Source organism: Vidua chalybeata, chromosome 13 (assembly GCF_026979565.1).
Source record: "Vidua chalybeata isolate OUT-0048 chromosome 13, bVidCha1 merged haplotype, whole genome shotgun sequence".
NCBI classification, from domain to species: Eukaryota; Metazoa; Chordata; class Aves; order Passeriformes; family Viduidae; genus Vidua; species Vidua chalybeata.
Genome location: NC_071542.1, coordinates 826,324 through 1,090,975, shown reverse-complemented (window position 1 = coordinate 1,090,975; position 264,652 = coordinate 826,324). Strand labels below are relative to the sequence as shown.

General features: G+C 42.6%; 5 protein-coding genes across 15 annotated transcripts; 2 read left to right on the top strand and 3 right to left on the bottom strand.

The window, feature by feature from the left end:
• The first annotated feature begins 10,778 nt into the window (after positions 1-10,778).
• Positions 10,779-32,570, top strand: TSPAN3 (tetraspanin 3). Its single transcript, XM_053954701.1, has 7 exons — positions 10,779-10,927; positions 21,560-21,751; positions 22,782-22,856; positions 26,431-26,532; positions 26,855-27,007; positions 27,265-27,348; positions 31,619-32,570. The coding sequence occupies exons 1-7, from the start codon at positions 10,865-10,867 to the stop codon at positions 31,709-31,711; spliced, it is 762 nt and encodes a 253-aa protein (XP_053810676.1). The 5' UTR covers positions 10,779-10,864; the 3' UTR covers positions 31,712-32,570.
• An 8,342-nt stretch (positions 32,571-40,912) lies between these two features.
• On the bottom strand, positions 40,913-96,705 carry PSTPIP1 (proline-serine-threonine phosphatase interacting protein 1). 2 transcript variants are annotated; one of them, XM_053954695.1, is made up of 16 exons: positions 96,569-96,705; positions 91,163-91,395; positions 74,729-74,829; positions 70,980-71,054; positions 59,809-59,843; positions 58,886-58,992; positions 56,855-56,917; positions 55,778-55,876; positions 54,066-54,111; positions 53,181-53,260; positions 50,812-50,910; positions 50,183-50,279; positions 47,385-47,469; positions 45,799-45,869; positions 44,487-44,584; positions 40,913-42,929 (listed from the first exon to the last, which is right to left on the bottom strand). In XM_053954695.1, exons 2-16 carry the CDS (start codon positions 91,193-91,195, stop codon positions 42,798-42,800), a joined length of 1,221 nt encoding a protein of 406 aa, XP_053810670.1. In that variant the 5' UTR covers positions 91,196-91,395; positions 96,569-96,705; the 3' UTR covers positions 40,913-42,797. The 2 variants fall into 2 exon arrangements, with proteins under 2 accessions (XP_053810670.1, XP_053810671.1); XM_053954696.1 differs by lacking the exon at positions 96,569-96,705 and having other exon boundaries at positions 91,163-91,475.
• A 26-nt stretch (positions 96,706-96,731) lies between these two features.
• RCN2 (reticulocalbin 2) lies at positions 96,732-107,860 on the bottom strand. Of its 2 annotated transcripts, none has more exons than XM_053954697.1 (7): positions 107,728-107,860; positions 107,510-107,615; positions 104,556-104,752; positions 101,966-102,079; positions 101,146-101,242; positions 99,306-99,448; positions 96,732-97,531 (listed from the first exon to the last, which is right to left on the bottom strand). In XM_053954697.1, the coding sequence occupies exons 1-7, from the start codon at positions 107,827-107,829 to the stop codon at positions 97,379-97,381; spliced, it is 912 nt and encodes a 303-aa protein (XP_053810672.1). In that variant the 5' UTR covers positions 107,830-107,860; the 3' UTR covers positions 96,732-97,378. The 2 variants fall into 2 exon arrangements, with proteins under 2 accessions (XP_053810672.1, XP_053810673.1); XM_053954698.1 differs by having other exon boundaries at positions 101,966-102,067.
• Positions 107,861-113,077: 5,217 nt separating this feature from the next.
• Positions 113,078-251,093, top strand: SCAPER (S-phase cyclin A associated protein in the ER). 9 transcript variants are annotated; one of them, XM_053954905.1, is made up of 32 exons: positions 113,078-113,133; positions 114,951-115,026; positions 117,464-117,581; positions 123,618-123,688; positions 127,337-127,531; positions 135,240-135,340; positions 135,789-135,905; positions 137,804-137,964; positions 143,981-144,243; positions 144,662-144,880; positions 146,485-146,655; positions 147,123-147,198; positions 147,638-147,755; positions 148,063-148,174; positions 148,635-148,775; positions 150,723-150,878; positions 151,024-151,166; positions 154,645-154,726; positions 154,840-154,992; positions 156,150-156,257; positions 169,773-169,909; positions 173,042-173,107; positions 183,313-183,439; positions 199,932-200,047; positions 207,063-207,186; positions 213,437-213,666; positions 217,262-217,417; positions 226,531-226,768; positions 229,758-229,907; positions 246,357-246,548; positions 249,019-249,070; positions 250,658-251,093. In XM_053954905.1, exons 1-32 carry the CDS (start codon positions 113,078-113,080, stop codon positions 250,750-250,752), a joined length of 4,320 nt encoding a protein of 1,439 aa, XP_053810880.1. In that variant the 3' UTR covers positions 250,753-251,093. The 9 variants fall into 9 exon arrangements, with proteins under 9 accessions (XP_053810880.1, XP_053810886.1, XP_053810888.1 ...); XM_053954906.1 differs by lacking the exon at positions 113,078-113,133 and adding an exon at positions 113,241-113,332; XM_053954908.1 differs by lacking the exon at positions 113,078-113,133 and adding an exon at positions 113,339-113,574.
• Positions 251,094-253,095: 2,002 nt separating this feature from the next.
• ISL2 (ISL LIM homeobox 2) lies at positions 253,096-255,874 on the bottom strand. Its single transcript, XM_053954235.1, has 6 exons — positions 255,817-255,874; positions 254,645-254,834; positions 254,192-254,451; positions 253,798-254,081; positions 253,528-253,698; positions 253,096-253,409 (listed from the first exon to the last, which is right to left on the bottom strand). The coding sequence occupies exons 1-6, from the start codon at positions 255,872-255,874 to the stop codon at positions 253,293-253,295; spliced, it is 1,080 nt and encodes a 359-aa protein (XP_053810210.1). The 3' UTR covers positions 253,096-253,292.
• Positions 255,875-264,652: the final 8,778 nt, after the last annotated feature.

Sequence of the window (264,652 nt, the reverse complement as noted above, 5' to 3'; positions counted from 1 at the left end):
CTGACTTCATCACAGCAGTACTTGTGTTGCCCTGCATTTCAGTCACTTTAGTGAGACTCTAAACTGCTTGTGAGAAATGCTTTAAGTGACTTGATTGATTGTTTATCTCCCGAGCATAAATGCTAATTACAGAGCTGAGAAGGTTGCTTTGTCTTTACTGCCATACTTCCACATAGAAATATAGAAAATTAAATTTTTTATGACTTCACTGAGTTCCCTTTATACTTTGATCCAGTGAGTGCAGAGGACAGATTATTCCTTCCATTGTGAGAGACTGCTTTACAGAAGCAGTAAGCCAATCAAGAGAAAAATCTTGGCAGATTTTGGAAGTTGTGACCTAATTCTATCCTTCACTGCATTTCCTTCTCTCTCCAAAACATCCAAAGTTCAAAACAGCTGCCCTTATACAGAACAGTTCTTCTCTCTACTGAAGTAGGTCACTTACAGAATAAAGGCCATAACTGCACATAACCCTCTCAAACACAATCCAGAGTGCTTCCCTAAGCCATGCATGGCTGGGCTCTGGGATGCTTCACATCTCTGGAAAAGGCCTTCCTTGTGGGAAATGCAGCTGTGTTTTACATCCCAGACAGAATGACTTTTCCCTGCTGATTTTAAAAATCAATTGCCATTACGGTCAGAACAAATGCCCGTGTTCAGCGTGCAGATCCCCGATTCCGGAGTCAGAAAATGCCCCTGCCTATGGCAGATCCCTGCAAAAGGAGGCTCCATTTGGGATGGAGATGTGCATTTTGCAGAGGTGCATCTTTCAGTCTGTGGAGGTCTGAGCGTAAATTAAGAAAGCTCCACTGCAGGCCACAGAGCTATGCTGGCTTAGGACAGCCGAGCCCTGCTTGTGGCATGCAAAGGAAAGATAGGAAAGGAGCAGCTGTAACATGTTCTTCCGTGGCTGCTGTTTATCACATGGTGAAACAGCATGACCATGAGCCTCAGAACATCTAAACTGTTTGGTGACAACTATAAAAATTCAGAAGTTAGAAGCTCCTCATAAAAAGGCAGCAGATCCCTGGCAAAGCTCCCATGTGGCGGGACCCACAGTTGGAGGTACTCAGGTTCAGTGTCTGGACACCCTGCAGCCATTTGCCTCATAAATCCACACAAATCCAGCATGGCCAGGACTGGCCTTATTAGTGTGCTTCAGAGGGACTGTTATTACAGTTGGAAATTTCCAAATCCAATCTTTTGCTTCTCTTTTTTTGTTATATTGTTATATATCTGTCATATTGTTGGGGTTTTTTTTAACCTAACTGAATCAATAACAGTAGTGTAGCGTGTTCATCCTATTGCTTATATATAAATATAATTTAAAGGCCTAAACTAATGTATGTCATGTCTTTCATTACACAGAAGTTCCCAAGGGATTAAACCAACAAAAAATTAAAACATGAGCTTTCAAATGATGAAATATGTATATCTTCAGTGGTTTACAGAGCTACTGGCTTCTGTATGTACAAGAGGGTTCACCCTTATCATTAAATCTCAGTATAAAGCTATATTTTAACATTCAGCAAGTCCTGTACCCTTCCAAAATATCCTCACAGCCTCCTTGCAGGCTTCACAGTCATGCAAGTTCATCAGAAAGCGAAGGTGTTTGGACGTTGTGGGAAGGAGATTTGAAGCTATGCAGTATCACTGTCAAATGTGTGATCTCTGACCCTCAACCTTCCCTTCCTGCTCAATCACAGACACTTGTCTGCTCCAGCAGAACAGGGCATCAGCTAAACTGCTGGCACTTCTCTCTTCCTCACATACAACACTGACTGATTTTGTAACCAGTCCACTGTGCTAAATTATAAGAAACTGCTCTCTAAGGAACTAAGAAAGTTGCCACATGAAAAAAAAAAGAGCTTTAGTAGCGCATTTCCTTCCTGAAGTATTTGTATAATTACTGCTGGAGGAAACCCTTCATATGCTGTATCCAGACTGATCTTTTTGCTGAGTCCATGGGCTGAAAAAAGAAGATATATTTTTTCAGTGGTAAGGTGATTCAGAAATCCACAGGTGCTGAGGTGATTGCCAGAGATATGTGGGATATAGAGGATTATGGGTTGCAACATGACATTCAAGACAATTACCTCGAGTTTAAGATTAAATAGAACTGTACTGAAACCTATAGTACTATGGTATAATGCAGTGGAGAATTAAGCTTCAAATCTTTTTACTTACTCTATGCTCTATGCTTACAGGAAAACTAAAACCTCTTGAAGTCCAACCGTTTCTCTAACAAGACTGCTCAAAATCCACGTATCCACAAATAGTTAATGCACCCAAGAATGATGCTTACAACTGGATCATCCAGTTCATTGGTTTTGTGGAAATAAACAGCAACAATCACCACCCTCCACCACTCAGCCCACAGCCAAATGGCCAGGCAGACACGTTTCTCCTGGGTTTGTCCTGTCGCAGTGACTGTGGCATTCCCAGGACTGCTGTGACAGAGAGGACAGACTGGAACAGTGGCAGCAGCAGTGGGAGGCACAGACTGAGTGGATGTCTCAGGCAGGCAGGAAGAGGGGCAGCCAAGAGAGGCTGGCTGCCAGGCAGACATCTCTGTGCTTGCTGCCTGCTCCCGAGCCTGGGACTGGAACAGTGAGCCCTGTCCCCTGAGCCCTGCTGGGCAGAAGGAAAGCCTGCCTCTGGAAAGGCGTGAGCACCAGCACACAAACCCTCCTGCTCCTCTGCACAAACAACGGGGACAGCAGCCAAAGCCTGGGCACGGGGATGAAAGCACATTTGTGAGGAAGTTGTATCTGGCAGGGAGGACATAAGGAGCAGCTCTGCTCCTGGGGGATATCGACTGCCCCACTGTCTGCATGTGGCAAGGTATGTAAATCCCTGCCTTGGGATCCTGCTGTGCACAAGTCACCAGATGGTGCTCTACATACAGACTTGAAAGTTCTTTATCTTAATGTGGGAACTTCTATGGCCTTTGAGGAAATAACGATGTTATTTTTGTGAAGCCTTTCCTTTAAAGTTTAATTTGCATCTTAGTCTTTTCATCTCAAATAGTTCTTTTGTTAAGCTGTTTATTCAGAACAGCTTTGGTGCTGGGATTTTTGAGACAGAATTTACAGGCATGAGATTTCCATCGAGGTATGCTGAAAATATGGGAGTAAAATATAAGCTGCAATAAGAAAATATTTTGTCATATAATTTTTACATCACTTATTTTGCCTGCAATAGGAAATAAATATACAGAATCTTCTGCATCACAGTGGATATGACATCACAGAAGTAGTACCATGTAAGAAAAGAAATCTGAGGATGTGGTGAGGATTAAATAGTAGGTAGAAGGCTTTCCAGATTAAGATAGCTACAGCATAGTAGAACATTCTCATCTTCTAGAAATATAATGCTAAGTGTATCCAAACCCTACTCATCTTCCCTCTGAAATCCTATACCCATCCTGCTTCACCTAATAGTTTTAAGACAATTAACGGAAATACTGAGAATATGGATGCCTCTTTTTCTTTTTCATCACCTCTTAAAAGAGGATTCATCTCATTAAAGTATCTATTAGAAGTCACGTGCACTACGACTCTGAAAATCAGGACAACATCCATTTATTAGAGCACGCACTTGATTTTCTCCTTGAAGCGTTGGGAACCGCCCAGGAGATGGCAGCAAATGGCACTCCGGGGGTAGGAGCCTCCGGGTGAGCCTGCGAGAGGCTTAAACCAGCGCCCGATTCCCAATTACACGGGGTTTATCTTCTACCCAGCACGAACTCAACTCATTAATTTTGTTCTTTGCCGAGCGGCAGAGAGAACAAAGCCACATGAGACTTTCCCAATGTTGCACTCAATCGGTGTGTAACGCTGTAAAAATATAGTAGCACTTTAAAGTAACTTGTCATTTTCATAAAATTTATAATTACTCGAATCATTTATTTCCCTACATGAATGCTATTAAAAATAGTTTCACGGGGAGTACAATTTGTTATGAAATGAAGGTCAATCTCATTAGATCACTGTAGCAGGGATCCTAATAACATCCTGGCAGAAACAAGGTATCTCATTACAGAAACTGTATTTTGTTTGAAATATTAGGTCGTCATTAACTGAGCACTAAAATGCACATAATATTGGATGACATAAATTATTCCCCTGAAAAACTGCCACACACAGAGGTGGTAAAACAACGACGAGGGTACAACACAAAGCTTAATATTTTCTATCTTTTCTAGCTGAATTCACCTACTTAATATCAGTTTGGTTTGCTGCTGCTTCTGGGTACTGAGCCACAGTTGGGTTGCTGGAATTATACAGAGAGCTGGTTTCAGACTGTGACACTGCAAACTACAACCAGCAAGAAGGATGTTTAATTTTCCTTGTAACAGCTGAGTAAGTTGCCATCCAGGAAATACCAAAATTTAAAAGGAAAAAAATTAAAAACAGAGAGAGTCCAGAAGTAAACATTGCTTTTAGAAATACAAGAGAAAGGAGTTACTTTCCCTATAATTATCTTTACCCATTTGGAAAGTACCAATTGGTTTTTCTAGGCCTTTCGTTCTACTGGAATCACAGCTGAAGGTGTGGATGTGTTTGAATGCTTCTCTGGAGCTGTATCAGAGCACTTAACACCTGGCAGGATCGTGCTGAGCATCTGCTCCATGCCAGTCAACAGCACCCAGAAAGGTATCCCAGATTATCCATGGAAGGGAGCTCAACAGTTGCAGGAGCCCTGCTTTCCTGAGACTTCAGACCTCCATGGGATCAACTACAGACTCGTAACACACCCGTGAGGCACAGCAGCAGCCTCAGGAAACTGCGAGGAAAGCAGAAAAAAAGGTTGTGCTGATTTTCCTAGCACCATGAAGTGCATCCAGGAAAGGGTCTCCATCCATGGACTGCGTGCTGTAACAGCAACACCCCCTTTCCTTTCAGCAGAACAGGTTTAACCACGGGCACTCTGCAGAGATTGTGGTTAGAAGGTGTGTACAAACACACACACTCAACCTGGAGCAGCTCACAGCAGCTACAGATGGCACTGAGACAACGCTTTGGTAGTGCTGTTTTTCAGAAGCAAAGGCAGCCCTGCTGGTTTGTGACTATAGCTTGGGTTTTTTAAAAATTCCCAACTGGAAGCTGGGATTTTTTTAAAAAATATTGATCAAATTTCCAGATAGAAAAATGCTAGTTACAAGAATGAAATATTTTAGTTATATTTTCAGCTGCAGATATGTAATGAACTCAGAGAATAGTGCTTAGAATCTGAGGCAGGGAGGCCCCACAACACCTTACAGAGACACCCCCCGTCCCTGTGCCCCCCAAGCCATGTCCCCAGGGTGTGCCACCACATCACCAAAATGAAGTCCTACCCATCAAGTAGCAGGGACACAAGGACAGGCATGTTGGATGACAAGCCCATCATGCAGTGCTTTCACAGGAAGTCTATTTTTTTTTAATTTATTTTCTGCCTGTCACTGACTTATTATATTTACATCAGCTTTAAAATTTTCTTTTTCATCTTTTCTTTAAAGTTTTCTTTGTGAAACGCTTTCTTAGTAGGTAAAACACAAACATAAATAGCTACAGTGAGAGAATTGTGAATTGGCTTGAAGAGAGTGCTGCAGAAGGGAAAGGCAATACAGGAATACAGAGCATGTGCAAGAACAGGCAGGCACTGTCCAGAGAGCACAAAAGCTTATAGAAAATGACCTTAACCGCTGAATTTTGAACAAAAAACCAGCAAACAAACAGCAAATGGTGATCAGGTAAGGTGAAACACTTTAAGGTTCTTGGAGGGTGAAGTCTCAAGAGCATTTCTGCTGAAAGCAAATCAAAGTCCACACCTGCCCACTGCCCACTGTGCATTTCTGCCTAGGCATGGCCCTGAGAGGTAGACTGGTGCACTTTCTCCTGAGGACCATCCGGTGCACAGGTTGGATAAAAATTCAGGTTAAAAATACAACCTTCTTTTGCCCGGGTTATTTTTTTCCCCTAATCTGCTGCCTCCACTTGGTCTCCATGGTTACACGAATACTTCTAGTGGTACCTTCGCTACTGTCATTCAAAGAAGGGTTAGGGAGACTGGAGAAGCCAGCAGAGGGCTGCTGAAGCCGACACTGCTGCAGGAAGGGAAATCTCACCACAGGCTGCTCTGAGATTTCACAAGCCCTTCATTCCCAGCAGGTCTGATTAACGAAGTCCCCACCCCAGTGCTCTCTTCAGCAGTGGCCAGCTGTTTGTGAATAAAACGGTGTCACCCTCTCCTCCAACAGCGCCTGGGTGCAGTGGAGAGGATGTAGGGCAGTGCAGACAGGAGGGATTTGGCTCTGCTGCCATGGGAAAAGCCATGGAGCACAGAGGCCGTTTTCCAGGATACAGATGCTGAAAACTGAGCTGACTGGAGCTGGCAGAGAACTCATGCAGAAAATGTAACGATGGGGGAGCAAAGAGGGAGAAGGTGCTATTTGAAGCTTGGTGTAAAAGACTCCAAACAACAGAATGGACAGTGCCATGATTTCTCACATTTTCTTACAGCATAAAATGGATCAACTGCATGGATTCAGCTCCTCTCCAGCATGAGAGCGAACTTGGAGGCCAATCTACACCTATTTCTTAATAAAAACAATGCTGACGTACCTCCGGGAAAACTGCCAATGTCAGTGACATGTTTCTAAACAGAACTTCTCATCTTTTGTTTTTTGAACTATTAAATGTCCTTTGGATCTATATGCAGAATTGTTTCACAGTTTGTCTAACATCAGACTTTTAGCTCCAAATTGTTTTTCAGTGATGCTTCTCCAGTCTGAAAGGTCTCCCTCCAGTGTGCCAACCCTTAGCACGACACAATGACTGCTATCAAATATAAATACAGAAATATATATAGAATAGATTAGAGCACACAAACATCCTTTATGTATTTGAACAAGGATACATTATTATATCAGTTCATTAAAATTGTATTTAAATGCAGTGTATATAGGTCTTTATTACTAAAACTTCTATTTCATGTAGGTTAAGTCAGATGCAAAAGATATAAAGAAAAGATAATGAACTAATCTCAACCTACTTTTTCCCCTTCCTCAGTCATGAAGAGTGCTCCTCATTTCTTTTGCATCCCTCCAGTGACAATAAAATAGACCTTGCTTCCAACATTTGATCAGTACCAAGAAGTCCCCAGTGCTCAAGCCCATCAAAAAGTGAAGAAATGCTCAGAGTGACTCCTATGAGATCATTTACTCCCAGTGAAGAACAATTAATGGATTGCAAGTCATGACTGGCATTCCTGGGACCACGAAAACAGATGGGTGGGATCAAAGTGGTAAGAGATCTCTTCTGCTCCAGAGCAAATGACAGACTGGATTTCACCACTGCTGCCCTCCCAACTTTACACTGACAGTCCCACTTCCCCCCCTCTATTCACTGGTTTACAATACTGTGATATGGGTGCTCTCATTTTCTAACTGTACTTCGAAATACTGAAAAGATTGACTGGGAAAATATTTGTCAGGTAATCAGTCATTTTTACTATGCATCCTTCAGTGTTCATGGACCTTTCCAGGCTATTACACACTTCAAAGAAGCTTATGATTACCTCCTCAGGAGCTGGAGAAAAAGCATGAGATTATTCTCTACTACCTAATTCATTCAAACGGAGATAACTCATTTTTATAACATTTGCTAAATTGTTTGTCCCAAAAGCAAGAATACACTTTTACTTTTGTAATGCATGCCTGCAAATGAAAATTACTGCTGCTGTGGAGTTTTCTACAGGCCTTGCTAGATGAGTGATTTATGACAGTCCAGACTCAACTGCACCAAAGCAAAGTGCACCATGTCCACAGAATTTAGCTCCTGGTGTTTAAAACTTCTGAGAGTTGAATCGGGCATAATTAAACTGGAGGTCAAATGACATCGTTACTGTATTTTCTTGCACATTTGTCTCTGCTTTTCTGAGTCTGCAAAACAGCTTCTGCAGCCTCTTACCTTAACCAGGCACCCAGCCAACCTGCACAGTGTGTGCCACTGAGAGCCAGAGAGTGAGCCTTGGCGAGGTCACACACGAGCATCTTGCTAGCACCCATTCTGCACTTGAGACCTTTGGGCCACTCTTGCCCTGCACCCTTCCCAGCCTTTGATCCTCTTCCTCTCTCAGAGGCTGGGGAAGTGCAGGATGTCCTTGTACTCATTTCTGGTACACGTTTCTGAAAACACTGCTATGATGACAGTCACAAGCGGTGAAACGCTGAATAACCATTCTCTGAGGAATTTTAAAGAGGTTTAAACTGTATTAAAAACAAAAGCTTATTTTGGCAGTCAAGCTACCTGTCCACATCAAGAAAGGTGGAGATCTAAGCAACAAAGCTGTGCTAGAGACAGTTTGATCCAACTCATTTAAGCCAGATACTGAAACTGCAGCCAGTGTTCACAGTGCTTGTTACAACCTGCTTTCCTGCAAGCGTTGCTGTCTGCTCTGCTCTCCTGGAAATTGTCTTGCCCCACCTCACTTCAGCAAGGCATCCACCCGTCCTCCTCTCTGCAGAGAGCTAGAATTCCCTGCCTGCATTCCCATGTAAGGGGGAGGGGCAATTTCTGATGGTGTCTTACTATTCATCCCATTTTCCCCCAAATGTCACTTGGCTGGTGCGCCACGCTTGGCATGAGATGCCAGCACAGGCCCACACCTTATCCCAGACAGAGTCTGTGGATCTGAAATCACAGACTGATGATACCCAAAAGTTTTGCATGTGTTCTCCAAAGAACCAAGAGTATTTTCCCCGCACAGGAGCCTGCAAAGAAGCCACCCTGGCACTCACCAGCAGCCAGCACTCTGTGCATGAGAGCAGAGAGGCAGCACTGCAAAGAAGAATGCCAGGCACTGTTGTATTCATGTGTTTTTCAGGAGCCATGCTTAGAGGAACACTTGGCATTTATCTTTCAGGCAGTGTGAGTCCAGCCCACACAAACCCTGTGCCAACTCAAGGCACTGCAGTCTCCCCCCTCCTCCTCCTCTCCCCACCAGTCCCTGGTGTTCCCTGAGTGCAGAAACCTGGAACCCCACCACAGCCCCTTGGCTCCCCTCCAAGCACAAAGTCCTGGCCCTTCCTTGCCAGCTCTCACTGTCAAATGCAAAAAACGAACGTCAGTGGTCTCTATTGAACACCAGTTCCTACGAATCAATAAAAATTTCTGTGAGATATATCTATCTGATCTTTCTCTACCTGTGAAGGCAGAGGGAATTAACACAGAAAATCAGATAAGACTGTTAATTTCAACGTTGAAATTGTACAGCAGCATTGTACTACAATCTTTCCATGAGTTTTTAAACACCATTGATCCTTTCCCTATCAAATTTCTCTTTAAAAGGCTTTCTTTCTATCAACTTTTAATGGCTTTTTTGATAGTATCATCTATATAGGCTTTTAAAAATACCATATGTCACAGGATTGTAATATAAAGCACATATAAACAGCACATAAAAAGCAGAAATTACAAGACCATCACACCCTACAAGCCATAAATTCAGTGCAAAACCTCATTAATTGTGCAACCAACCTTAAGCATATCTTCTGGGTACATAAATTAACTTTTAGTGTCAGAAAATGGTCTGATAACACTTGCAAGATTGAGAAGTTTCATCCATGAACATATAAGGACTTGAAATGAAAGCTGAAAAAAGACTTAGTATCTCCATGGTATTCAGAACTGGGTCTGGATATAACTTCCTAAACTGTAGGAGGAAAAAGAACTAACTTTGCTACCATGGAAACAGAATAGTGCAATATAACTGATTGGTACTTGTCTGCCTTTACAAGACCAATTGCTAGAACGTTAAGGCCTTCAATAACATGGGTAGCTTTGTTTCCACCTGAGAAGTAAATCTTCGGGAAAGGACCAAGAACAAGCTCACCAAACAAGAGGGAGCAGCCCAGGAATGACAGGCATTTCTAGGAAAAGCAGGGGATTAGAAAGAGAGGAAGATGGACAAGGAATATATCTGGGTGCATGAAGGAAGAGGGGAGGGTTTGGTTCCATTAGTGAGACAGAAAAAAAAAAAAAAGCCCTTAAAATGAAGGGCTGGATCCTGACCGTGCTAAAATAAACTTTATGTATAAATTGGGCAGCAAATCCTGGGTTGGTGTTACCGCTTCTAGGAACCGTAATTCCTTATCTTACTTTTCCTTTGCTCTTCGTTGGAAAATGCCGCCCTCTTTGGATGCGTCCAAAACACCCAAGAATTAGCACCGCCTGCATTCTCCTGACAGTTTGTGAGGAACAGTCTTTTACTTTAGCCAGCCTTTTACTTTACTGGGAGCGTTCCCTCTCCACACCAGACAAACGTCCAGGTTGTAAAAGGCTGGGTGTGTTCTCCTCAGGAGCACCTGCTCTTCCCACCTGCCGCTGCCCTCACGGCCCCTGAGGGCACAGGCCCGCCATCAAACCTCCCCTCAGGAGGCAATCGGGCGCCTTATTTCCCTCAGGAGCCGAAGGTCTCCAGAGGATGTCACCAGCTTTACGGTGCAGCTTTTTGAAGGAGGGTGTGAATGGTCAGAGCTCGTTGGCACCTGTTTTAGGATTGTGAGGTAGTCGGAAAATTATCGCTTCGGGTGCCGAACGAGAAGCAGAAGCTGTGTTTGTCATACTCTGCGGCCTGGGTTCCGAGGCTGGAGGGCAGCGCTGACCACCCCCTCACACTGAGGCGCCACCGGCACTGCCCAGGCGCGGCGCCTCCTGAGGGCGGGACCGCTTGAAGGGGGAGCGGTTCGCCATCTTAGGTGCCTCCGCCCCCTCGCGCCACGTGACGCGCGCGGCCGCCATCTTAGGCTGCCCGCGCGGCCCGGCGGTCACGTGCGGCGGCGCTGAGGGGACGCGCCGGGCCGGGGCTCTGCGGCGCCATGGGGCAGTGCGGCATCACCTCCTCCAAGACCGTCCTCGTCTTCCTCAACCTTATCTTCTGGGTGAGTCCGGCCGCGCCTCGCGAGGGGCGGCGGCTCCGGGGTTCCAGGTCGGAGCCTGGCCCCGAGAGCGCTGCGGGCCTCGCTCAGGAGCCGGGAGCCCCCCCCTCCCCACTGCCCCGCACGGGTTCAGTTCGTATTTACACTCTCTCTGTTTAACGGGCCTTCTGAGCGCCTTCGCGGGATGTGGGGGTCCAGAGCTGGGCGCAGTCCCTTCCCTCTCCGTCCTCCTGCCAAGTTCCAGGGTGGGGGAGCTGGACCTGGCATTGAATTTTTTACGAGCATTAGGAATCTTGGGGTAGAGGCTGTTGTGTAAGCGCATACAGCTTTTCTTTCTTGCATTATTGAGCTTCTCAGCTCTCTGGCGGTTTAATTTCTGTAGGCAGTTGGATTTTTGTAGCGCTCTTGTGGCCACCAGGGCTTTGGCTGTCCGCGGCGGGACATCCCAGGCGCTCGGCGGTGCGTGTGGGGCGCCGCTCTCTTCCTGCGCTGCTGACACAAAATCAGGACGTGCGTCTTTAGGTATCTGTGCTTCGTGTATCGCTGAAACTTCCCACGGCTGCAGTGGCAGTAAGACAAAAGCTTGCAAAAGAGAGATGGTAGGTTGCTGTAAATGACCTTTTTCAGGATGGACGTACAGGCTCTAGCTTGGCTTTGTATTCACTGTCATAACTGGCTTGTCAGAACAGCGTAACTCTCAAATCATATTAAAGATAGGCTTGTAGATTTTTAAGAATTCCCTTTGTGCATTTAGGTACTGCATTTTTTCCTGCTCTAATCCCAGCTCCAGGAACAGAATACCTGTTGTCCCAGCTGTTCAGAGATTGCATCTTTGAAAACGTAATAGTGGCTAACAAGCTGTTGGAACATAAAAGTGCAGCTATATATAGCTGCTTCATTTACTATTGAAAGTCATGTGAAATCTTACTGGCGTTACAGGATGACTGTTCTTGACTGAATTTTTACAAAGGAATGCTCTTTAAGGGTGCCTGGAAATGAATCATGCTCAAGGAAAACGCATATCTGTGCATTCTTACCAGCATTTGCCTATACGTTCTGGGAGAATGCATAGGCAAATGCGTGTGCCTATCCGTTCTGGGAGAGGAGCAGCGAAGGTGAGGTATGTTTGGCCTTAAGTGGTGCAGATTAGAAGTTTGTAATTCTGGCTGAGGTGCATAGGCTCCGTTCTTTATCTTTAAAGCAAAAAGTAGTGACATCAATCTCTTAGTGCAGCCGGAAGGTTGGAATCTGCTTTGTTGGGTGTGGCTTTTTGTTACATGCATAGTTGCAAGTGACGTTTTAAAAGCTCTTTAACGATTCCTACATCATTCTTTAAAAAGTTCTTGACTGGACACAGTTTTTGTGGGTTGCCTTCTTGATGGCACCTTGAAGTAAATTTTTCTGTAGTTGCTGATAAACGAGGCTCTGTTTGGAGTAAATGAACACAAGTTTTGTGTGTAGTTTCTCCCCTGCTCCAAAAGCTTAGGGATAGGTATTGTTTGTTGTCTCCTGCATTTAGTAATTTAGCTGCATGTTGGAGTTTGCCATTATTAAACTCATACAGTGGTGGGGTCAAAGTTATTTTCTGTAATGCTGAACTTCGTGCTTTACAATTTTTTGATCACTTCTGAGACAAACTTGACTTAATTTAAAATGGACAGACTGTATTTAGATAAGATGTACTTCATGTCAAATTTAAATGTCATCAATCTTGTATTCTGTAAACCACCTCCGGCCTAAGAAGTCAGCATGTGCTGATAGCTTTTTGGCAGATAGGTGATTGGGCTGCTTGTGTTGGAACAACCTTGCAGCTCATCAGCTGCATGTAGAATGAGGCAGGCTTTCTGAAAGTGAGTTACAGAAATCAGTGGTGTGCCTTTCTTTCACAAGCTAGAGTCAATAGCTCGTTTGTTGACTGAGCTGTGTATGTTAACATTTGGTGCTCTTTCTAGTTGGCAATGTAAGTGCTTCTGTGCTGTTACAGAATTCTGCTTGTCGTGCTGTAGTTCCAATATTGATCATTAGATCATTGGGATTTCCCAAGACTTGACAGTAGACAAATGCCTAGAATTGGTCAAGTAACTATGAAATCTCCTTTAATTGCTTTTGTAAATTTGCTCTCTCTCTTTAAGGTTTCATATACCAGTCTCGTGTGTTATCACTATCTTCATGGTCACCTGTAGGAGTAGCAAGTGGTGACTACACAGTGGGTTGTAAGTTCTGCCCTCACCCCTTGGGTCTCTTACTTGTGGGAGGATGTGAATGTTCAGAGAGATTTTATATCTGTCCTATGACTGAGATGTTCAGAAAGTTATCAGTGCTATGAAGAAATAGCAGAGATATATGCTTGTTACGCTTTGAAGTCTTGGTTCTAACTTTTACAAATTTCTTTCAACTCTGAAAGTGGCAGATCAGACCTTGCTGACAGGTGACAACCACTTACCATCTACAGCTACTGATTTCAATTCTACAAGCTCATCTCACTTTGAAGAGTGTTATGCTACTTGTTAAATTTTCATTGACACTATAAAAAGTCATTTACTGTCTTGGGAAAGCATCTTTCTACTGTGTAAAATTCTTACATTAACTATGCTTTCCTACATGTTGGTAGGACTGCAACAGCAGTGGAAGCTGTCTAAAAGCAGTACTAGTTTATCATGTAGAAAGCTGAATGGCCTTTACTCACCTCTCCACATTTTTGGTGTGGTAGTTTGACAGTTCAACTGAGTTGTATTTGCAGGGGTGTTGAGCATTGAGTGCATCTTCTGTAGGTGCCCATATTGCCTTTAAAATAGAGTTCTGTAAGAAAACAGTATCATGACTGGTAGTCATAAAGAGTAGCTGAGTATAAATTTTCTGTTGAACACGTGCTTGAATTTTGGATGATTGTCAAAGAGTGAAGGTCAAAAATACTTTACCAAGAAATGCATTGATGTGAAGTATCAGTTAAAACTTGCCCTCCTTAGACCAGGGAATACTGATCTGATTAATAGTTTCTTAGTGTCTCGTTGCTATGAGTTAATTTTTGGGTAGATATGATAGATGGCAAAGGAAAGCCAATCCTTCAGTTGACCTTCACCATAAGTTTGCCCAAGATTTATTTCTTCAGCTGGTGACTTCATTTAGGGGATGCTGAGTCCTTTAAGGAAGGGTATTGCATAGGAAGTAATTGTGATGTGAAAGACAATACAGCTTAGAAATAAAGTCATGTAACTTTTAGTACATACATCTTCATAATCAGCAAGATTTTTTGTTACCTTGGTGAAGTGTTGATAATGACTAATTGTAAAAAAAAAAAAAAAAGTTATCATAAAGTATTTGAGAGTAGCATGTTCTTCAGGAAAGCTCCTAAATTTAAAGTCTGCATAATTTTGAAAGAGTAAGAAATATATTTACCTGGAACAAATACCTAAAGACTGCTGTCACATATGTTTATTTTTGTGCCCTTAATTTAAGGCTTCATGGTGTGACTTGCATAATTCAGTTGAAACCAGTTTGAAGATGAGATGAAGACAAAAATACTAAGGAAATGTTTTCAGTCTTAGTTTAATTCATTGGAGAGAATGATAAAATATTCAGAGTTCTATGTGGTCTTGCTTCAGAAAAGGGAATCTATTTTATATTCCCAAAGAATCTGTGTGCTTTGACAGCCTGCTCTGCTAAAATAGTGCCAGATATGCTGTGCTTGCTGAGGTTTTTATCTTTCACCTCTGTGTCCTTCTCCTTCAGGAAAGGAATGAACTGTGTTCCTACAATACTTCCAACTCAGTAGTTGCAAACAGTTTAAGTTATTCTTGTATTATTTAGCTGGCTTGAAATCATTACTTTGACAGTTCATTTGACTAAGCTGTTCTAAAACATTCTTGGTATGATTGTTCAGAGAAATTGTAGAGCACAAATACTTTCTACAGATCTGTGCTCCCTGCACAGCTTGGGCATACTCACGACAGTGCAGTGGCCAGAGTCTGGGGAAATGGAGGATTTTCTTAGAGGAGCTGCAGCAGTCAATGTGTATGTAATAGGTTTAGGGGTTTCTGGTAGAGACAAACAAAGAAAATGAAGCAATGGGAAAATTCATTCAAATTTAGTAGTAGAAAGGAAGATTAGAGTTCACTTTCTCTTACACATAGCAACAAGCTCAGTAATTTCTCCAGTTTATTGTGAGCTTGAAAATAGTTACTGTTCTGGACTTTAAAGCAAATTTCTTGTGAGTTCTTTGGTGATCAAAGACTCTAATCGATGGATAATCCCAAAGGTGACTTTGCAGGGATTACTTGTCCAAAGCCATTTTGGCTTGAAAGACAGTTGCTTCTGGGTGTAAAATTGTAATGTTTTCTGTTTCTGCCACTGTGGTAGTGCGAAGAGAGTGCATCCTTCAGGATTATATAATGGTTTGGAATCCTGTGCATTAAAAAAAAATCAGTTCTTTTAATTAAAAATTTAAGGTTTAAAACTCAAGTGTTGTGCCCTCTGAGTGATTTTACTTACAGTATTTGAATATGAATTTTCAGATAGCAAATGTGGGCCAGGTCCTGAATTTTAGTAATAGAGACCTTGATTTGCTTTTAAGCAATACGGTAGTGTCATTCATGTTTCTTTACAGGATGAGTTTCAGGTCTTTGCCTGGGATTTTTAAGGCATAAGGACTTGAGCTTGAAAGGTCTAATACCTAACAAAACCAAGTTGCAAATCTAAATGTGATACCTTTGAATAGCACAAGGAAATATCGCTTTACCTGATGAACTTTGAAGCACAGAGTCATCATCATTGTTCTCCTGCAGAGCAAGGAGTCTGGGAATAGTAGAGCACCAGCTCAAGTTACAGCCCTGGTGATTAAAAAGATGTCAAAGAATGACTGTATTGTTAACTTGGCTTCTAAAGAGGTAGAAGACTGCAGATGCGCTATGTCTTGCAATTAGTGGCACTTCAAATATGTAATGCTGAACGCAAAAGCAGCCTAGCTCAGCCTTTGCTGTAGCCTGAAAAGCCTTTGAAAGTGAAGTGTTCGGGCACGGTGCTGCAGACCTGAATGTGGCTAGTACAGACAGAGCAGTCTGGCTTGCTTGAATTTTACAGGGCTTTCTTGTTTTATAAGCCTTTAAGATAGCTTTAACTGTGTTACAGAGCTGAATGGAATTCCTGTCTTTCTTCTCCCAAAAGATTTTGTAAGACAGTTATAGCTCAGCGTTCAAGTTAATTTATTTCTGTTGAGAACAGAGTGTCAGGAAACCATTGGGTTCTAAGCTGGTTATGCATCAATTTCAGGAACCAGAGAAAATATCAAGTATGGGTGTGGGTTTGTTTGGGAGGGGAGTGGAGAGAGATACACAGCAGTGAAGTGCTGAAAAGACTGTAAGAGAAATAAACCTCAGAGATCCAGTTGGGCCTTTGAGGTTAAGGAAATAAATTTTGAAGAACAGAAAGCTAAAAGGAAGACTTAAAAATTTTGTCATCCCCTTCTTTTTATGACAGTAATCAGGCTATGAGTACTCTAGTGTTGGAAAGAACCAGAAATGTCAGAAATACCCTAGAAGTCAAATAATGGAGAAATGTGGAAAACCCCCACTTGTTTAGGTACTGTTCTAAGCCCAAAATTCTGGAGGCTGACCACAATACCAGTGTTCCTGCTTGTGTGTAGGAAATGTTCAGGAGTTGGTGTGCATAGACAAAAACAGCCATTAGAAAGGATGAAACTGATATAACTGTAGACTTTCAAAAAGAGTAGAGATGTGTTTTGTTTTTTAAAAAACGTGATACGAAGGTAACGGACATGTTGGGAGAATTGTCCTAGGACAGGATCCAGGCAGAAATGCTGAGGGTCTGTTAGTGTAGGCAGCTTTTTTCTTACTTTATCCTTAGGTTCTTTTTATCAAAGATGATGTAGATGGTCTGTCAGAATATATCAATGGGTACAGTTAACAATCCCATGCTTGAGAGACATTTCCATAGTGAAATGAGTAATTGGTTTACAGTGGTATCTGCGTTGCTATCAACGTTTACCAATCAGCAGTGGCAAAGTTGGCAGCAGTAGGAATTTTTAAGTAGGTGTTCTTACCAAAAATGTGAAGTACTCTCTTGCCTAATTGAATATCAGGTGTGTTTTCTCCTAAGATACAGTACTTTGCTGCTCCCTTCATTTTCTTGTTCAGAGGGCATATGTTTTTCTTAAAACAGTGAATAAAACATCAATTCTAAAGGGACAAATGCTATTCTTTGGCCAAGTTAATTGAAACAGTACCACAAAAGAAATTCAGAACTTCTGCTATGTGTTCTGTTAGGGTCCCAAAGTGAAGAAAATTCCATAGCAAGGTGAAGAGAAAAGTATGAGCATGTAAGTGTTGATCTGATCTTTGGCAGTAACATCATTAGGGTAGTGTAAGGAAGAATTTGCTTGTAAATGGAGCTGCAGTGTCCATGGCTGATAAATAAATGATCAGTGGAACAAGTTTAAGTATCTTACACTCATCATCTTAGGTAGCCACAATTTTGGCTTTCAAACTGCTGCAGTGTGTGAGCATTACTGAAAACATGAAAACAGTTCTTGGTGTGTGTTTGCAGCCTACTTAGAAAACAAACAAGCAAACTAAACCCCTGAAAGTGTCTCAAGGTGCAGCTGGACAGTGTACAGCCTTGTACACCTCGGGGCCTGTGGGAGGTGAAAGCTGACTTTGTGAAACAGCCATGAGCTTAAGAGGTTGTGTCACAGCAGCCCAAAGGCTACTCAAAGAACCTCGATTTCTAACGGAGCTTTCCCAGAATGGGTTGAATGATGCTAATCATTGTGTCATTGGATCTTCCAGTTTACCCTCTAGTTCTTTGCATAATTGTTGAGCTTTTAATAACTCCAGAGAGGTTCCAGCTAAAGCGGTAAAATCAATCCTTTTCTGAACTGTGAGAGGTCTGTGTGCCTGAGAAACTTGCTTCTGATGAAAAGTATGTTGAATTGCTCAAGTGTTTTGCAATGAGCTGTGTTCATTGACTGTACTTTTATATCAATGTTTTTGAAGGTTAATTTGTCCTAAAATAAGAGTGTGCTGCTTTAGGCTCAGAACTATGAGTTAGATACAGACAACTGTAAAAGCATGTGTGAATGCTGAATAACCAGTCATGTCCCTAGAGCATGCATGTTACCTGGCACAGATTCAGGAAATGTTGCCATCTCTATTCAGAGCATTGAGCAGATTAAGTTGGAGAAGTCTTCCTTCAAGCCCTGTTTATCAAAGACTTGTTTGAACTGTGTGCAGTTCATATATTTGGTTTCCAGTTAATGATAGGAAATACACGATTGTAAACACAGTAGCTTTATATAAATTTGTCTTTGACTTGAGCAAAGTCAGACTTTGAAGCTTTTCTATTTACTCTGCAGGATGGTAAACATTGAGATCTAGATTATTTGATGATTTTTTTTTTTTAAGTTACCCGTGTGTCTATACAGACTTTGGGTTCCTTAGATGATTCCTATTTTGAGATAGATGGTTTAAGCACATGGTACTGTTTTGGGTGTTTTGGGGTGGGTTGTTTGGTTTTAGCTGGGGGAGAGTCAGTTGGTTTGGGGTTGGTTTTTTTTTTTCTTTAAAAAACATATGTTCAACTTTGTACTTGGCTTGCAACAAGTAATAAATGTGCATTTAACTGGTGCAGCTCTGGTCAACATAAACTGCACTCTGTGTGGTTACAAGTGTCTTGTCTGTCATAGTGTTTATATGTTGTTTATATCAGTGGATGACACTGTACTGTGTGCTGAGACCTCATGTTGGGACTGCTGAGCTCTGAAGAGGGAGGGACCTCGGGCTCGTGCAGTCCCATTGACTGAACACCTCTGAGCAGTCAGCACGGGAACTGTACCTGTCTTTCACCCAAAGTGACTCCTCTTACACACTCCTAAGACTGTTCAGTGGTGCAAGCCTTAAGGTAGTAAGAGAAAATCATCAAAAGGTGAGCAAAAAGGATTGCTTCAAAAGCACTTTTCTCACCCCAGCTAAAACACTTCAGAGACCTCCCCCTTCCTGGTTTAGAGCAGGCTGACATAAGCAGTCCTGTGGATGTGATGTGAAAGAGAAGGGAGGTCATCTCAGACTTGTTTACATGTAAACTAACGGGGTAGTGCTGCTGTTTTCATTGTTCTGTGATAGCCTAGGTCCTGCACCTGTTCAAAAACAGTGTTCAGCTGTGATACACGGGGAAGGAGTTCTAATCTTCATGGCTTTTAAACCTTGTGCAAGCTCCAGCAGGTACCTCTGCTCTCAGGACCTTCCCCCCTGCAGATTATTTGTTGAAGAGGTAGCAGCAGTAATTCTGAAGAGTGTGGTCACTTCATCACAGAGGCAGTGTCTGTTTCAGAAACACCAGTTCCTCAACTGTTGAGAAGCAAAATGTAAGACCCAGTGCTGTCATGGATGATTAGTCATTCTTGTACCATATGTGGAAGGGATTTAATGAAGTCTTCAAACCAGGCAGCTTTTAATCTGTTTAAAGGCTGCAAAAGCAATGTTTCTTAAAACGCATGTGCTTCTTGAAGTAGGGAAGGAAATAAAACACCTGTAGACAGATTTAAATTTTTTGTAAGGCTAAACTCCATTTACTTCAAATACATTCTTCAAATGTATGTCCTTATGCAGGTTATGATCCAGATTTTTCTTAAACAAAGAGGAAGCCAATTAAATTACAACAAAAGAAGGACCAAGGAGTTCACAAATGGTTCTGATTTCAGCTTTGTGGTATATATTCTTTGCCTCATGCCAACCACAGCTGTGTTTTTTCATCTGCCACCTCGTAACATGCCATATTTCTAACAAGCATTTTAGTTCTTAGAAATAGGAGATTACATCACTGGCCTGCCATTCACACACTTCATTGCTAGGCAACAGTTAATGTAATTCCATTGTTCAGTGACACTACTTTGAATCTTTGCTTTGTGTACAGAAAGTGTGTGTCTGCATTTTGCCATGTTGTACCTAATATGGCAGGATTTGTACAGCTGGATTAGCATTTCAACATCTTCTGTGCAAGGGGGTGATTTTGCAATAGCTTGTTCACTCTTGTCTGGAAAAGATGTCTTGCTCTTGGTCTTTGTTACTGAATTTTCAGTTTTTCCTCTCCTTATATGTACATAGCACCTTTTATTGGATGAATGTGAGCCTCCAGATGCCTTTAAGATTCCTGCAGAGTACACAATTACCTTTGCTGCAGAAAGAGAGGTGGAGAGGTCAAATGTATTGCTCAAATCCATGCAGATGATGATTCTTTTGAGCTGGCTCTTAGTATCTTTTTCTTTGACATAGTGTTTCTGTAGCAAAGTGCTGCAGGGAATATTCCATACATAAAGTAACGTTCTGGTAGTGGTTGTGTGCTATTGTTTTATAGAAGGGAGTTGCAGTAATGGTGCAATACATCTAGTATGTAGTAGCAAACAGGGCTGAAATCCTGGGTGCCTTTCGTCTTGTTCTGTGCCACACTGAACAGGCTTTCCAAGGAGCACTTCCAAGACTTGAGACAAAGCCTTGAGCAACCTGGTCTGAATTCATTGTTGAGCCTGCTTTGTGCTGGCAACTGGGCTAATCCTCCTCAACTGAATTATGGAGGGAACATCTGGTTGTACGCTGGCACAATCCAGCATTGCAGTATTACAGCTACTGGAAGCTGCTGCTGCTTGTGTGTCTGCCCTAAGTTCTAAGGCCAGTAAGTGGGGGCATTGGCTGGAGGCAGCCTGCAGTGTTCTCCCTCAGACTGGAGCTGCAGTGTGTCACCTTCCAGTTGAGAGAGCTCTTGTGTCCAAGGTATGGATTGGTTTGTAATAGGGACACTGCCCTTCACAGCCAAATGAAATTCCCCAGGTCATAGCCTAGCCCTTGCATCTTCTGAGTGCATTGTTTTAGCTCGGCCTTGTATTGGGACATTGGAAATGCCTGTCATGAAACATTCAGATTATATTGTCCATCACTGCAAATTGATATTTCGATCTGCAGCAAGTGTGAGGACAGTTAGGAAAGGCATCTGTAAAGCACAAACTGATAAGGCCCCCTTGTATTTAAAAATAAATGTGTGTTAGTTGGCTCCTTAAGAAACAGTTGTCTCTCTTTTACTAGCTCTGCTCAGCTTAAAGATATTGAAAGTGTTGATGTGTTGGGATCATTGTAACTGTAAGGGAGGCAAGGTCCTGGCAGATTGATGTGAGAGCTGTGTCTTACTGCTTAAGTCTGTTGCAGATTCATCCTATAGGGCTTATTTTGCAGTAACTTTAAGCTGACTTTTTGTTTGTTTACAGAGGACCATTTTGTACAACGCTCCTTCTGAGAGCATAAATTTTGCAAGTTTATGGTACATTTCCGTAGGTATTTGCTTCTGCTTTTTAGTAGTTGGTGGTTTGTGTTTGTTTCTGCCTGCTTTCTGGTTGGAATCAGATTCTTCCAGTGCTGTGAACCCTTCAGAAATGCTCTTGTTTCTAGCAGGTCATCTTTCCCTAGCAGAGGTTGAAGTTCACAATGTGTACATCTATTTTATTCTAACAGTAGGTCATAGATAGTAACTGGCAACATTTCTGAGGAACACTGTGGTGCTTGTTAAAATAATTGTTACCTTGCTGAAGGAAGGGCTTGGTGTTCTAAGGAACGTAAAATGTTTTTGTGCCTGTTGTAGGCAGCAGCAGGCATCCTGTGCTACGTGGGAGCCTATGTGTTCATCACATATGATGACTACGATCACTTCTTTGAAGATGTCTATACGCTAATTCCAGCTGTTATCATCATAGCTGTGGGAACGCTGCTTTTCATTATTGGACTGATTGGGTGCTGCGCTACCATTCGAGAGAGTCGCTGTGGGCTGGCTACGGTGAGTGCAGAGCTCCTACAGAGTCTTGGCCTGGTGTATATTCAGCTGCCTTCTCTCTTCATAAACTCCTAAAATATTACTTTGAAGTTTTTTCTTTATGGCCTTAAAAGTTATCTGCTTTTTTTTTTTAAGGAACATCTTATTTCAATTTTATGCTGTGAATAAAGGTGTTAAATTAAACAGTTGTAGCAGCAGAAGGCCTCTCAGTTTTACCTTTTTTAGAACTGTGGTAATCTCATTAAAAAGTGTAAAACCATATGATTAAGTCATAACAGTTTTTAAATCTCACTTTTGTCTGTTGTGGTTGAAAAGCTGAAGTGGAAGGAGAGAAAAGTGATTCAGGAGCCTTCTTGCTTTAAGTGTCTTGCGTCAGGGTTAACTAAGGGTCGTCATAAGGCCTGATTATTGTCTTCATGGCTTGCTTGGGACACTTGGTTTGCAGTATTTTATGCCCTGTGTTTCCAAGTATTTGTAACTTTGGCTTGAAAACTGGGGAAGAGGAGAGGCTGGTATTTGAATTGTTCCCACAAGGGGGTTTGGGGCTTGTTTGGGGCTTCTTTTATTGAGTGCTTTGTAGACTTCTTTAAAAGTGCTCTTAAATATAGAACGATAAATGCATAGCTTGCTGTCTTTTCCAGTTGTTACAGAGCTTAATCTGAAGAAACATTCCCTTAGTCCATCTACCACTCTAAGTGACTCCTTGGGTAGCCTCTTTGATGATACATTTCTATTTATCTAACAAAGAAGAAAGAAACACTTGATTAAAGACCGGCAGTATGGTATTTTCAGTACTAATGACAGCTGGACTTGCCTGACTGGACAACTTCTTATTACTTGGTGAAGCTGTGAACACTAAAGTTTCTTGAATGAATTCTGGGCTCGTTTGGTCAATTTAAGTGCCTGCATTAAATTATCTGTTAAATCAAAGCCTTGCGGCAAAAATAACTTTAAATAGAAAAATTGCATGGAGTCTTTCATTAGGCAAATGAATGAAACTATTTGCACAAACACTTTTGATTGTATTTTGCAGTTTGTGATCATCTTGCTCTTGGTTTTTATCACCGAAGTTGTGGTTGTGGTTCTTGGATACATTTACAGAGCAAAGGTAAGAACTTCTCAGTTTCAGTTATGTTTTGTTCTGTGACTTCTGACCATAAAACAGAGGTGTAATCTTCACCATGTTTGATTCTGTAGAACTGTTAATGGGTGTTTGTTAAGGGATTAAAATCAGACATCTGAGTGGATTAATTTGTGATACCACTACCTTAAAATTTAGAACATGAATGCAGAGAGCTATCTTGTAGGCAAAAAAATACCTGGAACACATCATTAGCAGTTAAACGGGAGAAGAAAGTCACAGTAATTGGTACCTTTACATTTTCCAGATGTCTTCTAATTTGTTTATGCTTTGACTTTGTGAATGATTGAGGCTACACAGTGTTTGAACATAGGGCATATTTTTTTGATATGCAATAACTTCAATGTTGTCATGTGTTTTGGTGTGCAAACTAACACTGCATAATAATAAAATGAAATAGATTGAATGTGTTCATGTATACTTTCTAGCATTACTCAGGTTGTTGGCAGGGATTATAGCTAAACAAATTACAACTTCTCCTACTGTTTGTTTAAAGGAATTAAGAAACAGGACCAGAAAAAATGAAATTAGATGTGTTTCTTCCAACATAATATATGATAGAAATATATTACATGGTATTAGAGGTGCCACAGTGTACCTTGAAGAAAATTCCAACTAGCACAGTTTACAGTTTAGTTTTTGATGTGTCTCAATCTAAATTCTGGGGAAAAAAAACCCCAAAAGCCTGAGAAGGCATTTTAGCTGTGACATGGAGCATGTTTGCAGTGTAGGACACTCAGGGATATCTTACCAGCAAGCTGAACTACAGTACCATTTACTTTGGCCTTGTTTGAACAACACAGGTCTCACAGGTTCAGCATTCTCTCCTGCTCTCCTGGAACAAATGGGGAGACAGCTTGGAAGTAAAAGTGGTGGTTTTGTTTGGGTCCCAGGGAAGGCTGCTTTGAGTAAGCAGCTGACCACACGACCTTGAAGTGTTTGTGTTACAGACCTGATGCATGACACTTAGAATAGGCTGCTTCAACAGAAGTGCTCTGCTGGCCATGCTTGAGCTCAAAATTTGTTTTTCTCATGCTTTGCATTTGATTTCTGGTATCTTGGCAGTGAACTGAGATGATCCTTGGGGATTCTAAGGTTTTTAGTGGAAGTAGACCTTAAGATGCCACTGAGGAAAGCACTACAATTCCAGGGCAGAGTAGGAAGTGGATTCTTTTATGTTGATCTCAGTGGTTTCCTTCTGTTTCAGTACTTGCAGAGGAATATTTTAATATGTGCAGGAATTACCATGGATCTGATCTGGACTAAGCAATAGTCATGTTACTGTCTTCCATGTTCCCATCTTGAAGGGACTTGCTCTTTTTCAGTGAGCAGTATTCACAGCAGATACAAGCAGATGCATGGATCTTCCTTGCCCAGCTGCGTGGAAGTTCCTGTTGCTTCTCTTTTTTTTGGTTTGCTCTCATGCAGTTTTCACTGCAGTAGGAAATGCAGGGCCAGAGCTTGGAAGAAGAGGAAAGCTTGTCTGGTTTTGGTGGCAGCTTAATCTTATGTTAAGCTGTTTGTGAAAGTCAGTATTTGAAAACTGAGCCGTAAATCTTTGTAAAGGACAGACAGGTCCTGTTTTGTTAGTAAAGATGGCAATTTTCTAATACCCTGCTGTATCTAGCATCTTAAACTTAAATCCATTTCAAGTGCAACAGAAATAAATTTATTACCAGTGAGCTGGGAGGGGAAGTTTGCTTAGCCTTCTGATTATTTTTGCCAGGATAAAAAAGTCAGCTTTGTTAATTTCGGTCTGTTTTTTTTTGACACGGTGTGTATACATCTCTGGGAGCCTTGTTTTTCTAAAGGCACATGAACCATGTTAGAAGTACTTTGTGTTCACCCTGCAAACATGAAAACAAAAGAAAAGATTAAAGTCATAGCAGTTGTTGGTACCAAGTAACCTTGAGCATAATGCCTCAAGGAAGTGGCACTGTGCTCTCTTAAGATACCATTATTGATCTTAAAATTGCTTAATTTTCCAGCATGCCTCTGTAAACCTGTGTTGGTCCTGTTCAGACTCTTTCAGAACCATGTGAAACGTGCCCAGGCCCTGCTGAGATGGGCTGAGCTGCTGCAGAGCCTTCCAGCATTGGTCCTTAGCTGTAAAAGTCAGACTTTTTGGAAGTGCCAGCAGGAATTAAACGGGCTTGGTTGTTTGAGGACCTGCAAGCCTTTTTCCTCTGGGTGGAGGGGTTCACTCTCTTCATTTTTCATTAAACCTGCCAGTTAACTAGAGCTAGTGATTTCTCTTTGGATCTTATGGAATTTGCATAGTTTTCAGGCATAATGTTGCCCTGATTGAACTGCAAGCCAAATGATGCACGAACAAGCACTGAAATGAATTATTTTAAAATGTATGTGACAGATTGAACAGCTGTTTTGTTATGAGTTGGAGATGTAAATCAAGTTAGTTAAATCATCAAACAATTGATTTTAAACTGGTCTGAAACAAGTTGCCTGTGCAGGCTAAATTGACTTTTATGCATACCTGTCTTGAAATAGGCAGCATTCTTGAGGAGGGGGTGGTGGTGGAATTCAGCTTGTGCTATTGCTGCAGAAAAATCTTCCATTAAAGTATTTTAAGGAATGATGTGTTGACAAGACCTTCCTGCTGTAGCTTGCAAATGTGAAAAATATGCATGCTTAGTGCTCAGTCCTAAAATTGCATTCCTTGCACATAATTCCTGTGATAGAAAAAATCAAACCAGCGCTAATCTTAAAATTGCACAAATGTTTATCTACACTAAACTGTGTATTATTTAAGTAATAGTTTACAGTAAAATATAGTACTTAAAAGGTTCTAGTAAGATTTCCTCCAAAGCAGGCATCATAGAATGCCTTTTGAGGCAACAAGTGATGGTTCTTGAGTGGCATCCATTTCAACACATGCACTTGACAGCATCTTGACTCAGTCACAGTAGTTCTAAGACCTGTTGCAGTAAATGGTGCTATACACAATGTACTGCCCTCGGGGTTCCTTGGGAAGCCCTGGGAGACTGTGGCTGGACAGGGCCTGGTCACTGTAGGGTCAGTCAGAAGGCATCTTTGAGAATTTATTTACCTGTGCTTCAACCAGAGGAATAGGTGGTATGACTTAGTACCTTTTGATCCCAATATTCTCGCAGTCCCAAGGGGAATGAGTTAGCCCAGATGGTTATAGTGGTTTTGGTTTGGAACCTTGAAGTAGAGAGGTGAGTGCTTGTTCTTATGGAGAGCCCTTAACTTCATGAAATGTCTGCCACCGTGTCACAGGAAAAGCATGTTCCTTTTCTGAGAGACAGTGCAAAGCTTCTTTGCCTAAGATCTGGACAGTAGCTGCCTGGATTTTCCTTCTCCTGTAGCTGCAAGCTGGCAACATCTTCGCAAAAGTCAGGGTTGAACTTTAGGAATCTGTACCACTGGATTATGCTGATTTCAGATGATGGGGAGTTACCTTGGTTTCCTGAAATGCTGTAGCTGGAAGCAAAATAATGTTACCTAACCTGTGCTACTTCTGCTGGTGAGCTAATGCAGCTGCTTTCCTACCCCCTCCTAGGTGGAGGATGAAGTGGATCACAGCATTCGGAAAGTGTACAATCGATACAACGGGACCAATCCCGATGCAGCCAGTCGTGCTATTGACTATGTACAGAGGCAGGTGAGACAGCGAGACACGTGCCAGTTTTCCACTCCTTTCTGTCCTTAAAACACACATGCTGTTGTTCTGCTGCTTCTGTAGTTGTCCTTCCTCCACTCTGACAAATCTAGGAAATGGCTGAATGGACAACAAATAGCTTAACTTGGTTAAAATTAGTATTATTGCTGACGGGGAGATAAATTTTTATATAATTAGCTATCTCTCAATCTGTGCTTGTATTCAAATATGTAGTACTTAAGCATTTTTCTGCATTGGAACATAATATACTTGTCCTCTTGGTATTGCAGTTAGAATTTAATTCTTTACCTGTCTGATTTTCCAGCTGCGCTGCTGTGGGATCCATAACTATTCAGACTGGGAGAATACTGTCTGGTTCAAACAAACTAAAAACAACAGTGTGCCCCTCAGCTGTTGCAAAGCAGCCCTCAGCAATTGCACTGGCAGTTTGACCCGCCCCATGGACCTTTATTCGGAGGTAAGGCAGCCACAACATGAACTCACACAGCCACAATTCACTTTCTTTGGGGGAAATCAAATCTTGGCTGTATTTGCTTTAACAGAAAGTAGATGTGGTTAATCATCTCTCTCCTCTTTTCATCTGTGAGTAATTTTCATCTAATTACTTTTTTTAGTATTAGCATTATCTTTCTGCCCTGTGTAATGCTTTTGGGGCTTTTTGGTGTGTCTAAATATGGTTGCCAGATTGATACATAAGAAGCCTACTTGTTTCAGGGGTGTGAGGCTCTGGTTGTAAAGAAGCTTCAGGAGATCATGATGTATGTCATCTGGGCAGCACTAGCATTCGCTGCTATTCAGGTAAGAGAATGTTCTTTATTTGTTAGCTTCTTTCAAATTAGATCTAAACTGCAGTACACATAATTACAGGTATGCACATACAGATATTACCCTTTAACACAGAACTTCCCACTGCTATGTGGCTGTATATTCTGTTAGACCTGAACAGTCAGTGTTATATGCAGTAATCCACTCTGATGTAAATGGTAAATGATTTTGTGAAAACTTAATTATCTAGGTAGTAAGTATCATAAATGTCCTCTGATGGCATTTAACTCTTGAAGATTTTGCATAGTGTTTAATTTCCAACTTCTAAACAGCTCATTTTTCATCCTGTTTTAAGAGGTACATAATCTTAACTATGCTCCATGGTGTACAAATAATGTCAGGACCACCCAGGAGATACACCTAGGTTTTTGATAGTGTGCTTTGCTCATGGGCAACTGAGCTTTGCTGTGTCTTGAAGATTTCTTGGGTTTTGGACTTAAATAAAGAGGCTCTAAACTGGAGACCCTTCCATGACCTTTGTTACAGTTACCCTGATCATAAAAAGATAACTGAGGAAATAAATTAATGTGTATATTAGTATTTATTAAATTTTAAGGAAGAAAAAAAATAATACTAGAACTGTCTCCCACACATATTTGTGAAATTGAAATTTGGAATGCTCATCAGCTGGCAGACTTAGTACATAAACGACATTATTTTCAGACTATGCCTATGTTATGGTCTCTGAGCAATGTAGTACCTATGCTGAATCCCAGGAGACTTAAAAACTAATTTCAAAGTTACTTTAGTGCTCTTAATGGTATTTGAATTCAGAAAACATACTTGTCAAGTCCGACAGTTCAAGCACTTTTGTTTTGAAAAGCAGCTTTTGAGCTGGATTGTATGTTTGAAGGTAAATAATCTTTTGCAAACAGTCTTGTGAAAAGAGGGTTGTTCCCTTTGTGTTTCAGTGTTACAAGGATGTACTCATAGTAGTGTATACAGTACTATGAGGACATCCTTGTAACATTTGAACTGTTCAGTCCCAGATTGCTTCAACTGTGGAACTTCAGATTTGGTGAGATCTGTGCTCAGTCTCCTGAGTGGAAGGTATAGTTTTAATTGTCTTCCTTAAAACTTCAGTTGTTAAGGCAATACTTGATCTGCTTGAACAATTAAATGTATTTGTGTACTGAAAATTAATGTGTTACCACAACCATAGTTACTGTGACAGAATTTTTTTATGTCAGGAAAAAGGTGTGGAAAATCTTACGAAACTGGCCGGGGTGAATCCATCCCAAGAGGAGGCATTATTCTTAGTTTTGGAGTTTGCAGGTTGATGAACAGGTCTGCCCCAAAATGCAGCACAGTTATAATCCTTTCTGGCCCTGGCCCAGAGTTTGACACATGCTTGCAATGGCAGTGTGGCTGCTTGCACCCTTCTGTTCAAACTGTTCTATTATTTATCTCCTGAAATTCGAGACAAAAGTTCTGACATCTTTGTCTTTGCCATACAGAATTCAAGTCTGTACTTGGCCCAATTGTGAGCAAAATGGTCTGTGGGCTAACTGAAGGGGAGCTGGAATGTAAATTTCAGCACATAGCTGTAACTTGGAGCTGTAAATTTAGAGGAATGATTATGTTTTTCTTACCATTTGTGAATTTTGCTACCTTCCCTATGCTGGCTGCACAGTCCCCTCTGAACAGATTATTTTGTTATGCAATGAAGCTGTTCAAAGTTCATTACCTCTGATAGCCTATAGTTAACAAATTTAACCTTCAGTAATTGCTTTAAAATTAAGACTGAGAAGAGTATTTTTGCAAGGCTTGAAATGTATTAACAACTTCGTTTCTTCTGCATAGAAGTAATTTTTGGTATGTTCATGTTTCAGTTACCATGGGGATTTTCCCAATGTGCAATAATTCCCTGGTCCCAGCACAGAACTATTAATAGATAGGAGGCAAACTGAAGGCAGCAAAGACACAGCTTTTGTGGCTGATGATCATTTACATGTATATACAGCCAGTGAATTTTTGTACAAAATTGGTTTGGGGAAAGATTGAATGTAATTATTGCTAGCAGGCAAATAAAAAACTAAAATTAATAAACTAAACAAACCTCCTGAATGCAGGAGGTGTCTAAACTTCCCTGAATGCTGTTGAAGAGGAGGATGCATGGATCCTTCCTCAACATAGATGTCTAAAATAGCTGTTGACAATATTAAACAGCAACCAAAGAGAAACAGACTCAAATGCCTTGAAATGTTTAGAGGTCCTAGCATTTTTCTAATGACATAATAAATAATGTCTGTAGAGAACATTGAGGTATGAGTTGCTTTTTTGTGAATATAATTGAATTCTAGGAATATGCTCAGAGACTTCCTTAAGGATAGAAATGGTTTAAATAGTAACTCAGAAGTTAATTGCATGAGATTTTACTGTAGTACCTGAATGTTTGAGATTTGACACAACTGTATAAATTAAATATCTCGAGGGAGTCGTTGAGCAGGGTTGTCTTTGTGCAAATAGCTGTAAATGTGCTGGATCTACTTTTATCCATTTGATGTACATGGGTAGAATGAATTCTAGCAAAAGACTAAAGGAGGTGTTGCTCTGCATCACACTTCTCATTTTATCCTGGCTTTGAACAGCAGAGAAGTTTTTGTACGTGCAGGCTGTGAGCCTTCTTGAGTTCTGTAGCCACTGGCCACTACCCTAAGCTCTCCATTTTACAAGTCTAACTGCAGTGGGTTTAATTGTAGATATTCCCTCCTCACTTGGAAGGGCTGTGTCCATGACGAGTCATTCTCCCATGTGACTTTTTCCTCTTGCTCTGACACGAATTTATGAACCTAAGCACCCTGATGTAGTTGATGTCCCTGCTTGTTGCAGGAGGGCTTGACTGGATGGCCTTTAAAGGTCTGTCCAACCCAAACCATCTCATGATTCTATGATAATATATTTAGGAGTCAGTCTGTGAGCTGGAACCACCTAAGTGAAGAAAGGTACTGTTCTTAACAACAGCTGAAGTACCATGCTGTGTTTCTCCATCCATATGCTTTTTTTAACCTGAGCTGGTTTCTGCTGTACGTCCAAAGCACTGCAGACAAAGAAGAGTATTGATCTTTACAGCTTGTTCCTTTCCAGGAGGCTAAAAGCTCATAATAGAATTTCGTCATGCCTCTTCCTAACCACTGCATATTTAGATTTGGGATTTTTAAACATTCTGTTTTCAGTCTTTCAGCAGACTGGAGTACGATATTGTGTGTACATTTAGTTTTAAAGCTTGTTACACATCTGATGTTTGCATTGGCCTGTATTTTTAAAGTCAGTAATTCTCCTTTTGTCCCAGTACTACCTTCACTGGGCTTTTGCTGTATCAGAGAGGAAGATCTGCACTTGTCTGCTCACCCATTTCATTCTAGCTTGCTTTCTGTCCGAGGGGTTTTTTTGCGGTGTATTTTTGGACTGGGTTCTTTTTTAAGCAATCACGTTGTGTTCAGAGTGGTGCTTTATAATCCAGAGATAGGACAGGAGCCTCCTGAAGTATTTGCATCTGTGAATAAACTTCCATGCATACAACCAAATCAATACAATCCCATACTTTACTAGAAGCTATTGCCAGTTATTGTAAACCACAGAACACAACACTATACCTGCTGTTTTTCAGTTGGTACAGTCTTATTCAATAAACATGTAACTTCTTTAAAATACCATGTCCTGTATCCCTGATTATTCACATGGTTTAAGTCTTGTAAGTGGGCACAGGGTGATCATACCCTAAATCCTGGTAAGCGTGCCAGCACAGTTGTGGTACTGTGAATTTTATCATGTCTAAAAGTGAATTATTTGCCTTAGATTTAAGCTTTCTAATATGACATGTTCACAGAGAGAGTTTTATGAAGTCTCTTTCAAAAGCCCATTCTCATCATAGCTGTTAAGCTGATGCATTTGAATTGCACTTGAATTTACCATACCAGATATGGTATCTAAAAATCTGTATCTTTCATTAAAAAACATTAGGAGTTTCTTCCATCTGAATCTGAATTACTAAGGCAGAATACAAGTGGCTGACCAAAAAAAAAGGTCTTGTTTTAGATGTCCGGGATAACGTCATAAGAAAATGAGGCTGGAGTTTGTGGCCCTGGGAGTTTGCAGCAGGAGCCAAGGCTCTTTCAGGAACGGTCGTTTGCTGCCATTTATGTTGGTTACAGTCTCGAAGCGTGCTGGCAGCCTGTGCTGAGGTTGAGTCTCTTGAAGCATCTCCCTTGTACTCAAGCTTGTTCTCTGTTTTTTCTCCCAGCTTCTGGGCATGTTGTGTGCCTGTATAGTTCTATGTAGGAGGAGTCGGGATCCTGCCTACGAGCTGCTCATTGCTGGTGGAACCTATGCCTAGAAGAGAATTCCAACATGCAGTTCAATCTTCCCCACTTCCTGGAAGGTGAATGGGCCAGCTTTACTTCCATAGCTTTCTTGCCCCAAGCTTAGTCCAAGCACACCTTTCAGACATGAGGGCAGCCGCACTGTGCACTGGTGAAGGGCAAAACAACAGCTTTACAAAACCCATAGAATTACCTGTGACTTTCACTGTTTTAGCCAGCTATTCATGTATCTAAATGTTTTAGTATGCTAGTAAACTTTCTAATTTCAGGAACCATTTGCAAGTTAAGTGTAATTTGGTTGATATGAAAGTCAAAGGATGTGTGCCTACTTTGGTAGATTACCTCTAAGCATTAACTGGCTGATTCTTGCATATACAGAGAGGAAGTCTTAAACCTTCATTACATGGAACTTTTCTGGCCAAAGTTGTACAAAGGAAGCCAGCTGTATTTAATTTGAGAAGAAAAAATGTTTTAATCTTGCCCCTCACCAGTGTCACTTTTTAAAAAAAGAAAAAAACACTTAAGTCCAGTACACTTTATATATAAAGAAATTGTAGGGGAAAAAAAAACTAACCAATTTTAGGATTATGTGACTGCAATTTTGACATTCAGAGATCCAGTCTTTCAAACATTAGTGGTTTAAAATACAAGCTGGCTTTTCAGGAGTATAATGTATGCACTACTGTTCTATAATGAAATATTTCATTTTTCTATGAAGAGCGTTTTATGTGTTGAGTGAACTGTTAGACTGTAGACCTTCAGTTGGTTTGGAAACAATGTAGCCATGTAGAGTAGCAAAGTAGTATGTGAAAGTGATCTCAACTGTAAATAATAAACCTGATTAAATAAATCTCTGTTTATCCTCCCTATAAACATGTCTTGTTTTTTGTTTAAGATTCCAGTGTATTTGGTGCAATGGAGTCTGGGTGTGCTGGTTACACAAACTGAGTGAAAGCAACAGTTTTGGGTGGCCTCACTTCAGTAGATCTGTATTTATGGTTTGCTGGAAACCTGATTGTATTGTATTTGTTCTTTTTATTTGAAACAATAGTAGCAAAACACAGAACAACAAACTTGGCTGAACTTGATAGAAAGTTAACATCTTGTGCATACAATTAAGAAAGAATCTGTTGCCTCTAAACAGTGGGTAATGAATAGCTTTACTGTAACTGCTGTATGTTAATTAGGTTTTAATGTTTTATGCATTATTCAGATACTTAGTCACTGCCCTACTTTCAGTGTCTTCAGGTTCTTCCTCCTTTGCAGAGCCAGGAGTGCTCAGAATTTTTACCAGTCGCTTATGTACAAAGCAGACGTGCTCAGCTAAACTGCCATCAAGATAATCTCTGCCTAAAGAAACATCACTCAGAAAAAGAAAATTCTAATGCATGCATACTGTTGAGGTCAGTGTAGCTTATTGGGGGATTTTTCTCAGTGCTGTTACACTGCTGTAGACATGTACCTTTGGAACTCTCTTAACTTCTAAAGGTGGGTTTCAAATGATACTCCCTTGGTACTTAGATTTTCATTCTTAGTACAGCGTGTGGCTCAACCCAGAGACCTCCTGCCTGTGGCATCAGATTTCCCAGATGTGGCAGCAAGCCTGCTCACTGAATTTGATTATCTTCATATTGTATTGCTTATTGTAAATATGGAACTACTAAAAAGCTTGAGATCACCCTGGCTTGTAAAAATCAGTGTGGAGAGGTTGTGTGACAGACCTGTGTTGCACAAAATAAGGCTGAAGTTGCTTAAAAAGGAGGCCAGCTCTTATGCCCCTTTGAAGTGAGGATAGCCCGGGAGAGATAAGAGTGCTCCTTAATCTTGCTGGAAGATGTGGATTTGAAGTACAAATGACTTGACAGTACTTGCATGTAAATGAAGGAAGTCTGTTTCCTCTTTAAAAAGCAGAATATTTGTGTTGGAATGTGGAAACTACTCAGTATTTTACAATTTTTTTTATAGTCTAAACAAAGCCCAACTGAACTTTTAACTGCTGTGAATTAATTTTTCTAGGAACCTTCAAGTGACCTTCTTGAATTGCACAGTTTGTAGTAGGTCTTGGATGTGTGAATGAAGTTTCGGAGGTGTTTGGGTTTTCTAAAATACAAAATCAAACTTCACACACCCCCATACTCCCCCCCAAAAAGCCAACCAAACACAGACTTGCACGGGTCTAATACACCACGTTTTGTGTGATTCAGTGAAGCTGGGAACAAGTGTAGATCTGTGGCTTCTCTTACTGATAAAAATGAATAAACATTGGCTTTCATTAGGCAGGAGTGTTGGTGTGGCTTTAGTTTGGCCTTCCTAGTTAAAACATTCATATCTGGCAGTGCATTTTAGGGGACAAGGGCTGATTTAATTTCATTATAGCTCTTTTTTCCCTTGACTCCTGTGTCTGGTCTTTTAAGTTCCTGTATTCATTTCTTCTTGGCTGTCTTGTAGCTGAGGAGTCTGAGAGGGCTCAGTGCAGACTGCACAGGAAGTTATTCAGACTGAGTGAATCTGTGTGTGCTGCATGGAGCTCTCCTGCAGCACTAAACCTTACCTGATCCAGCAGGGTTTAACACAAGAAATTAGAATTGCCTTCAGGGTTTTTTTAACTGGGTTTTGTTGTTCTCACTGCTATTGAGGTGACTTAAGTACATTGCAGTGCAAGTCCTGTGCTTTACTGCCTTTCAGCACCCGATGGGATGCTCATGAGAATTGGAGGGTTTCATTCAAATTGTCATCTGGTAAGGCATGATCATCTTTATTTGCCTTATTAAAGAGAGGAGAAGTGGCCTAACAAGCTCAATTTAACAAAGTTAGTGAAAAAAGGAATTTCTGCCTTGATAGCCAGAAGAGGACAGCTCATGAGATTCTTCAGTACTTGCAGTTTCAGGTGAGATTTGAGGTAAGTACTTGTGATAATAATATCAGTGATAGCCTTTGGAGTACAGTTAGTGGCTCTTGTAAATGACTTAATCTTGGGCCTGAGACAGATCCCTCTGGAATGCATGACAAGTCTGCAAGTGCAGTGGATCTTTGGTGTTCTGTGTGCTGTGTCCTGCAGCAGCAGCACGCTCTGGGGTCACTGCAGTGCTTGGAGAATGCCACCTGAGCCTCTACCCTGCCTCTTGCAGTCTTTGCTCTTGGGTGCCACCCCTACTGACTGGGGCAGCTGTCCTTGCTACACATAATAAGCTTAGTTTTACTTCTTTGGGCCTCTCATAGCTGATCTGTTTCCCCTGGAGCTGCATTGAGCAGTTGGAAAGCTCTCCTCGGGGCAGCCTCTTTTAAACCATGATGTAAGCTTGGGCTGTTGCTAAAAGGCACAGAGCAGACTTCCATGTGTGCCACATCTGAACTGAAGTGAGCACAAAGCTTCCTCTGCCACGCTATTGATGTGATGCAGTGCCCTACAAAGTGGCAACAGAACTGGTTGCTGTAAACCATGCCTGGCTATGGGAGGGTAAGGTGCTGGCAGTCTTAGCCTGTTTTTCCCACTGTTCTGCAGATCAATCTCCTATTCCTGGACTGCTTCAGCACTGATCTCATGCCTGTTGTGATAACTGGGTTTGCTATTTGTCCATCTCAGTTTTGGGACTGAGATTAGGAGAGAGTAAACTCATTGGCAGATAGCAGAATTATGTTACTGCTGATCTGTTGAAAGTCTGGGTATGATCTGATTTTGATGGGGCACTCATAGTTTGCTTGTGCCCTACACAGCAGTAGGTGTAAACCTTGCCCTTCTGCCGCCCCATGAAAGGATTATCTGCAAAAGACCTACAAGATAGTCCTGAGGTAGTCCTGTAGCAAGCCGTGTTTCCTTCAGTATACCTTAACACGAGGTTTGGTGTTTAAAATAATGCTGAATTGCAGGAAACTTGTTCCTAGGTGGAGGAGGAGGTGCTGGGGAAGCACAGCTGCTCCATGGCCATGTGCTGCACCCTGGACATGTTTAATGTTCTGGCAGCTGCCTGAGGTGGCAGAGGTAAATATTAGATTTGTCGACCCACTCCTTTATTTCTTCAGTCTGGCAATTGCCCTCACAATACAGGTTTTGTGCTCACAATGCATATTTAGTCCAGGCATATGCCTTTGATTTAGTCCTTGCTGTGACTGCAGTAATCCCTGCTGGATCTGTGCCTGGCAACAGATGTTGCTTCCTTCAGTGTCTGGACTCCAGGACAGGAGTTCAGTTGTTCTGTGTGGCATATTTACACTGTAGATGAACGCGAAGTTTATTCAACATTTAAAAGCAGGGCCAAATTGATAGATTGAAGTGTGGACGTGAACTTAAACCTGCACAAGTGAGAGACTACCAGAGTTCCTGTCTGGGGACCTGAGACTTGGTGATCCTTCTGGAGCAAGCAAAGAAGCACTTCTTTCTAGTGGTATGCCCTGAACCACATATTTTCTCTCCCCTGCTTCTCTTGACCCTGAATACTAAAGATATGTCAGAGATTTTGAATTGAAACTTTTCTTTGCCAGAGGGAAGCCTGCAAAGTGGGTTGCAAACTGGTTGTCTGGGGTAACATGAGCCACAGCAGTGTGGGACCATGGAGTTGTTCCTGTTGGCACTCCAGAAAATAAACAGCTTTGCCTTCATTTGGATATGTGGTGCTTCAGCTACCAGCTGTTTTCACCAAATGAGCTCCTGCCCCATTTCAGAGAATAATTTAGGCATTTTCCAGGATAGCTGTCCTGTCAGACCTTTGCTAGGTCAGGCTGTGAATGAAGAACTGGAATGCACTTCCCTCATGCAAATAAAACACTTAAGCAAATCACTGGCAGTTGTGGGGTTTGACAGTAGCTAGGATGCCTTGCATGCACAAGCAGTCTGCTCTAGAAAACTACTTGTGGAGTTCTGAAGTTTTTCTCCCAGCTGGACAAGGGAAAACGGCAAGATCTGCTCTTGCCTGAGTGAGTCTGCCATTGAATTGCATTGAACAAGTCTGCCAGCACATGAGGTGTGTGCAGGGGTAGTGTTCATGCATTCTCAGCTGAGAGTAGGAGAGGGATAAATCACCGGTGGCAAAGGTGGCATTGAGTCCTGTGCCAGCCTTTACCAAACGCATCACAGGCAACAGGCAGGACTGAATTCCCAGTGCATGCTGTAGAACTAAGCACTTCTTGTACTTCCAGGACTCGGAGAATGCCCCATCCTTGGTGCTAGTAGCCTTACACTCTGTAAAGTGTTTTTGCCCTTTGAGTGCAATGTCAATTTTGAAAGCTTAAATCCAGTATTTATCCTGATAGCTTTGTTTCCCCCTGTACAGCAACACCTTCAGCATTGAAAAGTGGTGTACTGAGGATACGTTACAGACACTGAGGAAATAGAAGTTAAATTTAGAACTTGTGCTGGTAACTGCTCTGGTTATAAAAGCTACCACAGGACCCTGCAGAGCAAGGGGGATGCATTTCTCCAGATGCCTTCTCTCCCTCTTTGGTTTTGCATCCTCCCGTGGCTGCTGAATTGAGCAGTGACCTAGTAAAACCTTCAGCTGCCACTTACCGGAACAAAGTCACTGTCGCTTAAGTCTCCCTTCCTCAGCCAGGGCTCAGACACAAGAAGGCTGTGCAGCCTTTCTCTAAAGACAAAGCACTTCTCACGTCTATCAGTGCATTGAAAGCTTTCCCATTCACACTTACGTTAGCATTCTTATCCTGGCAAGGTTAAAGTTCACCACTTTCCCAAGAAGTTCCTCCATGGACTGTTTTCGGCTTAAAAATTCAGAACAATCCTTCTTTAGATGCAGCTGTTGAGCGTTTGTGTCCTTGCGGAGTGGAAGGGAATGCACTGAACTCCCCCACGCGCTCCCTGCCTTGAGTGTGAGTGTTATTTGATATCTGCACTCCCTTCCTCAGAGCCAGCCAGTCCTATTACAAAACGAGCACTGTGTACACAATGTAATTTGTCCTTTTGTACGAGATTTTCCATTGCAAATATTGATCAGACCACCACCCAAAGCTCGCTTGTTTAGGCTGGGTCTGGGATTGAACAATCACCAAAATGCTGCGTGTGCCAGGAGGATTTTCAGCTCGGTGTCAGAGCGGATTACAAGCTCCCCATGATGAAAGGGGAGATTGAGGGGTGAGGTGCGACTTCTCCAGAGTCACCTTGGCTTCACGAAGCCATTGATTTATTCAAGAGTTTAGCCTGGGCTGCTTGAACAATCCGACACGCAGGAAATTTCATTCGAGTTTAGGCTGGAATGTCTTGGGCTGTACTGTGTGTCCACTTACCCTGAGGCAGAGGCTGAGGCAAATGCCTGCATTTCAGTGAAAGAGAATTTCAGTCAAAGCACCACTTTTGCAGCTGTAGCTCATTCAGCATTGCACCTATTAACACACTTGTTACTTCTCCTTATGTCTGCATTGATTTGGTGTTCGGTTGAATTCTGGTAAGGGCAGCAAAGCTGGGATACCTGTTGCTGGTTTAAGCTTCCAAATCTGGTTAACAATGGCTCTTTTAGATCTGGTAAGTAAAATTCCTCCTGCTTCAAGCATCCTCTTAGGGTATTTAACCCTCTGCCCCCCAGCTGTTTTTGTACCCTCAGTCCTCAGGATATGTGGAATCCCTGGTTATAAACTCGAAGCTGTGCTCCCAGTTGGGTTTTGTTTGCCTGGTGGTTTTGGATGATAGTGTCTTTCTCCTTAGAAATTTCAGGGATGTCAGTTCTGATTTCTGCCGATTTTGCTGGGAGGTCACGGTGATTTCTGTTAAGAGTTTTCTATCTAAAAGCGAGATTTAGTCTGTACTTTCAGTCAGAATAGAACACCACAGTAAATTTGCCTTTTGGACCAGTGTGTGGGACAGAATGGCTGCAGCCACATGTCACCCAGCAGTGATAGGCTGCAAATGTGCTCTTAATGGTGCTCCAGCAGCTTTATCCCAGATCAGGTGTCAGCCGTCCTTTAGCAGCTGGTAGAAGGACAAGTTGAGCACTGTACCACATGGAACTGGCTAATTTGATGGAAATATGATTATCCAGCTATTCTAGAAACAGATCAGATTTGCACTGTGCGGGATCCAGGAGTACACAAACCTGGAGATAACTGTGGCTCTGAGCAAAATGTAAGCTGGCTGCTGAATTTATGTAATTGCTCAGAATAGATGATGGCTCACAGTTTGAGTAGTTCTTTGCCCTCTCGAGTGAATGCAGCCTTAGCATTTTGTTAATATCGTAATCACAGGCAGGACACTAATTCCTCTTCCAGAATCTAATCCTCCACAGAAGTATTCTTCCCCTACAAAACCCAGCCCATCAGCCCTTGTAGCCCCTTAGCAGCCATTTGTTTTCCAGAAGGCAGATAAGACTCAGCATCACAACTTTGTTTCCTTTCTTGCTCACTAGCTCTGAGTGTAGTTCCTGTGTAAGGACACGGGAAGTACTGGTATTTGTGTGGCTGGTGACTGCTCTTGTGTCCAATGCCCCAGGCCTGCAAGCTGGAGAACAAGAAAGCCAGGGGAAAGAGATGGTGTTGAGCAGTCTAGGCTGCTGCTCAGGCCTCTACAGTTTGCCCTGTCCCATGCAGAGCTGTTGCCACTCCACACTGAAGGTTAGCAGTGACTTTCCATAGTGTGTTTGGATAGCAGTGATGTAGAGTGCCCCATGCTCTCCAAGCCTGCACAGTTAAGCCACGGCACAGTGATAGTGCCAGGAGGTTCTGTGGCACCACAGAGTGTGAGTTACCCACCAGTGCTGAGTTGGGTGTTCCTCAATGCCCACCCAGGCTCCTGTCAGACACCCACCACATGGTGCTTGGCTAAAATGCATCTCCTCGTGGCATCCATGTGCTTCCACTTCAACTGCACTCAGTAATCAGTGAGGTATGAGCAGCAACTGGGAGACAATTACCTCTGGAGAGGAGACTCAGACCACGAGTTCAGCTCTTGAGACAGGAAGGAAGCCAAGGTAAGAGTTTCTACTGTTTATGCCCATGATCTGTTACCACTTTGGCTGATGTGTGCTGGGGTTGTTCATACTACAGAGCTCAAGCCTGGGATCCTTGGGGAGGTGGCAAACACTTCAAACCTTGATCAGTCACTGTGCTCCTGCTGTTGCTACCTGCTCAGCTGGGAAGAGGTTGAGTCCTTCCTTTTAGCTGCCTGGTTGCTGGAAATGCTGGGAGCTGGTTGGCTTTACGGATCACTGAGCTTGGCAGCAGGCCTGGCTCTGTTGGCTGTCCAAGAGCTGGGTCTGGATCTCTGTTTTTAGTCTCATCCTACTTTGTTGTTACTACTGGCTTCTGGGCTCTTAATATGCAGAAATCTGTTCTGTGCAGAGATGGACCTCGCCCTACACTTGCAGACATTTCCTAATTACGTGTGGTTGTCATTGGTTAAATGTTATTTCATACAGGTTTTCCTGTTCTTCTCCTTAATTGGTAGTAAATGGTAAAGCAATATGCATGTTTTGATTTTAGTCTAAGAATGCCACTGGAAAGGGCCCATTTCAGCTTCCCACCTTAGCTGAAAATTGAATGATAACTCGATTGTGTCAGTTTTATTGCCCAAATGGAGAGGAAATGTTAATAAGGGCAATGTTATTAAAGCAGTAACCTACAACTGACCTTCCTGCTTTTCCTACCGATGGGGGTGGGTAGATGGATGACACCTGAAATGTGGGTGTTCTCAAAGGGTGTGGGTATTTCTTGATATCTCTGTTCTATTTGTGACAAGTGCTGCCACGCAGACAGGGCAAACTGAGGAATTTGGCTGATAAGTAGTTCCAAGCCATATCTAGACAACGTGAAGTAGAGGGTTCATGAGAAAACATTGCTGCTGCTTTTTCATTTCCTGAACAGTCTGGAGTTAGCATGTGGGACCCAAATGCTGTGACCCTGGGGAGATTTTGAAATACCTATAGCCTCTTGCCATTCAACAGTGTTTACTTGAAGAAGATATTGCTAGAAAGGAAATTGGTTTCCTGACTTTAACAGCAAAAATATGGAATGATTTGATGGGAGAGAAACAGCAGTTACCATTCCACCAGCTGTCTGTTGGTGATGTTAGTGGTCCATGGAAGCAAAGATGATCTGCAATTGGGTTTCAGGGCCATCAAGACTAGGTCCTGCAGTGCCTTGTGTGAAGTTGGGCCCCCAGAGAAGAGAGGAGTCCTGCAAAATCTGTGTGTCCCACATCAGTAGAGAAGGTGCATCTCAGTAGTTTTAGGTTTTTTTTTTTTCTGTTTAATTAAGATAATCTGCAAAATATCCATCTAAATTTATTTATTGGTTCATTACAGTCTTCTTTGTGGAAGATTGAGTGTTGAAGACGTGAATACATTAAATCTCTTGTGCTTTTGGTTCCCTCTCCTGCTGTAGCTAACAAGGGAGGATGTGTGGTTGTTGGGCAGCCTCCACTCGTACTGTCCTGGTCAAGCTGGAGCCATTGTGCACCTTTGTGTCACTTGAGGTGTGTCACAGGAACCTCTCCTTCCCTTTCCAGCCTGGGCAGCGCTGCTGTTCTCGCGCTGCTGCCTTCAGTGCCATCCCAGCCCCCGAGCCTGTGCTGATGCCAGCGGCTCGGAGCCCTCCAGCCCTGGTGTGGATGTGCTGGGGGGAACTGGGGAGCCTGGGAAGGACAAGGGCCTGTGCAAAGGACTGCAGGCAGCCAAAGGAAAAGGGCCTGTGGCAACTTCTGTTCCACTCTTGAAGGAAGAATTCTAATAAGATACTGCAAGTGCCTCTGACCTTCACTGTATTTCATTTAAGAAAAGATTACCTTGACCATTACACCTTTTTATTTTGTCCTAATTTCTCTTGTCTTTGTTTTGTGTGTCTGAGCTAACAGTTCCTCCCTCCTCCATGCCTTTCGGGTAGCAATGAGATTAATTGTCAGAGTCTTGATTCAGTTTGAAGACCTGAAACCTTGGTAAACAGTCATTCTGCCCCCAGAAATAGTTTGCTCTGATTCAAATTAAATTACCAGGTTTTAAAATTTTTTAACTATCTTGAAATAATGAAAAGGGAAGAATGGCAGAAACTATCCACCAATCCCTTGTACAGTACAGTAAGAGTTGGAAACATTCTTAAATATTAAACTAGAAAGACTGACAGAGCTGAAATCTGTGAAATACAGTGAACCTGCACAGTGCAACCTCTCTGAAGAGGTTTTGTTGAAGAATGAGCACATTAGAGGTGGCTGGAAAGAGCCCGGGATGTCCCTGTGGCAGCAATGGCAGAAGCGCAGAGGCTGCAGGCAGCAGATGGAGCCAGAGCAGCCCGCGGGCAGGAGGAGAGGCTCAGTGGAAGGGAGCCTGCCCTGCCGGCATTGCAGGGGGAGGTAACTGGCAATCCTCTGGGGCTCAGAGGAGAGGAATCAGGGCAGTGCTGCACTGCTGGGGGCTTGGCTTAGCTGCTATTTGTGTTGTTGGATTTTTAAACTTCATAATCCCAGAGAGGCCTTAGGGAAACCTTCCAACCAAGGCAAAAGCGAGCCGTGAGCCCATCATCTGTCCCAGAATCCAGTGCAAAGCAGAGCCCATGGCTAGCGTGGATTTCACTGTCTTAGGAGATGGTTGTGAAGGGGGGTGCCTCAAGTTTTCCTACCTGGTCCTTCAGGTGCTCCTCTCTGGGTGCATTCACTGGTTCATCCATGACTGAGAAATCATCCTCTGTCAAAAATGCCAGCATGGCCTGTGCATGGGGAGAGAGGGATCTGTGGCACAGAACGTGGCTGTCATGACTGTAAGGGTGGTTCCCAGGCTGGCTGGGGACAGTCCTCCATCCTGCAGAAGCTGCACTTGCTTCTGTGATCTTTTCCCTTTGCACAGTTGAGATCTGGGTGGGATTTTCCTCCCAGAATCGCCAGGCTTTGAAACACTGCTGGCAGCACAATGTGCTGAGGGTAGGGCTGTGCCAACACATGCAAGCCCTAATCTCTTAGGAGTAAAGATGTTTCTTGCAGATAGTGTAGGCCAGGAGAATAATGGGATGAGGCAGGAGCAAGGGAGAGAAAAGCATGGTCAGTTTGTTATTTCCTGACTGGTAATTGTAGAAAACATTATTATTGGGATGCTCTTGGTCAGCTGAAGCAGACCTTGTGTGCTGATTGTTTTCAGAAATAGGATATTTGTAAAGTCTGAGGACTGGGGCTTCTCTTCATCAAAGCTTTTCAAGGTAAGAGCCTGGCACGAAGCCTCGCTGCCCGTTCCTTTCTGCTGTCCACCAGCCGTCCTCGTTTTCTGCGATGACAACCACAGTGTCTCCTTCACTGATGTCCAGTTCATCCACGTTCTGAAAGGAGACAGGGAAAGAAATGTGGATAGCCTGAGAGCACAGGAGGGCCCAAGAAGTATCTGGTGGGTTTTTTTTAATCCTGCTCTTCATCAGCAGTCTGCCAGTGTCCTTCTGGTTCTGAAATACCAGACAGTGAGGGATTAAGCATTTTGGCTATTTCTTTAAGATGCTGATTTCCCCGGCCTCTGTGGTGTCTCCTCCTGCACAACCTGATGGTTTTATCGCTGGGGAAGTGCAGAAAGGGTTAAACACCACTCTCCTAAAGCAGCTCACCATGACCTGCATAGTCTGCAGGTGTTGCTAAATAAAACAGAGCACAGCTTAATTCCTAAGGGGGATAAGAGTGCCTCTGCTAATCCATGCCTGAAATAGGTCTCTCAGTTCTTTTAGCAGGGGACAGCAGTGACCAGTGGGGGACAGTGACTCTTGGACAGCAGTGACTTTCATCCCCAGACAAATGCAGGAGTTGCAAATAAGCTCTCCCTGAGCTCCCAGGCAGCCAACAGTGTTCAGTGGTGCTGTTCTATTTTCCATAGGAAACCACTTCGCAGCCCACAGTATAGTAAATAGAAAGCAGCATAAGGGAGGCTTCCAGAGATGTTTGAGGTGTCAGCTAAAAGTGAATTTAATGCACCTGAGTAGGTAAGAAGAGACTCAGAAAATGAGAGGCCTCAATGTACAATATACTAAAGGTAGTAACAGGCTCTTTTCTCAGCAGGGAATATCCCTGTGTGGCACAGTTTTAAGAGACTCCTGGAGGAATGAGGTGATCCAGTGGCCTCCTTAGGGGAACTGCCATTAACAGTGAGGTGCTTTCAACTGTGCTTGCATGAAATTTCATGTAAATAATAAAAGAAAGTTTAAAATGAAGTAAAAATAAACCCCAACATCAAATAAAAGGTGTTGGAATACTGCTGTACCTAAGGGGAAGTGCTCCTTTTGAGCTTTTCCTCTGTTTTCACAATTTATCTGGCATTTATCTATTTTGTCACTCTCACATTTCTTCAATGTTGGCTGTTGGTGGCAGGTGCCTTGGTGTGAGGCTCTCTCTGCACTGATGTAAGACCTCCTGGATGCTGTTTTTTCTGCTGATCTAAAGGTAATAAAAGGAACCTTTAAACTGACATGTAAAACAAGTGGGGTTGGAGTCCAGGTTCTGGAGTCCATCTGAATTAGCAAATATTTATAACCAGTCCATTTGCAACCCATTACTAATGGTATTCTGCCTAGTTAGGACTGGAGCTAGGGAGAGCTCCATGTGCCAGTTAAGGATGTAGGTTGTTCTCTTTCAGCTGGCAGATGAACCACGTCCACTGTGGTTCTGCAGCTTGCAACATGGAAGTACAGGGAAAGAATGTCCTTTATGGGATTCTGTCCTCTCCAGCATGGAGAACCAGTGTGCTGAACTGGAGCAGGACAGATCATGTCCTGGCTGTAAGATGACAGTAACATTTCCTTCACAGAATTTACACTTTCAGGATGTTTCAATCAGCATCACTTATTTTAAATGTGACACTCTGAAGTGTTTATTTTGAAACAGACACTTTTTTTTACCTGTGCTGTGTAGTCATAAAGTACTCTGTAGTCCTGTGATGACGTGATCTCAGCTTTTTCATTTACAAAAATGGATGCATAGACTCCTTCTGTTCTCTCTGCAAGGGGAGGGGGAAATAAGAAAGGAATACCCAGCACAGAGACAAAGAGTTCAGTTGCTTATAGAAGTGTGGGATCATATGCAAGAGTTCACAAATACAAGGGTTTCTGTTCTCTCTCTGCCCGGAGATGCACACACATAGAAAAGCTGCTGTGAACTGTAGGTAAATCTTGCACAAAAACTGTCCCCCATTGATGGGATGACAATGCACCCACTGAACTTTGAGGGAGGTCAGAAAGTAGCTTTAGCCTCAGGTTGGGAAAAAGGTTTCCCCTGGTAAAACACAATCCAAGTCGTCCAAGGAGGGAAGCACTGTTGAAAATGGTTTAACAGTGTTGCTACTGGGGCTGTAAAATTGTAGCAGTTCCCCTGGCTCACACAGGACTTTCCATTTCCCATAGGGAAAAGTGGAAAACGCTGTGCCAATGGGTCACCAGACATTTTCCAGTGGTTTATATAGTTCTCACACAGTTATTTGTCATGGATATAACTTTTTTTTTTGCACATGTTTTAATACAGCTTGTTGTAATTAGGGAAACTTCTCATTTCTTCCCAGTATCTGTCTTGGGGCTTCCCCTGCTGAGCACCAAATGCAGCAGGACAGAGTCTGGGCTGTGTTTCTGGGTGCCCAAGCAGGTAGCTCTGACAGAGGCAGTTGATTTTAAAGCTCTTTGAAAACAACTTTTCTTTTGGTATGAACTACAGTTAAAATGCTTTTGTTTACTATGAAATCAATGTCATAAATCCTTAACCTTTTACATAGTCAAAATCCTGTGTTGTAAATATCGCCTGATAAATTCCTAGTTATAAGGATTACAAGACAACAGTGCAACTGTGAGGTGAGATGGATATTTGTATTCATAAGCCATGTGCCTGGTGTGTTAAAAAATTTATGTATTCTTATAGTGGTAGTGGGGGTTTTTAGTGGTAGTTATGCTACACAAGGAGAAAACTAATATCTATGTCCGACTGCTATGTCAGAATGTACAGGCCCCCCCTGCCTAGATGGAGGTTTTGAAGACTCTGTGGGTTATTTGGCACTTTAAACTGGGAAATTTGTTAATACACATCCAAGCAAAATTAATTTCCAGATTACTCTTGCAGGCCAACTTGTGAATATCTGCTGTACATTTCTGCTCCTTGTCAAAGCCTGGTTTAGCAAGACAATCTTAAACAAACACATCTGGTAAACTGATTTCCTGCAGAGCATACCCAGAGGAGGGGCTGAAGGAGTGGCAGTTTCTGTGTTGTTTTTGCTGCTCCCATGCAGTAGTCCAGAGAATCTGCAGAACCAAGAGAAGCCAAAACCAAAATGAGTGAACGGCCTGGGTATGAGCATTCCTTCATCTCAGCTCTCTGACTCAGCCTTCCCTCCATCTGCTTCACACAGTAGATGTCACCTCTTCCCATGGCCTTCTATTTTCTTTTATGCTGTAGATATATTTACCTTCCTTTAAAAATGTATTTTTAAAAATGCAGCAGACTATTGAACCATCAGGCTTCATTAAATTGTGCATGAAATGCAGCAGATAATATTTTTTGTAGAGCCGAAGGCTCATGATGTGCAACTCCAATTAACATCACAAAGTTAAAATGATGAAAATTGTCAGTTGCTTATAAGAGATTAACATATCTTATAAGGTGTTTAAGGAAAACCCTGATACAACTTAAAATACAGAGCTTGTGTAACAAGCCTTTCTAAAAGCTGTGAGTTTAAGTGAATTTTTATTTTAATCTATCCCTAGTTATTTCCTATATCACAGCTGGGTACTGAAGACTAAGTAAAGTGAGAAAATGGGTTAGAATTCTCAAGCAGAGGTAGAAATAGCATTGCACACTTAAGGCATATTTAAAGGGTCTGATTTTTCAGCTAGCAAACATTCAGTTTTTCTGGAAAATGGATATCCTATCTCAAGAGCTCCTGAAAGACTCAGGCTGAGTCTCTGCAGGCTCCCTGCCCATGCTGCTCACAGTTGTGTTCTCAATGGCAGTACAATTGTCTTATGTAACTGCACAGGCTGCAGCACTGCTTTCATTATCAAAGAAGATCCAGTTTCCAGCTGAAAAACAAAGCGTTGTGTACAACCCTGACCAGCTCCTGGCAAGCCTGGACCACGTTCCAAATGAGAGATCACTGCCTGCTTCTTGTCTTTGCCATGTCATAGGGCTTGTTAAATTATAAATCTCTTCTGCTTTAACTGTGATGCCCTCCCCACTTGAATTTGCCATTTTAGTATAAAATATTTAAACCAATAGAGCCACCATGCTATTCTGCTGTTATAACTGCATCCATGTTCTAACATTTACCAGCACAAATGGATCAGAATAAGGAAAATTGCCTCCCTGACCATCACAGTTTTTCCAGTATCCAGATAGATAGAGCAGCTCTTTGTTCTGCTCAGCTGAGTGGTGCTGGAAGCGTGGAGGAGTGGCCCCAAAGGAAGGCTCTTCCAGCCTCTGCTCCCAGCCAGATTCACCTTTACCCTCCCTGGAACAAACTGGTTTTGTTGCTAAGTGCCCTGACACAGTAGGAAAGAGGAAACGAGTGGCTGCTGCCCATTGCTGGCCAAGTCATTGTGTGATGAACTCATCCCCTGTCCCTCCTCCCACTGGGGCATGGCAAAATTACTCTCGCTCCATTTAAATACCTTCACTTCTTCTGTCTAGTCACATTTACTGATACCTCGTTGCCTCTTGCTACAATGGAGGAAGTAGTAACTTTCCACGTGGTGTTTTGTCATCAGGCACGGCTGCTGATGTGGAGAAATCCCTTCTGGGACCTGACCCTTGCCGCTCACCTCTTGATCATCCCACAGGACTGGGTGGGGCTGCTGCTGCGCCGGCTGGGCTCTCTGCTGTAGTAGCTCTCGTACCCTATGGCATCTGCAGCAGGGCAATAGAAAGGAGCTGTTCAATCAGGAAACGCTGTGAGAAAACACTGAACGTGACCTGGGGCTGCTGGAGCAAACTGCAGGGCAGCACCTGTCTGCCCTCACCTGGAACGTGCCTGGGGCAGCTCAGGGGAGCCTGGGGGCTTGACAAAGCCATTCCAGCGGCTGTGAACAGCCACGGCCCTGCTGGCGAGGCACCCTCGGCCTGAGCTGGGGCCTGAGGCCCCATTCCAAGAGCTCTGAGTGCCCTAATGAGGAAGGCAGTTTCCTCCACGGCTGTTTCTTCTATTGCCTCAAAGCTCAGGATCTAAGGGGGCAGAGTATGGCCGCTGAGTGCCCTAAACCGTGCTCATGACAGAATTTGCTGCAGCGCATTTTGTTTCTTCTTTCCTCAGTGTATCCAGTCGGGAATTTTTGTCAGAGCTGGGGAGGTTTCTGAGTGTTATTGCCTGCAGCAATAACGAGCAATTTCCTGGTGTTTGCTTGTGTCTTGCCCCACCTTTCCTACCTCCCCCATCTGCCTCCTGAGAGCTTATTTGCTGTTTACCCAGAGATATTTGGATTTAGGCTGCAGTTCCTTCGCTGTCCCCTATGGTGTCGTTAAGGGTGAAATTCAGACCATTTCCAAGTGTAACTTTCCAGGTGAAACAGTTACAGATGGATTTATTTGCCGTCTCAGAGCTCCCAGGGCAGTTCTTACAGCTGGTGGCCACACAGCCTTTCTGCCTGCTCAGTGTGAGAGCCAAGCAAACCCGAGTGAAGCCTGTGATAGGGTTTTATCTCAGCCCTGATACCAGCAAGTTAAGAAAGACATCAGACTCGGGCTAAAGGTTATGTTGACATTCTCACACTGCATCAGCCAAGATACGAAGCAGAGCAGAAACACGGAGCTAGAGAGTGTGAAGAATCCCTACAAATAAGACTCATAGTAATTAGGGAGTTTTCTGAGCAATTTAAGGGTCTCCTGTTACCCTTCTGCATTGTCACCTTGGTGCAATTTCCAGTCTAGAGGGCATTGTAAGACTGGGTAGGAGAGGAAGTGAGCAAGACCATCAAGAAGGTTTGGTCAGGATGAAGGTCTTCTGCCACACAGTGCAAAATTACACGTGGGTTTCCTCCTGGATTTTGCAAATAATAGCACAGATCAAGAGCTCACCATGTGCTACAGTGCAAACTCATTACCCAGAGCTGTGGAAAAATTAGGATATTGCTTCCAGAACATGTCATCTTCTAGAAGGTGGCAAAAATAAACAACAAAAAAACAAGTCAGGTTTTTCTTTGCCTTTCATAAAGTTCTCAAGGCTTTTTTTTTTTCCACCTAGTTCTTATTAGAAATGACTCTGACATGGCCAAAAGATTTTTGTAGAAATTTCCTAAGTGACTGGAGAATGACAAATCTCAAATAGGGAAAAACCCCCCAAAAACCTAAACCAAAAAAAAAAAAAAAACCAAAAACTAGCTGAGAATTACACATTTCTTAGTATACAGGAGTTGTTTGACACTGATGCAAGGCACGGTTCTCCTTTCTGCCACTGAAAATGTAATTTTTCCTGGGTAAATTCTCCTGTATCAGTGAATTTAAATCTCCTATGTGAAGAATAAACTATAGCAGCAAAATGGCATCCTGTGCAGCAGTATCAATATATTAGTTTTTAAAAATTCCCAAAATCCCAATTTTTAACCACCATAAGAGTGATGGCAAAAAGGCTGAGTGTAAAGCAGGCCTCAGCTCAGTGCTGGGTTAGTGGCAGCACCCAGCTCTGCTGAAGAAGCTCCTGGGGTGCAATTCCTGCCAGCTTTGAGCTCTGCAGCGAAATCAAAGGGGTGGAACTTGTACGAGATAATCATCCCCAGGGATCAGGCCCTCACCCTGCTGATTTTGTACCTGCACAACCGCTAGCATGGCAGGGTTTCGTGCAGCTCTCTTTTGTTGCCGGTGGAAGTACTCGGGTGTGGTTTGTGTCTGGCCATGTGACACATCAGACAGCTCCTTTGCTAAGGAGTGCTTGGAGAACTCCTACCCCGGAGCAGCAGGTTTTCAATTTCTATCTGCTCTTGCCTCATGCTGGGTCGATCCCCATTTCAGACCAGAGGTTTTGAGCACTGAAGTCAAGGAAAAGGCAGCTTTGGCTTGAATGGGCAGAGCCTGTGAACCTGACAGCAGTTCTGTGTGCTGGGACAGAGCCGATTTCATTCAGAATTTCTCCCAGCCAAAGTCTTGGCTTATGCAAACAGCTTCCTGAGAGCAGAAAATTTGTTATTCCCCATTGGGCATGTGGAACAGAAGAGAAAACTGGGTCTTCTCTGTGGTGCAAATGAAGAGGCAGCACCTCTGTCAAGGGGACACTGGGGTGCAGTTATGTGGTAAGATGGCTCTGCCTTGTCACCACTGCAGGAAGCTGAAGTTGCCATTTCTGCAAGGCAATTTGCCACCTCCTTAGTGGTGTCAATTCAGCTGTACTGTGAAATGAGCCTGGCTGCAAAGCCAAAACAAGTTTTTTCTTCCTTGGAGGGTTATTTTTAAGCTGGATCATTCTGCTAGCCCACTTAGAGCGTCACTCAGGCAGCGATGGCAGCACAGTGTGGGGGAAGTGAGCCATGGCAGGTGGGAACAAAAAGTTGGAGCAGAAATTCCTCCAGCTGGTTTCACCTCCAAAGGACATGTACTGCACAAGCCATCTGACAAAATCAGTAGGAATAATTACCTGGAGGTTGTGTTCCTGTCATTTTTGTCTTAATGAAGTAGTCTATGTCTGACTCTACAACACAGTTCTCCAAGCTGACCCGAACCTCTTCATACATCTACAAAACAGAATCCAAGAGTTTAATTTAACTTTTAACATTTCACGTTGAATTAACAAATAATGCTCTTGCAGTAATTGTCCCCTTAAGAAACACTTTATACTTGGTACGTGTCTGACCTGGCTGATCTTTAGCCTGCCCCCCGTTCCAATGTTCTTGTAAACACACCTGCTTGTGCTCTGGATAGTCTTTAAAGAGAGCGGGACAAAGGCAGTCCAGCACTTTGCAATAAAGAAATTAATAGCAGGAAACAACCATTCAAAGTCAAGTCTAGTGTATGCTTTATATCTTCCAGTTTTGAGGCCGTGACTGGATGCCTTTCCTGAAATTGTGTCAGAGCCCAGATATGCTCAGCAGAGTGTTTTGGTAGCAGGAAGCACTCCCCAGCAAACCAAGGAGGACACATGTGGGTGCCACCAAGTGTGACACAGCCCGCCTGCATGCAGACATGCATCTGGATTGCACCTGGGAGAACTGGAGTGAGACATTCCCCTGGAGCCAGCCCAGCAGAGAAGGGCAAGGCAGGCTGTACCTCATCATCCTTCACACACTGCAGGGACAGCTGGTTGCAGTGCACCCACAGCGAGTTCCGCAGGATCGTGATGCGGTCGCACTCCTGCAGCTGGAAGACCTAGAGCCAAACAGGAAACGTGATGCAGCCTTGTGGCACTGAGTTATTGGCTTTGCAGGCTGGGACAGGGCTGGGGATGCAAACCTATTCTGAGGGCACCATGGGTAAAGGATGTTTTTTCAGTTGGTGGAGAAACTACATCTACTGTTTGTGCTCAAAAAATGGTTCTAGTTGGTTGCACCAAATTAAAGTTGCATTTTAGAGATAAAAACAAAGCAGGGGAGAGGAATCCAGATCTGGATTTGACTGCCACCTCTGCTGTTGAGGATTTCAGAGTCAGGGTCCTGTCTGCCCATCACACTGAAATTTGCATGTTTAACAGATCAGTAGAGTACTGGCATGAAAGGGCTGTATTTATGTTAGAGGTAGAGGCAAAACTATCCACCTCTGCCATCTAAAATGTCTCCCTGAACTTTTCTCTTCTGAAAGTACTTGAGGCTCTCTGGACTTGACTCTGCATATCGAAGGTGATTTTTGTGGTAAAGAGAAGGCATTTTTCTGCCTTCAGAGTTACTCTCTTCCTTCATCTGTCTGGCTTCCTCGTGTTGCTGCACTGCTTAGGAAGAAGAAGGGGGCAGAGAGAGAAGTGTGAACGAATTTGGGGGAAGAGGCAGATAAACTCTTTCTTTAAAAACTTTTAAAAAACCAAATCACCCTGATCTCTACGTTGTACTGTTAAAAGTAGAACAGCGTTTTGGTTTTCTATGAGGTGTGAAAATCTCAGATGCTTCCAGCCATCTGTCTCCATCTCTGTTTGCTAGTAATTATGTCCAGAACACCACAAATGTGTACAACATTCAGCAGAACACTCAGTTGGGTATGCTTCCTGCCATCTAATAACTTTCTGAGTAAAGAAACCCAAGAAAAGGAATCTGTCAAGGAAGTAAGCTGCTGTGGGGACTGGTTTCTGAGAGTAAAAGCTTTCAAAGAGAACCTGCAAGGTGGAGAATGAGCATTTCAATGCTCGTTCTGAACAGAAGGGCTGTGGCCATCAAGGCTGCTGAAACAGCACCAGAGCCAGCGGGGAATTTTCCAGGTAAATGGTGTCCTGTCAGGAAATGCAGTTAATCCAAGAGGGAAGTGGAGTGACTCTGGGCTCCAAGCCCTTGTCAGCACCCAGAAAAGCACAGCTGGGTGTTGTGTTTGACACATCCCTCTGCTGCTGAAGAACCGGGGCATTCCATGACAATGTGGCACAGCCCCTGTGACAAAGGCCACCCCAGAGCTGCCACTTGCCAGCCAGCATTTTCAGGCTGTGGCTGTCCAGCACTCAGTTACAGACCCAAGCAACCTGAGCCCTTCCAGATTCCCCACTATGCAGCCACAGGTGTAGGATTTTAAGCTGGTTTTTGAACTAATTGCTAGTTTCAAAAACCCCCAAAGAGTATCAGTTCTCTCTCTACAAGCACTTTAAAAAGAAGGCATGAAAGATGTCCTTGCTTTATGAATGGCTGTTTGGATTAAGCAGTGGGCAGGTCACAAGCTCCGTGAGCTGGCCAGGATTTAGCTACATGGGACAAAAACGAGTGTGAGGTTGTGGAATGCTTCGCTGGTTTGTTGGCTTTCTAAGAAGGGAGAAAATCTGCATCTTTGGAAGACTAAGGCTTGGCATAGTATCTGTGGAAATGTCTGTGCCAGCTGTGGGGCTTTTCAGTCCTCTCAGATAGGGAATATTTAAGAGGAAGCAGAGAACTGGAGATGTATTCTCCTGGCATTTTATTTTATGTGGAAATAAAGCCTGCAACAAGTAAATATAGCAAAATCAAACTTTAGGAGATGGGCAAATACACTTGAAGGATTCCTGTGATCAAATGAGTGGCTGATTGGGATGCCAACCAGTTCCTGTAAATCGTTGCACAAAACTTAATAGCCAAGTGCAAATCAGAGGCTTCTCTACCACTGCCTTTCAGATTATTTCATGGCAGAGGACAAATATTCTTGCAGGTGAATTTAAAGGGCTATGAAACATAAAGAGTGACTGGGGTATGTACCAGCTCATATGTTGCTCCACCTCTCCCACTTCTGCACTTATTCCTCTCCTTTATTTTTACATAGCTATGCTGACCAAGCAAGGAGAATGTCAGTGATGCAGGAGCAGCTATGTCTAAATAAGCCCTAGTTTTTGCAGTAATTTTGCAAAGACATCTGTTGAGACCCCACATAAAGCAAACAGCAAAACCCTTGGGATGATGTTTTAGGCCTTAGACTGAAATCTTCCAATGGGATAAAATAAAGAGTGTGCAAACATCGCTGCAAAAATCAAGGTTTACCTCACAGGTTTTGATATGTTCCTGTTCCCACTCCGTCCTGACCTTATCCAGCTGCTCGATGTTCTGTTTGTAAACGTTCTCTGTAAGCACAGACACAGAACAGAAACCCAACAGTCAGGGAAAAAGTGACACAGCCTTTCTCTCTTTCCTCCTATTGGGCCTTTCCTGTGATTCCTACACTTCAGGCCTGTGCTTTGCTTGAGTATCACAAGACTATGTGAGCTTGGAACTGGTGGGGCACAAAAATTACTGGTTTTTTTTTCTCTGTAGCTATGTACTAGAGTAAGAATTCTCTCTGTATGGTTTGCAGATCAGTTATAAACTTTATGGTTGAGTTAACACAATTCAGAGGTGAAGAGCCTGGACCATGCCCGGGCACCGAGCATCCTTAGGCTCTTTCCATTCCAAGCCAGCCAGGTGAGCCATGTGATTTGGTGTAAGCTATTCCATGAGGAGGGAGGCACAAGCTTGAGCTCCTGAGCCAGCTCAGGTGTGTGCTGGCCTGCCCTGAGCATACACACATTTGTAGCTGGAGATCACTACTGTGCTCATGCTCATGGGGATGGGGGATGAGATTTGGGCTGTCCCGGGACAACTTCAGTGTCTACTGCTTGCTTCAAGAAGAGCTTTTCTTCCCTGGGTGAAGTCCCTAAAGGAAGTCTTCTGTAAATTCTTTAATGCAAGCAGGACACTGGCACTTCCACAAGGGGGAGTGAATGCTGATGACTGTCAGGTTGCTGCTCTTCAGAGGCTTCTTCATTCATATTTGGGTAGGTGACTCTGGGAACTCTGACAGCCTGGGTGATTTGGATGTGTTCCATCAAAATCCTGTGCTGGCAGGTCTTTGCTGAGAAGACTCATAGTTCAAACAGCAAAGAGCATCACCTGCTTCATTTGCTGCATCTCTGCACTGCTTGGCTTTGTTCTGGCTCTGAAAAAGGAAAAGAAACACCCCAAATTAACTTCTGACATATTTTTGCTTCTGCCCCAGTTCTTTGTGCTGCTTGCTCTCTCTTCCCCTCTAGAGGAAAGGCTCTAATTTGCAAGCCCTTCCTGGCTGTCCCCCCTTTATGCACAGTTCTGCTGAATGTGTGCTATGGAGAAGGGACCAGAATTTCCCAGGTGCAGCCACAGGTGCAATGACTTCAAGGGAAAGCTTTCCATTCAGACATCCGTGCCAGAGGAGCTCAGAGCCAGCGTGATCCAGACTGAAGCTGTGCCTGCTGGCTGAGCTGTTTTTTCTCAATTGTTTGATGTGCTTTTCTAATAGATATTTATAAGCAGAAATAAATGGCAGTTAAAATTCTTCATCTTTCAAGCTCCTCATGTAATACTCAGATGAAAAGCACAAAGCTTTTAAAATACTTTGGAAATGCCAGATTATTTTCCATAACAACTCAGAAGCCTAAAAGCGAAATTCACTCTCAGTAGAAGTTCTCTGTTTTAAAAACCTGCAGCTTTTAGCAGATGAGAAAGCAGCCATCACTGACAGGTCTGTACTCGCAGGTCCTTCTGCACAGATGGGGATGACAGCACAGTCATGCACTGCTCTAGACATCAGTGTAATACATTCTTCCACCCTGCCCTTGAAGACAAGGCTCAGGTAGAGGTTCTTAGGATCACATTCCTCATCACAGCTGGCTGGGAAACGTGTACTAAGCTGGGAACAGAAGTTTCATTCTTATTTGCTTCCTGGCCCAAACTGTTTCCAAATACTGAGCAGGATTAAACAGCTTGTCAGCTGCCTCTGTGCATCCCCAACGTGCTGGCATGTTTGGGGAAGAAATGGCAACAGAGCACCCTGGGATCCTTCTGCATGAAAGGCTGGGTCAGGTTTAGCTGCCATTGAAGCTGTGAAATGTTCTGGTGTCATTTTGGCAGGGCCTGGATTCCATCCCCTCTTTGCAGCTAAGCTGCAGGGCTTTGCTTATCAAAGATTAGGGAATGCTGGAAATAAAATATAAAGTTCTGATGCTGTTTTTAGAGTCTGCACACCACCACCCCTCCGCTCCTTGAGATGATTTTTGATCCTTTTTGCTTACACTGCACTGATTTTTATCGAGCCAAAGGGAGTTCATTTATTTTGTTTTCTCCATCTGTTTCACTGTAAAATGTTCCCATTAAAAGTTAGTGAATTGTCAGCTGCAAGTATCAAGACGATGCAATGAAGGACTGCAGTGCCTTCATTTCCAGCAATTTATTTTTGAGTCTGTAAATTTAGTTGAAATTAAACTCACCATGAGGAGAGAAATGTTGAGGAAAAACATGCATTTTAATGTAAGATGCTACACCTACTAAGTGTAAGAGACCTAAAGGCAAAACTAACTGCATGACATATTTTTGACTCATTTCTTTTTTGTAATGAGTAATTTCAGAGAAAAATCTCATTCAGCTTCCTTTCAGGATTCATAGAGCAATTGGATCACAGGCTGGGATAAATTAATTCAATAACTTAGTCCCTTCCCAGAGGATTCTTTGGGGTTAATTTCAAGGCAAAGCCCCTGGCATCCTGTAGAATGGATTGGTTTTTGTATTCTCTTGTACCTGGAGAAGGTAAAGCCCCATTTTTCCCCTGGACAGCATTTCATCTCAGGTACCTTTTCTGTTTGCTTTGGGTTGCCTGCGGCGCTGGTGCGTTCAAAGGACTGCTCAGCCTCATCCGCCTCCCTGCACTTCTGCTCGTAGGTCTTCTTGGACTGGGTGCAAATGAGATCAAACGTCAGGGTCTGCCTGGGGCAGCAGGGCTGCCTTCCCCCCACACTGTGATGTTCCAGCCACTTCCTCCTTTGCAGTCTGGGGCAGCAAATCGGTGCCCAGTGTGGGCAATAGAAAAAAATCCCAAAGGCACCGCAGGGAGGCAGAAAAATAGAACTGAAACACTGGAATAGGGGCTGACAGCACAAATTGTATCCTTTTCCTGCAGCCCTGCAATTGTTTGCTTTGTATAACTGCAACTCCCTGCAGGGGTCAGGAATGCACAGGCTGCTCTACCACCACTGGTGCATCAGGCATTTGCCCAGGAGCCATGGAGAGATGAATTTGGGAGCCCACATTCCCGGGGTGGCCGCGGGGTGCGTTGTCATGTGTTGCCTTGGCCGTTGCTCCAAGCCGTGAGGCAGAGCCAGCACCCCATAGTCAACAGTCTTGGTGTAGTTCTCAGAAAAAAGAGAAACCTTTGTTTGCACTTAGAACCATCACATTTCAAAAAAAAAAAAAAAATCATTAGTACACTTCCAGCTGTAGCACTGACATGTCTGCAGCTACTTTCCTTTAGAGGCAGCTGCCCATTGGAAACCAAACCCAGCTGCCTGTAGTTTCTGTACCTGCAAGCTTTCCAGATGGAGAGGATTCCTCCTGCCTTCAAGATTCCCTCACTGTTCTTAAAATTGTACTGACACACACTGAAAAATTACATTTACTCCTCTAAGTACCCTTGCCTAGAGAGAATGAAATCCTGTTTGACCTGGGGCACCGTTCATCCTGTATTAACCTTCTGGAGACTTTTCAGGGAAGATCAGCTTTCTCCTCACAGCAGGAACGACATCTTCCCTCCCTCACACACACTCTTGCACACTCACACGGCTTTGACCTTTCTTTAACTAGAGGTACAGGTGACACAGATTCTACTGGAGCCAGTTTGCATCAGGAAAGCTGCCCAAGCCCTCCCTGCTTACCTCCATTGTTTTCTTATAATGGGACAGTTTGCTCTTTTGCATCCGCTCCATTGCAGACTCGTACTGTAAGAAACACACACAAGTCAGCATTTCTTCCTTTGGACTTCTTCCTCCCCTTTCCAGCAGCAGGATTAGGAAAACCATAATCAGGGCCTTTCTATGAGCCACCTCCCTCTGGGCAAAATTATTTCACTCTGCTTTTATAAATGACAGGTTTCTAAGTGAAACAGAGAGCATCAAAGTGCCAGGTAAAAAAATAATCCCAGATAATTCTGCTTCAGTGGTTTCCATTAATAGTAGAGAGGACGTAGATCTTAATTTTCTTCTTTGCTTTTTTTTTGTTGTTGTTTTTTTGTTTTGTTTTGTTTGGGTTTTTTGGGTGGGTTTTTTTTTTGTTTTTGGGGTTTTTGGTTTTGTTTTTTTTTTTTTGTTTTTGTTTTTGGTTTGTTGGTTTGTTTTTTTTGTTTGTTTGTTTTTGTTTTCTTAAGGAGATTAAACACTGCAGCACCCAGTCACAGTGGGCTCTGCCAGCAGAGCTCCTTTGCTACTGCCAGAGCTTGATGCCACTGTCTCACCCACATGAGCACAGGTAGTTGTCCATTTTCAATCCAAACAATTCCTGTCTCTTTTATATTCCACTGCTTCTGGCAACTTTATGCTCAGTGTGATTTGATTTCCATGCTGGAGTGATCTGGGCAGTGTTGGAAGGATAGTGCTGGATTCTCTTTCATGGTTTTAGTTGTGATATGCCCAGCTTTTTGTGACAACGAGATATGCTCCTACTGGCAGGGGATGGCTTTCTTCAGGGGAACTTTTGGTCCTTTAATCTTTACATTCTGCTCAAGCAAAACTCTCTCCAGGGCTACCCAGATGCTTGTTTCACACTGGGCACAGTCCTGAGACAGCTACAGTGCAACACAAATCACAGCATTTTGGGAGGTTACCAAAGCTGCTGACACCATCCAGCATGTCTAATGCTGGCTTCCTCACAGCCACATGCTGGACAGAGAAAAAAGCTTATCTAAGACTCCAAAGCAGTTTTTCCCTTTTTTTTTTCCCAGGCCCCTCTAACTGTTCCCAGTCAAGTTACAGGCTTATAGTTCTCAGCAGGAGGGAGCCTCTCTGCACATCCCAGTGGCAAAGGGAATGGGGGACAAACACTGATGAACCTGGTGCCCACTGTCTGTCTTTTAATGCCTCATTTGCTTCATCAGGTCACTGTCAACCTCAAATCTCAGTAGCAGCACTGGTTTCACCCGCTTTCATATTCAGAATTCTTTGCTATTCCAAGTTCCTGTGTGTCAGGGGCTTGTAGACACACGATTTTTGTGGCACTGGTTATATGCATTTTCACCTGTTTAAAATTAGCAAAGAAAGGAATATTTATTTTACTCCTCCATCACTCAGTGCTGTCAGAGTGAAGGGATGGTCCTGTCTTTGTCTTCAGCCCCACAGACCCGGAGAAGGTGTGAGAGTTGTCACTGCTGTCTCTATTGAGAGCTATTTTTCAAGAGACTTAGGGCTTGATGAGGTCATAGGGGATGCAATGGCCTTAAATATACTCAATTTTTTTATTATACAACATCAACTAGATGCTACTTATTCCATGTATTTGGAATTCAGCATATATTGCTGTTGCATTCAGCATGACATTAATTTGCTTTCATGTTCTTAAACATTTGTGTTACGCCTTTATTTAGTGTGGGAGATTGTGCAGGGTCATATCAAAGAAAACCATTAGCAAGGGTATAAAAAAGAGAAAAGGAAAGATTAAGTTCTTACAGAAATAATAATAACAGCATCTGCAGTTACACCAGAGAGAGTAAAAGGGACTAAAGCCTCTGGCTTCTGAGTTCAGAGCACTGCTTTATTTCCAGCTGGGTTCAGAAAGAGATTTTTGTCCCACAGTCTCATCTACAGAGGGAGCAGGGCATGCTGGTAATGCTTTATGATCTTTTGCCTATGGCTGGAGACAGGTCGTCAGCAGGGCCCATTGACCCAATCTCTTTCAACATTTCTCTAGCTTCTCACCTTTTTTCTTTGCTCCTTCTGCCTTTCTCGGAACTCCTCTATTCCTTTCAGTTCTTCCTTCAGCATTACTGCCAGCTGGATATGAGAGTTTCCAACACTTTCAATTTCTAAAGCAAATCAAAATTCAGATTGAGTCAGTGGGAAGGTCTCTAAAGATAAAGTCACATTTTTTAGGAGATGTTTCTGTGACGTGACTGCCTTATGAGTTGTCACAAGCAGGCCAGCCTTAAAAATGGTCTCCCTTGTGTTTCTGCATGCACTGACATTGCTGAGGGTACAAGAACAGAGTGAGTGCGTTTCTTCATGGCCCCATTTAGCCCAGCTGCCCCCTTCCTTTGAGACTGAGGGTCAGGAGTTGTGCAGAGGGAGGGAAGGAGCTCTGGCCTCCATCATCCATCTACATGTGCTTTGCCCTGGCTGTGCTGCTGAGCTGTCACTGCTCTTGGGAGCTGCTGCCAGCAGTGGCCAGTCATTAGATGAGGCTGCATGCTGAGAATTTCCAAGGATCAGCCAAGATGGATTGAATTTCAGAGCACCTGGCTGTTGCTGTTTGAAATGGCTGGGAACTGCTCTGCATTTGTCAGCTTCAGTGCCTCTGAAATGGAACCCTGCATTTTCCAGAAATGCTGAACTCCCCTACCCAGGCCCTAAAAATATCTCAGTCCAGCAGCTGCTTTTCAAGAGGGAGTTTTGGTGTAAACAGCAGGTGCCAGTGTCCAGGTACAGTGTCCTATTGGCTCTCATGTGCTGCATTTTGTGTGTGTGAAAGGGTTTCATTGAGCCTTGGGCACATTTAGGCATCTTTTTTCTCCCCTCTTTACACTACAGGCTGTGACAGAAAAGCTGGGAATGGTGTGGGGAACAGGATGGACACATTGAGTGCCTGTGTTTCCCAGGTCAGAAGGGAACAAGGAAATACTTACGTTGCTTGAGCATCTCAAATGCTTCCTTCAGTGTACTGTGGGGCAGAAACAAGACACTTTATTAGTATTGGCTTCTAAGGGTGCGTTGGGAATCCAGGGAAAAAAAACTTTCCCTCATAACCTCAAAGACCCACACAGAGATAAAACCTTAATGGTCTCGTAATAAAAGCTGACCATGCTAACAAGCACAATAACATCAATCTGTTACCATCAGGAAACACAATAAAATGCTCCATGAAGCAGGGAATTGCACCACTCCTTCTGTGCACCCTCAGTCGCACTGTGTTTGTGACCGTGAACGTTTGCAGCCCTTTCTCTCGTCTTGCACCTCGCAGGTAGAAAGGAAGGAAACGCCGCCGGCCGGGAGGAATTGGGGATTTTGGAGCAGTAGCCTGAAGGGTGGAGCGAAACCCGAAGGGCGAAGTCACCTGAAGGGTGGAGCGCTGCGTGCGGCCCCGTTCCTGTCCTCGGTGCCCGGTCCTGAGCCGCAGCAGCGCCCGCACCGCGTCTGCCGAGCACCCCCGGGCACCGCTCCTGCCCCATCCCTGCCCCGGGCACCGCTCCTGCCCCATCCCTGCCCTGGGCACTGCCCTGCCCGATCCCTGCCCCGGGCACCGCTCCTGTCCCATCACTCCTCTGAGCACTGCCCTGCCCCATCCCTGCCCCGGGCACTGCCCTGCCCCATCCCTGCCTCGGGCACCGCTCCTGCCCCATCCCTGCCCTGAGCACTGCCCTGCCCGATCCCTGCCCCGGGCACCGCTCCTGTCCCATCCCTGCCCTGAGCACTGCCCTGCCCGATCCCTGCCCCGGGCACTGCCCTGCCCGATCCCTGCCCCGGGCACCGCTCCTGCCCCATCCCTGCCCCGGGCACCGCTCCTGCCCCATCCCTCCCCTGGGCACTGCCCTGTCCCATCCCTGCCCCGGGCACCGCTCCTGCCCCATCCCTCCCCTGGGCACTGCCCTGTCCCATCCCTGCCCCGGGCACCGCTCCTGCCCCATCCCTGCCCCGGGCACCGCTCCTGCCCCATCCCTGCCCTGAGCACTGCCCTGCCCCATCCCTGCCCCGGGCACTGCCCTGCCCCATCCCTGCCCTGGGCACTGCCCTGTCCCATCCCTGCCCTGGGCACTGCCCTGCCCGATCCCTGCCCCGGGCACCGCTCCTGCCCCATCCCTGCCCCGGGCACTGCCCTGCCCCATCCCTGCCCTGAGCACTGCCCTGCCCCATCCCTCCCCCGGGCACCGCTCCTGTCCCATCCCTCCTCTATTCACCGCTCCTGTCCCATCCCTCCTCTATTCACTGCTCCTGCCCCATCCCTCCCCCGGGCACCGCTCCTGTCCCATCCCTCCTCTATTCACTGCTCCTGTCCCATCCCTCCTCTATTCACCGCTCCTGCCCCATCCCTCCTCTATTCACCACTCCTGTCCCATCCCTCCTCTATTCACCGCTCCTGTCCCATCCCTCCTCTATTCACTGCCCTGTCCCATCCCTCCTCTATTCACCGCTCCTGTCCCATCCCTCCTCTATTCACCGCTCCTGCCCCATCCCTTCCCTGCCGCACCGCTCCGCACGGAGCTGCTGGATGCAGCCCCACGGCTCCACGACGGGGACACGAGAGGCAACCACAGACTTATGCCCTGTCTTTGGCTGGGGCAGAGTCCAGCACTAGAAGGCACCAGAGATACCAGCAGAGAAGTGATGAGAGAACACAAGGTGTGCAAAAGGCATTTTCAACTTAATAAATTCCTCTAGCTCTGAATGTGCAGGCTGGCAGGACGTTTGCATACACAGAAGCCAGGGCTGGGATGTGACTGGGAAGCTTTTCAGATCTAGAAATGATCTCTTCAAGCCCCAGAGTGTGTTGTTCCTGGAAGGAATCAGTTCTGGGCTCTCCATGGAGCCCTGGTCTGCCCCAGGCAGAGCCCAGGGAAGAGCTGGTGAATGAAGAGCCCCAAATCTCCCCAGCTACTTGGAGAGCCCAGGAGAGGCTGCTATCTCTTCCCAGCCATGAGCACCCACAGCTGGGCAGGGAAATCTGCATCTCTTGGGCCATTGGGAGCCCTGCCTAATTGCCCTGTGTTCATTTAGGCTGGACATCTGTTTGCTGATCAAACATTCTCCCAGCAGTGAGGCTGCCTTGCCAGGCATAAGAAATATGCAAAATGAGGGGAAAGGTTGGGCCTGTCCTCAGCAAAAACTGCCTGGAAACCCATTGTAGAAATACAAGGAAAAGACTTTCAGACAGAAAAGAAGAGCTGTTTGACTTTTTTTCATATTTCAATTAGATTGTGGTGAATCTCCTGAAATAAGCCAGGGAGAACATTCTAGATTGAGTATTTTTAAGTGTTTTCCCAACAGTACTTACACATCTGAAGTTTATTTTGTAAAAATTTTGTCTGGTGTGAAATTTTGATAGAAACTAAATTTTCACACCACAAAGGAAACAAGCAGTATTAGTTTCAGCTAATTAAAAGCTTGACATTAAAAGACAAGTTGGATATCAGCAGCATAGATAGCTTTTTCTAATGGATTATTTTGAAAAAATAAATATATACAAGGAATAAAATTTTCTTTTCCAGTCAGTAATTCCCAATAGGAGGTGGGGAATGTGCTAACAACTTCATGCCTCAAACAGGTAAATACTGGAATTTAAAAAAACAGAGGGCAGTCGAAAACTGGACATACTGTTTGCATTCTATGTTCATTTCTCTTTCTCAGAGATTTTTTCCCCTTTGTTGTTGGTGATTCAAGTTATGCAAAAACTGGCAAAATTGCTGTAGTGGATAATGAAAAATAGCACTTTCTCAGTATATATCAAGGACAAAAGCAATTTGCTGCTTTTTTGGTTTCCAGGCTCCTGAGCTCCCGGAGCAGTTCACAGCCACAAGCCACCCATGGAGCTGCTCTCCTTTCGCTGGCTCTCTGTAAGGCCAAGGGGGTCTCTGGTGCAATAATGCATCTGGCTGGGACCCAAAGAGGGATCAATTTCTCCCCTGCATGGTCTCTAATGGCCTTTTCAGAAATCTCTGGCCTTTTCTTCCTTGTATGAAGGATTTGTCCAGCCAATTCCATAGCTGCTGACTGGTGCAAGTAGGTTGAAATAGACTTAAGCCATTTCCTTCCTTATTTTTATAATAATTTTCTAAAATCAGTGAATTGGATCCTTACATCCTTCCAGGGCTTAAAGGGCCAGCAAATATGTCATCATGCCAAATTATACACGTGGGAGAGAATAAATCAATCAAATTTTGGCCTGTGGATCCATCAGGACTCCCTTTATGACTCCTGGGCTGCAGCAGCAGTGCTATAGATTTGCTCCTGGATGTTCTGATTATCTCCGTGAAATATTTCAGTGCTTCACAAGGTTTAATGGAAGTGATTCCTGTAGCTGATATATGAATGAGTTTTCATTCTGTCTGTGCTGCTGTGGATGTACAGCACCTCTTACTGATTGCTTCTGTGTGGGTTTGGCTTTCTAGTGGGATTGATATGGGCTTTACTCTGAGGCATCCCAAGTGAAGACGTCTCACTCTCCTGGGCACTCTGAAATAGTGTTTTACCTTCAGCAGATGCTGCTGCTTAGCATTCTGTGGTAATTGATTTCTTCCTTTTTTTTCTTTTTTTTTTTTTTTGTGTGTGTGTGTGTGTGTGTGTGTTTGTCCTAATTTTTTTAATTAGAAAATTTAAAAACCTAGGGTTGAAAACAATTCAAGCACCACTGAAAATCTGACCTTTTTTTTTTTTTTTTTTTTAAATTCTTCTGAGATTTTCACATACATTCTGGAAGACTCTTAAACCACTCTGGCTAAAGACAGAGCTCCAGCCTTCCCTTTGGGCACCCCCGCATGGAGAATCCCGCAGGTGTCTCCTTGAAAAGAAGGCTGCACACAAATTTACTCTGTGTGTTTGTTAAACGACTCCCTGTTGTACATTCAAAGATTGGAGCTGTCAGAATTAATTGTGGACAGAAGCAGGAGTGCCTGAGACTGGGACAGGCAGAGCCTGTGCAGCAGCTCCGAGCGGGGTTTGCCATCTAGCGGCTACAATATTCTCACGCGTTGGTTTGGCTTTTTATGCTTTTATTTTTTTGCTTTCTCTCTCTTTCTTTGTGGACCTTTTTTTTGCTGAAACACTGGGCTGTGCTCAGCAGTCCTCTGTGCCACGGGGACCATCAGGAATTGCTCTGTCCACCTGCTTCACAGCCATCAAGAGCAGAATTTTGTTTCGCCAGAGCTGGAATTAGCAGAGCCCTGTTACTGGCAGTGCTTGGGTGAGAGCTATTCTCACCACGTACGCTGTTGCACCACACTATTTTGTCTGTTTCAATTTTTTCAACCTTAAGCTTGATAGTTTGGGCATTTTTTCCCAGTACTTTGCCTTTAGACACTGGGTTAACTGAGTAATTTAGAGAGTTGCCTTATATCTTGCACACAGGAAGGTAAAACAGGTTCTTCTAACCGGAAAACCACAGATAATTTTAAATTTACTTTCTTTTCTACCTTTGCTTGGTGAATAGAAGTGTGAAATAACCCCACCTTCCTTTCTGGCAGGTTTCTATTTTGACACTGGTATGATCTACAATGTTCAGTTGCTCTTGTAATTTTTAAAAATACCTTTTCTGAAACTGAGAGAAGTCTGTGCCAGATGAACCCTACAGACAGTCCCAGCAGTCTTGTCCACCCTCAGCCCCCAGTAACGAGGATCCCAACAGCAGAGATGTGAAACCCCTGCAGTGACAGTCCCCCCTGAGGCCACCCTTAACATCAGCCTTTCCTCCTGGCACACAGGGAACACCCGATGTGGTTTTACCAACAATTCCTTCTGTGAAACCCAGTGGGGGTAGCAAAGTGCGGGGAGATGTGTCTGAAATCATCTGCTCTCAAATAATTCCCACCTGGGACTGTGTCTGTGCTGCAGAAGAGAAATGAAGGAGGAGGAGTTGTGCTCTTTTAACAGGGAGGTTCCTGAGTCAGGAGCCAGTCCTGGGCCAGGCACACAGCACTGTCTGGCCTTCTTTAGTGGGTATGTGGCAAAAACATTGAAGAATGAATTTTGCCAGGATATTTTCTTGTTCTCAGAGGAGCTATAAACAGAAAGGCAACACCCCTCAGTGCAGCCGGAAGGAATTGTGTCCAGGTCCCAGCTGGGCTGTGCCACATGAATTGTTGTATCAGCTGCTGCAGAGGCTGCACTGTGCACCAGGCTGGGCTCAGTGACAGCTTTGGGATTTTGTGGCTTTCATGGAAGCAGCAACCTGTGTGCAGGGTTCCTCTCGTGCTGTGGGGGTTCACATCCATGTTCTGCTGCTTGGATATTTCCAGGTAAGTGTCAGGAGTGGCAGCAGCCCTGAACTGAGGCAAGGGGGCTGTGTCATCACCCCAGGGCTGGGCACTGGGAGCACACACGTCACCCCAGACTTTACTGGGGCAGGGGAGCAAACAGGAAGACATCTCCGTGTTCCTTCTGCTCCCTGTAAGCCTGACATCAAATTAGATCCCTATGACTCCAGAGTGAGCTCTGACATCCAAATCAAAGGTTAAAACAGTCCAAACAAATGTTGTACCTTTAACATAAAACTAAATTTCCTCACATCTCTCAGAAAGAGAGCAGCACTGCTCAAAAATGCCTTTCCTCATCACCAGAGAGCTTGTTTAGATGAAATTTAATGGGGACTGAGCGGAGGCTTAGGTCCATTTTCAGAGTCCTGAAAGTTCAAAGTGCTAGTGTATAAATTCTGTGTGGGTTCAGAACATTTGGGTGGAGAAGAAGCAACCATGGAAGGATGTGACCTTCCATACTGACTTTTAGCTTCAGTTCAAAAATGCCTGCTTTGTGTGGAGTAATACAGAGGATTTTGTATATTAAGTGACAGATGCACTATTTTTATCCACAGGAAACAGCAATTGGCATTTCATTACTGATGCCCTCGCCTCACACTCACTGAAATGTTCTATTTCAGGCATCGCAGAGAAGAGTAGAGCACCCATGGGCTTGAAGGAACTACCCTTTCCCGAGGTCCTAAGGAGATGGTAGTGGAAAAAAGGGATGAAAAATGTAGGAAATCATATACATGAGAAGAGACAAGCAGAGCAAATGACAGAAATAGCTGTTGTCAGCCTAGGCAGAATTTAACCAGCTAGTGCATGTTTGCATCGGTTGTTTTACAGAAGAACAGAGTTCCCAGAGGCCCTGGTTTGGCTGAAGCTGAGCATGCAGCTGAGAACTGGGCTCTGTAGCATATTCTGCTCTCATGTTGCTGTGCTGAAGAGCTGCCCAAAGCCACTGCATGGAAATTCCCAGGCACCTTGCAGCCAGAAAGGTGTTTCCTCTTAAAGGCACAAGCTCTGCTGAAAATCATCGCTAGCGTGAGAGGCATCATTGCTGTGCACACTCCCAGCAAACAGCTGCAACTGTGATCTCAGTCTGTAACTTGGCTGCAAATCCCAGTTTCTGTACATCCTCTCCCATGTGTGCACCACTGAGAGTACAAATACTGCAGTTTAAACTTCAAAACCTGTAGTTCTTTCTCCCCTGCTGGATATGGGTATAAGCTGTCATGTGCCAAGAAAACATGGCTGTAGGTTTGTCATCACCTTTTTATAATTTCTTTTATGAGTAGAGACTAGGAAATGGTGATGCAGATTTAATTTCTTTAGTTTAAAAAGTGGGATAACAGGCACACATTGCTTTACCTATTGACTCAGTGGATGCTAAAATATTTCAGGGCTTTAAATAAGAAAAAAAAGAAAACACTGGAGGCTATTCCATAGAAAGTTGCTGCTGGCGTGGCATCCTGTGAACTTACTGATTGCTATGGCTAGAAGATTGTTTAGAAGAAATATCTTTATATGCTTGCCCTGTTCTAATCCTTCCCTTGGGATCTAGTGTTGGGGACAGAATATTAAGCTGAAGGGGTTAGTGTGAGCTTGTGTGATCCTTCTTGTAGTCTTAGACTGAAGTGTGTGCAGCCTTCTGTGCATTGGAATGAGCTTGCCAAGGCCTGTAGCAACTGCTGAGTGAGAGCTGTGCCATGGGTTGGGAAGAGGGAAGGAGTTTGTACCAGGTGCAGAGCTTTTGGCAAGGACCAGCAGCCTGTTGAGTGATGGTGTCCTTTGGCTGTTAGCACTTAGAGGGACCCTTTACTTCTTGAGCTGGAAGCTGGCATGTTTGTTTGCTCTGTCAGTGGAATCCAGCACCAGCTTCTTTTAGAAACCTCATCTTGGCTTTTTTTAAAAATAAGAAAAGGTGCAGTGTTGGGGAAGATGAAATAGGAAAGCCTTATAAATATGATTGCCTGGAAAAAGATTTAGAAAATATAGATATTGAGATGAGAACAAGATTTGAGATACCAAACCTTAATTACTGAGCAACTAGAAAACAATAGTATAGCCAGACTGAAAGCAATCCCCCCTTTGATTAAACAATGCCCTTTACCTACAGACAGGTCCAAGGGTCAGAGGGAATGCTCTGTCTCACCCCCCAGTGTCTGGTTCATCCCATACCTGTAACCCTCCCCTGAAGCATCAGGTATCTGTAACCCCATTGGCCCAAGTCCTGTCCCAGCCCACCTTGAAGCCCCTGATAAGGTGTGGCCGAGGGACCGGACGCTCTCTTGGACCTTCCTCTTGGGACCCTCACCTGGAACCCTCTCTCTCTCTCTCCCTGGGCCTGCCACGAGTTGTGGCTAGCAACTCCAAGCAGGGCCCTTCACCCTTTATAATAAACCACATCTTCTAGGACCTGACTGCAGAGATCTCTTGTCTCCATCCATCCAAACCATCCTGGAGTCCAGCGCTCTCTACAGTGCAGTGAGTCTGCCTTGCTGGTTTTGCTGCTGTCAGACACATTCTGACCTGTGGGCTCCTAGAGGGCCAATTCTGACCCTGCTGTGCACAGGAGCAGCGAGGCCCTGGCTCAGTCACTCCTGAAGCAGCATCAGACCTCGTCCCCTGCCAGCCCTGAGCTCAGAGTGCTTCTCACGTTTCTGGCCTGGGGAGTCCTCAGAGGACACACCACGTCTCTTTCCCCAGGTCACTGATGTCACTGCTGGTGCTGGCACTGAAGGACCCTGCGTGCCTGGCCCGGAGCTGTCCCTGCCAGGCGTGGGACAGAGCTCTCCATCAGAGGAGCTGGAGCCATGCTTAGGGATCACCCAGGGATACAGGATGGCATCCGGATGGTGCTGTCACCTAGAGCCTTCCTGAATCAAGAGAGAGTGGTCCCAGAGCTGCTGATACCTTCCAGTAAGCCTTCCCCACAATCTTTTGAGTCAGCAGCATATTCCTTCATCTGTGTCTTTGGTGAACAAAAAAGGGCAGTAGAATCTATTTATACATTTAGCTGAGTTCAGCAAGTTGCTTCAGCTGAAGCAGAATTTGGGGAGAGAAGGAGCAAGCCTGAAGAAATCTTGAAATTGTTCTTTTCTTTGATTCAAAAATAAAAGCTTTTAAAATATAGAGGAGGCTTGGGAGAGAAGTGTTTTCTGCAGCCATGGGCACTACCTGGTGCAGTGTGCCATCACCTTCTCCAGGCTGCTCTGGTGCTTGGCATTTACTCATCGTGCTTATTCCCTGCACCCTGTGTTGTGCCTATCCTGACTGTGCTGAAATATCAACCTCAGCCTTGCAGTTGCTTCTCTTAAGGTCTTCTGGGAATTTTCTCCTACTGGAAGGTTTTGGGTGTTTGTTGTGGATGCATTTTTTTATGTTCCTTTCATAGATTTTTTGAAAAGGTATCAGGTACTCTCCTGATATTAGGAACTACTGCGGTGTGAATTTCCCAGAAGAAGTGACAGAAAGCCTTAGTATCTGAGATATTTAAAAGATGGCTAAATTTAAGACTAGAGGATAATAATTTTGCATTATCAAGAAAATGACTGAGTGATTTAAAATTAGTAATTCCTGCTCCTCTGCCATACATAGCATGGCACAGGAAGGTCTGCAAAAAAACACTGGAAGCTTCTTTTTTTCTGGTGATTGCCAGATGGAAGTTTTAGATACAAATACATTAGAGTTTAAGAAATACTGCTACCCAAAGCTGCATTTGAAGATGTGAACAGCCCTGTTCAGCCTATCAAGTACTTGTAGTTCTATTAGGACCTAGTATGCTAGATGAAAATAGGGAGTCCTATAAAGAGGAAGGACTTGGAAAAATGCACGGGCACAGTTGCAGCAGAGTCCTTTCAAGCTTTTCTTATTATAGGGAGTACATAGATTCCCTCCCTCAAGTCTCCCTGAAGGACTGACCTTGAGGGCAGAACTGCTGCCAGCAATCAATGTCATATAAACAAACAGAAACTTCACACTGAGCAGAACACACAGACACAGAAAGTTCAACAATTTTAAGGCATCAAAACCAAACACTGCATTTTCTTGTGTTGTTCCACCCTGGACAGACTTTAGTTTTCTCTGATTTTTTGTTTGCCCTGGACAAATGCCCTTCACTATCTGTGTAATTCCTTAAACAATCAGAGGATGCTGGATGAGAGAGAGCTAAGTGTCCTCTCTGCTTCAGACCAGGCACAGTGAGACACTTGCTCTGATAAAAACATCACTGTAGAGCTGGTCTCTCCCTGGCCAGGTGTGGATTATGGAAACACAGTAAATCAGCTCCACAGCACAGCTTTGTTTGTGTATTCAGCCCTCCCTCCATGCCAAGCTATAAAATTGCTGGATCAAAGTGGTGCTGGGCCCAAGTCCAAACTTCCCCCAACTTGAGAGGAACTTGGATCCATATCCCAACACTGGGAGTTGGCTCTGCTTCTAAATCAAGCTCTCATAATCTCTTGGGAAAAGGCAGACCCATGAATTGTCCACTAAGTTACTGAAGGGCAGCCAAAGCTGCTTGTTGCTGAACACATTTGCTCTGCCTGCCCTGTATTGCCAGTAAAGGAGTTGAGGTGAAGCCTTTCTTTGATCCTGGAATGCTGATCTTAGCCTTTGGGTTGAGAAGAACCCATCCATTCTTAACCTGATGTTTTAATTTCAGAATATTTCTTCTTCTCCTTCCTTTTCACCAATTAGGTCGGTGAACTGAGCCACCAGGAAGGCAGAAGCCATCTCCTGGGACTGTGGCATCCCTGGGTGCTGCTCAGGGGCCAGGCAGAGCTGGAGCACTGGCAGGGAAAGCCTTGCACATTCCCCTGGCATTCCCCAGCACGTGAGTAGGCACAGCAGTGTCTGTGCCAGCCTTGCTGTGCCACCACCGAGCCGCAGCAGTGCTCGGGGATCGCTGGCACCTGCCTGCCAGGGCAGGGCAAAGCTCTGGGGTCGAGCTTTCCCATAAAATATGGACAGGAACCCACTTGCACTGGGAGCGATAAATCAGCGTGAAAGGGAGACTGCAATTAAGAAATGAGATATGGGATGGAGGAGGGGAGCAGCCCCTAGGGATCAATAGAGCTGGTTTGTGTTTAGATTGAGGTCTTCTCTTTCAGGATTGTCTTCTGTGACCCCACATCTTCATCCTCTGCCACCTCATTACTGTATTATTACTTGTTACAATAATGACAAAACGTCTCATTATTGCTGCTGCCATCAATAATAGCAGCAGTTTATCAGCAGTGTTTATTAAGTTAAATTCCATACCAACATCTATCTTCCCCTCCCAACACAATTTATATATAATTTAAGATAGTAATGGAGAAGACAGAGAAAAATATATGTCATCTTAGTGTATTTCAGTAGTTCCACTGAATTATTTCACATTAGGTCCCTTCAGAGAGATTTTGTATTCCTAAGCTAAGCCTTTTTTCCTGCTGCAGAAGCTGATTTTTGGGGTCTTTGTATTTGTTCTGTCACAGTTTCTCTGTTCACCAGCTTTCCAGAATTGTCAAGCCACCATCCTAAACATTTCACAACCTTTTCCATTCTCTTTTTTCCCCCCATCACTTGATCTGCTTTCCGAAGCAAATATTAAACATTAAGAATCTTGAAATAAAAAAAAAAAAAATCTCAGGAAAGGACCTACTAGCAGTTTCTAAATAGAGACTATTCACAAATAGTGAATCCCACTGTGAAGGACTGTGGTGTTTCCCCACTTTCCCTATACATTGTGAAGAGCTGTGTAAGGCAGTGAAATAAGTGGTTGTGACCTCATCCACAGGCAAAACACAGCAGTCTGGTATTTCTTCCAAAATCATTTTGTTTGCAGTAATAATAAAAGAATTCCTTACTTGATTTCTGTTTGTCCTCCTGCTTTTCGGGCAATTTGAACCAGCTCTTTCCCATATCTCTCTTCTGCTTGTGCTCTGTTAAAAGAAAAAGTTACTCAATTTCTCTTAGTGGTACCAGGATCACATTTACACAAATCTTGTAACTGTATCTGAGGTGCAAAACATCAGATATGCAACTTCTTTGATTCCTCTATCTCCTCAACCCTAGTGCTGTTAGTTAACCTCTGAAATACTTTGGGTAAGTTATTTCTGGAAGAAATGAGATAAAAATAAAGCCATCTTCATGGCTTTGATTACTGTGGAATGCCATTTTCAGCTCTGCCCCCAAAACATGGATTCATGGGAAGAAGGAGGTGAACAGAGATGAGATGAAGGTGTTCAGAACAGAGGAAAAGGAACCTAAAAATAATGGCTGAGTCGATCCATGAAAACACCAGCTGTGAGGGGAGTGAAGAGGAAGTTCCAAAGGATCCATTCAAGAGATGTTGAGAATAAATGGGAGCCAGGGGTAGCAGGAGTATTTCCATCCATTAGAAAGATGAGGCACTGCTGGAAGAGCTGCTGTGGAAGGTGAAGGAGCCCTGGTGGTTGTGTGGTGAGGCTGGGGCAGCTTTGTGGAAGGGACAATCTCACCTAATGGGGAACTGTAACTGGTGACTCAGGAAAGTGGTTCTGTTTCTATGGTTAATAAAGAAATACAAATATTCCTCTGCTGTTTTCCCTTCCCCCAGCACGGGAGGAAACTTCTATTCTCTTTTAAAAAAACATATTTGTACTAAATGTGTTACTTCCTTTCTCCTGGGTGCAAGACCAGGGTGGAACCAAGTTGTCAGTCTTTGCGTAGCTGCTAAAAACTATGGAATGTTCAATAATAAATAATGAACAGATAGCCTGGTGCTAGCACCTGGGGGGAGGGATGATTTTGTTTAGGGTAAGTCCAGTTCTCAAAAGCAGTTTCAAAGCATTTCAAACTGTTTTGGCCTGAAACTTGGCACCTTAGAAAAACGTACTCTTTGTTCAAAAAATGAATTTTATGTGGGTGCAAGGCCCTACAACCCTGCTGGGTTTTAGTCCCATTGGTCTTCCCACTTGGCCAGGAGGTGCTTTGTATGTCTTTGCTGAGTTCCAGCAGTTTGAAGGCTGCTCTTGCAGTTTTGCCCCCACAGCAGCTGTCAAGGTGGGTCCCTGAGAACATCCCACCGCTCCTCCTGCTGCCCCTGGGCTCTGGGAGCACCTTGCCTTGTAGCAGGTGCAAATCCACCATCTCCTGGGACTCTCCCCAGCCCAAGGAGATCAGTCAGGCTGCTGGAGCAGCAGTGCTGGCCCTGCAGCAGAGCAGAGAGTGTTCCTGGCCTCTGTCCATGGCTGCCACGTGTGGAACACTGCATGAGCTGCCCTCCTGCACTCAGAACTGCTGTGGTTTAGTGGGGTTACCTACATCACTGCCTGGCACTCCTGTTAGAGGAACAGGGTGCAAAATATGGTGATAGGCCATGCAGAGGCACCACTTCTTTTTCATGTTAGATGAATGAAATTTCGTCAAAATGGAAATACACTCCAGACACATAATGCTGCAGAAGAAGAATAGATTAATTTTCTTCTGATTTCAGTATCAAGAAACACTTCTGTGTCAGAGGCTTTGCTTAGTGCTAGTGCCTGTGCAGCAATGAGAATTACTTCAGTAATTACCTCCACTTTGCTTGCTCAGTACACAAGTGTCTCATGGGAAAAAAGCACACCCAGCTTTTAAGCCAGTCCCAGCTCCTGAAACCTCAGCATGGATGGGACTGGGCTAGCCCCGTGTCAGATGGATTTGACAGGAGGCTGACACCATCTCTTCACACCTGCGTGCTGCTTTTCCCACTTTCCAGTACTCCTGCACACAGCTTCTAGGTTTCCCTGCAGCCATTCAGAGATAGAACATACTTTGTGTTTTAACCCTGGGGTTTGTTTTGGAATACAATTGCTTTCTCACTCCCAGACCTCTTAGGCCCTTCTCTGGGCCAGTCAGAGGGATTTGTGGCTGGAAAACTGATCAAGTGTTACTGTGGCCAGGGCAGCTGGTTTCAGGACTGCATGAACCACACGGTATGGGCAGCCTCTAGAAAGAGAGATTCATCCCATCCTTTGCTCTTCTGCTGGGTCATTCTTATGAGTGACATGAGGACGAGCTGAAACAAACATCTGCCAGCAATAAACTGGAAATCACATCTTTGACTCAGTGCCCACTTCTCATCTCCTTTTCCTCCCCCCAACAGGCACACACAGGCACACACACGTACACACGATCTCTGCAATGTCTTGGGGGTGTAAAAAACCTCATGGAAATATTTGCAAAATGACTGTGCATGTATTTTTTCTTCTTTATGGAAAGAACTTTGTGCCTCCACCATAAACCAGGAAAAAAACCTCATCCTGCAACTTTCAGAAGCCTCTGCAATATTTTGGAAGGAGCACAGGCGTGGGTAGCATCCGATGCAGAATTGCACCGCCTGAGGCCTGCAGTGCAGTTCTGATCTCTGTAAGGTATGAGGCACAAAGGAGCTATTTGAAACACTCACAGCTAAGCTGCCATCAGGCACATGTGACTTCAGGACTGTGTGATGTGTGCCAATACAACAGGCTTCCACTGGTGGTTGAGAAAAGCAACTTAAATAGCTTCAGGTTTTGACAGGAGACTTCACACGCTGTGCAATGGCCACCTTTGAGTCTGACAGCTCACACCCCCTTGAAAGTCCCAGGGCTTTAAAATCAGCCTTTAGAAAACCACCCTAAACCCAAAAAACTAGATGGGCACAACATGTGAAGAAAAAGCAGGAAGGCAGAGCAATATTCATATGGTGACAGTGCTGAGGTGAGCTGCCCTGAGATTGCCTGCTGGATATATAATCCATATTTATGTGGTCTTTCCTACATGTCACACCTGAGTAAGTGTGTGCTTCATGCTTCATGCTGAAACTGCTGAAGCCACTTAAAAACAGAACCAGATTTCAGAGCTGTTTTTCTAAGTGACAACTACAAAAATGAATGGCAAAGGAGCCAGAGCAGCAGTGTGATACATATTTTCTCACCCATAAAATTGTCAGCTGTCCATAGTTGCTGTTGAGAAGCACAAAGAACAATAATTATATCTATATCTATATCCATATCCATATCTATATCTATATCTATATCTATATCTATATCTATATCTATATCTATATCTATATAATCTATAATTATTATTATTATATAATCAATAACACAGACTACAATATCGTTACTCAAAGCCTGCTAAGATTGGTGAACAACAAGGACTCATTTGGCTGTCAGGGTAAGGCTTTAGGTAGCATTTTACGTAGCTTTGTATTTGAAAAATGTCTCATTTTTGGTACTGGCAGGAAACTGAAACAGTGCCTGTGGCAACAGCATGTTCAAAGAGAAACAAAAATGTGCAAGTCATTTTTGCTCTGCAAAAGGGGAAATGCTACTTGTGGATGTAGGTGCTACTGTGTATTTATGGACCCATAATGAGGGGTCTTAGTGGAGCTCTGGGTTTCTGACTCTTTCAACCTTCTCTTCCCTTCTCAAGTCTTTGAGATTTCTATTTATCTACCTTCACATCACAAGGCTGGGATTCAAATTACTCAGGCTTTTCTATGTAAGCTCATAACACTACCAAACTGAGAAACAGCCTGCTATTCCCTTCCAGATGCCAAATGAGACAAAAAAAGGAGGCTGTTCACATTTTTGCACTCTGATTTTCATACCTCTGCTTGAGCAAATCCTCCACATCTTTGCACATCTTCTTCCCCTCCAGTAGCCTCTGTACAAGCACCTCATAGCCAGTGTGGAAGGTGAACTCCTTGCACTGAAGACAGAAAGAAAAAGTAATAGCTGTTAATCACATCAGTTCCTCTGACCTTAATTCTAATTCTTATTTCTTAATTCCTTTTACCACATTTCTAAAAAGAAAGGTCAGAGTCAGCTCAGTACAAATATCAGCCTGTGGGGCAGTGACTGTGCCACCTGGTCAGTGGTGTATTAATGGGAGGGCTCATAGCACAGGGAGGCAGGATTTCTGTGTTCTACTCCTGCTCCTCCCACTGCCTCACAACAGGATCAGGACAAGCCATTTTTCCACAGGGAGCCTGAGTTAACCAGTACATTGTGATAATGCTATTGAAAATGTAGTGGTGAATGTTTCTGATCTTTATGTTACAGCATTATGGTAAAATCATGGGCTGTGAAACCATAAACAGAAGGAGTGTGTTCCTTCCCTCAAGCAGTTTATCTACAATACAAGCCCTTACATATGAACTGAATGCAGTTTATACATCCATCCACTGTCCCCTAAGCAGCTACCCTTTAATAAATGGGTTACTTTATTGCTTTCCACCACCACTGTGAAGAAGACAGCTGTTTAAGTTTTGGTACTTAGAAAAGATCCTCTGGCAAGCAGCTGCTGGGCACTTGAGGCCTTTGCTTCCTTGTTGCTGGGACAAGAGGATCAGGGGAGCTCTGGGGATGAATGGTGGTGGTTGATGGCAGCCTTGGTGCTGCTCACTCAGGCCTTGGGGCTTCTGTGGAGATTTGCAGATCTAGGAACAGGTTCTTTTGGTTCTTCAAGAGCTAGGATCAATTTCTGCAGACAATCCCTGTAAACCTACAGGCCGTAGTAACATTTCCAGTGCTACAGTCCATTGTTAAAGCTGTCACCCCTGAAGAAACAGAATCTCAAGCCCAAACCATTAGTTTTCCTAATGTTTCCAAGGACAATTTACACACACATCACAGGGAGGGATCCTGCTGTGAAATAAATGAGAAGCAGCAAGTTTTGCCATTCAAAGAGAAAAGTAAGAAAGGTTCTTCATAATACCCTGGCAATGGACTTAGCACTTCCCCCTTCTGTCTTTTTTTTTTTTTTGAGAACATTCCAATGACAGAAGGCATCACTGCTGTAAAGAAATTACTATAAATGGCTCCCTCTGCCTGGCAGAAACTCTGGTCAGATGCTCCACAGCCAACTCACACCCTCAGCATTTTAACTGTATAATTTCAGATGCAATCAGCTATATCCCATAGCTATGTACATAGCCTTCTTGTCCCAGAAATGCTGCCCATGAGGTAAGTGAAAATATCCTGTGGGTTGGTATCACCACAGCAGTCAGCCACTGCCACAGGCAACAAAGGCAGAGTGATAAGCTCACTGTGAAGTTAGTCTGCCTTTCTGTTCAATATCTCTCTTTGTTCAGTAAATGCTAAAACTCAACTGGTGTCTTTCCTCACCTCTTTTAAACTGGCACAGTTGTTACACTGAAAGGATGACAAATTCTTTGTGTCTGAGAGAATGCTCATTAAGTTCCCTAAGCAGAGAATGCAACCCCAACTTTTTATCAACCCAAAAACATGCACACAAACACAGCAGTGTGCTGGGGGGCAGCCTGATGGGCTGAGTCCACTGGGCAGTTTCATCAGGCCCCTGGAAGCATCACTGCCTGCCAGGTTCCTCTGGGGATTGTTCCTCTGGCTGGCCTTGTAGAGAGATTTGGCTCCTAAGGACTCCTAGCACAGACACTCATTTAATCTAATTTGATTGTGGGGGGCATTCATCTCAAAATTTGCTTTCTTGTCCTCCTCTGTGTTCCCAAGGAATGTGGAGGCCCTGTTTCAGAAACACCAAACCAGAAATCCAGACCAGGGCTCGCAGGCAGCAGCTCTGGCTGTGCTCTGAACAGCTCGTGCAACCTGCCCAGGCTGCAGAGGAAGAGCAGACGCCACAGCCAGGGTGAGACAAGCGTGAGCTGCTCTGGTCACTCATCCTGCTGCACTCTTTCTTAATTTCCAACCACAAGGGAGCCATGAATCACTCAGGCCTCAGCTTACTTGCACAAATGTTTCCCTTTCATTCCAACAGCTCTATTTCTTCTTTCACGTGTTGTACAACTGCACCTCTCTCAACCTCTCCTTGCCTCCCAGCACACCTCCTTTGCCCTTTCCTGACATTCTGCTTTTTCATCCCATTGATTCCCACGTGTTGTTATAGCACCTGTTCAAGGCTGAATAAATCCCTGTTGGACGAGGATGATGCTTTACCACTCCAGTAAAGACTAAGCGATGCTTTGTACCATGGCATTAATGTCAGCTCTCTAAGAAACACTTTTGGTCCATCAGAGAATTGTATTTGCCTTCTTTCACTATCAAATCATAGCAGTGACACTTAAATGAGCTATGATCTACAGATATAGCTCTCTCCTCTCCTGCTATTTTATTCAACAAGGTCTCAGAGTATGTTGGATTTTTTCACTACTGATCTCTTACTCCCATTTTGTACTTTGAAACTTTGATTTTTATCTGTTTTCTGTTACCCCACGCTTGAAGGTTATCAGATACCTCCTGTACAATATTTCATTCTACCTGTTTCAAGCACAGCTATTTCCAGCCCATTCTTCATGTCTTATGGCAGCACCCAGCACCTCCCCCAGATCAGTGTCTTTGCTCATTTTAGAGTTCTTCCCCTGCTTTGTCTGTTCAGCCCCATTTTGTTTTTATCTAGTGTCTTAAGGATTTCCTGTGTAGCACCATAAGTGACCCCACATTTTCTTTGTCAAGACAATCAGACAGCAAGATTGGATCTCATTAAACAACTGTCTAGCCTTGCTAAGCTGTCTCGCCTCTATTCTATTTTCCATTTACCATTTTGTGTTATAATTAGCACCCGCATTGAGTGGTTTTGCAAAAGCTGTTAAGCTGCACTAGTCAGACAGTGCTTGGTACTTCTCAGAAAGGATTTTGTAATGATTCTAAGAACTAATGAATAGTCAAAGAACTATTTTATATTTTTTAGAAATTAGAAAATGCTTTAATTAGATAATAAATGTAGGCATTAAATGTGTAAAACATCATTTGCTTATACTAAAATCTAGTTGCTTAGAAGAGGGCGATTTGACTCACCACCAGTAATTTCTCTCATTGCCAATAAAGGGATTCTGCTTAGTCAAAGCGTGTGTGGCTGTGAAAGAGGATTTAATCCTTGTTACTAAAAAAGATTAGTTATTCCTTGCAGTCCAACAGGCCTATAATTACCAACAAGAAAGTGCTTGACAGTGTTGTGAGCAGAGAGTTGTGTTGTCCTGAAATTCACCCCCTAACTCTGCATGTGTGCTCTGCTCTCTGCCTGGGGATTTTCTTCTTGTTTTCTTCTTGAAAATCCCAGGTAAAGGAGGGGCAGCCTTTCCTCCCCTCTGCCCCGTGACAAAAGTTGCTTCCCTGCAGTGCAATGCGCAGCACTGTTCCTTCAGAGACAAAAGAAACATGGAGAGGATTATAGGAGTGAAACTTAAACTTCTGTGCTCTAGTTTAAGCAGAACAGCTTTTCCTAGAACACTTGAAAGGAGGCATGGAAGCCTGCAAGCAGAGATGACCACAGTGAGCACGCTGGGATACTCATTCTTCTTTCCATTTCTTTTTCCCTCTGAGGATTAACAATGCTGCTCCCTCCCATCAGCACTTTCCTGTTAGATCTGTGCCTTGGGACTTGTCCCTCCTGGTACATGTTTCTCCATGGGTAACCACCCAAGCAAATGTTGAGAGTTAATTGTGGGAGAGATTATTCAAGGCTGGCTCTGAGCTGGTTCCTGCAGCCATCAGGGAGAGGCTCCGAGGATTTTGCTTTGGTAATGAAGGCTGCAATGGAAGACTGGGAGTGTCAGTTCCCTGCCCAGAGGGCAGAAAGTGCCAGGATTGCTGGGGGGTGACATAATTTCTTCTTACCTTCTGGTGGCACCAAGCTGAGTAACCTTGTGTGTTTAACTCACTAAGGATCAGCCTTATTCCAGAACATATTCCTCTGAGCCTTGTGCTGCTGGCTACTCAGAGGGAGCTGCAAGGCTTTCTGAAGTACTAGAGTCTACATTTTGAAGTGAAAAGGCTACCATTGCAATAATATCAAGGAGGAAAGACTAGAATGCTGTGCTCATTACTGAAGCATCTTTCAGTAAATAGCTTTTCCAATGGACTGGACTGAAGCAAGATCATCCAAACTCATGTACAAAGCCCTCATGGCACACCCTGCATGTCCAGCTGGGGATGGTCACAGTGGCATGAGCTCATCAGGTCATTGTGGCTGTGCCGAGGCAACTCTGGGTTCTGCTGCTGCTGCTGCTTTCCTTGGAGCACTGCTAACCATGCTGGCAGCTGGCCTGCCCATCTAGGACTTTGTTTAGAGGTACTTTACATACCACAACTCAGACCTCTCCCTGCTCCTGCAGGATTAGCCGGCTTGGCAGCAGCTTAGCATCTCCCCCAGGGCAGCCTCTGCTGCTGAGGCTGCGTGTCCTGTCTGGGGAGTGCCAGAGCTCCACCTGGGCTTGCTGCAGGGCTCTGGGAGCTGCAGCTCTCTGCCTTTCAGCAGGAAAGGCCTCATCCCAGCATCTGCAGCACCTGTCACCTGCTTTCTGTAAGGAACCGGAGGTAACAGGGACAGCAACCCCAGGGTACAGCTGGGCAGTGGCACCACCCTGATGGGCAGGAAGGGCTGGAAAAGGAAAATCTCCACAGCAGACACGGGGTGCATTGCTCAGTACCCAGCAGGACAGTGCTGAGCTGTTGTGGTGATAAACACAGCATCAGAATCCACACACAGTACCTGCTCTGTGTGTACCACCCCAGCTTCTCAGGGGGCCTGGCTGCTAGCAGGCCTGGCACGACCAATGACAGCCATAGCAGAGCTCTCAGGGGTTCCTTCAGCCTAATCTGCCCTCATTTAGGAATTACTTGAAATGTATTATCTGCTAATATTAAAAAAAAATCTTTTTAAACCCCCCCGCCCCCCACTTTCACTAAAGTTTGAACGAATTTAGTCATTAAAGTTCATTCCTCGTCTTGGTTCCTAATGATATTTTTCCAAAGCTTGCATCAGAAGTGTTCTCACATGGTTCTGGACTGAAAATGCTAAATGCTGCTACCTGATCCAAATAAACTATTAATGCAGATTTTCAAAGAGAAAAATAATTGACACTGAATCTGTTATGGGTATCTTTGGAACTTTTCTCTAAATCAAACTGGTTTTGCATTCATATCTTGTTTAGTTTAGGTAAACTTATAACTGTTTTAGTGAAACAAAAACTTAAGATCCACTTTTCCAGAGTTAAAAAGGAAATAACTACTGGTGTGAGGAGGAACTTTAGAGGGAACAGTGCACAGTGAAGTTTTGAACAAGGATCATTTTAACAATATCTTTTTCGACTGCCAGAAAGAATCTTTTGTGGACCTTTCTATCCACAGTGGTATCACACATGATATCTCAGTCCTGGACTGAAAGTAAATTGTTCTGACTGAGTTAAATCAATGAATTGTATTCTTGCATCATACCACTGGGTACTGGCCCTGAGTGTTTCAAATCCTGTTCCCTTGATCTGTCAGTCTCCTTGTCAAGTGCTCTGCCAAGGGCTTTATACATGTAGAGGAGCAGCAAACAGACCCAACAGCCAAACACGACTTAGAATCTCCAACACTGGACTGGATATTTCCTGTCATGGCATGGCCTTTCACTGTAATTCAATCATTTGCTTTATGTTTCATGGTTTTTCCCCTGGTACACTTTAAAATTTCCTAGATATTTTGTGTTTCTAGAAATATATTCCTGATACAAAGTGTTTTGGGAAGTTTACTGCTGTCTTTCTGCACCACTCCCACTCTCCTGGAATAAACAGGACAGCAGTGAGCACCCTGCTGTGTGTGTGCTGAAATCCCCTGTCCAGCTCTTATCTCAGGGGTGCCTGGCGTGGCCCTGCTGTGATAAGAGCTGCTTTGCTGCTGCTTCCTGTTCCACTGCTGCTGTCCCAGCTCTGCTCCACCGCAGGAGCACATGAAAGAGCCCTTTTTCAAAACCAGCCCCTGCTTTGCAGCCTGGCCCTCTGCTGCCTGGCGCTGGGAATGTGCCGGCAGCTGAAAAGGCAGCTCAGCAACTCCATTCTGAGCTGAGCACACACACAGGGGAAGGTCACCATGCCCACAACAGAGAGGTGTCACATCGCAAACCTCTGACCCAAATGTTCTCCTCTGACCAGTGCTGAGTGTGGTATGAGAGCTTTTTCACACATGTTCATGTCATCATCAACTGCTTAGTGGGTTTAAAATCATTTGCTCATGCTGTGTAAGAGCTCCTTTTTCCTACTGGCTGAAATCAGTTGGAATGGATGGGAATGTCATGGTTGCTTGTGCTTTACAAGACTGACTACAGAATTTATACGAGCTTAAAAAATCTATTTTTTAAAAAAAGTATTGATTTTTTTTCCCACATAAGCAGAAAAAGCAAGGAAGAGTGGGTGGGTTGAAGCTGGCTGTGCAAGATTTCTGTCACTTCTTGTAAATTCACTCTTTGTGTATCAGAAACATAAATGTTAGCTCAGGATGTAGGTAGGGACATTTTGGTGATAATTCCACGAGTTGACTTGGGCATTTTCCACAGGAGGCTTAGTTTGCAGTTTTGCTGCAGCCTGTTACCTAAATCTGACATGCAGTACCTTTCATGGGGAGCAAATAGTATTTATTGTCAGGCAATAGCATAGAGGTGAACCTTGAATGGGACCTTCAAAAATCAGAAGGGAAAAAACACTGCCTCTGCAGCATTCCAATTGCTGGGCTGCTAGACTGCCTCTCCCACTGCCCCTATAGCGAGATTCTCACCACACTTCAAACTGCAGCAGCTAGGATAGTCAGAGATAAAACTGAAATTGAGATTCACAAACTATACAGCAGCAAACAACAGTGCAAACAACACTGAGCAGAATGGTAGCTCCCCAGAGATCTTTTGCTCTTGACCCTGTGGGTTTCTCTGAGAAGGAAATGGTTGATTTAGAGTTCTGCTGACAGAGGAATTTGCTCCTCAGCTTCCTGAGCCCTCACCCTCCTCACTGGACTGCTGGCATGTGTTATGTATTAGGCATTCTTACAGTCACAGCATATTGTTTGGCTCTCTTCATGTTTTAATCACCCCCTGATTTGCACAGATACAAAGTGATGGCTGCACAAAAGCCTGCCTCACTTTTGCAGGTGGTTTGCTGGCTGGCAGGCTCATGGCACACAGGGAACAACCCTGGAAAGTCTCAATTCCAGTCTACTAAAAGGACTCTGCTTGTGCTTATTATCTCTGGTTTTGATTGTCTCCTTAATAATTTGATGAAACATTATTCTGAGTGTAGTTCAGAGCCCCAGTGCTCCTGTGCTAGTAGAAGGAGAAAGGAGCCAGCAGACAGATATGCATCACAACAAAAAGCATGACAAAAAATTAGGAATCCATTCAGGAAATCCATATAGAACAAACTTCTGGAACACCTCTGTGATGGGGATGATAATAAGAAATGGGACAGGAGACAGCAGAATCCTTCACCGGTTTTTAATGGGAGCTTGATGTGGCTCCATGACACAGGTTTGAGGCAGCAGCATCCCTTTGTATTTTCTCCATATGACTTCAGACAACAGCTAAATCCATAAATTAAAGTGGCTTCTCCTTGGGAGCCAACAGAGAGGCCAGAAGTGAGGATCTGCACCTGTCTTTCAGAAGGCACAGCACTGTTGCCATGGTCCTTCTGAAACATGACAGATAAATGTGTCAGTGGTGAGATCAGATGTTCCTTCAGTCTCCTACTGAGTAACATTAGCTACACAAGAGAAACTGGAAGAAAAATGAGGAGAAATAGAATCTTGCAAGTAGAGGATACTTCTGTTTTACACAAAATAATGGTCAGAGATTACTTTTGTTTCTATTCCTCTTTAGTCCATCCACTTCCAGTTTCCTTCTTGTTGTAAGAGGGCTCCTCTCCTACAAGCACTGAGGGCTCAGTCCCAGACCACGATGAGTGAAACCTGAAACAGCCCTGACTTGCTCAAGCAGACACAACTGTCCACCAGGTCTTACAGAGCCACTGGAACCAGATCTGCATAGTTAGCACATTAATTTATTTTAAAAACTATGTGTCTTTCTCTTCCTTGTCTTAGAATGCTTAGAATTGTTTCTTGTCAGTCCTGAAAAAGGCACTTTATAAAAGTCACTACTGAACCATGCTCTCTTTGTACTGGTGTCTCCTGGCACATGTGGAATGGTAAAACTTCAGAAAATACTCCCAGTTTTGCAGTAGAAGGGGAATGAATTAAAGATTTACTTCACTTCTAAGTAAAGGTTATTTCAATGGCTACATGTTACCAGTTCAATTTCACAAGAGATCTAAATAATAATTTTCAACATATCCGATTTCTCAATACGATGCAACATTCTTACACTCCATTAGTATCTGATTGAAACACCCCCTGCCACAGCTGCCACACCACCCCCCATCTGCTGCCTGTACAGAGAAGGGGAATTTCATTTGAACCTCCTTCTCCAGCTGTTTTATGTGGGGGTGAACCTCGTGAGATGAGGGAAGGCATGCCTGGACTCCAGGCTGCAGGCAGTGGCTGTGGGCAAGGAAAGCTCCAGTTCCTGTTCCAGAGCGCGCCGTCCCCCTGCAGAGTTCCCAGAACCACCGAGGGCTTTTAGGAGCCTGGTCTCCTCCTCTTTGGTTAGCAAATGCACCTTAATTCTCCATCTCCAGAGAAAGCCTTTACCAGGTGTGAACTTTTTCATCAAAGACCAGCTTCACCTTCCAAAACAGCACCCTACTTCCAGTAAAACTGTTTTCCCACAAAAAAAGATTCTGTCAGAAACCCATGTCCTAACCAAATGTTCATCCAGGCTCTTTCAATGGCAGGGCCCTCCTTTCCTTCTCCTGGTGCTCCTGGGGATTTCCATCCCACTGAGCAGCAGCCCCAGGGTTGTTTGTCAGTCCTGACTTGTTAAAAACCCTTCAGTAATTACAGCACCTACTGCATCAACTGATGAGACTCAGACCTCAGAGCTGCTGACCACCTCTTTTCCTTTTTGTCTTTGTCCCCACCCTTTATTCCTTATTTTTCTTTCATATTAGGGATACATTAGGCCTGGACAAGTTGAGAGCAGCATGAAATAGCTTCTGGATTTGAAAAGCTCTTAAATTAAAGAAAAAAGCTTCTGTTTATTTATTTATTTGCTCTGAATGGAACCACAGGAGCTGGTATCTCTAAGCTAGCCTGAGCTGCTACATTTTCACTTAATGCCCAAGACTGTTGCCTTTCATTTCAAGCAAAGATAAAGTTGCATGAGGAGTTATGGAACTTTTCAATTCCTCAGTCTTGTTCAGTGACATTTTTCCACCACTTTAAAGAAGTACTAAACTCTATCAACAGCAAGGGAATAATTCTCTGGGGAACTGAAAAGCTATTGGGATCCAGATGCATATTTTCAATGTGGGTTTTTTCTTCACCTTGACACCCAGAGCAAGGCTGAGTGATCTCCGTGCAGAGCCCTTCCCCCAGCCCTCACCTCATCCCAGCCTCAAATCCCCAAACTCTTACTGAGCGACACAGCAAACTTTGTACACATTATTGAACTATGGCTGCTGAGCAAAGTTTTATTACAAAACCTAGATTAAACTGGAGATGAAACTAGTGTTTTCTGTGCCATATGCCCGCTGGAATCTACCTTGCTGTGGCAAGGCAGGAAAATGAAATCCGAAAAAGGTCTTCTTGAACTAAAGGAGCTGAAATACAACCAAGCAACCTAACTTGCCTTCCATACAAGCATGCAATGAGTGCTACTGGATTGAAATTCCAAGTGTTCTCCTGGGCCTACGAAGCAGCCCAAGTTCATTGTCTCCAGCCAGTGACTGAAGAAAGAGAGGCAGCTCTGCTGCACTGCAGGAGTGTCAGCCTGGAGGGAGGAGAGGGGCAGGCTGTGAATCACCCAGTTCTGTCAGGAAAAAATCTGCTGAAATGAGATTCATGGGGACACTCTGAGATTCACCCTGGAAAAGCTATGGTGGGAGGAGAGGCTGAGGGCTGGCACTGCTCAGCCTGCAGAAAGGTGCTCAGTGTGTTTAAACTCCTGTGGGAGGGAGCAGAGGAGATGGAGCCAGGGCTTTGCAGGGGCACCCAGTGACAGGGCAAGAGGCAACGAGCACCTGTGGAAATTCAAGAAGTCCTGTTTAAGCACAGGAAGGTTTTTTTGCTGAGAGGGTGGTGAGACATGGTATCAGTTTGCCCAGAGAGGCTGTGGAGTCTCCATCTGTGGAGATACTCTGAGCGTGGGCCAGCCCTGTGCTGGGCAGGGCTTGGCTGGAGATGTCCAGAGGCCCCTTTCAGCCTTGGCCATTCTGTGACTCTGCCTCAGAAAATGCACCTCACTGGGCTGCTCTAACAAGCCAGAGAACACCCTCTGATCTCTGTGTGAGGCTCCATTTCAAGCTGGGTGTGACAAACACTCTTTGAGTGGTGTTGGTTAGACGTAGCCGTGTACATGTGGGCAGAGTCCATGACTCACCTATTCCAAATTTAAAATACAGACTCATGGCACACTTAGAATCGGCAGAAATAAGAATCCTCCCCTTCCCTGAGCCCAAGTAAAACCAACCAACCTTTGCAGAGCAGAATGGATCAAAACAAATCAGATATAGCTGTGTAAAAATATTAACAAAGTTGTCACAGTGACTTAAGTAATTGATCAACCAATTTTAATAGTCAAACCCCTCAGTTGCAACACAGTCATCAGAAAATTGTAATAAAGTGTATTTAAGTGTCTAATTATTTCAGTCACTGACCCACAATGAACTCTCTGTAAAGCCATTCATCTAGTGTTAGTTCATTGAGCTTCATTTTAGCTGTTGTGCTCTGCTCAGAAGTGACTTGTGAAGCACCAGTGTTTCATAGCCACAATGACTGCTCAGGTTTTCTACTTGTGATTTCCTCTGGTTTCAATGACTGTTGTGATTGCCCCCTCCTCCACCCTCCACGGGTGCTTCTCATTGCCTCAGGGAGACAAGTATCCTTCCCAGAGCAGCTGGGGAAGTGGCAGAAGAAATTACATGTGAAAAAAGAGTAGAGCAGCCTGTTCTGTGGGGATGAAGTCAACCTCACAAAAAACACAGACATCAGCTGGGCAACCAGTCCAACTTTTCCAAGCTGGTTCCCTCTTTATTCCCCAATTCCACACGTCCTGCAGCGGTGACTTGGCCTGGATGTGACCAGCGCTGTGGCCATGGACTCTGCCTCTGGAGCTCAGGCAGTGCAGGACCATGGCCATGGACTCTGGAGCTCAGGGAGTGCAGGACCATGGCCATGGACTCTGGAGCTCAGGGAGTGCAGGACCATGGCCATGCCTCTGGAGCTCAGGCAGTGCAGGACCATGGCCATGCCTCTGGAGCTCAGGCAGTGCAGGACCATGGCCATGGACTCTGGAGCTCAGGCAGTGCAGGACCATGGCCATGGCCATGCCTCTGGAGCTCAGGCAGTGCAGGACCATGGCCATGCCTCTGGAGCTCAGGCAGTGCAGGACCATGGCCATGCCTCTGGAGCTCAGGGAGTGCAGGACCATGGCCATGCCTCTGGAGCTCAGGGAGTGCAGGACCATGGCCATGGACTCTGGAGCTCAGGGAGTGCAGGACCATGGCCATGCCTCTGGAGCTCAGGGAGTGCAGGACCATGGCTATGGCCATGCCTCTGGAGCTCAGGCAGTGCAGGACCACGGCCATGCCTCTGGAGCTCAGGGAGTGCAGGACCATGGCCATGGACTCTTGAGCTCAGGGAGTGCAGGACCATGGCCATGCCTCTGGAGCTCAGGGAGTGCAGGACCATGGCCATACCTCTGTAGCTCAGGGAGTGCATACCATGGCCATGCCTCTGGAGCTCAGGCAGTGCAGGACCATGGCCATGCCTCTGGAGCTCAGGCAGTGCAGGACCATGGCCATGCCTCTGGAGCTCAGGCAGTGCAGGACCATGGCCATGGCCATGCCTCTGGAGCTCAGGCAGTGCAGGACCATGGCCATGCCTCTGGAGCTCAGGCAGTGCAGGACCATGGCCATGCCTCTGGAGCTCAGGCAGTGCAGGACCATGGCCATGCCTCTGGAGCTCAGGGAGTGCAGGACCATGACCATGGCCATGCCTCTGGAGCTCAGGGAGTGCAGGACCATGGCCATGCCTCTGGAGCTCAGGGAGTGCAGGACCATGGCCATGCCTCTGGAGCTCAGGCAGTGCAGGACCATGGCCATGCCTCTGGAGCTCAGGCAGTGCAGGACCATGGCCATGCCTCTGGAGCTCAGGCAGTGCAGGACCATGGCCATGCCTCTGGAGCTCAGGGAGTGCAGGACCATGGCCATGCCTCTGGAGCTCAGGCAGTGCAGGATGTGCTGACAGCAGAGCCCACCTGTGTGCTGTTGTGCAGGGAGATGATTTATCTCAACCTGCCTTGTGTCAATAGAGTCAGATGCAACTGGTGCCATGCCATTGAAATCAAACTCGGTGGGACCCACTTGCAAAGCTGGGATGCCAGGCTGGAAGGTTTGCCAGCCTCATCCCTGCCTGCCCGAGCTCATCCTCAGGGTGCTGGGCTGGCAGGAGCCTCCCCAGCTCCAGTTCCTCCCAACAAACCTGCACAGTATCACTTCCTCCTCACATACCTGCTGCAAAACAATGGGCCCTGCAAAGCTCAACCTCTACTGGAAAGCAGGGTAGCTCCTGCTATAAAAAAACTTCCTATATTGAGTAAAACAATTGATGCTGTATTTCTTCAGCACGTTGCCTAATAAGTTTAGGAAATAGCTTTACTGTGACGTTTATCACCACGGAGCTCTTGTTCCACAGTTAAGAGTCTCATCAGAAGCTAAATTATTTGTGAAGCTAATTACATCTTTTTCAGCATATATAACAGACCATTGTGTGAAAAAGCTACAGTAGGAGTTGAGAGGCTCATCTACAAAGTCAACTTCACACTGAACCTGAGGTTGAGTGTAGCCTGAAGTCAAAGCAAGAGACATTAAGCATCTTTGTAACAGTCCCTGCTCCTGGAGCACTTCCATGGCTCCCACTGCTGCAGTGTCTGACCACAACCATGGGTCCACAGGCAGGGATATGAAAGGACCCCTCACAGCAGGGCAGGGGAGCAAATCCTGCCTGCTTCATATTTGCTGGCCTGCATGTCCTCCATACTTTTATATGTGAGCTGTGAGAATTCACAAGCCCCGAGCTCATCCCACAGCTGAGAAGGAGCAAGCATTTCACACTTCAAGCACTTATTTTTAAATCCTAAGTACCTTAGGAGCCCATGAGACATTTTCAGAGTTGACTTGGCTGCTTGAGTTTGATTCAAAGCTGTACGAGTGAACAGATTTGCTCCCACTCAACTCTGGGCACTTTGGAGCCTGCCCCAAAACCAACCAGCTCCTTTGGAAGTTTTCCTCATTCCCTGTTCCCAGGTGGGTATGGCAAAGCCAGGAAGTGGTGCCAGTACCTTCCTATCTCTTGGCCAGAAATAGCTGCATTTCAGGGGCTGCAGCTGCAGTTTTGAGCAGCAGGCTGGAGGCAGACTAAATAGAAGGAAAAGACAATGACAGAAATTGCAAAGGAAAAGCAACAATGATTGCAAGAACCGAGAATAAAATTCAGAAAGACACCCAGTGACTGAGGGGGAAGGATATTCTTGGATAGTGGTTTTTGTAACAGAAACAATTACTATTGCCCTGCCTGTTAACACAACTCCATTACCATGGAACTCGGCTGGTGCCAGACACACACTCTCCATTAACATGGGAATTTCCCCACCTCTCTTATATGATGCTAGAGAAGACAGGAAACATCTGTCAGGCTCATACAGCAGCCCAGCAGAATATTAATCCACCAGCAACTGCCTTGCACTGGCTGTCAAACTCGATCTGAATTTCCATCTCACTAACATTTTCCAAAAAAATATTATCAGAGGATAGAGAACTTCTGCTAAGAAGCACATTTTAGTGCAGACTTTGAGCAACTGTCCCTTAAACCATTACAGAGAATGTGGAGTATATAGAAATAAAAACTGCAATTAAAAAATACACAGGTTTTTGCTCAGGCCATGCTACAAAGAAAATAAAATTGAACTTAGTGTGGAATAAAATTCAACAAAGTAGTATAGTACTATCACTGCTACATTTATTTGGAAAGAGAGGATAAAACTTAAACCTGGTATGAGGAACAATTTTCCTGGAAGACAGCACACCTTGTTCTATGAAGTCTGGAGAACTTTGGGGAGGGATGAATGGTGCTCTTTCTCTGCTAGTTGGGGGAGATCTGCTTTTAGTGTTTCTTTATATATTTTACATTGAGGTAGGTCCTGAGGAAACCCCTGCTTATCCAAAAGTTTCCTGATGGTGGAGCAGGGAGCTGTTGTTCAGCTGTTGTTGTCAGGGTGAAGCACAGGGAGTGGGTGCAGCAATCAGAGATCAAGGCTCTGTGTTGAGGCACCCACCACGGGGCAAACACCTTTTGGGTGTCAATCAGAAAGGCAGTTTCTGTTCAGTGTACAGACCAAATACAGGAGATAATTGCTCGCTGAAGCAAACAACATGAATACATTTTCCTCTCACAACAGAACCTTATGAATGCAGAAATATTTGCTGACCTTGTGATCTGGGGGGCATGCTGCACACTTGTGCTGTGTTGTGCAATATCCTGTAAGTTTTCACTTTTAAAGACTTACTGTGTAGCTAAAGCTTCTGTCCTGCACCCAGATACATTCCTGCCCTCTTAATCAAGCTGGGCAAGAATACATTTCCAGCCAAAAAAAAAATGAAATCCAAAGATGCTTTCCTTTAAATAAGTTGTTAGCTTCAAAGCTAAGCAAGGATTTGAGTCATGGTAATGTGACTAAGCACAGGAGAGAAGTTTAGAGAAGAAGAGCCATGAAGAACCAGCCCAGCCAGATCATCAGCTGGCATTAATCACCCTAAACTACTCCCATCGCTTGATTTATTCTCCCTAAAGACCAAGGCATTGAAAAGTAACTATACCAAATGTACCAGCTCTAAAAGGCAGGTGGCTTGTTTTCCAAGGGAGTTCAGCAATGCAGGGCTGAAGCTCCCAGGGTAGCACTGGCCCACAGTTGTGTCCCACCCTGTGCACTGCACTGTGCAGCCAGTGAGTGCACAAAGGAGGAGAATCTCACATAGGTGTGGTCACGCACAGTTAGTCCTAACATCAACATCGACTTTCGTATTTCCTCATTGTATTTTTATTCTTTTTAACTGTTCAAATCTGGTACTGCAGTGGGGGTGGGGAGGGCTTCTTGGAAGTGCCCGGAGGATGGTGGTTCACTGAAATGTGTTTTTGCCTCTGCCCTTCTGTTTTCTACCAAGAGAGGGTTTACCCTGAAGCGTGGGTGGAGAGAAAGAGACCACAAGCAGAAAGAACAGCCAGGCAATGGCAGGAAGAATTAATATAGCTTCATGTCTTTCTTTAAGTCAGTCCTCGATGCTGGATAAATGACTGCCCAGAAAAGAGGCAGCCACATAACATCCTGTTTACTTAACTTTGCAATGTTAGAATTTTGATTTTGAACTTTCATTCTCCAATTGCAAGAGAACCTCAGGTTATCACAGAGAAATGACTAAGGTCCTTTTACCTTGTAACTTCAGGGGAAGAGCTTGAAAACAGGAGACCAAAAGGATTTTCAAACAAAAGTCAAATAACAAGTATGGAGCGGATCTCCTCGTTTCAGTATTTGCTGGTTTTAGCAAATACTCAGCTGTGAGTTTGGGCTTAGCTGTGGAGTGGCACTGCTGGTCCTTTCTAACCTGTGCTGCCTCACATCTCCTGGGCTCTGCATGCCTGGGAACGCTCCTGGCAGCAGGGTGGGAACCTGGAGGGAGCTGAGCAGGAGCATTTTGCTCACAGCTGCTGGCTCTGCTCTTCACCAAACAGGAGGGAATTCAGCCTATAATTAGTAACAGCTCACCTGCTCTGGGAGCCACTTGTAGAGCTGAGGACACTCACTGCAAGCAGGTTCTTAGCACTGTGACACAGACAAATCCATGTCCCTTTCAAAAGAGGTTTCTGGCCCTAGTACAGGACCTGGGAATGTCAGTGGTTTTATGGAGACTGGATATATTCTTTACACTGCATCTTTCTGCCCAGGATCAAACACTTACACTACCAAACACTATGTTTTTGCTTGGAGACAAATTTGGATTTTTACTAAACTACATTGAGAACACAGAACAGCACTAAATTAGTTTTAAACTATATACAGAACCAAGTTGTATTTTAAAAGATTATAAAATGCAGATACATTGAATATAGGAAACACATAGTAAATGCTCACTTACCCAAAAAGCATCTTTAAACTGCAGCTGGGTCATTATTATTGCTCTGTGGAGGGGTAGGAATCCTTCAGCAAGTCCGTTGTGGGGTGAGAGCAGCAGCAGGCACAGCTCTGAGCCTTGTCACTGCACCCCAGCCCAAGCAGAGTGCAGCACATCCACAGACCTGTCCCTCCTGAAGTCAGGCTGGTGCCAACAGCATGGGGCTGTTCCAGGCAGCTCAGAGAAATGACCTGTGGCTGTGAGGGACAGAGGGCAAAAGAGCTGTTGCTCACACACAGAGACAGGCAAGTGCTCAGCACCCGCACCCCAAACCTGTTTCTCCTCTGGTAAACAGTTAATATTGAAATGAGGAAGCAAGGAGATGTCAAATGGTGTCAGGCTGCTCCTTGCCATGGGTGTGTGTGAGCCGACAGGAAAAAAATAGAGGGGGAAAAAAGGCACTAAGTTCAGTGATATGATTTGATCAGCTGAAGGAAGAGAGAGAACAATTACAGTGCAAAAGAAATCAGCACAATACATAGAGACAAGCTATTCTCTAATGCTGTGGTCTTGCAAAGAAAAAGAAGCAAAAGGAACATAGGAGCCCCATTTCTGCAGCACCTTCTGGGGCTGCCAGAGGCCCATGCCTTTGCACAGAGCAAAGCTTAGCTCAAAGCTGCATTTTGCAGCTGGAAAGGCTTTTCAGGACTCAGGTTAAATTAAGAACCCTGAGAAGTGTGCAGGTGTCTGCACATATTTAGATACCTGGATGTTGATGTAGAGAACACTCCTGATTTGCATGCCCTCACATAAATGTTCATATGAATATGCAAGATATCTGAAATTTAGAAGTAAAATCCAAAGTCTTCCAAAAGAAGAGAGCTAAGAGTTTGTTAGCATCAGGACCTGAGCGAAGCCTCACAGACCAGTGAAGCAGCAGCACCCAGACCACACTCAGCACACTGCTGACACCAGGTATTTCAGGCAGCTCCCCAAATCAGCTCCTCCAGCTGTTATAACAGCTGCAAATACCTGAGCACAGGGTAACACTTCTAAAGCTTCCCTGAAACCCTCTCCAAAGCACCTGTCCTCCAGGTGAGGTTGCCTCTGTTCACCTCTTTAGGATGTTTTAATCATTCTTAAATATCTGCTTTTAAATACTCACTCGAGTTTTTGGGATGAAGAAAAAGAAAAGAAAAGAAAAGAAAAGAAAAGAAAAGAAAGAAAAGAAAAGAAAGAAAAGAAAAGAAAAGAAAAGAAAAGAAAAGAAAAGAAAAGAAAAGAAAAGAAAAGAAAAGAAAAGAAAAGAAAAGAAAAGAAAAGAAAAGAAAAGAAAAGAAAAGAAAAGAAAAGAAAAGAAAGAAAAGAAAAGAAAAGAAAAGAAAAGAAAAGAAAAGAAAGAAAAGAAAAGAAAAGAAAAGAAAAGAAAAGAAAGAAAAGAAAAGAGTCCTGTGGTGGTTGCCTATGTGAAAGCTGTCTGTCCACACCAAGAACACATCAGGGCTTACTGATTTCCAGCTGCCTGACTGACACTGCTCTGGGTGCTGCTGTTTTCCTGCTGCCCCCCAGCAGCAGCCCCCGGGCAGATCATTCCAGAGTGGGGAAGTCCTGCAACTTCCCTGGGCTCCAGCGGGACTCGGGGCTCTGCTCAGAGAGCTCTGCAGCACCTGGGGGCTGCAGTTACCCCTACTCACTCCATGGGCAATTTGTAGCTGGTGTTTAAAAGAATTTGCCAGGTTCCTTCCTGATGGTCTGAAGAAGACAGGGAATGTGCAGGGACTTTGTGAGGGAAAATGAAGTGCAAGCAGAGGAGGGCAGACGAGAGTCTGGAAGGTCAGAAGTGTAGCAGGAAGAAAGCATCGTTGCATGAGAGTGGGAGGAGAAATGCAAGGATTCACTTGCAGACAGTGTTGAGGAGAAAGGAGTGAAGCTTTCTTCCAGAAGGGAAAATTCTTTGAAAAAATGTATTTTGAGGGCATGGGCACTAGTCATACTTGATCTGTATCCAAAAAGAAAAGCATCTTTTTTAGAGTGTTTTATCTCAGTCCTTCCAAACCTAAATGTTTCCTGTTACTATTTCCAAGTTACAGCTGTGTTTTGAAACCATCTTTGCTGCTGTTGGGGTTCATAAAAATGCACCAAGTGTGTTTTAGCCCTCTAAAATATTCTGCTACTTTCTTGCTATTTTTAGTTTGGCCTCCAGCCACAAAGGCAATTATTTGACTGAACCTCAGGCTGGGCTCCGTGCCTGCATCCATCCCACCCAAGAGCTCTGGTGCAGCACAGTCACCTCCTGGCAGCTCCCAGGAGCTCCAACGCCGGCAGCACGGGCAGCTCGCTCTGTGCTGGGCTGAGCTCCTCAGAGCAGCCCGGAGCAGCTCTCCAGTTCGGGTGCTTGGGGGAGTTGTCAGAGTGCCTGCTGTGGGTCCCAGCCCTGGCTGTGACAAAGCAGAGTTGGGCCCATTTGGGTCCCTGCCCGCAGCTCCTGGTGATGCTGGGTTGTGTCCATGGGGCACCGTGCCCTGCAGGGCTTTAGAAGGGGGACACAATTCCATCTCCCCTCTGCTCTAAACAGGACTTCAAGGCTGTGGTGGTGAACAGGCGGCCCAAAGGCCTCACAGTTATCCATAGTGCCAGTCTTATAAGCGAACACAACTAATTACATTAAATACGGAGCTGGGCCGGCTTTGAGCAAAGCTTTTTATCAGGGATTTGGGTGGCAGGTTTGGATTTGACAGTAGGCAAAATATGAAAATAGCATCTACAAACATTTTTGTGCTCATCCAGGTTGCCAAGCAAGACATTCTTCAAGGAAATGTTTCTGATTTTGGGGAGTCTGATCAAGGAGACACTAAACCTTTTATTCTACATAGCAAGAGGATGAGGGAGTCCATGGAAAGTATTAAGGCAGAAGACAAAGAAATGCTGAATACTCAGATAATCTCAATGTTGAGCTGGTTGTACTGTTCAGAAGTCCTCGGGTATGCTGGGATCCCTTAGAATGGTGGTTTGGGAAATGCCAATGGAGACTGGAAGGCACTGGTGCAGTCCTTCCCAGCCTCCAGAATCGTTACATCTGAGATACATCTGATTAAGGAGACACTAAACCTTTTATTCTACATAGCAAGAGGATGAGGGAGTCCATGGAAAGTATTAAGGCAGAAGACAAAGAAATGCTGAATACTCAGATAATCCCAATGCTGAGCTGGTTGTACTGTTCAGAAGTCCTCGGGTATGTTGTGATCCCTTAGAATGGTGGTTTGGGAAATGTCAATGGAGACTGGAAGGCACTGGTGCAGCCCTTCCCAGCCTCCAGAATCGTTACATCTGAGATACGGCTTCAAACAACAGCTGCAGTGCAGCCATGTCCAAACTGCAACAGCTCCTGGTGTCCATCTGAGCCCCACAGCCTGGGGACAGAGCAGCAAGGAGACCTCTGCCAGAGGAAAACCATGGCTAAAACAGACACGATTCAGCAGCTGAGCTCTGCCCACCATTCTAATTCCATATGAATGGATCTCTGCATTTCCATGTACAAAATGTCAGGATAATTTGCAAATTATCCCAAATCATACCCATTAAAAATGTTGAAATCACCTTGCCTTCTGTGAGGAGCCAGTCTGTGTTCCCATGGAAACTGAAACTGCAGCCTCTGAACACCTGGCTTGGTTTGTTCCAGCTGCTCTGGGCCATTGTGGCTGCAGCTAGAGGCTGCTTCAGCACGGCCCAGACTGCATACCAGCCTCTGCTCAGCCCTGAAACTCAGCTCCCTCTGCTCCTGTTAGAGGGAACTGCTGGAACAGCCTTCCAAAAGCAGCCTCGCTGTGCAAGTCAGTCCTGCTGGCATTCTGCTTCAGTAAAATCCATAACTGATATAAAGATTGATTGCACAGGCTCTGTTCTTACCTCTTATCTAACATTTCACAGCAGTTTCTAATAGAAGCCACCACTGAAAGGTGGACCCTGTTCTGCTGTTTTACCTAAGAGAAAGATCATCAGCCTTTGCCATAATCATAAATAACACGAATGGATTTCCTCTAGAATTAACATTGTGATACTTTGTATATAATAAAATTGTTTGTATCATAGAAATGTGAGGTCTTTTTGTGCTCTGTATGGGTTTAAACTATCAGTACCCCTGAAAATGTTTCAAAGGCAAACAAAGGAAAAAGGGAACTGTGAAGAAGTGCAATGTCATTGGGGCCTTGAATAGCACAAACAGGATCGGGTTGTTCTTGGGAAAAAAGCAGAAGTACTTTGTGAAAGAGAAAATGAAATTATTTGGGTTTTTATCCCCCTCTTCTTGTCATAAACTGCTGAAAGATGTTTTTTAATTTCTCTGGCACCTTTTGAATGCTTTATCAATACACTGGCTTTCTCCATGCCTTAATTCAAAGCAAGTCACTATTCATTTGCAAGTACTGCACATTCATTAGCCAAACAGGCAATGCTGGTGCTGCTGAGGAGTTTTCCATGTCTCAAAAGGACCCTTGGATCTGTGTACCAAACATATCAACCGCAGCAGGTCTGCCTCTGGACCAAATGTCCCTTCTTCAGCAGTAGTGACTTGTTTAGCATCATGGGAAGCAACACTTCAGCTTCCTTCAGCCTATTTTAGCCAATACTCTGCATATGTGCTCATTTAGAAACATCACCAGTCAGCTTATCGTATTTTGGTTTGTTTTAATATTCCTGAGCACACTGGATTTACTAGACTTCATTTTTTTAAAGAATCAGATCTCATCACCACTATGGCAAGAGCTGTACTCATATTCCCAAGGAACTGACATAAAAAAATATGTGTAGAAAAAAATCCAACCACTAAAATTGAAAAAGTGTTTTGAATTTCTATGATATCTAAGAATATAGCATATGTGGTTTTGCTTTGAATCAAAATTTGTAATCTTCTACTGGTGACACATCAGCACTTACCCTAAAAGGAATTCCATTTATTCTGAGCATAATTAAGAGGTGGTATCCTGGGAAAAAAACAAGGCAGAACTAGCTGCTTTTACTCAATAGAGCTGGGAGGAAGGAAAACATTAGTCAAGGAGAGCATTGTGAGAGCATTAAGAGAGTTATTTATATAGGAATTAAAAAACCCTAACACACTCCACACAAGCTGTCCTGTGAGGTTTTGTCTCTGTCTGGAATACTCAGCTCATTTCTTTCCAGGAGACAGAAGTGAATATTTGGACTTTCCTACACTGAACCTGTAGTGCCATTAACCCTTCATTAACCCTCATTTAAATAATCACAAAATGGGACAGCACTCACTTGTGGAGCTTTCAGCTGAGGTTAACTTTTAGAGGCTATTACTACAAATATTACGTATGCAATGCCTTGATGCTTTAGCCTTCCATATACCACCAAGAAAAAAATAAACACAATTGCTTTTGCAAACTTGTCCAGAAAATGTTAAATGCACACCTTGCTTTTTTTTTTGATCTTCTTTAGCAGCCAGATAAGATGACACATCTCTGGTGAATAAAGCCAAGAATGCTGCCACTGGACATTATGCACATTGCTCACATCTTCAGGAGCTGCTATGGGCGACCCAAGGTGAGAAATAGATGTACAAAACACAGGAAGGTAGAACATTTTAAGTTTTAATCCAACAAATGAAGAAGGTCTTGACACAGTAAAATACCACTGCATTGCTAATGCTCTACAACTGTACATTAAAAATAATTCCTGTCTATTGATGTAAAAATAGCAAGTTTTATGATAGAGTAAAACACAGTATAGAAAACATTCAAAATCAAGTAGAAACCTCTTAAACAACTGAGGCATTTATGTAAGTATTTCTCCAAAGGTATTAAACAAAACACAGTCAATACTAACTCTAAACATCCCCCCACCTTCCCCACACTCTGCCCTAATTTAATTGATTAGAAAAATAGTAGTCTCAGTTATTATATTTTGCATTCTTTCAGAACCATCTAGATTCTCCATTTTCTTCAAGTACAGTAGAACAACCCTTCACAATACAGTACTACTCTGAAGTATTTATTTCCCAACACTACAGAATTTTGATAGCAAGTATTTCAAATTAATTTTGAAGGCTAGAAGAAGTCCAGGAAGTTTGCAGGAGGGCAATTTAAATTTGAATGCAAATTATTTACACAAACATTACTGTACTGTAATTACAGCATGAAACTTGCAATGCAGCTGATGAGTGCTTTTAACAAAAGCTTCAAATGAAAGAAAGGGAAGAAAAAATATTACAAAATAAATAATCTAAAGTTCTTCATGGTAGAAACGTTCATCATGAAGCTGCCTACCATAATCTGTTGCTTCACTGTTAAGAAACAAATCCTGGTTCTTAAGAATTTCTGCTTCAGAAAGTTTTTTATCATCATTCAAATCCATCTCTTCAATGAGGTGCAGAGCCTGTGAAAGAAACAGACCACCACATGCACCAAGTTAAAACAATTCCGATTTTTGCTTATTTATATCTTATAAAAAGAGGGAAGTGTAGCAGTAAAATGAAGAACCAAATGCAGAGTATTTTAGTTGTAGCTCATTCACCAGTATTTCATAGTTCAAAGCTAACAGGCTGTGCAGCAGCTCTACTGCACTGCTTATTTCTGAGAAATAGGAGTCCTGGTATTACATGGGCTTTGTTTTCATTTGCTGAACATCTACAAATACACTGATTTAGAGAATCCTTCTGTTCCTACTTTTCCTGATTGGTGTGGCTAAATGTAACTGAGCCAAAAATAACAGGGACTAACGTCAGCCAAGGGGATTTTAAAAGCACTCTGCATGGCAAAAGCTGAAAGATTAATATGACAAACATCTTGGCCAACACATGTCAATTCCTGAAAATGGAATAGATAGTAATTTTTCTATTTTAATGTTATTTAACTACCGGGTTTCTCAAGTCATTTTGAAATGCCAAAATGGAAGTGTGATACTCTGACTTCAAACAGCAATTTATGACTGAAATCAATGCTACCTTCTCTTTAGGACAGGTGACTTTGCTAAGCCTTTATATTATCCAAAAGAAAAAATTAGCAAATTAGAGAAACAAATAAAACAAATTATTAGTTGCAGAATTGAGCTATTACTACAGCATGGCCTTGCTGAAAGCCAAAATCTGAAAAATAGCTAAGAAGAGCTTAAAAAAAAAAAAACCAAACCAAGGAAGCTAACACAGGTATGAACAGACTCAGCAGAACAGAGATCATGTCAGAACAGTGCTACTTGTGTGAACTAAGAACTGACCACAGCCAGAAAAGGCCATGCAAAGGCTCACAGATCCCCATTTGCAGCAATACTCCAGGAACAGCTGGGCATCCAACAGGTCCCACACGGCAGCACCCAGGGCTGCTGCTGCTGCTGCTGCTGCCACAGGGCTGCTCCTGGCCCCAGAGCCCAGCAGGGCACAGGTGGCAGCTGAGGGAGGAGCACTAGGGCTGTGTGCCTCTCTTCCCCAGGAACGTGAGGCCATGGGAAGACCTGGCGTTCCTGCCATTCTGAGCACCAAAATCCTCCAGGGTAAAGCAAAGACATGGAAAATTTAACTGAGAAGTTACTAGAAGAAAGGCAGAAATCCTCTCTAACGCTGTCAGGGACTGGAAACTGCCACAAAAAATAAGTTAAAAGAAGAATCCACTTAAAAGCTATTATGCTGTTCTACCCCTGATTAAACCATTTTAATTAGCATCATCAACGTTTGCTTTACACCATCTTGAACCATGGAGTACTTCCATTTTCTTGTACTTAAAACAAGTTTTTAGTTCTACAATTATGATGATTTATCCAGTTAGAAGAATTACAATCAATTTCTTATTTCAAAATTATGCAGCTTCTTTAGGTAGTGCATTTCATTAGATTTACCTACAACAACTAAAAAATGAGTTATTAAAATTCTGTACTCTTGAGTCAAAGCAGATAAGCTATTTAAACATGTACAAAAGCACTTTGTTAATTTACAAACATTTACACAATTAATAGGAACTTCACATTTGCCTAATGCAGTTAAAGGACCTGCATTCCTTGTCAAGGTGGAAAGAAGTTAAAAATATATGCAAAGATCTACTGATATTGATTTTTTGCAATAACTAAGACATGAAAAAGCTGAACGCTTCTCTCATTTCACTGTGATTCTTCACCATTCTCCTGCAGTAATTAAAACCTAACCAGCAGTCAAACCACAAACCTCCTCTTGTGCAATACCCTGATTATTGGGTACTATCCAAGACAGCAGCTCTTGAGGGTTGAGTTTTCCATCATGATCCTTGTCATAGTCATTCACAAATCGGTCCTTCTCAACCAGTATCCATTCTGGATCTTCTCTTGCAGCTAGTAAGACACAATTGTAAAGTTTAGAGCTACTCTTCACTTTAAAGCAGAGGTTTTCATCTTTTCTCCTAAGCAAATACAGTTATTCTCATAAAACATTACCTAAAAGTGATGTCACTAAACAGAAAACAAACCTTAATGGTAGGGAAAGAAATTTCATTTACTGTCAGTATTTATTTGCACACTTGTTTTATCCTTATCCGATGTACAGGTATTGCATCCTGCAGCCTACAGCAATCTTAGACTTGTCCTTAACTCCTCAAGGAATTGAGAAGTAATTCATCAAAATTATGAACATTGCAGAGAAGCATGAACTTGCTTTCTAAGCCTTATGAAAGTCAAAAGTAGCAGGTATCACAAGCAGGTAAGTAACAGTTTCAAAATAATTACAATTCTATTATTAAAGAAGAAAAAGTGAAGTCTCTCTTTCCTTTCTAACACTTGGTTTTGCAAGGAGATTTTCCCTTTATGTCACAATTTACCATACACTGTTGCCCCAAATCATGAGCTAATTATGAATCAGAGCCCCCATGCAGTCTATTAGTCATTTTAAAGAGTGCTGCAGGAACACTGTCTGCAGGAGAGAAAAGCTGAAGTAGTTTGTACAATCACAGTTAATTCTCAAGTCTTGCTAACAAGTTGTAATGACAAAGCTGTTATCTTCTCTATTACTGCAGCAATTTCACTCCTTTCCAACAACTTTTTATTGACTGGCTTGGAAAAACTTTCTTTCATGTTGGAGCAGGAAAAAATAAAGAACCCTGTGGCTGCATCAGAGATTCAGAGATCCATTGTTTTTACTGGCTCTGACAAACAAAGATGGTTATAAAATGTGAAATTCCAGGTGGCTGATTAGAGTGAAGAAAAACAGATTATTCCCCTGGTTCTCCATATCCTCATGTGGCTTACACAATTCTCCCCATCTAGGATGCAATTCGAAATCACCATTCCTTTGGGACAAGCAGACTTTCCACAAAACTGAAGTCACTGGGATTTTTGGAATGGGAAGAATGATTTGCCTTAGCTTTTAGCAAATCAAATACAGTGTGTAAAATATTCATTGAGAAACACTGATAAGCATCAGGTAAGTGTCCTTCTTCTCATTAAAGAAGGAACAAATCAAGTTTAAGGAAGGCCAAGACTGGAAAAAAAAAAACAAAAACCAAACCCAAACAAACCAAAGAGTGAAGGCAGCAATCAGGCTTCTGATACCTGGAACAGTGAAGCGACTGCTCACACTTCCCTTCCATCCCTCTCACAACACACTCAGCTCAGTCCTTGCAAAGCAAGGCTGGCAGCTGCCTGCTCAGGCTGATGAAGGCCAGGGCAGTTTGCCCTTCATTCCTGCTAGCTGGATCTGCAGATGTGCTCAGCTGGCAAATACGGCTACAACCTTGTTTCAGCTGCATCCTCTGTGGTCAGGAATTCACTTCAGTCTTTCAGAAAACAAGAAGTAACTTGCAAGGAAACTGTGGAATGGGCTACACACAAACCACCACCAAATACACATGGGGCAGACTGAAATAAGGAGTCTACTATGCCCAGTCCCAGAAAACAGAATTATTCTAAGCCAGAAAATCTTCCTCAGAATCCGTAGGTTTAATGTGAAAAGCTGAAAATAAAGGTGCATCCAATTCTCCCCATTCCAAAAGTTTTTGTTAATTCCCCCTTTCATGCCCCTTCCCATTTTTCCTTACTTGGGTCTCTTCTGTAATCACCAAGGAATTCTTCCAGGCTAACAAATCCATCACCATCTTTATCATGTTCTTCTAAAGCCTCCTGAATGACAAATTCCTTTTGTACACATACAAAGAGCAAAATTAGTGACTCATGATCAAGAGAAACAGCACTGAATCATTTTAGAGCAATGACATATTCCTTAAATGAAAGACTCCCTCATTTCAAATCTCTTTTTGTTTTACACGGACTAGTGCAGTAATTGCTTCCTGTGCAATAAAACAGATCTGTCCTTAAGAGTTTAGAATGTTAGATTTCATGAAAACCAAATCTGAAAGGTGTCCATAGAATTGGAATCCTTCAACACAATTCAAAACTGCAAAAGCAGCTGAGAAACATTAATATGTACAAAGCTCTATCATCCAATTTCACTTTTGTTTTCTTATCTGTTGGATTAACTAATTTGCATTTTTGCAACTTGATTGAATTGTTAGGAGAACTGGCTGGTCTTTGTCCACCAGAGAGCCAAAACCAAAAGCTAAAAGCTCACTGACGGATTTGCAGCCTAACAGAGCTGTGAGGTGGCTAAGTCAGTCCAGTCTCCAAAGCTGGGGATACTTGTGCAATCCTAGCTCTTGAAACAGATTTCAAAGAAAAGCACTGAACTCCTGCTCCAACACCTGACCTCCAGCACTGCATCCACAAGACATTACCTGATTTTAATTTGGGCTGTCCAAGCCATATCCGTAACTGCTCCACTTCCTGTGGCACTGAGGCTGAGGACACACATTGAAAAGACCTACACACAAAGGCTGATAAAGATGCTCCCCTAAATCTTACCGTCATGTATTCCACTTCTTCGGGATGTTCGAACGCAATATATTCATCCACATTTAGAGCAGGAACATCATCTCTATTAGCTTTCTCAAAACGTTTTTTCTCCTTTAAATGAAGCTTAGAAAATAGATTTAGTTAGAGCCCTTACTGGAAAGGAAAAAAAAACCATAACAGCAGCTGGCTGTAAGCACATTAGGATATTGCTTCACATTACCTACTCATACTATACTGATGTTAAATTTTCACTAAAAATAGCTCACTGAGAGCAATAAGAACAACACTTTTAATTGAGGTGGTTTTATTCTAAGAATCACAAAAAACCCTGCTTTTTCTTCAATTTAAGGAGACATTTAAAGTGAACCAAAGAGAGATAATGAAAAGACCAAGAATTCTCATTTTGATATGTGCATCCTCTTCTAAAAGGCATCAATTTCCAAAACTTTGTTTCCAAAAACAAACTGGAGCACAGTGATTATAATTAATGGCAGCCATTGCAAATTCCAAAATGTATGTTTTAAAGACATTTAACCTTCTGGATCTACATCTTATTTATGTCAAGGGCTGTCTGTATTTCAGAGAAGGTCTCGAAAGTTCATGTATGTGAAATGTCTTTTCTGAAGCCATTTTAAGGCCAGATTCCTTTACTAGATGACTGCTGTCCCTTACACATGAACATTTTAAACAGAAGTCACTTCTCTAACCTCTTTTAAGTATACATATTAGCATGCCATGAAAAAAGAAATAATATCTGATTTAAGCAGGCAAGTTCTTATTTCTGAATGTCTTGCACTTCTTATTTCTGTCTTTCAGATGTGAAAAGATTTCCTATCTTTTTCTTGTTTCACTTTGTATAATCTCTTTAGACAAAATACAGACCCACACCATTGACAACCGATCTCTGCTCAAACTGCACATGATGTGAATTATAAAACTCTTGGAATTCCATCCTTAGGTGTGCTGTGCTATCAGTGTGAGTGATCTGGGTACGGGAGTAGCCAGCAAATCAGAGATCATAAACAATTTACAAATAACCATTTGAAATTGTACTTCTGGTTTATATCCTACCTATTGACACTTCTCTCAAAATCAGGCTAAGCTGATGAACACAAAGCATAACATGTAAAAAATGAAGTGTAAGATCTTAACTATTATGCAAAATAGTTAAATTTCCTCTTAGAGAAAAGCTGACCTTAGCTGGGAGTTTAACTAGGAAGGCAATACAGAAGGATTACAGAAAGTACAATACGGCAATGTAAGCTTGAACCATTGAGGGAGAAAATAAGTTTTCCAGGGTTTTTTGGGAAGTGATGAGCAAGGCCGCCACCTTCTGGTAAACTCCTGTGGTTACCTGATGCCACTTCTAAACTGTACCTTACTCTTTCATCTTGATCAGAGCAGGACCACTAATTTGAAAACGTAAGGAAAATGCTGATGGTGCCTGACCTGTGGTGCTTGTACAATGCTGCTCATTTACAATCTACGTTGGAGAAGTCAGCAGGCAGGAAAACGCAGCAAGTAGTCAAGCCACAACATGAGCAAGCAGTTCTATCCCAGCTTATAGATTTATAGCTCCCTATGTATCTGTGATGGCAATGTCTCGAATATGGTATCAATATTTTGACTGGAAGTTCCTCTGGAAGTCTTGTGGTATTTAAAAGCTATGTAATTATTCAGTTATGTGACATTCTAAGCTTTACAGTTTGCTTCCTCGGTGTGTAAAATCCTCTGTTCGCCGTATTAGTATAACTTCTGCTAACATCCTATATTATCTACTACTACTTTACTAAAAGCAGACAAAGCAATCGTCACAGAAAAAAATAAACCTCTGGCCAGAATAGTCTAAAATCACACTTATTCTCTTTCTGGGAAACATTTGCATGTTCTTATAAATGTGGAACTTGAAAGGAAACAAGTTTTGCTATGTGGTGGTTCTTGGTGAACCTTTTCTCCCTGCCTCTCTTGCCTCTTTCCCCGCTTAAGCATCTGCTTTCATAGACGTGATTCATACACAACTTCTGTGTTTAAACATCCATTTTTAGCTGTGGGAGTTGCATTTTCATTGCTTAAAATTGTCTGAATTACTGTTGCTTTCTCTGTGGGTCTCTAATGGACAGGCAATGTTACAGCAGGCAATACTGACAGTGCACAATGAGTGCTTGAGCAGTAACTGAAAGAATGGCTGTAACACTGCAACCAAGGGGTTAAAGAGCTTCCTTCTGCTCCAGCCCCAGTGGTGATGGCCCCTGCTGAGGGCAGAACCCTGTCAGGCTGCAGACCTCACCCAATGGATTGCATCCTGGGTTTAAGATGGTGGCTGGAGACCATGCTCTGCTGTAAGACTGTCAATAGACTTATGCTCCACTCAGCCAGCAAAATGCACTCAGGAGGTACCGCTTCACCGTGTCTTTATTTTGTCAGTAGCAGCTTTAATACTCCACTACTTTCCTTTAATTACTCCCCTATCTCAGACAGCATAACGTGTTAACCATATGCCAGCTGCTCTGCTTTCTCTACCCATCTTGTTCTGTCACAATAAACAAATGTTGCTGCCTTTGGCCAACAGCTCACAGGAGCTGCTGCTGAAACATTTTACCTGGCGAAATGATTCTTCTTCTTGATCCTCCAGGACAGTGTCCTCATCAAAATCAATTACACGATCATACATTTGCAAGTTATACTCCTTCCAGGACACCAATCCATCACCGTCTTTGTCATAGTCACTGAAGTGTTGCTTAGCTTCTTGTGTAACATAGTGCTTAAAAGACTGCTGTATCCAGGAGCTCAGCTCATCTGTGAAAAACATTAAAAATATAATAAAATAAAGAAAATCAGAATCATCTGCACCATAAAAACCGTGAAGATCCCACAGATCTATTCTGTCTGGAATACACTTTGCAATTCAGATGAAAGCATATAGGCAAGAGGTTACTTATAGCAAACCAGCCTGTTTGCTCCATGCTGTGGCTTTTTCCAAGGTAACTGAATGAGGGAATAGATCACAGCTACAGACTGGGGGTTTGTTAATGGTTATGTAGCCTTGTCTTTTCAAACCTGAAGGAATATCAACACTATAGCATTTCTTTTTTCTCCAGAGATTTATGAAAATGATGCTGAGTATGGTTTATTCGGACAACTCTAAATCTAATTTGGTACCCCAAAGAAACATTGTTCCCATCACTCTGGGGTTTCTTTTGAAAAATCCACAAACTGAAATAAAAACCACTTTGTTTTGTGCCATTGCCTTAATTACCCAAAATAAAATATTAACTACTAATGTAGTGCTATTTTCCCTTTACTTGGGGCTGAAATCAAGCATCACATAGTTTGGAAAGGTTTTTTAGCTGCTTGTTTTTATACAAATGTAGCTAAAAGAAATAAAACTTAATATACCAATGAACTGACAGAAATACATTAAAGTTACTTCATTTAGAGAAGATTCGGAGAACATATTCTCCCAATATCTCTCAATTATTTTCAGGTGCCTGGAAGGGAAAAACATCTTCCCCTGCATTGCAAAAATTATCATCTCAAATTAATCAACTCAACTGAAATCCTGCTCTGAAGTCATGATGACTAAAAAAAAGTCCTATAGAAATCACTACTTTGACACAGAAAAATCTTACAGCATTTACTAAATACTGAAGTATCTTATCGTGTCCTTCTTGGCAGAGGCATCAATACAACTTTATTACGTTTATTTAAATATCCTTGAAAAATAGCAAGGGATTTTTTAAAATACATTTTGAGTACTGAATTTATATTAGCAAAGGGACCAGCTTGCTAACAGATTCTGTGAATCGATTGAACATGCAGAGGTGTGTGTGCCAGCAAGGCTTGTGCACAAAGCAGCACTGCCTTACAAGAAACTGCAACATTTCTTAAAGATGGGCACCATTAATTAATGGTTTATTTCCCAGCACTTAAGGTGTGAGGCACAGCCATGTGACCACATAATATCCAGTGAATCCATGAATCAGAAATACTTAATATTCCAACATTAGAGAAGCAGCATTAATACATTTCGTCTTCCCTCACTGTCAGCCTCCAAATGGAGGCACTAGTAAGGAAGATGTTCTCAAGAGCATTGCAATACACTGAAGAATAACTGAGCTCAAAAAGCTTCAGTACCGTAAGTTTCTTACTGTAAAAACACATTCCACTGTGAGTTTTACCTTTGGGAAGTGAAAAGAAGGCAAGTATTCATTAGACTGAGAATCAGATGCAGTATATACACCATGAGGATGGAGTATGGGTGGAACTCCTATACTTTTATATAGACTTTTTTCTTTAAAGCCTTCATGTTTTGAGCTGCCTGTGGTGTATGACAGGGATTAGCCATCCCACTGAAGCTACAGTCTATCTCAACTCTACACAGTCCATGCAGGAACACTGAAATAAGGGTGTAGTTGATTAAATTCAGTGTAGAAAGTGTAATGCATTCAAAAGACAGTTGATCTTGTCTTTAAAACTGCATTTTGTTCTCTCACCTAGAAAGCTTCCTGCATGTTTAGTGTCATTTTAATGAAATAATGTTCTGGCATTTGACAAGGATTCTGCTTGCTTTGTGTGTGCGCACAAGAGACTTTTTTGTCAAAATCACAGCAGAACAAAAAAAATTGTTAATAATGAGACTCAAAATTAAATTAACATTATCATAATGATGTACTGAAAGAAAGGGGCTGAGTTCACCATGTAGCTCCTAAGTCTGACAAAAACCTGCCTGAGAAGAGCCATTTGATACTGTACTATGATGCAATATGACCCTTCAATGCCACTTGGTGTCACCAGGTACTGAAGCACACCTATGTAGTATTATGGCTGCAGTATTTTCTTTCCATCTTACACATGCTCTCTGATTTGCACATAACAGGATTACAAACACAGAAACCCACTTGATTCCAAGTAGCTTCAGACATGGAAGAAGCAGGTACAAGTGCAAAGGAGGTATCTTCAACTCGATACTGCTCTGACCTACACTAACTCTTGCTGGCCACACTCCTTCCATCACAGAATGGGTCAGGTTGGAAGCAACCACAGTGGCTCATCTGGTCCAACCTCCCTGCTGAAGCAGGGTCATCACAGAGCACATGGCACAGGATTGTGTCCAGAAGGTTCTTGATTACCTCCAGTGAGGGAGACTCCACAACCTCTCTGGGCAATCTGTGCCAATGCACAATCTCTGCATAGGAAAGAAGTTCTTCCTCATATTCCGGTGGAATTTCCTGAGCATGAGTTTCTATTCATTGCCTCCTGTCCAAGCAGTTGGCACCACCGAGCAGAGCCTAGCTCCATCCTCTTGGCACCCTTCCTTTAGGTATTTACACGTATCAGTGAGGTCCCCTCTCAGTGGTCTCTTCTGGAGTCAAACAGAAACCTTAGGCACGGAGATAGCCTCTGTATGAGCCTGTCAGTGTTTCTAACTCACTGTGCAAGGGATCGTGATGTTTTGCACGGGGATTCTCCCCAGCACAAGAGCCACGGGCCGTGTCACGGGTAGAGCGCGTTTTCCTCCCGGAGCAACCCGGCCCGCCCGGCCCCCGCCGTTACCCTCGCTGAGCAGCCCGTCCGCGTCCGCGTCGATTTTCTTCACGATGTTCTTCAGCCGCCGCTGCTGTTCCTCCGGGCTGAGCCGCACGTACTCCTCCGCTTCCTCCTGCGGCACAGCAACACGCCCCGTCAGCGGCCCGGCCCGGCTCGGCCCGGCGAGCGCGCCCGCCCCGCGGCCCCGCCGGAGCGGCGGCCGGCCCCGCCCGCCCCCGGCCCACCTGCCCGCCGAGCAGCGCCTCCCGGTCGTACTCGGCGCGGTGCTGCCCGCTCGCCGCTCCCAGCGCCAGCGCCAGGCCCAGCGCCAGCAGCAGCGGCCGCATCGCGCCGCCCGCCCAGAGCGATCCGCGCCGAGGGGCGGGGAGAGGGCCGGGGGCGGGCGGGGGGCGCGGCGGAGGGTCGGGCCCGCGGCCGCGCTCGGCCGGCCGTGTCACCTGAGCGTAGTGCGAGTGATTCGGGAACGGGCCTGTCTCGCTTAGGCTTTTCTGGTCTGCCAGCGAAAGGCACCAAATACCGTCAGGATATACTGAGAATTATCCAACTTTTAAACATCAGTGAGGCCTGACAGACTGAAGTGACTCACCCCAGTCTGACTGAGTTCAAGGAGCGTTTGGACATGGTAGGAGTGACTCTTCGAGATGCACTGTACAGGACAAAATGTTGGACTGGATGATCCCGATGGGTCCCCTCCAACTCGGCATATTCTGTGATGCTATGATTAGCAGAATTTCAGGCAAGCATCAACAAGCCCTGCAAGGGGAAGATGATCAGGAAACAAGGTGTGCAAAAGCTTTATACCGAAAAGGAACAAGCATTAGTCTTGCTTAAGGGTACAACTCACAAGTAACACTTCTGAGGCAAAGAGAAAGGAAAGTGAGGCTTTGTAAGAGTTATTAATAAAGTGGATCAATACAAGTTTTAATAACTGTTCAACACAGATAATAGAAAGCTGTAAAATAAATTTTGCCTCATTGACCGCTCAGACAAACTGAAAATACATCGAGTAAATGAGCAGAGGCCTCCCCAAGAATATCATTCCTAACAGCTGTCACATGAAATTGGGATTGCTCTGATCCCGACCCCACTGCAGTCAAATTAATCACTGTTACTGGGTTGAGATTTATGTAGGACCATTGTTAGATTTGTTATTTCTCCTTTCCATACAAGGGCATTTTCAAAATTCCTCCTTTAGCCAGAAAGAAGTGAGATTAACCTACCTGTGTTTCCACGAACACAACTGTTTAGACAGAGCCCCAAGGTAATGGAAATTGCTGCACTGTCCAGTCCCTTCCATGGCGACAGTGATGGACTGATCCCAGCTCACCTCCAATTCTATTAACTGTGAAGAGCTACGACAGTTCGTTTTGAAGATCCGAGAGTAAAATATTGCAATAAATCAGTAAATGTGTTATTGCAATTTCCTGCCCGTATAAGAAATGTCTTTCCATTAAAAAATCTAATAGTGAGTTAAGTCTAATATCTTTTATTGGTTTAAATGTCAAATTTCCCATCAGTATTTAATAAATCACATATACAAAATGTGAAATAAGTCCTACTACTTGTGGCATGTATAGACAAAGCAAATCCTATGAGCAATTGAGACAGAAATACAATTTGATTAATTTCTGAAATAGCATTCCAGATGCTTTGTTTTCTTTGTCTGATGCATTACTAACACCACAAAAAACCTCTTCGCTGCCTATCTCAAGGGCTGACAAGTGTATCAGATCGGACATTTCAGTGCCTACACAACCTGCAAGACCACATTTATTACTATGGAATTCATTATATCCTGCACATTAAGAAAAAAATCTTGATCTCAGCAAGAGGGAAAGCAAAGGAAATCATATTCTTCTCCGTGTCACAATACAATCCAGACCCTTCCCAGCACACAGTTAAACCAGTTGTATAATAAAATTCAAGACCATTCTGATATGAATGCAGGGGGGAAAAAGAGAGAGGTTTTTTCTCTTCCCTCCATTATTTTAACCACTTGCATAGCAAATGCATCACTATTTTAAGTTAAAAGGGAGTATCAGTGAAGCTATTTTTAAATCAGAATACAAGTCATGCTATATAAAACTTTTTTATGTGGTGAACTTCCTGACTTTTCTGGAAAATCTGCCCTTCCCTCAAGCCAAATCACATGCAGTGTGTCACAAATCTATTAAGAGCCATTCTTTTGGTCACAAAAAAAAAAAAAAGAATGTTAGAAGGTCATGTTCAGCACAACAACTTCTCTGTGAGATCTGCAAGTGTAAATTTGGTCTGTTGGACTGTCAGCATGAGAGCAGTTGTCCAGCAGCTCAAGCACCAGTTCCTGAACAGTTATTTCTAACAAGTCAAGTTATCCATCTGGTGTTCACTGTAAGTTTTTGACACTTCTACATTTCAGTTTTATAAATCACTGCCCGACTTGAATAAGCCTTAATTAATTTTATTCTAATGTACGTAATTTATACACTGTCAGAATAAACTGATTGACAGTAGCTTTATTTAGATAGGCTTCCATTTTGACATATTCCCCTTATTTTGTTATTATCATGTCAACATTTTAAGCTGCATGAGACGGTTTACCTAAGACCCGCATGCAAAGATTTTCTGTCAGAGTCCAGGAATCCCTCTGGCTGCCCTGGCTGTCTCAAGACCCTGGCAGGGGTCTCAGAGACCCTGGCATGAAGTCAAAAACATCTGTGGCTTCGATTTTAGCCTGTGGAAAAGGCTGTCAATTTTGTATGAGGAGTTACAAGCGGCAAGGGTTTTAGTATTGTGATATTTAGATTAACACAGGGTGGAAAAGTAGAATTTGGGGGTTTTTAAGAATATAATTCAGGGGGCCAAGATGGAGGAATTTGGGTGTGTCCTAGCCTTCTTTTCCTTCTTCTTGTCCTCCATGTCTTGCTGTGATAGTGGTTTAAGGTAGAGACACACTGTCCAACATAAATGTTAGGCATTGGTAATAAATTGTAAACATAGTGTACGTAACTTTTGATATAAAAGGTAAACACTGCCCGAGAGGGCACGCAGAATGCCATGGCCTCCTTGCTAGGCAGACCTCAGCAGGTCAGAGAGAAAATATTATAGATAAGAAGAAATAAACAACCTTGGAAAAGCAACTGGAAGCATTCCAGACCTCTTCTTTGGCGACATTCGGGCTAGGGAAGCAAAGACTCTTTCGGATCTCTCTTGGGGTCACCCTGACCTATAGGAACCCTGAGAGAGAAGAAATCCACAATTATCCTTCCTTTATCCATTATAAAAGTTGTTGATTTTAGATTTAAGTAAGGGAAAAAACTGAGCAGCAATTTATTTATAAAGATCATCACATTTAAATGCCCTGTGTTTGGATTTCAAAGTGACAGTCATTTGCTCTTGTAGTACCCAAATATGACTGCTTGAATGTTCTAATTGTTTCATAAGACTTTGCAGAAAGTATTTTATACTCTGCAGACATTACTGACCTGTTTTTCTAGTTATTTGCATTTAGTGCAGCTATTAATATCTGAGGAAATAGGTTATAAGAGGAGATTCTTCTGATGCTGTATCTGATTTGGTATCAAACTAGAACAGCAGGATTTGATGCAACACAGTATCAGGGCACTCAGCTCAGCCACACACTGAGGAGGCAGCTGATAAATAATAAGTGCATTATCAAAGGATGGCACTGTGAGGGATTTGGATGGGACCTTCATGGCTCAGCTCTCTGCTCTGAACCACGGGCGAGTGATGTATCATTTCTGAGAGATGTTGTTGCTGCTGCAGATCCAACTGAAGCGTGTATGATCTCCCAAGCCATCTATTGCCATCCTTGCAGGAATTTTAATGTTTTAGAGATGACAGCTTGAGCTGTTCAGGTTATCATTTGGGCCTCTTTCTTCTTGCTATTCCTGTCACACTGAGGGAAACGGATTATTCTCTTCACATTATGTTTTTACATGCTTGAACACTCTTACCACATCCCCTTTTCTCTTAATAGATTCCATTTGTCCTGTGTTTCCTCACAAATCACATTTCCCTGGTCTCAGACCCCTTGAGGAAGGCTGGCCTCTTCACAAGCCCCACCTGTCCCCAGGTGGGCAAGCTGGACCCAGTAGCCCAAATCACACCTCAGTGTTACACCCCAGGATTAGGTGCCTGTGTTATACCTATACCCCATGTATTGCACACAGTTGTTTACCGTTCTCTTTTCCCCAGCTCCCAGCAGTGGGGAAGGGCTGGATGCTGAGGGGCTGACTGCCATGACCTCAGTGATCACACTGGCACAGGAAGCCATGTCAGGCTGATGGCAGCTGAAAATGAGCCCAGGTGGGCAAGAAGGCTGATGGCACCTGGGCTGTAGCAGCAATGCTGTGGCAGGGCAGTGAGCATCCCCCCGTGCTGGGCACTGCTGAGGCCACACCTCAGATCCTGTGGTCAGTTTTGGGCTCCTCACAAGGAAGACATGGAGGGGCTCGAGCATGTCCAGAGGAAGGAACAGAGCTGGGGAAGGGTCTGGAGCACCAGGAGCAGCCAAGAGAGCTGCAGGGGCTCAGCCTGGAGGAAAGGAGGCTCGGGGGGACTCCTGCTCTCCACAACTTACCAACAGGAGATAAGGGTTGGTCTCTCCTCCCAGGCAATGGTGACAGGATGGGAGGGAATGGCCTCAAATTCCACTGGTGCAGTGGAATTTAGGTTGGACATCTGGAGGAATTTCTTCACAGAAACAGTCATTAGACATTGGAAAAGGCTGCCCAGGGAGGTGATGGAGTCACTGTCCCTGGAGGTGTTTAAGGAAAGACTAGACATGCCACTTGATGCCATAGTCTAGGTGACAAGGTGCTGTTCGGTCACAGGTGGGACTCGATGGTCTCAGAGGCCTTTCCCAACCGGATCGATTCTGGGACCGCAGCCCAGCGTTTCCTCGGGGAATGAGCGCAGCCCCGAGCTTGGTCTGCCCGAGGGGCCGCGGGAACCACCTCAGCGTGGGGCCAGGTGAGGGCAAGGTGAGGGCACCGCTTGCAGCGGCGCGGGCCGGGCATGCACCGGCGGGGCGGGCGGAAGGTGTGAGGGCACCGCTTGCAGCGGCGCGGGCCGGGCATGCACCGGCGGGGTGGGTGGAAGGTGTGAGGGCACCGCTTGCAGCGGCGCGGGCCGGGCATGCACCGGCGGGGCGGGCGGAAGGTGTGAGGGCACCGCTTGCAGCGGCGCGGGCCGGGCATGCACCGGCGGGGTGGGTGGAAGGTGTGAGGGCACCGCTTGCAGCGGCGCGGGCCGGGCATGCACCGGCGGGGTGGGTGGAAGGTGTGAGGGCACCGCTTGCAGCGGCGCGGGCCGGGCATGCACCGGCGGGGCGGGCGGAAGGTGTGAGGGCACCGCTTGCAGCGGCGCGGGCCGGGCATGCACCGGCGGGGTGGGTGGAAGGTGTGAGGGCACCGCTTGCAGCGGCGCGGGCCGGGCATGCACCGGCGGGGCGGGCGGAAGGTGTGAGGGCAAGGTGAGGGCGCCGCCTCACCGGCGGGAGCCGCGCATGCGCGGGCCGGGCGGGCGGGGCCGGCGCGGCTGCGGGCGGGCGGGCGGTGGCGGCGGGGTGCGATGACGTCAGCGCGGCGGGACGCGCGCGGGCGGGACGGCGCGGCGCGGCGGAGAGCGTGAGTGGCCGGCGCGCGGGCCCGGCGCGAGCGGGCAGCGCGCGGGAGGCGCGGGCAAGATGGCGGCGGGCCGGCCTCACCCCCACCCCCCCCCCCCCCCCGCCCCACAGCCCCGGGCGCTGCCCCGGCGGGCGGCTCCGCCACACGGGCCGGCGAGACGGGGCAGGGAGAGCCTGGTTGCTACAGGCGACCGGGAGCGGTGGGTGTGGGTCAGGCCGCGCCTTGGGGGGAAACGGGCTGTCCGTGTGAGCTAGCCCGTCCCGGCGTTCCCGCACTGCCTGTGGGGAGACTGGGACTGAGCCTGAGGGGGATCCCGGTGCTTGTGAGCCCGCCGGTCCTTTGGGCTGTACAGGCCCACCTGTCCAGAGTGGGAGTTGTGTGCGGGGGGAGAGGCAGCCGCGCCGAGGGAATTCGCTGTGAACCCCTGCCAAATGCCGCACGGTGTATGACTGTTTGCATCTTAGAAACTACTAATGCCGTTCCTAGCATAAACCCGTGGTCTTCCTTTGCTGTCAGAGACAAAATCACAGCTGACAGCGCAGAAGGTCTCGCAGTGTACTCAGGTTCTGTCTTCTCTGTGCAGTTCTCTAAATACAGATTCTTATTTCTGCGTTATTTCCAAATGAACTGCATTACTGGGAAAGTACGTGGGTCCTCGTGTTTTCTCCTCAAATATGTATGTCAGTTTAATGAGCTTTTATTGTCCCTCGATTACAGTCAAGTCAGCTTGGTGTACAAGAGATGTTTTCTAAGATGCTTCAGTGTTGGAAGACAGTGGTGGGTCTGTTCTGATGGCTAAAGTGGTGCAGAAGTACCAATTTTTGTTTTCAAAAACTCAACTTCCTTAATCCAACTGCAGAACATTTTGGTTTGTATGGGTTCAGTAGGTTGTCTTAAGGCATACAGACATCTGTGGGCTTGTTGACACAGGCTGGGCTTTTATCCTTTTAGAAAATTCAGCTATTTATGTAATGTGAGAACAGGTGAACAGCCTGCTTAAAGTAGTGTCATTCATGGTAAAGGCCAACAAAATCTGACTTTGGATCTGATTAAAGGTTAATATTGGTTTTTTACCTAACTTTGAATAATTTAGAAGTGTCTTTAATTTCCATTTAGTGTCTGATTCCTCAGACAAGTAAGATTAGACAGTTAACACTCAAATCAGCAGCTGCTTAGGATTTATCAACCTTGAAGCCAAGGATTTAACTTTATTTCAGAATTGTTAACACTGTTCTGGAATTTCTTGATAGACCTATAAATACTTACCCCTGTGTGCTTACTTCATTTGTGGCAGTGGTTCTGTGTTACAGCTTGCATAAAGCATTCACTTTGGCAGAGCTGACTTGTACAGGAGCCTTCCCATTTTACAGTTAAATGAGAACAGAAGTTTCAGCTTTCTTTTACTTCGTCATTAATTAGCTGATGCTGATTGTTAGTGCATCTCTGATTCATTTTCCTTTCTGAACTGATAAGTAACTTGCCCAGTTCTCTGTCACAGGAAAGATTATTCTACTTGCATCACTGCTCTCGAGCAGTCCATGCAATGCTTTGTTTGAAAGCTTTGGTAGTCTTTGTACTGTTTACTGTCTAACCACATATAAAATTACTTTTTTCTGTAGTGTCAGTCTCGTTTTGTTTTCTTCTTGGACTTTTGGCTGTTTTTAGTAAGGAGCAATGCAAACACTTTACAAATAAAATTATCTTCTGACAATCTTACAGTGTTCATCTGATGTCCGTGACCTAAATGCTGCCAGCGAGCTAAAAGTAGTTTTAGAAGTGGTTTGAGGTAAAATAATTAATTGCATTTTTTGACACAGGTATGAAAACTCAATGGGGTCGTCCAAAAATGCAATAAGTGAGCCTGTTGATGCAGAGGAAGGCTATAACATGATGGTAAGACACTCAGTAGCTATTACACTATATGGTAGAGTATTTTTTCAACAGCAAGAAAAATTAATTTTTCGTGTTGGGATTAATACATCAGTTCATTTGTACCTTCTATGAAAATATTGATTCTAGGAGCTTAATAAATATTATTCATTAACACTGTAGAGAGGAACCTTCAAAAGGAATTTTACAGTAGAATAAATCCGAGCATTTCTTCTGTTTCGCATAATTTCTAGTTGTGTTAGTATATGGGGGTTTTTGCATTCATTCTTTTTCAGTTGACTTCATTTTAAGCTGCTTTCATCCAACCTGTGCTGTAGTGTGAGACCTTAATGTTTGGTTACAATTAATAGTGTCATGTTTTTAGAAGGAGCTGAGCTTAGAGCTGAATGACTTTTCTTTGGGAATGCAGGGGATGAAACTGGTCACTTTGCATCAGTGTGTTTATATCTATCAACATAATTTTAAAAAAACCTTATAAAAGGTCTTTTAGTATTTATAGCCATGAAAAGAAGCAGTACAGAGTAAATAATAAGCATTTGCTATTTAAGGCTGAGTAGTTTCTGGTCTCTCCTTTGGCCTACGGGCTGATTGTACGCAGAGCACGTGGCAGAAGGTAACCTCTTTGGATAGCTGGGTAGCAAACAGCAGGGTTCAGGGTGAGGGAGCAGTCAAAAACCAGGGGCCAGTGTATGAGGGAGGGGACTGCAATGAGCTCTTGTCAAATGAAAAGGCTGTTCATAGCCACTCTGGCCTTTGGCACAATGATTCTCACTTCTGGGTGGCTGTGCAGTTCCTCATTGCTGACTCCTGTTTGGGCCTCCCTCAAGGGTGTGTTGGTTTCTTTTGACTGATGTCCAAGTTAGGGAGATGAGAATTTTAAATTAGGCTCTAGTTTCATTATACAAAATACCTTGAAATGTCATTATGGATACTTACTGTTTCCTTTTAGGTTTTACTGCCCTGTATAAAAATGAATCATTTGGAAAGTTAGTTTGTTGTGCACTAATGCAAAGTTTTACACTCACATCATTAAGCAACAAGGGATTAAAAACCAAATTTGCTACAGCAGAAATGGTCACTTACTGAAAATTCCTAGCAAGAATAGGCAATTATTTATATAGAATAAGGATAGATTAGAACCAGTTCTGTACAGGTTCTGGGGGGTTTATATGCTTTATTTGAGTTGCTTTGGGCCAAGGCATGTAATTTGCTCTGTTTCCATAACTTCACAGATACAGCAGTGCTGTTTTTTCCTCTGTTGTGTTGCCTGGTTGTGTCTCTGGGCAGGTCTATGAAGCACTAGATGGCACACTGTGACTTCCAAACAGGCAACTGAAGACATCTGGATGAGAGAAACCCAAGTTAAAACCCCTTATATTAGCATTAAAGTAAAAGAAGTTTCTCATTTGTGTTGTGTTTCCTGCTGCCTTAAAAAATTCTAGCTACTCATCTTCTATATTTGATTTTAGTGCAATTTTACTGTATTTTCTTTATGAAGATGTAGAAGTGGTTGCAGGCTTGAGCCATATAAAAAGGAAAAATGTACCTCCTGATTAGTCCTATAGAAAATCAGTCTGTTTGTGCCTAAAATAATTCTTAGGTTTGACTTCTTTATGGTCAAGCTTGCCAGTGTTTAAAGCTAACGTGGTCAGCAGTTTTGTGCTATCACAGTACATAAGTTTATCATCACCATACATAGTTTGGCTTTGTTGCAAATTATTTTCTGGGGATTAACTTTCCTACACTGTAGAAGAGGCAAGATTTTATCTGATTGACATCTGTCAGTTGATAAAAATACTTGTTAATGTATTTGGTTTCAAATGTCTTGTGATGGTGCCTCTCACAAGTGCAAAGAACTGTGTTTATTAGGTAAATAAAGTGCATCCCCAGTGTCTCTTATTCTGTCTTTGAGTGGTTGCAGCTTTGTAGTAACAGCCCATCACAGCTGCCAGGAAATACTTCCCAGGTTCTTGTCTTCTCAGTGAGAGAGCTGGGATTTTATACATGTTTCCAATGGTTCCCATACAGCTCGTGCCTTTCTCCAGGCTTTCACCAATCAGTCACCACAAGTATTTTGGCCTCGTGCTGCCTTTAGCTTGTATAATTAGTTTTAATTGACACAGGGTAATTAAAACATTTGTGAAGTCTGCTGTGATGCCCAAGCAACATAGTCAAGCAATTAAATGCAAGTGATGTGGTCTAAATATACCTTTACTGAGGGCTGGGTAGGAACTCCCATGACATGCTGATGAATAAATCTGCTTCTGTGCAGAAGAATGGGGATGAAAATAGATGCATACACCTGTTCCAGATATTTGAGGAAAATTCAGCAGCTGTGCATGCCATGTTGGACAGTGTAACCACATACTGGATAAAATCAACATGTCAAACTAAAGATTTCTCTTTCTTATGTGCCCATCTACGTATTTCTTGTTTTCAGGCTTCTTTCCAACGCTCTAACAGCCATGACAAAGTGAGGAAAATAGTGGCAGAAGAGGGACGGACAGCAAGGAACCTGATTGCCTGGAGTGTCCCACTGGAAAATAAGGAAGATGATGGTATGTGTTTAACAGTCTTCAGGGCTTTGTATTTCTGTGCCTCTGTCAACTGGAGTTGCACAGCTGGGAATATTTTCCTTACGTAAAATTTCTCTATTTAAAAATGTTCTGTTTTTTTATATATATATATATATATATATATATATATATATGTAAATAATTGTATATATAAATATATATGTATAAATAGTGTAATTTAGAAGTTTTTTTACAAAATGTGCCTTGCAGTAGGCAGATCGCTTTGTAAAACCTTCCAGTGGAAGATTAAAAACTTTTAATTTGTCTGCAAGTAACATCTAAGACTGTTTTATTCTGCTGGTATTATCAAGATAGTTGTGTAACACAATGATGTTGTCCTAATGTGTTCTCTTGTAACCGGGGAATTCAGAATTGTAGGGATGACTTAGAACAATCTAACAAATTGCTCTCTGTATTCTAAAACAAAGAAATTTGGAAGTTTCTTTTGGGATCACTTCAGCTTTGGTAAATGCCAATGAAGTTTCTCTAAAGAAGGGGATATGTGGGGACAGCTTTCCGTAATGCAAGTCCTCAGAACAGTTCTATTACTGTTCAAATACTCTCTTGTGGTATGATGACTTAAGGAGCCAGGAATTGACTTTTATTTTTATCTTACTCAAGCTGTTCCAGATGTCTGAATGTTGTTTTTGAGAACTTCACCTCAAATATTTTTGTAGCTGCATGTCCCTGTCCCGGTGCTGCAGCTTTTGAGTGTCTAAAAGTAATTTTTTTTAATGCTGTGAAGGTGGTTGAACATGGGAACCAGTTGGCTTGAAAAACTGTGGGCATCATCTTCCTTGGAGATGCTCAAAACCTCCCTGGACACAGCTCCGGGGAGCCTGGAGGTTGAGCTAAACCATCTCTAGGGGTTCCTTCCAACTTCAGCTGTTCTGTGATTCTGCCAGTGGAAGATATTTCTAACAAGTGTTATGTCATAAGGTGCAAGATAATTCACCCTATGTCTGATGCAAAGTTTAAACTGTCTTTAAGCAGAGTAGAATTGGGGCCCAAAGTATTTCCAGATTCCAAATTACACTTCTGGGGAAGGTAGTGACAGGAATGTGTGTGTGCTAAGGGAACATGCAGTGTATTTCCAGTAGGATTTTTGAGCAACTTGTGGGTTGATTCACTTTCTGTGTAAAGAGTCTGTTATTTTTGAATACTACCTTGCTTGTAATATTATTTTTGAAACTTTAACCCTTTTTCCTTAAAAATGACTCTGAGTTGTAGATGAATGTTTGCTCTAACAATTTCTGCTAAACCATGATAAATGAATGTAAAAGTGGTTTGGGTTTTTTTTTTTGTTTTTTTTTTCATTAAATAGTAGTTATGTACAGTAATTAAAATCCAGGTAGCTGTATTTATTTCCTGCTTTTGGAAAGCATATTAGCTTTGGAAAGCTCATATTAGCCCCATTGTAGTTTTTAAACTTTGTCAGTGATGTTTTCTTTTTGATATTTCTTAAAATTAAATTATAAGCTGACCTTTTTGCACAATGCAAAGGATCTGATGTTTATTGCCTGATGGAAAATTTCCCTGTGAAAAGGAACTTTTGGCTAGTGAAAGCCTGGCAGAGCCAGATCCTTTATCTCTTGACCCTTGCCTGGCATGAGGGGTGTTTATGTCAGTGTCACTGAGCTCTGGTTCATTTTATACTGATCCTTCCATATGTGCTGTGTCCCTGAGGGATGGCACAGCAATATTATGGATTAGGACAGTTCTAACTTGTTCAAGGGTTGTGTAAATCAGGCCAAAGGTTCAGGGTGCCTGAGCCAATCCTGCCACTCTTCTGTACAAAGCAGAATTTTGTGTTTGGGCAGTTTCTTCTGCTCGTAATGTTCAGAGGTATTGATTTGGCAGCACCAGTGTGCAATTTAACATTTTAAATTATATACTGTTATTCATAATGAGATTTTTTTTTTCCAGACACGGTGACGGTATGAGCACTTTTTATTACTAGGGTTATAGAGGGTTTTATAGAGGACTGATTAATTAAAATGCTGAATTCACCTTTTCCATTTGTATCCTTTTCCAATTTCCTTTAAAAATTGTGTGCTTGTGTTCTTCTTCCCGTTTTTTCTTCTTGCTCTGAAAGACTTGTGTATTTTATATAGCATACATAGATAAAAGAGAAATCAAAACCTTCTGGTTCCATTCTGTAAATATACAGTTCCTGCCAGTAAGCAGTATTTCCTTAAAAAGGAAAGAGATTTCTGGAATGGCAGGTGATACCTCTGTGTGTGTTTTGGAGCAGTGTGCACCCCAGTTATGTCAGACCTGAAATTTTAATTATGAATACATATCAATGCCATGACAAAATCCCAGGCACGGATGGTCTAGGAGAGAGAGTGACTGTAACACTTTTCAACCATTGAAATTCAAATACTCCTTCACAGGATTCAGTAGTGCACAGCAGATTCTGTTGGATAAACTAATCAACACTATGGTTGGCTTGGTGTCTCAGGAGGAGTCTTGAAAGAGAAAAGTTCGCTCTTCTGGTATTCTGTCTCCAGAATGGAATTTGCATTCCAAACCTGTGGCCACCAGTCACCAATGGCAGTCACATTGCTTTTGCCCACCTTGGAAAGCTGTGAATATTCCAGTGGAGGGTTTCAGAATTTTTTCCTTTGTAATTATTTCACATGCTTAGAGTTAAGTTTGAGGCACTGAATGCAGATAAGCAAGTACACATCAATTTTATTACAAAATCTTAAGGTATGATATTAGCAATAGTTAAAAAATTGCAGAGGCTTGACATGTAAATGTTAATAGATGGTAAGATACCTTTGGAACTTTGAGGTGTGTAGAACAATTGGAATATCTTGTATTTGTGACTGTTCTCTTCTTATTTCCTATTTGTTTAAAATTACCTGGGCTCTTGCCATACAGAATTCATTTGCGGATTAAGCATTTCAGGGTAAGGAAACGTATTTTAGTGGTTGAAAGGTACCTGGCACACTTTGGGGAGCTTGCAGCATATTCCACTGTTTTAGCAAGAGAAAATAAGTTTTGCAGAAAATAAGTTTTGTGGGATGTGATCAAAGTCATGAGCTGTGGCTCTCTTTGGCCGTGTGAGGCACTGAGAGAGTCCTGACCGCACACATTGTGTGCGAGCCCTTGAGCACAGCTCTGCTGGGAACTGGCAGAATGTCGTGTGGAGGGAAGGGGACTCCTTAAGGCTCCTCAGTTTCAAACCTTGAATTTCACTAGAACAACTGGGAATCCAGTCTAGCGCAGGTAGGTGAATACAGGGCCATTATATTCTGGATGAGACACTGACAGGAATTTATAAAATTAATTTTGTGCAAAATACATTGCTGTAATTCAATTTAGAGGTGAGAAAACATGGAGAATTTTGGTTATATCTGTGCTTGAAGGCAGTCATTTCTCCAGATCCTTAGCATAGTACAGTTAGAAAAATAGCATCTACTCTACAAACTAGCTGCTCTACAAACTTGTAAGATGTGGTTCATAATATGAGTAGAAACTTCAGTATGCTTCCTCAGTTGAAAATTATCATTTCTGCTGAGGGTGTAATGATGAACAGTGTCTAAGACATTGAAACAACATGTGCAGTTGATCTCTGCCATAGCCAAGACAGAAATGAAGGCTGCCATTAACTACTAAATGTGAAGGCAATTCCCACATTTCCCATACAAGTAAAACTATCTGAGAGGTGAGTGGGATGGTTGTTGAGGTTCTTAGGTAAAAGATAACTTTTGAAAAAAGATTATGAGTGGGGGTTTATGGCAGGTATTGGCACCTCTGCTTTTTGGACAGGAAGACTTAACAAATCATAGGCCCTGTGTGCTTCATATTTAAACACCAGACAGGGTGGAAACAGAATTCTAGTGTAAAATATGGCTGTAGCTCCTCCAATGCTGCAAAACTTTGATACTTTATATCTTTCACATGGGCAACTTAATAGCTGAAGGAGATGATCTTCTGGGGTCACAATTGTTCTCTCCTTACAATTCAGTAAATTGCTAGCAGGGGGTGCTCTTCAGGTGTCACTTTAGTCTGTGCATCTCTTAGCAATGCCAGCACGGTGTACCTACACACCAGTTACACACCAGTGGCCCTGAACATACAAACAGCCATTGAGCAGTGCTGCCACTGCTTGGGAGTATAGAGGGACAAAAGCAGAAATAATCTTGTCATTACCGGAGCCATTATTGTAAGAAAATGAACAAGAAATTTGAAACAAATTTCAATGAACAGCAGCAGAAATTTGCTGCTGAAATGCAAAGATTTCTGGCCTACACACCTTAAGAAAAAGTTAGTCCTTGCCCCACACTATATAAAGTTGGCAAAACCTGCTATTTTGCATCTAAATGTCTGCCCCATATAGCAAGTGCCTGGAAACTTGCTTTTGTCTTTAGAAGGGACTTGTTCAGACATTTCACAGATCTTAGATGATGGATTGTTGTTCTGGATTTTATAGAATCTAAAGAGTCTGCAACTTGATATGTTCCTCTGCCCCTTTTTCATTTTAGTGAACCCATATTTGTGGCAAACCTTTTCACTGTGCAAGTCCTGTATGCCATTGCCTTCAAAACCTTGTCTTAGCAGAATGTAAATCACATTAGAAGAGAGACTTGGGTGATTGAAATACTTCTGATATCAGAAGTCTGCCATGGAACTATTCCCCCGTTCAAGCTTTTTTATGACTAGGAAGGTTTTATACATGTAGTAGCTGAATGATTTTTTTTTTTTCCTGAATGCTATTAAATTGAGTTCAATATATTAGTTTATACCTGTTTTTTGGCTAATGTAGCATTTAAAAAATGAATTATCAAGCAAATCATTTTTAATTTGTTTTAAATTAAAAGCCTTGTTGCCTGGAATAGTCAATGATCCAAACCAGCTGTGCAAACCAGCTGTACAACTGCTTAAGACAGGTTTGCAGCTACTTTACATAACCAGAGCAATGTAAAACAGCTGGGCTGCATTTGGGAATTTGGCCTCAACTGTTAAAAACTCAACTGGACTATTCTGAAATTGAAGAATGATCTCCATGGTCTAGGGAGGACTGTATTCAACTAATGCATTGCTTTGCTTGGCTTCATCCAGCTAAATAATCTTGAAACTTCTCTTTGGATGTAATCTATGCTAGAGAAAACTCTGGCCATAGTTACTGTTTTGTCTTAGCTTGCTTACATTTTTGGTAATTGGATCCTATGATTTTTGTGTTGTGCAAGTTTAGATACTTGGAGGAATAATTCTTTTTACATTACCCCATAGCAAATCTCAAAGATTAAGTGCACTCAGATCAGGTTGGTCTAGGCCAACACAGATTTTTCTATGCAAAGATAACTCTAAATCAGTTCATTGCCACACTGCAGCACTGAGACCTGAAATCACCCCCTCTGACTGGGGGAATTTAAACTGATTTTGGAAGCATGGTTACTAAAGTCACTTTGTATAAACAGTGGAGGAAGACAGGTATGTTTGAGAAGGGATTTCAAGTCTAAAGGAGAATGACTTGTGTTCTGTGAATGTTTTTCTTTCTTCCTTTGGCTACCTAAATATTGATGAAGTAAATCCTGACCTAAGTTCTGTTTTTTCCCATCTTTCTTGGCAGAACAGCTCCAGAAGAACTAAATCATTACATTTGATTTTCCTAACAAATATATTTCTTGTTTTAATTCTGTAATGGCTGATTGAGCAATCAATCAAAAGCAGACTTCTTAAAATTTTTATAGAAAACTAGTATCATGTCTGACATGTAGATTGTAATGATATGATTTTTAGAGGCACTGAGAACTCAAAGCTTACCTTTGTTTAATGAGGTCTGTGTGTCTTACCTTTCTTGTATTTTTTTCATTCGCCAGTGTTTTCTGGCATTGTCCACATTCTAGACAGTGGAATATATACTTTGAATATAAAATTTGCCAACCATCTTAACTCAGAAATTGTGCCCCTCTCAGTACATTGCAAGATGAGATATGTGCATTTTAGAGTGCTCTATTTAATTAAAATCATTATTGTTGATTAAAACAGTTGCTTCTCCCACAGGAAAATCGAAATGGCAATCTGGTGGAAAAACAAAAAGGGTGACTCAAGGAACACTCAAGACTGCAAAACAGGTATCTGCTCATTTCTTATTGTGACATAAAATCTATGACATAACACTGTTTTTCTGTGAGATCACTGGTATATTGGTGGCTGATTAATACTTCTCTAAAACTGTGCATACACTGTATTTTTAAAGCATATGAGTTTCAAAGTCAAGTATTCAGAAGTTAAAATTGCCAGAATTTAGGTTATCTTCCTCAGCCTTTCCTTTTGGCACTTCCCAGCCTCTGCACACATGACTTATTGGCATTGAAGTTATTTTAAGGAAAGTGCTGTTCAATAAAATGATATAGGATAGTCTTGCTATAAGTATGCTGCTTATACAAGGGCTGCCTTTCTTCCCAATTTCTATTTAAAGGAAATTTCTTGACCTTATGTGTTAGTGTCTCAAGTCAGTATATTTTAATTTGAAAAAAAGTCCAGGTGAGTAAAATTTCTAAGAGTTAGGACTGGACAGCAAGTTTGAATAAGAACTGTAAAGAAGACACCACTCATATTTTTATTCAGGTTTTTTTTTCTCTGTGAATGACAACCTTTCTTACATTAATAAAGTAATACCTCAATCTTTCCTCATGTTTAATATTTTTAACTGCTGTTTTTCTTTGATTTATGGGTTTAGCCATTAGTACAGCTTTAGCCATTCAATGTTTTGAGGCAGCCTGTCAGAATTTGGTAATAAAGCATATGGAAGATGTTATTTTTTGAAACAAGAAAAAATGTTCTGCTCCCACAGAGATGTATTTGCATGTTTAAAACACAGGCATGTTACTTTCCCAGTTTAGTTTGGCAGCTGTGTTCTCTGCTCACACACTGCTCCATTACAAACACGGTGTGTGCTGGTTCCCTTGGTGTGGCAGCTGGGGTGTCAGTGGTGTAGCTGGGGCTCCCTGTCAGCGTGTGCCCCCCGAAGAGTGAGGTGGAGAGCAGTGTGCCCTTTGGGTTCTGTCTGACCTGGGGGTTACGTGAACACGGAGTTTCCAGGAGAATGCTTGGTTGCTGCTCAGTGTGGGATTGCTGTACTGCAGCTCTTGTCGACACAGTGCATTCCTGCTGCCTTCAGGTAAGGTTTGAGCACTGCTGGGTGGCTGTGCGTCTCGGCATCTCACTTTGGCACTCAGGACCTTTATTTCTGCTGCTTTTCAGACACTGGATACTGTGTTACTGGTGGCTTTTTTGGCTTACTTTTGTTGAGCTTTAACTTTTAATTTTCCTTTACATATAAATGGGCCACTAATCTCAAGAAAATAAACTTACAAGGGCTGTTTCATATGATCTTACCAACCTCATCTTCCTTTCAGTAGGGTGCTGGCAAGTATACATTCCATAAATTTTGGCATCCCAGGAGTGTAAATATACGTTGCATACTTTCTACAAATCCAAGGCAAGTTACTGAAACAATTAGGAGGAAAAAAAAACCCCAAATTAAAAAACACCAAGAGATTCAGTTTAATATCACTTTCATCATCCATGCTGGGTTACTTGGGATGTAGGAAGTGGTGTTTCCATGTCTGTTAACTTCTAAGGTACATAAGCTTTGTATCTTCTGCCCTTGAAGGTTTGAACTATCGCTGCAAGTTAAAATCCTCTTTCTAATAACAAACCACCAATTTAATGCTAACCTGCTTGTGTGCTAGTGTCTACAAGAAATCAGGTAGGTTAGAGGGTTTTACCCTTTCAAAGGTGTTCTGCTGGAACACTGGTAGCTGTAAATGTTGGGTTAGGTTTTACTGAGACCCTGAAAGTCTGCTTACAGGATAATAATGGAACTGCTGTGGCTTACAGAGCCTACACAAGGTGGTTTCCTCATTAAAATATGGCTGACATAAGAAGAGAGAAGATAAATGGATGCTAAATACAGCGGATGGATAACATTTATTGCTAAATATCAAAACATAATCCATGACATTGTCTTTTAAAAATAGATTTGAAAATGTATCTTTCAAATAGTGGTAATTATGCATGTTTTCCTTTCCAAAGCAACTGATCCTTTTATCAGCAGTATTATCTGAATGACTGTAAACCTAATCACTTTCCTGAGGTCACATTTTATAAACACAGACAGCAACAGGTAGCACTGTTATTTTAATGTAGCTATTTATGATTCTGTAGTTGTGCTTGCTTCATTATAAACAGTACTTTCAAGGAGCTATAAATTAGCTAGAATATAAGCTTTGCTTTAAATGTTTTTACACAAGGCCTCAGCCTAGGAGCATCTTTTCTCCCAACAGTGTGTTAAAAGGTGACTTATGTAATGGAAGAAAAAATATGAAACCCTTCTGAAATTGCTTTTCATTGGTTGTTTATGCCGTGCATCTTTCTGAGCATGACTCTCGTGCGTACATTAACTGGGGTTCATCTGGAGTACAGTTGGAGCACTTGGAGATGTATGTAAGGGTAGCAGAGATGTTGGTGTGATTGTAGTAAATCGGGTGCCCATTCTTCTGCTTCTTACAGAAAAATTAGCATCTCACCACAAAAGCAGGTGAGAGCATAACCATTCTGACAGCACTCTGTCTCCCTCCCGAAGTGCAAAGTGGAATTTGTTTAATGGTGTGTGGTACAGGACAAAAAGGCCTGAATCACGGCCAATTGTTTTGAAAATTTCACTGTTTCTAGTTAGTGATTAGATACTCTAATTATAAACACTCTGTACAGTCATGTGTGGTGTCAGTTTCGACTGTTCTTATTCAATCACCAAAGCAGAGCATTTAGAATGGGATTTTGCATTAATCCCTGCAAGAGTACTCCAGTAAGAATTGATGTGCTGCAAATACATGCCTCAGTGGACCAGTGCATCAAAACTACATTAAAGGTGTTATTAAATACATGAATGAAAAAAGCCAACCCAAACCAGACTACTTTAACAGGTAGCTAATAGCTCCAGCATGGCGTAGCACACAGTTGGGTGGCACTTGGTGTTTACTGAGGGTGCTTGTCCACTGGCTATGGAATGCACAAGCTTATGGTAGCAGCCTTTACAGTTTGTTTTCTTCTGTGGGAGAGAAATTTAAGTTTAATAAGGGCAGTGTCATGGGACCAAGTTGTGATTTGGTATTTTTAGCCAAATAGGTGTGCTTCAGAACCCTTTGGAATATCTTGCACACCCATCCCATTCAGCATGTTGTCTGTCACCTGCACCTGTGCAGCAAAGCAGTACTGGGTCAGTTAAGTCTGTGTCTTAGGGTGAGCCACATCAGCATTTCAAACACGTTTTACCATGAGGGTTTAAAAACAATCGTGCCATATGTAATGTCTTGGTAATAGAATTTCCCTGTGCTGGAATATTGCTGGTATGTTTTTTAGTAAAGTGCTATTTTCACCTCTGGGTATACACATCTGTCAGAAAAAGTAATACAGGGTATGTAACTAGAAAATGTATCTTTCTGGTGTGCTGAGAGGCAGAGTATCTCATACTGCTGTGGAATGCAAGTATTATAATTGTCAAAGAAGCAGAATCTAGTTGAACATAAGTGATCCCTATATTTAAGACAGTGTGTGTTAAAAAACTTGAGTGAGTTCAATGACGTAGTCGTCTTCAGTGAAGTTCTTGTTTACAGGTGTTTCAATATGTTGATAAAAGGTGTGTTGCACAGAAACCCAGCTCCTTACCATACTTCTGTTTGTTGTTCTCCTTTCCCCTTGTACCTTCCTGTTTTCAGAACGCTACCTTGGACTGTAAATTAACAGCAGGAGCCGGAGACAAAAACTTTGACAAAAGCCCAACGAAAACCCGGCAGCCTCGAAAGGTGGATCTGCGGGCTCGGTACTGGGCATTTCTCTTTGACAACCTCCGGAGGGCAGTTGATGAAATCTATGTCACATGTGAATCAGACCAGAGTGTGGTGGAATGCAAGGTAATGCTCCAGCTGTTCTTTGCCTATCTGGCTTTTTTTAGATTTTAGAAAAAAACGTAAAGGAGGAATTAAAGCTTCAGAAACATGTTACTTTTTCATTTGTATTTTGTGTAGGGTTTTAAATAGGAAAGCTGGGGATATATGTATTCATATTTAAGAAAATGCTTTCATCTTGAGCAGGGACTAATTTTTCAAATTTATAGAACATGTCATGTTGTATGTGATATTATTAGGGCTCAGCTTTTTGCTGAAATCAAATTTTGTTTATTGAGTTCGGATTTTGTTACTTTTGTGACTAAACGCTGATAGATTTCTTTTTCCCAGTAATGTCCTTTACTGTAGGTGGCACTGTTGCAGTTCAGCCTTTTTCACAGTCATTTGCTTACTGTTAAGTGGCTTAATTACACACTGCTCCCTTTCTGCAGTGATAGTTATCACTCTTCTCATTCTCCCATTGTTGAGAAAGTGATTGGTGGTCGAGTGTAAGCAATGTCTGGTTGGGATGTCACTGTAAGACACTTCCCAGTTTAAATAACCTGGATTTGTAATAGCTTGTGCATCTGGTTCACATTTTATTGTGATTTTCTAGTAAATCTTTAGAAATACCCTTGTCATTTAATACAAATCATTCATGCTTTGGCAATGGGATTTATCGCAAGCATTAAGAGAAGTCAGAATACGTTATAAAAGAAATGGTAAAGAGATGACTTTGTTTCCATATTAAACATGGCTGGAAACTCGACACATTCTGGAAATGATTATCTAATTGCTGTAAAAAAATTCATATATCAATTTAAGTAAATTTTTTTCTTATCCTATGCATCTCCTTCTCTGCTGTAATCAGACACAGCCAAATTGCTTTTGAGATTAGCGTACAAATACATTTCATTGAAAGCAGCTTTGAGAACTGAACAGTAGCTCAGAGGCTTCCAAAGCTCTGGTTGGTCTAACAAAATTTAACATTTTTTACTGAACTGTCTTCCTGCTCAGGAAACTTCTCTATAGAATTTTTTGGTTTAAGAAAGTCAGCCAGCCTTGCATTGTAATTAAATTAGCATTTTAAACTTTTGTGACTGAAAGAACAGAAGCGTATTTGTATCATTATCACATATTTTGGAGGTTAGATATCGTTCAACATTTTAATCAGGCTACTTCATCTGCTTTTGGATGGGGATACGATGTAGCCTGAGTGAAAAGCCTTCATTTTAGCAGACTCTTGACAATGATGTATGAATCTATGTGGATCAAGTTACTTGTTTGCAAAACGGAGGTGAAAAAACCCAAAAATGAGCAAACAGGGCAGTCCAGTGCCAAATGTTGTGAAACTTGTGTCATGTTCATGTTACTCTTACCTTTCAAAAGATCTTTTTTCTCAGCACAAGTGTGCCTTACCTAAGCAACTGGAATATGTGTGGTCTTTTGTCTGGGATCTTCCTTTACAGGTTACTGTTAAATGATGATTATTCTTTTGATAAATTACTATAATTTCTGTTAATTAAGTTATGAAGTGTGAAACTGCTTAGTCTTGAAAAGAATTTTTACTAATAATGTTTCTCTTCTATAAATTCTGTTATTTGTCATTATTTTATGGTGGTTTTGACAGACATAGTCCAGTTTCTCCCATTTTGACTGTTGGACAGGTGGGAAATAATATTAAATAAGAAACCAAAATGGTCCCACTGCTAACCTTTCCTTCATTTTTTAAAGTGGTATTTTGAAAGATCCTTTCAATTAAGATAAATTCACGTTATCAAAAACTTTGTTAATTTTGACTCTTTAAACTTCTGTCTTGGTCAAATGGACAGGTGCTATTCTGTTAAACGTTGTAGTTGTATAGAGGCTGTCTTCTAAGAAGACCCTTGTAAAAATGAAATGTGACAACTTCTGGCATTTTAAACCTTCTGTTTAACCTGGTATAAAAGAGTTAGTTGGGGTTTTTTTGGTATTTTGTGCCTTTTGCTCTCCCGTGTCCTTATGAGTTGTTGCAGTTTCATCGATTGCGTTGTCACTGAAGATGTTTGATGCTCCCCACTGGGAGAGGGCTCTGGTGGCTCCTTGTGGTTGAAACTGCAGACAGAAGGGTTGTGGTGAGGATCCAAACAGTGGCAATGTCTGTAAGAGGATCAGTTCTTGTGTGTATTTTCTCAGATTTGGGCTCTGCTGAAGTTGGTATTCTGCTATTGATTTGGAATTGAGAACTCTCAAATCATGGATGTAGATATATAGATATGGCTTGGATGCTTTGTGTGGAAAGGTGTAATATGAACATGGTTGAATTATTTCTGAAGTAAATGAAGAGTTCTCAAGTTTAAGCATCACCTTACTGTATATAAATCAGCTTGTGCAATAGTGATAAAAGATTAAATATATCCTAGTAGATATGGCTGTAACCTTCAACATTTGAAATGCAGATTGTGTGGATATTCTCTATATTAGGTTTATGTATGTCTGATGTTTATATGAGTATTTTAACCACTATTTTCTAGGTTTGGGTGGCAAGCGTAGCCAGAGCAGAAATGGTAATGCCTTTAAATCTGCTGTATGAGAAAAGGTATTGAGACCAAAAGATATGTAGATGGGTGAAGGCAGATTCTGTAGTCAGTTTTGGTTAATGCAGCAGATGTCTTCAGCTGCTATTCTGTGGTGTTTTCAGGGGTCTCAGCAACTGAGTTTGTTTTTATATGTGTGTGTGTATGTATATATAAAAATAAACACTACACACTTTTGTAAATCCTTTATTGATAGAGTGGAGTTTGAGCAACTGGAGCCAACAACTAATCATACAGCAAGTATAAAAGAATACCAAACTACCTTTAATTTAATTTTGCAGGTTTTTTCCTTCTAGAATGAATTAACAGCTTCAACTGTTCTTTTCCTTTCAAAAAAGCTGAATTTTATCATGCAAAAATTTAGTTCTATATTCTTTTTACATTGCTGTTTAGCATTACTTAAAGCTTGTACAGTCTATTGTCTTTTCACCTAATATTAGTTTCTGGTGTATTTCTTGAAGGTTTTGGCCTTCTCTTGTTTCTGAAGCTTACAGATACAGTCTTAAATCAGTCTGGTTCAGTGAAAACAGTTTAATTTTGCTTGAGATTCTTATTCCCTCTTATGAAATGGAAAATTCAGCAGTGGAGTTCTGTTGCTCTGGTTCTCACAAACAGCACCAGGTGAAGAGGTGGCTAAAGACTTTCATTAAAAGTTCAGGCACGCTGCATGATGTTCCTCTGCAAAAGAACTGATTGAATCAATTTTGGTTAAGGCCTTTGGGTCAGGGGATGTCTGTGAGAGGGCTTGGGTTGATTGAGGCCTCCCAGAAGCAGAGAGGAGATTCTCTGAGGGCTGCTTTTGGGCCTGGGTGTGCAAATTCCGCCGATTTCACTTTCTCCATGCAGACTGAGACCCCTGCTCATGCAGCTGAGCCACTGCTGGCGTTCAGGACAGCCAGTGCTGCAGCTGGAGTGTGGCAGAGGAGTGCAAGGCTACCACGTAGCACTGGCTCACAAAGTACACCTTCTAGTTCTGAATTTGGAGATACTTACCAAGAGTAAATATTTTCCTAAATAAATAATTTATGGCTGTATTATGGCAGTCCGTGCCCAGTGAAAATCTCTGTGAGCAATCCTGCTGCCTCTTTTTGGACATTTGCTTTTTCATTGCTGTCATCTTCCATGGATGAGTCGACAGAGAAGGACAGGAAAATGGGTTCATGATCAAACATTCAGTCTTACAGATTAAAAGGGATGAGGCCTTTCAGAATGGGGATCTATTCAGAAAAGCCAGCATGTCTTTTAGTTGGCAGTCTAGATATCCCTGTTCCTACCTCTCCATCCTTTTCATCAGACATATATGTGTGTATGGTGTGTGTGCATGTATTTAAATTTTGTGTGATTGAGTGCCTGCACTCATTTAATGCCACTGCATTAAATGGAGAAAATTTCCTTTGGAAATGGTTGTGGTCCTTTGGAGCACATCCTTGTCAGGCAGGGGATTGTGGCTGCCACGTCGAAGGTGCATCAATGAGGAGCAACTGAGGCCAGAGTGGTGCATTTAACACTTGGGTCTAGGAGACCATGTGCTTGCTTAAAATATTATTTGCTACATACTGAAGTTGATATAAGGAGAGTCCTTTGTCTAAAGGAGCTGCTTCCTTTCATCCTTTCCCAAAGCTGTAAGAATCACTTTGACAATCATGTTGGTTGAACCAACCCCAGAGCTGGCTTTAATTATCTGTAATTCAACTGTATGAAAAGGCTACAAGGAATTTTTTGAAGCAATTTTTGTGTTGAATTACTGAAACACACAGTTAACCTTGAAAACATGCATTAAAAAAAAGAAGGAAGTAACGTTGTATGTTAAAAGCATGCTCCATTATTAAAAAAAAAAAGGAGTTTATTTTGGTAAATACATAAACTAAAACATTCAGTATAGATAATGAAACAGCATAAAGTAGGCATGGTTTGTAAAATAGAACCCATATTTCTAGCTTGGCTAATAAGCTAAAGTACAGATGTGGTGACTGAATTAATTTCCCTGATGCATGTGCTGCTATTTTGGGTTGGAGTAACCTTAAAATCCTACAGTCTTCCATACTTCCCTGTTTGCCTCTTCCGTGTTTGAGAATGGGAGAATAAATGCATTAAAGGACATTTCACAGTGGTTAGGGGCTTTCTGAAGTGAACTTCCGTTCTTTACAATGGAATTACAATGGGCCTATCTAGGACCTAAGTTTGTTCCGATGTAGCTACTCTTGAAGATCTTCGTTGATTACAAAGTAATTAATAGGATCACTCAGTTGAAGAGACTAGAAGTCCGACTTAGAAATAAATACATGGCAACCAGAGTAATCAATGAAAGCTGGAGAAAGGAAGGGAAGACAAAAAGAGCCATGCAGTGATCAGAGAATTGATGAGAACAGAGAGGAAAATGTAACATTGTGGCTGGTTTGAGTTTCACGTCACTGATTTTCCTTGAAGGGCTGTTTTTCAGCAGCATTGCTTTCTTAGCTCGAGCTGTCTCTTTAAAAACCGTACGGGATGGATGTGACCTTGAGAAATAATGCGATATAAAATTGTTCTGACTCCAGTGCAGGCGCAGCGTGGCCCATAAAGGTTCCTTTTTGTCAGCAGCTTCTCGGGCGGTGCAGGTTTGCCTGGCTCAGCAGCGGGCTGTGGCAGTGCCGCAGGTAGAGCGCGCTGGATCGGCAGCCCCGCCGGGATCCTGTGTCACAGGACAAAGGGACGGCGCCGCCCGGCCTGCTCCGCGCCGGCCCGGCTCCCTTACAGACCAATCGAAGCCGCTGCAGCCGATTGGGGAGCTAATTGGTAATTTTAGCTGGACATCTATATGGAGTTATCTGCATGCCTGCAACGGCGCTCTCAGAGCCACTTTTGTTCTGCTCCATCCTGCTTGACAAAATGGCCCTCATAGCTTTAGGGAGAGAGATGTGCATCAGTGAGTGTGGGGCCGCTCCAGCTGCTTGTCTTGTTTGTATTCCCTTGTTCATAAAACATGGCTCGGGTTACAGCTGCATGGGTCTGCTCTGATCATTTCTGATAATGTGGAGCTAAACATTCCTTAAAATAGGTTAAACCATTTATTGTGTTTTTTTCCTGTGCCAGCTAACTTCAGAAATATAACTCATATTCACATTAATTCTTTTTTCTTTTTTCCTGAGGAATATGTAAGTGGCTGACTTGAAAAGTAAATTATTCAGAATTAAATTTTGCTTTCTATGCTCTCATTGTTAGTAACAGTCAGCATAACTTAGTATGGGCTAACCTAAATGGACGTGAATTGGATTAGAAAGCTGAAATTTTATTAGTGGAACAGAAAAAAGAACTGGTTGAAACACTTGACTTGTTCATTTCTTGTAGCAGACTTTACTTAATTATTTTGGTGCTGTAAACCAACTGCTTTGTAAGAAAGATTTCTGTTAGCATTTTTGGGGAATATTGCAAAAGAGCAACGTTTGCATCAGCAGTGGGATGCTGTTTGATTTCCCTCCCTGGTGTCTGACTTTGTGGTGCCTTTCCCTTACAGCAGCCAGCATATGCTCTGTATGTGTCATAAAGTGTAGTTAAAAGGATACTCATGTCAAAACTGAAGCTGAATTTCAAAGTTTAAGAAAACGAATATTAGTCCATATGATTTTATATGAAAAAGCATCTTTCATGTGGTAGAGGTTTTGTTCTGTTAAAAGGACAATTAAAAGTAAATATATATGGGAAGTGATGTCACAAAAATGTGCATTAGTTACCTGGACTGTAGGAGAGCGTTTTTACTGCTTTTGGTGTCAAAGGTTTTACTGTTATAATTTGTAGTTATACACTTAAGAACCAATACCTTCTCATTTGTAATTGCTCCCAAAATTTCTAAGTAATAATTACTTATTTTGAGCAGAAAATTTATCTTAGTGCCAGCAGGAACAACTTTGGCATAGTAAAGAACTTGTGAAACAGCGGCATTTTGTCATTAGTGTTCTCCTTATACTATAAAATGGTGTCTGTACTTTACATTCTGTATGTGAAGCTCATTTAAGTTTCATATTCAAGCTTCATGCATGGGTTTTGATTATTTTCAGCACATTGTCACAACGGATTACGGGACACATTTTTCTTGTCTGGGATAGAGTAGTTGTGAAAGCTGCTCTTTCTGACTGATATGAGCTCAAACTCTCTTCCTGAGAGAGGCATTCATGTGCTGTGTTGGTGATACTCAGCTTTGCTGAGGAGGTGCCTTAGGTCTGTGTGTGTTTTGTCATGTTCAGTCAATGATTTTTGAGTTTATATGTGGAATACAAAGAATTGCTCCTGTCCCTGCCAGTGGCAGTAGATAGCTGTAGTTTGCCCAGGTAACACAACTGAGAGTTCTACGATATTATGTTTTGCTCTGCTTTGCAGTGAAAAACTGGTGCCATTAACTGAGTAGAGGCAACTTACCATGAATTTTTCATTGTTTCTGGGTGTAATCTGACCATACTATGGGTACTACACTCACATGTTTGTGCCAACTGGGCATCGGTAGACAGTCAATAATTTCTCACAGTTAAGGATGTTTTAATCAGAAACAAATCTCTTCAGCCACTGACATTTTGTCTATGACTTTCTTCTTGTAGTGTGAAGTTAATTGATACGTCCTTTTGTAACAGTTAATTTTATTTGTTAGAGACCAACATGTGGTTCCAGATTTGAACTACTTCATCAAGATTTTGCATATTCTGAGCATGCCCACATAGTTTCTGACAGTGTATTTTTTAATCCCACCCAGGTTCTAATGCTGTTGCCTTTGTGTAGTTTTGGCTACTTTTACTTCACAAACAGATTAATTGTGGTATTTTTAGTCTTCCACAGACCTGTTAGGTTCAGCATATTTTAAAAGATAACTCTGACCAAAAAAAGGCATAAATAATGAAACAGGTATCCTTATGTGTGTTAAGAATTATTTTCTTGCAAATGTTGCCATTTTGTCCTCACACATTGATGCTGACACAGATCTTGAAGAATGTGCACCTTTTTTCTTAGGATAAATGTTTTAATGATTGTTCACATAAAAATCTTAATTATCTGGCTTTCTTGTTTTCATGAGTTTTCCTGGGCTTTTTTAATGAGAAAGCTAAATAGTAAATGTCCTTCTTTCTTTTCAGTTCCTTTATTGGGGTGGGGGATTGTTTTTAAATAGAAAGATTGATGTGATGGTTGCTTTTCAGGAAGTCCTGATGATGCTTGATAACTATGTAAGGGACTTCAAAGCATTGATTGATTGGATACAGCTACAGGAGAAGCTAGAAAAAGCTGATGCTCAAAGCAGGTAATTAGATTTATATTTTTTTAATCTACAGAGAGAGTAAAGTTCACAGTAAACTTCATTTTCTAGCAGAGCTTCAGCAAATAGAACCAATTTTCCTTTTGGACATAATGGGTGTGAGGACATTTTATGTGCATTGTAACTGTCACTTAGAAGTAGAGGATATTTCCAGTCCTTCCCTCATCTTTTCCTTTTCAGTGGTTGGTTTGATGCTTTGTTCTATACTGAAATTTGAAATAAACATTGTAGTCTTGAGAAGAGGCATTATTTTTGATACAGGTCTGGCTAATAGGTTTGTAGTTGGTGTAGAAACAATTGCTAAGATGAATGATCAAATTCAGCAGGATTTGTTAATACACTGAGCGTTTGTTGGTTTTAGTTTTGCTTTAAGATGATAGAGGAAGAGTTATTGTGAATTGTATGTTTAAACTTTTCTTTCCTGGGTTTTCAGACCAACTTCACTGGCTTGGGAAGTAAAGAAAATGTCTCCAGGACGCCACGTGATCCCAAGTCCCTCCACAGATAGGATTAGTGTGACATCAAATGCTCGAAGGAGTTTAAATTTTGGGTATGAAACCAACTAAGAAGTTTATTGAAACTTAAATAAAGATTAATTTGAAGCAAATTTCACGAATGCACTATTTTTCTGTAGTAATCAATGTGTTGTTTTATTGTTATTAAATCATATAGGTAATTATTTGCATTCCTAAAAGAAAAGCCCATGATCTGTAAGGGAAAATCCTGTCAAGGACTTACTTTTTCCTGAATCGTAATACATTTTAATTACTGGTCATTACAAAGACCTGAAGATAAAATACTGTATTAGTGTATTTCATGTGAGCTGTTTAGTACTCTCTTCTCTCTACAAAACAAAGGTCAAAATGTCTGTAACTGGCGTTTTAAAATTGCCAGTGTGTGCAATGTGAATGGCCAGCTGAGCGAGCAGAAGTAAGTTCAGGTCAGACAGAGTGAGTGTAAAGTGAGATGATGATGATTCTGATGTGTGGCAGAACTGATACTAGTTCAAATGTAGGGCATGTAATATACTACAGTAAAGCATCTTTTACTTATTGAAATTAAAATGTCTGAAAGCAGTTCAACAAAAATGTGCATAAATTTAGAGCAGCGCTGTCTGGTGCTGTGTCAGTCTGGAGAGCACAGATGTGTCCAGTTGAAATGGTTCTCAGGGTGTGTGCTGTGGTTCCTTCAGGTTTGTTGGGATCTAGGGAACGCACTGCCCAGTTTCCTGAGTGCTTACAGTGTCCTCAGCAGAGATGTGATACTGGACTGTTTGGTCAGCACCTCTGAGACTGAGCTCTCTGAAGCTGTGCATATCAAATATTTCTACAAAAATACAACCAAGTGTGTTTGGTGGAAAAACCAGAGTGTGTTTGGTGTAGGCCCTGTGTAGGTGAATCTGTTGATACCTACCTGACAACATGTGAGAGGTGTCTGCTGAAATGCCTGCTGGTGGGGAGAAAATAAGCACAAGCACTCAAATGAAACACTTGAATCTGGTGGAAATCAATGCTCTTTTTTTTATTAGAACATAACAGCACAATTAGTCTTTCAGCTAAGCCTTATTTGAATTTAATAACCTGTTGCTATAGCTGCTGAAGCTGTTTTGTTCACAATCACAGGGACATGATGAGCAACTGAGTGTTAGAGCAGGGAACAGCAAGATGAGTTTTCTATCCTTCACACTTGCAAATTTTTTCTTAGTGTGTGTCTCAAAGCAAGGCAACCCCAGAGGACTAAAATATTTTGTGTGCGAGAGAGAAAATAGGAGGGAAAATAAAGGCTGAGACATACTTGGTACTATAGAAATTTTTGGCAGAATTCTAGGAATTACTAGGAAAGGAATAGGGGATAGAAGAGAAGGTAGCGGGGTATCTCTGCAGAAATTAATGATTTATACCTGTAGTAATCTTCATATCTTCCCCAAAGCAGTGCAGAAAAAGTAGGAAAAGTACAGAAAGTAGAAACAGGGACAGTCAGAGGTGTCCAACAGCATTGATGAAAAAAGAAAAGAATTTGGAGAAGAGATAACAAGATGGGTGTGATAAACAAAATCATTTACGTGGAAGATGAGTAGGAAAATTCTGTTCATTCTTTTTAATGAAAAGGAATTGCGAGTACTAAATGGTCAAACGCCAGGCTTAAAATGATGGGAGCATTTTTCAGGACTCAGTATGTAGAATTTATTACGTGTTGCTTTGGTTGCCAAAACCACTAATGCCTTCAGAAATTAGTACCACAAAGATTAAATTTAATCTTGTTTATTAAAAACAAGTGAGCAAATTACAACAGCTTTTCAGTGTAAATTGCTACAACATGGGGAGTTTGCCAAAGGAGAGGTAGTTCTGTACAGCACTGTTCTGATAGTCTCTGAGAGACTCTGATAAAGCTTTCTAACAAAAACTGTTACTTGATCAGACACTAAAAAGAGCTGTGACTTTCATTTAGGAACCCTGCAGTGACAATTTCTGCAACACGCCTGGCTCCTTCTGGTGTAAGTTGGGCCGATAAGGTAAAAGCCAACCATGGAAGTAAAGCTGCCAATCCTGAGCTGGCAACAGCACAAGCCTGTCTGGTACCTCCGGCACAGAAGTCACTGCGGAAAAATGGCAAGTCCCCTTCAGTGGCTTCAGTTATTTTCACAAACTCTCTGGTATAAAGTGAATTCAGAATGTGATGAGATGTGTTCTAAGCAAAATACAGTGTTTAAATTCAATATGGAGATAAAAGATTCATGCAGCCTTATATTGCAATAGTTAAGTTTGAGACGAAAGTGTGTTTTCATATGTAGGTAACATTCTGCTGTATTTTCACAAACTAGAACTTGATCTGTTAAAAGCAGTCTATAACATCCCAAGAGGCAAAAGGTCTTTGGTCACAAACTGCCAATCTAACTGACCGCAAGTTGGGATGGCTGAACATATAAAGAATAATGCATGTCCAGGAATCTGGGAAGAGCTCAAGATAGGTTTATATGTCCTGGGACAGCAAGCTGTTAGATCTATGCTGAAGTAACAATTGATGTTTTTTCCTTGGAAGACAAGAGTTGCCACATTTAGTTATGATTTTCTTCTCTAAAGATGCTCCTTGGAGAATGCTTGATTCAGGATCTTTAGTTCTAGAAGAGATTGGTTTAGTTGCAGACATAAAAAACTACACTTTGGTTTATAAAATTAGTTTCTTTGCACTGGATCTCTGAGATTGTCTTCAGAAATGCATTTTTTAAAATTTATTTTCTTCATGTGTGGTCTCAGATGACTTTCTGCGAAACTATCAGGCAGGATGTAGAAATGGATATTCTGAAAGAAAATTGAAAGTGCACTTTTTTTTTTTTTTTTAAATAAAAAAACATTCCAGGAAGTGCATGTATTAATTTAAGATAGTTGTATGTTCAACCTGGGAGTAGTAGAAGCCATGTATGGTGACTTGCAGACTTGTGGCATATTATGGAAGTAAAACACCTTTTCCAGCAGAGCCATCAAAGCCATACTCCAAGGGTGGTGGTTGGAAGGGGGATCCATGGCTGCTGCTGGCATGAGGGAATAGCTTACTGTGAACAGTTGCAGTGAGCTGCTTAGAGAGCAGGAGCTGTGTGGCTGAGTTTTCAGCACTGTAATTGATGTGTAATTCCACTTTTGAGATAGACCAGTAGTTGAAGTTATGAGTAACAAAAGCTTTTTCTGGTGATTATCACTCATAGTAGAGTGACAGGCTCCAAGCTGTTGCTAAAATCTCTTTATTAGGTGTTCTTGTGCATATGGAGATTGTTATTAGCTACGCAGGGAGTAAAAGTGATCTGTATTTCAATATGGATAACACATTTTAAGATGCTGAGAGGAAAACAAAGGACTTTATCCTTTTGTTACTTTCAGAGGCTTTTAGAGGGCTGAAGAATCAGTGTTGTACTGTGTTTTATTGAATGTTACTTTCAGCTGATGAGCTCCAAAAAGAGAGAAGTCCTTTAGGTCCTGTAGTACTGGCTACAAGTGTTCAGTAACCTTCAGATCAAATGTACGATGTAATGCAGACTTGAAACATTTCATTTTAAGAAATAACAGTCATTCCTCTAGACTTTGTTTATTCTTAGGAATCTCTAATTGCTGACATTGAGCATTGGAGAATTTCAGTCATGTGCTTATGGCTGAATTGTTCTGTTTTTAACAAATCAAGTTCTCTGTAGGAGCATGTTGTCCTGTGTGTGGGAGGTGGAATCACTTTGGTAAGATCCAGTTATCCCCAGTGATGAAAACAGAAGAAAATCTGTGAAGTTTACGTGAATGGAGCCACAGGGGCTCTTCCCATGCATTATTGAAGCAGCTCTGAGGCTCGTGTGTCATCTGCTCTGCCCCTTGCCCAGCTAATGCACTCCCAGCTGTTTGGGGCACGTGGGCCTTGGGGGAAGGATTCTCCCTGCCTCCTGTAATGCTCCCTTGCCCACCCAAAGCCCAGCTGGGCCTTACAGCCACAGGATTTCCCCAGACACTTTTTCTCCAGAGATTTCCAACAGCATTATCATTAGGTCTCACAGTGGTTTTGTCATGTGGATGAGTGGTGTGATACTGTATCTGTTTCATGGTTGATGCAATTTCCAAATTTAACTAAGTAAGCCCTTAGGGAGAAAGAAAATGCGTTATTTTTCCATACAGTTCTTTAATCTTTCCTTTTCTGAATGCATAATTAAATGAGGTTAAATCATCTTATCTCATTTCCCTCATTAAACTTACTGTTACTCTCAATATTTTAATGAATTTTAAAAAATTAAGTCTTTCATGCTTGAGTGTTTTTTGCAATATGAAATGTAGTCTGTTCTTACTGTCTGAGCAATTTCTGCTTTTGAATTCTCTGGTGCCTGTGGTAAAAAGTGAGCTGAGTTATACAAGTTTAGACAGTGTATTAGAAATGGAAATAGGTGGTTAGAATTAAAATAATTGTTATTACAGGATTTAGGACAAAGACCAATGTAGAACATGTGAACTTCTGAGAAGTACTAAATTTTTTTCTGTTGCCATACTTGAAGTCTGGTTGGGTTTTATTATTATTAGTATTATTATCATCTTTCTTGTATGAATTGCTCATGTCCATAGCTGTGAACAGATGTTCTCTGTAATGTACCTAAGACTGGAGATCTTGCAGGATGTCCAGCCCTCTCAGGCAGCTGTCCTGGTTTGGGCTCAGATGGGGCTGAAGTTTATTTATGTGGAGGTTTGGGCAGGATGTTACTGGCAAGTAAATTTTTTGGAAGGGCCGTGCATCTCCTGAGGTAGAGCCCCCAGGAACTTGCACAAAGGTGCGTGGATTTCTTTTTGTGGTGTTTCCAGTGAGCTCCTTGGCCAGTTCTTCCAGATGGAGCAACTTCCCAAGAGCCTGGAGGCTGGGAGGGCCCCGAGATGACAGATGGCTTGTCACGTCCATGTAACACAAGAGCAGGCAGGGACAGCCAAGTTCACGTGAAACTAGAGAATGATCAGGGTAGGCAAATGAATTATTCATTAACAAAGCTCTGGGAGTAATCAAACCCAGCATGTGATATGTAGCCTGTGGAGATGGCTACTGGGCTATAAGAATTCCAGACAGAGGGGAAAAATACGGAGGAAGACCGATGCCTTACTGAGGATTAACTTTGTCTCTCATTAGGTGTGATCTAATGTCAATAAACATATTAGCTTTGCAAACTCTTAGTTAAAAACCTGCCTGGAAGTGACTGAATCCTAAACTGCTCGGTGAATTAAAATGAACAGAATCTTCTGGTGCGCTGTAATTGTCAGGTGGCATCACACTGTTAAAGTGACTCCAGGTAGGTCAGGAGTCTGAATACATCCATGCATTAAAAACAGCTTTGTCTTTAAAGAATTCACCAAACAATATTCTTTCAAATGCAAGTATTCCTGGGCTATTAAAATGCTTGGTTGAGTCTTGGGTAATAAATATGAATCTGACAGTGAACAAATGCAAATTAAAAATTGAAGATGTATGGCTTTTATGAAATGATTAATTCTTACTTTATTAAGTGTGATTATGGTTTTCCTGTGCTCTGAATAATTTTATTCTGATTCATTCTGTCATTTTAGACTACTAAGAAATATGCCACGAGACAAAGAACAACTAGGCAAGGCAGGCAAGAATATTCTTTTTTGGTAGAATAAACTTTAGTAGATATTAGTAAAAGATATTAGTACGATTATCAAGATACATTCATATGATTAATATATCTTATTATCTAGGTGTTAGTAAAATGATGTTTAGGTAGTAGATACAACAAAAGGGTATCTTCTGATCCATTTAATGTAGAAAAGATGCTTTTATGTAAAAGGTAACTTCAATTTTCAAAACAAATAGAAGTGTTTCAACAATCTTGTTTTGCAAATGGCAAGCAGAAAGAATTGCAACCCAAAAGTTGCTGCATTAAAGCAGTGGTGGTTTTTTGGTTGATTTTAGCAGTTGTTCTTCTCTGCCTGTTACTTGCCAGGGAAATTTCTTGGCCAGATTGTGTCCTGAGCCAGGTGCAGCAGAGTCTCTGTGGTCCGGTCAGTTACTAAAGTGGGTGGGGTGGGAGACAAGGGGCCTGAGCAGTCCTTGTCCCACGGGGTGCAGAGCCAGATGCTGCACAGGCTGTGAGCTTTCTGCAGTAAATCTGGTTGTGATTCCTGGGGAATTAAACCCTGTTCCCTGGAGAATGTGCCTGAGAGGGAAATATGTTCCCATCACTAGGTCCTGTCGGTAATATTTTTTTTCTATATGAAGATGAAGAAATGAAAAGAAGGCCAAAGTTGCCTACAGGGAAGTCTGTGGCAAATGAAAATGTAATTGGTGTTTTTCTGACTGCTGTTCTGGTCAGTGGGACACACTGAAATGTGTGCAAATGCACGTGAGGGGCAGGAACACAGAAGGGCTTTTCGCAGACACTGGTACCAGCAGTGATCTGAAGAGATCAGCCACATCCATTCACAGTTTGGGAATTTTGTTTACTTTAAAATACACAGTCGTTTTTCTACAGTGAAACAGTCTCAATGGTAAAATACCAAATTATTGTTTTGCATCTGTCATTACCAATATCATTAAGGTTTGTGAACAGTTATATAGTTACATAAAAGCAACTGTTGCATGAGCTGCTCAGCAAAGATAAATTCCAGTACAGTCCTGGCAAATTCACTGGTAACTCAGGAATTACACCAGCTGTTGGGCTAGGCTGCTGTGTTTCATCCTGAGATGTTAAAAGAACCTAACAGTTAAATGAGCAGTGTTTGTAAAATGCTGGATGCCAAGAGCAGCAAAGGATGAAAGTGCCATTAGTTCTGGTTTTGGCTCATTTCCAGTTTACTGGTTACTGCTGCTGTTGGACAGCAGTTCAAGTGCACCTAAAGGCTGATTACTCCAGTTCATATGTCAAACCTTAACGTTTGAGCTCCAGGTCTGGTCTTTATGCCCAGGTTATATGACTATCTTTGTTAGTAAAAGCTTTAGAAATACCCAGAGAGTTAATTTTTTATACAACTTGTATTCTAGATTATTACCCTCTGTAAAACAGTGTTGGGATTTTTTGCATCTCTACTCCTCTAGGTAAAAGTCATCTCCTACACCCTTCTCCTCCTTTCATGTGAACAATCTTAAAGCAGCTTTTGCCAGAAGTATGTTGGACAAAATACAAGAAGTTAGTTCTCGAGTTTTTTGCAAGAATTTTTGTTCAGCACATTGATAGGCCTGAGTTTACCTTTCACACTTCTGAGTTGTACTGTCAGGCTTCAAAAAATCACTTACAGTTGATTCAAGATATGTGGGAAATTACATGCTGCTATTAATTGCTGGCCACAAAAATGTTACATATGGAGAAGGAGGGCTTCACCTTGAAATATACAAATCTGATCACACCTAGGACATGATGCTTCAGGCAGACAAAGGCAAGTTTAAATGGTTTTCAAGTACATACCAATATCAGATATCAGAAATGTTGATTAGAAACTTGTATGTAACAGCTATATAGAAATCAAAGTAAATTGAAGAAAATTGATTTTCTATTTTCTCCTTCAGTTTGCAGTCCCATTGTAGCAATATTTTGCTATTTCCTGGAATCCAGGAAAAGCAGTTATTTAAAAGCTGACACCAATTAGTGTGTTTTTGTTACCAGAGTGAAACAAATAGAAGAAGTAAAGAAAGCACTGGCAGAATAGTAAAGACAGTGAGCCACATTTCTGCTTTCCATGCTAAGTTGTGCTATTTTGTCTGTACTTGCACTTTCACAAAAGGCCTCTGACGTTACTCTTGCTGCAAAGAAGAGCAGATGTGGTTGCTTTGTTGTGCTTTACCATCTCATGAAATAGCAAGGAAAAAGCATGGCAAGTTTAAGTGCACATTGCTTTTTCCCACACCTTTTTGTGCCTGAGTAGCTTCACTCTGCAGTTACAGAATGAATCCCATGAATGGAGTTGTCCAGTGTCTGTAATACCAATCGCATTCCTTGAAGTAAAAAGCTTTGCTGAAGAATGTCTCATTGATTTTTTTTTTTGGTATTGATTTTTAAAGAGAACATTTTTCTCCCACAGTTTGTGTAATACTGTAATAAAATAGTTGTTTCTAACGCTTCTGTTTCTAAGTGTTCCTCTCTGAGAATGGGGTGTTTTTCTCACGTAGATCGGAAGGATGCAGAGGGCTGGGAAACCGTTCAGCGTGGAAGGCCCATTCGATCTCGATCCACAGCTTTGGCTGCAAAAGCTCCTGTAGCTGCAGAAACACTGAAGTCCAGAGGTGACAGTGACAAAGAAAACGTAATTTCACCACCAGCAGAAAACAAGCATGGGAGCTCACTCATTGGCAGTGCTGGATCTGAAAGCACAGAGCTGGTACAGAAGGATCCTTTACATCACTCGGAGGGTCCCCTTACTGAGAAGACTCAGGTCAGTACATAATTTTGAACCATTTTCTAACCTTAAATCTTGTAACTTTTCTTCAGAGCATTTTCTAAAGGTGGTGTTTGCTACAGCTTTTATGAACTTAACCAGATTGGGAAAGGCTGTTAAAATAATGGTTATTTGAGTTACATTTATGGAAATGCAGTAAGATGTCAGCACAAATAGGCTAATTAAAATTCTGATGCTGTGGGCAACTTTTCCATGTTTTCCAAAAAGTCAGCATTCAACGTATCTCACACATAGTTTTCAGGTAGAAAGATCCAACTTTTGCAAGGTAATGAGCACCTGAAATAAGTGAAGTTATTTTCATCACTCGCTGTTGTTGCCAAGTATTTCCTTAAAATTTGACTCTTTAAAAATCAGTATGTTCCATTTTGTTAATTTTGCAAATGCCTCTTGTTAGTTCACAGCCTCGGAAGCCAATGGGAGCACTGGCACAGCCTTGCAAGGGGATTTCTTAGAACTGGCTCCTGAGATGCCTCCAGCTCTCACCAGTACTGACTGCAGTTCAGAAACTCTGCAGGTGAATGAAGCTTCCCCCCAGAGCACTGGCTGTACAGACTGGCATCGAACAGAAAAAGCTAAATCTGAAACTGAAATGGATCCCACAGATATTTCAAATGTGAGTGCTGCCAGATTGGTAAGCAACCTCATAAGATTTGTGAGTGAATAATAGATCTAAGCCTTAATTTCTCGGTCTGTGTTGCACAGTGTTTACTGTTAGCCTTATGTAAAAACTGTAGAAAAATCTGTGAGGTACTTACTCTAGGAAAAATAAATTAATTGTTGCACAGATACTTTTTGTTGTAGAATTTAATTCTGGTAAAGTTTCGGAACTTAAGCTAGAAGAATAGAAATGTGTTATTTGGAATAAATAGATCTCTGCTCTCATTACTTCTTTTAATAATGTTTGTGCTAATTTTTCATTTCCTTCCACTAGCAGTCATTTTAAGTCACACTCTCATTGAAGTCTTACTTCAGTTCTGCTCATCATTCAAACTGGAAGCACATGGGATATCAAAATTCTGTTAGAAACAAAGTCAGATCTGTGCCTTTTAAGACTTGCTGAGCTGCTATGCTGGGTCTTCCCTTACAACAAGCAATTTGAAGGAATGCCATTCTTAAAGCAAAAAACAAAAACCAAAAAACTCAGTTTTCTGTTTTTATCTGGCTTCCCAAAAAGAATGACCTTTCCTGTCCAGAGAATTCTGCAGGTCTCAGGGTGTGTCTGCTTCAGTGGGATTCTCTGAGTGGAGAGTTGCAGTAATATTACAGAAAATCCAGGGTATACTTTCAGGTGCTTTGTTTTGTTTAGGATTTTTAGAGGTATGTGTTTGTTTTGGTTTGCTTTTGTTTTGTCAGAAACTAGATTAATATTCTGGTTTGCTGAAGTTTTCCTGTAAATCACTTTCTCTTTTACTTCTGCAAACTGAAGTCCTGCTAGGTAACTTCTGAGTCAAGTACCTCTTTGCTTTTAGAGCAGATTTCAGGCATCTCACCCACTAACATTGTTTCAGATGCTCAGTTATTAACAGTTCAGGATGCTGCCAGTTTGGTGGGATCTGTGTCTTTTGGAAGCTTTTTACTGCTTCAGATTAGACTGAAGCACCATTTTGTGTATTGTGGTACATTGTTTGGTACTGGAGTGGAAGTGGTCTGGTTAATGCTGGACACTAGAGAAGGAAAGACAATCAGCATATCCAGGCTTACATTTTTGCCCCACTTTTTGTCATTCATGTTGGAAAACAAGTACAGCCTGAGATCCCATCATATTAACTATGGTGAAGTTTCCAGATACAGTTCATGCAGATCATTTCCATCTTTAAATAATACTTTGGAGCATGGTTCCTTTTGTAGAGGTGACAGCATGGCGTGCACTCATGTCTCAGAGTATGCCTTGCTGAGTTCCTGAGAGTAAGTATTTAAAACAGTAATTGCGGGAGAAGTGTCTTTGTGCTTTTAATGGCAGGGTTGGTAGAATAAGTTTTTTAATTATGTGAATAATTAATTTCATATTTCATGTAGTTACTAAATGAGTTAATAGTTGCTAACACTTTTAGTGGGGTTTGTATTTTCAGCTACCTTCACAAAATAGATCAGTAAAAAAAACTGTAAGTAAAGAGAAGTTGAACAAAATATCATACAATTCATGTTAACTATGTGGAATCCTCCTTTTTGTGCCTGTTACCGATTTTGGTTATTTTTCTGGTGTCATGTTTCCTCCAGTCCATGGCAGAAGTCCTGGCTAAGAAAGAAGAATTAGCAGATCGGCTGGAGAAGGCAAATGAAGAAGCCATTGCCAGTGCTATTGCAGAGGAGGAGCAGTTAACCAGAGAGATTGAGGCAGAGGAAAACAATGACATTAACATCGAGACTGACAATGACAGTGACTTCTCTGTGAGTGTCCGTTTTACTGTACCCAGATTAAAGCTCTGTTGTCAGTGGAGAATTAATATAGAATTTGTTAGTGTTTGTTTTGGTGTTGAAGTAACCTGTTTGACATGTGAAATAGTGCCATGTAATAATTATCCCACGCTGAAGGGTACTTGGTCTTACTAAACTCAGCAGCACTGTGCTGCTGAGTGGTACAGAGCCCTCTGAGCTTGCAGTCAATGTCCTGCTGCTTATTTCTGGGTGCAAAACAGGGGGAGCTGAGGTTTGTTACATTCATTGCTACTGTGGAAGAGTAGATGAAGCAAAAGTCTTCATTTTTACTGTCACAGCAGGAGCAGCATCGACCTTTGGGGTGGCCAGTTCTGTTTGGAAACACTGCTGAATATTGCTGAGTTGACACTGTTTAATGTGTGTGTGCACCTGCGAGTTCAGGTTTATGTTTTTACTGTCTTGTTCATACTAAATTTCAGGCTAATATGGGCAATGGAAACATATCCTTCTGTGGTTTGTCTATGGACTGGAATGATGTTCTGGCAGATTATGAAGGTAAATTTTTCTATATTACTGTGCTTACATGGAAATTGACAGCTAAAATAGAGAAAAATGCCTGTTTTATTCATGGCCAGTTAAGGCTTTAGAAGTTTGCCTGACACATTCTAATGTAATCTTATTTTCTCTATTGTTTCCTGAGGAAAGATGGACTTTGTGTTCAAACTCTCTCAGTGTCTTATTGTTCTTCAGCTCTCTTTCTGCGTCTCTCATTTATAATTTTACAGTTTTTAATCCTGTTTTATATTATCATCTGGCTAAAAGTGTAATAAAATCATTAAGCATTAAAAAAGGACAGGTATTAAGGATGCTTCAGTCTGTATTTGCATCTAGGCCCAAGGAAACTCATCTGAGAGAGAACTAGAGAAACCGATTATTGGCATTCCTTGTAGAAAAGTGTGTTTAAATTTCCCCCCCTTTGTTTTTATCCGTACAGCTCGTGAGTCGTGGCGCCAGAGCAACTCCTGGGGAGACAGAGTGGAGGAGGAGCCCGCGCGTCCCCCCGGCCACGGGATCCACATGCACGAGAAACTCTCCTCACCCTCGCGCAAGAGGTGCTGCACCTGGTGCCTGCCTGGCTCAGCCAGGCAGCCCAGCTCGTGGCTGCTGGGAGCTCTTCAAAAATCGGCTCTCTTTGAGTCTCTGGGTGGAAAGTGTTACAGTGCTCTATTTTTTTTTTTCATGAGTAGGCTTGTACTTCATTGTCTAAAGAAGTCTAGAAGAACAGTATTCACATTTACTGGAAATAATTGCCCTCCAGTGGCCTATTTGTTTTCTTAGTGAAATGGCATAGAAATGTTTGCTACACTGTCAGTTAATTTCGTCTAACTTGCTTTTGCTCTTCTTTGCTTTTATTAAAAGAACAATAGCAGAATCCAAAAAGAAGCATGAGGAGAAACAAATGAAAGCTCAACAGCTGAGAGAAAAGTTACGTGAAGAGAAGACACTGAAGCTTCAGAAATTAATGGAGAGGGTAAGCTTTCTGTGATATAAAGGGCTGCTCTGCTGCCTTTCAGGAAAGGATTTTTTCCCACATAGTAGGTGTATTAGAGATTCAAACTAGTGATGAAATGAAATTGTCATCTGAGTCTGAGTTTTCATAGTTTTCACAGCTGACTTGTGCATCACAGCAATTAAATAAAATATTATTTCAAATCATGAACTTCTTGACTATTTTATAGGAGACAATCTCAGATTCAGACAATCTCCTCAGTATGACAGGAGGAGAAATGTGTTGCATGTATTCAACAGGAATGGTAAAACTCACCAAACTGAAGCAGTGTATTTCGAGTTAAACTTAAGGCAGGCTTTGTGTAGGGCATGAAAGTATTTGGTTACTTTGAAGAAACCTTCAAAGATTAGAAAATTCTGAGAAAAACTCAGGCCCTGTTGTCAGATGCTGTATTAGTAATGAATTGACTCCTTGTGTGTAGGAGAAAGATGTGAGGAAATGGAAAGAAGAATTGTTAGATCAAAGGCGCAGGATGATGGAGGAGAAGTTACTCCATGCAGAATTCAAACGTGAAGTGCAGCTACAAGCAATTGTAAAAAAAGCACAAGAGGAAGAAGCTAAGGTGAGAGACTTTGTTTTCAAAGGAACTATTTTATAGCTATGCTTTTGTAAATGTTGTACCACAGAGTGCTCTGAAGTAGTTTATGCAGGACAGTGCAGGTTAGATATGAACACGTGAGCCATGAAGCAGATAAATGCTGATGTCTAAATGGTGCACTTTTCTCTAATATGACTTAAAATTAATTAGCTGTTATTAGACATCATGGTGGTTTGGTGTGGGAGAGAAAAAATGGGTTGAAAGAAAGAACTGATCATTGTCTTGCTGCTTTTGTTCCTCCCATGGGATGGGTGGGGGGAGAGAATCAAAAGAGTAAAGGTAGGAAATCTTATGGATTGATATAGAAACACTTTAATAACTGGGTGGGGAAAAATCAATTTTAAGAAAAAGGACTTTAACAAAGAGAGATAAATGATAAAGAAAGACAAGTGAAGCAAAAGGAAACAATTGCCAGTCCCCGAGCGGTGGCCCCACACCATCCTCCCCCCAGTTTTGTTGCTGCAATGATGTCCTGTGGTCTCAGATATCCCTTTGGTCCCTTGGCCTTGATACTGTGCGAGCCCTGCTCAACAGTAACTAAAACATCCCTGTGTTGTCAGCATAGTGTCAAGCACAAATCTGAAACATAGTCCCATCCTAGCTACTGCAAAGAGAATTAACTCTATCCCAGCCAAAAGCAGCATAAAAGAAATGAAGTATTTTATTTTAAAGTCTGTTTTTCCCAAGTGAAGATACATGCATCTCCTTGAAACTGTTTCATTCTGTGATGAGCATGTATCTCAGCTGTGACTGATGCAGCTGGTCATTTGTGTTTCAAGGTAAGCACAACAAAACTGATTGCACTTTTTTACTTAGTTGCTGTTTCTCTCTTGGATTAAAAGGATTTCTAGACTACCTAATTCAGTCTGCCGTGCATTGATTACTATTCCATTACACCAGTGTGACTTCTGTAATTATATTAACTGAATCACACTTGCCATAGTTTCCCAGATAAGCAGATGTTTCAAATGTTGTGTGCGTTTAAGTGTGTGGGATCTGCTGCCTCATGAGGTTCTTGTTTTCTGGAAATCAAGGTTAATTGGGCCAGAAGGCTTTAGATAAATAGCTGATGGGTAGGATAGCTGCAGACCATGGTAACTGTTGCTGCCCAGTTGGTTATCTAAATTCCCAGTGCTTGCTTGTTTACTGACCTGTAAAAGCCATCCTGTAAATGGATTCTAGTCAGTAAACAAAGTTACAAACATGATCCTACCCCCCTTTTTCATGATCTGTTTTGTCTGTCCATTTGTGTTCTCTTTACCTGTTTTATTTAGTGTACACGTTAAAGTTCTTTTAAGCTAACCTTTTCTTATTTTTTTTTTGTTTGTATGTATTGCACTGTCCTGTGGCTGAAAAAGATAATACATGTTCATGAAACAGGCTATATGAATAAGAAATATTAGACCATGAGCCTGTTCACTTTTTTCTTGTTCATTCTGTGTATACTTTCACTTTTTTGACCAGTAATTTCACATGTATTTAAAAAAATAAAGTTAGCGCAAAAGCCCTGTTGGATTCTACTAGCACTTGTGTATTTTACTGATTTATCCATCTGGGATTGAATATTACACATTTTGCGACTGAGAGAATGGACTGATGAAGTCTCGATGCTGACAGAATTGAGAGAACTTTTTTGTATTTTACCCAAAGTTTCTTGTTTCTCTGATGCAATTCAAATTTTCTTTTTATATTCCATGGGCTGTCTTGTTTAAAACAAACAAAACAAAACAATAAAAAATCATTACAAAACCTAAAGACTTACTCTCAAGTTGATGGTTTTCCAACCCATTCTAGAGAAATGTCCCACCAGTTTGATTATCAAGTGGATAATTAACAAATGGGTGAAATTCCCCAAGGTGAAAGCTATTTCAACTTCTTGGGTCTTTTCTTACACTTTCTGATTGTTTTCAGGTCAATGAAATTGCTTTCATAAACACCTTGGAAGCTCAGAACAAGCGCCACGACGTGCTGAACAAGCTGAAGGAATACGAACAGCGCTTGAACGAGCTGCAGGAGGAGCGTCAGCGAAGGCAGGAGGAGAAGCAGGCGCGGGACGAGGCAGTTCAGGTGGGATGGGTCTGCAGCTGCAGGGCACAGTGAAATACACGTTTGTGTTTCAGTTTGGCTCTGCAGACGTTAAAGTACAGAGTCTCTTAACTCCTGTGTGTTTCATGCCTAAAAGAGCAACGAGGATTCGCTTTTCCCTGGCTAGGAGCGCAAGAGAGCCCTGGAAGCGGAGCGGCAGGCCCGGGTGGAGGAGCTGCTGATGAAGAGGAAGGAGCAGGAAGCACGGATTGAACAGCAGAGGCAAGAGAAGGAGAAAGCACGAGAAGATGCAGCACGGGAGAGGGCCAGGTAACTTGGCAATCATTTCTTTGGTTCCCGTCACCATTATCCTCCCCAGCAAACTGTACCTTCTCTGCAACAGTAGTACCTTCCTGGCTTGTAAGGCTTAGGATTTTAAAAAGTATCATTAATAAGGATGCTTGATGAATGGCTTGAAAGAAGAAATCAGGTGAGTCATCATAAATTCTGTAGTACGTTTTTGTATTCCTTACATACATGCACAATGTAAGTTGTAAGGCCGTATTTTATTATATTTGTCTTAGTTTTATTGCAGACAAGACCTTGTAATAATTTGCCTTTTTCATATTTCACCTTAGTTTTCAAAGGAAATAAGATTGATGTACCCATGCTCTCCACTCTCCAGAAACTTTTGGACTTACTGGCATCAATTTGATTCCACATTGTTGTAGACACCAAAGATTACACTTGTGAAGGACACAGCCAGGAAATCAGGCTTCATTGATTCTGCTGCCTGTGAACTACTTGGTTTATAGTTTTGCCCATAATTAAAAGTTCATAAAGGGGACTTCACATGGACTCTTCTCTCTCTTCCTTTGAGGTGCAGGGAGAATGAATGTTGGTCTGCAAGACAGGTTTACTTTCCATTCTGATGCAGTCTGGTACATTCTGCTTGTTCAATTTACCAAATTCTCTTTGTATTCACCTCCTATTTCTCCCTCTTTTCCTGCAGTTCCCCTGCCACAAGCATTCCTTAAAACCTTGGTAAAAGTTAAGTTTTTTTCTGTGATGGGTGTTTACTAATGGTTCTTGACATGTTTTTAATGTCATGGCTTGTTTTCTTCAAAATTGTCATGAAGAGGATTTTTTTTTCCCCAAGTAAAATATTCAGAAATGCATTGATCACCTTTCATCTTCTGAAGCCCTGAGTGACATCATAAAGAGATTCATCTTTCCATTAGATGTGTAATGAATTCTAGGCAAGATCTGTAGCCTTTGCTGGGGCTTCATGGACCTTTCCTCAGTGTATTGAGCCAAAATCACCTGAGACTGACTGAGTTGGAAGGGATCCTTCAGGATCTTATTCTCATTTACAAATACTCGAGGAACATTAGGACTAATGGAGAATTTGGTGATGTTCTTTTGGGAAGATAGACCCGGCATGTGTAAGGCTTCTACATCTTTCTGAAATTTGAGGAAACCCAAAGTAAGCAAATGGCCGATAATTGCCCTACTGACATCTTTGTCTTCTAAGGCCTTCTATAGTTGGTCCTGTTGGAAATCTTCAAGCATAAAATTCCTTGCTCTTTGAGTTTAATCAGTGTTAAATCTGCCCCATCCCTTTGTTGCTTTGTTACCCCATTAATTTCCTTATGAGTTGTGACGAGAAGCAGTTTCCATTTGCCTTCTGTTGCTATTGTGTGTCAGCAAATTTCTGTGTTTGTTGCTCTAACATTCAGTTTTTAAACCCTTTGTACTTGATATTGCAGTACCATGCTTGCACTTGTTTTTCTTTCTTTTTCTTTGCCTAATTACAAAAGAGATTTTTTTTTTTTTTAATAATTTTGGGAAAAAGTAGGAAAGAATGTGTGCAGTGCCTTACAATGTGGTGATTCTGTTCTGTCAGTCATTACATCTCCCTAAGAACAGTTCTGAGGTTTCTCTAACACAGCAGAGTGAGGGGAGGACTCAGTGTCCTGGGTTTGAAGCTCAGGGAGGGGATGGGCTTGACAGGAATCTGGCTGTCTCTGTCCCTTCCATCCTGGATTGCAGTGTGTTTTGGAACCTTGGAGGTATCATTTGGTGTTTTGTTGGGTTTTTTCCTGCAGCTAGGATTTGGCTTGTATCCTGAAGATTTAATATTGGCTGGAATGAGCAATTTTTGCAGTATCTGCTTAAAGTTGCTTCAGTATAAGCTTTACCGTGTGCATCTGTTGGTGATTAAAACATCTGTATGAATGGAATAGTGTACTTAAAACTGACTTCAAAAGCCCCTCTGGTCTTAACTTGTTTCCAGTAAAGTTTCAGTTGTAATTTCAAAGTATTTTATATTCCAGAGGGTTGAAATCCACAATACAGAAAATGTTGTTCTTGTCAATAGAAATCATAAAACTGGGTATAAAGTACCCAAACCATGGAAAAAGAATGTTTTTCAGAAGGGCTTGTGCAGGAGTTGTGTTGATGCTCTATAAATGGAAACTTGAAAATTTTGTTTCAAAGACAAAACATTATTAGCCCAAAGTATGAAATGGTAATAATCTGTTGTAGTTTGTAGCATTAAACAAATATGTAAAAATGCAGACTGAAAGAAGCTACTGAAATAAGCTTGTAGTTCAGTTTTCCTTTCTGTACCTCAGGGATGATAACACATGAAGTACCTAATGCTTCTCATCTATAATCTCCTCCCCACCCCTCTCACACCCACGGTGATTGGAAGAGTTCACTTTTTCTCTCTGAAAGAACAATTTTTAGTGTTTATCATTTGATTTACTTCCTCTGCTGTCTTCTTTCCTATCTTTCCTTTCTTTTATATTTTCTGTGGCTTTTTGTTTTAAAAATGTTACTTCTGCATTTATGGAACTGATCTTGGTTTTTTCTATCAGATTTCTGTTTAAAAACCCAGACAAACAGGAAACCACGCGTGACAAAATCCACTGCAGTTTGGATAATAGTCCTTATGTCAGGCTCTCTAGTTTTGCCACTCAGGTTCCTTTAATTTTGGAATGCTTTTTGAAAAGATGGCTGATGGCTTTGGTTAACTCCTTCATAGCTCAGTTTTACCCTGAGCCTTTATTATGTCTTTGGCACTTTAGAGCTGCCAGGCTTCTCTCCCATCACATTTTATAAATGTTGTTTGCATAAACAGCATGAGTAGCTGACTTTCTTCCTGTTTAGAATTGAGTTGTTCCCTAGGCTTACTGACCACTAGGAAGTTGTTCTTGATGAAACTTCTACCTGCAGGTTTCTGCTTAATGGTCATGGTTACAAGTCAGGTTACACCCTTGTTCTTTTCTCAGAAAAAAAAAAAATCTAAATTTCTTCAGCAGGGTGATGCTGTTGGTCAGAGTTTTCTCTGGGAGTTTCTATATTTAAATTTGTACCATTGAACATTTTATAAAGCACTGCCCTGAGTGCTGCAAAGGGGGTTTTTCAATTTGTCATCCGCTCTTCCCCATTGATTCAGTGACTGCAGCCCTTGGCTGAAGAATGCAAGTGGTGGCAGGTGTGGAGTTGTGGTTTCACATTCATCACTCTTTTGGGGCATCTTCTTGACTGTCACTGCTCTGACTGGGATTGAGGTGTGATCCAGGCTCTGCTACAAAGGTTCAAGTGTCTATCTTTATTAAGTCATTCAAATGAAAATGTCCGCACTCTCTTAAGTTGTTTTTTGTTGTTTTTCTTTTCTACTGAACTATCTTCAACTTCATGTTTGGGTTTTCTTGTTCTGCATTCCAGACATAAATGTGTCAGTATTATTCATGCTTTACATTGATACCAGTTCTCCCTATACTTACTATCTTTTGGTTAGAGATCGAGAAGAGAGGTTGGCAGCTCTTACTGCAGCTCAGCAGGAAGCCATGGAAGAACTGCAGAAGAAGATTCAACTGAAGGTAAAAGGATACATTGGTTGAAAAATACATCGACGTTTCTTTGCACGGTTCAATTCCATTTGCTGCCATTCAATGTGTTTTCTCTTCGTTGCTTTGTTTGTTTTTCCATTCAGCATGATGAAAGTATTAGGAGGCACATGGAACAAATTGAACAGAGAAAAGAGAAAGCAGCTGAACTCAGCAGCGGAAGACATGCTAATACTGACTATGCACCAAAGCTCACACCCTATGAGCGAAAGAAGCAGTGTTCATTGTGCAATGTCATGGTGAGTTGGGCAGAGGGGACGCTGCTGGAATTGCAAGACCAACCCAAGCCATGAAGCTACAAGTTCTGCTTCTCTCATTTGAACATTTACTGTATCCCTGCTCTGCTTTTGTAAAAAGTGCATCTTATGCTTCTGTCCATGAATCAGGTGGGTTAGGGAACATTTAAAAGAGCTGTAGAGTTGTGGATAGAATGGAGACTCTGGGCAGTGCTCAGTTCTTGGCTGTCTGCTGAGAGAAGCAAGAACTCAGGAGCATCAGATGGAAGAAGGTAGTTAAAAAGTAGATTTAAAGCAAAGTAAAGAATGCTGTCCTTCACCTAGCAGGCAGCTGAGCTGGGAACACATTGTAAGATGCTGTGGGTATTTGAATTTACTGTGAGTTCAGGGGCTGATTGGTTAAGTGTTGTTGGACTGAAATTCACAGAGAAACCACATCAAGCTCAAGAAGTTGTCAAATTGAGTTTGGTTGGATGCTTGAAAGTGTTGAACAGGAAAAGGAGTGTTCTCTTTGTCTCCTCTCTCCCTTTGGTGTCTGATTTTGTGGTTGTTGTTGGAAGCCAAGGACATTGCTTTGTAGTGTCCCAACCTCAGCCGGGGCTCTCTGCCTGTGCCTGCCTTCCCTGTCCCAGGAATGGTGGGGGAGAGAAGCCACACAGCCACTGGGCCAGAGCTGGAAGATCTCTTATTGATAACTGCTTTCACTGCTTTGCAGAGACTGTGCATTATCAGAGCCTTACATGCCACTGAGCCTTATTTCTCTAATTGCTGCATTAAGCAAGATTGCATGGGATCACCTCAGGCAGTGCTGGAACAGAAACTCAGGCTCAGCAGACTGGAGTCTTGAGTAGTCACTGATCTTGCATTTCAGAATGAAACTCCAATAAATGAAATTAGATTGAAGTGAAAATGAGAGGAGAGCCTAACTTATTTTTTAATTTATTGGTACACTGCTGGCTAGCAAATCATTCTGTAATTTACTGTTAAGTCCTGCATAAAAGATGTTTATGTAAATTAGCTTGAGGAGTAAAGTACTGTGCTTGAATTTCTGAACATAGCCCTGACAAATTGGCATGTTTTACATTATGTTTAAAGTACTGCTATTTATACAGTATGGAATTTGCAAAGGAAAAATAACTATTAAGTTACTGTCATTACAGATTTCATCAGAAGTGTATCTTTTCAGCCACATTAAAGGGAAAAAACACCAACAAGCTGTGAGAGAAAACAGCAGTATACAAGGACGAGAGCTTTCAGATGAAGAAGTGGTAAGTTTTGTGCTATTTTTTCTATATTACTTCTGTTTTCAAATGCCATTCAGGTGAGCAGCTTATGAAAGCCTTGAAAAAGGAGTTGAACAAAACTGTTTCTGTTAGCATGGGAATCATAGCAGACTACCAATGAAAAGAAATGGAAGAAACAGTGCATTCACATACTGCAGGCAATTGCCATTTGAAGTTGATCCTTTATAAAATGTGACTAATTGCTTTTCTGTTAATCAAAGGCATTTTTCGTGTCACTACATTTAATCTTTTCATCCTAAAAATCTTATACATTAAAGTTGTCACCATCCTGCTATTTTCTTTGTTTCTTCTTGTTGCTTAAAATCTCCTAGACCTTTTCTAGGTGAGAGGTGTGCTATCCTGTGCATCAAGGTCCATAATGCTGGAAACTGTAGTTCTAAATTACTTCAAAATGTAAGATTTGAAACGTTTTGGAAGTATTAATATTGCTAAGAAGAATAATAGCTTTTCAGTAGCTTCTTTAGAAGAGTTGGCATTTAGAGTGATTTTGAGGAAGCATTGAGGATATTTTATACTATACCAAGAGGCTACTCTTTTCTAGAAAGGACATGTGTGTAGTTGTCTCATGTAATTTTTTGTTGCTGCTGCCAGAATTCAACTACAGTATTAAGTCAATTTTATGAGGATTTGGGTTCTACCACATCAAAAAAAAAAAAAAAAAAAGAATGCCCCTGTATTATATCTGTCAAGTGTTAGGAGGAAATAGTGTGCAAGCCAGTTCTTCAGTACTGATTCAGATTGAACTTGTGTTTGGAAATCTATTTCCAGACAGGCTGATTCAGATGACACTGTCCAATAGTTCTGATTTTTTCACTTTCCTTCACAGTTCTTTTACTGTTTTTATTTACTGAAATATTTTCTTTGTTTTCAGCTTCTTTACATCTGGTTGTAACATGTTTTCCTTTTAAAAAAGCTTTGGAGAGTTAGGTCTCTGAAGTACTGAAATCCACAGAGGTGATTATCACTGAAAAAGCAGAAAAAGATAACTGGAGAGGCACAGTAGTCTGGAGGAATAAATGTTTGTGGAGTTGCACTTTCCTGCCCCTTCCTAGCTGTAATAAAAGTATATAAACTGGTTTCTCAGTTTCTTTCTTCCTCTTGGACAGTGGTTAGGGGGAGTTGTGTGGTTTTGGATTGGGATTTTAGGTGCCAGGCTTACCTGGTGTATATATGTGGGGAATCTCCATGCTGCACCTGTTTGCCTGGAGATACTAGCTGTGAGATTTTCCGGAATCTGTCCTGCTGTGGGCAGTCCTAAGTATGGATTGACATTTTCTTGGATCTCTTTGGCCTTTGCTGGTACCTGTCTGGCCACTGGTGCCTGAAGTGTGGTTCTTGTGAGCAGCTGGCTCGGAGGAATCTGGAGGAGCACTGGACTGGATCTCCTTATGACTGGGCATTACTCACTCTCCACATCTCATTGATAGCTGAGCAATTCCAGTTTCTGGAATCAGGTACCTGCAGCTGCCTCTGCACCCAGCTGGGGAAACAGAAGTTCCACTAGAGGGCACAAAGATCCTGATTTTTGTGCCTAAATCCAGGGTTTCTCAGCAAAACATTTTGATGAGAACTTAAGACCTAGATGAAGGTTAAATGTATGTATTTCTTGAATAATGCAGGAGAGAAAGGAGAGAGCAATTTTAACTGAATGAACAGCTTGAGAATTACTATAGCAGATTCATACTGGCAATGTATGGATGCTGCCATTGTTAGATATTTTGTATATTATTTATTACAATATTGCAGTTAGTCGAAGTATAAAATTCTGAGTTACCTCATTGTAACCTGAAATTTTCCAGGTCTGAGGCCTTCTCTGCTTTTTATTACTTTTTTTTTTTTTTCAAAGAGCAGTAGTAAGACATTATAGATCGGAGCAATGTAGAGTAGGAAAGGAGTTTTACTGATCAGAGCAATCTGCTTTGTGTATCCCTTTATTCAGCAAGCATAGTTAATGCCAACCTCACAACTAAATGATTCTCAAGTTTTGAAATACTTGAGAAAAAAATGCCAAAGTTTTATACAGATGTGAACCCATATTCCAGGGAAGCTTTATAATAGTCATAGTTACTTATTTATCACTGTTTTCAATTTTTCAGTCAGTGAAGGTAACTCTAGTGAGAACACACTTGTGCTACTTAAAGTTATTACTTGTCATCTGTGGTGTCTTTAGATTATATATGTCTTGTCTGTGACCCTTCTTCTTTGACATAAAAGATTTTATTTATGTCACCTTTGACCTAATAAAATTTCACCTTTAACCTTATGCACTTGACACCTCAGATAACTTACTCTTGATCTTTGACTCATTTTGTGTTCAGCCTCTTCAGTATATTAGGTAGCTGCCTGGAAAGAAAGCTTTTATAAAATTCTAATCTGATAATAGAATTTCTTTACTATTACTTGAGAAATCACAAGATTTGAAATACTTTAATTTTGTCCGTATTGGTAACTCAGATTTAGGTGTCTCCTCAATGCTTTGGAAACTGGTTGAAGCAAATGATTGTATAATTTTTCTTCACCCAGTACGATTTTTCTTGGTTAATTTGACTGTAAGCAAAAAGTTAAAAACTTCTTAATGGTCATGGACACTGATTCCTCTGGGCCAGGTGGGTGGTAGGAGTTGATCTTGCCAGAAATAAAAAGAAGCTGCCGTATTCTAGGGATTTTCTATATGTCTATAGTGTCTATACGTTCTGTAATTTTAGAGACATTTTCAGAGGTAAAAGCAGACTTCGTGTTGGAGCACTGTCCTACTAGTTTGACATTAAGTGCTTATTGTGCATAATTCCAGCATGTCTGGTGCAGGAGCTGACAGCTGGGATTAGACCATCAGGAAGCCGAATTCATTTGCGGATGTGACACATACAAAGAAAATAGTTTTGCTGTGAGTAAAGATACAAAAATGAAAAAGCATGAAGTTCTTTCTCAGATTGCGTGGCAGCTTCATTGCACATCAGCCTTTTGGGTTTTCTCCATTTGGGGCTGTTTTAGTCTCCAGCTGAAACAGTTGGAGCAAACACCTCTTGGTTTTCTAACAGAGGTTATCCTGTAAAAGCAAATTAAGTTCTGTTCACATTTGATTACTTCTTTTGTAACTTTGCTTTTGTCTGGCCTCTTGTAGATACATTAATTCACCTAGGTGGTAAAACTGGCAGCAGGCTAAAAGTCATCTTCAGCATATTTCTGAAGCTTTCAGTGCTCCCACTGGCCCACATCCTTTCAGCATTATCTCCAGTGCAGTAAGAGCGTGCTGCCTACATTATCTCTCTGCTTAAGTGCCTGGCTGCTTCCATCAAACTCTCAGCTTCTGCTTTTGCACTGCCATTTTCTGTGCTATTGATTTCCCGTCCCCTCTCTCAACATCCACCTTGCTTTTAGTTCAGCAAAAGATGTAAACAGTGTAAGCAATTTGCTTTCATTGACTTCACTGGAATCAATTAGTATGTTGGTAGTCCTGACTAATTGCTTTGCTGAATTAAAGCCTGTGTGACACAAAGGCCTCACTGAAAAGGTGCCTGCAAGAGCCATAGGACAACACCTGGTGATTTCATTAGGCTGAGGAGTCTCTGCAAGGACCTCGTAGATGTTTTCTCCTACTTGTAGCTCCTACAGATTTTAGGAGCTATACGCACTTTTTAGGCACTTTTATGCCCCTCTGCTTTCCCTTTTGCCTTTGCCTTTCTTGTCTCCTGGTTTGTTTGGAGAAATACACCCAAGAGCTCCCTTTGAAGCATTGTCCCAGCTCTCTCTGTATCTCCTGGCATTTAAATGCCATGGTTTAAAGGGACTTTCAGAATATAAATCATGTCATTCCATGTGGTCTGTGAATGTTTCTAATAAGTGAAAAGCTCTTCTAAAAACCAGATGCAATAGATAACTTGGCAGGGTTCGGTTAATTTATATGAGGTGCATGCTACAATTTTACGTATTCCAAAGAAGGATGGAGGAATATTAATGAACTGTTGTTTGCACGAAAAATGTGTTTTTTCTTATCAGGAGAGAACTGATTCTATTGTCATTATATAAAGGCAACAAAGAACTTCTAAGTGTATTTAGATCAAATGAGAACATAATCCCATGATGGGAGCAGAGAGGTGATTGTTGTCTGAAGACTGACAGCGTTAAAATGTGAGGATTTATATGAAGACCTGGCTACTTGAGCCCACACACGTTCCTTTAAAAAAAGCTGCTGCCCAGCGACTAAAGCTTCCTGTGGAGTGTGGCTGCCCAGCTGGCTGGGGCTGCAGTGGGAGCCTGTCCTGGCCCAGCTCTGTGTGCTCTCCTGTGCTGGCAGCTGCCCCAGGTAAAGCCATCAGCCCTGGCTGGGTGTGCTGGGAACCCGAGGCAGAGCTGTGCTGTGCCAGCCAGGTGAGCTTTGCAGCCAGCACCCCACACAGCACTTGGAAGTCCTGTTCACAGCACTTGGAAGTTCTGAAAGGTTTTTAGATTTTAGGAGCAAGGAGTTGTTTTTCTGAAAGAAATCAAGCTCTTTTCCTAGAGATGTGTGCTGCTTCCATTATTTCTTGCAGAGGAAACTACTGAGGGGAAAAGATGTGGCAATAGCTTAATGTCTGACCCTTGCTGCTCTTCATCTTACAAGGATTTTTCTTGTCTAGACACATGGTGGTGCCAGGATTTTGCTAATTATTATTTTCTTGAATACACTATGTTTTCATTCCAATTAAATGATATATAACTATTTTTTTTAACTATTATGTTTTGTTGCTTTAGGCTTTGCAGTATTGAAAAATCGCTTTTGTTTTCCTTTCTGAATCAGAGTGTTTTCAAATTCTTGTATTTAAATGAAGAATAGTGTTTTATGAACTTCTTTGGTAGCCTGTCTAAAAGGTATGATTAAGCAAAACGGAAAATAACAATACTAAGCAGGGTCATGTTTTTATTTCATCTAATAGAGGAGTTTGAGAGGTTTATACCTGTGGTTATGTAGCTTTTAAAAACCACTGTACACAATTAGTAGTTCTCTTTTTTATTCTGGAACATTCAGACGTAAGTTACATGTCTATCTGGTTTCATAGAATCAGACTGGTTTGGGGTGGAAGGGATCTCACAGCTCCTCCAGAGCCACCCTTGCCATGGGCAGGGACACCTTCCACTCTCCCAGGGTGCTCCAAGCCCCATCCATGGCCCCTGGGACACTGCCAGGGGTGACAGCTCTGGTCAGTGCCCAGTGTGTCCAGCCTTGCCTTGCCCTGCTGTTTGCCCTTCATCTCTGCTGGCATTTGGCTGCTCCTTCATGTCCATTCCAGCGCAGGGAGATGGCCCTGGCCCAGCTCTGGTGGTACTGCAGCCATTTCTGGCCTGTGTGGTGGTGCATGTGTTTTGGTCATGTGTAGAACAATATTCCTGCTTGCTTTATCCACAGATTTTGTAGTAGATTCTTTTTTTTTTTCTTGGCATCTTATTATAGTTCTCCAACAGTAGCCCATTTTTCTTCTCTGTTGCTCAGGGGAAACAATCTGTAAATCACTTGCAAACAAGAGCTCCCCATCCCAGTAAAAGCCTCAGGTTCTGGCTGAATTGGCTTTACTCTTTTTTTTTTTTTTTTTTTCTGAGGAAGGAAGGATGTTTTTTAGAGCAGAGTTGTGTGTTGCTAGAGGAGTGGAATTATGCCAGGCATCTGTGGTTCATTTTTCTTTATGGATATTTCATACCTTGTGGGTACCTGTGGTCCTTTCAGTCCAGGAGCTCTGGCCATGTCATTCTGCTGTGAATAATTCTGTCCTAGAAGACATTGTCATGAAAATCAATGATTATAAAGTCTAATCCATGCTGCAGCTTGCAGAAGGTCTCTCAGTACCCCATATATCAATTCTAGTTTTTGGTACTTTGCATAGCAATAGCTTCTTACCTTTAATTTATTATAAAGTATTGTTTTTCTTGGCAAAAACGTATGTGATTAATCGTTTATTGGCTGTGCCTTTAATTGTGATAGATCACTGCCAGCTGCTGCACCCTTCCTATTTTTGGCTTGGGCATCTTGAATATCCACAACCAGTAAAAGAAACTACTGCTGGCAGGCGCAGCTGCACTGTGATCTCCCCCCTCTCTCTGCTGTCCTTGCAGCCAGATGATAATGTCAGTGCCTTCCAGCTTTCCTCTCTCATCTGCAGGGATGTTTTCCATGGCCAGGATGCAGAATTCTCATCACAGAGACGAGACACCTTTAATTTGCCTTTTGTCCCCACATTTTGAAGTGACAAGGAGGGAGTGTTATTAAAAATTGGAAGAAATACTTAAAGCTCTTATTAAGAATATTTATTTGTTTTTTTATCTCAGTAGCAGACTGTCGTGTCATTGAATCCATGGATGAGCAAGGTAACTGAAAGTACAGTCACTATTAGCAGTAAAAATAGTTTTTAGTTTGGGCATGCTGAAAAGTAGATTAGTCCCTCATGGAAAAAAAAAACATAAATCCCAGATGTCAAGGAAAACCTAGTTGTACAATGGAAGGTCACTCTTCAGTTTTGAATGAATAATAAAAGTTTTTTAGTGCTCTCAACTTATCTTCTAAAGTACAGTCCAGCAAAGAAATGTGAATAATTAAAATCTTGAGAAATTATTTTGAGAAAATAATATTTGAAAATTCATTATATTATAACCTGTTTCTTAAACATATAGCACCTCTAATAACACTTATTATTTCATACTAATATTCATATTCTTCCTTTGTATGATTCTTCATATTTTGGAGTGGATCATCACTTGTGGTCCTATAATAGTATTTGATCTCTTTATGATGAAGAATTACTGTGTTTCAGGCTGTCATTGTTTAAAATTGAAGTGTGCTTTTGATATAACTCATAGTCTGCTTCAGCATCTGTTTTCCATATTAAATATTGTCCTAGATTATGAAGAAAAAATAAAATAGTGAGGAATTCTGTTGAAACATGTAGTAAAATAATGAACAAATATTCCTGTGGTAATGTGATTTAGAATTGAACCCTAAAAACCCTTCAAAATTTGGCAAATATATCCCTTAAGTGATTATATACACAAGTAAAAAACCATTATTCCTGACAGTGGTAATAAATAGTGAAAACACTTTTTAATGATTTTCTGCAGTTACAGGATATTGTTTATTTTGAAACAGGTAGAGATGTAAATCCAAAAGATATATGTAGGCTTCAGAATAGTTACCTATTGATTTGCTAGAATATATTCTTTAGGTACATGACCTTTATGGAAAATACTCCGTTTGATGTATATATTTTTTATATTAAAATGGTAAATGAATGACAGTTTATATAAGCTACTCCCAGTATTTCCCTATAGTCTTCCTCATGTTTATCTTTTAATGCTGATGTGAGAGGGCAAGTAATAACAAGTGTTTGGAAGTTCTGAAGACTGAGTTTAGATAAATAGCTGGAGACAGATGTTTTTCAAGTTGCCTTGGTCTGCAGAATTGGGTTAGAACACTTACAAGAATGCCTTTTCTTCCAGAACTTGAGGATTCAAGGTTGGAAAGAACACAAAAATAACAGAATAACCAGCCTTGCAGTATTCTGGCATTTCTGCTTCAGTTCTGGCCAGAATCCAGAAATATAGAAGGGAATGAAAATGAAAAAAAAACAGAGGGGAAAAAAACCTTATAAACTCTTTGAGATTCAGCAAGGTCATTTTGGCGTAGTTTTTTTGGGTGAAAGTCCAGCAGGCAGGAAGGTTTTGCAGATCTGTGACTCGGTGTGTTTATCACTGGAGCACAGGTCAAGAGCCCTGGCTCGCACCTGGGTGGCCGTGGCACTGCCAGGCCGTGCTGGACAGGGATCCCCCTGCAGTGCTGCCTCCCTGAGCTTGGAGCAGCTCCCTGCTACCCTGGCTGCAGCTCCTGCCTGCTCCAAGGATCCCAGAGCCTCCTGTGCCAGGGGGAACTCTGTGCTTAGGGTGGCCAGGGATAACACAGGGGATCTGCAGCTGGGGCTGCCCTGCACCAGCACAGCCAGGCTGTCCTTCCCTTCTTGGCTTTGCTGCAATACTGTCCTGCCTGTGCAGGCGTGCTCCAGGCAGAATTCATAAAAAGGCAACACTTACTTAAAAAGAAAGGAACAGGAAATAAGTATTTGTGTTATGGTTACCTCTAATTTTAGAAGGTGGGAATTTTGTTAAAAAGAATTCTGTTTGGCACACTTCACAATTTAATAAAAGTTCCTATTAATATTTTCTGAGTAGTGAAATGAATGGTAACTTATATGTAGTACAGAGAGGCAAGAAGTGTCATAGTGGAAAAAAATGGGGTAGGAACATAATTCTGCAGTTCTGTTCTAGTTTGATAAATATATATCCAAGGTTTCACCTGCCAAAGACAGATCCATGAGTGCTCTTGCTGTAATTAGGACACTAAATGGGGAGAACTGCTGAGGAGTATTGGTCTTGTGAACGGCTATTGTATGAAGAGGATGTCAGTTGGGAAATTTCTTGTGCAGCTGTTGTATTTTATACAGATTACTGAGGCTGGGAATCCAGTTTCAGGTATGGTTTTCCTCATCCAAGCAGAAGCAGACCCTGCTCAGCTACATAGCATTTCAGCATTTTGTAGCATTTGCTGCACTGTCCATGGAAAACTTTGCAATTATGTTTGTTCTAGAGTTTGAAAAAAAAAATTACTTTTACTTTAGGGGATATTGATTATAATGCTGTTATTCTCATAGTGTAAACATGTCATATAAGAAACAGAGAAAACATTAGTTATAAGAAGTGCCTAGTCAACTAAAATTATCAACTTCAAGATATGAGACTAACAGGGTAGAGTTTCTGGTTCAGGCAGTTGAAGGGGACTAGGCAATAACCAGCAAGAATGTGACTTCAGAGGTGACCTTATTAGTTTTAGCTGTAATGCTCTTGGCAACTCGGTTTCTCATGTAGTTTGTGGATGAGGCCCATCTGTTGCATTTGGAAAGCTTCAGGATTTCCAGTGACTTGACCAAAAGTCAGAACAGTTGGGAATGGAGGGAGAAGCGTGGGAGCGTTGGTTGGTAGGACGGTCGGGATGGACGGAGACGAGAGGTCTCTGCAGCCAGGGCCTGGAACTCAGGGTTCATTGCAAAGGGGGTGGCTGCAGGGCCCTGCCTGGGGCTGCCAGCCACAGCTCGGGGCAGGCCAAAAGAGAGAGCAAGAGAGGAAAGTTCCCATTACAATACAATAAATCTTCTGTGCTGAATAGTCTAATTTTCACTAACCAATCTAGTACAAGATACAAATCCCATAGCATTTACATACAGCCCATAAGAATGATTACATTACCGTACTGTGTTACATTTTAAACCCTAAAAACTACTCTTTGGACCCCTTCTGCCAAGCTAGTAGGGTCTGCTCTGACCCTTGGAGCTGTCTGCAAGCTGAGGGTGTTGTTTCATCAAAAGGGCATTACCTTCAGCCGGCCATACCATTGCTTTCCAGTTGTTCAGTAACTAAGGCTTGGTATCTCAAAGCTTGCTTTCATTTCAGTCTTGCTTATAGTTTCCATATTCTCAAAATCTTTTGCCAGGCAATCATATTTATAAGGCTTTCCTGTTTCATCTTCCTCAACAAGAAGGAAGAAATAGCAAAGACATTTTTTGTAAATAATCTAATTTCTATCTGCTTTGTGGTGACTGCAGTTTTACGTGGGCAATAATACTAGTCTTTATCACCTTGTTGGTAAATAAAGTATTGAAACTTTTACAGAAATTTATGTCAGTTGTTCTAAAAATTACTTCAGTGTTCTCTAAAAATTTAGAGGTTCTATGGCGTTGTCCAGTGACAACACACATCTGTAGAAAATACCATGAAATATCCCATGGTGGGTGTTTACTACCTTACTTCTACTTCATGGCTTTTTCCACTGAAGACTGAGGATCTCCCCCTGAGACAGGTACAGGATACCTTGGGATTTTTAGCAGTGTTCTTAGCTTTGGAGCATGGAAGTAGCACAGGAGAGAAGGAGCAGTTTTTCTGCTCCAGTGGGTCACTGTGCCATCATCACATGAGCAGAGAGGAGCATACACAGGTGATAATGAAGAAATCCATGTCAGCATTCAGTTCTTGTTTCTTTATTTTGCAGTATTTGTACATCCCAGCACAGAACAGTGCCTGCTCTTTGTGGCACAGATTCTGTCACCTTCACGAAAGCTGAGACCTTACTTTGTGGTGTTTCTGATCTCAGCTGTGCAGCTCAGAGGATGAGTATCAAGTATGAAAAATCATGGCAGAAGTCTGATATGGAGTGACCATCATAGCTGGCTCTGGTTTAATCCTGAGATCAAAAATATTCTGTTAGGACAGAACTAGCAAAATAAGGCTTTAAAACAGAGCTTCAGAGAAATTGCACAGCTAAAATTGATACGGCTGAAACTAAAACTGTGCTGAAAAATTTTGGTAGGCTGAATACAGATCATAATGACAGCAGCTTCCATTAAAAAAGAGCCTCTACTTATAATGTTTTGCATTTATAATGGCCTAAATTCTCAAAAGATGTGGTGGTAACAGTATCTGAGGATTTGGGGCCAGAATGTGCTCTGCCTAGCACAGGACCAGACCAGTGACGACCCCTTAAATTGCCATAAGAAGAAACCCAGAATGCTTTTAGAGAGAGGATAAATTAATTTAGTCTTAGAAATTCTGACTACACTTGGCATTTACTTATATAAAAATAATATTTTTTTAAAAGTGAAAGGCTTTCAGGAAGAAGTGTCCAGATTACCCCATTATCCTGCATTACATTTATTAGAAATACACTCACCTCAAACTAATGGCTTTCATTTTTATTTAAATGAAAGGATGACAAAAGTTTGCTTTGAAAACACTGCACTGGCCTCACTCCCTTTTATGCTTGTTGTTATTGGTTTTGTTGTTGATGGTTGTTATTTCTGTGGTGTGTTCCCCTGCTCAAGTATGGCTATGCAGGTAAAATTACTCATGAGTTTAATTATTTAAAGGATTGGACTTCCTGTACTTCAGCGTGACTCAGTGGATTCTAAAACCTCAGTTTTTTCAGGTAACTGGTTGGAGCTCCATAAAGCAGGGGGATAAATATTTTTCCCCTGCTCTGGAGGTTGATGTAGCAGCAGTTCTCCTCAGGTGCCAGTTGTCACCCAATCCCAAGCTATTTGTTATTCTTGTTTCACACCTGAATGGTGTCGATCTGCCCGCGGTGATAATCCCACGCTTTGATCTGTACCTGCAGAGGGAGATTGGTTTTGTGACACAAGGTATTATTACTCTGGTCTGACTTTAATGAGCTGTATGGATGAAGTCTGGTATTAATCCACACTGCCCCGTGTGAAAGCTGAGAATGCTGAGAACCATGGTGCACAGAGGTGCTCGAGTTCCTGTGAACAAATGTGTGCAACCATCATGGGTGCTCTCCTGGCCCCACAGCCTGGGGCATGAATGTGCTTGTTGAACCCTACAGTTCTCTTCCAGTCAGCAGCTAATCACAGATCAGATGATGAAAAAAGAGATGAGTGTCTGTGCAGGAGGTGCAAAGCTTTGTCTCCTTGCTTTGTGCCCAGCACAAGTGTGACCCCTCGGTCACAACTGCCCTGGTGTGGCTGCACAGCAGCCTGGCTACCCCTGGTGTAGCATGGTGGCCATCCCAGAGTGCAGTGGGAACTTTATTCCACTCTGCTGTCACTTTGGAGCAATGACAGTTTGAAGATGTGGTGAACCAGAATGCCAATTGCACTGCTGAATGAAGATGCAGAAGCACAGTAACAGCCCTGGTTATTTTGTGCGTTACCCGTGCTGCAGCTCACTGGAGAGACCTGAGGTAGGCTCCTGGGGGTGCTGGGCTGTACCCTTTGGGAAGCAGGGGTGTTCATACCAAATCCCATGGAAATCATCCATGAAGATCTTTCTCAGTAGATGTCACAGGATCAGTACCCCAAAGCCTGGTAGCAAAGCAGCAGTGCCATGGTCTGTTCTGAGGAAGTTCTTCCTTTTCCTAACGTTGTCAAACTCCAACCCACCTGTTTCCTGTGCAGTTTGAACCTAAGGACTGGATTTCTGGTTTTAAAAAGAAAGTTAGTGGGAAAGGTATTTTTAGGTGGGTGTTGAGGGATGCATCTCTCTGATGAGACAGAATTGAGCTGGGGGTTCATAACCAGGATGGGGGTTTATTCTGCATTGCAGCAGCTTGGTGGAGAACTAACTCCTTGCAGTTATGCTCCAAGGGCACGGCCTCTGGAGGTACCCTGAGAAGGTTTGCTTTTAAGCCCTTCTTGCTAAAACGAAATGGAGACTGTTTAGGGCAGGGTAAATGCCTACAAAAGCTGTTAAAATTACCTTACAAGCAACTACAGCAATCTGTGGCAATGTGTGTGGTTTGAACAGTTGGACAGTTCATTGAGGAAGTCTCTTCAGGTGTGCTGGGACTTATCCAAGGTAGGCAGAGAAACAAATGGAAAGTCAACATTACCTGTAGAATTTGCTTAATGTTGGATTTCTTATCTCCAGTACTCATTCAGTAGAATGAGACCTACTAATCCAGTATTCATTTTGCATTCCTATGATTTAAAATGGATATTTCATTTACTGTTTCCACCAGATATATATTCCTAGGTTGTACCGTGCAGCACTAAAACTAAATGGTCTTTTTCCAGGAAATTTCACTGAGATTTATTTTGTTTTCAACAGATGCAGTATTTTTCCTGAATCAATGAAAGAAAATATAGGTTGTTTTTTGGAAAATACTGTCTATAAATTTTTTTAGCACATCACCTTTTACTTTGAAATTTAAGGGTACTTACCAAAAGGGAAGGAATAACCACATCTGATTGTGCCCATAATAATATTCAAGGATAAATTATCCTAATAAGCCATGGTGAGACATACTTTATAATAAGTTCGGTATTTTGTAAGAAAACAGATACAAGTCTCAGTACATTAAAAATTGTGTAAATTGTTCTAATAACTGGCACTGAACTTGTTTAGTATTTCTTCTGTGGGGAACTGAAATTTTACCAATATTTTGCCTAAATTCAAATTTTTTAATGCGAGAGGAAAAGTAATAGTCCCATTAATAAATGGGAACGTTGTAAGTAGTGAATAGTAAAATACATCTCCATATATTTTAATGAAGGTTAAGACATGTTTAGATTTTGATGAAGAATTAATATAAAAACCAAAATCAGTTTATTTAATGTAATGAGTTATGTTGGTAGGGCAGGTTTTTTGTAGCTGTAAAAGGCAGCTCAGAGGAGAGAGAGGATGTCAGCTTGGAGTCCATGCTTACAGGTAACAATTTCTTGATAAGAGGCACAGTATTTATTTATCTTCTTTAAATAATTTTTCTCCCTTTTTAGAAAATACATAGCTTGTTCTCTCCAGTGTGAAATAATCTCTTTCCCAAGATTTATTTTAAAATTTGGCTTCATTTTCATAACCTTCCGGTAAATATTTACCACTGTTCTTTTTCCTGGGAAGATAATCTATGATCTCCATCACATACTATACCATTAAATATTGTTCCACTATTTTCTGCAGGAGCACCTGTCATTAAAAAAGTACATTGTGGACATTGTAATTGAGAGTTCTGTTCCTGTGGAACCGTTAAAAGATGGAGAGGAGAAACAGAAAATTAAAAAGAAAGCCAAAAAGCTAAAGGCACGGATGAACTCCAGGTAGTAACAATTTCTTTTCATTTTTATTTTTTTTCTAAGTTTTGTTCTAAACTTTACCTTCTGTCCTCTAGTGTGAGTGCAGTGGAAGGCTGAAAAAAAATGTAAAATTATTTGCTTTGGGAGTGTCTTGAAAATAACACTGATGAGCCTAATTTATGGCCACTTTCTCTGATTGAGAAAGAAAACTGAATATCGATCTGGAGCCCTTGGTTTCACCTGTTAAGAGCTTTTCTCATAATTGGATGCCAGTGCCCTGCCAAAACTGTAGCCTCTTCTAGCATACAATAGCATGTTTAAATTTGTGTAAACCATGCCTATTTTTCTTTCTAGCTATTGATTTTTAAATGAAGTATCAAAGAAAATCAATAGTAATCAACAAATAGAAGTCAGCCTGCTGTAGTGTCAAATCCCATGACTAAATTTAATCTTTTTTTTTTTTTTCTTTTTTGCCTGTCACAACAAGAAGGAAGTTAAAAATATCTTAAAGTGGAAAGTGAGTTGTCAGACGTGCAATTTGTTCTCAGTCTAAAAAGTGACATCTGCAAATCAGTGTGATGTGCAGGACATCATTATATCATGAACTGGCAGTGTCACTCTTCATGGCTGAATGGTCCCCAGCTCAGGTTAATGCTCAGCTGAATATTGTAATATATTTTTGCATTTCTCTCTACAAATACTTCTCACCTAGGTAAGAGTCACTGTTACACATTTTCTCTGCCTTTTTAAGCGAGAAGGGTTTCAAATAAGAGAAAAAAGCTTGCACAGATTTTTAGAGCTACAGTAGAAGTGAGATGTTTCAGTGACTCCTAGCAGGCACATCAGCCTTCAAAACCACAGCACTCTTACAGTGTATTATGTTTCTGAGTGCTCTCCTCTTTGGATGAGCAGATCCACTAGCTGAATATCACTGTTGGACCTGGATAATGTTCTTCAGGTTTCTGGATGCTCAGGATGCAGAGTTATTCAAATGACCTGTTGATTTAATGCAGTTACTGGGCCCAGTGTTAATTATTTCTCCAGGGCGGCTTCTGTTGAATTCAGTCAAAGATTTGTCAGACCTTGGAATGCAAGTTGAAATAATAATTTATTGTTGGCACAGATAGGAGAAAAACTTTTTCAGAACATTTTGAATTTTTATGTGTCAGACTGCTGTGTGAGTCAGCATATTCATCATCAAAAATTGTGATTAAAACAGTAATAAAGGGCCATCATTTTACAATGGTGATGTACTATTGAAAAATACAGTGAAAGTTTCAAAATCTGAGTTTTATTGAGGAGACATGAAGTTCATGTTCATTAAGCTTGGTTTTACTTTTAAAGGGTGGCTAGTGTTTTCAATGGCTTTGCTGTCCTTGAAGATAACTATAAGTTAAATATAAGATTTTCTGATGTTTACCACAAAAGACGTACTAATAAAAATGTCCAGTAAGCAACATAAAGCAGAGTTATTTTCTTGTTGCTAATTTAGAGTTTCATATGTGTTAGCAGATTATCTACACGCCATGTTTTAGTGCATATTTGCAGCTCTTCTCTAAGAAAATAAATAGTTACAACGAATGCCCTTACACCTCAGCACTTGAAATTTCACATTCATTTCAGTTTCTAGGAAGCTGTGGTATTTTAAACTGGAAAAAAATAAGAACTGCAACCAAATAGGTTCCTGTTACACTCCTGAGTTTCCAGATCTTAAATCACTCTTGCAGTATCAAAGCAATGAAGGGCAGAGGTGAATGAGGGGACAAATGCTGATCAATGGGATATTAGATGTGTTGAGAAGTTTCGTTAGTCTTATTAATTATATTTATAACCCTAAGCCATTTAAGCGGTGCTATCAGTAACAACTGATACATAGGTAAGTAAATTACCTCAGGTTATCACTTATGTGCTGCTAGCAGGAGGATGTTTGGACAGTGACACAGGAGAAGCAGCGTGGGTGAAAGCTGAATGGAGGCATCAGAGGTGTGCTTAGCAGGTAGTCAGGGGACTTAAAGCAGTCCAGCACATTTAGTAACAGGGTTTTGAGGTGATAATTCAGGTTTCACTGACTTGTCTGTACAGAAGCTGAAATGTGTTGTTTCTGGCGAAGAAGGCAAAAGGTTAATAAAGGAATCTCACCTTCATGTTTAATACTAAATTCAGCTGTGATTAATGGCTTTATTAATGACCCACAAATCAGAGCTGCTGGTGATGTAACAATATTTGCATGGAGCTTAAGCTGGAACGGTGAAGCAAACAAAAGGGAAATCTGAGTAGCTTTGGGAAACTTGAGCCATTTGGGTGAACAGAAAATATGAAGAAAGGTTTAATATATGTATCTGAGAGAAATGTATCTGCATCACTGCAGTGCCTGGATTAGTTTTGCTTTACACGTGTGTTGTTAGAAATGGGGTACAGAATTGTTGCTGTGGGCCCTGCCTTGCTCCAGGAACCACTCATGGATTTCACCTGTCGGCACAGGCTGGCTGGAGTGAAAACAAGCAGTGGAAAAAAGTCTTGTCTCCCTCTTCCTGCTTTTTGGCACATGGCCAGTGTAAACAATACTTTTAAGGGACTAAAGAGGTCATGTTTCTCTTTCCAGCAGTAAATGAGTCCTTGGTGAAGGTGTTTCTGTGCTGTTTGGCTAACATTCATTATGTTACACTACAGTCAGTAGTTACATAAAAAATGTTCCTGTGCCTGCAAATGCAACAGTTATTTGTATGTTAATTGTAATCTCTCTGATGTACTAATCTGGTCTGTACTACATGTCTAAGTCATTAATATTTTATATAATAATATTACTTATATATTTTTGTCTTAATATTATATAGCATTGTTTCACTAATCATTTTATAATAGGCAGTAGATTACTACAGTTGTATATATCACTTGTGAAATTTTCTACAATTTGAAAAGTCAACTTAAATGCACCTTTTGTGTACTGATGTTATTCTAAAGTAATGATATTAATAATAAATTGTTAATGGCCAGTAGTTGAGCAGCAGTGGATTATGGATTATGGCAGGGCAGCATTGACAGAAATGCTGTGCTTTACTATGAAGCAGAAAAACCCAAGGTTTGAACTTGGTTGCTGGTCTTATATCCCGTACACTTTAGACAACAGTCAATAATAATGAATATTTTCTCCTCCAGGGCAAAGGAATATGAGAGCTTGATGGAAGCAAAAAATGCTGTGTCTGATTCCCCATTTAAAGCCAAGTAAGCATTTATCTCTATATATTTTAGACATATGCTATTTTCCCCTGTCTGTCACAGAAGTGCCCCTGAAATTTCTGGTGGAGCAGGTGTGGAAGGTTTCCCCCCAGCATGGGGGATGTTGCCATCCTGAGTTTCAGATCAGTCTCAGATACAAAAGGTCAGACTTCAATAAATGCAATAAAGACAATAAATGTGTCTTTTTTTTCTGAAGACACTGTATATCCTTACCTGTATATCATACATCTCTATCATCCTGCAGTAGTAAAGAGAGCATATGCTTATCTTTTTCTTACCTGGAAACAAGAAGGTTCCAGTCTTGCACTTTAAGACTGATGGGTGAAAATTCAGCTGGAATTCTGAGATTGGAAATCTTATGTTTGACCTCCATTTGGTCAGAAACAAAGGTTCTTGTGCTGGAAACACAAGTGTTTTATGCACAGATGTCTTAGGCTGACATTGAGCTTTTTAAAGAATAGATCTTTTTATTGTCAAAGATAAGGCACAGATGAAAACAGCTGGATGGTAAGATGAAAACAAGATCTGTGATCACTGACAAATTCCTTCTGCTTAGTTTGAAAGTGAAAATTGCTCAGCTTTTGTTTTCTGATTCCATTGAAAACAGTTGGGAAAAGATACAAAATATTTGGATTTCCAAGATTATTTTGATAAGGTCTATTACCTAAGATTTTGAAAGAAACTATACAGCTGTAGTTTAAGAGCAAAACACTTAAGAAATTGAAAAGAATTGGAGTTTCATCAGTCCTTGGAAGTACAGGGAGGTTACCAGTAGAGTTCTGCAGTTCTGTGATGGTCAACATGTTCTAAAATGACTTGGAAAAAGATGGCCCGCAGTGAGGGGACAGTGCAATGTTCATGCAGAAATTCAGAACAGTAGGGACAAGAATTGGTGCTGAATGATAACTTTGAAGAGAGTGAGTGAGCAGGCAGTAAAATGGCACAGGTGAAATCCAGTGTGTATTGAGTGCTACCCAATGGAGGGGGAAGACAGAACTCAATTATATCTTCATATAAAAAGTGTGGGCCTTGAATTTGCAGATGGGATAGGTAGTTCCTGGAAAATATCAGCTCAGTACTCAGCAGCTCATAAAAATCCTTTGTTAAGATTACTTAGAAACAAGCAAAACCAGAACAAATAATGTCATCAGATACAAATACCTAGGTCATTTGCATCTTTTGAATAGGATGTGAAGTTTTAGTTCTTTGTCTCTGAACAGATAAGCTACAATTGCTAAAGGTTCAGAGATAGCAGAAAGGGAAATATGTAATGATTTCAGGTATGTCTTATGTATCAGGAAATAGGTAAACTAGTACTACTCCTGGAGGAAAATGTGACAATGGGAAGAAGTTCTGCTGGGGTTATGTTATGGAGATCTGAAGTGTCACAAATGGCATGGAAAAGATAGATGGTGATTGCCTGCTGTCTTCTTGGTGCCAGGACGAGGGAGCACAGGGGAAAGCTGGAGCCAGGTTCTAGAGAAACCAAAGCCAGTGTTCATAATGCAGCATGCAGGGAGATGTGGGGAACTCCTGACAGAGTTCACACAGGTGCTCACTGACAGGTTACCTGCATTCCTGCAGCTCTAGGAAAGCACAGCCAGCCCGAGAAACTCCTAAGCCAAAAGTGGGGAAACAAACACATCAGTAAAGAGGATTATGCAGCCGGCGCTGTTCTCAGTGTTCCTGGGACATCCACTCCCAGTGGGCAGATGGTGTGTGTGCCTTACTGGTAGCTGGGCTTAGGGAGTCTGTAGCATCAGTCAAGGGGCTGTGGGCTCTCAAGAACTGGAGTCAAAAACCCTCATCTTGAAGTTGCACCAACTTTCCAGATTGGGAGTATTTGTCTTCACACTGAGGTAATAACCTCTACCAGATCCTGTCTGTTTTGTGGCTGTTTCCATCACTCATAAACTGCTGAGGAAGGTGGCTTTTTGTACAAGCTGCTAGTGGTTAAGCAGTTCAGGTCCTTGCAGTTAGACCTCCTTGAGGTACATACAACTAGCCTGTATGCAAGTATATTTTAAACAGGCTTTTCAAAAGCTTGAAAACTGCTGCTGAATATTAGATGTATTTTAAAATAATAAAAATCCATCACTGAGGTTTGACACAAGAAGATGACCCATCTCCAGCAGATGGCACACCTGCATAAACACATGGGAAAGAGCTGACTTCGTTTCTTGCTCATCAGCACTTCCATTTGCAAGATTAATTTCATGGTATATTGAGACTTCTAGATTTGTAGTTTTTATGTTTTGCTTTTCTTTTCTGCTAGAAAATAAAAAAATAGGCTCTAGTCATCAGAAAGTAGAAATGTGGCTCTGAAGATATTAATAAGCTCTTGTGTCTCTGTGTTAAATTCTGAGATTATCAGTGATGTAACTTGGTCAGTTCTGTCTCAGTTGTAGCATGAGAGAAATTCAGATTTTAAATATTTTTAAAATACTTTCAAATCTTTTGACTGATCCTGAATTTACAGTTTTCAATTCTCTTTATGTATTAATTGCTCATTTGCTTTCAAGCAGAATTTTCTGTTCCGTCTGCTTTTTTAGTTTCTTCCTTTATTGCCTCTGGTAGGGCCATGCCCTTTCAGGTGTGAAAGTTACAAAATCTGAACTTTCACTTCCATCATGGTCTGGGAGGTCTCTTTGCAGTCTTCATGTAAAAACCTAGAGATCTATCAGCTGCTTGCATCTAAATTTTTAAAATATAGTTTCAGGGACCATAGTTATTGTGATTTCCAAAATTACACAACATTTTACCTGCTATGAGGGCTTAAATATTTGTGAGCTTCTTTGAAATCGAGGGGGTAAAAATAGGAACTAAAGTCTGAACTGGCTTTTTAAATAGAGGAGTGTCTGTGAGCCAACCGGAATCCCATTTATTTATATTTAAATGTTTTTACTTTGCACAACACATATTAGAAAATGGAAGAAGAGTAGGGAAGTATTATCTCTTTCTGTAAGAGAAAGGATGAGAAGTCAAGAAATTTTATGAGGCGAGAGTTTTAGCCCAGACTGTATCTACTAACATGGCACAACCTAGTCTTAATACAGAGAAAAATAATAGGAGAACACAGAACTAAGTACGGGATCCTACTTAAGCAAGGCCAGCAGGAAGAGGAGTCAGCAGAAAGAAACAAACAGCAGTAGGGCTGAAGCACTGTTACCTTGAGAAGCTGTGCAGGCAGTCAGAGGACACCGTGTGCCAGGCATTCTGTGCCTGTACCTGGCTGGGTACAGACTGGCTGAGCACAAACTGGCTGAGCAAACTGCTGCCAGCTGGGAGTCTGCACAGCTCTCAGGAGATCTGCACAGTTCCTGAGAAAAGTCCCATCACAGAATGAAGGGGGTAAAAACTCTGAGTGCTGAATGCAGTCTTTGGGTCAAAACAAAGAGTTTTTGTCTTTCCCCAGGGAAGGTCTGAGGTACTCAGACTGGAGTGGAAGTATACCAGTGAACAGAAGATATCTTTTGGCTTAGTAGGCTGTGGAGCTTAAAAATGGAGAAGCTCCTATTTAAATTCTTTTTAAAGTGGGACACAATTGGTAGGTTTATTTATTTGCTTAACAGAAGCAATGTGTTTTAGAATTAAAGAAAGATATCTTTCTTTTATGCTTCCTTTCTTATGGCACATTTCTTTATCCACTCCTCTACCCCCAAACTGAGAGTGTCTTCACAACCAGAACCACTTATGGAATGCAAGTTCTTATCTGATTTTAGTTCTTAGTCATGTTGTCAGTTGTTACAGAAGAAAGACAGAAACCAGAGTTGGTCTTTGGCAGGTAAAAAGCCTTTTTAGATCACCTTTAAGATTAGGCCACTTTAATATTATGAGACCACTGATTTCCTGATGCAACTGATAGACTGTTTCTGTGGTTCTTACTAGTTGAAGGTTTGCAGATTTATAAAACCTTTTGCACTAAGGAAGCACTGATCCAAGTGCTTTCTAAGCTCTACACTGGTACTACACTAACAGCAATAAGCAGACAGGCTTTATCCTGCTGTGACAGACAATGGGTATCCCTTCTTCAGTGCTACAGCACTGATTCATGGCTGGGATTGTAAATGGCTCTGAGGAGTTCTTTCTTAGAAATGACTTCTAAAAGATGGCTCAGACAGTTGGGGTTTTTAGTATCTGTTTAAAAAATGGTGTACATTAGGGAGAGGGGTGGGATAATTCCAAATATTGCCTTGTTTGGTCGGTATTTTGGTCTCTGAACTGTTTCATGTGCCAAGAGGGACACTCAAGGAAAGGACTGTGGACATTGTCACCTGGAGAAGCCAGGTGTTGCTCCCTGCCTTTCTCAAGTGCATTTGCTGGGTGGTCCCTGGTGGCACTTAGGTCATTTTGTAGGTGCTGGTGGACTCTTGGTGGGTTTGTAGTATTCATTCATATTCTCTGGGAGCTGATCTGAGCTATTATTCAGTGTCCAGTGTACTGGGATAACATGGCAAAAGGTGTGTCAGGTGTCCATTGGAGCATTCTCAGTTGTCCATCAGAGTACATTTTGAAAAGGGAAGGAAAACATTTTCACAAAGTTAGACGGTTATTTACATCTATTTAGTATTTTCTAATGCAGAGACAAGGCCATGTATTTCAGTGTTAAATATCCAGGAAACAAAGTATAACTGTCATCCTTCAATACAACAGGGAAACTAAAGTAATGAAAGATTGCCTTGTGCCTGAAGGGAATTAGCAGGTTTGCAGGGGGAGAAGTTAACCCCTTTGTCTAATATTTTATCTAGACTCTCCTCACATTACAAGGAATTGTTTTAATGTATTATTTTTATTTACCCCTTTTTTTTAACTGTAAAGGGATAATTCAGATACTGTGGGTATCGGAACCACTGTTATCGTGGAAACAGACTGCAGCACAAAAAGAAGAGGTAGAAAAAGAAATATTATTTCCTGTAAGAGTCTGCTGTGGAGGAGATGGGAATGTAGTGTGAAGTTTGTTCTTTTAGCTAAATGTCTGTACAGATATAGTACTTTCTTTCTTTCATTACGATATATCAGTGTATTCACTGATACACTGTAGGTTGTAGGTTTCCTGGTGTAGTAGGCTTAGAGTCCAATTAGGCCAGTTACAAGGTATTATAGCAAAATACTGATTACTGAGGAAAAACCCAAATAATCTCTGAAACTGGAAGTACTTGCACAAAAATTAATTTTCAAAATGTTGTGGAAACTGTATAAGAGCTAGAGTGTAAATAAAATAAAATTCAGGTAAACTTTAAAACAAGATAATTAACGGGTATGATCGGGCAGGTGGCTGATTTCCTCTTCAGAAAATAGCTAAAACATTCTCATGGGAATGCAAATGAGTATATTCAGAAAACAGCGTTTGTAGGATTTTTTCATCATCTTTCAGAATTCCATTCCAAGGTGTATGAAGCTGCAGCTGGTTTCTGTCCAGCAGTGGGATGGTGTTGCCTTGGCACAGCCGCAGCGGCCGAGCGTGCCCCGGGACACGGACTGTAGTGCAGGGGTTGGCACCGGGGGCACGGGGAGCGGCCAGGGGCTGGGCACAGCTTCTGGGGGATCCCCACGGCTCTGCCTGGGGCCGGCCAGGAGCTGCTACAGCCGCCCTCCGTTCCCTCGGCACCGGCACCGCCTGCCTCGGGGGAAATGGGGCCCGCGTGTCCCGGGATCGGGGCAGTGTGTCCGGGATCGGGATCGGGAGCGCGTGTCCCGGCATTGGGGCAGTGTGTCCCGGCTTTGGAGCCGTGTGTCCCGGCTTTGGAGCCGTGTGTCCCAGCGTTGGAGCCGTGTGTCCCGGCACTGGGGCCATGTGTCCTGGCTTTGGAGCCGTGTGTCCCGGATCGGGGCCGTGTGTCCCGGATCGGGGCCGTGTGTCCCGGCTTTGGAGCCGTGTGTCCCGGCATTGGAGCCGTGTGTCCCGGCTTTGGAGCCGTGTGTCCCAGCATTGGAGCCGTGTGTCCCAGATCGGGGCCCTGTGTCCCGGCTTTGGAGCCGTGTGTCCCGCATCGGGGCCGTGTGTCCCAGCTTTGGAGCCGTGTGTCCGGCATCGGGGCCGTGTGTCCTGGCACTGGGACCGTGTGTCCGGCGTCGGGGCCGTGTGTCCCGGCTTTGGAGCCGTGTGTCCCGGATCGGGGCCGTGTGTCCTGGCTTTGGAGCCGTGTGTCCAGCATCGGGGCCGTGTGTCCCGGCTTTGGAGCCGTGTGTCCGGCATCAGGGCCGTGTGTCCCGGCTTTGGAGCCGTGTGTCCCGGATCGGGGCCGTGTGTCCCGGCTTTGGAGCCGTGTGTCCCGGATTGGGGCCGTGTGTCCCGGCTTTGGAGCTGTGTGTCCCGGATTGGGGCCGTGTGTCCCGGCTTTGGAGCCGTGTGTCCCGGCTTTGGAGCCGTGTGTCCCGGATCGGGGCCGTGTGTCCCAGCGTTGGAGCCGTGTGTCCTGGCACTGGGGCCGTGTGTCCCAGCGTTGGAGCTGTGTGTCCCGGCTTTGGAGCCGTGTGTCCCGGATCGGAGCCGTGTGTCCCGGCACTGGAGCCGTGTGTCCCAGATTGGAGCCTTGTGTCCGGCATCGGGGCCGTGTGTCCCGGCTTTGGAGCCGTGTGTCCCGGATCGGGGCCGTGTGTCCCAGCGTTGGAGCCGTGTGTCCTGGCACTGAGGCCGTGTGTCCTGGCACTGGGGCCGTGTGTCCTGGCACTGGGGCCGTGTGTCCCAGCGTTGGAGCTGTGTGTCCCGGCTTTGGAGCCGTGTGTCCCGGATCGGGGCCGTGTGTCCCGGCCTTGGAGCCGCGTGTCCCGGCACTGGGGCCGTGTGTCCCGGATCGGAGCCGTGTGTCCGGCATCGGGGCCGTGTGTCCTGGCACTGGGGCCGTGTATCCCGGCTTAGGAGCCGTGTGTCCCAGCGTTGGAGCCGTGTGTCCCGGCGTTGGAGCCGCGTGTCCCGGCACTGGGGCCGTGTGTCCGGCTGGCAGGGGCTGCCCTGGCAGGAACGGCAGGAGCAGAATCCACTCCCCTTCCATGGGGAGCTGCCCAGCAGGCAGCCCAGCCACGCCCGTCCTTCCCTGGACATCAGTGCGCAGCCAAGACATCGGGTTAAATCTGCAAGTGCTGCATGTATTGATGCTACTATTTCAAGGCTTTTTGGCTTTTTCTGGAGATGAAATGTGGCCTAGAAATATTGACAGATCTTTTTTCTTTGCCCTATAAAATATATTAAACCTGATAAAAGTATTTAGCCCGTGTTAGAAACCTGTGATATGAATAGCCCTTGTTTGCCAATTTGCAGTGCAAAAAGATCAGATACTGTATTTGTATTTGCTGAACATACAATTTATTAGTTTACATTATGGTAGTGTTCCAAGACAAATCAGGGCCTTACATCCTTCTGATAGTCTGCATTCTGAATTATCCATTTGTGAGGAATACTAAAACCTTAATAAGTGAGATGTAAATATTTTAAGGGGAAAAAACATTAACATTCTCTATTATCCTGCACAGTAAAGTTTCAATTATTTATCATTCCATGTATGGCTTAGTAAGCATTGGAGGAGTGAAAATTGGGGGACAGAAGGAAGACTAATTAATTGTCTTGAAATGTTTGGATTTGGATTCAATGGTATTTTTCCAGAGTCGTGGATCAGGTGTGGATGCCATGTCCCAGTAATCCCCAGTGCATACCAAGAGTGTGCCAGGAGTCCAGTCTGCACAAAGAGCTCTCTCTTTCCAAATCCATTCATAGCAATGGCAAATTCTGCATCCAAGCACAAGTCCTCTTGCAATAGATTTCTAGTCCTTTGAAACAGTCCAAAAATGATTCTTATGTCTCTGACACGGCCAAGAAGTCAGTATGAAGGATATTTAAATAATTTCTCCAAGGCTCGCTGGGTGGGAGGAGGCAGATTTTATTTCCCCTCTCCTCCCCATATGATCACACAGCACCCTTTGACTGGTTTTGGCAGAAAACTCCCCCTGCAGTAGGATATGAGGATGCAAGAGGTAATTCTTTAATGTGGCAGAGTCGGAAATTCATTCTTCCAGTTTCTTACTCTGTGATGCTGAACGCATGCTTAGAAAGTTTGAATTTTGCAAAAAGTATCCAGAAAGACTTTCAGAAGAAATGGAAAAGCTGGAAGGTTTTCCTGGGAAGTTAGTACTGGTTGTTTTTAAAGTGAGGACAGAAACTGAATTTATGGAGCATCTTAGCAGACTAAAGAGAAAGACTCTTGTGTTAGATGTGTCAGCTGAAGGCTCAGTGTAATATGATTATGTTCTCTTTGAGTCCTTGAGAGTAGTGTTTTGATAAACCTTACACATTTTGTATGCTGATGCCTGATGGAGATTAGGGAAGTGCCTTTCTTCGGCCTCTGTGGTTAATCCTGGTGGAATTTGATTCCTGTGATGTTAAATGAAGCAAATGGAAACCTGTCTTGCTGTCTTTTGTCAGATGAAGTTATAATATAGGGTGGTGGGCTTTATATAGGCTTTAATCATGGAATTTGGGTAGATATACCAAAGAAATCAAGTATTTTTTGCTTAATGTGCTAGGATATTGCCAAGGCAATAGCCATTCTAAATCCCACTCTGTGAAAATACTCTGCTTGTGGACTGCAGCAGTTCCACTTCTCATTGGTGCTGTGGTCTTTTGATTTACTGTCCAAGTCCTGCAGTTATTTGGGCTTTGGCTTTTAGTTTTGTTTCCCGTTTTAGCTTGTGGCTTATGGAGATAGAGGTTTCCTCCAACCTCATTTTCCACAGAGGAAATAGCAGTGCAAAAAAATCTCATCAGGATGTAATCTCGTTTTATTTTTCTTGTCATAGAAAAATCCTGGTTGTATATTAGTGGGCTCAGCTGACCAGATGATAAGAAGTCCAAGACTCAAAATTCTACAAATCATTTTTATTTATACTTCAAGAACATATATGTATCTTCAGCATGTCTTGAAAGCTATTAATGAAGCTCCAATTTTTTTCTTAGAGAAGACACAGAGTACCTGTTTTCTCTTGATTAAGTGGAAACTCTATTCTTTGACAAATTAATATTCTGATGTTGGGAATTTTTTTTTTTTTTAATAAAGTGTGACTATTGTGGTACATTCTCCAGCCATTCCATCTCCTGTCTCACTTCTGGGAGACTGGTTAATGTAATCTTTTTCTTTTCTAGTACTCTGTGGTCACTTTGTGAATGTCTTCTGGCCTTTTTACACTATCTCCATTTTATGATGAGCATTGTTACCCTTCCCCTATTTTCCTTCCTCTAGACTTCTATGTGTAGGCTTCCAGTCCCAGCAGTCTGTGCCACTCCTCGTGCTCACTTACCAGCTTTGTCCCACCTCAGTGCAGGTTGCCCAGCAGATGAAACCAGCAAGCCCTGAGCCTTGTCACTCAGAGCAGCAGGAGGGGACACTGAGGCATGGCACCAAATCCATGGCAGGTACAGAGTGACACCTCCTGACTGCTCTCAGTGTCCAGCTAAGGGACTCTGGCAGCCGTGTCTCCTCTGCCTTGCTGCTCCCACTGCACCTTCACAGTCAAGGCACAGAAGGATAAAGTCTGGCTGTGTTTTGACTGCTCTATTTTGTACCCTGGCACTGCTTGTTTGCCCTCAGTGCCGAGCAGGAGAGCACAGGTGACTAGCCCAGGTGCAGATGTGTAAAACTGAAATGGAGCCCAACCCATGTGTGTGTCTGCATCACTCCCACCTCTGCGTTTTGGCTTCGTTACTGACCCTTGTTAATAAAATGCCCTTTCTGAGGCAGGCTGCAAAGCCATTGCTTTTCTCCTATTCAAATAACCCTGAAGAGCCATTTCTTTTATGATGCCTATAAGAAATCAGCCAAGTGGTCCTGCTGTTCCATTTCCCTTACTCATCTTAAATAGGGTGAAACCATTTGAAAATGAGGATGGCAAAAACTGGCAGGATAAGCTGTGGTAGGGGAATAGGGAAACAACAGAAACAAATGTAGCTGATAAAGCACCTTTATGGCTGAACTGTTCACTCTATAGCCGTGCTGTTTCCTTGAAAAAGTAGATAGTGAAATGTCACTCCAATCTGAGAGTATCTCCTTGGATGTTCAGCATCCTGTTCAGAATAGATGATAACAATATTTAACACAGATTTTCATGATTCCTTCATTGTTACCAGAGGTTCATTACAAAGATGTAGCTTAATAAGGGAGTTTTTGCTTTAACTGCTCTTTGTTTTCTGTTTTCTGTTGAAGGTTACAGCGATTAGCAAAAGACCTTCTGAAGCACCTCCAAATGCAGGATAGCTGTTCCTTGGGGAACCACAAAGTTCCTGGTCTGGACAGGACTTTAGGAGAGATCTCTCGGATTCTGGAAAAAGAGGTATTATGACTTAGGATTGACCTATAAAGTCTCATTATGGGTTTGGGAATGTTTAATGTGAGATGTTGAAGAATAAATGACCTCTATGTAACAAGCAGCGTCTGCTATAACACTTTTCACTTTTCCCCCCTCTATTTTCATGAGGATTGTTTTTAACCTGGGTCATTTCAGTCATCTAGCTTGTAGTGCTTACCCACAAAGAGCTTTTACAATAAGGGGCCAAACCAATTAGCAGAAACAGAGGAAAGAATTGGATCCAGGTTTGCTGGAGCACCAATCTGTTGAGTTTTGCCAGAGTTCAACAGAGTCAGTGGGTCTTCACTGGAGGAGGAAGGTATGATGTGCATGTATGTGGGATATTTCTACGTTTTTGACTTTTTTAAAGTGATACAATTTCAGAGCATGTTTGGCTTTATGGTAAATGTTGGACTTTTTTTTTTTTATTCTATCACTGTATTTGCATGTTTTTCCCTCTTTCCTCATTGTCAGTCTGCTGCCACAGTGCTTTCTAACTTTTAATGTGGTTTTTTCCTCCATTAGGACCACAGTATTTGGGTTTTCAGCTGGAATATTATGTTCTGTTCTCTCTTCAACCACTAGAAAATACTTCTCTTTCTTATCTGTAATCAAGACATAATGAAAATTAATTCTGGAAGAAACCAAATTAATGAAATCTGAGGAGGGAATTGCATCATTGTGGTTCAGAGTTGATGTTTGGGAAAATGAGAGCTCTGCTTGATGCTTTTCACAGCTTAGTCAGTGTGGAGAACACAATTGTTAATGGCACATGCTTTTAAATACAGGAGGCTGCCTGGGATGCACGGGCTCCTCATGTGTGTTCTGGTGGTGCCTTGGAGCTGCTCATCAAGCTTAAGTGTGTGTTTGAAAGAGTTGTGCCATTTTCACATTTTACAGTGCTTCCATTAATTATTGAAAAACTCATTTTTTATTGATTTCAAAACACAGAAATCATGTTGTTGCATGACTATGATGAAAAGATGAATCTATTTGAAAGTTATCTGAATAATCCTTGGAAATTCTTTGGAATGTGGAGTTGTATCCAGCCTTTTACTAGTAGTGTGCTGAGATTTTTGAAAAGGAGATGTGAATTGAAGCTAAGTGTTACTCATTAATTGTTTACATGATTTTGCTGGTTGTTGAGTCTGCAGTGGGGAATTAAAACCTACATTTGATAGTATTAATAGACATGGGTTATTTTGTTGTTGATTTGGGGTTTTACCCCCAAAACATTTACCTCCCAGTGGAGAAGTATTTTTCTATCAGAGTGTCCTGATCAATAAGGTCAGGAGGGATTGATTTCAGTAGCAGTTGCAGTGTTTACAGCACAGATCATACATGGTCATTTGCAGGAGGGGATGGGAATTCTCTTGTTAACCTGGGAGCCAGAAATCCACAGACACATCTTACATGTCAGTGGGCACTGAAGGAGCCCTGATGGTGTCAGTCGTGGACTGAGAGGAGGAGACTGACACTGTTAATTGAATTTCCCTGGAGAGCATAAAAATATAACCTAATGTGGGGGGAGGAAGGGGGAGTGGGAACCACACAAGCTGTCAGTGTGTGTGAGCTGATAACATTGATTTACCCTTGCTAATGGCCTGGCTTGAATAAAGAATTGCCCTGAGGGAGGACAGGGTTCACTACAATAGATCCTTGCCACTTACTAGAAATTTTTCTTGCTCACAAGAAGTCCTGCAAAACTATTACAAAATATAATTGATCCAAAACCCCTCTTTTCATTCATACTGTGAAACACTGGATTTTTCTTTTGTTAATAGTTTGCACTGCCTGAAAAATTAATGTATTCAGGCTCACCAGGAAAAAAAAGATTGGTTTTACAGATCATGAAATAAATTGCTGAGGCTGGCGTTTGTAACAGTAAATAAGAAAAATATATACCATTACATTTCTCAACAGAAGGAAGGGTTATTCAGCTCATTAGAAATTCCATGACTGTGCTAAAACAGCCTGAAAGGGTGGGGTGTAATATTTATGCAAACTTGAATCACAAAAAAAGCCACACACAAAAGGTTTGCAGCCCTCTCTCAAGGGAATTTGCCTCCAGGTACAATCAGATCTGACAATTTCTGTTTGGACTTAGCCTTCATCTGATGTGTTCCACTGTACTGAATAAGGCTTTCTCTTGCTTCTGAACCTCTTCCATGGTGTGAGAACATTCTAGGGTGCTGCATGCCTGCATGGTTATTGTGGCCACACGCGCTCTTGTTTCTGCCTTCCTGCTCTGCTGGACACAGCACGTTCTGCACCTGGGGCCAAGTGATTCCACTAATACAGCAAGAAGTGCTTGTTTAATGCAATTTCAAAGGTTTATATATCCTCTAGATACTCAGATTTGAGAAATCTCTCTCAGGCAAAGATGCTTCTTAACCACTGTGTATTTTGGAGTCCTGGCTGTTTATTGCAGCACCTTACCTGTTCCTTATTCACTGCTGCTGGATCTCTGTGCAATACAGCATATTTTGAGTGCTAACAAATGAAAGGGATGTGCTTTGCTTTGCTTCAAGTGGTTGTTAGATCTCCAGACACTTCTTGGTAAACCCACATTGGCTTAGTTGGATGGAGCTCTACAAAAGGCAGGAGCTTTGTGTCCAATGCTGGAAAAGGATTTGTGAAGAATAAGCAAATTGAAGTGCAGGTTTTGAGGATCTGACTTGGAGGGTGGCCATTAGCTTCATGAAACATGTGGCTCACGTGTCTTTAAATTAAATATGCGTAAGAGGTACTCTGAAGTCATAAACCACCATATGGTTCCAGTTTTAAAGAGGGTTGTGCCCCTCTGGCCATGTGCTGGTAGGAAGCAGGGAGCACAAATCCCGATGTTGTGTATGCCTGGGGTGCTGTTCCCCAGGTGTGTCCAACCAGTGGTGCTGCTGCTTTGGGTGTGCTCTGGATCATTGGGAAGTCCTTGGGTTTGTGTAGCTCACCCTTTCTGGCAGAAATCCTGGAAGGAAGCTGTATTCACTTTCACCTCTACTTTGTTTAAAAGGACATTAAGAAAACAAACACACACAGAGCCACAACAGCAGAATGCATGCAAATGTTACCACAAAGCCCTGGCCTGAGGTTGGCAGATGTCATATGGGAGTCTTCAAGCTCTTAATAAGATCTGATAAGCCTCAGTTTAAGATCTCCTATGAATGGCTCTTTGATGCTGCAAGAAAAACTCTTACAGAAGGCAGAGCTGATGTTTGAAGTGGCAGGGCTAGAGCACTTGTCCTGCCATGATTCTTTTGATTTTATGCATGTTCATTCCTTGATGGACTAATTTTACACATCCATCACCGAGGGCAGCCGTGTGTTTCAGATGCACAAGGAATCCCAAAGTGACTGCTCAAGCCTGCTTTCAGCACTCCCACAGAGATGTCCTGTAATAGGGAGCTCTTAGGAGCCAGGATATTGAGAGCAGTATGACCTGCAGCTACAGTTTTAACTTGCTTGTGCTTATATCATTTATTTCCCTATTATGTAAAGAAGTGAGATTTCCTGATTAAAAACTTGCTGATTAAAAAAATGTACTAATTAAAAGATGCCTACTGCATACACATTAGGCCCTGAGCTGAGTGAAGTAAATACATTTCTAAGGTTGTGACCCTGACCTGGGTCAGAGGTTACTGCCTCTTGGATGGTCATCCTTACACTTGCTGGCAGAACATCCCTTCCCTAAAGTTCTTCCTAAAATTTGTTCGTAGAGGGTTGGGTGTGCCTTCAGGTTTTAAAAGTCCTACTTTTAAATGTTAGAAGTGTCCAGTGTGGCTTTGCATAGGACTGTGCTGGGCAGGGTTGGCAGGCACTTACTGTGGGGGGCACGCAGGGCGTTGCTGTTGTGAGGATGGTGACAGCAGCTGAGGGCAGTGGCCTTTTCACCTGGCTCAGCTGCAGCTAAAACACTGCAGTTAAATCACTCCAGTTAAATTTGTGCAACACTTACATGTGACATTTAGGCAAGCCCTCAGTGTGTCTCTTCTCCATCTGACTGGGAATATGGCACACAGATTCAGTAGGATTCTGAGGGAACCTCATGATTTTTGGAATTCAAGGGCAACAGTTAATCTGCTTACCTGGAATTGCTTTTATATGATGCTTCTTACTGATCACTAGTTTGAAAAAGAGGAGAGGGATAAGGTTCCTTTAACTGAGTGGTTTGACTGTAGCTCTTACAGCTCTGCTCCTGGGCAGAGGGCTGCAGCAGCAGGGTGCAGGTTTGATCCATGGCCCAGCACAAACATGCTCCCATATACTCACCAGGCACAAAGTCCCACAAACAAGATTTCACTGCTTCCTTCCGCTTGTAAAACTTACGATGATTTTAGATGGGTTTGAGGATAGCTGTGTTCCTGATATCCTTCAGACTCACTATGTGCTGTAAAAATCTTAGTAAATAATAGTGAGTGCAAAATAAATGGTTAAAGTGTGGAATTAAAATGGAACTACAGAATAAAACAGGAGCCTTTTAATAAATTGGGCCACGGTGCTTATAGTTACTTACCAGCTCTTTTCATGCAAATCTAGAAGCAACTGCCTTTGAATAGGCTGAGCTTAAGTATGATTATTTACATTACTAATTTGGAATAATATTCTTCCTGGAAACAGATTTCAGGGGAAAAATATACTTCCTTAGAGAAGAGTATAATTTTGTAACTGAAAAATGTGTGAATATGAGCTAGTAATTGACTGCAGTGGTTTAATCCTTTTTCTAAAAAAAGGGTCACAATGCTCATGATCTCTAAAACATGCTCTCTCAGTGACCATTAACGGTTTGTTTTGTGTCAAGCAATGTTTTTGGGTTTGGGATTTTTAGAGAGATTTTTCAGCCTCCTGTTTGAGCATTGGTGATGTCAGTTATTTACATTTCAGTTAAATGTTTGTCGTAGCTTTCAAATACACGGGGGCTGTAGACAGACAGTGTTTATCCCATTGTAAAGACTGTCAGAAATGGCTGACTCTAACAACACACTCAGGCCCTGTATTTATGTTTTATTCTCTAAACTCTTGGGCCCATTGGGGATGGTGACCATAGCCAGGGTGAAGAGGGACAATCCCCCCCAATAATACAAAATCTTCATCATCAGAAACAGAAACAATAAAATTAAAAACTGTTGGAGAACTAATGTATGGAACAAAAGCGGTGTTAAATGGAACGTGGTAAGTTTCTTCAAATATCTCTACAGAGATTTAGTATTGCCCTGTGTGTATATGTGTGAGTATGTGTATATAAATATATATATGACATATATATACAGACCAAATAGATTTTAGAAGCAAATACTCTCTTATAAAGACTCCGTATTGTTGCTTAAAGTATATTTAAGAATACAGTGAGAATTGTGATTCCCAAACTATTGCACATTTAATTTTAGTGCTACAGATATTTGCAGCCAAAGAACTGTGTTTTCCTAGTGTAGCAGAGTAGTATGGTCTTTAAAGACAGAACTGCCAGCCTATCTGTCACCATCTTACATAAGGAAAAAAAGGCATAATGTATGAAAAAGAGTGAAAATTACAGTCATAGCGAATTTACCTTAATCATGAACCAGTGGCTTGACCCACGTTGTCTTTTGTAATCTTCGGTATCTCCATGCATGTGCACACAGGCACAGTATCTGTATATAATTGAACATACAATATTCTCTAGAGCCTCACAGTGGATTCATTTCTTAGGCTGACTGAAGATGTAAAAAATTTACCTTTAGGCATTATTGGAGCAATGAAAAGCTTGACTGGCCTGTTTGTGAGCGGGAGGTGTTCCTGGCAGGGTGGCTCTGGGTCAGTTCCTGTCCCTGTGTCCTCGGCATCTGCCACTCTCCACTAGAGGACACCACTGGCAGAAACAGCAGCCGTCCTTTGAATGCTTACAAGTCATAAATCTATTTAGAAGTAGAATTTCTCTCTGACAACAGATTCAGGCACCACTGTGCTTGGAAATCACACAGCTCTTTCTCCTGCTAAGCTGCTTATAGCAGCTGTCTCCTGGTGTGGGTGCACAGGGGAATTACCTGGATAATCACTGTATATCCTGACAAAACTTAAACCTGCAGTCGCACAGAGAATAAATTCTGCAGAAAAAGTGGAAGTACACGCGTGCACAGTTCTAATTTCAGAAGGAAACAGCTGTGTGCCCACAGTCCAAGGGCACACTGGGGAGCCAGGGCTGTTGCTGCTGTCCCCAGGTTGCAGGGGCCTGTGAGCACGTCGGGCTGTCCGTCTGTCCGTCTGCAGCTGGGCTGAGCTGAGCTTGCCACAGCTGGAGGCACATCCAGAGCTGGGTGAGTTCAGCTGAGCCTGCTCCTCTCCACGTCCCCCTGCGGAGCCCTTGGTGCTGGCACGGGGCAGCCTCTGCCTTTCTCTCCTGTGTCTTTTGGCCACGTGAAGATTTTCATGCACAGTGCACTGGTTTACACCAAAGCCTTCTTTGGTATCTGGCAGTGGGCATTTCCTAGCCAAAGTTTTAAAAAAAATAAACACCCACATGCCACCTTAACTGTGCTTTCATCCTTATAGGTTTTGTTCTCTGGGAAAGTAATTGATACTCTTATTCGTTACAATGAGAAGTTAAAACTTTAAGGTTCATTTTAGCTAAACATATGATGTATTTCTATGCAAATAGTGGATTAATATTTTAATCCATCCATTAATTTTTCAACTCGGGATACTCCTGTAGTAGCCAGTTCCAAAGCTACAGTGATGTCACATGAAGGGAAGTATTTAATCAAATGTAAAGCTGAATTATAAGTGTTTAAAAACAACTTAAAGTTCAAAATCCAAACTTTAGGAAGGGTGTTGAATTACAAAACCTAAAAATAAGGTTTAAAACAAAGAAATACATATTTTTTAAAAAGTAAGAAGCTAATAAGTTTAAACTAAAAAGTTTTTTACCAGCTAAAACTAGAATTTGGGCCCTTGGAACATGGTATATTGCCACTGAAAATCTAATAATTTTGCCAACATGGAAAGTAACATAGGGAATTCTGTATTTATGCTTCCTTTGTTGCAAGTGTTAAGTACAGAACCTGAATTGGAGCATAAACTCCAGAAAGGATAAAGCAGATAGAATTGTTGGAAAAGACGAGATGTAAGTAACCCTCCTGAAAATTAATTCACTTCTTTAAAGCCTGTAACAGTGAGAATTAGAGAGTTTGAATGTCTGTGTGATCATCACTGAGTGCCAGTGATGCACAGTGCCCCTCATCCATAGCTTGAAGAAGGTTCAGCAGTGTTCAAAGCCTGGACTATCAGCATTGGCCTGTAAGCACCAGTTTATCTGCAGATGGTCCAAGCTGCTGCTGGAGTAGAAACATCCCCTTCTGTATCAACTGCAGCAGCAGATTGGACAGTCCCAGCACAGAGGCAGTGGGCAAACACAGCAGGAGCTCTTTGGACTGCATTTCCCACCCCAACAGCCTTTTCCTGTCACTGCCTGGAAGAAGTCAACAGGTCAGGTGTGTGTTGTGTGCTGCAGGTTGGGCAAGGCAGCTTTATCTCATCAATAATTCCTTTGCCCAGAGTTTCTGTAATCTGTGGATTAACCTTTTCCCCAAGATGAACATATAAATAGGAACTTGTTACTAGGGGTCAGTCACAGAATATTTTTTAGCTTGTTTGCTGGAAATGGTATTAAAAGGCAAGTTGAGTTCACAGATAAGCTCTGCAGTGTTCTTGTTCCAAGATTATTGGGAGGTTAATTTCTGTGCACAGTGGGTGTAGTTGACAACTGCTGCAGGATGTAATTAAATGCTGTCAGCTTCCAGTGTTGTACTGATTGTGGCTTTTTGCTGTCAGATCAGGCTTCTACGTCAGTTTAGAGCTAATACATCATATCAGAATGGATATAATGGATATTTATACATTCCAGGGTATGCAAAGTTCTTCCACTACAAGACAAGAGATATGTTTTAGTGTCATTAAAGCCCAGGCACTGATTTCTCACTGAGGAGAACTCCCTGCCCAGGCACATTTCTGCCAACAGCAGAGAACAGTTTAGAAATCATAATAAAGTAATGATTAGTATGGTTTCTAAAGAAGTTTTTGTTTAATTTGGTCTGATAGTATTTATATACATATATTTTCTTTGAAGTATTTTTAAGTTCAACAGTGATTTGAGACCATCACTTCTGACTTGAGAACATCTCACCCAGAGGCCTTCACGCTCTGCTCTGATGTTTGCAGCACCTCACAAACCCACCCTGTTCCTGTGCCCCACAGTCCTTTGTGGCTGTCGTGTAGGTGGGCTCATGGGCAAATGGTCTGAGAGGTTGGTCACCAGGGAGCACCCAAGGCAATCATGGTGAAAGCTGCATTTCACCTGCCCTTGACTTCATGACAGGTCTTTTAACAGCCACTGCTCCCTCTCCCTATGTCCTCTCCCACATTATTTCAGTATCTTCACTTTGGCTGGATTGCACTGGTTTTCACAGCCTGGATTGAGCAGAAATCAGCTGCTTTCTAGTGGCTGACAGCTCTCAGTAGTGACCTGTCAGATTCAGTGTTCAGAGAGACCTGACTTGCCTGCTCACTGGGCAATTCATTGTCCAATAAACGTTGAGAGAGGACGGGACAAGATTATGGAATTCTGCTTTCTATTTACCTGTTTGGGAACTTTCATTTTTGTGATTAATCAGAAAAAGTCAAATTAGCCTCAGCTAATGGAGCCATCTATGGAGATCCAGGAGCTCTCTTAGTATTATTCCTCTTATTAAAGCTGTATTGTTGCTTTCCTCCTCTAATTGATGCACTTACTAGAGGCCCTGTTAGTTATAAATAGACCAAACATTTATTTTTAATAAGCACAAGTGCTGCAATGCTCAGTGCTGTCTCTCAGGATATCTATGAGGGTAATTCCTATTTTCCCTAGCAATATTGTGTGTTTCCTGTAATGCTGCTTGGCGTGGCTGAAAGCAGCTGAACAGAGAGCATGGAATTCACTGGCTTACCTTTACCTGTCTTTCCTTTATGGCTTTCACTGACTCTTGTGGCTTCACAATTAGGATTGTGATGATTGTCCTCATCAACAGAAGTACAACAGGGTGCCTCTCTGGAACTTCACTGCTAGACTGAAAAGCCACTGCAGAACTTGGAAGGAAACTGTGTAAATAAGGCTCATCCTTTTCAATTACATGATACAGTGAGTCAGAAAGGAGTCCTATTGAGTTTGGTTTGACCTGACAATGTGGGCAGCTGTTAGCAAGCAGAAAAATGAGTTAAGTATATGATGGTATAGACAGAAATTAGGTTTATGTACACGGGATGTTTAGCGTTTTCAGGACAGGCCCAAGAATCAGGTTTTTTTGTATGGGTATTATCCCTAGGCCTGCACGAATTTTGGGTTGCTTGTCAATAGTAGACTTTCAGAGAGGATGGTCAAAAATGCCTCTCCTTTTATTTTTGATACAGTTAAAAAGTGAGTCTCATTTTTTATATTGCATTTGAATGCTGTATCAAGTGCTTGCCTTTTCACCCTTTTTGTTCTTAGGTATTTGTCTTCCTCTGTGCTAAATGTAGGCTGTGAAGTTGCAGTTGGCATGCCTGAGCTGTGGAGGTGAAAAACCAGTGTTACCCAGAGGGCTCAGGAGCCAGAGGCACCTTTCCCTGGGCGTGAGCAGGGGCTGAGCTGGTGCAGGGAGTGGAGCCCCTTCCCCAGGCCCCTTTGCCAGCAGGTGCCAGGGAACCTCTGCTCCTGCCTGAGGAAACACACACAGAGCAGCTGCCTTTCCCCTAAGGCTTCAAAATCACCTTTCAGGCTCAGAATCTGCACTTTGCTGAGCAGAACAAGGTGGGATGGAGTGTCTGTCAAGGCCTCCCTGCTGGGGCTTTCACCCATAAGCAGTGGAGGAGGAAGAAATGGATACAAGAGAGATACTCCGTGATGTGAATGAATGCCTCCCTCCAATTCAAAGGACACTTAGCCAGTTCTGGCTCATGTTTTAATCCTGAACTAGTTTTTCACTGATATTCAGTGGTTGAAATTTTATTGTGGGTGAATTTACTTATGTTTGAAAACCCATTTGAGGTTTACACGTGAAGTGGAGGATTGTTATAACACTAATTTCACTACAGAGAAGTGTTGCAGGGAGCAAAATTGCTTATTTTAATAGAAAATACTTCTTTGGTGTACTCTCCAGGGATTTTCACTGTATAAAGTCTGGAGAACTACTCAAAGAATGTAGGTTTTCTACAGTCACTAATGTGTCCAGGGGTGTGTATGTGCATGTAGATACACTTGTGTATTTATTTAAAGGGAGAGGAAAGGTGGAAAAAAAAGGAGAAGCCAGCACAATATTCAGTTGTTTTTCTAAGCAAGCTTTGAACTGCATTTCTTAGCCCCTGGCATTTTAGATAGAATCTTCAAACACTAGATAAAAGGAAAGAAAAAAATCCTTAAGATAGATTTTACTGTATTTTACTAATTAGTTATTATTTCTTCCATCAATGAACAGTTTAGAATAGAGTTGCACAAGTGTGTTCTTTCAGAAATAGAAGTCAGCATGTTTCAAAGTATTTGGGTTCCATTCAGAAATAATTTCTTCTGAAATACTTTAGTTCCTGAAGTGTGTTCAAACGGGCTTTCCAGATCAGCTTCTGATTTGGACATTCTGCAGGACCAGCAGAAAACCTTCTTTGGATTAATGAAGGAAAAATAATTTTTCTAAATTTCCTTTTTAGTCTGCATGAAAATATTTATTTTGGAGGTTTGTCTTTGAGGGAGGGTCTACACCAGAGTATTTCAGTTAGTTCAAAAATATTTCAAATATGGGCTAAAGTCACATAGAACAGAGATAGCAAAGCTGGCATGAAATCATTTCAGGTGTTGAAGCTCAGCATTATTTCTGATTCTGGTCTACTTATTAACTAATAATAATACTTTAACAGGAGAAATGTATGGAAGCAAGTACTTTGGTCCAGGACATTGGATTTCACCCAATAACTCTTGCACCAAATTAATAAATTATGATTTAACTGGGATCATATTTTTCTAGGAGATAATCAGGTTTGATTTAAAAACTTTAAATGATTGAGAGTCGGCTATATATGCTAAGTATATTATGCTCATCATTAATTACTCCTGGCATTAAAAAAAACTCATTTTATTCTCACCTAAATTTACTCCATTTCAGCCTCCAAATACTGGCTGTTCCTGTGCATTATCAGACATTTTCCCATTCAGGTCCTTCCACATTGTCATCCCAGCATATTTCTGCTTTCCCCAGCATAAAGTGGCACTTCTGTCATGCCTCCTGGTGAGACAGATTTCCCTGACCTCTGCTGCTCCACAAGTGCCCTGTGCAGAGAGGGGGGCAGCGGAGCAGGGCAGGGTTTGGTCTCCCTTCTCTCCTGGAATATTGAATACACAGCCCAGAAGCTGTTGCAAAGCAGTGCCGGCTTTATTTCCCTCTGTGTTACTTTGTTACCCACTGACTTGCATGAATTCAGCAGCATTTTCCCCCGGTTTGGTTTTATTTCTGAAGCACACGGTTCACATTATGCGACCGCTTTAATGAGTGCAACAAAAGCCAGCCAAGTACCAGCACAGGCCAGTTGGCCTTTTCATGTGTTTCTTTGTTGGCCTCCTTGGGTAGGATGGGGCATATGTGTAAATCACTCTTTTTGAGCTGCGTGTGTTTTTCTGAACCAAATGTCAGATAATGAGATGAAAACTTTATATTGAACTTTCTATTTAGTCTGCTCATTTTCGAATTTGCCAAACATACTTGTGTCCTCGGGTAAGTGGTGCTTCCGAGGGTGCCACAGATGCCAAACCCTGATAAAATCTACCCTATCTTATTAATGAACACACAAACAGTTGTTCCCCATCTGCTGCCTCTGTCTGAAAGGTTAGGAAGCCCTTCCTTCTTGATCACAAAGGACATAATTATTGTCTGTAGAGGAGTCAAGTACAAAGACAGTCCATCCAGTCTGACCGCTACTACACTGCAGGCCACCAAAGATTAACAGCTGCTTCTCCTTTGATTAGGTTAGGTAATAACAGTTACTTTAGTTAATAATTGGATGGATTCCCAGGCCATGTAATTCAGGTTTAGGCTGTCATTTTTTGCTGGCATGTAGCTGAGCTCTATTATTGGAACAGAGCCTGTAATCCTATTAGTCAGTTGTCACTCAAGCCATAGGAGAGAAGGCAAATTCAGATCCATTAAGGTGTTGTAACAGGTAGGTAAATAAGTCAGCCATGCTTGCCCACTGTGCAGGGAGCTGTCTTGATTGTTTGTCCTTTTTTTAAGGATTAATTTTACATTTTAAAATATGTTTAATTCATAATTAATCCATAAAACGGTTACATGGTTTGTCTAATTTATCATAATTTCTGTTTACTGTGTCACATGCATTAGTGTACACACACTTCCCACTAAGTTACTTGATTCATGCAGTGTTCTGCCTAAATTAGTGGCTGTGGGCTTTAAATGACAAGTTTATAATGGTGCAGAGATTAAATACATGCTTCCTGTCACATCAGCTGGGTTGGCTTTCCTCCTGTGCAAACATGACCACTGCAGTCCCCAACGATGGGCTTGGGAAGGATAAGGAAAACAGGCTCTTTTCATGGGTTGGGTTTGAGTGCTGTGTCTGCTCTCTCTGTTTTTGTTTTCCTAATGTTTAAGACACATCTAGGTAGCATCCCCAAGGTCTTTGTGCCTCCTCATCTCTGCTGAAAAGTGCAGAGATGACGTTAATAATCATTTTTGCCTACTTGTTCATTTGTCTCTGCTCTCCTGTGTCACCAGGTAACTTCAGAGCACAGAAATTCTCTTGTGTTTAAAAATCAAATTCTTTATAAATGTAATTTGAATAGTTGTGAATTTCTGAAAATACATATTAGCAAATAAAATTTTTACACACTGTTTAAAAACACTGTATAAAAACATGTTTATATATTTTCTGTTGTTCAAGGAAAGTGAATCCAATGGTATCAATTGCAGAATAACCCTCCCAGTCTAAATGTGCAGCTACTCAAGAACAGTTCCTACAGTAAATTATGAAACAGGATTCATAAACAAGAGAGCTAATTTATTTGGGTGGCCAAGTTACAAGTCTGGAGGCTCCTTTTGAGCAGCAAAAACATGCAATGCTGGTTTATACTCTTTTCAAATAGGGATTTAATATTTATTCCCTCTAGGATCTCTCAGTTTTCATACTCACATGATGCCTAATCTTCTCAGAGCTTTGGGTGCCACCAGAATAAAAGTTGTAGTTACCTGAAAGGGTCTTTCATTCTAACACAGGTTCAGGCAGGGATCAATTTAAATAAGAAAAGTATGTGAGCAAGGGTTCTGAGTAACTGAGATGCCTCAGTCCACTTCTTTTGAATTCCTGTCGCAATATATATCAGCTAATGTAAAGCTTTAGCACTTCAGGACATCATCTTTTCAAGAATATTAGTTTATTTTTCAGAGAAAGACAAATTGGATAAGACGTCTCGCTCACGTATTTTTATGATCCAGGAAAGATTTCTTTAGATGAGTATAAAAATACTTAAAATCTGAACATTACCTCAAGTAGGAATTAATTCAGACATATTTTAAAAGAATTTGGTGTGATTTGGCAGCTACTTCAGCATCGCCAGGACATGGATTAGAAGTCCTGGAAGTTCTCCATCTTATAAGAATCTCTGGAGAGAAATACATGAAATGTGCTAAAAGCCATGTATCCCCACGTGGCAGTTTTACAGACCTCTGTGAGCACAGGTAACAAATACTGTGCTCATGGATCTTCCCCAGCTTTGCTGCTGGTTCTATCTTCCTTTTACTGAAGCTTCTCCCTCTCTTCCATGCATATTGTTAGAGATTTATTTTCATTCATAAGCATCAAAATGCTAATGAATTTTTATGAGTATTCTAGAAAGAGGAGTGGTAGCACATCTAGGTAAATCATATAAAATCAGAAGAAATTACAAACTCCCTTGTGCTTGGTAGAAAAATTGTAGTAGTAACAGAAGTTTTTAGAATGCAAATTTGTATTTTGACAAGTAGACTTGTATTTTAGTAAAGTATTAGACAAAAGTGAACCAGGCACTCTGAAAAAAGTCTGTCTATAAAACAAGTGATGCTCCAGATTGAAATGGAAGGAGAACACATAGGACGTGAAACAGCTTCAAAAGATGTATATATTTTTAAAATAGATACATGAAACCTCCCCTCAGAACAGGGAGACGTTGTTGCTTCTTTCAGTGTGGCTCTAGTGACTGATCTGGGATGGGGGAAGTTCCTTTCTGGACACTTCATTACCAGGTATTTTTGGAGAAAAGAGGAGTTCTGGAAAAAAAAATCACAGAGAAGAAAAGATCACGTAAAAAAATAGAAAAGGTGGAGTTTTGCATTAAAGAGAACACAGAGCTGAGGAACAAGCCAAGCGAGAAAAGGAAGCAGTGTACGAGCTCAAGAATGGAGCAGTTCTGAGGGGACAAGCAAAATGAATGCAATAACTCAGATATAACTCAGGGTAATGGGATGAAATAGAGAAAGGGCATATTTGGTCTGAATGACAGGAAAGACTTCTTGCCACGAGAGCTAATAGGTTGTGGCATAATATCCCATGAGAAATAGGGAGAGTGAGAAGTGGCAAGTGCTGGGCACATTTGGAGCTGGAGGAGCACTGACAGATAAATCAGCAGTGTCAGAGCCCTCGCTGCTGTGCTGCACAGCCCACTCTGAGCTCTGAGCTCTGAGCTCCTCGTGTGCTCCTGCTGTGCTCCCAAGGAAAGGCTCTCTGCAAACAACAGCATCTCTTTTGCACCTGGGGGGGGTTCAGCCAAAGCGAGCAGGGAAAGGTTACGAAGGCCCTGGGCTCTGTCAGGGGGTGCTGCAGCACTGGGGGAGCAGGGCAGGGTGAGGTTTGGGAATGTTGCTGTGAGCCAAGGTGTCAAATAAAGTCAGTAGGATGATTTATGGCAGGACTGTTCCTGCGCTGTTTGGGTCTTTTCTTTACGGCTCTACCAGGAGTCGGTGGAAAGTGTTACTGGGAGCCAAGGGAGCTTAAGGAGGCAGGGGCTTGGGATTTTTTTTAGATGGGAGGAAGAGGAAACAGAGGAATAATGTATGAGTGAAACTCAAAAATAACTCTGCAGTTAAGGCACACTTACTGGGCTCACTGGGCTAAAATTAACTCCTAGAAATAATACTTATCAGCTAGCCTGTAGGAAATCACTGGTTGATTTCCTTAGCTGCTTGGTGAGTTGGCACACAGATTTCCACTCATTTGAGGCCAGTTATTCCTTGGAAGATAAATCTTTTAGTTGTCCAAAAATCTGAATGCAGTTCATATTAATTGTGGAAAATGCTTCCTTTTTTTATATCTGACTTCTGTGAAATGCTTTTCTGTAGCTTGTAAATTAAATACAATATAGCTGTTTTCTTGACTGAAACTTAATGGAGAGAAAGTTGCATGATTTAATTAAAAAGTAAGATACATACTTCTGTGTGTGATGTCTGATCTCACAGGGAAAAATGTTGGCCATCTAAATCATATTACAGCTGCTTAATTATTTTTGTAGTTGTTCAAATGAATGTTTTATTGTTGGAGTCATTAGTAGTTTTTTCTGTTACACAGTCTGTTACAGTAGAATACATTCCTTATAGGCTAGAAATAATCGTGTTTATAGAGGATTTCTCTTTTTTCCCCATATGTGAAATGCTTGCAACACTGGGGGGAAAAAAGAAGAAATTATTTCTTATTAACTAGAATATCATCATCATCATCACTGACAAAATCAAGATGATCAAATACAAACTGCCAATAAGCGATACAAAATTAACAGCTTAGAAGTAGAGAATAAGAAGATTTTGCTTGCTTTATCGTAAACAGGGGACATTAAACCAACTTTGCAGGAAAGGAAAAGAGTGTAAGTTCTTAAATACTGGATCTGCTGCAGCAAAACCCCAGTCATTTGCAAACTGTGAGAGTAATGATAGGATGGTAATTAAGTGTAACATTCTGGTATGTGCAAGTTCCAAGTGGATACCTCGGAAAAGGGATCTGCCTAAGCTATTTTGTGCTTATTTGTAAAACCAAGCCTGGAGGTTGTCCTCTGTTGGAAAAGTTTGTAAAAAGGAGGAATTACTCATCTGGAGATTGTCTGTATTTTTAAAATCATACAAAGCAGCATAGCTCCATAGGTAATAGCAACAGATAAATGTGAACTTTATTAAAGTCCCTCTAATTGTATGTCCTTACAGAAAATATGGTATTCAAGTGTATCACCTGTGTAGTTCTGGGTATGCATATATGATAATTGAAAGCATAACACCTGAGGGTTTCAACTCCTGCTCTAGAAAGCCTCTTCCATGTGCATGAGCAGTGAAATGCTCTTTTACAAAGGTGTCCAACATGGTAAATAAATGTATTAAGGACTTTCTACATTGACAGAATCCACAACTGTCAGATGTACCCTTTATGTAGACGTTTCTTTAATTTCTGTTGGTTCTCTTCTGTGTTTGTGTTTCCTCAGAACACAGCAGATAAAATTGCATTCCGGGCTGCAGGAGGACTGTCTGCTCTGGAAAATGTTCTTCAGATGGTGACTTCTCCCACCAACCTGAACGCAGCTGCCCGGGTTCCCTTTAAGTGAGTTTGATGGGTCCTTCACTTGCACTTAGAGTCACTGGAATATTCATTTCATATCTGCTGCTTCACTGCTTCTTCTTCTCCTAGTCCTGTGTTAGACTTCAGAGCAAAAGAGTGTGCTGTTCTCTATGCCGCGGAAGGTGAAACACGTTTCCAAAACTCAGCCTTTGGTTTCCTAACTTGTTGGTTTTATTTTGAGCAATGATATATTTGAGCAGCAGCTAATTGTGTAAAAAGAGACAAAACTGTTTAACAGAGGAAGAGATACATATCTTTTGAAGTTAGTCTGCAGAGATCTCTAGTGGGAAGCAGGGGAATTTTTTAAAGGGTTGTAATTCACTGGAATCTGTCTGCTTTTAAAATTAAATAGTTGTAAGATACTGCTAGCTGAAAGGGCACCTACAAACAGGTAAATCAAAATTCTTGTGGATTAGAGAAATTCCTCTTTACGGAACAGAAGAATGGAGGGGTTTAAATGTCTAATCCCTAAAAAAGAAGGTGGTGACTAAGCAGAATTCCTGCAAAAACTGGTACCTCAGACCTCTTTTCCCTCATCTCTAACTGTAGGTTTGATGCAGTCAAGAGCACTTAGGTGCTTTCAGAGCACAGCTAGGCACGGTTTTAGTACAAACCCAGGATATCCTGGTGTGTACCATTGTCATCGTTTGTTTGTAGATATTTTGTAATATTGGTGTAATTGTAATTTAGGCTCTGCAGTGTGAGAGTTTGGATGAAAACTGGCCAATGATACATTATGGGACATAAGGGTGAAGTGCTAGGAAAGAGCACTAAGGAAAAAGCATTTTGAAATATCTTGACTTTGCACTTCTAAGAGAATAAATAAAATTCCTACCTTTGCAGTCGTGCCAAATGCACTTGCTGCAGGTCCAGCCAGCTCCACTGGTGAGCAATCCTGAGCTGGGCCTATAGGGAGCAGCTCACAGACAGCCTTGGGGCTTCTTCATTGGTAGAGTCTCTGATTTTGAGTGATTTCATCAATGTGGGATAAACTTCATGAGGAACAGGAGTGCACTGTCTGCCCACATAAAGCCTAGTTTAAACTGAGCTTTAAATTCTTAGAATGTGCACAACCCATACATCTGATTTTTGTTCTTTCCTTTTAAGAATAGTCTTGTTTTTTTGTTTTTTGTTTTGGTAACCTTTGTTGAGAAGGTTTGAGAACCTTGTGTTTACGTTACTGAAAACATTGTGTTTGAAGTTTGTGAGGCAGTTTGAGGATGTATTAGGTCTCGAAGGAGTTTGTGTGCTGATAAATAAAGTCCCATGTCAGCCACATTTGTGTGACAGAAATCACATCCAAATGGTTGATCAGAGGTTCTCCTCTCTCTGACAGTCACTGTCTGTCTCACAGCCCTTTCAGTCCAGTGGTTGCTCAGATTCCTGAGCCTGTTCAAGACTGAACTATAAAAAGAGTTGGTGCATCTTTGAAAAATTCTCTAAACATTGTTTTATTAACACAGATTTTCCACTAGCTGTATTTCTGAAGGAAATACGGGGGCAGAAAAGAGATTAATAGAAACTGTTCTGACAGCATTGTATATTAAAAACATCATCTGAAGAATTTTGCTGCACTCCTGAAATACAGCATTTCATTCAACTTCACAGCAAATTGCAGTCTCCAGTTTGTAGGCACCAAAAGTATGGAAGTTGGGAAGTTATCCATCAGCTTGCACGTAATTTGACACAGGATCCTGCTCTCTAAAGCAAACTGCTCTTGCTGGGTTGGTCTGTGAGAGTCTGACTTAGAGTCTGGAGTCAGCTGGAAGTGGCCCAAAGAGCTTGGTCTTGTTGCATGGGATGCAGAGGCTCCTCTCTTGGTATTTCTGTGGCCTTTTTGGTGGGGAAGAACGTTCTGTGCAGAATCTGCACCTCAGCTGTCGAGAGCAAGCAATAGTTCCAGAGGATGGGACTTGCTATGAGCAGTTTGAACCAGGCACAAACTGTATTCATGGGTATTGCTATGGTCTCACTGAAAGGATTTAAGTAATTTTTCACATACAGAGTGTTCAAGGGAGGTTCAAAACCAAGGGCAATCATAGAATATGTTTAATTCTTTAAACGAGGAAGAAAATTCAGATCACATTTCTTATTTAATGTAGAAACAAGTTTGAAGTTACTTTTCTTTCTTTTGTGCAAGTGTCATTTACATCCTGATTTCTTGAACTTTGAATCTAGTGAAGGAGCAGTTTTCTCTGGCAGTTTTCTGTGTTTAAAGACAAAGCAAAGCCCTGTGGAGAGAAGTTGAATGAAAACCTTTCATGAATTGCCCTCCAGTCTTTCCCTAGCCAAATATGCTTTGCTAAAGGACACTACTGTACTTCAGATTGTTTGTGGGTGCTTGCAATGTTTAACCATTTGTACTCATCTTAAATTGGGAATTTGTCTGTTGCTTTGTGATGAGGATAAGCTATTTACAAGTAGGTGAGGAGATTACATGGGCTGTTATCTACATCTCTCTTTCCCCAAAATCCTGGCTGTATGGTGCAGCTCAGAACTCTAATCCCATGTCTACAAGATAAAGCTTTATTATCAGAAGATTTAACAATATGCCTGTTGTTTTGTACCACTGTCCAGCTCAGTAGTCAGAGCAGCAGGATGGGAAATGCTGTGAGGAGGACGTGACATTTATGAGACAGATGATACATTTGGTGTTGGGGCAATTTTCTTCCCCTTCAAATAAATCACTGGAAGAGGGAAAGAGAAAGCAGTGGGTTATAGTAAGTTTTATTTTTGGTGTTAACATAAAAATTAATGTCCAGCCATATTATTTCTCAAAGCAGCATTTTGTAGTGTTCTGGGATTTGTCCACTTCTTGACAAAACAAGACATAGTCAGCAGAACTTGTAAAGGTTTGAGAGCCCTATGATACTCTTCTTGTACAGAAAAGCAAATGGGAGCTGCACAGCAAAACAACTGAATGCCTTCAGATGAGGAGCAGAAGATGAGTCTCCTCCCCTGGGTTGCCTTGCAATGTGCAGCTCATTTACCATGACATGTTGGTAACAAACCTGCTAACAAATGAGGCTTGTAGGGTTTGTTTAATTAACATTTGGGAAATGCTTTGACTTCCTTAAGTGACGAGTATTTTAAAAGAGAAATTGGCAGTAATTGTGTAAGGAACAAAGTTGCACTTTTACAAGTTAAGATGGAATTGAAGTCAAGTTTAATATATCTTCTATTTTCACACAGTTTCTTGCATCATTTATTTAGAGCAAATAGTATCAGGGTAAAAAAGCTCAAACCATAATTACATACATAAAAAGAAGAAATGAGTGCCACCATAATATTTTGGATAGTATTGATACAAATAACATTTTTCAGTAAGAACTATTTTGAACTAAGAGCTGGTTTTATATCTTGTTTTCTTCTTAAATTTTTACTTGGGTTTAGGAATATACACTTCTTAAGCTGCAGTGTTGCTGTTCATGCAGTTTTATTGTTGTTTCAATCCATAGTCTTACCCTGATGGTTCCTTACCCATCCCACTCTGCAGCCATTCTGTGCACCATTTTTCAGTAATACTTCACCTCCCAATTTGCAACTCAGCAGATAATTATCAATACTGCTCCCCTTCCCCATCAGACTGCTGCATAATATTCAAAGTGGTTAAAAACGAGCGGTTTTCTACTGAATTAGCACATCCTAAATTTGATAATGTTTAGTGTTGTATTATTGCACTGCCAAACTGAGCTTTTAGGGTTATTCATTGATAATCAAAGTATGTTCATTTGTAACAGAAGTTGTAAGAATAGGGAAAAGCTCTACACTTGAAACAACACTGAATTGTTGTATGTTGGTGATGCTCTGGTTTTCGTAAAGCATAAATTGAGTTCTTGCCTCTGTATCCTGGATTTGTTTTCCATGGTTGCATACTGTTATTGCCTCAGTATTTTTAATGAAAGTTAAAGTTTGTCAACTTGTTTATATCAGGCAAATTGAGGAAATAAAGATGAGCTAACATTAAAAAATAATCATGTGCAGACATATAAACTGTTGAGATCTAGCTTTATTGAAATGAATCCTCCTCTCCTCCTCCTTCATATTCATGTAAAATAAACATAACATACAGATGCATATCTTTGTCTAAAGACAGATTTCTTTTTTGGCTCCAAGCTTGTGTACCATAAGGAGGTTTTTATAATTGGATTTACTCTGGAGGAAAGCCTTGCATCTGAGGGCAGCCTGGCCGTGGGCTGGAGTGAACGTGCAGGGGCCAGAGCTGGAAAGCTGATTTGTGGGTGTGATACAAAGTTTAGAGCAACATCGGTAATCAATAGCCACCTGCTTTGCAGAGCCTCCTGCTCCAGCCCTTCAGCTGCCTGTGGGATCTCTGGATTTGGAATTCAGAGCAGTTATTTTCCTCCAGCGGGGAAGAAAAGGGTGGGAAATGCATCGGGTTTTCCATCCCAGCAAGTTTAAGGTGTGGTTAAATAAAGTTGTGGCTCCGGCGTGGCGTTCGCAGCCCCTCCCTTGTCTCAGTGGCCTTGTGCAGAAATGGTGACAGTTGACAGCTGTTGTTCTCTTAGTAAGATTAAAGTAAAGAAATTAGTTGTGCTGTCTCTAATCTGCCATTTAACACTGCCAACCACCTGGGGACACTTCTGTGTGACACTCCTGGTGCTGAACTCCAGTCAGGCCGTGGAGCCGAGGCAGAGCTGAGCGCGCCGTGATCAGAATGTGTTCAGACGAGCTGCTGTTAGCCAGCTTATGGTATCAATTAAAGGAACCCTCCTTATTGTTGTGAAAAATTCATTTGACATCCATTTGCTTCCAGCACCTTTTCAAAGGCATTATCAGAGTCTCTGGAAGCGCCAGTACTCTTTGTGACGTGCGCTTCACTTGGGAAATACAAAAGCGTGATGCAGTCGTACAGTGGAATTTGGTCTTTAGACAAAGTGGGAAGTTTTTGTGTTTTCGAGTGTAGAATAAATTATCCTCTTAGGGATTAGGAATCCCATATATCAAAAAGCATTTATTGCAGTGAATTAACTAAATCACATCAGAACTCTGAAATGCTGTCCGAATTAACCTACAAGTTCATATTTGACACTTTGGATGAATTACAATGTTTATATTTAAATAGAATCGATCTTTATTTTAGAATAGCTGATAAAATGACAAGCTGATTTAGAGCATCTTCTCAACAGAAAATAGATGCTACCAATATAGTTTCTTCTCTCTCTCCCTCTAAACATACCTACACAAGGGAATAATCTTCATGAAAGATAGAAGGAGATGCCTAATGAAAATATTTTTCAGCATTACTGAGAGAAGGGAACTAAATCCCCTTGTATGTCAGGAGAGGAAGAGAGAATAGTGTTGCAGACAGATTTGTAAAAATGCATGTGAAGTATCCTGCTTCAATTATGTCTAGGTGTTATCCTTGTAGGGTAAAAATTAGGTGAAATAGATGAAAATTATCCTGCCTTTGGTAAAAAAGTAATTATTTAATATTGTTTTCACATCATGTAAGCTGCAGATTAAAATTGATTTAATTAGGCAGTAGAGTAAAATTAATTACCAGTACAATTAAATTAAAATAACTAGTAATATGGTGATACTCAGAAAAGGAGGGAAAGTATAAATGTTCATTCACTTCTTTTCTAAATTCTCCAGCTGAAGAGAAGACAATCCAGCCATACAAATGAAAAAATTTTACTCCACTTTTTCCGGCCTCTGAGCACTTCCAGCTTTCCTTTGCTTGAGAAATTCAGTGTATGTGAGAGGCTTCCATTTCAGCTCTGGGGAGCCAGGCTAAGTGACCAGATGCCACAGCAACGAGCCCAGCATCAGTAAAGCCACAGTCCTTACTGTGTAAATAATTTTGTTGTTCCAGAAATATTTTAGGAGAAAGATAAAGTGTAAAACTCGGCTCCAGAAGTATGTTGAATTAGTCTGCAGCTTGTTCTGTTATATACCAGCTTTGATGGTTTCAGTGCAGTAACTTGGTGTTTGTTGCAGTCCCACTTTTGCATGACCTTTCAGCAGTGCTCATAATTTATTTTCTTCTTTAGAACTTATTTGAACTTAGTCACATTTTTTCATATGTTGAGAAAAACACAACAAAGTGAAAGTTCTTTTTATTTTCGTTTACTTTAGAGAGACAGTTTGAATGTCTAGCCATCTGTATTTATTGTTGGATGTATTCATGATGCATTTGTGTTGTGTGTCTGTGAAGTAACAGTGGTGGCTTTTGCAGTAAGCAAAGGTCAAGAAACAAACTTTTTGTTTATTCTGAAATAGGGTTCTCTTTGGTAAGATTAATCTTCTTTGTGAGAATATTCTCTAGGGCTGGTCCCAGCTTCCCTGCAAGGCTGTTTTGAGGAGAACACTTTAATTGGAGCAGATGGAAATCACTGCCCGTGGTGCAGAGAGCAGTTGTGCATGTGCTTCTATTTTGTGTTGTTCCCCTTGCAAAGCTGTGCCCTCTCCCCCAGCCACAGGTGGGGCTCCCCAGTGCTGCAGGAGCTGCACATCAGCACTGCAGGCTCTGTGAGGAGAGGGTGACAATGTGGCACCAGAGCTTCTGGGCCAGGCCTTCCACCTGCTGGGTTTGCCAGCTCCCTGGGCATCCCTGTCCCTTGTGCTGGAGCACAGGCACTGCTGCCCTGGGAATTGCTGTCAGGTACTTCACACAGGGCTCGAAGGTCCTGCCAGGAAAGAGTTCCGTGTGTTCTATAGCTGTAAGCCACAGGCAAAGAAATAGTACCTGTCCAAGTGATGAAATTGGCTGATATTCTGCAGCAGTTTTGGTCAGAGTTTGAATACAGGGGAGTCCAGTACCCATAGAGTGTGTGGCTTCTGATAAGTGTGGCTTTACTGTTCTAAAGTTATTGAATTGATTTCATTTAAGGTGTTATTTTTGTTTGGAATCCCAAGTTAAACAAAATAAATGTGAATTCCTGTGAGTTTATTTTTTGATGCTGCCATTTATTTGCTTTTAATTTACTAAAGTAAGTAAAATTCTAATTTTTCTTCCCTTCTGACTTTTTAGGTCACTGTGCAGTACAGTAAATGTTTACAGCCTCACCTGCAGCAACTGCATAGAAAATTGCACCTATGTTCTCTTTAGTAATAAGATCACTTTTCTGATGGACCTGTTGATACACCAGTTTACGGTAGGTAAAATAACTTCTTTACTTTGTAAATTTTTGTATGCTTCACAAACATGTTAAAGTATTCAGAGTGTAAGAACACCAGGAGGTAAATAAGAATAAAGGCTTGAAAGACTAAAATTCATTTGTTGTTTGTATTTGGTGGCTGTGTCTACTGTACTCGGTAGAAATTTATGTATTTGCTTCTACTAATAACTTCTGCAAAAGCATGTGTACCAGGAACCCTATGAGTGGATATTGTTCTATCTTTTTCTGAGGTTGTTTTCTTTAATTCACCCTATAGGAATATTTAGAGTATAGACCACAATGAGTTGTGTCTGTGTGTTTGATTCTTACTTGTTTCAGTGTCATGAATCTAAGTCAGGTCAATACATTGCCAGAGTCTGCTTTGCTGAAGTGCTTAAATAGGGCTCTTTAGCAATGAAAGTTTTCATTTTCCAATGTTTCATTTAATTTGAAACGTCATTAAATATTTTATTTGAAAACTCATTTTTAATTCATAGTGACCTGCTCATCATAAGATATTTAGTCATGGTTTTTTTACTTATAAATTGTGTGTATGTATTTTCATGAGCCAAGCAGTTTGTTAATTGAAAAGTTATGTACATACTCTTAATAATTTAAGCGACGCTGTTAGAATCAACAAGCCACAGGACTGTTGATGAACACTTTAAAAGGATCCTCGGAGCTGTTTGGCACAAAGCAAACCCGAATGCAGCCGCTGCCCTCTCCCGCGGCAGATCTCGGGGAGGATTGCGGCTGTCAGGCTCCAGCGCTCAGGGCAAGGCGCAGGGCTGGGCGCTTCCCCACCGGGAATCTCCAGCACCTCCCCGGGGACGAGGTCACTCTGCTGCCAGAGCCCGCCCTGCCCTCGCAGGGCAGCGCTGCAGGACGACCTGCAGTTTCCTGGAGGAGCACACGGGGCATTTCTTAGGCAGAGCTGGCCACCTAGAGCTCGGAGATACTGCAGAAGGGAAATTTACTGCACTTAGAGCTCTTTTCAGTCTGTTGCCAAATACTACCCTTGAATTGCAGCAAAACTGTAATTAAAGCTTAATGTTTCCCATGATGCACAGTGGACTTTTCTTTCCTTTACAGAAAGTCTCTTATGTTCTCTTCATGCAGAATTGGCCCTTAAACTGAGATATCTTCATAGTTCCATGAAGTGCATATTTGAGTACAAAACCCAAAAACAGTGCTGCTTTTCTAACCCTGATTTTTCTCTCTTGAAAATATAATAAATCAGATCAAGTTTGAATTTTTCTTTTTCATTTTACTAAAAAGAAATGTACAAACTGAGAGCAGCTCTGAATACCAAAATACTAAAATATACCTCCAGAGACTTTTAACTGCCTCCACTTTTCCTGGTTGGATGAGCTGTGTGATGCAGCCTTTGTCTATGATATGTGTATTTCCACTTACTGTTGGAAAATAAAGCCCAAACTAATACCAGGAGTAATAAATGAGAATGTATATTTGCAAGGTTTTAACAAATTATTAAACAAGTACAGCAATATTTGCTGAACACAGAAACAGTACTGTTTTGAGAAGCATTTCAATATAATCTTGAATACATCCAGTATGAACCTTATTTCCAGCCAGTTTCATGTGGATTTAGTTTCGGTTTGGTTTTGTGTGTGTGTGTGTCATCCAGCCTGTCCAGGTTAATAATTTGAAGTATCCTGTTTAGACCTTTCTTTGCCTCCTGCCTAAAGGGACTGGTAGGAAACCTTCTGTAGCCTGACTTAGCCTGTTACCTTCCTCAGCCTCCTTAGCCCTGGTAATGCCTAAATCAGTGTCTGTTGAGGACAGCAGGGGTGTTTCCCGATTTCCATGATTAATGGATCAAACCTTCCCACCTACATTCATACAGGTCTTGTGCTGGAGTTGGAGCTTCGTTTATTAACTGCTGTCTCTGCTCTTCTTTGTCTACTGTAGCCAGGAGATAGTTGCACAATAATTGCAGTTTTGCTAGTTGTCTGTTTTGGAAGGTTTCATACCAACAAAACCAAGTAATTAATGGAGCTATAGGCACGTAAGGATCGTTTCATATTTTGGGGGTTTTATTTCCTGTCAAGTGGCAGATGTCATGTACTGTCACCAAATATATCTGAGAAGCCATACCTGACAGATCCCTGTGATTATTTTTTAAGGCAATCTTTAAGTGAATAGTATCTGAAAATTCTAAGTGAGACATCATTAGTGAATGTGCAATGAGCATTAGGTGAGGTAGCCATCAACCAAATGTAGGGATCAAAACCCAGTTGCTGGTTACTTTTTTCTTCTCCAAAATACAGTGCTTAAATTTGGACCATATTTTAGGTAAGTGGCCTATGAAATTTTACTGGGTTTAAGTTAATCTGGCTAGCTAGTCACAGGAAAGTAATTTTTCTCCTCTGCTTCTTGCCTGGAATGTGCTGCCATTTAATTGGGGTTCTTCAGAATGACAGTGTACATCCTATTGCAGTTTCTTCACCATTTGTGGTCAGGTTTTTTTAGTCTTCTGTGCTGCATCCAATAAGGCAGCTCCATGTTAGCACTGATGATGACAAGAACTGTGAAATCCAAGGCAGATCTGTGCTGCTGGGCTCTTCTAGTCCCTTTTGAAGTTACATCTGTCTCCACAGGGTTCAGCTGTGTGGCACTGACAGTTCCCTCAGTCCCTAATAACAGGCTGTCCTGGGGTGACACTATGATGCTCCTATCCCCATTCGTCTGTTTAGCCCAGAAAAATAAGTTTTGCACCTTTAAGACTGGTTCTGAGAGCAAAGAGGGGGCAGAGAAGTGCACAGTTTGTTTTCAGAAACTGCACTCACTCCTCCACATTCCGGCTCGTGGATAGACAGCGGGACAGAGCTCTCCTTTGCTTTTAGTTAGTTCTTAGCTGGCTGAGGCAGAGACGTTCCCTGGGCTGTGGTTTTCCTTTTTCTTTGGAACTGTTTAAACCTGCTCTGGACTGAACACCCGGAAGAGCAGCGGCAGCTCCACCTGTGGCCTCCAGCACGGGAGGGACTGAGCAGAGACTGAGTGACCGAGCTACAGCTCACGGGAAAAAACCTTCTGAGTTTGTAATCTCTTCAAAGCAGCAATAGGTTTTGTTGTTTAATATTGCTCATTGTGCTGCTGAATGCTTTGCCTGGTAAATAAACAGGTTTTTTTCACTTTCCTCCAAGGAAATATTTTCCCAAACCTGCTGGGGAAGGAGCTGCTTGAATTTGCTTTCTAGAGGAAACCCCTTTAGAGGTTTTCTCCCAGATTTTCTCTAAACTAGGACACAATCCCGTGTGGAGAGTAGTAAATTCTGAAAACAGGCCTGGAGTAGAAGAGGGAATGAGATGCTGAAGTGTTTAGGGGTAGGGAATTTAAAATTGAAACCTTTACCTGCACCATCCTGAGCCCATGCACTGAGCCATTTCCATTTCTTTGGTTCACTGGTTACTACATAGAAAGTCTGACATCCTGCTGAGACTTCTGAGGTGTACTTTTCAGAGTGTTTCTGAGGCAAGCCCAGTGACTACACATGCAAAAAGCACAAAATCACTCTTGGTAATGGGAGAATGATATAAAATAATTGACCAAATGAAGGGAAATCGTGTGCTTCTAAAGCTCTGAAGTCTTTCTGTTTAGGTTTACCAACTCTACGTTTCAAATTCTTCATGGCTCTGGAGCACTATGCCTTTTACGAAATAAAAATATGAATGAGTTGTCAGTGCTGGACCTCTACATTGTTAACTGGAAATTGTTTGGTGTATTTTGTTAGCACAGAAGGAGAATGTGCTCTGATCTGCAGAGGTATTTTGGTTATGTGAGTCAGAACAGAGGAGCATTTTCAGCTATATTAAATGTGTGCCTAAGTGCTTTACTGGATTGGGGCCATATTCTGCAGCATCTTAAGCCCAAGATGCTGGGCAGAGCTGAAGAGCTTATGGCAGCTCTGCACAAGCATGGGAATCCCTGCACAGGGTGAATTCTCTAAGGAATAGTTTAGCACTAGTGTGGAGTCTGTACCACAGCTGAGAGTCAGGTCACCAGAGTGTTCCAATTCAAGAACCAACTTAAAGAAAGGAAGACTCTTGATTAGGCCCAGCAAAGTCAGCCATCAGAAAAGCTAAAGTAGCATTCAGGTGTTGGATGTGTCAGACATTTGGACAGTAGTCACACATTTCCTGATTCTCCTTTGTGATTTAAAAATGTTTTATACCAATTACTCAACAACGTGTGTAATGAGGTTAAGTGTGAAACCACACCTGTAGATTTGTGTCTTATAAACTGTTAAACCTCAGGAATGTGGAATGTTACATTTACCCATTCAAAGCTCATATTCAACACAGTTTCTCTGAATATCATTAATTCCTTTTGTAATTGACACAAAGAAACCAGAGCTTGAAAGCTTTCATAATTACACTATTAAATCTTAAGATTTCTTACCCCCTTGCTTGATATAATAATCAACAAGCAAGCACCCCAATTAATTTTGCTTCTGCAAGCACACCAATTAATTTTGAACATAAATCTCAACACACTTTCACACTATCCCATTAATTATTTCTTCAGTAAAAGAGCTGATCTGTTGTCACTCATTTGAGTTAGTATAAAAGGAGAATCTTCAAGGAATTAAGTTCAAATTTACCCATTTTCTGTCAAGCAGTATTTCCTTCTATCTGTTGTTTGACATAACACTGTGTAAAAAACCACATTTGTTCTCACTTTATATTAATTAACACACACGCGTTTTCCAAAAAGATTGAACATGAAATGAGCTCTGCAGTAAATTACTCTAGTAAGTGCCAGGTCTATTTATTTTACAAATTAGGAAGAGCTGTTTTATTTTAAAGCATGAACTTTTATAGCTAAGGACTATATACTTAAAAAATACGTGTCTCCTATGTACATTGAACAGGAAGACAAAAACAGACATTATCCACTCATAGTACTGCTCATTACAGCAAACCAAAGGCTCTGCTGCAAGATATTAAATCTTTTTAAAAAGAGCACATATAATTTTTTATCTAAGGTGAAAAAAAGCAGTATATAGCAGTAAATAGCATTTGTTAGCAATTTTTAAAGCTTGATGTTCCGAGCACAAAGTTGCCACATTAAAGTTGATTTACACATTGCAAAGCTCAATCCATCTGTTTCAGTGAGCAATTGGTATCATTAGGCATGAATTATTTTAGTCAGCAAATGTTACTGGAGGAACGTAGCATTGTTTTTCCTATTGAACTTGAATAAGCAGCTAAAGACTTCTCACTTGCTCTTTTGGCTCAGCACCAGAAACAGACCATTACAATGAGTTTTAAGTACCAGCACAAGGCTCAGAGCTAATGAATAATAAAGAAATGTGCATGTTGTTCTTTGTTACCAAGTGTCACCAAATCCCTCCTGATACCTATACGAGGAGGAATGCTTTTCTCTGGCCTCACTTGCATATACTGAGTGTAAATGATTTTAACCTGGAAGGAAAGTGACATTTCATCCTGTATTGATCCCAATGCCTGTGTGAACCCTCAGGCTGTGACAGAGCAGAGGGATGTGGGTTTGGCCCAGCAGCATCAGCCATGGGGATGTTCCAGGAGCCCTGAGTCCTGACTGCTGCCAGTGTGTGCCTCCAACACTGCACGACTTCATACACACTCCACTTACTGTTTGATTGTAACAGGGCAGGATTCAGCTGGATTAATTACCTTGGACTGCAGAAATGGAAAAATGAAATGAATTTTTAAAAAAATTATACTCTCCATGAGTAATAATCTCCTTCCAGATCTGTATCCTGCATATAGATTTGTCTTCAGATTTACATGTTGTACAGCTCGCCTTCACCTTTTTAGGAGTGGGCTCTAGTTAAATGATTTAGAAAAATGAGATTCCTCTGAGGTCTGCTCAGAGAGAACTGGGGGTTGTGCTTCGGACACGATTGACAGGTGGGTGACCTCTGATGGACAAGTGCAGTGGTCACTGGTGATGTTTTCTGCATAAGAACACAATCGTGCTGATGGCATAATCTGCTGCTCTCAGGCTTCCTTGGTTCTCAGACAGGGCATTCTTTTGACTTGATTTATTCTGGTCCAGCTTGGATTATGTGCTTTACCTTACCTTGTACCTGAAATGCTTTAATGTCCATCAGCACTGCTAGAATGTTACTTTGTTATTACTTTCGGTGTAGGCCTATGCAAATTTGTAAATGTTTCTCTACAAACTTTGGTTAGTTTTACTGAATTCTGGTTGTTTGTGGTTTTTTTTTCTCTTTACTTAGATTAGTGTTCCAGATGACCATAATGCTACTGCAAGCAGAAGTGTAAATAAGCAGGTATTTGAAGGTTTAACAACAGGACTTCTGAGGGTAGCTGCTGTGATTTTCAGATGTCTTGTCTCCAGCTTCCCAGATGGAAACAACCACTCTACTGCACTGAAGATATTACAGGAAGTGAAAAGTAAATCCTCACAAGTGGAAGCCTTCAGCAGCAGAGTCCAAGACCTAATCAGGTTTAAAAAAAGATAATTAAACTTTTCTAAGTATTCCTTATGAGAGAGAAAGCAAATTGCATTGATTTAAGAGAGGAATGAACTGCTTTAACCTTAATGCAGTGAGACTAGTTTGTGTGGGGGTAGTCAAGAAGACTACTGAAATGCTATATTCTCAGTCAAAAATGTTCTTCAAAAATCTACAGACAAAGAAATACAGAAACCCAGGATTCTTTTATTTTTGGACTTGTTTCTTATGTCCTTTCCATTAATTTTCTCTCCTTTTTACCTAGGAGCTAGCTTCCATATATTTTTCTCTCAGTTCTCTATGCCAGCCATGTGTGCCTATTGCCTGTGGTCTCTCATGTCATATATGCATTCATATAAGCTTGTCATAAAATATACATTTCCTATTATAAAAATCACCCAGTCATTCCTAGAATCTGATCTTACCATGTCACTGCATTTTAATAGCTGAACCTAAATATATTAGTACATACATAATTAATGCATATTTTAAATATATGAACCTAATGTATATCCAGCAGTATACTAGACTTGCTAAAAGTGTACAGTTTCACTGGTAAACTATATAAATAGTTATCAATAAATTATCATATAATTTATATGGGTTTTCAGCCCTCTGAAGAAATGAAGTTCTTCTTTATATGCTACTGAAAACATGTCACAGTGAGCCTTCAGACGTTTCAAAGTCTGGTATGATGCTGATGGAGACAAAGAGGACATCTGGAGGAGGAAAGCAAAACAAGTAGTTGTCATAGATACCAGTGACCTCTAAAATTTCTGTGTTCTCATGTAACGCTCCTTCTCCCCAAACAGGTTTTGATAGAGTGTGAAATTTCAGGATGTTGTATTCTGCAGTTCATGAATGGGAGGGTGGGAGGTCTGTGCTGAGCAGACATCTGACACTGACTGGGCCCAGCACAGGCAGACCCTCAAGATAAGGAGAGACATGAGAATCCGAGCAGGTCCCTCACCTGAGGCACTTTAGGGGATCTGGTTATAAATGGGGAATGAAAGGCATGATGACAAGGTAATGGTGCAATTAGGAAAAAAAGAGAGAGGGCATTTTAAACCAGTCAAAAACAGACAAATTCTGTCATTAATGAGAATCTTTCACCTCCAGGTCATTGTATTGTATGTCATGGGGAGTTGATTAAGTGAGAGTTTTCGGAGGATGGGGGAAGAAAGAGGAACACTGAATTTTTTTTTTTTTTTTTCCTATTTGGAGCTATTGGACCTTATGCATAAACACCAATTATCTCTGTGCTGTCTGGGTATCAAAAGGGTAGCCACGTTATTTCAACTGTGCTCCTGTGGGTAAAAAGAGATGGAGGCAATAGATTAGAGAGCTTTGACATTCCACTTGTCTGTGTGCTCAGTTCCTCACGGAAAGGAGCGCTCCATGCATCTTCCTCTTGTCTCCGGATGCCAGTGAAGAATAGTCCCAGCAGACTGAAAGCTCTCATCCATTTCCTCTCTGCCAGAAGAGCAGCTGCTCTGTGCCCAGGTGTGGGTGGGAAGGAGGGGGACAGTGGACACAGTTTGCAGGTGTCACACTGTAGAGATGCTGCTAGGGAAGAGAATGTTGATGAGAAAGGTTGTGCCTTTTTGGGAGCCACCATCTATGAGTATTAGCTCTATTTTATTTAGTTCTTTCTCTTCCCTCCTATTTCTCAGAGGTGTTTCCAGCACTCAGCATTTCTTTGTGACTGTGATGTATCTACACCCAGCTCCGTTCCTGGAATTATTCCACTAATGCAGGAGAACTTGTTTATCACCTGTGTGATCAGGTGGATTGCTTGGATCAAAATTGGCAAGAAACTTAATGCTAGTAACCTTTCATGTTGCTAAATAGAACAGACAAATTTACCTGCACAATGAGTGTGCACTTACTAATCTTTGTGCATCTTTATGTGTTTTTAACTGCTGTACTTCAGCAGCTTTAAAAATCTTCCATGCTGCATTCGACTTCTTACTTTATATCCAGTGTATTTTTATTCTGAATTCCTTTTCTTCTTCCAAAAGCTTTGTGTCACTAGGGGTGGACATTGGCAGAGAAATCTGTCTTTGAGCAACAGCAGTGTCTGAAAAGGATGAGGTTTTCTTCCCTTATGTCAAAACCCCCTGTTCTTTCAAAATCAGACTGTAGGACATGTTGTGAGGGAGTAGATATTTTTAATAAACAGTTTTACTTCTGTGAGAAGCATTATCTAATCAATAGTCTTTACTGACTAGAATCAATATTATTTCACAATGTTCCCTATCAAGTCAAGTGGTGTTCCCTTAAAGCCAGTGGTGTTCCCTTCTCTCTGTTCTTAGAGCCAGCTCTGCCAAGTGCACTTAAGGAGCAGCTGGTGGCACAGGGATCTCAGGAGCAGGAGGCTTGGTGTAGGCAGTCAGGGTAGGAACAGTGGAACATTTGTTGGTGTCTGAAGGCAATTGCTTCCCCATGTCTTTTCAGTGAGGTGGAGGCACAGGATAAAACAGCAGTTCTTCTGATTTTTACAAGAGGTTTCTCCCGCTTCATAGGAGTGGAGGAAAATAGAAAGAAAATTAGAGGGGAAAGAAAGGGAGGCGATTACAGTGGACCTTTGTGTCCACAGAGTGTTGATCTCACCTAAGTCAGCAAGATATGGTGGTTGAGAAGGGCTAAAGTCTGAGAAGCTGGATGTTTATGGTAGGAAAGGAAAGTAGGTAAAGTGAGGTGATATCAGCAAAGTGACATGGAAAAAATACATCTGTGCATGGTTTAAGTGGAGTTGATAATGATCAAAGTGTGAGAGAATCTGCTGTGGACAGAGAGATCTTGGTACAAGGGTGAAGAGCATATTTTTTGGACATATATTTCCAAGCTATTAGAAATTCAAAGAAGGAACTTCAGCAGTTGTGATCTGAGGATCAGCAATGATGATCTTGTTAACCCTAATAAAAAAGAAGGGAGTTTTCAGTTTTAGAAAAAAGTCACTGCATGTTTTTTTTCTCTATTGAATTTGATTGAGTCCTGAGGAGGTTTTTTGATCCTGATCCTTCTATACTGATGGTGGAAGGTTGTTCATATTCTATTAGCCCCTGAGCTGTTGCATATATGTATTTTTTAAGAGGGGAACAAAGCCCAACAATTGGCCAGTGGTTGCTATGATGTATGAATTGCTATAAAACATTATCTTGGTAACATCATTGTCTTCTTGAATTAGTGTGTTCTACAGAGTTTACCTCTTTATGCTAAAAAGAAATTGTGCTGTTGCAGTGCTATCAAAAATAGTAAATCATCTAATTGTGGCAAAATTTCATTGTCCTTCTAGCAGTATGCTAAAATGAACATTTACACTCCTCTTTCTTGTACAGTATAATACAAATTATCCTACAACTCTCAGATCTCGTAACAAAAACTACTGATAGTCACAGAGAGCCAGATCTGAAGTTATTGGAATTGGAATTGTTTTATTGAACCCTTTCAGAAAGAGTATTTAAGTGATCACAACCTGCTTTTTGAGTGGTTTGATAGCCGAGAAGCAAAGATTACTTCTTTTGCAAAGTCACCCAAACTGTTGTGGAACTATTTTTTGTAAGACACTTTTTCCTCTGTTTGTAGTTACATGGTGAACATGGGACTGGTGGACAAGCTGTGTTGCTGTTTCCTGTCTGTTCAAGGCCCTGTTGATGAGAACCCCAGTATAGCAGGTTTCCTGCAGAACGCCACGGCAGTGCTGCATGGGATGTGCCAGCTGTGTTTGGCTGTCAGTGGAAGGTGAGTGCACTGCCTCTGTCAGCTCACAACGTGTTGCTCAGCCAGGGCCTCCTGCTGAGGCTGCCAGCCAGAGCTGGCCCACTGTGAGACACACAGGCACAGAAACAGTGCTGGAGATTCCCTCTGCTCAGCCTCTTACCAGCAATCTGTAATGAGTGACCTGCACCGAGCCTGCTTCTTATAAGCCATCTATCAGAATTACAGACTTTGCCTCCTTTACTCATCACTCCACACAGGCTTTTATCACTGATAGTTTGAAGTGTCCAGTCTCGAGGACTTCAAGAGGCATTTTATTATCACCTAAAATCAACTGTTAATTGATTTGTCTTTATGGTTTGTCTCTAGAGCAGCCTAATTCAGCTCTTGTTCTTTAAATTACCACTGTCAGTAAGGGAATTCTATTTTTCATAAAGACAGCTGTTACTAGATTTGTCAGGGAATTTTCTAATGGAAAAGGCTTGTTGTTGTAACCTAATCAAGGTTGTGGGAAGTGTGCATGAGGGTGTGTGCCTGCCAGCAAATCTGGACTTCTGTGGTCTGCATTGTAGGACAGCCTGACACTCATGTGAGAGTCAAAATTTCAGAGCTTTGGGCTGTACTTAGTAGAACCTACCACACCGTTACTGTTACACATTTCAGGAAAAATCAAGGCTAAGAGAACTTTACAATGCATTCCTGAAGGGTAAAATGATGCTAGGGTTGAAAAACTAGAGCTAATAAAACATAGGATAAGAAACAAAGCTGTAGGTAAGAGCTGTTGCTGGTAGCCATGGACACAAACAGATGGAAAAAGAACTGCGAGAAATATGAGCCCAAAGAGACCATCCCGACTTACTGAAATTTCCCTTTCTGAGAGCTGCCAACTTGGCATTTTAAATTCCAGCATAGCACTGCCAGAAGTCAAATACTCACTAAATAAAATAATAAAAACATCACCCTTCTGTTAGTCGAGTAATAGTTCTAGCTCGGAGCAAGTAATACAATACTTGGAATTTCTGTAGCAGGCACACACTTCACCAAAATATTACACATCTTTGCACCCCAAAATAGTACAGCACTGCACACATACATCATGAACATCTGTTCTTTGTAGCACCAGAATGATTTTGGGGGGTTGAGTGTTTTCCTTCACAGTTACACCAAGAAGTATCTGATCCTACGACCTCCATAAACAGCAATGCTCTGGATTTTATCCAAAAGTGCTGGTTGTTCATGATTCCAGGTTAGATTGTTCATTTGACCATGAAAAGAAATGGGAGGAATGAACCTGGAGATTTCAAAACTGTTGTCTTTCACTTCAAGATCAAAAGCCTTGATGTAACTGATTAGAAGGGCAATTTAAATCACATGTCTTTCATCACCTGAGCTCCCTGTCATTTAAGCAGTGTATGCAGAGTGTAATTCTGTCTTGTTACAGAAGTCCTCAGTGCTGGAGGTGATTTAAATGGAAAAAGGTATTGCCAAAGACTGATTAAGGTGGCAGAAACAGAGCTCAAATTTATTGAATTCTTAAATATGTCACACTACAGTAATACATGGTGTGTGGTACCTGATTTGCAGCACAAAAGGCAGCCCCTCTGTGAGAAATACAGATGCCTCTTTCATTCCTGGTGAATGGTGGTGGCACTGCAGCCTTTCCAGTGAGCTTTTCTCATTCTCCAGCTCAGCTGATTCAGGCTTGAGCACCAAACCAGCCTGCCTGTTACAGCCCTCTGTCCATCCCAGCCACTCTGATCAGCCAAGGTCTGAGGTTGTTACTGAAACTTGAGGAGCCCAGGAAGTATTTAAAGTGCTCTGACACTGCAGCATGAAAAGAAGTTTTGCCAAATTAATGGCAGGCTTTTGCCATTGTTGCAAGAGCAGTTTTGAAATGTTCTTTTCATGTATCCTCCCATATAAGATGGTTCCAGGTTGGAAACTTCTTTATGCTCCTCAGTGGTAACCAGGGTTATAAAGTTAATCTGGGTTTTTTTTTAGCAGAGCTTTATCAGGCTGTTACCTGTCACACAGAAAGTTGTAATTCCATATTCAATGCATGAGAGTACTGTGGTAGAGTGCTGTGTGGTCTGTGTGCAGATCTCAGCGTGCAGCAGTGAGTGGCACAGTGGGAAGCTGCCACAGGACAGTAAATACTGGGTGGGGTACCAGGACCACCTCAGGGCTCAAACAGCCCAGCACAAGAGGGAAATCCTCTGTGAGCTGTGGGATTCTTCTCCTGTGCATTCAGATCTCACCGGTTTGTTGGGAGCTGTACTGCAACTGTAATTGCCATATCCCCAGAGGGCCAGAAGTTCTTGTTTAAAACTCAGGTTTTAAACAATTAAAAGATCCAGTCCTGTGAGTAGAGAGTATGTTGGGCCATTTCTGGAGCTCTGAGGTAGGAAGAGCTGTCAGTCTAGACTTTCCTGCCTTCCTCAAAAGCACATGTCATAAAACTCCAAATTCAGCAGAGTATTTCTAAACCAAGCTCTGAAATGATACCCAGTGTGTATTTGGACAGTTCCTTCATGGAAATAATTCTGTAGGCACTGAAGAGATCTCAGTCAAGTCCCTCTCTGCACGTGCTTCTGTATCAGGCAAGGTGTCACAACAATAATGATCATTAGAGAATCACCTCAAATTATTATATATATATATATATATATATATATATATATATATATAAATCAACATTATGTTTTAAATGAGGTCTCTGGTTGATATAATGTAGATGGTAAAATTTTAAGACATGAATTAAGAGACTTCTTTTATTACTGTGATAGACTTGTAGGAAAAAAAAGTCCAAAATCCTGGAGTTAGATACAGTAAAGAAAAGTCTTACTAATGTAGAAACATAAATTGGAGGATTTTCAATTTTAAAATCATAAAATGTTATTAAAATAAAAGAATCTATTCTGAACATATGTTATAAACATAGCATATTATAAGAGAGGGATTTTCTTTCCATTAATGATCAAGGTCTTTAAAAAAGATTTAACTTTGATATTGATCTTACTTTTCAAATTATCATTTTTGATACTGGCCAATAAATGCTTGATTGATTCTTTTAATTGAAATTTTGCTGTGGATGGAATAGCACATTTTCCAAACACTGTGTAATACATATAAAAGATCAATTGTTGAAAACAGTCATAACTTGTTACCCTGTTTCAAGCTTATTTTGACACTTTGTGTCCTCTTTTCTTACACAGTGAGAATCTTTGAGAGTGACTTGAGACCTCCAACTGGTAGTCCCATTTTTCTAATGCTGTTTTGCATCTATAGCTAACAGTGGAGGTGAGAGCTTCTTCCTCCCTGATGAATTTAAATTAAAAAAAAAGGTGTATGAGAGCTGAAAACAGGGAATTGTCCCTTACTGTTTGTAGGGAGAAATCAGAAAATGCAGCATGTCTGAATATTGAGCTTTCTCTGCTGAGCAGATGAACCTGGCATTTGATAGTTAGCCTTGAAAACTGTGGCCCTGGTAATGCTTAACTGGTTCTTGCTCACCATTAGGAGTAACAGTAGCCACAATTGAAAACAGATACATGTTTATTATCTTGAAATAAAGCAATTTATGAAATACACTTTATATGGGGTTGTGTGGCCATATAGACCTCTTGAAATCTGTGTGGAACTGCAGATGTCCAGTAGCAATGTTCAAGATGACAGCCCTGTTTTCCAGAGTGTATCATTGTAAGTATGAGAGAGTCAAGGCCTGTTTTGGGCCCTCAGGTCCTGACTGCACATCTGGAATGTGCTTGGCTTGTACCCACAGGACAGAAAACAATGAGCAGGCTTGGAATGCAAGGAGCATTAATAAAAGCTTGGCCCTGCTACCTCAGCTCAGCCTTCCCTAAAAGCAGGGGGGCACTAAGTGAGAATCTCCATGGCAGGTCCTTTATCACAGCACAGCAAAGGTTTTGCTTATGTTCCTGTCTTCTGTACTGGCCAGTGTTCACCCAGCCTGGATCCCCTTTTCCCTATTTCTCTGGACCTAAGGTTCCTGTCCCAGAAGTTTAGCTGTTGCTCTGTGGAGGGCTAGAGTTAATGCCTCGTTTCACTTCTGCCCATGAGTGTGAGTGAATAAACTGCCACTGACACAGAGTTAATGCAAGGAACGGGGGGAAACCCAGGGCAGGGTAAGAGTCAGTCACTGAGGCAGAATGTTCTCCCCAGGAGCAGTAGAGTAGAGAGCAATAACACAGATACAAGGAGGATACTCCATTGTGCATAAGGGAATATTGCAAATAAGAGTACCCCAAATTATGTAGGTCCTTGGAACACCAGCTGTTCAAAAATGTTGCTGTTTTCTCTATTTAAGAATTGCCTTCAAGCTTTCTCCTTACCCCAGAACATAGAGTGTCAGAGCAGTGCAGTAATTAAATTGTTGCTGTTCTGTCCCAGAGCAGTGGTAGGGTATATAAATGTGTGCCAGCAGCTAATGAAGCTGTGGGTACCAGATGCAGTGGCAGAAAGCTGCAGATGCAGGGTCTGACCCAGGGAAACAGAGCCTGTCATGTCCCAGATCCACACTGAAGTGGGCTGGGCTCAGTTTCATTACAGTCATTAAGATGATGTCTGCTTTGGCTGCTGGATGGGCAATCAGATGCAAGTCTGTCTGAACCTTGGTTTTGCTTCTCACCACTTCCAAGGTACAGCAGCTCCAGCAAGTGCTGTTAAACTAACTCTGACTTGTGTCTGAAAGTACTGGAAGGCTTCAGTTCATCACTGCTGTGCAGCACTGGGAATTGTAGCAAGGTCTGGCAGGTGCTAAATACTTCTTTGTTCATCTTTTATTATTATTTTGCCTCTTTATTTTGACATCTCTTTCTAAATAAAATAATTTAGAAGCAAAAAGTACTGATGATAGTTTTTAAATCCTAATAATAAAAAACCCCAACAGATTATATTCTAAGCCTCTTGGAAACTCATGTTTTCATTTCACTCCATGTTTTTAATCAGGAGTATATGTTTCAAATATACAAACATTATAATGTATACCCTTAGAGAGGCTTGTCTGCTTGTTAGCTCAGCCGGTTTTTAAAACAATATATTTTCAGATATAAACAGTTTGCTCATATTGAAGCTTGGGGAAATTGTAGTTTTATACTTGTTCTGCAGAGTATGCTGTTTCTTATCAAGCTGTATTGAATTCCTGTTTTTAATAAATAGTGGTGTATTTTAAGCAACAAAGTAACACTGTTTAGTATCTTTCTTTATTTCTTGTGATGGATAGATCCACATTTTTTAATTCTTAAATTCTTTTTGTAAGTCACAGATCACATACCAGTTCCTGAGACCACTTGATGGCCAAGCTGAAAATCACAGTGGCAGCCCATAATGAAAATTCTGTACATTTCATTAATTTTTTTTTTTTTAATCGCGCAGGTTGTTTGACCATAATATAAATATTTGTCTGTTTTTCTGTGTTTATATTTAACACATTTTGTGACTGGTAAAGTTTGAACGCCTGTTTGTTTTCCCAGCTCTATCAGCCAAAGTGAAAAATCTGGTGGGTCTTGCTTCTCTTCAGGAATTAATTGAAGGGGTTTTGTCCATAGTGACTATTTTACTTTTGCAGCTGTTACAGACTCAGAGACAAAGTTTCTTTGAAAAGGAGAATTAAGAGGAATTGCAGCTCTAGGAATCTGTCTCTTAACTTCAGTTATGTAAAGGCTGATTTTCTGGTGTGACATTGTCATCTTATGTTATGAAGGTTTTTGGGGGTTTTTGCTTCAGTCTGTCCCAACAGAACTGAATTTTCATTGGGCTTATGTTTTGAGATGAACTAAAAATCTGCTAAATGTATGAAACCCAGTGTTGTGCAGACTTGACAAAAATCACTCAGAGCAGTAGCGGCAGAGGTTCATGCTTTATTTTACATCATTGCATATAGGTTTTTTTCTATTCTAAAACCCACAGCAAATACTTCTTTTACCTTTTTCTTGTAAACATTTAGGCTTAAAGTGGTGGAACCAAAAGTTCAATTCAACAGGAGCCAGTGTTCTGTTCACATGCAGTTAACTGTAGTACAAACAACATCCAAAATAAATTCTTTGTAGCAGTTCCTTCAATCCATCAAATCTAGAAGACAGATTTTTAATTTCTCTTTAACAGTTTTGTTCTGTACAAACTTCAAAATTTTTCATCTTTTCTGTGAAAAAACTAATGCTTGCATTTAGTTATTTTACAATTGACTTTTTAATGTATATTTTGATTGATTCTCTGCCCCAGAACAGCACAAAATGGTAAAAGGATTTCACCCAGCAATGTAAGCTTTCTCATATGGAATTGTTTAAAAATAATGGTAGAGTGAGAGTTGAAAGCAAGCTAACTTTAACCTTTGGTAAAATTGGTCAATCTTCAAAATTCTGTGAGGTATCATATGCAGTAATTAATTTGGGGTTATCATTTGACTGTGAGTATACTTTTCTGTTTTGTACAGCTGAAAAAGCTAAGAGTGAAGTTAGGAAATGCTGGTTGGCAGGAGGAGCTGTGCTCTCATGTGATCCTGTGGCAATAAACATTCTAGTTAGGCGAGTGTAACTAAGTGATGGTTAGCACATTTTGGCTACTGCATCCTGCAGAATAAATCCTTGGACATCAGAAGGCATTTTGGAGGGAGGAATACCAGGGAGCCCAGACCCACAGAGCAGAGCTGTGCACAGGGTGGTCCCAGAGCTGCCAGCTCTCCCTCCTCCTGCAGCCATCAGGTCTGTGCCCCCCTCCCAGCCAGGCTGATGTGCCAAACACACCTGGAACTTTGCAGCAGGGATCTGCCAAAGGCACAGCTGGCACAGCCAGGTGATGGCTCAGGAAGTGTCTCTGCTGACTCCATTCACACACACTCACTTAGAGACCACAGAGCTTCAAAATGAAGATTTGGGGCATGGATTCCAGGCATAGGAAAGCAAAGCCCTGCCATAAATTGTTGTGCGGTGTAGCCCCACCCAAACACACTTAGAACTCTTGTACTTTTTTCCACTTTTTATTCTTTGTGGAGTAAATCTTAGGGTCTTAAGGAAAACATTCACAACTATGTTGCTTTTGTTCTTACTGTGTTTTACTAAAGATCTGATTCTTCTGTCAGAGACTTGTGGACTACTTTTGCAGTGTGGAGTGGTTTTTGTGCAGCATAGGTGTCCCTGAAGTAGGCCTGGGACATTGATCCTGGAGGTAGCAGCAGAAGCTACAGCACTGAATATTCATAGACTGTAACTAGAAATAACTCAGCAACGGTACCCATAAGTGCTAATTTCAGATGAGATCACTCCTTACATCATCTGACCTACTGCTTTGTAAAGGTAAAGATGTGTGGGGACAGTGGTGGAAACAGATGAGTGCCAGTAGAACAAGTTGTGTACAGCCCAAATCCTGCCCTGTCATGCTGAGCTGACAGGGAATGCAGGTTCATCCTCCTGCTCTGCCTCTTTCCCTCCCTGTGCTCCAAGGAAGCGATGGAGTGCTGCAGTGGACAGACGTTGGTTTGGGTAAGGTGGTGCTTTCTTGCCTGCTTGATTTGCTTCACTAGGAAAAGTGAAAGTGACAGCACAAGGTGGTGGTTGCCAAAACCTGGTCATTGCTGAGCTCATGGTTTAGTTTCTCTGTTGAAGAAGCGCGTCTGTAATTGTAAAGAGCAGGATTAGTCAGCCTGCCTAGAGTCTGTATTGCAAATGTCACTGGAGCCAGTGTTTGTAAGAGAGGGTGCAGGGTGCTCCTGCTACAGATACAGATACAGGAGAGATTATTGAGAGTTGTTCTAGTCAAGGGAAAGCTCCTTTCTGGTTCTGCTCAACAGGAATATTCTGAGCCCTCTGAGTGTCTGGTCTTGGCTGCCTTAAACGGAGGTCTTGAAACTTACAGATTATTTTAGAAAATGGTTCTGGTTTTCACTTCAATTTCCTTTGCTTTTAGTAGTTATAAAAGGGAAAAACACCCTCATTTAAGTTGTCCTTTTATAATGTTTTTGTCATATCATTTGTCATATTTTCCTTTAATTATAACAAGGAATCATATATACACCCAATCTCTGTAGTCTCTTTTGATACTGACGCTTCCTTCTTTTTTTCCTTTTTTTTCTTTTTTTTAAAGATGAAAATATAGTAGATAGGTAAAAACCAGACCTTGATGTAGCATATTTTCATTGTTACTGTTTGCTGTGTTTTATTTTTTTAGTGTTTCTTTTGATTACCAATATTGACCAAATATGTTTCCAAAATGAAATTCAGGTAATTTATGTTATGAGTTTGAATTAGAATTCAGAGAATATAAAACTTCCTGAATTATTTTGGGGCTTCACTTTGTGCCTGCCTACCCTCCACATATTATTTAGCCTCCAGGGTAGTGATATTCTGAGTCTTCCTTAGCAGTTGTCCTGCATCATCTTCTGGACTATTAATAATGTGAAAAAACATGAGTAGTAAAAATCATGAAGGATTATGTGAAGTGTTTTTGGAAGTCTGGGTGTGAGAATGGAAAGGGCACTCCTGAGTTATTTGCCTGTCTGTGCTGATATCCTAGATAACCAAAAATCTTCTCCATTATTTTATGCGCACACGCAAAAGATGCCAAAAAACTCCATTTTCCCCTGTGCTTTGCTGCCCTGCTGCAGTCTCCCATAACAGCATCTGACTGAAGTAAGAAGCAGTGTGTTTTCCTACTGCTCCACACTTCATGCTTGAATCCCTGCAGAACCATTTGATTAACATCATCTGTTCCCAGTAACTTATTTCACTACTTAGGTAGGCAGTTGGTTCCAGTGCCTGCAGCCCATCACTGTGGCGGGAGAGGCTCCAGGGAGTTCTCCCACTGCTGCTGGCTGCTATTGCCAGCAGCAAAGGTGAGAGCAGGGCTTGCATGGAGCCCCTGCGTGCTCCCACAACTTCCCCAGGCTCCACGCTGGTAGCAGGAGCACGGCACAGGATGTGGAGCAAGATCCTGAATGATACAGCTGCGCTGCAATTAGAGAGAGCATGAGACGGTGCCCTGATTATTGCAGGTATTTTCTGGAAGTGCTGTGGTTTCCTGGCACTTCAGGCATCAGGTTTTCCGTGGCTGCCAGCTCAGTGTTTCCCTAGCACTCGGCTCCTCGGGCACGGCCGCTCGGTCTCACGCTCGCTGTTCCCTGGCAGGTCCTGCGGCGTGTTTGACAGCGCCCGCGCGGACCCCACGGGACTCACGGCAGCTCTGCAGGCCACGGATCTGGTGGGAGTCCTGCACATGCTCTACTGTGTCCTTTTCCACGGCACCATCTCGGACCCGAGCACAGCCAGCCCCAAAGACAGCTATGCCGCCAGCACAGTCCAGGTTGCCATCCAGAGTTTACGTTTCTTCAATAGTTTTGCTGTTCTTGACCTGCCTGCCTTCCAGGTAACAGATGTTTTGAAACTTCTCTTAGTGGGATAATGTTAATTATTGATTATATCTCTGGACTAAGTTTCGTCTTTAAGATCTCAGTTATTGAAGGAATTTTTAAATGTTAGGTTTCATGCATAAAATTTGTATCTGTTGTTATATCTACCATATAGCTGTGGCTGATGAATTTAACCAAAAAGTGAAAATTTAAAATACAATTAATGCTGAATCCAAGCCATTATGTTTTCTAACTTCTTTTTTACTTGTTTCTAGTATAGTAATTTTATATTTATTAAGCCTCAAAAGTGTAAAAAGAAAAATCTTAGTCAAAAGGACGAAATAACACTTTTTCTTATGTGAAAGGATTTGCTTGTATTATAACCACATATTACATTTCCCAGTGTTTTCAGGGGACACTTGATTTAAGACTGTGCAGCTGAAACTGATTATCGCTTGATATCATTTTTTTAACAAGTAACATTTTGTTGACCAAAAATTGGAAAATATGTTTTCATAATTTTTATTAAATTAAAAAAAAAAAAAAAAAAAGAACTGCATTTTGAGTCCTGAGGACTGCTTACCTTTGTCTGTGAACAGAGTTCAAGTGTAAATGAATGATTTTGCCATACAAATACTGGTATATTTCTCAGGTAAGTTAGTACAGTTGTATCGTTAATATAAAACACCAGTCAGAAAGCATTGCTTTGAAAACACATTTAGCAGCATCAATCTTACACAATTGAACAGAACAGGTTTCTTTTTCATTTAACGTGTAATTTGTATGTTTTACCACACTCCCCATCTGAAATGCATTAAACTCAGCAAGAGCTTTTCACAAGAATTTCGTGTGGCTCGTTCAGTTGGTGTTTCTTGCCGTGGACTTTGAGTATGCTTGGTGTCAGATGTAACAGCAGCAGCAGGACTTCTGTGTGCAGCAGTGTTCATCTGCAGCACCAGCCCAGTCAGGGTTTCTTTACAGCAACAGAAGCAGGATATTGACTGGAGTTTTACTGCACACACTCCTGACTCCGTGTCTTTCTGTCAGTCAAGGCAGCTCCCTCCTACCCTCGTTCAGCACCTCTTGGTTTGAGACTGGCTCTTACAGGTGCATGCCAGAGTCAGGCTTGAACTGGAACAGGTACACTTTGCAGGGGAGCTGTAGCAAATCACACTGGCTGGAGGGCTGCTCCCTGATATCCCAAGAAACCACTGTTCATTTTTAAAACACCATCTCCTGCTTACCCTGCCTGTATTTATCTCTCTACCCACGCCGTTACATCCCAGCATTTATAATAAACAGTCAGCATTAACTTCCAAACCCCATGGTCTGTGTTAGTCTGTTCTACCTAAAATGGTGCAAGTCAGTAACTATTGCATGAAGGGTGGTCAGAACCCCAGCAGTGGGAGCTGCTTCTCTCAGTTCATGGACACAGGGCTCTGCTCAGGAGGTGTCCAGCTGTTTGCTGGACTGTGGGCATGGTGTTGTTTGTGATGGACAGGAACCCTGGGAGAGCCTCAGCAGCTCTCCCTTCCCGTGCATTAATGTGATTTGTTTCTGTAATGTTAAAAATAACATCCACCTGAGGCAGTTTGCTGGACACTGACCCCGTGGGCCATGGCAGGCTGGCAGACAGCAGAGGGAAGAGCCTCCTTTATGCACTGTGTGATCATTATCTCTAAGGAGTAATTTTATCACAAATTGGTAGGACTATGGAATAGGGGGTTCTGATTAGCAGAAGAGGTCTGGTATTCTCGAGTTTGTATTAGCACAGATGGCTCATGGATATGTATTTCATTTAATTTGACAGTATAAACAATTGAAAGATGGTAGTGAGAAACAGCACAGGGTCCTGAGCTGATATTAATTCTGGCTAAAAAGGAAGCATAGTTTCCTTGAAAAATTAGTTTAACTTCTATACACAAACTCAGGTGCCCTTTGACCTGTTGTTATCAGAGGAGGTTAAACCCAGAGTACTGGGTCACAGCATGCACAGACAGCACTAATTAAATAAGGATGGACCTGAGAACATGGCATTTACATGACATAAAGCAGTAAATAGTGGCTGTATTGAGCATTAAATTTTGAAAATACACTGGCTTACCAGAATGCTTGAAGTTCAAGATCGAAAGCATCCACAGCTGAGCCTGGTTTCATTGTCAAGGATCCTGCTTTTGCTGGGTGTATTTGGAATTCAGCAGGACTAAACTACGCCACAGCCTGGGATTTATGTGTATGTATTTACCACAGGCTACAAGGTAGAAAATGAAGAAAACTCTGAAATGAAAGAGATCTTCTCAGGCCTGCATTGCTGTTTCATTACAGTTAGGAGACTGTCATGCTCATTCCTTGTGCTTTAGTTTTCCCCTTTGACCCTGTGTCGCTCTGTCTGCTTGACATGTTTATTAAATAGAGGCTGTAGGCTGCACAGATAAAATCTAATTCTGAATCTCCACGTTACAGCTATTTGCCTACTTTTAAAAAACATCCCAAGAAGCTTTGCAGCTGAGTGTTCTCTCCTTTTGGATGTTTCTAAACTTTTTGTAATGTTTGAAAAGTCATTATTTGTTATTAATCACTGTATTCCATTCAGAGCGTGAGTTATTAATGAGAAATGCATTTTGCGCTGTTGCAGAAATGAAGATGGTTTGGGTTCTTTTGCTTATTTCTAAGAGATGTTACTAAATATTCCTGGATCATGTAATGTATGTCAAATGAAATGGTCAGCCTAATGCTACACTGAATGTCAAATAAGCAGAATCCAGTTTTTCCTGTGTCCCTTGAAAATTTGAATTTATTCCTGCTTCTGTGGCTTTTAATATTATATTCCAGTTGTGAACAGTAAGCGGCTGAAAAAAGAGATCTGATTGTGGCATTTCACAAGGAAGAACGTAGCTTGTACTTTGCAAAAACACCCCAGAAGGGTGCAGTTGATGTGTATGCAATTCACACAAGTTCTACAACACACTGCTGGAGTGTGATCTCTGTTTCTTGGTCTATTTTCAGTCAATTGTGGGAGCTGAAGGACTGTCCCTGGCCTTCAGGCACATTATCAGCTCCCTGCTGTGGTACTGCTCTCAGCATACCTGTGAAGGATTGCTGCACGAAGTCATCATTTGTGTGGGCTACTTCACTGTAAACAACCCAGATAACCAGGTAAGGCAAATGGAAAAGGGGATCAGAAGTTATCAAGGGCACATTTAATCATGGATCTCTCCATTTAGTCAGGAAAGTCATCCCCTCAGCATTGGTTTTGAAGCACTTGGGATTCTTGAGAGCTCAAACGGATGTGTTTGCAAAAGGGAAACTGAAGTTGTGTGTTAAGACAAAGACATACATTTTGTGTGTCCACAGGCAAACTCTATTTGTAGTTCTTATGCTGCCATTGCACTGATTTGAACTGGCCTTGCACCCTGCCAAGGCACATTAGCCACTGATATTTTTAATTCTACGGTAGCTTCACATCAGCTTGATCAGATGGTTGTGGTACCCAAGTTAAACCTTTCTAAAGCCAGCTAAGCCTAAGCTACTCTCCAATGAAGGCTTGTCTTTGGGTGCTGATGTAGCTGTCTCCCTGCTTGCCAGTGCTCAGGTTTAAGCCATTCTTCCCCATGAATCTTTTCAGTCATAAACTAAATGCCCTATTCAAGAAACAATGGAAATTCCCCTTTAGCTTCCTTGATTGTTGTCCACTTTTGCCATTGGACTCTGTGACCTCTCTTTACTGGCTTATAAAGTAACACAGACACAAAACTCAAAAAATATTTCAAATATATTGGTCTTTAAAATCTCCTGGTTTCCTCAGCTTGTGTGTAACACCTCAGGGTGTATTGGCAGGGCAGGGCTTGGCACTGGCTCTTTGAGTATGTGAAGCTGATTTTGGATGTGTAGGTCCTGCATTACAGTGCCCACACGTCGGGTGTGATTCAGCTGAATGCTGCATTTTGGGAAGGGACTCACTGTGTTCTCTCTCTGTGCTTGTTCCCTGCTTTGCTCAGCTTTTGGGATAAGGGTTCAGGGTGAGGAGCTCAGTGCCCTCAGTTCAGCTGATGAGCAGGAGGAAGTGTTAAAACTTGTCAGGAAAGGTTTTAGAGAAAAGCTGCTCTATAACATTCTTGCAGTTATTGACTGTAATTGGAACACTGTAATATCTTAAAGCTGACAATGCTGTCACAAGTATTATATACTTATACAGTGGTGTTTCTGTGGGATTGGCCACAGCTGGAGGGAGGATGCTGCAGCCTCCAGATTTGGTCTGTGTGACCAAAATCCCACTCAGGATCTGGAGCTGCCTGTTGGCAGCACTTCAGAGTGGTCATTTTTAACCCCGCGTGATGCTGCTGCCGTTTTGAGTCCCTCTGCTGCCCAGAGGGTCGAGCTGGCTCCCAGGAGTGCCAGCAAACTGTGTTGTCTTGTCTCTGCAGCTCAAATATTTCTGTTCTGGCACACAAGCCCAAACAGATGTGATTCATTGCAGGGAGGATTTGGCACTGCAGGAGCAGTGCAGCACAGGGTTCCTGCAGCACAGGGTTCCTGCAGCACAGGGTTCCTGCAGCAGAGGATTTCCTGCAGCACAGGGGTTCCTGCAGCACAGGATTTTCTGCAGCACAGAGGTTCCTGCAGCACAGGGTTCCTGCAGCGCAGGGTTCCTGCAGCAGAGGATTTCCTGCAGCACAGGGTTCCTGCAGCCCAGGGTTCCTGCAGCCCAGGGTTTTCTGCAGCACAGGGTCCCTGCAGCACAGGATTTCCTGCAGCACAGGGTCCCTGCAGCAGAGGATTTCCTGCAGCACAGGGTTCCTGCAGCACAGGGTTCCTGCAGCAGAGGATTTCCTGCAGCACAGGGTTCCTGCAGCACAGGATTTCCTGCAGCACAGGGTTCCTGCAGCCCAGGGTTCCTGCAGCAGAGGATTTCCTGCAGCACAGGGATCCTGCAGCCCAGGGTTCCTGCAGCAGAGGATTTCCTGCAGCACAGGGATCCTGCAGCCCAGGGTTCCTGCAGCAGAGGATTTCCTGCAGCACAGGGTTCCTGCAGCACAGGGATCCTGCAGCACAGGGTTCCTGCAGCACAGGGATCCTGCAGCCCAGGGTTCCTGCAGCAGAGGATTTCCTGCAGCCCAGGGTTCCTGCAGCACAGGGGTTTCTGCAGCCCAGGGTTCCTGCAGCAGAGGATTTCCTGCAGCCCAGGGTTCCTGCAGCAGAGGATTTCCTGCAGCCCAGGGTTCCTGCAGCAGAGGATTTCCTGCAGCCCAGGGTTCCTGCAGCAGAGGATTTCATGCAGCCCAGGGTTCCTGCAGCAGAGGATTTCCTGCAGCAGAGGATTTCCTGCAGCAGAGGATTTTCTGCAGCACAGAGGTTCCTGCAGCACAGGGTTCCTGCAGCAGAGGATTTCCTGCAGCCCAGGGTTCCTGCAGCAGAGGATTTCCTGCAGCACAGGGTTCCTGCAGCACAGGGTTCCTGCAGCACAGGGATCCTGCAGCACAGGCTTCCTGCAGCAGAGGATTTCCTGCAGCCCAGGGTTCCTGCAGCCCAGGGTTCCTGCAGCAGAGATTTCCTGCAGCAGAGGATTTCCTGCAGCACAGGGTTCCTGCAGCAGAGGATTTCCTGCAGCACAGGGTTCCTGCAGCACAGGGGTTTCTGCAGCACAGGGTTCCTGCAGCAGAGGATTTCCTGCAGCACAGGGTTCCTGCAGCAGAGGATTTCCTGCAGCCCAGGGTTCCTGCAGCAGAGGATTTCCTGCAGCAGAGGATTTCCTGCAGCACAGGGTTCCTGCAGCACAGGGTTCCTGCAGCCCAGGGTTCCTGCAGCAGAGGATTTCCTGCAGCACAGGGTTCCTGCAGCAGAGGATTTCCTGCAGCCCAGGGTTCCTGCAGCACAGGGTTCCTGCAGCACAGGGATCCTGCAGCCCAGGGTTCCTGCAGCAGAGGATTTCCTGCAGCCCAGGGTTCCTGCAGCACAGGGGTTTCTGCAGCCCAGGGTTCCTGCAGCAGAGGATTTCCTGCAGCCCAGGGTTCCTGCAGCAGAGGATTTCCTGCAGCCCAGGGTTCCTGCAGCAGAGGATTTCCTGCAGCCCAGGGTTCCTGCAGCCCAGGGTTCCTGCAGCAGAGGATTTCCTGCAGCACAGGGTTCCTGCAGCCCAGGGTTCCTGCAGCAGAGATTTCCTGCAGCCCAGGGTTCCTGCAGCAGTACCAGCCTGCCATGCCAGCAGTGCCGGTGCCCGGGAAGCTCCGGCTGGGGCAGTGGACACTGGGCCCTGGGGGGAGCCTTGGCTGGGGCTGGGCTTTGCAGCTGGGTGCTGGAGCCTTCAGCCTGTGCTCTTGGGGCTGAAGATGGCCTCTGCAGCTCTCAACGTCAGGTTCAGGGTTTCAGTCAGACAGCCATGCTGTGTCAGTCCTTCTCGTGCCCTAAAAGCTCTCTTTTAGGGTGGTTTGCTTTGGAGGCACCAATGTCAGATGTCGTGACATGCTTAACTTTTAATGTAATTTCTAATATTCCTCATTAATAAGATTTTAGATGAGGAAGAGGCATTTGTGTTTGGCTTTTTTGTTTAAAAAAACATTTTGAAAAACTGAAGCTTTCCTCACTCAGGTACTTGAAAAATACTGGGAAGGATTTTTAGTGAAGGGAAGTAATTTTTCTTTTATTGCCAGGCAAAGCTGTATGACTTGCTTATGGTCATTATTTTAAGGTGCTCTTTGTGTTGTGACTTCTACTAGACAGGCTGCTTTTCATGAAGAGGGAAGTGCTTTCTATTCATTCAGTTATGGTTTAATTTTTTATTATGTTAAGAGCTTCCAATTTTTTCTTCCGTTGTTGATCATCTGGGGAGTCCTACTAAAAATAAAAAATTGGTCTCACAGTGAAAGTTTTCAAATAGTAGGCTTGAAGTCCTGGCAAGTACAGTGTAATAAAAATAGATACACTAGACTTGAGCTATGAAAACAAATTTCTATAAAGCCAGATAGCTCTATTTAGTATTTGAATCAACTTCAACTGAGTCCATAACTGATGTATTTCAAGGCACATTCAGGTTCTTCTTGCAGTCAAATGTGCATTTGTTTGGAAACGTTTGTAGTTTAAAGTCCATTCCTCTCTAAATTTGTGTTTCTTATTACAAATGGAGGTGTGTTTTCATTCCTTTCAGTACTCAAAACAGAAAAGGAAAAACAGTTGTTTGGAGTTTTCAGCGTCCCATTTTGTGGTTCCTTTGTCTGTCCACATCAACAGATAAATATCCAAAGCAGCATACTGGAAGAAGGAAAAAAAGGCAACTTTAAAAAAGCGAAGCAGTTCTCCAGTTTGGAGAACAGATTTCTAAACCAGAAATTTTACAGCCTGTCAACCTCAGCATTGACCTTCTGTAGTAGCACTGTGATTTAAGTAAGTGAACTACTACCACTATGCAGTCAAAATCATAAGAGGGCAATTTCCTAAATATTTCACATTCATAGAGCAAAATCTTCCAAGAGCATCATAGGCCAGTCATTTAATATAATACAGGTTTGACTTCGTTTATTACACGGTCTGTGGAAGTCTTTATGGTTAGTTGAGCAGCAAATGAAAAAGGAAGGGGGAAAGTGCTTTTCTCTTGTGCAGCTTGGAGATTGAGATTTCCCCCAACTCCAGGAGCTCAGCCCTCCTGGTGGGTCCCACATGCAGAGGCCATGCCTGGGCTCCCACTTGGTGTTTGCACCACGCCTGGCTCTTGGGCCAGCCCCAAGTGATTCTGTCGAGGAGCACTGAGGACAATGGATTCCTGAGGAACACATTCCCGAGTGTTTTGATAGTGCTTGCTCTGTTTATTTTAAAAAGGCTGTGATTTTGCTGACTCTGCCCACATATAATATATTAGTAATATTCCCTTCCTTCGTTCCTATTTTGTTTTACCATTCATAAAGCTTTTCCAGGGCAGCTGCTGTCACTGAAGAAATAAATCAGTTGTGGAAGTGCAAACTGCAGAAGGCAAGGAGTGTTTCTTTAGTATTTGAAGCACTGCAAGACCAGCAGTGAGGCTGCCCTGTGTCACCACGTGAACTCGTGTTTACTGCAGAGCCAGACAGCCCCTGCCCACAGCCCAGCTCAGCCTCTCTGGGCATCTGCTCCTCGGGAGGGACCAGCAGGGAAAAGGGGTTCTCTTTTTCTGGCCACCATTTCATCTGCTGCTATACAAAACCAGGTCCCATGATACCAAGGATGGGCATGTAAAGCTAAACTGTGTAATAAAAATAATGTCCAATCTTACAATAGCCCACCCTGCTATACCAGACTGTAGAATTATAGTTTCTAATTAAAATATTCTTGTTAATTAAAATTATCCTTCTATTTCATTACATTTTTCCCCTTTTATTGTTTGATTTAATTAGTGTAATGAATATAATTAGCATGTGCTGTCAACTCACCTTATTTGCATATTATATTGAATAATTGAATGTAATCCTATAATTAAATTAACAAGAATGACAGATGATTTGCTTTCTTTCACATTGCTGCATTGGGAATTGAAATCTTTCCATATTCATTGCAGTTAGGGAATATTTTTCATCTGAAAAGTCCTCACAAATCAGATCCTTAGACTCAGGATCTTGTTGATAGGCTCCAAAAGAAGTTGCATTGCTGTGCCTTTATTTAAATAAAAATAGCTTTTGTTCTGCCAGTCTTTGGTGCACACTGTATTTAGAGTGCTCTAGAAGAATCCTACCAATAAGGGTTTGTAAGATATGAACTGTATGTTTCTACACTATACTGTTGCTAGACTGCAAAATCAAATCTCTGCTAAAAGAGTTAGGAAAAACTGTGTGCAGCTTTTCAGGACTTTTGTTACAAAAAGGGGCTTGTAGATAGAAGTAAAAAGTTCTCTCCGAAGTTTTTTAAAAATTTACATGCACACTTGGAGAAGGGTTTTAATCCCCAGAAGTCTTCCAGCTGCCTAAGTCTCACTTATTTCTTCTGTCCAAGCCCTCTATCCCCAGACATTTGTGTCCATAACAAGGTAGGTTAATGTAAACTCATAACTAATTGAAATGTTAGTATCTAATGATCCATATGCTGAAAATAGAAGCACATGGAATTAGATTTAATAGTATCAGTCACCTACTAGAAATTACTCCTCGCTATACAGGTGTGGAAAATTTGTTGCAAAACGTGTTTCAGGCGTCTCAGCTAAATCCAGGTAAAGGAGTTAGGAGCAGTGAGATTACAGGATATTTTGAGAGGGAATTTCTCCCATGTTAAATATGTAACACGTCACACAGCAATATCACAGGTAAAAATATAATGTGTAAAGAAATTGAAATATTGTATGGTAGGCACAGTTCTGAAAGGATCTTGAAATTTAGGACTGACTTGTGGCACCCAAAGCATGGTAGTTAGACCCCAAGAAGGGTTTCATCCCAAGATTATTTTCCCTTTTTTGTTAAATGATTGACTTATGGTGATACTTTCTTCTAAGCATTTCTTCTGTGTGGTAAGTCCTTCTTGTGTCATAAAGTAGCCTTTGTCCCACCAGGTGTATCACAAATGTAGATCTGTGTATGACACATCCTAGCTGTGGTTACAGGTACTGGGCTGCAAGGAACACTTACAAAGGGACTTAAGATTAAAAGGGACCTTCTGGAGAGAAATTATTTTGTGCTTTTGACAGAGTTAGTACATACTGAGTTTTAGTATGGGGCCAGTTTTCTCTGTTATTAGTGGGAAGGAAGAAAAATACTTCTAAAATGGAAAAATTGTGAAAATCAAAAGTCAACAGGAAAACTTGCAAGTTATAAAAATATGTAGAGTTTCCATATGGGTTGTTTACTAGAGGCCATTATTAAACTTTTGTAGTTTATGTTGCTTTTGGGGCTGTGAAGGAACTGGAACAATTTTTATCTGGTAGGTGGACTTTATGAAAACACGGCACAAAGAGTAAAGTTGCAGGAATTGGTAGTTACCATGCAGCTAACATCCCTATCTGTAAGTAAATAAGATCTGAATTTACTTAATTCTGATTTTGTTAGTTTCTTCTCAAATAGGGATTTTTAGGAGTATTGATTTCATGTTGAGGTTATGGAATTTTTCTTTAAAACTTATTTTTAGAAGCCCCAGAACCTGATGTTTTAAAGCTTTATAGGTTTGAACAAGAAATACGCCTGGTAAATTTTGTGGAATAGCTGATTTTGGCAAGTGAGTGATTCATGTGAAGTTGTAGTCTTGACTCACATTTAGAAGCACTTCAGCTTGTGAACAGAAATCCCCCGAGGATTAAAGTGCCCGAGTTAGAGCTGAGTACATTAAGGCAGCTCTGTAATATATGCCTTGGCTCTCGCAGCCTTACATCCTCAGCCACATAAATTCACTTAAGTGAACCAATGTCTTCAGGAGAGATGGCATTCCTGTCTGGGCAGTCAGGGAAAAGTGGGGAAGTCTTTTAGGTAATTTGTCAGACACCTTTGTTGTTGTTTGAGCTTCCTGATGAACTCTTTCTTTTAAAGAATGATCTATGACAAAGCAAATCAAATATGTCAGAAGCATTTGGGACTGCACATTTCACGTGTCACATCTTAATTGTATTTCTAACATTCCAAAATGCATCCTGGATCTTTTGGGGGGGGGTTCAGAGGATGTGGGGAAGGTAATTTAATATGAGCGAAGAGTTAGCATGAAGTAAAGTGTATTTAGTTTCAGTTCACGATGACTGGGTCATTCCTGTAGGGAGGAGAAGAGTGTATAGGAATTAGTGTGAGAAATTAATGCATTTGGATTTATCTTACTGTCTTCCTCTCAAACTGTAAACACGGAAGAACAAACTTATCTCTCAAAGTGATAAAAGTTAGTAATTTCAACAATCTTCAAGTACAGCCCATAGCTGAGGCTTAGAGAAGGGACGGAGCAATGGGCTGCTGCCGCCTCCGGCGAGCAGCGTTCTGACCTTACTCCTGGGGCAGGAGAAAAGGAGTTTGGTGGTCTCAGCTTAATCCCCAGTGGAACTTCGTCCGCATCGGAGAACCACCACCGAGTTTGGCATAATCCTGTTAATAAGCAGTTTGTTGCCAGCTCAGACCCGGGCCCGGGCCGCGTTCGGGCGGAGGCAGGAGCTTGCGCAAGTCCTGCTGCGCTCCCGCCCAGCGGCGCTCGCCCTGCGCCTGCGAGCTGCTCTTCACACGGAGACTTAAGACAGAGTCTAAAGCCTGCAAATCTTTAATCAGCCTTGCGAGCTATTGTCTGCCTCGCCTCATGTGTGAGGGAACTCCCTGTGCCTCTGTCGTAAACTCTGGGCTCTCGCGGCTGCAGAGCCGCCGTGGCTGTCGCGGCGCTCTGCGCCGGCCCCATGCAGAGGCAGCGTGGGCTGCTCTGTGTTCCCGGAGCTGACAGCTCTTCTTGCATGCTGCTCCGGGGCTGGGAGCCTGCGAGAGGCCAGAGAAGTCTGCCCAGCCCGTGCTGTCATGTTCAGCTCAAGTCACACTTGTTTGGAGCGATACGGAAACATAAAGAACCTAACACATTAATGGAGTACTATGGAAAATGTTGCTCGTCTTCCTCTCCCCTTAGTAAAGGGTAAATTGTAGCTCATTTTTCGTGGCAGAAAAGCACATTTTCTTGCTCTCTCTTTGAAGCTTTGTCTCAGACAGCTCTGTAATATGTCCAGTGGCTCAGTGTTTCACAGGCTTTTTAGTTGATGATTGGATACTTTGACAAACCATTTACATTTCTTGTGGAAGCTATAAGACAAAACGTGCTAGGAATAATAATTCCAAGACTATACAGCTTACTTGTGAGTAGAGTTCCAGAGTGTGACAGAAGATATTTGCTTTTGAAGAGAGAAAATGCTCTGAGACACACAAAAAGATTTTATGTGTTTTAGACTGTAATGTTTGAATTATTCACACCTTCTGAGGATTTTGACCCAAACTAGCTCTGTTTCCAAGGATGCTGGCAGAAACCTCAGCCAATAGTTTGCCTGAACTTCTGTAGACTGGTCCTGTTTCTCCTCTACCCTTTAAATCATCTTCATTCAGATCAGTTGGATTTCATGCAGAGTAAATGACCGGAGAGTCGTGCCCAAAGCAGCAGCCTAAGTTTAAAGGGGTTCATCATCAAAGCTGGAGATGTTTTCTGAGTGTGAAGATGATTCTTCAAAAACAGTGCAGGGCTACAAAGGCTAATTCTAATCACTTCAGGGCTCAGAATAACACCTGAGGATTTGAGATGTGTCATGATGAGTTGGGTTTTTTTATCTGACAGAATATATGTATTTCTCATACATTGGATCTGTAATAATACTTTCTGATTAAAAATTATTAGCCCAACACTTAAACATATGAATCTTCTATTCTATCTGAATATGAATTCTTCATATTCTGTCTTCTATTACACTATTGTGGAAACAATGAAGCTTAGAATTTTCTAGAAAGCAGTGATACCCTTTGGTTTAACAGGGTCCTTAAGTATATGATTAACGTGAAGTGTGAGAACAACCTCACATTTAAATGTTTATTTTTATGTTAATAAATGCTAAAATGCTGTCAACTCCGGAAGTTAGGCTTTTCCTTAATACCTTTTCCAGGTCAGGTATTAGATTATCATTTTCTCCTGTAGCCTGGACAAGTATTAAATTCACAAGTAACCTCAATGCATATTAGAATTGCTTCCATTTTCCTTTCATCACATTGTAATGAAGTTTACATTTTACAATATTTGTTTAACATTATTTATTTATTGTTGAATTTAATTTTGCATATACTTCATTTGTTGTCTTATAACTAAGGTGACTTGTTAGTTGTCATTCTGGGCTGCATTTTTTCAAAAGCTCTGTATAACGAACTTCTGCTAGATTTTCCACTATCATCACTTTTGATGAGCATTTTTATGTTTTCAGTGCATCACTGTCCTGGTGGTTGGCCCTTGTCCTATCCTAAATGTTCATATGTCTTAGGATGGGTACACAAAAACCGATGTGAGAATTTTTTTTCTGTGCTGTATACACAGAGCACCCTTGAATCTGCTTAAACCATAGAGCTCTAAAAGGACAATGCTTAGAATGTGGTTTATGGGAAGACTGATGTTATTCCTGAACACCCTTATCTTCTCTCTGAAAGCTTACACGTGACACTAAGAAAATAAACACTGGAATTTTTCAAATAGACAAAATTCTTCTTTTTAAATTTGAATGTAGCAATCTGGAACTTTCTTTTTGCATGGAAATGGTTTTCTCTGATTCCTGAGAAATGCTAGGAGGAATTTAGAACATTCTTTGCTCAGAGCTTTGCCAATAGTGGAGTTTGCAAAATGGAAAGAAAAGAGCTTGACCTTAAAACAGAAGAAGAGCCTAAGTGGTGACATATTCTGCTGATTAAATACTAGCAGTATGAGATCTGTTTATGTAGAAGCAAAGAAATAATGCAGATCTAACTTTGAAGAGAAACTCTGGAGTACTAATATAAAGACTTATTTCTTTTACAGAGTTGTAAATAACCTGACATCAAACAAAGCGATTTAACTGGTTGATAGAACACTGTTCCAGGAATTAGGTGCACAGTTCCTGTTCAATGAAGTTATTACTTGTTAGTACAAATTAAAATTGGCATTTATATAAATGATAAATACATGGTTAAGAAACATTAGTGGTTCCCATACCAAGTACCGTTTTAAGATGCTAATGTTTATAATAGCCATGTTGAAGTTTGGAAGCACAGGTCATCTGAGATAGCAGAGAAGGCAGGGAGTGCCCCTCGGAGAACCATTAACTTTTAGACTGAGCTGTTCTAAGAAAATTGCATCTGAACGTGAACTACATTATAACAGAAGAGCACAGACAAGTAAAGGGCACATTTTAATGCTTCGTTTCATAAAAATGAGAGGAAATTCTGGTAGGAAGGGTGTTTTTCTAGAAAGTGAATTCAGCTCCTGGTAATAAGCACTGTATTTGTTTCTAAGAACCTGTGGAACACCCTGTTTCTCTGCCAGGCTTTTCTCCAAGAGCCAAAGAAGGTTTTGCTTCAGGAAGTTCTGAACTTTCCAACTGCTTGTTCCTGTATCCACATTAGGATAACTTTGTCTCAGTTTTCACTTGAGAAAAGAGCTGCAACTCCTAATATTTGGTCAAAACTACAAAAACCATCAGCCTGACTATAGGCTACTAAGCCCACGACATTTTCATGCAGAGTTAGTCACACAAGAGCAGTGCACTTGGATGACTTGTAAGGTTTTGTTCAAAACTCAGCATTTGGGTTTGTGACCACAGATTTCAGTTCTGTCCTTGGCAATCTTTCTCCTTTCTCTGCTGCCCATTTTCCCTTTCTTGTGTGGATGAAAGGAGCTGATGGGCTGCAGAAAGGCCAGTTCCCCTGGCCTGGCTGGGAATGGTGGTGGGAGGCGCTGCCAGGGCTGAGACATCTCCTGGGTGCTGTCTCCACCTTTTGCCTTGGCCATGCCCCTGTGACTGCCCTGTGCCCCAGCAGTGCCACTGGTGCCAGCTGTTCCTTTGCTCCCAAAGTTTCTTCCCAAAGTGAATCACTTCAGTTCTTCATTTTGCCCTTCCACAGACTAAAATGTTTGCTGCTGGCTTACTCTTCTACCTGACTACAAAATTGATCAGCTTCTTTAAAAGATAATTCTGGTGGGTTTATTGTCTATATTGACAGAAATAACTCACATGAATGATGTTTTTACAGAGCTGCAAATGTCCAAGTGAAGTAAGAAAACCTAAATCCACCAGTAAAACTAGACTAAATATTGCTCTAAAAATCAGCACTTCCAGTCTGCAGTAATCCTGGACTAACCTTGTGTGTGGTACACAAGCAGTGAAAAAGTCCTTGGTCTGACACTGAACCATTTATTTTGTTATTTGTAATAAAATAACTGACAATATTTAACATAGATGCATAGAGCCATTGGAAACCAGTCTGGGATCATAATCTTCTTTAAATCTCTAGAAGATTGCAAGCAGAGTTTTAAATTCAATTAGTTCCTCTTTTTTGAATGCAGTTACAACTTGGAAAAAGAAACTCAGATTCTCACCAAAAATGCTACTCCATAATAAATCTTCACAGGGCAGTTTAATTGAACTGCTAATTCTTGACAAATTACTAGCATGCATCTCCATTACATGTCTATTCAGAACATATGAATATGTGAATGATATGAATCTATGAATTATCAATTCACTTCAATGTAACTAATATTTGTTCAGTATTTTACATGCAGTCATTCTTCAATTTTCTAAATGACATTTTAGTTTTGTTGGTGAAAATCCTGTTTGTACACTCAGTTACCTGATTATGAAAGTCTAGTTTCAAAGGCAAGAGGATTCTTATTTTAGTTCTCTGTAAAATTAACTGTTGAATTGGTAAGATTTTACATCTGATTTAACATGAAGCTGCTGAGACATTCTGTGTCATTTCTGTACCATTCCAATAGTTCTGGATCCTATTAGGTATGGGGATTTTATTACCCTCCTTTGACAAAAATACATATATATGCATTTTAAAGCAATGGTAGTTTTCACTGATAAAAGAAATACAGAGGAAGATTAAGTGAAGAACAAATACATTATGCAGTATGTAAATGGAATTAGGAGGTGTCAGCCAAACATCTTTCCTTTGCTAATTCTTGGGTGAAGGTTGTCCCTATGTGTGCTACTCACTGTCTCCCTGCAAGGAAGGAAAGGAGCTGCACTTTTATGATTCTTACTCTCGCAGCAGCAGCAGAACATTAATTCTGAGGCCCTTGGAGCTCACTGAAAAATGAAATGAGCTGCAGCGTTTCCCTTTGCTACCCAGAAGAGAATGGTGCCCAAGTTTTTTGGATTCATATGGTCTGTTAGCTCCTTAGCAAAGGCATGCAGTCCTGGGAAGTTCTCCTTTGCAAGGTGCCAGGAAGCAGTTGCAGGAGAGTAAGGCTGCTGGCCTGGGCGACGTACAGGGAAGGAGTGAGTATCCAGGATGGAAAATCCTTGTGGAATATCCTTCCAGCAGTCACATCAGGTCTGGAGCCAGACACCCTACCTGAGTGACAGGGGAAGTGGAATGATGAGTTCCCCTCACTACTTTATTACTGTTCCATACCACATGGAGCTTTTAATTTTTTTGATTGATTGTCCTGTTTTATTGCTCAAGTGCTGTGTGGCATATTGCTGGCTTTTGTCATTGGAGTCTGTTTTGAAAGACTGACTTTTATACTGCTTCAGGCTTTCACAGTGAGAACTGCAGCAAATGGCCAAGCAATTGACTTTATAGTGAAATTGGCCTGAGTAAACGTGAGGAAAACATGGATTCCATCTAGAGACTTCAGAAATCGTGAATCATGCTTTCCTAAGTGATAAACTTCAGAAATACCAGAACAGTGGATGGGGATGATGACTGCCCTTCCCAGGGAGTCACACGGGAGCATGGATTGCTGGTAGGGCAGGGGAGAGACCTGACCCGCTGGCTATTGGAGATTAAGCAAATTAGCAGGACCTGCAGAAGGCCATAAAGTGGTGGGAGTGACAGAAGATAACTGATAGGCTGCCCTGCAAGGTGTTGCTCAGTGGAAAGTTCCCACAGGTCACCACATCACTCATGGTGCTGGAGAGTTGGCTGTGGTGCAGCAGGCACGGTGTGGGAGACCTGGACATGCAGACAGACACCAACCAGGCAGGACTGGAGTCCTGAGAGTCAGGATTTGAGTTGCTCCACTCTCTCCTCAGCAGGCTTTTACATTGAGAGCAGTATTGGCCAGTGCCTTCTGGTGTGCTAAACCTGAATTCTCACCCACTCTGTAACAGGGGCTCCACCTCCAGGATGGATCAGGGCCTGGAGTTTGGCTGGTGGCTCAAAGGAAAACTTCCTTCATTCATCATGAAATAGCATTTTTTGCTATTATTTGCTATTTGCTCTGTCTCCTACCTGTGTGTTGTTTGGGTTTTCACAGGATTGTTCCAGCATTTAGAACATGTTGGGCTATAAATAAGATAAACTTGGCTGGAATTTATTCCAGCGAAGCACGGGCAAAACCAATAAAGTTGTATGAGTATCTTTACGTTTTGAGAATATGCAACATTTTAAAAGGAAATACAGAAAATATCAATGTGAGTTGCCTGCTCTGGTTTTAAAGAAAATAATTGTAGTAGCTTGGACTAATTTGATAGGTCTCAGTTCAGGAAAAGAAAACCACAAGGAAATATTAATGGAACATAGGCACATAGCTGAAGTTAAGCAGGTGCTTAAATGCTTGGGTGTACAGAAATGCAGTGATTTAATTAGGATCTTGTTACATTTGACAGGCATATCTGATTTGCAGGCTAGAGAGAGAGCAACAGAAAAGCTAATTCTGGGTAAATATGTCTGGATCCCAGTCTGTGGCAGGAGGAGAGGCAAGCTGCACTTCAGTAAGGAGCTTGTATCTCTTGTATGAGAGCAGTTTGTAAGATGAGCATTCCATATTCCAGGCCTGCAAAAGTCCCTGGGATTATTAAGCCAAGTGACTATTCAAAAAGAAAAAAGAAAAAAAAAAAAGAAAAAAAAAAAAAAAAAGTCAAGCAAGAGAAGTCCAAAAGAGAAGTGCAAGGTTTTCATTTGTTTTCTTTGATGTTCATCTGCTAAGTCAAGTGCTGGCCTTCACTTTCTCCACCCATTAACAGTGAAATAAGGAATATGTGCTCTGCTGCAGGTTTATTTGATTGGGTTTTTTCCAGTAAGGGGTGACTCATGGTTTTTTTCTTCAGAGTACATAATATAGTGTATCAGGTTTAGTAGCTGCATTAGTACAATGAGCTGAAATCATTAAATTGATTCCACATGTGATAAATACCAGATTAAAACAGTCAGCAACCCCTCTATATCCCTTCCTATCTTTAATGTTGATAACATCATAGTAGTAAAGCTATCGAAAATAAAAAGATAATGAAATAATAATTCCATGGAAGCTATTTGGGTATCTGCACTGTGAGTTTGGCAGGACTTCAATAATTATCCATGGCATTTTTAGGACAGGTGAAGGAAGTGAACTGTGAAATGAAAAATAAAAAGTCCCAAAAATTTCTTTTCCTGTGCCTATTCATCAAGGGTATGGTGGCCATCAAAAAGAAATCAAGAGTTCTCTTGTTCTGTCCTGGATCAGAAATGCCAGTTGTAGTTATTTTAGTACCAGCTATGATTGACTTCAAACACTTTTCTGATTATAGAATTTACCACAGGAAAATAGAACAGTATAATAACCACTCTGATTAATTTAAAATTTCAACAGTCCTCCCAAACTTGGGGGGCACCTCTTGCTTACAGGGTGAGAGCTGAGAGTTTAGAATCATCCAAATGCTTCAGTGATATTTTCCTCAAAGCAATGTCTGAATGTATGCTTAATTGTCACTTTTTTGGTTGTCTCAGATTTTAAAAAATGCTCCTGTCTTTAAGGGCATTAAGACATTGCTACCAGTATTTTGAAAGGTTTTTCAATGTCTTTTTTGACTGGTGAACTGAAAAAAAATGCGAACTGTTATTTTGTTCATCTTGTTTTTAAACTGAACTGCATTATCAACTTAGTGTGTGCTCTGAAGGTATTGTTAAAAGTGCTTTGAAAACTTGTAAATCCCTGTAATTTATGTTCCTGTAGTCTCAACTGCTTCTTTCTGTCCTTCTGGTTTTAATTTGAATGCAGTCTTGTCTGGGTGTGTACCTGTAAAATTGTGTTTTTCCAAGTACAATTTACAGTCGTGACCCTCGGTTTTACAGTGTTCCAACCTTATAGGAGCTTCCTCCTATGCTGAAAAGCCAACTTTGGGTCAAACAGCTCTTTCATATTGTAATTGTCTAATCAAGGTTACTTGGAACAGATCCGATTTGGGCAATTTTTAGTTTATGGCAAAGATTTTATAAGAATATCAAGTGAAATGGAAAGGTTCCTTTGTAGGAGACCAGTCATAGCATTGCCTTATTTCTTCAGATGTATACAGTTGTAAACTTAGCCTTCTTCATGACAACAGTCCCATTTATCTAAACAATTCTCCTTTTAGAGCCAATGGCACTGATAGAAACCGAGATAAGGAGCACAGATGGGAGGATCTCTCTGAGTCTCTCCTTACAGAAACTCCTGGCTGGGCAGCTCACAATCCCCTTTTCTTTTTGGTGCCTGAGAATGCGTGGCAGACATCTCCCCTGAAACACAGCCCCCTCGAATTGCCAGCTCCAGGAAGGGATGGTCGAGCTTCGGGAGGGTTTTTAAAATCCTGGTGATTTCTTCCTGGATTTTTTTTCCCCCATGCTGCGTTTAAATGGCAGGCGTCGGTGTTTTGTCTTTCATGGCTCTAACTTAGAATAGTCCCTGAGCTATAATTCTTTGTCTTTTGAATTAAGGTATTAAATGATCTATTTTACTGTAATCTGTAATTAATCCCTTGCTTATTCACTGTCTTTTTGGGTGATACGGAAAAAAGAACTTTCAGAGTTTTATATTTTTTATATTACTCCACAATAAAAATAGTACTTGCACACTGAAACAGAAGTTTTTTGAACTAAATGTTATAGGCTTTATTTTTAGTACTTACTCCTCATCCATGCTCATTTTTTTAGCATGACTTCAGCACCCTTGGTGGTTAAGAGGAAGAGAGGAACAGATAGATCACGTGGTTTAATTTTGTTCTGTTTGTATTTTCAGATTATTGTACAGTCTGGCCGTCACCCCACGGTGCTGCAAAAACTCTGCCAGTTGCCGTTCCAGTATTTCAGTGATCCTCGTTTGATCAAAGTGCTCTTCCCTTCGCTCATAGCTGCGTGTTACAATAACCCTCAGAACAAGATCATCCTGGAGCAGGAGATGAGCTGTGTTTTACTGGCCACCTTCATCCAGGTACAGCTGCAGAGCTGTGCTCGCCTTGCTCTCGGGGTGGGGATCTTCCACAGAACAAGCAAACAGCACTGAAGTGCTTCCAGACTCTCTGCAGCTCTGCTCAAACCACAGATTATGCCTGTACTTGAGGCATCTTATCACACCGAAGGGTTACTGGGTAGTTCAGGTTCTCACTGGCCCTGCAGAATCCAGTTTGCATTAAAGTTACTGGGTGTACTGGGAAGATTTGATGTAGATCTTAAAATATTTATTTTCTAAAAAATTCCTGCCCACATAGCATATCTGAATTAGTATATTAATGTGTTTACATATAAATGTACTGTTGTATACTGTGTACCATAGATTTACAGGGAGCTGGGTAAGTGTATGTATTTTATGCAGAAAATACACAAAACATATGTTACCAGTCTAATCTTGCAATCTTTATTTTTGACAGTAAGCCACCGAGGTCATTACAAATACTGTTTTGAATAAAGATTTGCATTATTTTTCTTCCCTTTGTCTAAATATATATGCTGCTTTATCTATCCGATTTTTTGCCTGCCTCATGGTTTTCAAGCATTTTATTGACTGTTTCCAGTGAATAAATGCAGTTTTCATAAACAGTGTACTGTTAAAAATAATACACTTTTAGGAGTCTGTAACCCTGTATCAGTCACCTGAAAGTTACCATTGTTGAAAAAGAAATGTTAATCTAAGTCCTTTCTCTAGTGCTTTACAGCTAGTCCAAGAATAGGCTACATGCATTTCAGAAAGAAAGTACAAGAACTAAATATTTACTAAAAGTCTTTGCATAACATCAAACTTGTGAGTGCAGCTACTTTTTATCCTTTTAATACTAAAATAATTGCAGAGCAGTTTTTTTTAAAAGAAGTTTGGAACTCAGTATTAAAAACATTTGCCATATAGTAATGAACTTCTGGTTAAATACACAGCTATAATTCATCTTCTTTGACTTTCTTGTAGTGAAACTGAAAAATGTAATTTATTCATTATTAGTAAGTGCTGCAAGTTTAGTTTGGGTTTTTTTCAGCTAAAAAGCAGGAGAGTGGAGGAGAATGTTCCCTATATGAATAATTAAAGTTGTTTACCTTGATTTCTGTTCTATAGGAGATGGAATGGCACTAAAATCCCCAGTAGCTATGGTGAAGCATATTTATAATGGTCAATGTTACTAATTTGATTTCCAGTTAGTTATGGCCCGTATGGCAAGTTTGTGTGCTGTGCCTGCAGGCTTTTAAAGAAAGGTGTTGTGATAGATACAGAAGAGCTGTGTGTGCTGTGAAGTGTCCTGTCACTGCTGACTTCAGTGCTCCTTCAGTATTTTGCCCATGCCATAGTCTAATCCGGAATGGTGCACACGCGGAGCGCGGTGCTGGCAGGATCCGAGGAATGCTGAGGTCCCGCGCACACAGAAGGGACTTGCGCTCTACTTCTATTTCAGCTCGCTGCTGTTTGTCAAGCAAATCTCTCATTTGCTTCAGTAGAAGGTTTGGGAAAGACTGTAAAATGTTGCCCTGTGACTAGAAAATGAGATTCTTCCCTTGCCAGGGAATGCTAAAAGAAGTCCCGTTTACGTAAAAGCTTAGTGGTATCTACGAATATAACACTTAAATACAGTGTGTTAAATGCGCAGCCAAAATCAAGGGAAGAGCATTTCTGCCTTTTCCAGCAGTCTCCCTACCGATAGATTTATTTCCATCAGCTGAAGTTTGCATCAGCCTGTTTATTTTTTGTTACTTCTGTTTGGAGATGTGCGGGAATAAGTAGAAACATTCAGGAGTATCCACGATTTGCTGTGTCGCATCTTATCTCGGGTAATCCCTTGTTCAGTGTTCTGCTGGGTGGAGACTCCAGCAAAGGACAGGATCTGTAGCGGGGAGCTGGCTGGTTCTGGCGAGGTCGGTGTCCGCGCTGGCTCCGAGGATGCTGCGTCCCAACGCCTGACAGCAGCAGTGCTCCGCACTGGGGGCACAGCTGGGGCACAGCTGGGACACAGCTGGCTGCCAGGGCCAGCAGCGCTGGGCAGCAACTCCACCTCCTCCCAGGAGATCAGCGCCTCAGGCTCCCAGGTGGCTGGGAAGCACAGCCATTGAAACTGGGATCAGTCATGAATTTTCTAAGAGTGCATTTGGAGTTGGGAGCAAAAATCTGAAACACCACTTGTTTTACGGAAACGTGGCTATGGTAAATAAAAATCACAATAATAAGAAGACATTAACTAAAAATATATCTTTTGAAAACAGATATAAATAAATGCATAAAAATCCACTGTAAATTTCAGAATATAAGTGCCATCAGTGTTGTGTTATGATATGTAGCAAACAAGCCAGAGTTCGTTAATTTACAGATTACATGAAGTATTCATATTTTTGAATATGGTCTGTGAAGACTTTAAAATGTTGTTTTAATTCCTCAGATGTAAGATCTGAAAACCTGATGTATTTTTCTTGTCTGTTTTCCCCTATAGGATTTTGCACAGAGCTCAGGCCAAGTGGAAAATCAGTTATCTCAGCAGAGGGGTATGTTCCCTGCAGTGTAACAGAGTAACAACTGGGTAACAAAATGTGTAGATCCTGTGATTTAAGTTCTTTGAATTGGCATGGCTGAAAAGGAAGACAGTAAATTTACAGTTTGGGGGTGGGCTCCCTGGCTTACATCCTGACCTACACCTACGTGTCTTCCAGTCTGCTGCTCGTCTATCAGGGATTCAGACTGTTAATCTTTATTCAATGCTATGTGGTATCGTGTCTTAAAATGTGATACTGTACCTGCACATATTTAATTAGCTGACACAAAGGCTGCCTTCAAAAGTTTTAGGTTGCAGAAGCTACGCAGCTATGCCAATGCACTCAGGGAGACAAAAATCTCTAAAATGCTGTCCTGTAATTGTCCTTTAAAGTTTGTCAGTTTGCAGAAGAGTTGTGATTTTTCCCCCCTCAGTTATTATAAATATTATTTTAAATGCAGTCAACCTTTTTAGGCTAAACATTAGAAAGATTCTCAGCTGAGATGGCTGTTACTTGCTAAACACATCTGAAATTCAAGTGTTGATGGGCATCTGGTCTTGAGAATTGTGCATAAAATGCGACACTCAGACAGTCATTTCTCCCTCATAAGTAGAAATCCACCACCATTTCCTCAGCATCTGCTAGGAGGTGAGTGGTTCTAGGTCAGAAGCACCGAGTTTTTGTTTAAAAATGAATTACAAAATGAGGGTAACTTTATGGACATTTTTACTGTCAACATCAGACATCTCAGTTTGAAGCAGACTTGTGCAGTGTCTGCAGCACCAACTTTCCAGGATTGTATTTCCATGAGATTCTTCCCAAGAAACATCTGAAATCCAAGTGGAAAACTTGCTTTTTATTTCCACTATTCAGACTGGAGGAACTCTTAAACAAAAATGTGCTAACATGTGAGTGTGATTTCTAAACATTCCCCAGTTGCAAAAAAGTTAATAATAGTGTAGGCAGGATTATTTTTATCTCTTACATCACTTGAATGTGAAGAACGGTATCCCCCAAAAAACGGGAATAATAACACCGACGGGAATAAAACCTGGAGGCACAAACTTCATCCTTGGGAGCTGCATAGAGGGTCAGACCCTCAAACCTGGCACAGTGCAGTCCTGTCCGTGTCACTGCACACTCTCAGGAGCGAGAGCTGCATTTGTGCTCGTGCTCCGAGCTCCGGGTAGTCGGGAGCACAACTCTTCTGCAGCCCTTTGTGGTAAAAGAAAGAAACTGCTCAGCAGAAAATGCCGCTGAGGCTGCCCAGAGTATAATGGGGCTGAGCTGGTCCAGCAGCGTGTGCAAGAACAAAAGTGTGAAAAGACGTAAAATGTTCCTCTGCACAGGGCAGAGAGCCTGATCAGCTAACAAATGGAAGCCTTTGCTCATCAGAGCCTCTGCCCCCATTCTTAAAGCCAAGCGTAGATGCCGGGAGCTCCATAGAAGTGTCACCATGGTCTGAGGAGATTTGGATAGAGGGAGGGGAGTAAATTACTTAAAGTATCTCAAATTGGCTGCACATTCGTTATTCTTGTTTTACTGCCATCTTATCTTAAGAGGGAATAACTTGGTAATTTTATGTTCTGTCTTCAACAGAAAAATTTTTCAGTTCTCAAGATTATCTTGAGCTCTCCAACAGATTCCCCCGGCAGTCCTGGGAAGAAGCTCGACAGTTCTTCTTGAAAAAATAAGAATTGTGTTTAGCTTTTAAATCCCTAACATCGTCACACTGACCAGTTCCTGCTGACTACCTTCTTTTAAAACGCTGTTCCAAAATGTTTTTGATACTCTAAATACTTATCCTATAGATATATAATTTGCACTATTTATATAAGTACTGTAGATACTTCCAAGTTCTGTTTTGTAATTTTGATAATTTGAGTTTATTTCGTTCTTGTATCCAATGTCATGATTTTGTTGTTTTCTGCCCTGTGGTGGGACTTGCACTGCAGAACTGCTGAAATAAGGTTGCAAATAGAGAAAATATGTTCTATATATCTTGTAATAAAATAACTTATTCTGTCTTGTGTGATTCCTGTGTTAAAATCATCAGTATGTTTGAATTACCATAAGCAACACGGTTCAAAAAGAGAGGAAAAAAACCACTCATAAGATGTCTTTCTCGGTAATCAAGAGTCACTCAGAACCAAATCAGAGTAATTCGTCAGATTTGGCCCTGGGGAAAGTTTGCTTATAATTTTTCGGGTGATGGAGGATACGTCACCCAAGGCAGAGGTTTTAGACCTCCTGCATTTTTACCGTCCCGGTTGACTCGAGCGGGGCTGGCTGAAGCTCGGCCGGAGCCGCTTCCGCGCGCGGCGGCGCTGAGGGGGCGCGCGGCGCCCCGGCCCTGCGCTGCGGCGGGGCCGCGCCGATCGCGGCCCGCGGGCACCGGGAGCACGACCCGGGCAGGACGGGGACCGCGAGCGGTGCCGGAGTAGGGACCGGCAGTGATCGCGACCGGCAGCAGAACAGTCCCTTCCTGGCGGCCCCGGGCCGCGGCCCCGGTGCCGCCCATGGCGGCCCGGCCCGGCCCGGCCCGGCCCAGCCCGCGGCGGGCCTGAGGCGAGCCCCGCGCTTCGCTGCAGCCCGGCCCCGGGAGAACGCGGAGCTCCAGCCCGACCCGGACGGAGCCAGGTAACGGCGGGGGCCCCGCGGCGGGGCTGGGAGGGCGGCAGGATCCCCATCCCCACCTGTCCCCAGCCGGGAGATTGCCCGTCCCGGCGGTGCAGAGCAGCCCCGGGCTGAGGCGGCCCCGCAGCCCGGGCCGCTCCGTGCGCCCCGACGGCAGCTCGCCCTGGGAGCCCCGTCCCCGCACACCCGCTCCGCAGTCTGTCGGGGTGATGGAGCCGCTGCGGCGCCGCGCTGCCCAGCCTCTGCAGCCCGGAGGGCTCCGGCAGGACCCGGCTCTCTCCCCGCGCTGCCCGGCGATGGGGTCAGGGGGCGGCTCGCCGTGGCTTGCGCGGCTCACAGGCCGGGCCTGCGATCCCGCGGGGAGCTGGTCCTGCGCGGGTAAGGGGGAGGGCGCGGGAGCTGGAGCGGCGCTGCCGCGCTCCCAGGTGATGCCAGAGGCAGATAAGGGGTCTCCGCCTGGGTCTGGACGGGGGGATGGATACAGGAAGGTAGGGCTCGCCTCGCCGCCCCGGGGGAGCCCCCGCCGCCCAGCCCCGCCACCCCCAGGAAGGAGGCGAGGTGGCCCCGCACCGCGGCAGGTGCGGGCACGGCCGGGCGAGCCTGGGGGCTACTCCGAAAGGGAAACCTGCTCTCCGCCTCCCCGGCTATAAATAAGTGGCCCCTGTTCTGAAAGCCGATTAGCGCGGTGCGGTGAGGCCGTGCGGGAGAAGCCAGGGCTGTGCCCCTCCTGACCCGCTCTGTTCCGATCCCTATGGCCGCGCCGCTCCGCGCCTGGGGTGCCCCTTCGCCGCCCTTCCACGACTTTTTTTAGTTCCTTTTTGTTTTTTTCGTTTAAATCCATTTTTGTTTTCTTTTTTTTTTTTTTTTTATTAAGTCCAAAATATTTAATCCCACTATTCAACCGCTGACTCTGACAATAAATAACAATAACTTACTTTTGATCGTTAAAGGCGCAAACAATCCGTCCTTCGTCCATTGATAACTTAACATTATTAGTACTGGTTTTCCCGTTAAAAAGTCTCGTTTCCGTGTCCCGCTTTTCCAGCGATCGTGCGGGGCCGGGCATCGTGGCCCGGGAGAGGCATCGGTGTGAGATGAGGCTGGACGACGCGGCTCTGCGGAGGAAGGTCCAGGCCAGCTCCGCGGCCGCATGCCGGAGGAGTCTCTCCCCATTTTGTAGATTTTTTTAATCATTTATTTTTCCTTTTCAAAAAGGAAAGAAAAACCGTCCCCAGCGCAAGCGGTCGGCGAGGCAGCCTGTCACCGTGCCGGGCTTCGGCAGGGAAATCCGAGTTTCTTTGGGGAAAAGAAACATCGAAATCCTCAGGGGAAAAAAAAAAAAAAAAAAAAAACAAAAAAAAAACCAAAAAAAAACCACGAAAAAACCAGGGCGGGGGCTCTCTCTCCGGTCTGGTGAAGGCAGCGAGGATCCCGGTGCTTTTTTGGCCGACAGTAATATAATTTTTGTTTGTTTTTAAATAAGAATAATTAAAAAACAAAGGCGTTTGTCCGGCGCTCTGGGAGCGGCCCGGGGCCGGGTGTCTCATGCAGGGAGCGCAGGCATGCGGAGGTCCCGCGGCGGGGCGGACGGGCCGCTTCACGTCTCGGCCGGGCTGGGTACCATGCTGTTGGGGGTGTCGGGGAGCTGGGAGGACAGCGAGGTCACGTCGCTGCCGGAGGAGGTGCCCAAGGAGCCGGACTCGGAGAAGGAGACCTGGGGAGCAGCGGCTGTGAGGGCCTGGCGCGGTCGCCCCCTGCCCCGTCCCCCTCCCTCAGCACCCGGGCCCAGCGGGCCGGCATCTGCCCGTCCCGGACGACCCGGCGCGGCTCACCAGCTGCTGGAAGGCGGCGGGCTGCTCCAGGTCGCTCTGCAGGGCGAACTCGCTGAGCGCCTTCCAGGGCGGCTGGTACGTCTGGACCTCCACGGCGCTGCCCTGCACGGCGCTCTCGTGACGGATGGGGCTGCCGGCCACCAGCGGCGTGCCGGTGAGGCCCTGCAGGCTCTGCGGGCACACGGGGATTCAGTGCGACTGCCGCCCGAGCCCGCGGGCCCGAGCCCCCCACCCACATTTCCCTCCCCGCCGGGGAGGGCGGGCGCTCACCGTCTTGTCGCTGTGCTGCTGCTGCTGGAGCTGCTTCATGAGAATGGACTTTTTCTTGTCCTTGCAGCGCTTGTTCTGGAACCAGACGCGGATGACGCGGGGACTGAGCCCCGTCATTTCCACAAGCTGCTCCTTCATCAGGGCGTCGGGGCGCGGGTTGGCGGCGTAGCAGGTCCGCAGCGTGTGCAGCTGCTTCTCGTTCAGCACCGTCCGCACGCGGGTGGTCTTCTCCACCGCCTTGTGCGCCGGCGGCCGCGGGGCGGGCGGCCTCCCGGGCACCGGCTCTGCGACGGGCGGGGAGGGCACGCACCGTCAGCGCCGCCGCCCGCTCGCCCGCCGCAGCCCTCCCGACACCCTCCCCGCCCCGCCGCCCGCCCCGCCGCGGAGCCGGTACCTGCGAGGTGCGTGGCGGTGGCCGGCGGCAGCGCGGGGCTGCGCGGTCCGCGGGCGGCGGCGCCGTCGGGGGGCGAGCCGTGGTCGGCGCGGCAGAGCAGGTCGCGCTCCCGCAGACAGAACTGGTCGCCGGGCAGGAGCTGGCGGCCGCAGGCGGCGCAGCGGAAGCACTCCAGGTGGTAGACGTGGTCGCGGGCGCGCATCACCAGGTCGCTGCTGCTGAACGCCGCCCGGCACTGGGCGCACTTGATGCCGAAGAGCCTGCGGGAACGCGACGCGCCGTCAGGACCCGCGGCCGCGCCGTCGGGGAGGCTCCAGGCGGTGCCGCGGGGCCGGGCAGCGGCCGAGAGTCGGGTTTTCGTTGGGGGAAATTAGGGGAGCTTAAGGTGCTTTTGTGCTTTTTCGGGCCTGGGTAATTTTTTTTTCTAACGAGCGTCGGCGCATTCGGGGTCACCTGCTGTAATCTCGTTTGCAGTAGGCCTTGCCGTCGCGCAGGAAGCATGTGCAGGTCTCATCCAGGGGCTGCCCGCACTCGGCGCACTTGAGGCAGGCGACGTGCCACTCCAGGTCCGGAGACACTCGCAGCAGGAAGGGGTCCTGGATACGGCCCCCGCAGCCTGCGCACAGGGCCAGCCCCGGCCGCCCTGCCGGGAGCGAGCGGGATACAGTCAGAGCCAGCAGTGTGCCAGAGCAGAGGCCAGAAATTAGGGAAAAGCACTTTTTCTTTTTTACACTTCATCCTTTTTCCTTATTCTGATTCGTTTAGTTTTTTTTTTTCCAAAACAGGAAGAATGAGGAATAAAGACAGACACGCAGAGAGAAAGGATAGAAACATGAAAGGAGACAAATGAATACGGCCAGGAAAAAAAAGGAAAAAAATACGGAAGCTTGATCAAGGCAAATAAATGCAGAAAGACAGAGATGTAAAAGTAGTCTTTTTGGAAAAGGAAAATAAAAGCAGAGGCTCAAAACCAATAAAACAATGGCTGAGGGAAACTTGAAAGAATTAAGGAAATAAACAAAGAAAAAAAAGGAAGGAAAGAAAGAAGGAAAAAGAAATTAAGACATAATGACGGAAAGAGATACAAAAGCATCGAAAACCCAGATACAGTGAAAATGGGAATGTGGACAAATGAAAAGAATAAGAGACACGGAATCAAAGAGACAGAAAGAGAGATAAAACTAATCAAGAGCAGAAAGAAAAGAAAATTTAAAGAAAACGGAAAGAGAAATTAAAAAGAAAAAGACAAACTTAAACACGAAAGAGATAAAGAAAGAGAAAAGGTAATACGGGCAAAGAAAGAAAGAAATAAAGAAAGAGCAGAGGGCAGCAGAGAAAGAAATAGAACCAGCCGAAAGAAATGAGCTCAGCGGCGCGGACAGCAGAAAGGACAGCGGGGCCGGGAAGCGCCGGGCACGAACGGGAATAGCAGCACCGGAGTTGCCACGGGCCGAGCCCGCGGCCGCCCACGCCCGCCGTGGGGCCGCAGCCCTTCCCGGCGCTGTCAGCGCGCCCGCGGTCCGCCAGTCCACCCGACGGCAGCGGCGGCGCGGAGCTCGACCCGCAGGGTCCCGCGCACGCCCGCCCGCCCTGGCCCCGCGTTTCGCTGCGCTGCGCGCACTTACTCTTGGAGGGCTCCCCCATGGCGCCCGGGAGCGGCCGCGGGAGGAGGATGTCCACCATGCGGGCGGCCCCCTGCGCACCGGCAGCGATGCGGGATGCGGAGCCGCCGCTCCACCACTACCCGCGCGGAGCGGGGCGGGGGCCGCGCCCGCCCCCCCGGGCCCGCCCCGCCGGGCCGCGCCGTGATGTCAGCGCGCAGAGGCGCTGACCTCACCGCGCGGCCCCCGGAGGCGATTGGCGGCCGCGGGGAGAGCCCGCGGATTGGCGGCGCCGAACAATGGGCGCGCGGCGGGCGCGGAGCGGGGCGCACGCCCCGCGGGATCCGGCCCGGAGCCGCACGACGCCGGCACTGACGGGGCGCGCGGCCCCGTGCCCCGCGGCACAAGCTCCTCTGCGCCCCGCGCCCCGCGCGGCCGCGGGACCCCCTGCCCCGCCCGCCGTGGTGCGCCTCGGCCCTGTGCGCGCAGGGAACGGCGGCATCGGCAGCCCGGGGAGAAGGAGATGGATTGCAGCTTTTTTTCCTCCTCTGTTTTCCCTGTTATTCTTCTTGACTTTTAGTTCGCCTAATTTTTTTTCTCCTTTTATTTCCCCCTTCCTTCTCTTTCTCGTCTCTTTTTCATTTGATTTCGTTGTTCTTTTCCCCGCGTTTCGGCGTGCCGCTGGCAGGTGCCCGCGGGCGGGCTCGGCGGGACAGTTCCGGCGCTGCGCAGAGGAGCATCTCCGCGGCGGACGGGAAGGAGCTGCGCGGCGGACGCCGGCTCGACGCTGCGCACCCGCGGAGCAGCTCCCTGCTGAGGCCCGTGTGCGGGAGAGCCACCCCAACGGACCCGAGCAGAACCGACCGCATCGTCGGGGCGGCCGTCCCGGGCAGCAGCCCTGTGACAAATTGAAATTAGCGGAGAAAAATAATATTTTACCGCATCTTAATGCACCTGATTCCATGCTGTTCCCGCAGCTGAACCTCTCCTGTTGCTCTTTTTATGCTTCTTTTTTTCTTCCCTCTTTCCCCCCAGTCACCATGGGCTTCCCGTAAATTAGCAGAAAAATAGGGAAAGGCCACTCCGTGGCCTTTGACTCAGTGTTAAATTCCCAAAGACTTTGCAGTACAGCACCACGAACCCCTCATAAGGTCCAGGAAAGCTTAAACACGCTGTAATTGAGATTGCTGCTGTCTTGGAGCTTTGGTCCTGTCCTTCACCTCCATGCAATCACCTTTTAAATTTTACACATGGGATTTGACAGGCATTTGCCAACCTGTATGGCTTGGGAAGGACATGGTGACTTTAGAGGTCGGCTCAGGAAGGGCAGGCTGCGCTCATTTTCTTCAGAGGAGGGAGGCGGGATGGGTTTTCCAGCTGAAGAATTTGTCTGGTGCGAGCCAGGCACCCTGCAGTTATGAAACCTCAGAAGCTGGGGAGGGGGAGAGGACCCTTTGGATAAAGTGCTTCACTATTTGACCCGCTCTCCCAACCTGGTCACAGCTTCTGCTACCCCTTTGAGGACCCCAAATGTTGAAAGCAAGCTCTTAAATTTGTACGATAGCTGCGGGGGAAAGGAGGGTGCATGGCATTTGAAGCACCCACTTCAGCAGGGACGCATGTCACCGAGGGGTTTTGGTATCCCTGCCTGCCCCTGCGCGTGTGAAGGTGCAAAGGTGCGGTGGGGCAGTGACATCCTCAGGGCAGGGTGAGCCCATGTGTTCCCCGCCCGTGTCCCATGTGTACCCTGCTGGGGGCTGTGGTCTGACTGCTGCCTGCCGCTGGTGTGGCTCGCTTGCCAGTGGCAGAGCTGGGTGGGGGGTGAGAGGTGTGAAGGCAACTGGAAAAGTTCGGTTGATTCTTCAAACTGGAGTCACCCCGAGTTTTGGGTGATGGGAACCTCTTCAGCACTGTGGGGCACCACAGGTCCATGCCTGGGCACCTGGCAGAAAAGAGGGTACAGAAGGGTGACTTCAGTCTGAGCCAGAATTCGGAGTCCTGGGTGAGTCAGTATCTGCATGTGTTAACAATAAAATGCAAAAATGTCAGAGTGATAGGAGAATGAGACGTGTCTAAGAATACAGCAGCTTGGCAGGGATGCTCTGTCTTGCATCACCCTTTTCCCACTCGAGGGCAGGATCCTGTCTGCTCTCCCAAACCTCCCACCAGTTTAGGAATTAGTAAAGTTACAGCTGAGCCAACAAAACTTTTCCAAACCTATGCAAAGTGGCGCTGCAGTCACACCTGTACCCGAACAGAGCAATGTGCTCACACCAGGCAGGTATGGCTGGACTGGACTCGCTTCACAACCAGGCAGGTAGGAACAGGGTAGGCAGTGCTGCACAGGCAGTTTAGTAGAAAAGCCAAAAAAATTACTTGCCAGGGAAGTGCTGAAAGCCCTGCATCTCCTCTATGTGACATACAAAAAGCTTTAAAATTACTACAGGTAATGCCATGAGGCATTGAACCAGCTTGATACCACCTGCTTTACAAACAGGTTAATTGTTGGTTCATCTGAGGGAGGGTAAGGGAAAGCACATCTTAAAATCATGGAATAATTCAGTCCAGGAGGCATCCCTGGAACCCTGCGCTCAGGTAACTTGGAACTGCTGGAAGCATTTTCTAGTCAAAGCCAAGTGCAATCTCTCCTGCCACACTGATTACTCCTCGCTCTCCTCCGCCCAGTGTCCACAGATTCCAGTCTCTTTTGCGGCAGTTCCGGTCGGGTTTGCTGCGAGAGCTGGCAGGCGCTGCCTGGCCACAGGGAGAGGCTGCCTAATGTACTTCCCACTCTCTGCAGAGCAGCTCTGGGGTTTGCTCCCAAATAGATGTACAAGTTCCCTCTAGAAGGGGGAAACGGTAACTGTTTTTTTTTTTTGTTTGCAGCAGATTGCAAAGGCAGTAAACGCTGATTCTTTCCGAGCCAACCATGGATTAAGTCCATTATAAAATTAAAACAGATGGAACGCAATTTCACTTGCATTACAAAAAAGGACAGGAACCATCTGCAATAAGATTTAGCATTGCAAAGCTATTGTTATCATGTTACCATTAAAACCTTTGATGAAGAGTTTTCTTTCTTTCACAAACTTGTTCACATGAAACAAATGTCTTATTTATCCATCTTCCTAAGATAGTCATATTTTATTAAAAGGATGATGTCTCTCAAAAAACCTTCCTTGGTCCTAGCAGAATATGACAAAACAAAGAAATGTTGTAAAACTCCAACGCTGAGACATTGGGAGCTTCAATGGGGAAGATGTAGCAAAATGTGAATTCCCTATCCATTTTCCTTTAAAAAACATTTCCTTGTGTTTGGGCACAATGTCTGATACTGAAAATAGATAATTAATGAGATAATGGGATACTGCATGTCACCTCCTGTCCAATGGGATTATCTGATGGCTAATTATGGACAGATTGTGATTAATGTGATTATGGATTGGATATTAATCTGATTCTGGATTGATCTAGTTATGTTTTAGTCTGCTCCAAATGGTTAATTGGATCTGAGATAATAGAAATGCAGCTTGCACCAGATTTTGCCACATCAGTTGATGAAGTATCTTTTGATCTGGGTGGGTTGCGAACAATAAATTATTTACAGCTGTTGAGAAAATGACTCTTCCTTAGAATGTAGTCATTCATTTTATTTTCGAGAGCCTTTGAAAACAAAATCAATATCCTTTCTAAAAGGAGATGTTGACAAAAGAAAGGCACGTACATAACTCACAAACAAATGTGACGAAATTAAACAGTGGTTAACCCGGTGGCCTAATGTCTGGTGATGCATTTGAATTGCTATGTGGAGCTTTGGGCTCAATTCTTCTGAGACCAGCAGGGGTTGGGAGCATTGCAGGGGAACAGGGCCCAGCGCTGGGGAAAGTGGTGTTGCACAACAGCTACTGCCAGCCCTGCTAGTGATTAAGAGTCAGCCATGGTAACATGGCAAAGGGAGCCCTTGCCATTTTTCCCCTCTGGATAAGAAAGATTCAGAAAGTTCATGAGTGCAGAAAAGACTTATTGGCCCATCTCCTCTGGTCTCCTTCACACCAGACCATGCAATTGGACACAGAATTATTATTTTTTTCCCTCACAATGAGCCTGTTAATTTATGGTTGACCTCAGTCGTCTCTCCCAGAGATGCAGCTGGTCTTGGTGTCACCTGCCAGTGCAGGAAAGGCTGCCTTGCTCTCGCATCCTGCTTGTTAACTACTTTCACTGGAATGAAAGGAGTTAACATTTCCCCATTTCACTTGGGGACACCCAAGTGTATAGTTTAGGTTCAGCCCCCAGCCACCGGATCTCGTTGTGCCATTATCTGCAGGAATAAAGGCAATGGGTAAATTGCAGGCTTTGTAGACTTCATCTTAGACGTTGTGACAGGGCAAGCAGGAGGTACATTAGCCTTTGTCACCATGTGCTATAAGTGGCAGGTAACTCACCAAAAGGTTCTCCTCCCTAACGGGTTCTGCAATAAAAATACCAAAAATCAAGCAGGTTTCAAAACACTGAAAACAAGGCCTACTGCAGCTGCTGTGCTTACACAAAAGTGCTATTGACTGAGCTGAAACAGAAAGAAAAAAGGAAAAAGTAACTTTCCTTGAAAAGTCCTTAGAAGCAGGGTAAGAGTTTTTCCTCTGGAAAACTCTGCTGCAGGAATAGCTCAGACTGGTGTGAGTGGGAATACAGTGGCATCTGGATTTCTTTCCGGCAGGGTAATGGGCAAAAAAGTGCAGCTACCCCTTTAAAAAAATAATGCTGGTACAACCTGTCAAAGAATTTTACACATGTCTGCCATTAACAACAAGGCAAGCTGCATGCAGAGGGAGGTTGGCAGGTTGTAAAACCCCATCCAGGTGTCTGCACTGGGAGGGCAGCAGAGCTCTTCTCACCAGCATTGTTTCCCTTGTCCTCCACAAACCACCATCACTCCTGGGCAGGACAAGCTGCCTTCCAAGGTAACCTGAGCCTTTGCTTTCAGGAGGTTATGAGGGTCTCATTTTGCCTGTGAGCTTGGTAGAAAGGGTTTCTTGAACTTCTCAGGTGATCATGTTCTTCAGGATTATGCAGCGTGATGTTACTCCCAGGCTCCGTTGTTACTTGACTGGCACATGGAAATTATTAGCAAGGGAGAGTAGTTTATAAAAAAGAGAAAATGCCTGTCTGTGGTGGTTTTGCAGGCTCAGTATTAGAAGGGTTGTCACTGCTACGGGATAGCTCTGGGGGAGCTCCTTCCGCTGTCCTGCACTTTGTAAGCAGGGCTTGTGGCATTGTCCCCTTCCAAAGGCTCTGTAAGGCCTCATGAAAAGCAGCTGCTGCCCTGAGCCATGCAAGTGAGTGGCTGTAAGGTGATCTGAGCAGAGCACTGAGCACACCTGTGGTGGTTTATTATAAAGGACCTCCAGTGTCAGACACGTGGAGATGAGTCTTTGTGCCAGTGGTGATGAGGAGCAGAGAGCAGGGCTCTGGGGACACACGTCCCTCCTTGCGTACAGCTCGTGACTTGGGCAAGGGGTGAGTGCAGGGGGACCAGCAACATCCTGGGGTGGCTGAACCACTCAGATCCTGTGAGTTCACGGCACTTGGGCACAAAATATTTCAGCAGCAGAAACCTCTCCTACTGCTGCTTCCAAGGTGGATTTTAGTCCCATCCAGTGCTGGGCTGTGGGTCCTGTCCGTTGGTTTGGGGGTCCTGCTGAGCCGTCAGCAGGTTGCAGTTGCTTTAACTTTATTGGATTTTGACAGATTAGGAGGCGAATCCTTTCGTGTGTTGGGGAAGCTTCCCAAATGAAGGTCTTTTAATTTATCTGAGTCAGCTATCCCCAGGGTGATTGCAGGAGGAGTAAGCTAAGGATGACCTGTGACAGAGGGGACCATCATAGCAGTAATAAAAAAAATTCCTGCTCTTCATAAATCCCTTAGTCATGAGGCTGTATTAGCTGGATTCCATATGTTTTAATTAGGAATTATGTATTTTAAGAAAACCAAAATCCGATTCTAGGGAAGACATCATTACATATTTGTAACGGTCCTTGTTTCATTTGGCTTCTGTAGAGATACCAATACAGGTACCTCTCTGTGTTTGCAACCATATTTTTAAAAGTTTGAATAATCGATGTTATTATTTTTTCTTTTCCCCAATCCCAATAGTGTGAAAAAATGTAATTCTCTTTTCAATGCAGAAATTGGGTCAGCAGATCCTAATGAAATAATCCTGGATAACAATGCACACCACACAAGGATCTGCTTCCACTAATTAATGAATAATTTTTCTTTCAAAATACAAAGTAGTAACTTCTGCCTGCAGTGGACAGTGATCTACTTCAGTGGAATCTGTTTGTTGCATGTTTTCCATTTCTATTATTGCCATGGGAAGGTCAAGTAGAAAAAAGCTTTTTGCCATGGTTCAGCTTGTATGGATCATGCTGATATAATCCCTACCTGATTACAGTTATAAGCTCCTAAAACACTGGCCATAAGTGATAAAGACTTCCTTTGTGCTTCAGGCTGTAATCCGCATCAAGCCAGTTTCAATAAGGATTTGTGCATCTGAAGTGTTGGTGAGGATTTGAATCAAAATTATAAACAGAAAATATAATAAAAAGCCTGTCTTGTCTCTGAATTGGTGATGCTACACCTTAAAATCTGACCTGAAGAGCAGCAATGTCACTCTGCTCATGAAAATACGGTGCGTGTGCTATGAAGCCAGACACACAGCGAATGGATCCATTTATTACTGGCTATGATGCATTTAGTTAATTTTGATAGTGGCTCACTTTTGTTTTAGTGCGAGGCAGTAAAACAAATGAGATCACTTTGTTTATTCCTGTGGTTTGGGGTTTTTAGGTGTATGTTTGTTGTAAAGATTTCATCCGCATGAGATGTGCGTGTTGGAAGCTTAGTTTTGGAGCCTAAAATAGGATTATGAAATTACATGCCACGCTTCTAATGAGTAAAACACCCCAATTAAAAAGACATAATGGACAAATTAAGGATGCCTAGGATGTTCTTATTTTGCCTTTGCTGTTGCATTTGTTGGATTACCTAGGGTGTAGATAGGGATTTCTATGCTGTATAAAACTCCACATCTCTGAAGAGTTACACTGCACCTTAACCATCATTCAAACTGGTGATAAAGAGCCACAGCAAATAGTAATCTTCTTTTTAAATCCCTCTCAGGGTACTGGGGCTTCTGCAAAACCGTTTCCCCCCTCATTCTCATATAAACAATTGTTTTTTTTTCACTTGGTCATTTGCACAGACCAGACGATGCGCAGGCAGCTCCAAACACTCATTTGGTTTTCCTCCTTTTTTGGGGACTAAAGGGTGGAGCCAGACCAGGCAGAAGTCAGACCAGCCCTGGAGCTACTTTAATCCATATAATCAGGCACAGGCCCTGAAGGAGGTTTGCCACCTCCTTTAGCTCTTCCCTTTGCAGCCCTCCTTTGGGGCTTGAGGAGTTAAGGCTCTGCTCTGGGGCCAGGGAGCTGTAATATGCAGGACAGCTGCTTTTCTTCTATTCTAGAGACATTTGAGATTTGAGACGAAGTAAATTGTCCATTTAGATGCTTGAGTTGCTGGACCTGGTTAGCATTTGCTGTAAAGCAGCACTTTTTGGCATCTGATATGAAAATCACAAGGCAGAATAAATTTAAAAGGTGATCCTGTGCCAAGACTGTGGCAAAGCTGAAGAGCCTTTTTGATCAATCTGCCTTTGCCTTCTTATGCCCCGACCCAGCAATGCAGAACGAATCACTGACATGCTGAAGATCACCGCTGATTCTTGGAGGAGCAATCCAATGGCCATAATTGCTGGGCGAGGGGGGAAATGTCTGAGGTTTTTTACACTCTAAACCACTTCAGGACGGGAAGGAAGAAACTGCATCTGTGGCTCACTATCTTGTGATTTCTGGGATGGGAATTCCATTCTGGATTGTCCCAAATCCATGTGTGCTTGGGGCTCCTGGGCTGGCAGGACTAGTTGCTCCAGTGTGGCAGCTCCTGCCAGCTTCTCCAGGACATCACATTTTCAGAGAGTCGTAGCACACAGAGCAGTGAATTTGGCCTGAAACATTTTGCTTCCTTGATTTTTAAATCCCTCTCCTTGCCACCCAGAAAAAAAATGCATATGGAAAACCAGCAAGTTTCAGTCTGGTCCCTGGAGCACCCTGGTGCCATGTAAGGGGCAGGCACAAGATGCCTTGCCTTGGTTCTGGGAAATCAGAATAATAATAAAACAGATCTATAAATTATTCAGAGCTCATGAGCTATTGCCTAATGTTGCTTGGGGCCAAGCACAGGGGTGTGGGTGAGGCAGCCAGAAATCTGTCATGGCGAGAGGATGCCATCCAGGGCTCGTGGTACCCGACTGGTCTTTGAATTTTGGTGCGGTTTGGACAGCTGGAGGGGCGTGACATTCGGGAAGCACGGTGGCATCTGGCCTTTCCAGCGTGCCACGCACTCCGTCCCTACATTATCTCTCCTGCTTTTGCTGCGCCTCGTGGTGTGGGGAGCGCGGCCGGGGGGATCTGGCAGCTCCTGGGCAGCCACAGGCGGGGGCCAGAGTCTCCCAGGCTGCTATTGGCTCCAGAGCCGTAAATTAAGACTTCTCCTTTCTCTTCGCAAGGCACATTTCATTGGCTTAGGATAAGATCTGGCAAGCAGCACCGGCATTCGAAGGCATAACTCTGCTCTCTGGTGTTTTCTTCTCTTTAAAGGCTGTAACCCTTTGCGGAAGCAGCGCAGGGAAACCGCGCAAAGGCGGCCGGAGGAGGCTGGCGCTGGTACCAGCTCAGTTTGGGCCGGACGGGCCCCCTGGGGCAGCGGCAACTTCGCCCTTGCTCACCGGTACGGCCCG

Excerpts from the sequence above, each read along its gene's own strand:
- TSPAN3 (XM_053954701.1), top strand. The coding sequence starts at position 10,865 with ATGGGGCAGTGCGGCATCACCTCCTCCAAGACCGTCCTCGTCTTCCTC. Across the intron at positions 26,533-26,854 it reads TTGACTATGTACAGAGGCAG|CTGCGCTGCTGTGGGATCCA; the intron begins GTGAGACAGCGA and ends CTGATTTTCCAG. Across the intron at positions 27,008-27,264 it reads CCATGGACCTTTATTCGGAG|GGGTGTGAGGCTCTGGTTGT; the intron begins GTAAGGCAGCCA and ends TACTTGTTTCAG.
- SCAPER (XM_053954905.1), top strand. The coding sequence starts at position 113,078 with ATGACGTCAGCGCGGCGGGACGCGCGCGGGCGGGACGGCGCGGCGCGG. Across the intron at positions 135,906-137,803 it reads CGAAGGAGTTTAAATTTTGG|GAACCCTGCAGTGACAATTT; the intron begins GTATGAAACCAA and ends ACTTTCATTTAG. Across the intron at positions 148,776-150,722 it reads CACAAGAGGAAGAAGCTAAG|GTCAATGAAATTGCTTTCAT; the intron begins GTGAGAGACTTT and ends GATTGTTTTCAG.
- PSTPIP1 (XM_053954695.1), bottom strand. The coding sequence starts at position 91,195 with ATGACCCAGCTGCAGTTTAAAGATGCTTTTTGG. Across the intron at positions 50,280-50,811 it reads AGTGTGTGAAGGATGATGAG|ATGTATGAAGAGGTTCGGGT; the intron begins GTACAGCCTGCC and ends TCTGTTTTGTAG. Across the intron at positions 44,585-45,798 it reads TCCTTCAGCCCCTCCTCTGG|AGAGAACAGAAGGAGTCTAT; the intron begins GTATGCTCTGCA and ends CTCCCCTTGCAG.
- ISL2 (XM_053954235.1), bottom strand. The coding sequence starts at position 255,874 with ATGGTGGACATCCTCCTCCCGCGGCCGCTCCCGGGCGCCATGGGGGAG. Across the intron at positions 254,082-254,191 it reads CACCGCCACGCACCTCGCAG|AGCCGGTGCCCGGGAGGCCG; the intron begins GTACCGGCTCCG and ends CGCCCGTCGCAG. Across the intron at positions 253,410-253,527 it reads CCGCCGCCTTCCAGCAGCTG|GTCTCCTTCTCCGAGTCCGG; the intron begins GTGAGCCGCGCC and ends GCTGCTCCCCAG.
- RCN2 (XM_053954697.1), bottom strand. The coding sequence starts at position 107,829 with ATGCGGCCGCTGCTGCTGGCGCTGGGCCTGGCGCTGGCGCTGGGAGCG. Across the intron at positions 104,753-107,509 it reads GGACGGGCTGCTCAGCGAGG|ATGAGCTGAGCTCCTGGATA; the intron begins GTAACGGCGGGG and ends TGTTTTTCACAG. Across the intron at positions 97,532-99,305 it reads AGGGTATTGCACAAGAGGAG|GCTCTGCACCTCATTGAAGA; the intron begins GTTTGTGGTTTG and ends TTTCTTTCACAG.